Source organism: Gymnogyps californianus, chromosome 1 (genome assembly GCF_018139145.2).
Source record: "Gymnogyps californianus isolate 813 chromosome 1, ASM1813914v2, whole genome shotgun sequence".
In the NCBI taxonomy this organism is placed as follows: domain Eukaryota; kingdom Metazoa; phylum Chordata; class Aves; order Accipitriformes; family Cathartidae; genus Gymnogyps; species Gymnogyps californianus.
In genome coordinates, this window is record NC_059471.1 from 83,084,584 (window position 1) to 83,372,941 (window position 288,358).

Sequence of the window (288,358 nt, forward strand, 5' to 3'; positions counted from 1 at the left end):
GTATATTTTTATGAAATCAGCATTCCATTTTTGTTTCACTAGAAGTCAGTTTCTTAACAATGCTAGATATTAAACTTCAGTCTCACTACATTCCTTTTGCTGTGAGTGGTACTTCATCTCTAATGTGTTTATTGTAAATTAATATAAATTACCTTCAGGTCTTCTCTAATTACCTAATGTTGCTATAATTTCTGTAGGTTTTTAAGTAGGAAATAAATTTCCTACATATTTAATGTCCATTTTCCTTTCATTTACTATTCTAATGCTGTACTAATTTTTCCAGCAGTTTAATGCAAGATACTGATTATTTTTTAAAGTTAATACAGGTCTTTGCCTTAAGTCCCATTCTAGCATGTTTCTGATCAATAACGTAAAAAAATCCGAGTAACTGAAGTATAACCATTTTTAGTTATGAAAAAGATAAGCTTTATTCAGTCAGCTTTAATAGCACTTGAAGGGATCCACACTATGACGAATTTGTAAGAGAACTTTTAGCATACAGCCTTAAAGTTCCAAAGTTCTCGTTCCTATTAACCTGAGCTATGAATGTGTTTACCAGTAATCTCTGCACTGTGAAACTAAGGATTGGCAATACGTAGAGAACTCAGGAAGCTCTTGACTTACAGTAGATTGTGACAGCTTTCAGCCCTAATACAAGTAAATACCTACAGCTAGTGTTTGAGCTGAATTTGATCCTTATTTAATTTGTTATTTTAGGATACGTACTTACACATTTAAGACAATGTCTTTTATATTACTGTACTCATTACATGATGATGAACAGAAGCAAATTCTGTATTTAATGGACAGTCCTTCTGCCGTAATGCAGATGAAACCACAGAAGGTGTATTTGAGGCTTTCCGTTGCAGTTAAATGGTAGAATACTTGTATGAGAAGTTGTTGAATGTTGGCTCTCAGAGTACCCACTGTCCTTGTAATAGCAAACTTGATAGCGCACTATTGCTTCAATGTGTAATCTGGCTGCTAAGAGGCATGCACGTACACATGTTGTGGACTTCAAAAGGAAGTCTGAGGCCTACAGGACAGGCCGTGTTATTCACTGAACTACACAGACTCTGCTTTCTGTACAGCAACTTTTTTGTTCCAACAGAAAAGCCTTTCTTGAGAGTACAGTAACAGCAAGAGTTTTCTCTTAACCTATCTGTTCAGTCTGTACCAGGTGTAATTATTTGGAAGTAAAGCTTGCAAAACAAACCCTTCTTGTCGCTCTTGATACACTTTTCTGAATGTATTGTATTCTTGCTTGAACGTGTCCAGCACAACTTTACTCCATAGATCTGCTGCTCCTGCTTAAAAGTGACATCTTTTTACCTTTTGTACATTCCCAAGTCTAATTCATACTTGCAGTCCTGCATATACAGCAACAGAACTGTGTTTTAAGCCTCAGTCACCTAACAGCTAAATAGAGGTTGAGCTGCTACTTCTGTTATGTTTAATTTCTAGTCAATGAATGAAAAGATCTGTGAAGAAAATCTTAGCTAAATTCCTCTTAAGCTGAGAGAGCAAAAAGCTTTAAAAACAAAGATTGCTTGCATTGCGGGCTACTAAGCTAGTGACATGAAATTGTTGTAAAACTACTACCTTACTACTTAAAGCTTCCTTTAACATTCATTTTAGCAGAGGTTAAGGTGGAAACAAAACAGGAGATGAAGTTACTGTGACTAGAGTACTATAGATATGATTCAAATAAGATTGCTAAAAGGAAACAATGAAGGATGAGAACCATTGTGGTCTTTCTTGTGCCTAAGCATCCATCTGTGTTTTCCCATCTGTCCCCTTTCCATGTAACATCATGGTTACCAAGCCTCCATCTGAGAAGTAGGTTTAATAAAGTTAAATAAAACTTAATACAATAGGAGTGTATTACTTGTGCCCTGGGAACTGCTGTACCACAACTGTACACTAATCACAAAAGTGGCTAGTAAAGATAAAGGGTGGTTTACATGCTATAGTAAATAAGACAGTATAGGAATTATGTGGAGGTCAGGATTTGGTCTCAGAGGGAGACTATCAAGTACTTGCAAAAGCAAAAGTCCTATGACAAGCAGATGTAGATGATAGGTACAAAAAAAAAATCATAATGTTTAATTACAAACAGGCATTTCTGTACTTTTTGAAAACTTAGTATCTATCATTCAATATGGAGGTACGGTAGGCACTTGGGGCTTGTGTTTCAATTCACTGATTTGTTTCCAGTACTAATGTACCTCAAGTATTAGGGGTTCCTGTTAGCAATATTTAGTGTTCTGTAGAGTGACAGAGCATACTATGTAATATGTATGCAAAGTTCCAGATGTCCTTTAAAATGAGGAGCAAAAAACACTGTCATGGCAAATCAGTGGGATTGATGAAAGCTACGCATATTAGAACAGACAGCAGAATGGGAAGGGGCAGAAGAAACTAGCTAGGACAGCTAACAGCTCATGTTACAGCAAGGAATATAGATACTTAGCATAAGACTGCTGCCAGAACCAGCCTGCTTCCTGTAACAGTTGCTCTGTACCTCAAACAGGTCTTAAGTTATATGACAGGTTAGTTGTTAAACAGTAACACAACCTTGCAGAAAGTTGAGTCCAAGTTGTGTTTCCAGCCTAGATTTATTAAGGCTGGTTGATCTTCTTAGTTTGTGCTAACATTCTCATTTCCTTATGCTTGATTTTTGTACCATCTAGGGTAATTCCAGTCCCTTTAACTCATAAACTTTTTCATTGCCTTTATTGCATAATACAGGCAATCTGCTGCTTTCTCATACTGCAACAGATGTCATTTGAATTCCTAAGCCTCTGAGATGGGGCATGAACATAATACTTGCAAAGGAGGTCTCTTCTGCCTTGTCCGTTGAGGAACTGTTCATTATCTGATGCATGCCAGAACTGCATCTTTCAGACCTAGAGCAGATTTGTGACTATAGTTGATCAGAAGATAACTTTCACGTGTCACTTCCGGAGAGCAGTCTTTCAGCTTATTGTAAAACGTCACAAACCAAAGCATGAACAAGCGCTCCTCCATACCCAGGGAAATCACAGTTACCTAGCCAAGGTCCTTCAGAATTCTGTCAGGAGACAACATTCCTCACCACAAACTCTGTAATGATTAATGTAATGAGTTAGGACATAATTCTCCCTTTCCTGTGGCCAGTAACAGTCTGTTTTCATAAAGCCTACATGGACCTATGAGACTGCATTTCCCATTTACAATTTCTATATTCAGAAGAAAAGGGCAAAGACGTATGGGGGGCATAAGAACAGGCACCATTTGGCTAACTGCCTTCAGAGATCAGGCAAGAGAGAAAATGCTTTCATTTTACATAACTTCCTACTGTGTGCTGGCAGAAAATAATACAATTATCAAAAAAATCCCCACAGTTTCTAAAAGTTGTGGAAACTCTTAGCACTAATCCTTCATCTTTGCCAAAACTTTTCTTACTGCCATGTATATGATTATTTAACATAAGTAGTTCCTCAGTGAATCTTAACTGTTAGTATTTTTCCAACCATCGTGCTGCTGGGGAGGAGGCAGAAGACAGCGTAACAGCTCCAACTTAATGGCTCCTTATCATATGAATGAGAAGGCTTTACCTCAAGTGTGTTTCTGTTGCTTTCATGTATATGGCAAAAAAAAAAAGTTGATTTACATAAGATTACATGACATTATCAAATGCTGTACAATGCAGTTTTTATGAAATAATACTGCAAAGACAAGTATTCCCATCTTCACTTGCCACCCCACCAATAAAGGTAGCCTTACTGTGATCATCTGGTTTTCTCCTAAATCATTTCAAGTATACTCAACAGGCATCCATACTGCATCATTCCACTTTTTATTTAAGGTAAATATTGCAACCTTTATATCCTGTTCTTCTCATGGAATATTTTACAGTGACAGTTTAGCAGTAAGTGTAACTTACAAAGAAATAATGACTGACTATACATTTAAAGCACATACACAGGTGGTCCCTTTAATTATACAGACTATGCAAAATGTACGTCCTAGAACAGCATGCCACTTCCTTTGGAAATTACTTTTCAGACATTTAAAAAAAAAGTCCAAGAAGATAGCTTATACAGATTTGGTGCAAAAGGAAACAGACTACTTAAAAGATTCTGAAACCAACCAAAACATTAGGTACATATATGCCAAATGACCCATTTTAAAATTACTGTTTTGGAATGATGGTAAGTTTTGCAAAAGGGTCCGTAACCACATTTTACAATGGAATAGAAGCCACGCAGGCCAAATAATGCCTTTCTGAAACCTCAACAAATAGAGTTTCATGGTTCAAAGATCCTACTCTAAATATATTTTCAAAAAGAAAATTTCAGCACTTGCAAAGATAATGGAAAGAGGTGGGCTTAAACATGTAAATTTAGTTTGTTTTTTCCCATGTGTGAATTACAATTAAAGTCAGGGCAGACACAGCTGTTCTGGTCTACTTCAATTATTCATTTCATTGATGCAACACTGCAGCTAAACATCTGGTAAATTCGAAATTTTAAGCTTTAAAACTTCAAGGTTTTTTCTCAAAACTTCTTGAAATACTGAAGACAGAGCTTTGCTGATATATCCTCTTTTCTTTTTATTGAGCACTTTATAATACATACACTACAATATAAATACAGACCTGATTTAATACCACAAAGAGTAAGGTTAGTCTGGTTAGTCTGCAGAGTAAGTTCTCTAGCGAAGGACACTAAGTAGAAAAGTTTACAACAAAATTAACCACTTAGGCCCAACAGTCAAGAATTCCCTTTTGCTCATATTAAATCACATGACTGGAAATGTCTTTTGTGTTTAGATCTGATTTCCTCCCACCCTGTGTAAGAGGCTTACATTTTGCATATGCATTGACACCCACATGTCTCAGTTTGTACCTATTCAGCCCCTGATATTTTTAAACCTGGTTTTTACAGCACATAAAAGGAAACTTCTTAAGATACACGTTTTAACCAGAGAAGCTTGGCTGTTCTTATCTGTATTGGCCAAAAAAAAAAAAAAAAGCTTCTTCAGCATCCAATTTGTCAATCTTCAGAAGATGAATATCAAACATGCTGAGAACTAACCAGAAGAACTACAGTTCAAATAATCAGGAAAGTATGGAAAAAGCACTCACTCAGGAAATTTATTTATTCAGCTTAAAAGGTGTTTCTTCCCAAGGAACTGTACTTTCCTTTCAAAGGCACTGGATCGAATAGGAGAATTGAGTTCATAAAATGGATTCATTGCAAACTGAGGGAAGAAGAAAAACTCATCAATAAGCACAACGTCCATCACTGGAAAATGTTATTTCAGATGGCAACTATATTATTAGCTTTCAGCCTATTTAGTGCCACTTAAGAGCACAGAGCTCCTAAACAGTCACTTGCTTTCCAGGCCCTTGCATTCTCCCCATATATGTGCGCAGCCATCCCGTGGTACCAGCTCCTCAGAACAAATCCATCATGACTCTGGTGGAAATTTCCGTTTTGGAAATTAGCATCATTTGCGTTCCCGTAGGAGGCCGAGATGGCCATCTCCCCATTAGTGCCTGCGAGCGCCCCATCTAGCAGAAGTAGCGCCAGGCTGTGAGAACACAGGCTACTTGTTCTGAGAGCGAAGCGCTTCGACCAGGCTTCTGTAGAACAGTCCTTTGCTTTCATTATCACCATTAATGACACAATACTGCCCAAAATCACTGGACTAAAATGAAAATAAATTCTGAAGGACCACAGTTTATAATAATTTATAAAAATCTATTCTGTTAATGGAAAATACAGCCTTTATGTCACATGTTGTCACCTCTGGCTAATGTGGACAGCATGGGTGCTTCTCCACTTACACAGGCCCTCACGAGAAAACATGCTAATACAGGCGTGCCTGAGCATATACAGCAGAACACACTTAAAAGTACTGCAGTGAGACCATAAGAAGTGGGTTCTTACCTTTATATACAAGTCATATACATCATTAAAGAAGTTCTTAATTCCGTCTTCTTGCCTTACATCATGAAGCATTATAAATCTCATATGTAAAGCAACTAAGGAAAATTTAACTTTTACAAAGAAGAGAGACATTTAACATATCCTGACATAAGCATTTACACCTAATTCTGCACATACTTAAAATGTTTAGCTGTACATGAAATAGCAGTGGCTATAGGAGGAAGCATTAAAAGAAGTAACTGGAGCAGTGAAATTTAGAAAGCATTACCTTTATATTTTAAAATTCCCCTATCTGAAAATAAAAATAATCACCTCTATTCAAGGTTATTCTTTTTAAAACTAGACAATTCTGAATGTGGACAATGCTGAAGTTAAAATGACATTCAATGTTCCTTGCTATGTATAACAAATGTTTCACAACAAACACTTCTAGGACTATCCGTACACAAGATCAAGCCTTGACACCACATTTTCAAGATGGGTCTGATTGACACCAAGCATGTTTATCCCTGCTTCTCCTCTCTACCACTATCAAAGGAATGGGAACAGAGAATCATATAAGCTTGCTCAGACCCTCTCATATTATTCCTGTCTCACTCCTCCTTCCTCTACTCCATGTGAGCTCCACATTTCATTAGGCTATTCCAGCTCCTCCAAAAGGAAAAATCCATCTTTCCAATTGGTCCCAATTTTCAACAACTGCTGTGCCTTCCAACTTACTTCATCCTGAAGCTGGTGACTCCCTCTAGCAATAATAGTGGTGAATAGCCAGAGAAATCTGTTCCAAACTCATTTCATCTAACTTAACCCTTTCTGGCAACAGGCTTTTCCTATATAAATAAGGAAAGAGAAGAGGGAAGGATATGTCCAGCTGTGACAAAAGCAGAAACAAACCATTCGTTAAACTTGTCCACAGTCTTCAGATACATGTTGTTAGAAAGCCACATGTTCTCATCTACGAGGTCAAGAGCAGCATGGGCAATGAACTGGTTGAGATGGCGATGATCATCCTAATGTATTTCCAGAAGACAGAGGATTAGTAATTCAGTGAAAGGAGGGAAATATAAACAATGATTTGCTCAAGTGGCTAAGCAACTAGTGCTCAAGTTACGTAAAGTTATATATACCCTTCTTTTCTGCCACATGTGCCACCCTGTAATTAAATGAAATTACTACATATTGTCACGATACTTAGTTTCAAGGGAGAAAAAAGGTCATAATAAAAAGGTCATCACAAAAACAGTCTTGAGAGCAGCAAAACCAATAAAGCCTATATTTACAGCTCAGAAATGAATTCAAGCATGAATTCTTTTGTTTACCAGTGGGTAATCTCCCACTGAAAACTTATTCCACAACAGAGACCCTGATAAAAGTCTTTTTCTCTGCTTTCCAGTCACCTGTTTTTGTGAAATTTACAGCAATTTAGCATTTTTTGAACCATAACATCTCTCTCAAATTTGGCAGAAATTGAACAACAGGTTACAATGTGTAAAAGTTGGGGGACAGATGGGGAAACAGAGAGATACAGAGGACACATGCTGATAACATTCTCACCTAAAGATTCTGTTTTTTCAGGTTATTTGCCTAGAAACATGGGATTTTTTAATTGTTTTAGGGGTTTTCTTTTTCGTAAGAGCCTAGTGCAGAAAAACATCCTGCAACTGGTATTAAATATATGCTTGCACATGTAAATTACACCTCTTCCTATAATAAACACGAATGGCCTTCATAGCGTAATCACAGCATTTGGCCCTAACACTACAAGAGTCCTGTGGGGAAAGAGCCATTTACTTTGTATACAAACTAGAATACTGGAGGACATCTGCCAAGAAGAAACACGGAACTAAACCATACTGTAAGCTTCTATTAGACTGGAAACATAAGTAGACTTGCACTGTTTCTCATAATACGGGGATGCTATTAATACTACTCTCACACCTCTCAGTGTACTATGTTTTTTCCCCAAATCAAGTTTGGCTCAGGGCATCAACAGCTTTGCCAGTTCCATTAAACCACACTGAGGAAGCGACTAAGTAGTGAAGTTTAAGGGGCAAAAGCTTGTGCTGAGTTACCACGTACATTATGCAAACCACTTACTTCAGGCAGCTGTGCATCTGCACTGAATTCACTCCTAAATGGCATGTCTCAGAAACAGAAGTGATAGTTGCCAAAATATATCAACGTCTACAAGTTCCCCTTCAGTGCATATCAAGTTTAGATTCTCTCTTAGGAGAAAATTTAGTACTTCACCCTCAGTCAGACAAGAAGCTTACCCGACCCAAGTTATTTCCATAAGCAGAATGCAGAAAATGAATTTTTCCACTATCTGACACATCCTCACACTCACTAAGTCTAGTCCGACTAGCCTTATTTATGATCTTTTATGAGATACGAGTTCAAAATACAGATGACGCCATGCTGTTCAAATCAGTGACAGCATATACTTCCATTTTTGGACACACTCGCAGATCCACGCACTTTTATTCTGAAGTCTATTTTTTCTTTGATGTAATATCACAATGGATAGATTTGTTCTTTTCCCACTGGAAACACTACTTTTTGAGTAGGCTTACATTTCTCACATTTTCAAACTCGTATTTATCAATACAAGTTTTAAACCTTTCTTACTTAATACTTTGACTACTGAAGGTGATTAAAAAGTAAGATTTTTTTATAGCATAAAAAATAAAGGACTGAATAGAGCTTTCAAATTTATGTTCCTTACTTTACCTTATTACTGTATACAGATGCCCTAAAATAGAGAATGACAGTAAGTAGCATTAAATAATGAACAGCTATTATAAAAGCTCTACACACTAAGAGCAATGACCAAAGCATGACTAGCATATATATTCTTCACCATACAGCATCAAATATTTAAAGAAACCATGTTTTATGAAGAACTAGTATGATCTGGCAAAGAATTTTTAAGAGACTCAAGAACTCCAGAGTTCTACTCCCTATGACAAAGTTTCTGTAAAAAAACAGTAGGTACTAGTAACACTTTTAACAACATGCTGGTCATGCTTCTAATACACTGTAAAATTATAAAAGACAATGCACCATAATTACATCATAGGGGTATCACGAGGAAAAAACACACCTTGGACTCTACTTTTCCAGGAGGCAGAAATTCCATTTCAAATATGGGATTATCATGATGACCAACTATCACAAAGTAGAAACTTCCAGACATTCTTCAATGTAGTGCTCCTTACGAGAAAAGATAGACAGGCTTTACTGATGAGTCTATATACAAACTCTTAATCCACCCGAAAATGCTCCTAAAAATCAGCCAACATGCTTCCTATTCATATTTACCATAGGCTAAAGAGAGATAAACACTTTCTTAGGTATACACATTTATACTAAAAAAGGCAAAAAAAAAAAATCCTTAGACATTGAAACATCACCTGGAAGTGAATCTAGTTACTACTACCTAAAAACTCTTACTCTACAACTGACTGATGATTTATCCCCTGACAGCCCTCTCAGTGACTTGGCTGGCAACGATCCCGTGAAGTAACGTGGTGTACCAGCCTCTGAAGAATCTCCTCATCTCTCTCTCCCCGGGAGCCCTACAAACAGTCAGCAGAAGGGGGAAGGGTGGCACATGACGGGCACCGTCCTCCCTCACACACAGCGGGCGTGCGACAGTCCCACGGCCCGGCCCCATCCCCGGGGACTCCAGAGTCACCCGGGGGAAGCGAACCTCCCCGCCGCGCCCCAGCGCCCTGAGGCCCGCCCGGGCTCCCGGCGGCTCCCCTGTGCACCGCCGGGGCTGCCGTCTCCAGGGGAAGGGCCGGACGCTGCGGGGCCTGCCCGTGGAACAAGCCGGGGGGGGGGGGGGAGTCAACGCCCGCAGGGGCCCGCCGCCTACCCTGCGACGCGAGCTCTCCAACGGCTCCCAACGGCCGCCCGGAAGCGCTCCTCTCTGCCCGGCCCAACATCCGGCGCCGGCGTGACGTCTCAGCGTCCGCCGGGAGCCGCCGCCGGAGCCGGTGTCCTGCAGCGGCGCTCCCCGGTCCCGCTCCCAGAGCCTGGCGGCGCGGGCTGCCGGCTCCGGGTAACGCCCGCCGCTGCTCAGGCGGGAACCGGAGGGTCGAGGCGCAGCGCCCGGGCGCGGGCTCGGGCTCGGGCCGGGGCCTGCCGCCGTCCCGGTGGGTAGGGGGAAGCTGCCCCCAGCAAAGCCTGGGCCTGCGTGAGGGGGAGGCTGGGACAGCTTGGGCGCTCGCCGTCTCGCTGGCTGTGGATCGAGCTGGGAGTCAATAACGTCCTTTTTTTGTTTGTTTTTTTGTTTTTGTTTTCTGGTATTGTAGGGCAGGATGGCTTCGGTTGAAAGGGAGACGCTGTCCCAAGATGAACTCCGGAAAAGGCTCTATCAGACTTTTAAGAACCGAGGTGTACTGGACACACTTAAGGTGTGCTTTATTTTCAGCAGGTGCTACCTATGGTTCCCTGTGCTACTTAACATTGAAAGCAGTGGAAGTCATGCGGAGTAAATATGTTTCCCACTCTCCCCAAATGTATTATTTTTGCCACAGCCTAATTCGTATTAAGCTTTTTTTTGCCAGCTACAAGGTTCTTCCTATACAGAGGTGCTTTTCATTGTGGATTAGTCTAGAGTCTTTTTCAGGAAGGTTAAAGGCCTATATCAGGTCTTTGAAATTGTCCATGCTTGAGAAAAAAGTCAAGCAGGGAAGAGAGGAATAAATGAGAACACAGGATTGGAAAGGATCTCTTGGGTCACAGAGTCTGTTTATTACCTACTGTAAGTAAGCACGCTATATGAATTATTCTCCTAAAATATTCCAGTTCTGTTTTAAAACTATTTGAGCTGTCTTCTCACTGTCTGCTCATTCAGGAGAATGTCTTAGAATATGATTGTGTTCAAGAGTGAAACTTTTTTCTGATTTGTAACCTGGGTTTATCGATGGTTGCTCTGGCCTTTTTTCTTGTGCTGAAAGTATCCTTCAGTTTAAGTAGCTCTTACTTCTCTTGATGATTTATAGACAGCAGTCATACCTTTTCTTCAGCATTCTGTTCTACAATGCTAAGCAAGTCAAGGTGCAGTAGTCTCATTGCTGGTTACCCTAGTAGTACCTTGCATCACTTTGAAGTCTTTCCCCCTTTTTTTAAAAGGAAGTGGATCATGATTGTTGTGAACTTCCCAGGCAAAGTTTAAATTGGTTTTAATTCTTCCCTATTTTTGTGGGAAAGTCTGTGGAAGGCTGCATATTTCTCTTTTTGAGGCATGTTACATTTGTAGTGCTGGTCATTGTTTGATTGACACATCCATATCTTGCTTTTACCAAACAATAAATCCCTTGTGTTATAGCAGAAATTCGTATCAGGCCTTAAATGCTGAAATGTTGTATTTCATGCAGTTTCAGTTTTGCTAGTATTTAAACACCATCTGATTGCATTTTTTTATGATGTCTTGATCTTTCTATACTTCTATACACATCTTTATGTCACCAGCAAATTTTTTTAGCTCCTGCTTTTTATGTCAAATTCATTAAATTTAAAAAAAAAAAAATAATCAAGATCTATATTTTAAGAATACCATTGATAATCTTATGGCCAAGAATTCCCTGTTCAGGACAACTTGTTTCTCCCTCAGTGATTTCCATACCAAGCTTGCAATGCTTGAACCATTTCTTGTCTTTGACTTAACTAATAGTCTGTCAGGTGGTATGCTATTTAAGTCCGTTTTCCTGCTTTGTTTTCCTTGTCTAGAAGTTTATACATTGTATTAAAGATTTTGTAGCTTTTCTGAGCTCAAGAATTAACACAGTTGGGTTTCTTATGGATTTCTTATGGATTCTTATGGATTACATCTTCTAATGAGAATACTCTCAACTTTCTTCTGGTCTTATCTGACTGCCTCTGCTGGCAAGAGGCAGAGCGGATCTGGAGCTACAGGTATGCTGAATGGCCAACATATGAGAACCGATTTCTGCCTTTCTTTCCCATAGTAGGGATGGGGATTTAGCCCTGTGTTTTCCACCAGCACTTTGTCACGAGATGTGTAAGAGGTTGCTGGTCTCGGTTGTGTTTGAGACGTCATCTCTGTCAAAGTTGGTTGAAACTGGATAAGTTCAGAAATTAATAAGGAAGACAATTTTTTCAGCTGTCTTCATTTCTATTGTCAGCCTAATTTCTGTAGAAAGCCGTGCTAAAGTATCAGGCTAGTCTGATGATCTAGCTTTGTTAAGTTTTGGTAAGTATTTCGTCCCATTTTTGGTAACATGCTCCTTCTTTAATCAACTTTGTCACTGTTGCATACCTGCTGCTGAAAGCTTAAAACACTATTTCTGTCATGATCTTTTAGTACACTATAAACAATTTGTGTAATTATATAATGAAAATTATTATTTCTTCCTTTTACGAGAGGGAGACTTTCTGATTTTAGGTTACTTTTTTCTCTATTGTAACTCATAGAATGCAAATAAATAATAAAAAATGCAATTTAATTATTACTAGTGCCTGTAGGCTTTTTTGATTAGTAGTCTTTTGCTTCCCTACAAAATAATTGATATTAAAGACATAGAATTTCCTGTTTATTTTCCCATCTGCTTTTGTGATGGCATCGCCAGCTTCTTGATATGAGAGTCAGAAGAGGACTAGTGAGTTTTCCAAGTACACCTGAAATTGAGGCCACATCAGGCAGGCTTTATTTAAGCCAGAGAGAAGGAGATCAGGAATGCAGTGATCTAAAAATGAAGCTGGGGGTACTAGAGTGGAGTTTATGTGAGTTCTTGACTGAGAACAATACTTCTTTTCAGTCCTGCATTTGATACATCTTGAGGGAAAGTCAAAGATCAGTGTAGCCACCGTTAGAGTGTTTTGAAGAAGGGCACGGTGTCCCAAGCACTCCTCTGAATTTTGCCGAAGTTAGTCTGCCCATTTGTGTTATGTAGGTTGTAATATAACATGTACAAGTAAAATGAGACTCCCCATGAATTTTGAAAAGAAAAACTCTCATTGAATAACATATAAACTGAGAATATAATGTCTTTTCTGTATCAGACACAGCTCCGAAACCAGCTAATCCATGAACTAATGCACCCAATTTTAAGTGGAGAACTTCAGCCGCAGGCTGTTCCAAGTGATGACAGTTCACTTTTGATCACAGCTTCCAACAGTTTGGTGGCAGATCATCTACAGAGATGTGGCTATGAGTATTCACTTTCTGTTTTCTTTCCAGAAAGTGGATTAGAGAAAAAGAAGGTAAGTTCAGTAATTTACCTCTTCTAAGACTTCCAGGAGGTCTAGAAGACCTTGTTTTCTGGGGGTTGTCATATTCCAACAGAATTGAAAAAAAAAAATCCCCTTTTGTGATAGTGAAATACAAACACAAGTACAGCTTCTGATCATCTCCATAAAAGATTTCATTATTCAGGGCCATTTTCATGAATACTTTAAATTGGCAATAAGCTAATGATGCTGTTCTGGAAAGACATAGCACAAGCCTCGTAACCTTACACTTGGTTCACCCATAGCCGCAGTCCGGCATGACCATTTGTGAGGCTGTGTGGCAGAGCACTTGGGGAACTGATCCCGATTAAAGCTAGCCTCTTGTTCGGCCGTTCAATTCCATGAAAGTGTGGTTCATGGTCAGTTTAAGGTGTTCTGACTACAAGCTGTGGCTGAAAAGGGCAGTCCTTGCCCTTCTTTGTTTCTCCTTTATGAGTATGTGATAGGGTGAAGTTATTTCTAACTGAAAATTAATTTTTTGACCTGGTGAGTAGTTAGTTGTCATTTAGGTTAGTGAGCTCATCTGATTTGTATGATAAATCTAGAAAAGAGACAAGGAGGGTAGCAAGAGCATGTATCCAGGGTGGGAAGGAAACAAAACTGTCTCTTTTCACAGCTTCAGTTGATCGTGACACTCCATGCTGGCTGCTGTATGTCTGAGGTAGTGGAGATAAGTAAATGTAGTACTAGAACAGCAGGCCTCTGAAAATGGTTTTACAAGGCAATAAATAGATCTTTCTCGAATGGAAAACAATCTACAACCATAAAATAGTGTCTATTACATATTTGAAATTATTTTAAATTAATTAACCTTTTCTAACTTATCTTTTTTTTTTCCCCAAAGCTGTGGACTATGCAAGATCTTCTTCAATTAATGAGGATCAATCCAAAATCCAGTCTTTACAAATCATTGGTAAAGTTATTTTGATTTTGAAAATAAGCTTAAATTACAGTTGTGATAAAATAGACTGGCTAAAACATCTTTTATTTCTTACAGACTTCGGGAACTCGGAAGGAAAATAAAGGTACAGGGTGTTTATACATGATGCAACAACAATAATTGTGTCAGCTTCATTTTTATTGAGATGCGACCAATAGAAATTCAGATTTCTTGAGTGTGTGTTGGTGTGGAGTAATATGGATTCAGTCAGATTTTGAAACTTGCAGTGCACCAGGATGATGAATATTATATTTCAGGATTATCCGACTTGAATTTGTGGTGTGGATTAAGTGTTAACATTCACCTACAAAATAAATGACTTGAACATTAGAAATAGGAAAAAAATCTGTAATCAGGTATTAAATATAATGCTCTTTGGAAGCTTTTCATGCTAACTTTGGCAAACTCAGATTTTGGTTTGTCTTTGTGCAAGCTAATAGTCAGTTATAATGTACTTCAAAAATTAGTTAAAGACTTAATTGACTTTCCATTGGTTTATATAGGAAATAATTCTTATGTTTGCATGATGAAACCTAGCTATATGGTATAGCCTAAAGTAGCTTGATCTTCAGAAACCCCTGTTGCCTAATGACCTCATAATTAAAGTAGTAATAATCTGCTCTCTCAAATGACCTTGGAAGTCAGAGAGACAAAGAGACATGGATGAAAGGAAAAGTTGCAAAAGGACAGCTTTTGCAGAATGAGATAGACAGGATTATGCTTATAATAAAATCTTAATAGTTTACTAGTATTGATTTTTACTTAAATACTTGGTTCTTTCCATAAATCCAATAGGTTTTCCTGTACAGTGAAATGACTTTATTAATTACAGGCTCAAATTCAGTTTTGATATGAAATCAGAACTAACTAATATATTGGATCTTGATAGGTTTTCTTATGCAGATTTTAATCGGACTTACAGAGCATCATCTAAGTAAGGAAACTCATGACACAGAAACTCAGACAACCTCAGTGCCTTCTTACAGAGAATCTCTTGGTAAGTGCAACCTCTGCAAGCAAGTCTCCCCAAGTATTTTCATACTGGTAAATGGTATGGATTTATAAATTGTATGAATAGTATTCATTCATTACTCAAATGCAGCCTAAAGTAATAATAAATAAAGGTCATACCTGTCACTAGTACATTGATTTTCTAACCTTTCTTAAAATAAGGAAAAAGTCCTGTTACAATTTTTTTTTTTTTTTTAATCACTCAGGTGTTTTCTTAGGCATTTAGCTAAGAGCTGTAACATCTTAGATGGACTGTAAGTGTTATGTGCTGAAATATGTTCTGGAAAACAAAATTGTAAATGCTTGCCTTGCTTCTCTTTCTATGATAGTGTTTCAGTGAAAGGCATAGATTGGGAGTTCTTGAATTATAATATGCATGCTATTAGTAATACAAAAAACCTAAAAGTTGCATGCAAAAGCAAATTCTTGTCCATCCATGATAAAGAGGATGAATGACTATGTAATACCACAAACAGTGCCTGAACAGTTAAGTGCCTCCTCCTAGGTATATGTTGTGTGGCATAAAGCAGATAAATGGCATTTCTGTGCTGCCTCTGCTTTTGTACCACACAGGTCTTTCTACGACAGTGCTACTTAGGTAAACTAAGCAACTTCCTAGAGAGAGACAGGTTCCTGCAGTCTTTGGTAGGGTAACTGTGGTGACTGTTTTTAAATTACAATGAATATGTTGCTCTTTTTATAGCTGAGAAGCTTCAGCTGATTGATGAACAGTTTGCAGACTCTTATCCCCAGCATCAGAAATACGAATCTTTAAAAGTAAAACTTCATGAATATAGAAAAGAAATAGAGAAGCAACTTCAAGCAGAAATGTGTCAAAAGGTATGACTCTGGTCATTGAATTTGAGGGAGATGTTTGTGAATTTTGACTTTGCATGTTACAAACTTTTAATACTTAAGGTAAATTGAAAGGAAAGGTCTAATAGTGAGTTACAGCAAACACAAAGGGCTAAGTTAATCCAATATCAATTGTTAATTTGATGATATAGCGCGTGTATATTTTCCATTCCCCTTTTTTGTTAAATGTGCACAGAATGTTAAGCTTTTTATTTTGATGTTAATTTGTAGCACAACTTTTTCTTATTATGATTGTCTTAATTTGGTAAATTTTATTTGCTCTTTGATTATTTTGTTTTATGGAGAAATGCTTACTCTGCTTAGTCATACTATTCATTTTCCTTCCCCGTTAAGATTTTGAAGCTTGAATTTCAATATAATGCATAGCAAATGAGAGGCATGAATTGCTGCAGTGTAGCTTGACAGATAGTTGAGTGGTGAGAATTTGCATACTATTTCAAAACATTACACAGAAACACTAAAATGATAACAGACAATATTATGAATTATTTCTGGTTTGTTTTTTTTTTTTTTTCTTCCTATAATTGAAGACAGCTCTTTTAGAGAACTTTCCTTCATTTTGGGAATAAAATTAGATTTTTTTTTTTTTTTGATCACATCATTCGTCGATAATCCTTATGTCTGAAAAATGGAGCAGAGAGAATATACTGCAGTTCATTTAAATATGAGTGTTTTTCCCCATAAATTTCTGTCAAGATCAACAATTTATTTGGATAGAAAAATGATAATCTGATAATCAGTTAGAATTCTTAGACACACTTTTAAAGGCACTCATCTGCTTATAAACTGTTTGAGGAAATCAGTTTAGTCATATTTATTCATCTAGACAAGTAGAAAGACAGAGAGTTAAAACTGCCAATGTATTTTACCTTCATTTTTCATTTAGTCTTTATTCCCCAACAGGCACTGTCTTTTTAGTACGTAAATCATGTTAATTTGTGTCTTGTTAAGTTTGTCTCAGTTTAAGCAAAGCAGTTGCAACAAAGGAGATTGGAATCTTAACCAGTTATAAATCACTTCTAAATTCAATTAACTTTATACAGATTCCTTAGCAATGTGTGGTGAATTACGTAAGACATTTCTAATGCAATTTTTGTATGTACAAGTGATGCTGTACTGTCTCACCATTTCTTTAATTTTTCACAAAATTTATGCCCACAGACCTGAATTCCTTGATCAGGCATTCCTACTGTGCTTTTTCCCCTCCCTTGAACCTCGTTTTATCCAGTCTCACAATTTTTCTGTCATTCTCTTTTTATTCTTTTACTCATTTTTTTCTCACATTTTTTGTCTTGTATGCTTGCTTTCTGTTTTCTTCCAGATTTTTGTTATAATTCTTTATAACTCCATTTGTTCTTGCATATATTGCACTTCACACATTGTATGGAGGCATGTTCCCTATGATTCTTCTGTGCAGTTGCAAGATGCATACTTTCCTGTTTGTGTGCGTTTACTTTTTTTCAGTTGTGCTAAGAAGTCTGTGAATCAGGACTTCTGTTTCGTGACCCTCTTTATATGGAGTTACATGTTCTGCATTTTTTTACATGTTCGGCACTTTTTTTGTGTTCAGATGAATTTCTGTTGTTCCTGAGCGATTCAGGACGGGTCTGCTTCTGCCATTTCTTTCATCACCAGTCAAAAGTGGTTCGTTTGGAAAGGGGCAAGAATAGAGACAGTGTCAGAGTAGGAATTAAAGAGTGTGGCCATTCCTTAATTGCAAACACAGTATCACTCCTGCAGTGTGTTTTTCTTCATAGGCCTCTGTTTTGCTCTTAGCTTTGTATAAGATCTGCTTTGGGATGCCAGATAAATGCATGAAAACTATGTGAGACATGCAAATAGCATGTGCTGCTAAGATACTTTTGTGACAGTAATTTATTTTCATTGATTTATCATACATTTCCTAACAAGAATTTCTAAGTGAAATTTATAATTGTCTAGGAGGGATAGTCTTTGTCGATTTGAAGATGGCCCTACTTAACACACTCTTTCTCCTTTATGTAAGCTAGAACATTTTAAAGAAGTTGAAATAGCAAAGATTAAAATGGAGGAGAAAGTGCAGACCCAGAAAGAAATCTCTGAGCTGCGTCATGAGTTAGAGAGGACACATCAAGCAAAGACTGAAGCCTTGATTTCTCGTGAAAAGAATGCTATTGAGAGGCTTCAAAAGCAGCAAGAGGTAAAGTTCCAAATATTTTTTCTTAATCTAGTACAAAATGATTCAGTGAGTTGATTAAATTGTTCTTCTATCTTTGGGAGATTTACCTTACTTGGCTTATTAGTGAAAACTTTGAATTTACTTTTGTTCTCATAAATAGGGGAACTCACTTAGCAACTGCAAGAATGAGTATGGGTAAATATCTAAGTAGAGCTGGCTGGAAAAGGAACAGTTCTGCAAGCTAGGACTGAAGGATTTAAATGTAATAAATACTTTTAAATCTGTTTTAATAACTTTGCTGAATTCAGATCACTGAGATTTTTTTTAACAGAGTTGAACATCGCTTTTAGTTATTCTATAAATTCTTTCATTTGCTAAGGACTCTAAACTAAATGGAATATATAGTCTGTATGGTACAGATATGCCATTTCTGTATGTCATTATATGTTGAATATTATTAATAGCTACTGTCTTTACTGTAAGCTAGCATCTCGTTTTGTTTCTTTGAACACTTTTTTGTAGATGAGTTACTCCTTTGGGCTGTTAACTCTTGGTGTTTTGCCAGAGTAGTAACTGTTACTGCAGCACACAATAATTTGTATATAGGTCTAAATTGCTTCTCCCAATCTCTGTTACTTTTCAGTTTTTGGAAGAATAGTTCGCTTGCTGTTTTCTTGCCTGTTTGCTTAGCCACCCCCCTGCTGTCTGCAGTAGACCTTCCTGTCCAAATAATAGTCGTCCACAAATGCTAACCACACTTTTGCTCTGGTGTGGTGGGGTTTTTTGGTTTTGTTTTTTTGTTTGTCCCCCCCCCCCAAGAGCACATGGTATTGGTTAACAAAGCAATCATACAGGTCTCTATATAGATTATTATATACTGGTCTCTACTGTTGACCTCCTTCCAATCTGAAATTTAAGCATTTTATCACTACGCTATGAATTTCTTTCATGGTTATTTCCTTAGAAGCTTACAAGAACACCATCTTTTTTATGCTATAAATCTTCTTCTGTGGGTATGAAATTAATTCAGTAATTAAAAAAAAAAAAAAGAAAGAAAAGATGGCTAGATCAGCATATCCATCAGGTATTGTGTATGAATATTTGGTTGCTCTTGTCAGCTTCTGCACTTCCCTGAAAAGTATATGCTTCATTTACCTGGGGACTCTTTTAACAGAGACCAGGAGCTCTACTGAGTTGAAGTATATTTACATTAAAGGTAGAAGGTCATTTAACCCTTTACTAAGATAACTTTATGCCCAGGAAATATGGCTTGACAAACTGCTCTATTTTTTGCACCAGGAACAGCAGCTAAGTCTTTCAGCACTGTCAAATGCATATGGCTTGCAAACTTGATATGAGCACCCGTACGGCAAAATCATAATTTTCTTCTTCTTAGGGTCTTACTATTTCTGTGGAGAGAAATAATGCCTTGTGTGCTTAAGGACAAGAAAAGCTATTTTTTTATTAATAAGAAGATAAGTGACTTTTGGTATTAGCATGTTCATCACTTGGAGAATCCCTTTTACAATTTATTTGATTTCTATAAGTTAAACTGCAAAAACTGGAAGGCTGCTGGTTTATTCAGTTTCAGTTTTAAATCATGTTTTATCAGGGGGTTTTGGCATTTGGTTTTTTGATTTTGTTTTTATGAAGAACATACAAAACTATTGTTTATGAAAAAAAAGTCAAGTGTTTGAACATTTTTATTCTGTAAATTTTCTAAAACAATTTTTCCATGTACATAAGTTTTAATCAGTGCTATTTCCTAAAGAAAAGTGTTTACAGGTAGCCAGTAGTGATTCCATCTAAAACATTTTTACTCAAAGGAGAAAGGGAATAAAAAAAGATAATTACAATCAATTCTGGATGTTATTTCAGATTATGACTATTATATTTATTGGAGTAAGACCAATTCCTGAAGAAGATCCTCGAAAGTTTGAACATGTTAAACAGTAAATACCTGTATAAAGTGTGAAGTAAAACTAGAGATAATATTTTGTGATTCAGATAGAAGCAAAGGAAGTATACGCTCAGAGACAAAGTCTACTGAAAGATATTGAAGTCATAAGGACCAGAGAGGCGGAACTGAAGCAAAGAATTGAGGCATTTGAAGTGTAAGTTGCTGAAGGGCATATACAATGCTAAATGACGCTGTTGTCCTTTTTCTGGAAAGCGTGCTGCAAGATGTTGCTGCTTCTGTGATGTTGAAATAGATTATATATCCCAGAACTTGTGTTTTGCATTTTGAGCAGTATTGTATACTGTCTTTATTAGCAGGGATACCCTATACAAAAAGATGTTTTGGTTGGTTTTTTTCTGTTCCACCTCATCCAACCAAAACAGTGCAGCATCACTTTGGAGGCAAGGAACCAGATGTTTGCTTTGAAGTGCTTAAATTAAAAAAAAAAAACCACCCAACCCCCAAACAACACAGTATGTAACCCTAACACTCGTGAGGCATGTATATGATATTTTGCTTCTTTAGTCCTGGGTAGGTTTTTTTTTTTTTTGACTTATCCTTAGTAAGATCAGTTTCCTTTAGTTAAATAAAAAAAGAACTAAACCATTTTTGGCCAGCTTTTCAATACTACTTGGTGTCATTACTTTGTCATCTGGTTTTTATAGCAAAATGAGTATCCCGCTAACAAAAACTTGGGTTTATTTAACAACCCAGCAGAGGGTGCTGGTAGAATAGCACGCTCAGCACTATCTCCTCTGAAGCCTTTCTGGTGTGGGAAACAGAGCTAGGGTTAACCGGGGATAGCTGCGCAATTGATTGGTACTGGATTTTAAATAGGGCAATTTAGTTTGTGTCATATCTCCTTGTTCTTAATGAATTACAATGACAGACTCATGATAATTTTAAATTGCTACAGTGTTCCAAGCAAGCACATTACCCTCTGATGTCTGTCAATGTTATTTTAAAAAAACCCCAAAACCTAAAGTTTTGGCTTTATAACTGATCATTGTCTGTATATTTATGGATATTTCAGCACTCAGAAACTTCAGGAAGAGAAAAATAAAGCTATTGATGATGCACTTCGACGTCGGGAGGTTGCTGTGAAGAACATAGAGGAGACGTATGACCAAAAGCTTAAGACAGAACTCTTAAAGTAAATTTTTCTTTTGTCTCTACTAGGATGCATGCTACTTCCTATGAAAACAGAATAATACATTCTATAGGATTTCTTTTGAAAAGTGTAACAAAGCAAGGACTTTGAAAATGTGCACTCATGTTTTTGTTTTAATCAGCTTGAATTCTTTGCATTATTGCTTAGCTCTTTGCTAGGAAGACAAAATGTTCTGTCACGTTCAGAAAAAGCTTGCTATGGAAAATAACTCTCTTTTGATTATAGGTTATATTATTGTTGTAGTTTAAATTCTGTGGTGTTATCTGGGAAAGAGATGTGACATTAGTTGTATGTTTAGACAAGAGGATTTGAAGCAGTATTAGTGACTTGCTTTGACCACAATTAAAAGAACTGACCATTTTACGGACGCAGAAAAGGCATGGAGGGGAAATTAGCATTAAAAAGATGTTATAGGTTTCTTGGAAAAAGGGTGAGAAGCACACTAGCCCATTGTACAGATAGATTGGCTCTTACCTTAACCCCTCCCCATTTTTGGAGAGGGATTCTTTGATATAGATCACCCTCTTTTGTTGACTACCATCTGCTTGAACATGGTTTCAAAGAATTTGCTTAGAAATGCTCTTTGAAAGCGTGAGACATCATCTGTGACTGCTTTTGAGGTGTTGCAGTGGGTATATCCTAACTTTGCTATTGTACGTTCTTGGAGTGCCTTGGCCAATTGAAGGGTTACTTGATGCTTCAATGCAGTCATGTTCTCTTGGCATGATATTACTCATGTGTATTTGATGGCATGAACTGGTTTTCCAGTTAGGCAGTTAAACCAAATGACTGATGTATCATTACTCTTTACTACAAGCCAGTGAACAGTAAGTATTATCTGTGTTAGTGTGTCTTTATTTAAATTACAGAGGAAATATGTGAAGAGTAGGTTTTGATAAGACTGGTGCCTCAGCTGAAACTGAGTAGATTTGAGGGTTTTGTCAGAGAACAGTGAAATGCAACTAATTGACCCACCTTGGTATCTTATTTTATCTAGTCCATAACAGCTAGTTACAAATAATGCTTGTAAAGTGCTTTTGGTTCATGAGGAAAAGCAAATTATTTTAGGGATGAACTGCTACTTAGCTTATTTTATCAACATACAAAACATTTTAGACATGCTGCAAATGCTCAGAGAGATAAAATCTGTGTCCTTTTGTCCCAAATCCTTGATGAAAAGTAGCAAAGAACTACTATTTATTGTATAGAAATAATGATGCTGGTTAGAAAAGGAATCTTTTTTTATTTCTATGGTAAGCATTATATGCCATAATTGGGAGACGGATCTGAGTGGTCTAGACCATTTGCAAAAATGCAGGAGGATGGATATGGCAATATCTGACAACATGTATAGTCTATGTTCCAGTCATGCAAAATGTTGAGCTTTCTTAGCTCCTGTAAATTCCAGTAAAATTGAATGGTAAACTTGGATGACTGCTGGGCTGTGAGTAGTGGTGTACCTGGGCAGTACTCAGTGTCAAGCTGGTGGCCGATGACGAGCAGAGAACCCTTGGGGCCAGTACTGGGACCCATACTGTCCAACACCTTCATCCATGATCTGAATGTTGACACAGGGCATCCCCAATAACTTTGAACATGAGGCTTAATTAAGGGGAATGTCTTCCACAACAAATGGCAGAGTTTCAGTTCAGACAGGCTTTGATAAGCTTGGGGATTGTGCCGACATAAATCTTAGGAATTTTAACGAGAAGAACTGCAAAGCTCTGCGCTCAGGACAGAATATCCCTATGAAGTAGTATAAATGGGGAACAGGAATTGACTGGGGAGCTGCTTTTCTGAAGAGGACATGGGACTTAGAGTGAATGCGAGGTTGACTGTGAGCCAGCAGCACGCTCTGGCAAATAAGGCAGACAGCGTGATGGGTGACATTAGTAGCAGCATGGCCAACAGACAGAGGGAAGTTATTATCCCCTTCAGGTATTGGTAAAGGCTGTGCTAGGAATACCATGCCCAGATTTGGGCTTCCCAATTCGAGAAAGTCATGAAGAAACTGGAGAGGCCCTGGCAAAGGTCTGTCAAGATAGTTATGGGACTATCAGGCGTGACCTCCGAGTTCATATGGCAGGGGCCATAAATTGTGGCTTGGGAGATTCAGCTTGGACATCAGGGGAAAAAAATTTTTACTGGGAGGGTAGTGCAGCATTGGCACAGGTCATCCAGGCAGGTGGTGGAATATACATCCTTTGAGGTTTTTCGGGACTTGGCTAGGAAGAGCCACAGCTGACCTGCTCTAGAGTTGGCGGTAGTCTTGCTTTTTGAGCAGGTAGTTGAATGAGGTGATGGGCAGGGCCCTTTCCAACCGTTTCAGTGGCGCTGCAGTAACTGATTTTGTCAATAAATAATTGTGTGATTATAGTTTAGTCTGGGAAAGAGTAGAATTTACACAAATGCACCAGCATGTGCACGCACACGTACTTTGGGAATACATAATTCTTTCTACTTCTAGATATCAGCTTGAATTAAAAGAAGAATACATAGCCAGAACCAATAAAGTTACTGAAGATGAGAAAAAAAATAAAGGTAACAGTCTCTCTGAGATTAATAAAGTAGCTGTTTAGAGCTTTTACTAACAGGTATCAAAACACTGTTGTTACTACACAGTCACAGTGTTCAGTAACAGCGGTATGAGTGACGGAAAACCCATCAAAATAGATTTTTGAAAACATGTAGCAGGATCCAGTGACAGGTCAGCAACTCCTTGCTGTTCAGAATGCAGTGGGAACTGTGAGCTGCTGCTTCGCACAGAGGCTGCAAAGCATTTTGCTTTTTCAGTTTCTCATCTCCTTCTGAAGTCCTACTAGCTCATTCATTCTCTAATTGAACTCTGGTACAGTCTGGTGCCATAGCCTTGAATGGTTGCCAGTTTCTACATTTATTGTGCACAAGATGTTTAATTGGAGCTTGAGGAAGAGAGCTGGGACAGATAACATGTTTAGACTTTTAAGTTAGGGACATGTGAAAGAAATGGTATATCCCATGCATATGAAATTGATTTAGTTAATTCTAAAGGAGTATGCATACGTAGATAGACACACAGTATGATTTACTTAATTTTGAAGGAGTGTGTATGACATTCAGTCATTTTTATGTCTTGAATTAAATTGAATGTTGGGCTTAGCAGCTTAAACTGTTTTTTGCTGATACAGTTTTTTATTGTAATACTCGACTAATTTTAATTCAGCATTTGCAATCCTCCCTGCAGAGAAAGCTATGCTTTTGCATGAAGAAGCCATTGCTGTTAGTTCAAAAAAGGAGGAACTCAAGCAAGCTATATCACGCACGAAAGAGCTTGAGGTAACTGAAAACATGAAATTAAAGAAGCTGTATTCTAATTCGTGCATTTGAGGTACATTTACAAAAAAAAGAAAATATGAAGTAATAATTGTTAAGTAGTACAGCAGTTCATAAGCTTCTAACCTGTTCTTTATCTGCAGCTGGATTTGGAGTCAGTGAAGGCCCAGGTTCTGTTGGTAAATAAACAGAATCAGTTGTTGACAGAAAAACTGAAAGAGGTATCAGACTATCCTTTGCTAAAGGAGGAGAAATTGGAGCTCCAAGTGCAGAATAAACTACTTAGGCAACAATTGGATGAGACTCGCAGTGAGAACCAGCATCTTCGAGACAGTCAGTGTGAATGATTTAGTAATTTTCTTGGTTTTTTCCCTACAAGTATTTGTTTAGAAATAAATTTTCATTAAAATACATTCTTTGTATTAAGTTTACTAGTAGTTTGCATTAGACCCCAACTAATATTTGTGTAAAATGAAACAGTCCTTGAAATTATAAGTTTATTTTCTTTAATATACCTGTATAGTAGAAATCCTGAATTAAGTGGTAGCTATAATAATATGAAGAATATCCCTTTCACCCTTTGAAAAAAGCAGTGCAATATTTCTAACCATAGCATTAGTATGGTTAATAATGCTAAAAGAACATTATTATTATTTTTAAGTGCTTGCCTGACCATAGTTATAAAATGCCAAGTATTTTTAATGTGCATTTGAGATTACGGGAGAGTAGAGATGTACACCCAGTTACGTAAGGTAAAGATATGTATTTTTCTTCCAGAATAGGACAGTCTGGGTTTAGTTCTTAAATGACTATGGCAACAAAAGTTTCGGTCCTTTGTAAAAGGAAGAAAAAAATCCCTAAGTACTTTATTCAAACAAAGCCTTGTTATGTTCCTAAAAACAAATCAGCTTTACATTTTGAAGGGCTATCAGGTAGAAAAGTGCACACTCATTATTCTATGGCTGAGTGTCTAGTATTTCTCTTTCTGAGTAGAGCTGTCCCAGCCCTCGGCGGAGCACCTGGCCTGCCAAGTGGAGCTGAGGAGAGTGGAACACTCTAGGAAGCTGGCGCTGGATGAATTTGAAAATCATAGGCAGATTTTGGAAAAGCAGCTACAAAGTGAGGTAAATCATTCTTTCTAAATAATTTGAATGCTTTCTTCTTCCTGTCATCTTGTTCACGTTTATCTATGTACCTGTGCAGGCTGTTTAGCATGTAGTTATGGGGATTGTTTGTACTCTGCTTGTTTTTATGTAAACAACTCTAAAGAAAACAAAACAACACCAAAAAACAACCAAAAAAAACCCCCAACCCAACATAACCAAAGTATATCTTTCCAAGTCATTAAGTTGCCAGCACTGACTTTCAGTAGGACACTATGTGTATATGGTTTGACTGGACCTGAAAAACATTTGGAAACAAGTATTCAGCCAGTTGAGATTACTCTTTTTGTTTGAATTATGCTGGTTTTTGTCTTTCTCTTGATCTCTTATAGGTTGAGCGTTGTGCACAGTTAAAGACCCAACTGTTGGACTCTGAAGCTACTGTCAGGAAGTTGAATATGCAGGTTGAAGAACTGAAACTGCAGGTGAAACAAACGCAGGCAGGTTTGTATCTTACACCAGAGCAGTCCTTTATGAAGTTCACTTACCTAACCAGTGTAAGAATTTCCAGAAGCTTAAAAAAGCTGCAGTTGCATAGAACTAATATACCACCAATGAGAAGATTTCAAGTTTAAAATCAAAATCTATTTAAAAGCCCAATTTAAAAAGCAGGCTCATTACAACTTCCCTTCCTTTCAGAAAACAAACACATAGGAGGAAGGGAAGACATTCCTCCCTGAATACTTGCATGTTTTTATTGTATGTCTTTCCTCGGTATGAAGACATTAATGTTTGGTGATAACATAATCACTGTTTTCCAGGAGGCGAGTTGTGTTTTAATGCATTTTGATTCTTGAACGTTCATAATAAGAATAATAAATTTGAAATTGTATTGCGTACCTCACAAATTTAAATCTAACTGGCTAATAACTTACGTACCTTGTATGGGCATTAGAAAGAGAGAGGCGCTTGTGTAAAGCAATTCAGTCTGCTGAAGAAATGTAGTTCTAAAGATGCCTATCTGTCAAATTGCTAATATCAAGTATGATAAATAAAAGTTTTGGGATGTATATTTAATCTAAAAATATGGAATTGAATTCTGCAATGATTAGACATTACATACAGCATGTGTTGCACCATAGTTCAGTATATGCAATACTTTATATTATTCACTAGACCAATATGTACATTTTCATATACGGTACAAGTATCGGTACCATTTGGAATTGGAAATTTGTTAGTGTCAAAATAACAAATATATATTTTAATTAAATGACTGAAAGTACTGTAGGGACTTTTATTTTGCATCAGCGTTAAGGAATTCATTGAAGAACCATTTATGTAGAATAAAAACAAGGTTGTTGTTTTGCTGAGAAAGATACAGCCCTGTAGATTGGTCTTTTGGGCTTGCTGAAGCATACAAGTGCAAGCCAGGAAGCAGACAGCCCCAAAACATTCAAGTTAACTGACAATTTTGGAGAAGTACTTTTTTTTTTTTTTTTTAAAAAACAACAACATTATCTATGTGCTATGTTGTTTTCTCCAAATTTCTTTTTTGATCTAAATAGAAGGAAACTGTTAAGACTTGTGGCCTGCCCTGTGTCCCTCACCCTTTAACAGCGTGATTGGATATAATGTGTCCAAGGTGGTGATGTTTTCATTTTTATTTATGTATTTAAACATAATTTAAGAATTAACATTGTAGAGTGCGTACTTCAGGTAATTTTACATAGAAGGATTATATATTAAAAAAATAATATCAATGATAATTTGCAGCTATGCAGCTACATTAAAAATACATTTAAATCAACCCATTAAATTCTCAAAATTTAAGCCAATTCCACGTTAAAATAATTTTGATCAAATTGGAATTTAAATGCTGTGTTTTACTCTTTCTGTTTCGTTATGGGTCTCCCTCTCTCACTCTTTACAGTCACTCACTTTCTCTTGCTACCATTTAGCTCTGGAAAATGAAGTGTATCGGAATCCAAAGCCTTCGCTTGTCGATCGCTCTGTCCTTGACTTCACTGGTGACAGAATTGTACCTCATGATATTTATGTGGATAGCGCATTCCTGAAGAATCAGGTTATGACCGATGTGATGAAGGTAAATGCTGTGCCAAGAGTTGGCTATCATCAGCAGTTACAGCCACGCAGTGCTTCTCCGGATTCTGACCTGGAGTGTATGGTGCAAACCCGGGCTAGAATAAAAGAACTAGAAAAAGAGGCAGAGGTTTTGGAAGAAGCCTACAGGAACTACCAACACAGAGTCATGCAGGATGCGGCTGCAAGCAGAACGCCGAGAAAGATGCAGTCTCCTTTACTTCTACAGTGTGCTGTTAGTACACCCCCCTTGACTACCCAGCATGAACTTCTAGAGAATAATCCCAGGTCCCAGCATTCCCCCCTGAGCAGTCCAAGAGGTGAAAAATACATCAGAAGAACTGAGCAGGTTGATGTCTTTAAAAATCCCTTAACGCCACCACACAGAGGAGTGTCTTCTTCCAGATGCCTTTCTTCTACTCCTGTTTCCAAATTGGAAAGAGATCTCAGTAAAAAGAAAATTTCAGATGGTAAGTCACAATTGTTAATGTGGTGTGGTGTTGGGGTTTTACTTATTGTTCCTCTTGCCCTATGGGAAGAGAAAGATTTAGCAGTGATAGTCTTTGACTCATTTGCTAAGAGGCAGGAGAAGTCAGAGACTGTCGCGGATGGAGTGACGCACTTCACTCGTAAGAGAGAAGTAGCAGTATGTTTATTGATATAAAACAGCGATTTAACAAAGTTTGACAGTAAATGCGACAGGGGTTTAACAAGATTCGATGGCAAGGTTCACTTGATATTTACTGCATAGAGGACAAGGTCAGTCAAAACTGTCACAGAGACCCTCCTGTTGAGTCATGAGGTTCAGAAAGGACCCCCTTGCGTTCTAAACTCCTTCTCAGAGGGGAGTTTAGGTGCGGCTGGATCCAGACTTCGTCCCAGACTCGGTCAATGGTTTATGTCTAAAGGATTATATGTGTACAATCAATCCTTTATATCACTTAGGATTTCAAAGTTTAGCATGCCATTAAGCACTTACCGAGAATCTGTTGCGGGAATGACTCTCTCAGCCTTGAGGAGTAACCCTGAGAGGTGTCCCTACTCAAGAGGAGATCCTGGCATGCAGCCCACTGCCATGCAGGAGAGCTCAATGGGCCCTGGGCTGTCCACTATTTATGGCGTAAGATAATTGACTTATAGTCATATTTACATACCGACTACAGATGTTAGTTTCTTCTAAATTTGGCTTGAGTCAGACATTGACCAGCACTGTGGTTAGGTGGGTGCATTGTTAAAATTAGCCTTTGGCTACTGTGTTGTTATCTGTCTCCCCTGAACCCCCTTTGAGCCGGATGCAGCCATCACGACCAGATGCAGCCATGATGGCCACCGCTGGTGGTTATCACTTGAACAGGGTTACAGGAAATACAGGTCAGGTTGCGGGGGGCGGGAAGCACACTGTCACAGAGACTTAAATATGCTAGCTACTTGGAGTGTTGCTTCTTCATGGAAACAAGTACTGGAGAAGTACACTGAGGGAGGCTAAACATACTGCACTTAGTTCAGGTAGCTTTAAAGAGAAGACTACGCCGTATAATTCACTACAGGTGTAACCTTATGATATGCAGAGTTTCGTTCAAAAGTTGCTATTAAGTATAACAACTTTGCAACACTAATTGTAATTTCCTAGTTTTAATAACCTTCCCTCTGTACTCCTATCCTTTCATTTAGCTATTGTAGTTAACGTGTGCAGCAGCAGACTGCTTCATCTGGCTTCCCTTAAATTGAGTTTTCCAATCTGAAAGGTCCAGATTTGCTTTTGTTTGTTCTTTTGGCTGTGACATCTTTATAAATATTCCTGAGCAATTTGTGAGGGGGAGGGGATTAGTGTTTGGTCATGATTGGAAAATTGTAATTTATTATTAATTTCACAGTGTCTAATAATTACTTAGGTTTTTTTTTAAAGGGGCAGTACTCAGAAAAACAAGAAAAATAGAAAAGAATTGAAAATTAAAAAAACATTATGTTGTTTCAAATCTGCAGTACATCTGCTTCTTGAGTCATGCAATTCTTGTCTCCCTAGCTCAAAGTGGATTTAATAGGATGAAAAAAAGAGATAGTAACAAAAAAAAGATAATGATCAGCTTCTGCATGAAGGAAGGTTAAATACAAGAAGGGCAGCTTAGTTTGGAAAAGAGTTGGCTGAGGTGGGCTGTGGGAAATCTGGAAAGCAATGAGTGATGTGGAAGAGGTGAAAAGGGATCGATTAATCATTACTTCACAGACCCCAGAATCGTGAGAAATTGAAAGGAGAGAGAAGTACTTTTTCATACCATAAGTTGTGGAATTTATTGCTTCTGTGGCAACAAGTATAGATGCCGGAATAAAATTTCCCTGTCAGGAGGACCCAAAAAAGTGTTGATTGAGGAAAGGTCGGGGTGGGTGTTGCCAGAAGTAAGATATAAGTATTCTCCTTTTTGAATTTTAGTTTAGTTTTCTTTAGTAATGGGCACTGTTAGAAACAGGTTACAAACAGTCTGATCTATGGTGGCTGTCCCTGTGTTTCTGCATGTCGAATATCATGCTCTGTTACTGAAAACATATTTGAAAACTTGAACTTCCAAAGCAGTCTTTTATGTTTTAAGTTTTCTCTGTCAGCTTCTGTATAAAGTACTTACAGACTGTTTGTTTAATACTGCACACACAGAAGATCTTTCATAAAAGTAGGGTTTTGTTGTAAAATTAGGAAATGTAAAAATTAAAGTTGTGTGCATAATGTTAACAATCCTTCCCCTCTTTGTACCTGTCAGAGGCTAGTTACATGATGGCTGATCTGTTTTTTCCATTGGATCTGTTCTTTGCTTAATGCACAAGACCAACTTGTTCTGGAGAGGGATAAGAGGTCAATAGCAAAGGAGGGCATTACCTGACTTAGGTGTTACAGAAACTGAGTGGTATGTAGTGTAGGAAACCGGGTTGCAGCTAGATGGTACGTTCTCAAGGTGAACTGATGCGGTACTTGCCCCAGTAAGCATGGTAGCTTCAGTGCTAACGTGCTGTGGAGTGATTTATCTGCTTCCAGTTAGATTGCTTCCCCACTGATATGTCGCCTCTGTTTCAAGAGTCTTCTGAGAAGGAGTGCTTTTATACTGGTATATATGTTATCCTTTGTGCTAGAGATGGCTGAAGCACCAGCTGTGTTTTTGCTAGAAAACCGTAAGTCGTTCTGGAAGCTTCCATGGAGCTTTTCAGTGCTGTTGAAGATGCCAGTCTGAACAGCTCAGAATAAATTTTAAGAGGTAAAAGATACCATGCACGTGAGTCTGAGATTTGTTTTTCCTTCAAGTGAGGTATACCTCAGTGACAATTGCAGTTCAGTTGTCAGCACCTGTCTTCGAAGGATGAAAGGAAGAAGTGTGTCCTCCTGTAAAATACTTGCAGTTGGCAGATCTAGCAGCTGTTTTACTGCATAATCTGCCAGTGGAAGGGTATGCGTTTTTCTCTCTTCCTTTAAATTAGCTCATGTATTTGACTGTTTTCCTTCCCAAGCCCATGCATGTCGGACATCTTTCAAGCTTTGACTTTCTACTGGGAAGGAGTAAGCCCATTTCTTTAAGAGCAACTAAAAGTAGGACAGGATCCTTTTCTGTTTTCCCCTGCTTACTGTCTCCAATCTCTGGATAGTAACATGGATCAAGAAATAGTTACTGAGAAAAAAATTCGTACTGCAATCTGACCCATGCTTCCTATTACTTGATCAGTACTTTTCACCTTGATCATTACTTGACCAAACTTCATACCTTCTGATGAGAAAGAGCAAGGTTGGTGAGTCTTGCAGACAGCATACTGTGAGCCAAAGACCTCAGCTATTTGTCTTTTAGTAGAAAATCAGTAAGTTCAATCCTAGATAATTTCTAAATAGTAGTAGGTTGTAGTAAATTACCGTATGAGATGGCTGGTGTGCCACCTGTGTATTGACATGCAGTATGTGTTATGCCGAGGAGGTGCCTGCAGTAAGTACTGCATGCTGTTCTTGTCCATTTGTTCTGCATGTGAAAATTTGACAAGTTATTTTATAAAAGACTGGATGTGTGTGGGCTGAGGGTTCCCACCACGAACAAGTACTGCTGATACACGAGTACGACGTAACTGCTGGGTCCCGTTCTGTTAGTGCTCAGCTTCCTTAGAGGGTGTTCGTCTGTGTTGCATGGGCATAGGGGCTGTCTGGAGATAAAAATCCATGGGCAACCCCTAGTCTGAAGCATCTTGACTTCTGCAGTGTGATGTGCACCATGAACGGGGTGCAATTCTGTATGACCACCTGAAACAACTTCAGGTATGGGAGTGTTAATAATGGCTTTTCGTCTATCTCTTGAGCCACATTAGCACTGACTACAGTAAAAGCTATTTGGTCAATAAAGAGAAGAAAAACAACAGTACCTGCTTACAGAGTGAATACCCTATCTTGTGGAAAAATAATAATTCATAGTCTAGTAATGAAAGACCTGTGCAGCTGCACAGGAAAGGAAAATTAAGATTGCAAAGCAAAATTTAACCAAAGTGCTGGACTTTGCAAGTTTGATTAAAAGCCTTTTTAATGCAGGGGTTTTGTTTTTTTACCTTGGTTTCTTAGGAAACTCAAGACTTCTCTAGTCATACTGTCTGTCTGTTTCCTTCCCTGATAACTTTACAGCTGTTGATAAGAGGATAAAATCTTCAAAGATTTTCTTCTTTGCTTCATCACCCATTTTCACAAATCTGTAGAAAATGAAACCTCCAGGTTAAATTTCCTAATGAAGAATGGCCTCTGGGACACCTCAAGCATTATCTTTTGCTGACTAGTAAGCACATCCCTAGCTTGAAATCTGGGTCCGTAACTGCTTCCTCTAATGCCCAGCGTGGGAGAAATTATTTGGTGTGTGGCAGAGGGGCTGCAGTTTGTGGGGAACATGGACATATTATGGGTTGATGATAATCATAGGCTTTGTGAGATGTAAGTTTATGATGGTGAAGGCTTGTAGAGGAGAATTCCCATACAGGAGAGGTTTAAAAAAAAAAAAAAAAAAAAAAAAGGAAGAAATAACCGGTACAAGAAAGTTCATGTTAAGATCGGGATGTTAATTGCTGTATAGTGGTGGTGCCTGCACAGTCCAATTATGCATGTGTTGTAAAAACCAGCCTTGTCTGAGAAATGGTAGGACAATAACTGACTAATACACATTGTGGGATTTTTATTCCGCAGACATCAGTGGCTCGTACCTTGCCTCTTCACAGCAGAGTGTTGACCAGGTGCTTTCTCCTATTTCAAAGCCACACCTACTTTCATCTTCTGAGTCTGTTTCTTCCTCACCATCCAGTGGTGGCCAGAAAATCAGGTAACATTGTTTACAAAGCAACATTTCTAACCTGCTTTTTAAAGAAACATTTATGTAACTGTTCATGGCAATAGCTACTTTTACAATTCAAGTAAGCCATTAATTCTCTAAGTGAGAACTTTTCTAAAGGTAGATAAGGATTTCCATTCTTGAATATCATTCCTCAAGAGGAACTTAGTTATAAAAAAACCAAACACTCCCTTCCTCCCAAATCCAAACACCTATGGCAAATATGATTTGACATTTTCACCTCTCTTAAATTTGTGCTTCCTTACAGTGCAAAGTTATGTGCAGTGAAATACTTAAACCTCAAGTGCACTGGAAACTTCAGATGAATGCAATGTTGGTTTTTGTTTTGGTTTTTTTTTTGGTTTTGGGGGTTTTTTTGAAAAAAAAAAAAAAAGTCTTGTCCTATGACAAAGTAAAACTTGATTGATTTACGGAGTGTTCTGTACAGTCATTTCACTGTTGTAGTTGAGCAAGGATGAAAGGTTATTCAAAGATTCCCTCTATTGGGGCAAACGGTAATGGCAGCACTAGCTCAAGCCTAAAAAATCCACTGTGATGGAAAAGTGCTAGGCAAAGGACTAAAAAGCCTGGAGAGTGAGAATGTGAGGCATCCTAAGCTCGTGTTGCTTTAATGCAGATATAGCAAATTGGTAAATATCCATCACTGAAACTTAGCTCAAATTCTGATGTTTAAGGATATTAATTAATATTTAGAACTGTGCTTCTCAGCACTTTCAGTTTGTGCTACTTCAACCAAGGTAAGTATTGCTTTGTTACCATGTGTGGCTTCAAAAATAGAAGGTGGTTCATTTGGTGAGCTGTCACCACTAAGGCACACCTGACAGATACAAGTCATACAAAGTTTAGATGTTCCTGGGCTCAGGTCAGGCTGATTTACTTTGTTGGTTTTCAGACTGCTGTAGATATCTCCATAGATATAGCTCTAGATCTAACAATAAACTTTTGCTTTTGCCCTTCTTTGCTTTTGCCCTTCTTTGCTTTTGCCCTTCTTTGCTTTTGCCCTTCTTTGCTTTTGCCCTTCTTTGCTTTTGCCCTTCTTTGCTTTTGCCCTTCTTTGCTTTTGCCCTTCTTTGCTTTTGCCCTTCTTTGCTTTTGCCCTTCTTTGCTTTTGCCCTTCTTTGCTTTTGCCCTTCTTTGCTTTTGCCCTTCTTTGCTTTTCTACTTTTCATGTGTCAGTGTTCTGACAAACTTTTGAAAGCAAGATGTGGTGTGGATTCTCATATTTCAAGAGAGCTGCAAGTTCTGCAGCACTTGCAATCCATTGTATCAGTGTAGACCTTCTGGTTCATTGTATTTCCTTGCACAGTAGACCACTTTCAGACAGCTGAATGAAAGATTCATTGTTAATAAATAAATATTCTGTTAATCACTAATTTCAGAAAATGTGTTTTCTAAAAGTTTCCTAAAAATGCAAAACCTGTTCCTAAAAGTAAATCTGAGTTAAACAACTACTGACTTGCATGCCTATGTATAATATCTATGAAAAAATCTTAGTTTTTAAACATGTGAGGAATGTATGCATATGTCCAAGATATATCTGACTTTTCCTGGTGTCCCATAACTTTGGACCATATTGATAATTTAAAAATTTAGACTGTATACTTTTTTGAGTAAGAATAATGTCTGTACTGTGTTGCAGATGGGAATGTGAAGGTACTACAGTGGCCAATTAACTATTACTTGGCATGTCTTATTTACAACAATCCTATCGGACATCTTACCCTCATATGAATTACCTGAATGTCAATATATTTTTAGCAGTTTGCTGTCATGAGCTCTTTTGGGATTTGACAGTTTTGATTCCTCTAGTAGGCTTCTGTGCCATCCATATAAATGTGATCCTGATAAGGCTAACAAGAACTCTTGCTGACATTGTAGACTAATTTGAGAACAAACTTCATTTCAGAAGACAAAGTTGGGTCTTTAGAGGAGTAAACTTCATTTTTCAATGACTTGAAATTATTTTTCAAGGAAAAGGTAAACCTACAAGCTTATCACAAATTCCTGTCCAAAGTAGTGATAATCTCTCATCTTTCCCATGTCAGAACAGGCCTTTTGCATGTGCAAAAGCTATCGAGGTTATATTTGATGCACACAAAACCTCTTAACAGAAAAAGGCCACTAATTCCTTGAGCAAAGCTCTGTTTCTTTTACTGTGTCTCTGTTTTTCACATCTGTGACCTGACTGACAAGCTTTTGCTGAGTGAAGCTTGGTAGTTTCTGCTGCCTGTTTGAGAATTTAAATCAAGGCAGTTGTACATTCTCACTTCATTCATTAACAAGCTGTAATGCTAACTTTTTTTTTTTTCCTCTGAAGAGCTTGTTCATATGCCTGTATAACTGTTTTCAGAATAGGAATCTCCAGTCTCCTTTGCATGTGGGAATGGGATGGGTAGCAGAACTTTTCTCTTCCTTTGTTTTTTTTTTTTTTTTAAGATCTCTTTTAAGTAAATGAATAACTTGGCAAAATTAAGCTGAATAAAAATGACTTCTCTTTCCTCTCTGTATCTCCGATTTCCATGTATGAAATTTTTCTGTTCTTAATGGTCACTGGCGCCTCCACTCTCCAAAACTGAGAATCCTGAATAGGTGTCTTCAGAAAAAGCTCGAGTGTTTAATTTTTAATGTTTCTTTCCTAAGAAGAGACACCTGAATTGGCCTTAACCTGCTAGCCATCATTCCAGATTTGTTGGCTGAAGAAAGACAGCTTGTCCTGGGGCAGCTCTAGCAGGCATTTGTAGGGCTTTCTTATTTTGTTGTTATCAAGTCCTCAATATACATTTAATGTAGAGAGGGTCTCTTTTGTGGTTAGAATCTGGGGAGAGCCTTTATGTTCTTGGCTTTGAAAAGAAACTGTTGGGCTTTCAAGGGACTGTGTGGTTAGTTCCTTTAAGTGGCTGTCTCTTCTTTCCCTGCTCATTCACATTTTCTACAGTATGTCTCAGATTTCCTGTATTCTTGTGACAGACCTTACAAAGTGAAGGTTGAATGTTAACCTGCATGTTAAGGTGATATGGGAAAATGCTGTAATACTGTGAGGGACCGCACTTCTTCGAAGGATGTTATAAAGTCCACGCTGCCTGAAAGAGTGAACAGTATAAACAAGTTGTGTTTCAGGGAACATCCCAGGGTCTGGGCAGGCAGCTATGGGTTGTAGTTGCTTTCTTGGGTTCCTTGTGACAAAGCAAGGGTATGAGGTCCCAATAATTTTCTTGAACTTGCTGCTTTCCCAAGACTTTCTTAAAGGGAAAACATTCTTTTGTTGAGTATTTTTTAATTACTTGTGCCTTGGACTGTTTTCTGTTACATAAAATATTTGAGAAATGCATGTGTGGGCTTTTCCAGTTATTTAGTCTCATTATTAGGCAAATGCCACATCATTGATGTGTATTGTGGGATTAGTTTATGACCTGTAGATTTTAAGTGGCAATGGGAACTTCTTTGAAAAGAAAAGAAAACACGATGCTATAACACCAGTAAGCCATTACAAGTTAGACCTCTGTCAGTGGGGAGGAACAATTGCTTCTGTGACTACAGGAGCTCCTTGTTTATTTATGTTTCAAGATATGAGTGGTATGAAGGAAGCCAATAAACACAGACAGGAAGACTAGAGTTATAAGGCAGATTATTATTTAAACCATTCCTTTTTTTGTTTAGGGCTGAAGAAACCGATTGTGAAGGTTGTTACCAGTTTTAGGCTAAAAAAGTAATTTCGGACATTAACAAAATAGTTTAGATAGTGGTTATTGTTTTTTGTTTAAGCTTCAATTTTAAACATAACTCATGCAATTTAATCATTTGATTGGCACACCAGTACTGGTTTATGGAATATTGACATTAGATACAGTCCAGGGTTTGGTGGCCAACTTTGTATGATGAAATGAATTTTGAAAACTGGAAATACATGTGTTTACTCATCTTCATGAGGCAGACCTCTTCAGTTTGCTGAATCTGAGGCAGTGTATTGACTCTTTCTAGCAGTGTTGCAGGGCACAGTATTGAAGAAACTGGCATGCATGTCCTTGAACCTTGCATCCTTAAAAATTATTTAACACTTAACCATTTCTGTGAAAGAAAGACTAAAAAATGATGTGGACTTCCAAAAACTTGAAGTTCCATTTACTCTGTCATATTTATATTTACAGGGTATTTTTCCCCACTGATACTACTGAACTATCCTTCTGACAATGCAGATTTATTTGTTTGTCCCCAGATTTACATTTTTTATTGAACATGTCTCATTGTGGCGGTACGTTTTGTTTGGTCTCCACTTTTGCCCCATAGAAGATCTGAATTCCTTAGAAATTGTAAGCACAAACATATTTATGCCGTGGTGAAGAGCACCAGCTGGTGTGAAGTAAGCTCCTTTATAAAGTGCTGCTGCTGAATTTCATTAGTGACCTGCAGTCCTTTTGTTATTCTGGTTCTGGTCACAGTTTAGTAGCTGGGTCACGTGGAAGATATTGTTCTTTCACATTATCTTTCTGATGAGATAAACAGGGATTTAGAATGAGGGCACTAACCCCATTTTTCATAGCACCCAGATTTTCACCCCTGCATATATGTTTTGCCAGACATCTAATCCTAATACATTTCAAACACATCTGTTAAGATGACATCAAAGTGGGAATGAGACTGTAACACAGAGCCTAAAAAGGCAAATTTCTTAATTTCAATTAACTGTCACAATTCATTGTATTTCTCCCCCCTTTTTTTTTCCTCTTACTCCTTTTTGTGCCTTCTGAGAGTGTATTTTGTTTTAATGTAGTGCCTTTATGTCATATATAGGCCTTGGGGAGAGGCTGCAGGGAGATGGCTATCAGAAAGATGGAGCTGACTTTTGGTAAAAGTTAGAGAACTGTATTTAAATGCCTTAACTTTTGAGTCAGAAAGTTACAGCATTTTGGTTGCATGGTTTTTACGTTTGGTTTAGTCTGTTGCTAAGCATGTGAGTAATCCTTGTATTTAAATCTCAGATCGCTATTTGCTTAAAAGTTTAGCATTTATATTTATTAAATTATTTATGTCCTTCTTCTTTCAGACTTCATAATCAACGAACAGGTAAAGAAGATTTCAGTGATATCCCCAAACCAGAGAAACTAATGTATGAGGACCTTGAAGAACGCATTTCTTCTCTTGAATGTAAGTTTTAGTGTATTTTAGACAGTTTGTTTAACACCTTAGGGCTTAACAGTTGTAAGACAATTGTCTTGATAGTTTAAGACTGTAGTTGGAGAGAAGAAATTCTGACTGATGTTGGAAATAAGAAAAACAAACTGTCTCAGATGATAAGGGATTCATTTTCTTCATATTTGCATCTTTAGAGGAGAAGGGTATGTAGTAATAAGTAGACCCTAAAATTGACTTGATTCCGAAATTTGGAAACATACTTTTTGTTCAGAAATCTTACATAACCTTGTTCTGATTAATGCATGTAGGTCTGACAGTTGTTTCAGAATGTTTTAACATTGTGTAGGTTTTTTTTTTTAAACAGCAAAGTGTACTAGTATATGAACTAACTTGCGGCACTATTATATTTGCTGCATAAAGTAAAACTCCAAGGGGTGTTCATCATGGACCAATATCAGAGCAGTATTACCAAGTTGTAATTCTGAAGATAAGTTTCTGCAGCCATTACATAAACTTGTGTTGGTTTTCCTTTCAGTAACTGAGGCTTAAATAGTATTGCGAATTAGAAGTTACTTTAGAAGTGTGTGTAAGTGCGTGAAGAACACTTGCAATTATGCTGTCATTGATCAGCATCTCTGAGTAGTTTTGGAACGTATGGTTCAATTACTGAAACATGAATTTTATCCTAATTTTTTTTTTCTCGGAGGTCAGCGTTTTATTTATTTACATTTCTGCTCTCTGTTGATTGCACTAAGAACTTTGTCATTATGTGGTGTTTTGCATTGTATGCTATAAAATGTTTCCTTCTCTCTATATGCTGCAGTCAAGCCTGCAGGGTCAGTTTTCAAAAATTTTTGATGTAACTAAGGTCCTGTAGAAAGAGGAGGATAATAAAAGTTAATGCACTTTATAGCCATTTGTATATGGAGAAATAGAAGCACAGTTAATGGCTTTATTTCCTAGTTTTTCAGCATTTGAGTGACATCTTAATGTTGGACCTGAGCAGCCTTATCTCCCATGAAACTGTGGGTTTACAGTAAGTGAAATTGTCAATGAGAAAGATGGGAACAGCAAGCTAAACACCTTTCCCATTTCCAAATTTTGTTAGGTCTGTAAAGTCTTGAGACTGGTGGAGATACATCATTGGGTGGTATAATTAAATTCATAGTCAGTGAAGAGATTATAATTATTGTATGGGAGAGTTAGAATCACTGATTTCAAAGAAAATATTCCTAACTGGTGTGAGTGTTTTCCTGGGTCTGAGACTGGCTTATTCTTTTGGTTGTGGTTAGGTTGTATGGAAGGTGGAGTGATGCCCTTGCTCACTCTCCTGAACCTGTGAGAATATGGCTTTCAGTATTTCAAAAACTAGCCAACCAACCAAAGAAGATACTGTTTGTTTAAACAGCAAATGTGCTGATACTGTTTAGTGATAACTAGCAGAAGCTGATGACTCATCTATGCATTTCTCTGTGAAGTTTTACTCAGTACATTTGTTGTTTTTTAATTTATCTCATTTAGTTTTCTTTTTATAAGCTTTAAATGCATTATTTGAATGTGAACTGAGCCTGTAGCCACTAATGGATTCTACTCATCTCATATTTTAATTAGATTTAGATTTATTTGTTTAATTTCGTATTAGAGACTTTCAGGAATACATGACATATTTCACTTTTATCACATAAGAGAACAGACTGGCGTTTTCTTGGCAATTAGGCCTGAGTAGATGCTGTGCCCAAATAAGTTACCACTGTATCATTTAGTGACATGTGGTAGTCAAAAGAATAACTTTAATAGTTTGCATATGCTGACGCTTTCTCAATCAACAGTACTTTAGTTGTGTCAGACTGCATCAAAAGACAATCTCAGTATGTAGAAGGAAATCAGAATGGCTAAAAAGGGGAGAAGGTAACCCAGGAGGAATTGGGGGGGAATAAGAATGTAAAATCTAAGAAGTAAATGTAGAATAAGATATAATGAAGGAAGAAGTTGGTAAGAGTAGGAAAAAAAAACAGTGGAGTGAAGGAGATACCAGAAAATGTGGAAGCCTTTTAATCCTACTGTGAGTGAGCTCTAGCAAGAAAAGATTGGAATTTCTGTTGCAGTAATTGCTTTTAGTTGATGTGCTTGTCTTAAGGAAATAATGCATCTCTTGCTGTCCACCCTTACATAAAGGAGTGAAGGTGTACAAAGAGCGTTACCTTTTTTCCCTTTGCAGAATGGTTAATGTCAAGATGTTTTGTACTATATTGTTTTGGGTTTGGTGTTTTTTGTTTGTTTGTGTGGTTAGCAGACCTTTAGAAGTTAGATGTAATATTTATCAGGAACCTATTTGTGAAAAGAATTTTTTGAGTATTTAAATATTACATACCTTGGAACATACAGATGCCTCATATGGAAATAACGTTGTTGTTGATAACCTGATAATTTAAATCTACAGTTAAAGAGAGAGCAAAAAAACAGAATAGATTTTGAGTGTGATAGCCCATTATTTTGGTCTTATGTAAAACATATATAGAATTTACTTTCCTAGGTGAAGCTGGTAGGACTTCCTGTTGCTTTTGTAAGAAACTGAAAACATTCTCATAACTTAGCTAGACCGACAGTTTGGCAGAAATTTTCTGTGATGCTTTCATCTATAATTCCTTTAAAAGAATTTTAATTTAAAGAGATTCAGACCATTCTGAGAGAGAGGCTGATAGGTTTGGGTGTCTTGTTTTCCTTCGTGCAAAATATTTCAGTTTTATTATAACATGGAAAAGAAAAATGCTTGAAACCTTTATAATATCTGAAGGATGGGAAATTGGTGTTTTCTAAACCTTTACCCAAAACTTAAGGAGATACATAAGGTATCTGTACTATGTTACACTAAATGCTTGGAAGAATGGTCCTGTGTATTTCAGGTTGGCTCCCTGGAGATAATGGCTACATCTGACTTCTTATCTCTTCTTGCTTTCTCCCATAAAATTGAGATAATAGCAGTCTGCATACTTTGCAAATAAATAATTAAGAAGCAGTTGAGTATCATAGCAATGATCACAGAGGAAGTACAGTAATTGTGTTTTTGTAAATTCAGAGCCACATTGTGCAGGGAGAAGAAAATAGAATGTAGAATATCTGAGTTAGCAGTATCCATCCTGTGTGCTGAAGGTGGCAAGGATCCTAATAAATAAATAGTATGTGATCAAATAATTAAAGGTTGTTTTATGTGCATAGAAAGGATGAGCTAAGCTTGGACATGTAATTTTTCTGTGACCTCTGTCTTGATTATGCAAAGAAATGAAAACATTTTAGTTTTCTGTTGTATATTTATTCATTAATCTGTTTTGGCTTTGTAAACAGATGTGTTCCAATAGCTAATTTCAAAACTAACAATTCTGTAATTAAAGAAGCAAGTACAGCCTATGATAATTCTTAATCCTCAGGGAAGTGGTCAAGTTGAAGGGAAAATGCTCAATTAGTGCTGATATTTATGAGTTCTATTTCAGCCATTCCCACACTTTGTGTCCATTGCTGTGCTCCACTATTGTAATTACAAAATAATGAAGCCATTGTTCAAATTTTTTCTCCAGATCAGGGGGACATTCCAGAGCAGTGTGAAAGTGATGCCTTGCATCCATCTGGGAACATCGTCAATGGAAACCATGTCACAGCCACTGTGCCAGCAGCAGCCACTTCACCGCAGGACTTAAGTGAGTTCTCAGCTCAGCAACAAAAGCGAATACCCTTTTTAAATGTCAAATGTATAAAACAAAAAGCCAAATATGTAACATTCTGTAGGTATGTACGCTGGCGTGACTGAAAAATTTTTCCAAAAGTGCTAATTATGTGATAAAGAGGAAGGAGTGTTTTCTGCTTTACTGTATGAGGATGACTTTGGCACCCTGGTTTTGGTTAAATTTGTTTTTAATTTAAACACTTTTGCCACCCGTCCCACCCCCCTGTCCAGCTTCTGGAGAGATGATTTTGTTTTTTTCTTTTCTCTTTAGGATAATTATTAAATATTATTTCTGTTCTTGATAGAAATAAGACTTGAAAGGTTTTGTTTTGTTTAAAGTATTTTATGTACTGCTTGTCTGGATTTTTTTCATTTTTCTTGACTGTTCGCAAACTGTATTGTCACAATGCTGTTTTAATTCTTTGCGTAGATGAGGATGGTTTCAGTGCAGCATGTGCCGCTTTTCTAATTGTTCTAGATAGAAGCATTATGATTATTTTTATTTAGAGAAGAGTTTTCTAGCTTCTAACAATTTCCAGTATATAGTTTGCCCAGCTAATTACTATCTGAATACTGTTCTACTTACATAGCTTTTTAAATGTACTGGTCACATCAGCAGTGTGTCCTGCAATAATTTTCAAAGGTTTTTTAAGTACTTTGCTTTATAAATATAAAGAATTGTATCCAACCATATTGCAGAGAGGGCAAGAATACAGCAACATGAACTTTAGGATAGCAGGGATTTAATGAGAAAGTCCATGATAGGAATGAGAAGTGCATAGAGAGATTTGTGAACTCTCTGGCCTCTAATTTGGCTCTACTGTTTAACTCTTAGTGAGTCATATATCAGACTAACAATGTTTAGAGGTGGGAAGAAATAGTACCAGCTACCTAAGAATAACTTTGGTATATGTATAAACAATATATCCAGTTGTTTTTCATTTACTATTAATGTTATACAGGAACCTGTATAACAGGAACCTGTTATTTGCATGCTACTGTAGGAACATACTACAGTATGCTGTACTCTAATACTAATCTATGTAGTAGATTACTGAACTGCATAAATCAAATCACAGATGTTGAAATAATTTTTCGCAGCGATGCTGGATCAAAGACAGATTGAAGAACAGAATAGAGAAGTTGAGAAAAACTTAGAAGAAAGGAAAGCAAGAGAAGAAAGGGGAGAACAACAGGAAGCTTTGGAAAGAGAGCAAAAAGAAGCGGAAAAGCTTAACAAAGAGGTGATGATTTAGTATTTTAATTTCTGACAGTAATGCAGCCTTGTAGTGCCATGTATTTTAGGATTGCTCTGTGTGTTACTTGGTTAAAAATAGATTTTATTCTTTAAGTGGAAGTAGTAGAGGCTAAGTTCTTTTATGTACTTGTGTGACTAACCAAAGAGTCTCGCTAGTTTCTCCTTATGCCAAGTAACTTTTACACTGGAAACAGATGCTTTTTCTTCCATGCTTCATGTAACTGGAAGCTACAGTTTTATGGCCAGAACTTAGAAGGCAGCTGTCACCAGGCTATTGGAACAAGCTATACATTCGCTGTCTTTCTGGTCTGGACCGCTGCTGGTGGGACCACACCAGAACATGTTAACGTTCATTGGTTCATTAGCCTGTATCAGGGTATCTAGGGTACTTTGTTGGAAGTAGAAGTTATAAGGAGACCTTAAGGAGTTTGCTTAAATCCCTTTGAGCTGATGTAGCATGTGTTGAAGTAGTGTTCTGGACTTCTAGAACCCGTATAAAACTTCTTTGCTCCCTCCCATTTCATCTTCCTCTTCCTACCCTTAAACCTTGGTTTATTTGCCTCAGTGTAGCGGTACTGATCAGACACGCTTATGCTACCCTTCACACCAGCAAACCAGGCCCTTCAAGAAACTTGCACACCTGTGTCAGCTCATCTTCTTCAGTTCACATGTAGATGTCATACAGAGAAGCCTCAGGCCTCACAGCATCTCAGACATCCACACGGGGTTAGACTGGGATTTCTTGAATGCCACTTTTTGAATTGAAGCAATAACATTTCATCTTGAACTGCATGTAACAAGTTTAATGCTGTTTAGACTGGTTTTACTGAGGTTAACGTGAAATCCTGCATGTAGTGCAGGTATTTATGTATAAAGGTGTTTTTCTTGAGCTGATCAGTATTTAATTTTGATTTTGTGTCTTAAAGTGGATCCAAGACTCAATGAAAATAGATGAAGAAAAGGAGGGAGTAAAATCTGAAAACAGTAATTCTAATGCTGAAGAGAATGTAAAGGATCCTACTCCAAATCCATTAGAAAAATACATGAGAATAATTCAGCAGAGCAGAGAGCAGGAACTGGCAAACAAGGTGATTATTCTCAAAACTGGGTCCCAAAAATATTATTGACTAAAGTTGTGTCTTGCTAAGTATGCTTAGGATGAAAACAATGTTCTCATTTTTTCTTTCTTTTTTTTTTTTTTTTTCTTCATTCAGAAGCTTTATGTAACAACCTGCAGGGACGAGTGTTTGGGTTTGTACTGCAAAAATGTGTTGATTCAAAAGAAAAAAAAACCTGAAAACTTTCTTCTATAAGGGTTTTTGTTCTGGTATCCTGTGGGAGGGGGTTTGTTAGTTCGTTTGTTTTTTAGGTACTAGGACAGTATTTAAATTTAAATGATGTCCTCAATTTTTAGTTTAAACTGTGTTTAAATACAGTTTGAATCTACACAGGTCAGTTTGTGTTCCACTAACCCAACTGACAGAATTTATTCTCGCAAAATGGAAAATTTGACCTTAACGAACAGGTACGTACATGGGTGAACATCACTGATGAAGGAACGCAGCATACTTTTGTTCAGACATGATCCAAACCTGATTTTCCAAAGCGTCATTATTCTAGATGCAATGTAGCATTTGTAGAAATAGGGTGGCTCCTTCAGAAGATTTTTATTTTCAGTTAGGTGCCTTAAAATACAGATACTATCATTAGAGTCACTGAAACCTTGACTTAAGAACCAGTTACAGAAAGTGTATTTTCCTCTTGGTTGCCAGGATTCCAAAAAAGAAGAAGTAGGAGAAGTATCACTTACAGAGGGAGTTATATCATCTAGTGAAAAGGATGACAGGTAAGGCTCATGTATTACTATTAATCACTTCTATTAGTCCATATTAATAAATAGTTATAGTATGAATTATGGTTAAGAGACATCTGCCTCCTTCAAAAGCAAAATAAACTAGTACTCAAAAGCAAATGTGTTGGAAAGACTGAGGATCCTTCCAGTTCTTACACAGGCAAGTTATGCCCCGTATGGAATTCCGATCTGGCAACTACATTCAATGATCTGTTTCAATAGCTATGGCAATTAAACTTTTTATCTGTGACTGAGCAACATCTCAGTTCCTTCACAGTGAGCTGAAATATGAGGGATTCTTCTTGGGTAATGACCCTGTGAAGGTTTGCCCACGCTGCACCTTGCAGATAGTCTGTTAGCATTGAATCTAGCTTTGATTTATCGGTAGCGTCATGGACTTTTAACAAACTAACTAAACTAGTTCACACACTTTTTTCAGAGATTTTGGCTGCCTGCACTGAGTTACCACAGCTAAGGCATTTCCTCTGGGTCTCTCTGGACATCAGTAAAGAAGGATATGTAGTTTTCAGTTGCTTGAGAGGAAAAAAACCCCAACAACCCTCTATCAAATCTTTCAGTTTATTTGAAGATGTAGAATTGAAAATATATATAAGCAAAAAATAGGGAGTAGTTAAAAAAAATTTAAATGCTCACCATAACCATAGTAATGATTTAGTATTATCTGTGCCTTTAAAGTGCTGTTTTACATACCAGACCCTACCCTGGTGCTCCTGAATTGGTACCTGTATAGTGTTCTCTTCGCTGGGTAAGCACTACAAAAGTAGTGGATCGATGGTACTGCTTTTTGATAGCTATGAGATGGCTTTCTGTTCATGAAGGCCCAAATCCTCACCCTTAAAGGTTTGCTTATTTCCTTCAGTTCACTGAAACAGCAAGAGAACTGCAGCGTAGCCGGTCTCTTCACTTGTTTTAAAAAGAAAGGTTTTTTTATTTAAGATTTAAGGTAAGAAACTACTTTGGACTCATACCACTTTCTTTCCCTCCTATCCTTAATACAGCGCTGCAGGCCTTTCTCATGGAGACGTGGATGAAAACTTCTGGTGAACAGTAGCTACTGATTTTTAGTAGTAGTATTATTATTTTTACAATAAAAATGTTTTTAAATCTGCTTTCTGCCTGTAAAAAGTTGTAATAAATGTTAGGCACCAAGATTGCAGGCTGTATAATTATAAATTAATAAAGCTGATTTTGAGCCGTCTTATCACTTCAGTCATTGACTTCTGTTATTAATCCAGAAGGAGGCCCTTGAGTGGGGTGAGAGACAGGACAAAGCAGTGCAAAGAAATTAATCAGTATGTTCAGGTAGATTGGCTTTGGCACTGAATTCCTGTACACTTTGTCAGCTTTTCAAGTGGTGCTCCCTGCCCCCCCATCCCCTTCCCCTCCAACTGTTACAAACTGTAGGTCAAAGTAACAGTGTGCAGGTAACAAAAAATTCAGTCACCATCACACGTTTTTGAAGGTGTCCCGTGGAGACCCTTGGCTTGCGTGGTTTCAGAGCGCTGAGCATGACAGACCCAAGCTGACATGCCCCTTTTACTGCTCTGGCAGGGGAAGCAAACACTTTTAAAAGCAGCCTTCTCTCGTGTGTTACCTTCTTGGTATTAACCAGCCCAGAATGGAGAGATTCAAATAAAAATGCTATTTAACTCGTCTTTATTTAAGCTTTGTATTTTGTAGGTAGATTATAGGCAAGATCATTAAACTTTATTTACAGTATAAAATACAGTATTTTTTTATCAATGAAGTAATTTTGGGTGGCAGCATATATTACAACTTGCACTGCATTTGAGGCTGCTTATCTTGACCTAACTACAAGAAAATGAAGCCAAGTTTGACAGAATTTAGGGGCAAAAAACAAAGCTCTGTCTTGAATTTATTGGATCTTGAAACACGATGTACCAAAAACATGACAGAAGTAAACTTTGCTGTTAGAAATCAAGCTAAAATGCGATTTGGTGGCTCATCTGATTTTACATGCTGCTTAATTTGGTCTTGCAGCAGTGCTGGCATTTACATTTCCGAGAGACTTCTCCTGTTTGATGTCCGGAATGGGACGGATAGTGCTTGTTGCGTTATGCTGGCCTGGAACAACTACCAGTACTTCATGCTAGAGACACTCGCTGACTGACTTACCATGCTGAAGCGTACACCTACAGGGCATCCCTTCCCAGTACAGGAGCAAATGGCTCGATACTACTGAACAAAACGCGTTTAACTTCAGGTAGAGACGTAAAGCACAGAGATGCACTAGTATGGAGCAGCTGTAGGTCTGTTTTCAAATAAGCATACACAAGTGTTGTCTATTATCTACAAATATTTATTTTAACACTTGGATGTAACTACAGGAAGCCCTTGGCACTGATAGAAAATATTGATTCACTGTTAGGTTACAAAAATTTATACATAGCAAAATTTAATGCTCTTTACATAAAAATATTAGACTACTTAAACAAAACTTCAAAAACTCCCAGTAATAGCTACACTGAATTAGAAAAGAATTAGGCTTTAAGACACTGCCTCCATTATTACCCTTATGCAAACACTGGGCTAGAACATCACCTGCATTGCTGTAGAAATGTCTCCTTCATGCAACAGGTAAGAACATACACTAGGCTATTTTGTCATATTTGCTCTACATTGATCAACTTTGCCCCTTTTTTGAAACTGTCAAATTAGACTTCAATATTTAACAAAAAAAAATCATATTTGAAGTTAAGACCCCCCAAAATGCCTTTTCTCTTAATACTGACTTGAAGAAATTTGTGCTTCCTTTGATTTATATTCAGCAAACAGTCAAAACTATCAAACCACACGTCAGCTTAACATGGGTATGACTTGAATATTTAATCTTTTCAAATGACTGATGTATTTTACTTTTTCCCCCCAACATTTATATATATATATATCATATAGAACAAACACCAAATATACCATCACTAATACTCAAGATATCACTGAATGCTTCTGAAAAAAACATTAATTAGAAGGCAGACTTCTATGGGAAATGACTTTAAAATGGCACCAGTTTGTTTGTTTGTTTTTTTCTGAACACCACGTTTTCTTAATGTGCTAATTAATTTGTAAAAAGGAAAACACATAAGCACTGACTATAAATTTGCTAAGCACCAAGATAGAGAAAGGTGGACATCCTGTATTCTGTTTTATGGCTGTAGTTTTTATTGTTCGTGTAAAACTCTGCAAACTTTCTCATCCGCTCATTTGGAATAGTCAGATCAGTGTCATTTTAATAAGGTAACACTTGTCACTTACTTAAAATGTAGGATAATGGTCTCCTGCCACTATATAAATGCTAAGACATTTATAGAAAATAAATATTAAGGCAAAGCTGACATTTATTTTCAAAGAAGGGGATCATTATCCAGATCCGGGGATCTACATTCCATTAAATAGTTAATAAAAAGATTAAAACTTGGGACATCTGCTCAACACTCGTGTAAGCACAGGAGCATGACTGCTTCATAAAAAAGTGTGGCACAAAAGCGGAGTGCTGTTCCTGTGGCCCACGTCAAGAGTGTTCAAAGACGGCCCTGTTGCAACTTAGGAACTGCTGCAGCCGTGCTGTCACGTAAGCACGAGCTGTCAGAAATCCTAGCCGGCCGCAGTTTCATTTGGTATATAAATCGAGATACTAAATCACACGGCGTACACGTGCCTTTGCCTAAGGTCTGTACAGAGATCTACTGCCTGCTGGTTTGGAGCACCTGCCACGGTTTTGTGCAGGACATCATGCTGTAGAGCATGTCAAATATTAAATACCAAAAGTCTCGAAGAAGAATAATTTGGTCACTTATTGTGAAGTGTTGCCTTTTAAAATGCCTGGAATAAAACCTCCATTCTCTGTATGAAAGGATGGAAGATTACCCGCGGGAAGATTTCCCTATGAAAGTGTTCCAGGAGCTGGAATGTGAAGCTTTTGCACTTCTCTCTAATTTTGTTTGGTAGACACACATCTGTACTGCAGAGCAGCTATTTGTTGATTTGTCAGAGCTACAGAATTCTTCTGCTGAATTTCTGTGGCAAACATTTATGTGTAAGAATTGAGTTGCTCTTTTGACCGAGACTGGATATCCTGAAGCTCCTGCTCTTCTTTTGCTTTGATATCTTGGTAGGCCTGCATTTTGCTTGCATCCTTTAAGTAGGCCCAGTTAGAAGACAGTATCATGAGGAAGTGGATCTGGAAGAGAAGGGTGAGCATGATGGCTAGTGAGCATGTCAAAAGGCAAAGCAAGCTGCTAGTTAGATTAATAGACGCTCTTTAAAATAACGACCAAAACAAAAAGTTATTCTACGTTAATAAGCATTCTGTTATTAAAACAAGCACAGAGGCTATTTTCAAAGATCTCTAGAATTTGGCATGCTAATATTTCAGTTGGTTATTCACAATTTAGAGAAAGTTAGTATAACAGTAATAAAATGAGCTACAGAGTTGTACGGGTCAATTAAAATGCAGAATGGGGGGAAGCAGGAAAAAAGTTTGGTACGTGGCAATATATGTAATCTGTAAACTACGAGGTGCTCAGAAGAACTGCTTTCTAAGGTTGTGGTGTTTATGCATATCCAAGCCCAGATCCTGGCAAGTCTTTTCCCCCAACACGCAGATGAGAACTCCACCCTCCCCCTGGAAAAAGCCTGAAACTGTAAACAGTTTTATTGACATGAACAAGGCTACATTAACATATTGAAAAATTAGACAACAAAACATGAGTCCAAAACTAAGCAAAAGCATGCAATCTCTGGGTTAAGAAGTCTTAATTGTATATTTTTGTAACTACATTTTAAACTTCCATTGTCCAACCTCAGGTGAAGAGTTTTGTATCATATATAGCAACTGGTTCTTTTTTTTTTATTATTATTATTATTATTGTTGCATGGATTTTTTTCTAGTTTGTGCATTCATCTCTTCCCAACTTCTTTTCACCATACTTCATGCAAAAAATCTACATCTGAAAACACTGATTCACTTCTCCTTTTTTTTAAACCCAACAGTGTAAAAAGGTCTCTATGATCTATGCATGGTTTTGCTTCCCGTGCAGTCGTACTTACAGTTTTGAGATCTGGCTACTGAGAAATCAGTTACTGAAGTGCAAGCCATACAAGAACAGAAGCTATTGATGCAGCTGTTTCTTACTAGTTCAGGGTCCGAAAGAAAGAATGCGATTGTTTTACGCAGAGCTAATACAAGGATGTATTTCCTTCCAGAGAGAGCGTGATTTGGCAATTACTTAAAAATGAAGTAAAAGAAAATAATCAACTTTATAATCCGTGCACTGGAAATACAAGCCAACTAATTCATAATACCCGGGCTTCTGATTTCTGCCGAAAGAGACTGGCACTACTGTACTATTCCTTTTCTTTTGTATCATACATATTTTGTATGCTCGGGGGGTTGTATTTGGTGTTCAGGATGAAGAATAAATTAATAATTCTGACCCTGAACTGTTCCAGTATTTGTTTGAGAGATGACTGTTAGAAAGGAAATGGAGACTTGAAGTGGAAACATCCCATCTTCAGAAGGATGCTTTATAAACACCCCTACAGTAACTGAATCCTCTCGACATGAAAAAATAGCCAGATCTCATCCACATCATAGTTCATATACAAGAAGTCATTTTATTAATCTGATAAGCTAATGATGCTTACTGAAGCTATTTACAATTACTGTAACAAAATTCAGAAAGCTAGACTTTTAGCCTAGGGTGTCAGTGGTATTTCAAGCTACGCAATGCAGCTCTTTACTGGGCTTATACAATTTAGAATTTAGTGCAGCAATCTTCCCGACTCTTAAACTTCAAAACAGCATAGTTATATGTAGTAGCCATCATGTAGATCAGCTGGTGGAAGAGAACAAAATACAGGAGAGTAAGATACAACGAGGTGACGGCTCAAGCCCACTTGGGCTACTGTCGACACTTTTACAACAGACGTTATTCTGAGCTTCTTCCAGGGTGAAGATGCAAGATAAATAACTTGCCATTTATCCGGAGAGGATAACCTACATACAGAGCTAAGGCTATTTCGTCAACAAATAGTGCCTGTTACACCTGGATTTGGCTGACAGGAGGTTAGAAGCTGGCAGCTAGAGGAAGCGTTAAGACATAGGAAGCAAGTCATCTTCTTAACGTCCCTTTTTCCAACTGCCACCTGGAATTGGCATTGCAGAGTTGGACTAGTCAAACTGCCTGCGTCCAGACAAAAAAACCCAAGAGGTTACAAGCGACTGATCAAATAACTACGAAAATGAAAAGAAATAGTGGACATAAAAATAGAAATAGTGGGTAGAAGTATGATTTTCAAAGGACATGCAAAGAATTTTATTCTAAGGTCGGGGGAGGTGGGTTAAGATGACTTCTTAAAGCAAAAATTTGGGACCGGCTGACCTGTAATGACCAAACCGTAGCAGCAAATAATGGCGATTACAGCTTGCCCTCCTTCATGTTTAGTATCACTATTCTTAAGATACACAAAATTTAATCTTAAAGCATCTTAAGCCTGAAAGGAACATGTTACACAATAAAACAACAAAAAATACTACCCACCAATGCTATGACAGTGGCACCAGCTCCAGCACAAGCCACAATGAACAGGTGATAAGACATGTAGAACTAGAGAAAAAACATGTTAAAAACATTGAAGTAATTGAGGATAGTATAAAATACATTTCAACTGTTCTAGAGAATAAGGATAATAAAACCATCTTCGTAGCAAGGTATTCAAAGCTTTAGAAAATAAAAAGTTCTGAAATAATTTTCACTTTTTGGATGACCTAACAGAATAATTCCAGTGTTGTGTTTAAATCAATCTCTTTATACTGTTAGTATTAGTTTTCTTCAAAAACTTTCAAGTTATTTATTACACGGTGCCCAAGTGACTTGTAAGCAAAAGCTGCACACAGGTTACGTTTCTGTACCTCATTCGTGTTGCAGATGTTCTCTAAAATCGGGCCACAGGCTTTGCCAGGTACAGCATTCCAAGGGATAATACCTGAAATACCACAGCAAAAGAAACCACTAATTTTAGCAATCAACACACGCTTTCTGTTCTTCTCTCATCTTTTCCACCCACTTGCCAGTTGTGTTCCCATTCTGGGCATCCACGCGTTGACCAGTACAGCCTTGAGTTGGTGGGAGGAATTAAAACGACTCACTCAAGTTGTGCTTTCTCCTTATACCGAGGCTTGCTGCCAAGGCATGTTCTCGGATGTGGTTTTCCCATATGGCAGCCAAATGGTTGGTTGGGTTTTTGCACTTCAGGTCCAGTGACATACTGCCTACTCCCCCACTCTGCATTGAAAGGGATAATCTGCATCTCAGAGGTACTTGGCACCTTTCACGATAGCACTTACTAACTAGATTAAGTTCTACTTAAACAAGTAACTACTGTAGAAGAGTGTGAATATGGAGCTAGAGGGAAGAATTACAGAAGGATTTTTTTCTGGTTTAGTTCCAGTAGGTAGAAAAGCATTAAGTGAACACTGCTACAAGAAAATTCAGTCTGCCGCACCTCACGTACTCCCAATTACTTTTCTCACACAACTGAAAATCTGAAAAGTAGACAGGATCTAGAAGGTTTAAAATAACCTAAACTTTAGGCCCATAACAGATGTCAAGCTTAAGCAAAAGCCATTTGAAACAGGAGAAAACCAGTCTGTCTCCCCCATACAACTTGCATTTCAAACTCAGCTTGTTGGAATTAGCAACTCTGTAAGGGCCAGGTCATTGAAATTATCTCAGGATGGTATGGCTTTCAAAAAGATTTTATAGGATTTACTTTAAAGCCAGCTGCTTCTCTGCAACTGCAATATACACTTGAAGCCTTTTAGCTACTGCTTCCACCCAAAAATGCGAGGACAGTTCAGTGGCACAAGTTGCCCGTTAAGGAGCTGCTCTCTCCCATCACTCATTGAAACCCAAAAGATTTTACTGATCAGAGGAACAGCACAGCCCTACACGGCGCTCGTACAGCTGCGAAACAACCAGGAGAAGCAGAAAGGTGGAAGAGCACATCCTTCTCCCTGCACTCCTAAGCTTTGCTGCTGAAGAAAATGTCTTCCCAGCCTCTTGCTGTCAGTTGCTAAAATAGGATGCAAACATCTAACTGAATTGGGACTTCTTGCTTTTAAAATTAGCGTATCTTATCTTCTCCTACTGGACTTACAGCCCAGATAGGAAAGCAAAACCAAGCTTTCTTACTTTTTCAACTCTGTGTCCGTTTTGTCAGCTTTAAATGACTTAGTCCAAAGAAAGAAACATTCCTAGAAAATGCTAGCTAAAATGAAGCCAAAAGTAATGGTGACAAAAGCTCTTCTGCACAAGGGAAGCTGAAAAGATTAACTTCAGGAAAAATTCACCTTAAGGAATGAACTACTTGAAAAGCCTGACCCTATTTTAAGCTACTGTCCCACTCCTCTGCTATCTGCACCGCCCTCGGATTTCTTCGTGTCATCAGAAAGCAGTATTAATTCATTAATAGTTAAGGCAGACTCTTCACTGCAGGTTTTTGGTCTTTTAACTGAAAGTAATTGTTAGAGCGAAGCTGACGTGTTAACTTCATATTTAAATGTAAAAACCGCTTTTCAAAAGGAAAGAATATATGCATACGGGTTCAAAAACCAGAATCTGGCTATCTATTTCTCAGCGCTGTTTCTAAGCAGTTTATTTTGAGGCTGATCTATTTTTAAACCTGATATTATAGTATTGGAAACCACTAGGAAATCATTTTAGAGAAATGACTTGCCAGTTCAGTTAAATTGATTGCATCTGGAAAGAGATCAGTGTAATCTGAATTAATTAGAAAAGTAATAGCACATTCAGAGATACAAGACGCTTTTGCATTTGGTTCATTTGATAAGGCTGAGACAAAACTACTGAAGACAGACCAAGGAGAAAGGATAAAGCATTTAATCAGGATTAAAATAAGTACCGTATTGCCTGATATCCACGCAGATCTGGTCCCCTGGAACTGTCACATTTGTCTGAAGAGATTTGATGACTTCGCAAGTTGACCATATGTTATAGAACATAAAGACAGGCACAGCAGAGAAGCCAAAGACCCCAAGCCAGGCCACTCCAAGCACATAGGTGAGGAAAACAAACTGGACAGAGAAAACACACGCACTTCACATTTATTCTTTGAAAAGAATACTTGAATTTTCCTTAAAAATGCTTCAAAATAATCTTTAAGCATACTTTCGAGAAATCAAGTAATAAAACATTTGATTTCCAAGCACAAATAAAATCAGTATTCTTGTTGCTTGCAAATACTTTGGTAGTTTAAGCGCTACTGAGAAAGTAATTCAGACATTTCCTTTTTCATCAGCCTGCTTCAGTGAACAGCTTGACCTCCTGAAAGAACAGTCTATTCATTTCTCAAGATTCTCAGCTAAGCAGGGATGCTGGTTGTAGGCTAAAACCAATAAAATTCCAACAAAAATCAATTTCAGGAGTTTTTTTAATTAACTGTAACATACTAGCATTTCTATACAACTTGCAAATCAAAACAATAGCATGAATCGATGTTCACAGAGCTCCCCCGTACTCCCTGATTTATTGAAATCAATTTTGAATGTAACATTTGAGAATACCTGTTTTTGAAAACATACCACAACCGCTACAGCAGATCAGAAAGATTCAATTGACTAATACACACTGCCAAGAAGAAAATTAGTTACTTCACCTTAGAGAATCATGGATTTTCCATCAAAATCTGCTGGTTTGGGTTTGCCCTTTTTAAAAAAAAAACTATTATGTGCATTTTCTTTCCTAAGATTATAAGGTATGGCACTCATTGCTTTGTAAATCTCCAGCTTCCCCCTCCCACTGGACCTCTTCCCTTTTCCCTCTTCTTCTAAGTTTTATGGTGAAGCTCTGGCATCGGTTCCTAGCTCCCTCCTCCTGGTGAGACTAGGATTTGGATCCTACTTGGAAAGTGGGGGAATGCTGTTACATCTTCTGTGTTCCCTTTTCACTGTTATTTAACTGTAGGTGGACTGGAAAGGCTTTACTTCCAGTAAAGCACCGATGCTGTACTATCTCACTGGAAACTTGTGTGCCAGCGAAGACCAGCAAGGATGGGAAAGACTCTGAGGGGGGAGGTTGTCTCAGCCTGACCCAGAACTGACGGACTGAACCAATGCTGCAGTGGCGGAAGTTCGCATCCTCATAGGTTGTTGTCCAGATGCGCTGAACAACGCTGCAAACGTTACAGCAGAGGTTGAGCAATTGGTTAGGTTTTACAGTCACAAAGGTGGTGCGTGGGGGGAGGTGGAAGTGCTTGCAAAACTAAGGCCCATAAAAAACCCAGCTAGCCTTTAATTTATACACAACTGAACTGAAATACCCTATTTCATATTAGATAGTGCCATACACCAGACCTGTATGCTTTATGCGAGAATTGAGAATTCTCTCTTTGGATTTTGGTAAGGACCAAGTGGACCAGTTTAAAGGATTTCTATAGATACACCATACGTAAAACGTGGGTTTGCGTAGGTGTATGTGGAAGTGTGCACATGAGGAAGTACCCAGCCTTTAACTCCTAAAATAGCCAGGAAAAAACACACTCACATTTAATGCAGTAACTGTGGGAAATGGCTATTCTGCATTACCACAGCCAACGCAAATAATTTAGGCAAGCTGGAAGTCTGTCTTCTGTAATAACCTTATGCAAGATGGAAGGGACTGCCTTTCAGGACCTCACTTGGTAACGTAACGGAGGAAGAAGTAGAGGAGCTCTTCATTGAAGAGGCAAAAAAAAAAAATCACTGTATGTCCAAAAGCTTGTTGTCCATACCCAGCTGCAGCCACTAGTCTGTTAAGGTATTATATCTTCTCGCAAACCTTGTTCTAACCCTGGTGTTTTAAGCAGCTCTACCACTACTCAGCAGCATACAGGCATTTTTACACCATGACTGTCACCACTAAACACTGGTGTGTCTCACCAGATCTCCAAGCCATTACTCAGCTGCTACATTCTCTCTTTCATTGTGTGGACAAACATGGGCAAACATGAAACCACATTTTTATGTCATATTTCCATGTGTCACACTGGTATTTGTATAAGCAGCTGACAATCACGCGCCTGCAACTACTCAACTGCACAAGCAATTGTCTGCACTAATGAGATGCACATATGTGTATGTTTCTGCTGTATTTTGAATCTTTGGAAAATACTGCTTTAGATCTAATTTTGCTCCTCAGTGAAGACCATACTTGCTAGAAAAAGAGCAAGCGAGTAGCTGCTTAACTGGAAAATGATCGGATGTCTTATTTTTATTAGCTCTTGAAAAATTCAATAAGTATCCAACAGCACAGTGGAAAATTGTTAACCCTCTTGAAAATAAACATGCATCTCCCTTGTATTTAACCAGCTGAAAGTACATATTTTTTAAGTACAGGATATAGATTGTATATTAAAATGCAACAATCACATCAAAAGCCTCTTCTCTTTTCACCCACACTTTCCCATGGGCGATCTGTCACACTGCTTAGCTTCCTCCATAACTACAAGCTTTGAATTCAGATTTTCAGAAACAGCTTTGAAATCCTGTCTCAGAAACATAGTTACGTTTCTGTTCTTGCAGAGTGCGCCCTAGGGAGCAACGTGGGTGAGAATCTGAAGTTTTATTTTTAGTTAAACTTTGTTTAAAATTTTGTTCTAATACAGAAGTATACTGAAGGGAAGATGGCATGTAACTTTAAGGCTTTAAGTGTTTCAGCTTTGCTAAAGAGACTCACTATTGTATCTGTATGCCTTTTGCCATCTGCAAAAGCAAATCAGCAATACTTGATTCAAGTGCAAAGATGTTGCGAAGCTTCATTCATTATTGTTTGTCTGAAGGATCCAGACATCCTCAAGCAGAACTGACTATGGAAGCCAGAGGCATTACAGTTTGTTATTTAAATAGCTCTGCAAACCACAGCCATTTTACAGTCTGCCTTTAAACATCACTAGTGTGCTCCATGTTTAAAAGCACAAATTGCATTTTGTCTCGCATTGAGTATTTTAAAATTAGCAGTCTCCATCAACTTAGTTTAGACCAGTGGGTTCAGCTTTATGACAGGGGAGGCCACAGCAGCACCCCGACAGTCCATCTGCAGAATTTGGATTTGACCAAGCATCTTCAAAGTTCAAAGAAGGACCAGCAACAGGGATTGACTCTGACCACCCATAGGGAGTTAAACAAAGAAGGCAGCAATATATTGTTGTTCAAAAACACAGGAGTCAAACTGAGCCCAACAGGTTTTAGCAAGCGAAGACTACTGTTCCCATTTCTGACGCTACTCACCATTCCACTGATGCAGCGGCCACAGGCTGTCGTTTTGAACTCTCCATGCAGCTCCTTCACAGCACTTGTTGTATAAAAACCTTCTGCCAAAAGGATTATTCCATATAAGAAGAAAAATGATGCAATACCATAAATTACATACTGCATTAGCTGTATTCTAAAATGGAAAAGAAAAAAGATATAATTAGATTTCACTCCTATAAAAACAAAGTCAGTCCTCCCAAATCATAATAGGTATGAGATAACTCCTTTTCTAGAAATACAGTTCAAGGCTCCTTAATGCATTTTAAGCAAGCAGGCTGCAGGAGAGCACCGGTACAACTATCCCGCTTCTACAGGTAAGCAATACTGCTGTGCATTAGTCTTGCATCTGCTCAAGCATTCCATTTGTGCTGCAGTTCTTACACTGACTGGTATTAGTCACCAGCTTGAAGCTGCAATTTCATGCCTCCACTATGGAGATTTTTTTTTTCCTGTTATTGATCCTGACACCTAAATCAGGGAACGTCTGACAGGGACAACACAGGGCTTTGAAATGGTAAAGGCCGGAGCTGAACTACTGGCTGAACTACCAGGCTCTGTGGTGATTCCTTTGGCTTGCGGAAAGGAAGCAGTCCCTGAAATTCACCGTTTCCACCTGTAAAAACCAGTTAGTGCATCTTCACAGAAATTTGTAAATTCAGTGATACTTGTCTGATACAAAACTCAGCAAATGTGCAGTGACTTCTCCTGAGGAGGAATGGTTTGGTCTACAGCCTAGGAGGGTACTTCCAAGTGAGCAGGTAGTTTCAGTGCCTTAAGTCACAGCAGTGTTGAGCTCCCCAAAGTGTAATTAAATTTTAAAAACCTGAAATAAATATTTAGGAAATGCTTCCATTGGAGGTACTCTGGAACCACCTAGAGGAAGAAGATCTCAGGGCATGTGGTAGAAGCACTTCCCTCAGATATTATTTGAGAAAGTTCTTGATTCCTTAAAAATCTACCATCTGCAATGACACTCTTATGGTATTTTTACTCTGGCTAGAATAGGTAAATGGAAAGAATAATTTCTGAATATTATCAATCAGATTCAGTATCTGAAGCTAATTGTTTTGGAGGACCGGAATGCCAGATCTTCCATACAACACCACTTCTGGTCTCCAAAAGTCATACCTCATTCTTAGCACAACTTCTCCAGAACTTATGCCTTCTTAAAAGTAATTTGATTGTTGGGATGGTTATTTTGGATGAAGCTATTCACAGAACAGAGAGGTTAATTTTATACATCCATACTGCCAGTTTTCTAAGGATAAATATATTTTTCCTCAGATGTTTTTTTCAATTCTTACCACTCTCCACTAAGTAGCTGCTAGCATAGATCTCCAAGGACCATCTGCATGTTTTAGCTTAATTTAAAGAGAATTAATGACTACCATTTATATAGTTAAATGTTATCCAGACAGATAGCACATCCCTTGTATCAAAATACAATATTGCTCATTTAAAATTATGCGGTGAGTGTTATGTTTGTTTTCCAAACTGATTAAAAATAACAGGATACATCTGTTGCACCTGTGCTGTAAAGCATGAAAAAATTAAGTCAGGATTTGAGAGAGTATAGAAGAATTCATTTCACCATCATTAATAGTCTAGGAGAGACTCAATGCATGTTACCAGAAATTAGTAATATGAAACCCGGTTAAAAATATCTATTCCAAAGGGTGCCTTACTAGCATATTTTTCATTTATTTTATATGTCTCTGTGGCCTTAAATTACTTGCCCTTTTCTAGCACCTCTTCTCCCTTGCCTTTCTTGTTCAGCCTGCACAGAGTCTGAGACCTCAGCTGCTTTGGTAGGAATTATGCATTTCCCCAGCTGCTGATGCTGACTTGACAAGAAATGTCAACAATTCTCCAAAATTTAAAACTTGCTGCCTGTTACAGCTGCTTTTGCAATTTCTTCTATTTTGCTCAAATGAAGACTGATACAGTAACAGGGTGTTTTGTTACTCGTTTGCTGAAGAATAGCTGCTTACAGTTTCTCGCTGAATGTTGTGGCTAACTGCAGGGTCCTCATGGCTTATGCACTGGAGCTGGGGACACAGTGCCCAGCCACAGCCGGGGTGTCAGGGTGGGCGGCACTGGGGTAGGGGACCCCAGCAGGGTGCAGTCCCAGAGCCACGTGGCAGGTCTGGACACAGCGGGTCCTGCAAGAGGGGGAAGCCCCGACACGGTGCTGCGGGACTGACGCCAGTGATCCCGGGGGATGGGACGGGGTCAGTTGTGCACGCAAACTGGCAGGTCTATGTCCACGAGCATATAAAGGGAGTCAGTGACGTAAGAAAAGAAAAAGAAAAAAAGGAGAATTAAGTGTGTTGGGTTGGATGCTGACACCAAAGTCTTCAAATAATGTCCTAAAAGCTGGGTCTTAGGGGCAGGTAAGCAAAACATGCGTGCCTTGTTCGTTGCCAGCGCACCCCTGTGTGCGCAATGCCCACAAGCGCACACCACATGGGCTCCCTCTTCACAGACATGCGTGGCCTGCACAGGGACCCCTCCCAGAGCCCTCGGGTGGCTTTCAGAAGGTTTCGGCTGCCCTTCCTCACACCGCCCCACTGCCCCAGGACAGAGAAGTCTCCAGGGGCCGGCCATGCACTGTGCCTGCGGCTGGTGCTGGCCCGTGGTAAGCAGTGGGCAACAGGCCGAACCCAGACCCAGTCAGCATCCCGACACCGGTGCGCAGTCGTCGTGAATCACAACTTGCGCAAAATTCCTCACTGCCGCCGGACAAAAGCCTTTTCAGAGCCTGGCAGTTCAGCTGGAGGGGCTGCATCAGGCCCAGCGTGTTCAGACCACCAGCCCAGGGCCTGGGACCCGCACGTCCCTCAGTGTTAAGGGGAATGAGAGGCTCATGCCAGTGGGGCTGGGTGCAGGGCGCGGGCCTGCATCAGGAGGCCTCCAGGCCTTCCTCTGGTTTCACAGAGAAGCCTCTGGAACACAAAAGGCCCAACTATTTCACTGGTGGTTATTTCCAAAGGCTGTGGTTGCAGAGACAAACATTTAAGCTCTTTCCAGTCTTTTCTCTCTCTTTTTTCTCGTTTGTACAATACCAGTCCACCTTCTTCTGAGGGGGGATGGACAGAACAACACTTCTCTGTTATTCCTGTCATCCCTTCAAACTTTGTGTCACCAACAAACACTAAATCGACCCTCTTTCAGATTAAAATTGTTACCCCTTGTTCTGTCACTACAGGCCCTGGTGAAAAGCATTTATCCATCTTTCTTATAAGCCCCCTTTAAGTATTGAAAGGCCGCAATAAGGTCTCCCCTGAGCCTTCTCTCCTCCAGGCTGAACAACCCCAGCTCTCTCAGCCTGTCCTCATAGGAGAGGTGTTCCATCCCTCTGATCATTTTTGTGGCCCTCCTCTGGACCTGCTCCATCAGGTCCATGTCTTTCCTGTGCTGAGGACCCCAGAGCTGGATGCAGTAACTCCAGGTGGGGTCTCAGGAGAGCAGAGTAGAGGGGCAGAATCACCTCCCTCGACCCGCTGGCCACGCTTCTTTTGATGCAGCCCAGGATACGGTTGGCTTTCTGGGCTGTGAGCGCCCATTGTTGGCTCATGTCCAGTTTTTCATCCACCAGTACCCCCAAGTCCTCTGTAGGGCTGCTCTCAATCCCTTCATCCCCCAGTCTGTACTGATACTGGGGGTTGCCCCAACCCAGCTGCAGGACCTTGCACTTGGCCTTGTTGAACCTCATGAGGTTCGCAGGGGCCCATTCCTCAAGCCTGTCAAGGTCCCTCTGGATGGCATCCCTTCCCTCAAGTGAATTAACTGCACCACTCAGCTTGGCGTCATCTGCAAACCTGCTGAGAGTGCACTCAATCCCACTGTCTACGGCACTGATGAAGATATTAAATAGCATTGGTCCCAATACAGACAGGTTAAGCAGGATACACACTCTGGTTCTTTGTGTGTGAACACCAAAAAACCACTGAGTGCTGTTGGACAAACAAGCAACCTAATACTCAGGGATGGAGACTGAGGTTTGAATCCATCTCTACTCATTTAGCATCAGAGTGTTATGAGGACTAATGGAAATGGGAGGCATACTTACACTTCACTCAGCAAAGCATGGTCGCTGGCAGTCGTGGAGAAGTGCTGCTCAAGGATAGACACGGTTCCTGTGAGCGCCACGTGGCCACAGCCACAAAACAACGCTACCCCCGAGAAGCAGAGAATGGTTGCCACGAGCGAAGCATATGGCACTCCTCCTAGGCACTTAATGCAACATTCAAAGCAACCTAAGCAGAAGGGAGAAAGTAAAAGAAACGTTATGAGCAAAAAGCAAACTATGAGGAAAAGAATAGCCACCCTCCACTTGGTAAAAGCCACAGGGTAAAAGGCCCAGGCATTTTCATGCTAAGCAAAAATCTATAGCTGGTGCAAGACAGCATCACCCTCTAAAGCAGTGACCTACAGATCTGTTGGTATGGACTCAAAGCCCAGAAAGTGGGCTGAGTGCTCCTGTCTTTACAGGATCAAGAGGAGATCAATGAGACAGCCCATGAAATGGAAAAAGAAAAAAAATCACTTGTCTAAAGTGATCCATTGCGATTCAGCTGCTCATACAGAGCTCACCACGTTTCAGCATTACTAACGGCAGGAGCACCAGCTACACTGGCACCATTTAGGAAGCCAGAGAAGCAAAGACTCAAGACAATGAAGCCTTTTGGAAAAGTAAGAGATACTTTGCACTTTCATTGGAAGAGGAACGCATTTAGGTCTGCAAAACTTAACTACCCTACACTGTCCCATGGCTCCCGAGTATCTTTTTATATAAATCCGTATGAGGTTATAGGGATACAGATATTTTAACAACAGAAAAATTGAATGGGGGCCAAAGAGTAGCAATTTTTATCGAGAGCAGCGAGACGAAGCTGTATTACACAGACAATACATTTCCAGCTTTATAGGATACACTGGATTTACAGTGATCCCTGAATACAGTCTGCAGTAGGATAATCATAGTTTTAATGAAATGTATCGTTTAAGCAGTCTGAGTTAACAAAACATCCCCCCAGAACTGCTGTTCTACAAACACTGTAATAAGGAGGTTGCAGCTGAATTGCCAGGTTCCTCCCAACCATGTGGCCTGAAAACCCATCTGCTTGCAGAGCTGGGAAATGTAAATCGGAAACAAACACAGCTTTTAACTGCGCTATAATGGTAATGGCAATCCATACCAATTCATTACTTCAGGGTGATGGCATTAAGCTGCCTCCATTAATGTGCATTTCATACAACTGCGCAAAACACAAGCCATTAAGACAACGCTTAATGGAGCGACCGGCGTTGCACGTCGCAGGAACAGCCCGCTGCTTCTACCGGAAGGTGCTAAATGGACAAAGCATTTGAAAGCAGGGAGACAGCTGGCGAGTACGTACATCACATCACATCTTCCCGCCCCAAAAATTCCTCACAAAGATCAGCAAGTCTCCATCCGCCACACGAGGCAAGTTTATTTTTATCCCCCTCCCTTTCCCACTAATGAATGAGTTGCAGAGCAGGCACTTCCGTGAAGCGCTGGGGAATAATATGCATCCGACAATTGAAAGCTTTCCCATTTCATAAGTGGGAAACTCTTCTTTTAGAGAGTCACTAGCAAGTGTCCTAGTCAGGCTTAAGCAGCTATCACCACCGAAATGACTCATGAAACGCTACTTCGCTAACTGCAGACAAGATCTAATTGTACAGAAACAAGCCTGGGAAGCTTTTATAGTCAAGCCCACAGCTGGAGTCCACTCAGTAGGAACTATCTTCATGACAAAAATACTGCCGAATGAACAAACACTGCAGCTTAGCAGTGACGGGGCAAACAAAATCAAAATGCATGCTATCAGAGGAAATATCTCTGGTTTTCATCTTATCACAGATCCAGTATCAACAGACCTTGCAGAGTGATCCTCTGCTTTGGGGAATCTGCCTGAATGCAGCTCACAAGCCACATGCCAGACCCAACGGCAGTCGTACACGTGAGGCTGGCTCGCCTCCGCAGCATCTGCTCCTGGGTCAGGCCCAAACCTCCAAGAGTTAATCCAAGAAATGCTTGCACCTGGTGCAGGATTAGCAGTGAATGATTATCCAAGAGTAACCACGCTCCGATCCAGCAGGCAACGCTCAACACACACGTGGCCACAGCCCAGCACAAAACAAACGGCCTTTCGGGCTGCACTCCTAAAGGAGAAGGTGACTAAATGCTAGATCATTGCTTGGTGTGAAGGAAGTTGATCACCTAATCATGCTGATCCACAGATTGCTTCGCAGAAGGATCCCATCAAAGACAGGAAATAAAAACAGCTGGTAGCAAAGCCAATGGACTGACAAGGTCCGAAAGAAAAGCTGCCAGTTTCAGAAAATGGGAGCAGCCTGCTTGAATTAAATATTGGTGTAGACCTAGGATTGATGATCAACACCCCCCAAACTAGGTACTCGTCCTCCCAGTACCCCACACCGCACAGTCGGCTTTCCAGGCCACTGGCACAACATTCGCCCTGGAGAGTTTGTCGGATCCCTTACCCAAACACATGACAATATCTGCCACTAATCCACAGACCCTCGAACACAAGCCAACAGTGGCAAACTCACTCTCACCTCCCAGCGACTGGCAGCTGCCCATAGCATCTTTGTGGCCATACTCTTTATGTCTTCCTCTACAGCCCAAGTAAAAAGGCATCACAATATTTGAGTGGCCTTCATTTTATCAGTGCAGACCACGGCCAAGGGACGCCCTAAGAGGTGTCTAAAGCAACCACACTATTTTGAGCAAGGCAGAGAAAACTGCCCAAATGTGGAACTGCAGAAACTACTCACCTTTGCACCAAGACTAAAGCAGGAAGCAGAGGGACTTCAGTTCACAGGGAGATAGCGCGCTGCCAGCTTGCAAGCGCAGGAAGCATCCCAAACCAGCACGTTTCCAAGAGACAGCATCCATCCATCCATAGTCATTCTGCACCCAAATTGACAGCAGAGCTGCACAGCCTCCTGCCAGAGGGTAACTAACTGTGGGACACAACCTCATCATGGTGATGGGGCTGCCAGATCCCCCACAGATCCCACTGTGAACACTCTTTATGAGCAGCTTAAATCCATGCCTAGCCTGAGCAATACAGCTGGTTTTATAATTTTGTTTTAAAGCAAGCCTAAAACAGTACAGCCAAGAGCAGCTTTCAAAATCAGCTAAAATTTGAAGCTCATCAAGCACTAAGATATGCTTACAAAGCTTCCCAAACAAGCACTGAAGCAAATTTCAGAGGATTTCTGAAAAAAATGAAAGCTTTCCAGGAAACCTGCTTTATGATCTCTCTCTGTAACCCCAAGTCAGCAAGTATCTTTGAAAACCCATGACGATGTTTGCCTAGTTCATGTTCACAAAATAACTTGCTAATGCACTGATAACAACTACAGGCCAAAGGCCTGTGAACTCAAGCTGACAAAAATAAGTAGTATTAAAATAAGTTTAGTTTCAATTTTCTGCTAGTTTTTACTTTCCCCATGGCCAACACACTGAACTTTTCAGCTGTATATCCACTTCCAACACAACACTGTAAAACGATTTAAATATGAAACTGTACAGCACAAACACACATCACTGCATCTCCCCTTTCAATGGCCATTTTGTGCAAGGCATCACTAGAACCTTTTGTGCAACTCAGCAGAATAAAAACATTTTTTGTCCTCAGGCTGGCGAGCAGCAGTTGCCATGGAGGCAGGTTAATAACAGCCCAATGATTTGCCCAGAGCTGCCTGTGATCTTGGCTACAGATTTAACACACTCTCAGAAGGAGGCCAGCTAAAACAAGGACTGAGATTATTCTCTAGGGAATGAATGCTATTAAAAACACACACACACACACAAATATTCTTGCTAAAGGACAAAAATAAAGAGAAGAAAAAAAACAGGAACCGGCTATTCTTTTAATCTCCTGGAAACTATCAGTCACAGGAAATTGGTAAAGGATGAACCTACATATGTACACAAATCGGCAATTGGTTGCTTAATGTATGAAGAACAATTATATAATCTACCCAGCAGTGTACAGGCTATTGCATATATGCAGGGGCTTAACCATTCAATTTCCCATGTCAAATGGCAATTGTGTGGCTAAACCTTCTTTGGTACTTTAAGTACGGCTTTAAGATTTAAACTCAGAAAAGCAAGGTAATGCAGAATTAATGGAAAGCGGTCTTAAAAAAAAAAAAAGGCAATTCTCAAACTCTAACTCATCCTACTAAGGTCAAGATGGAGTGGAATGACAAAGTCTGTGCTTCAGAAATGACAAAAGACAATGCAATGGGATCAGGTAGCTGTCTTGAGTATTCCCAGGGCTTGCTCTAGGAAGTTCACACATCAGCTCCTGAAGCCCAGACTTGAAAAGCTGAGACAGACACATGTTCACAAAGCTGTCCCTCAAAGCGAAGCATGGAAAACATGAGTTAAGGAAGGGTGTCCACACCTCCTGGACAGAAAACCAGCCTGTCCTCTAATGTCCCAAACTCCTCCTAGGTTGAACTAGTGCCTCAATGTAGCTCAGGTACGAACCACTGATCCCATAGTCAAGGTCACTACGGAACAAAAGAACAAGGAACAAAGAAAACCTGAAAGGAGGTTTGAAAAGCTCTCCATTTCAGGGAGGTAAACCTCCAGGCTCCCGTAGCTGTTTTCTGAGTTAGTTCCCACTCTCTTTTCCTTAGAAGTTTCGTTTCTTCCCCTCCCATAATCTGTCTTGCTGTTCTGACAGATGAAGCAATGGGCACCATTTTTTCTCATCACTTACTTCCCGTAATTGTGTAACGGATTTTTAGAAATCCTGGCATGTTAGACACCTGTCCAGTTAATATGTGGTAGAAATTACATGGCATGTTCCACCACAGAACCACAATCGCTGTTGGCTTCAGCACCACAGCTCAGGGAGCACGTGTGGAGGAATTGTTTAACAAAAAGAAGGTTGCAAGAGACCCAAGGAAAGAAAAAGCACTCGATAACATCTTAAACGAAAGCACTAGATAACACCTTAAATGCAGCCATCATATGTAAATCAGGCTCATTATTACACATCCACTGGAGCCTGGTGTTGGGAGCATTACTCCCAATTCACAAATAACTGTAAGAGGAGAACTCAATACTTTACATTCACCTCCTGTTTCCCCAGTGCTGAAGATTACCCAATACCAAGTGTGCATAATACCATTGGTGTCCTCAACCACCACGGACCTTTGTCAGAAAATGAACTTTATGTCAATGGAAGCAAATGCCAATTTTACTTTCTGCCACCTACTGTATTTTTTAAAATCTCCATTCTGAATGGCTTATGCATGCTAGGATGTACATTTTCATACCTTGCAGCATGACTGACAGCTACGGGGGAAGCAGTGAGGGATGCGGGAATACACTAATACTCAGAAGCAAAAACAGAATTTACCACCTGCTTCCCTGTGTGAGAATAAGCCAGTAACTGGCAGTAAGATAACTTTACTTCTCACATTTATCACCCACACCAGCAGCCAAGGGTCAGTGGTAACAGTACAATAAGATAAAACATTTAATCTTAAAGGATAAGTTTAAAGCATGTGACAAATTTCTCTCCACACTTTAATAGGGTCACTAAAATAAAAAGGCTGTGTGTTAAATCACTTGGAATTCTTTGTTGAAGCTCTATCCTTACCTATTCCTGTTCATCTTAAATTTTACTGATTTACAAAACATGACACAAAGCTAAAACTTCTGTTATTAATTACAATAAATGCTCACTCACCACACTTTTGGATTAAGTACATTGAACAGACTAAATAAGTGATGAGCTCAAATAGAGAAAATCCTTTATTTTCCTCCCACAAAACTCTTAAAGCTCTTCCACAGAAAACTTCCTCTCAAGTTCAGCCTTCCCTAATTTTGCCTTTTTGTCCTCTCCAAATCAGAAGTTGCGACATTAACTTACACTGAAAACTAACTCTTCATAAGAGCCAGAAAACTTAATGTGAAGGTACTGTAGTCTAGCCAGATTGGTAATCTCCCCCCTGCATTCGCATCCCCCTCTCCCAGAGTTGTAAATCAATAAATAAAACTTCTTAGCCAGCATAAGATCTGTGATGGAGAAGACGTGACCTTTGGAGACCACAGCCATCAGGGCTGCCACAAAGGATGAGACTTGAAATCCAGCAAGATCACCGCTCTCATACTATACAGCATCTAGCACAAGATGCTTCATTCAAGTGAAACACAGTGAGATCTGGGGTAATCTGATTCACTCACTAAGTCTCATCCCAATCTCTACTATTTAAGAGCTACTCAACGAGCAGCTCCTTTCTGAAGGTTATCAGAATTAATTACAACTTCTCCAGATACTCTTGATACATATGTAAGATATTTGGTTTCAGCACTGCCATACAGCCAGTTCCCCACTTCTGAGAAGGTATTTATTGTCCATTATCAGTTTTAAGCTTGCCATCTTTAAACTTCATTAGATGCTTCCATATTCTTGTGTAGCACAGAACTAAAAGTCCTCGCTCATGCCTCCTGTGCTGGAAACCTGGGCGCAGAGAAACCAGGAGAACTGGTGCACACTAAGAATAAGCATCTCACAGCCTGGAAGCACCATTAGCAGAACCCTTTTTAAACCCACAAAGCACCAAGTATCTCTGTGGTACTGTATGAGTAATGATAATAAGCCGCTCCTAATACTCCGGCAAAAATACAGTAAGCATAGGTTTAAAATCAAGTGCATTTTTTTTCTAACATGATTAACAAAAAACCCCCCTTGCAGAGGTTATCAATGTTCATCAACAGAAAAAGCTAATTTTTTTCCTTTCACTAAAGAAAACATGATGTTCAAATTGGAGAAAAGTCTGTTTTACCAAGGCAAGATTTGTCTCTTCTGGATGTTGTTCAATGACACAGAGATGACTCTAAGAATAGACAGCAGTAAACATAACCCCCTTTTTTCTTCAAATCTCAGGCCCAAACCGGCACTTCTTATAGAAAAAAAATTTGCATTCCCACTGCAGGTATTAAACCTCTTTCATGCGAGGACAGATGATCCGAATGGTCTTTTACAGGCCTTATCTAATTTATCTTCTTCAAATTTATTGAAATACACACACTCCCCATCTATATCATTCCCAGCCTCTGCAAGGCTCATTAAGCTCACAGGTGTTCTGAAGGTGTCTTTTTCAGACAATGCAATCTATGAAATATGAATCACTACATCCATGCTCATTGCAAGCGCCCATCCCAGGCGTTTGCTGTGTGAGAGCAAGGAGTCAGACCTGCACGGGAAGAACGCCGCTGCCTCACGAGACACTGGGATGAGAGAATTGCTCTTGTCCAGCTTTATTGCTCTTGGACAAAGGTCAGGCAAAAGTTTGTTTATTTTAATTCATGTCTCCTCTGTTTTACTTTTGGCCCACGAAACAGTGGAAACCACAGCAGAAGAAAAATACCTAATTTATACTTTGGAAAAGGCATTACTTCAAACAGATTTATACGGGAATCCTTGACGATGGATATTTTTTAGCTATAAGCTGCTTCTGCAGAAAAAAAAAAAAATAAGTAGGTGATTTAAAAAGAGACTTTTCACATAATGAATAGCTCAAGCAGTACTGATATAAGCTTTGGCATTACTCCTCCTGGAGACTTGTTCTAGTGTTTTACTATCCAAAATAACCCTTGGGACTTTTGCACAGCCTGAGCACGTGGAAGGGCTCATTGACACGCAGAGCTCAAAGTGCAGACACACTGCACCAGCAAGGGTAGCCTCTGGTCCAAACTGTGGCTGTAACTCTCAGCTGACATATCAACAACTCTCTGCTCAACGTGCCTGAAGATGTTCCTCCTTTCTGCCCTCACCCTGACCTCCCTCCCCTTGCTTCACCTATTTTGGCCTTCTTGGAGAAACACTCAGTCGGGTCAACATGCAAGAATTGCTGCTTCAGTAGGTGCCAGCCCAGGTGATTATTTTGGACAAACTCAAGCCAAAGAGGTAAAACAGATGAAGTGATGGGCAGACTGCCAAAGATACTAAAATGCCTGAAGGTCCAGACAGGCTCCCTGGGGGAGGTCCAAAAGCACCGAAGCACTTCAGTCCCATGGGCTACTTCAGCAGTTCTGTGAAACCTTCTGTAAGGACATCTGGGCTTCCTAGATTCAACCATCCTCCACCTGTACTTGGCTGACACCATTTTTAAAGCTGACTTTACTTTAATCAAAGGTGAGTATCTTACCTGGAAGACTGGAGTTGAGACTCTTAGCTCCACCCTTCTGGCAGCTGTAACTCACCTCACTCTCCATCAGCCTTCAGCACTCATCGGGAGAGCAAGACTTTTGCCACACTGGATTTCAGCCACCGCTACTGACCGCTTCCCCAGTTGACTCCTCCCTAGCTACAAAGAAGCAAACAGAAACACAACCTCTCTCTCCCTAGAGCTAAGGGCCAAAAACAGTGTGTGTGGGGATTTCAGCCTGGCGGATCTAAGATTTAGAAGGTAAATTCTTCATTTCAGAGATAACCAAAGCTGCCAAGACCTTCCCAGACGTTTACCCAACTATGGAACTAGAGAAGCGGTAAGAAATGTGAACCACAACTGCAGAAGTCCTTTGCCCTGCAACAGCTTTCATGCAGGTATTTCCCCAGTTGAGTCCCCACCACACCATTTTCAAAATTCAAGCTTGCTTCAGTAAGGGAGCAGGCTGTTTCAGTGAGATACTCCACATTCGCATGCCCTCATGCGCTCACAAAGCAGCTGAAACATCTCCCAGCATCTGGGGGAAACAAGTTAAGGGGGGGGAAAGAAAGATTCCCATAAAGCAAACAACGCCCACCCAGCCTGGAAGAGTGCCGACAGCTAAGCTCACGTTAAACAACCACTGCTAAGTTTCTCTTACTAAAGAAAAAGATGGTACTTTGCTTCCTGGGAAAAAAACTGGTTTAGGCGTTTTGAAAGGCTCATTAAGCTTGCAGGTGTTCTGGGGATGTCTTGGCTCCAGCACCACAGTGAATATCCCATGCTGACTCTTCCCTTGTTGCTCAAGTGCCAGATTAAAGCTTAAAATGGGGAAGAGAGATCACGTCATACATGGAAACCCTGGCAGAAGAGGTGGATGCCACGAGGACTGCCACAGAGGTGCTCTCCTAGTGATGGCCATTCGGACACTTGACAGAGGAGGAGAAACATCCGTACTGCAAGGGCACCCAAGAAATAATGTGGCTTGTCAAAGAAACAGAGTTTATCTCAGCACAGTAGCCAATGCCACCCAGCAGCGGGGAGCTGTATGCCAGTACTGAAGGGAGGCATATTACAGCTGTGACTTGTGTTGTCACCGAAGTGACATTTTCCCTCCAATCTAAGGGAAAGGAGCAAAGACCAATATTTTCACTGTGGCTAATCCATCACTGGCAGATTGGTCTTAGTCAAGACCTGTTCAGAGTAGTTCCATTGCTGCCTAAAAACCTTTTAATTTCCTTAAGTGCAGCCATTTAAAGCACCTTCCCTTGAACTGGCATTTCTGGGCTATGTTGGTGGGGTTTTTTTTTACCCCATCAGCAAGAACCCTTTCATCTTCAACTCCTCCATGAAAGGCATCACATTTACCTGCATGTTATTTCAGGAAGATTCCCAAGGCAGCCTGAATAGGGTTCAGTTGCCTAAACAAGGGTTTCTAGCACCATTTTAGGTGCCAGACTCCCAGCTGCTGTGACAGAAGACTGTGTGTCTCCCTTGCGCCCTGGTTCATCTCTGCCAGCACATACAGACGTGTCTCATCACTGAGGACAGCTGAAGGGGCACAAGACCCTGATAACCAGGCACCTGGCCTGCTCCCTCCATGTCCTCCACAGCCCAGGAAGGCAGCATTCATAGTCTATCACTCCTTCCTGAAGCATTTCTCCCGTGTATAAAATATCCCATGTGCACTGATCTGAGGTTTGGGAACGTCTTCTGGCAGCACCGAGTCTGTCACCCAGGTCATTTATCATAAAATATGGCCAAAATGAACACTGATATTGAAGATGGAGATCATGATTTGCAACCTAAGTATTTGCAAAAAAAAAAAAACCAACCCCAAAACCCAAAACAAAACAAACCCAAACCATTCTGAAATACATAAACATTTGAATCCTAAAGAACAAAACCTGTGTGAAACAATAATGGAAAAGGGGAGGATTAGGCAGCAAGCTTTGGTGAATATTTCCCTGCAGTTGCTGTTGAAGTCTCTGATGCGGAGGCAGGCATCTCCAGCAAACAAGCTGTCAAGCAGGCTTCAGTCAGTCAGCTCCATACAGAGAAGAGGACTGCTGGATAGAGCTAGCTGCAAACGATATCTCTGAGCATTTATATCCTTTGCTGTGCTAACCCTCAGTCAGACTGGAATTTTCCAATGCAATCAATCGTGTGCTTGATTTCAGGTTCCTCTCTGAGATGCTTCAAAACTAAATTCCCCCCAAACTCTTAAAATGAAGCTTCAGGAAAACAAAATAGCATCTTTTGAGGACTCAAGCCAGATATCGAAAGGACAGGCATGTGGAATCACCACACAATTTTTAAAGCCTCAGCTGAAACCCTCATTTAGACTCTGATATACGCACTTACTGCTTCTAGCAAGGGAAAAATGCAAACAAAACCACAGAATATTGTCTAGGAAGTATATTGTAGGGGACCAGTGAATCAGATGTGCTGTCACTGCTTTAGTGTCAACTACTGCATTTGTGGCTGATCAGTTTGATAGATTCACCTGCATACAAAACCCATACTACGCCGTCTCATCTGTAAACAGTTTTGAAGCAATCGGGCAGCACAGTTAAAAGGGAGGTGTCCCTCACCACACATTATTGTCTTTCAAGCATTAGCAACCAAATTTAAATTTATGTCAAGTATTCATATGAAAGAACTATAGACTCCTTACAGCCTTAACAAACAAAACAAGAAAAATAGAAGAACATTTATCTTAAATTGTTAGGACTAGTGCAAAGCATTAGGTTTATGCTACTACCATTTCTGAACTTCTCCATTTCCCTTTCACCCAGCCCTTTATTTACCTTGAATCCCCAAAGGACTAATATTGCCTCTCAATGCTGGCACATGATGGTACCGGTGTGGCCTTGAACTCCTGTACATCCAGTGGTACCTGCCAATTTCCATTTCTGGTCTGGTGATCACTGCCAATTTTAGGTGGTAAAAAGTCAGTGTCACCAGCAAGGTTTAGGTCAGTACTTTCAGTCATTTAATTTTAAAAATAAGAGCCCAGAAAAACACGCTGTAGTTTCAGAAACAATATAAACTTACAAACCAAGGGAGGGGGTGAGAGGGACGATGGACAGGGAAACGCTCACACAGGTGTTAAGAAAGGTCGACTAGCTAAAACTCCACCTAGGATTTGAATTAAACACGTAAGGAAGGACTCTCTATTCCTTCCCCCCACCCACTCTCACATCTCCCTCTCTTTGTCCATGGCAAAGAGCTCTGCTCCAGAAGTAAAGGAAGACAAAATCATGCAAAACCATGTTACTTGTTTTTTTAAAAGACCCTAAATCTGTCAAAGAAAATGGTTATTGTCATGTGTAGAGGTAGGGCAAACACAGGAGTTTGCTCCATTACTTTCTTACATAAAAAAAGAAAAAAAAAGTGTCGTGGGCTTTATTTCACATAGGCTCTGCTCACGTACAAAAATCTGGACCAAGTATGTTAAAACACACTTGTTCCAGGTTTACAATGAAGGAGAGCAGTTATCCTTCTCCTCGTCTTTTCAGAAGACAAATGAAACTCAGCAACGAGACCCCACGCGCAGTAACACACCTGGCCCACTCACACACTCATCGTACGCTCATCGGCACAGGCTTCCGAGCCCCCTGAAAGAGGCCACTGGCAAAACAACATCAAACCACTTTTGAATCTACATGTCCCCCCTCGGCACGGCTATGGCTTTGTCAGGCTGTCAGTGCAAGACAGACAGATCTTTATTTGAAATGTACCAAAGTCCCACTCTGAGGGGGCTAAATGAAAAAGTAACTGTCATCTCCGGCCAAAATAAATCCGACTCAGCTGCATTTCAGCAGGTGGAGGAAGTGAAGGTGACGATGCTGAAAACCCATCTACTGTAGACTAGATCAGAGACAAGTTTTGGGGGGCAGGAGGAGTAGGAATGCCATCAATTTCTGGCCTGTGAGGGGCTAGGAAGGTCCTGGACCTGGTCCCTGTCTCATGTTGTTTTGCTGCTGGTGCAACGAGGACTTTGGCACAACTACGTTTACATACGTCAAGAAGAGAAAAAATCTTGGCCTCGAATCCAAATGTTGGATCTAGAGATTTGAAACAAGAATTTGTTTGTCTCCTACACTGCCAAATAAACTCCAATACTACAACAGTCTTTGGGGTTTGGGATGCAAACTTAGTATCAATGGCTCTCTAAAGGACACTTTGTGGCTTGGTATTTCTTCGCCCTTCTCCGCGACTCTCACACAAACCAGCAAGCAGGTATCAGGTACTATATTTTTCCTAAAAGACATCATTCCGTTTTGTACTGCTTACCCTTCCTTTTAAGAAAGGCAAGTTCCACATCTTATGAGCATAACCAAATTCAAAATGTGTTGAAAGTATTGTTCCAAAATGACTGTGTGTGCGGTCAGGATGGTACCATCTCCTTCTGCTTACACAGGAACAATCCTGTTCATGAGATTACAGGGAATGCCATAATAATTGAATTGGATACAAAATGGAAAAAAACATAATTCCTTGCTAGTACTGCATACTGTCTCCCCCCTCCCTCCCAACTGTCTGCTCCCTGCTTTTTTGAAGCTACTTACTGGACATTGGTAACAGATTCAGATTTAAAAATAAAGAAATAAAAACCAACCAGCTGCAAAGACTTCCGGGAAGAAAAAAATTCTTCATTTGCACTGCAGCAGCATCTAGACCAAACTCTTGGCACCAAAAGGATTTTATCCTACCAGGCCTGAACCCACAATTCAAGATTTCTCCTGCAGTGGCTACAAAAACAAAAAAACCCCACTTGCTCAGAGCAGCAGAGCAAGCAGCTGGCTTTCTCCCTTAGCCTGGGGGGACACTGGTGAAGTCACCACTGTTTGCTGTGGGACAAACATCAAACCCTGAAACATGGAGATAGCATGTAAACTTTGTAGCATCATTTCTGTAAGTGAAAACATTCTATGAAGTTGGGTTTATTTAATTAGCAATTTCTGGTTTTGCAATAACAGGGCTCCCTTCCTTAGGAGCCCGTTCAAACTCCATAAGGAATCTCAGTTTTTCCACTGCTCTGCAAAGAGCCACTTAGCAATGGCTGTTCGGTAGCCCTTACTGCATGCCTGGCACGACCTCCGACATTGAAGAGTATCTTTTGGTGACTTCGCTGGGACCCACCCAGGGCCCACTCATGCAAAATCACCACCAGGTCAAAAGCCCCACAGGCTTCAGTGGCATAACAACTACTGCACAAAGTACATATGAATTAGAGTTTAACTCTGTAGTTACGAGTTCCTTAGGAAAGGAAATAGGTTTAAATGACTTCTTTATCTTTTGCTTTTTGAGGAACTAACTACACTAACTGCATTCCCAGGTCTAGGTTACAATACCCTCCACCCACAGCCAGGCTCATACAGCTCGAGGCCTCCTGTCTGAACCAGGTTGTACTCGATCCTCAACAGACACAGCAGCTACAGAACTGACAATGTTTTCGTGTCACACCATGCAGGCACACCGATGGCGACTGTGGTGTTCAAGATTCATTGGGATGAATCATCTTGCACACCTGTAATAAAATTCCCAGTGCCCAACATCCTCACACTTGCTGCCTTTAGCATATGATTTCAGAGGAAGCAAACAGTTATGACATTCATCTGTCGCAGCTGACGAAGCAGTCCACAGGAGCAAAGCGAGGGTTGTCGTTTGGTCATTTATGATCTGGCGATCTGGTGATGAATACTGCATTAGGAGCAAGGCTGGCCAGAAAATGGGGAAGGGTCAGAGTAACCAAAGGGGACTCCCCCCCACCCCTCTTCGCTCCCCTCTTTAGCCCCTTTGTTCCCACTGCAGAGTCCATTATGCACATACAGTGCCATCTGGGTTTTTTCCCCCCTGTTACCATATCCTGTGGCACATATGTCTAGGTTTTCTGCCTTCATGAGGTCATTCAGACCAGTATGAGTATGTTCTCTGAGTGTTTTTCAACCCCCTCCTATTCAGAAACCAAATCCTATTCATTAAAACCTAAATCACTAAGCCTGCCAAATTATTATCCCCAGAATATCGCATGTCCCAGATTCTCCCTGGGCTGGACCTCTCTTCCTACAGTGGTATTCTTCAGGGACTTATACTTCAAGCAGTTATTGTTTTCAGGGGATCTGAAACACCAATAAACTACTTGAAACGGGAAAAAATATGCAGTATACTAAAAATCTTGAAACGGCTTGGCAGCTCTGGTATCACTGTGAGCCTAACATTAAGGGGGTACATTTGAAAATTTTTGTTAATAACCATAACACGTATATGAAAAAAGACCATTTTTTTCAATTTGCTGTAATGAAAAATACATCTATCTGTGATGCATCAAAATATCAAGCTCATTGTGTAAAAAGAACTTCACTAAAAGTGAAATAAACTGCACATTAATTCAATCCTTTCTCACGTTGCACTTTAGCAACTTCGTTTACACTATTGCACACAGTTGTACAGTTGTGTTTAAGGGAAGTATTTTCTTTCTATTTTTGACCAGCATATACTTGTCTATTTAGAGTTCAAAAGCGGAAAGATCGCTTCATATACAACTAAAATAATAAAGCTTACAGCCATCCCTGAGCACGAGGTCTTCTTTCATAGAAAGCACATTAGTAGGGAAGAGCCAATTAAAAGGAACCTTTGGTACAGCTGCTCAGGCTGGTTTGCATTATTCCTCAGCACAGCATATGCCATTTGAACATCATATGCATTCATACAAGGACACTATATCCCAGTGTAATGGCTTTCTTCCATCCTCCCATGTGTAATTGGTGAATTCACCATGGTCATCCACAGTTGGGTTTTATTTTGTTTTGTTTTTTGGATTTTGCAACTTGGTAGTATTTCTCATAGTTAAATGAAAAGGGAAACTTCTTGTCTCTGTTAATGTGTATCACGATCTATATTCTTCACTGCTGATGCAAAATGGCATTTCGTTTTTCTTATTTATTCCACCTCAGTAAATCTGCCTGCCCAGTCCTCACATTTTGATTTAATTTAATGCCTGCAAGATAAACCCTGTCATTTGTAATAATTTGTAAACCTTCATCTTTAAAATGCATCCAATCTGTCCTGCAGCCCTGTAAAGTATCTGTTAAACATTTTGCTTCAGCTTGCTCATGGTGTTCTCCTCTGATAAGGGCTGCTGATATGCTGCTGATATGCAGTATAAAGCTGACTTACTTCTTATCTCCATCAACATGGGTGTTGTTCCATTTCCAATTAAAAAAACTGGGGCAGCAGCCACTCATCTGGGTGCAGAGAAACAAATGTCTGATAAACACTGAATCCATCCGCTGGGTAATATCACTGCCTGCATCAGGCAGGGGATTCATGGAAATATAAAATAAAACTGGAATTCATATACAATTTAGCAAACTTTAAAAATCTAAGTAAGATCAATCATTTTCATTTCTCAATCAGTAATTACTCATACAGCACATTAGCTTGTGTAAATTGGCTCAGATACACTGCAATCCAAAATAGCTGGCCATCACATTTGCCACAGGGATGGGAAACACAAACCAGTACCTACGCGACACCACTGTTCAGATCTGACTGAATTGAGATCTTACGTGCTCAAACTGAAAATTGATCTTGCTGCTCATCCCGAGTGCTCGAGCAGTATTGCTCTCCAGCATTCTCCCAAGTACGGCAAGCCCTGTATATAGACAGCATGTAGTCCTAGCCCAACTTCCTCCAAGTATTTATTCTATACAACTAGAGTACATCATTGAGGAGGTCCTTGCATTAAAAAACACAACCCAGAAACCTGTAGTTTAAAATTCTGGTAAAGGGAAAAAAACTCTTAGCTTAAAAGTACAATTTGCTACTAGTTAAATGCAGATACTTTCCCCAGAACTTGGCAGTGCAAAGCATACTGTGTGTGAACCTGAATACCCAAAGTGAAATGCTCAGGATCTTCTCTTGCTCAGTCTTAGCCATAGCGACATCCCCCAAACCCCTTCAGACGTTGGTTTATCTCCCTGGACTTTGCAATTCATTTCTGGAAGGATGAGTTAAAAGACTTTGTGATAGCACTTCAATTGCTTCAAGCTGTGGCGGTTGCCTTGCAATCACTGGATCTAGGGCATCTCCTAAAGGACAGCCATTACAGTAAGTCCAGGTGGGATCTTAGAGAAGAAGCAAATGTTGCAAGCCTGGCAAGCATGTAAGGCATAGCAAGCAGGAGATCCAGTCCAGACAGTAAACGGACACATTTTTGAAGGGGTCAGCTTCTGTTTTATACCCCAAAATGAAGCAGCAGCATTTTCCTGGAAGTTGCTTCACACAGAGAAAAAGCTCATTTTTCTCCATGAGAGCTGCTGGTGAAAGGGCCCTTTTGAAAAACCCTGCCATTTCAGAGGTACCTGATGCCTGCTGAGCCCATCTAAAAACCTGACTAGGCTCGACAGCCTTAGCACTTTGGAAAATCTGCCCCTCAAAACCGAATATGCCTCCTACATCACCGCTTCATGGCGGTAACTTTGCAGGGGGAGCTGGGCTATTTATTTCGCTATTGAAACTAGGAGCAGGACTGCTTCAGCTTTCTGCATTTTAATTCACTGTGAAACATATTGGGAATTTAAGTGAATAGAAATAAAGAGCATAATGTGAGAGACCATGTGTTACTTTCAGAAATGAGGGAACTGGCAAGAACAAAGCCTTGAAGTGTTACATACACATACCTATGTAACAGACCCAAAGTATAAAATTATCACAGAAAACCTAGGAAATGGTGGTAAAATTAAGATAGGAAGTTCCCCTGCTTGCATCCTATGAAAGCAACAGATCAACCACCTTGACTTGGTAACAGATTTACTGTTCTACATGTTGTGCTTTCATCCTTGCCAAAATAAAAGGGAAACCATAAACTCATCATAAACACACTCAGCAACACATTTCGTTTTGCACAGCTGCTAATGCATACGGATAACTTTCTTTGGTGTTTATTGTACATGAGTTCTATCAGTTTAAAAGAAACTCATCAATCAGAAGAAAAAATTGCTGTAATTTTTGAAGAATGATCTATGAGTTCAAGGTGGTTTTACAGTCAAGGTATTTAGGACATTTTGTACATTAATTACTCAAAATCTGCAGCGAGGTGGGTTATTGTCCACATACACTAATGGCTTTCAGAGTTTAATCTCTCATCAGTGGACCTCCTTTTGTGGAATCCCTAAGGGATTAAGCAGTACTATGTCTAATCACTTGACCAATTTCATTTACTTGAAACTGAAGCTAGGTTTGAATTATACACAGTATATAGGAGGAATCAGATTCAAAGTAGGAAAACAAAATCTGGTACCGGACAGTACTGGGATTATGTTCATATCTGAACTGTTTAACAATAAATGAAACAATTCTACTTGGGGAAATGTGTTAGTTGTGCATCAGCTGCTTATGCCTATGAGATACTCAGATTGCTTATAAATGACACACAAAAGGTTCAAAAGTATACTACGACTCATGTAAAAAGGCAGTGGAAGTGTTAATAATTTTGTTACTGCTGTATCATTTAGCAGAAAAATATTGCTATGATTTGTACAGTAGTCTGCTACACTGAAGAGGGACATTTATTTGGCATGAATTATACGATGCAGAAACAAAACATCCTTTGCTAGTTGAATTTACCCTCTGAAGTTCAGCACTCCAGACCAAATAAATCACCTGTAAGGCTGGGATGGATGAAGCACCTCTCCTTCTGCGCTGCCGACTCCCTACCGCAGAACTACTACCATGGAATTGTTCTCTCCATTAAGCAGCAATTCTCGGTGATTAACACATCCTGAAATCTAATGTTGTGAAACTCATTGCATTACTCCCCATTATCATAGCGCAGGCAGATCTCTACAAAAGCAAAATTTGCCAGACGACACCACAGAAAAGGAATTTAAAAATAAGAGTAGCATTTGGCATCAAGCTAAATACACGAAGGTTGTGTGATATTATAATCTATTCTATGTTATTATAACCTAGGTCTCCCACACTGCATTGCAAACCCTTGCTACATGGCTAGTCTTGATGAAAACACCAGATTATGGCTCTGAAAACGACATGCAAACACACAGACACACGCTACCTCTGTAAACCAAATTCACCAAAATCCATCAAAGATGCAGCAATAACAAGACTTCTTTCGCAAACATAATTTTGGGTAGGGTTAGGACAGATTCAGAGCAAATACAGATACAGACAGAGAGATTGTTGCTCTATTAATTTGTTGTCAAGCCATGCAGGAAAGGATGGCTGAAAGCCCGAAGATGCAGTAATGATTGTTTAAGAGCTATTCGAAAAAGTGACAAAACTGGCCTAAACCTCTTTAAGCCCCCTGAATGAAAAGATTTAAACAGGCTATTGTTAGACCCCTGGGTACCTTTTTTCTCTTGGCTTTGTTCTGCATTTTCCTCCGCTGCAGTTTCCATGGCTGGCTTCATACCATCCACCAAAAATGCCGCCCCCCCCTCCCCCCCCAGCAAGCACTTTTTCTCTTCGCCTCCTTTCTCACTCCCTTCCGTCTCCTATTTACGGCGGTGGTGATTGAGCGGCTCTGTTCTCCCCTACAGTAGATTACAGTCCTTTCCAAAACGCCAGAAAAGTCTTGTCAGCTTCAATTTCGCTCTGCTGACTGGTCCACGAGGAGCCGTGCCAGCGAGCGCTCAGCCATACGTCACCGCGGTCCCCAGCTATAAAATAGCCATCCTGCGCCCGACCGTGCCCCGGCTTGCAGCGTCGTGGGGACCGGCATCACCAGCTCGCGCCCCCTTCCCCTTGCCCTCCGCTCTCCCCCTTTTTCCCCCTGTCTCCCAAGGCTCCCGACGAATGTTAATCAATTCTCTCAGCGATGAATGGATTGGCGACATTGGGAGGGGAGATGCGGGCGAGAAAGAAAGGAGCCCCCCGGCCGCTGTGGGGCGAGCCCCCTGGCCGCTGTCTCTAAGGGGAGTGCACGCCGGCACACAATCGCAAGGCTCCCTTTCCCATGGGATCTCGTTATTATGCTTCGCATTTTGATTTATTCCACATGCCCTCTGCTCTTTCAAGGGGCGGGGGGTGATGGGTCTGTTCTCTCTGTTTGCTTTCTTTGCCGAGTAAGTTCCGCTCACCCACAGCAAAAGACTGTGAGAGAAGCATAAAAGAAAAGTGGGCATATATATATATATGTACATGGAAAATCTGAATTCTTTCTCTGACTAGCAAGCACGATGGAAAAAAAAGCACAAAAAAATCCAAGCAAGCAGAAAGGAAGCAAGCTCAAGTGACCTAAAATGCACGTGCAATACTTTAAAGGATAAAATGTTTAAGAAAACACAGCCTGGGTTTTAAAAGAATGTCTGCCATTAGAGACCTAAAGCCATGCTTAGAAGTGAGTGCAGAGTTGCTGTTAAGCATATGTTTGATCGCTCCCCTGAATCCAGACAGACTGCAGCACGTTCTAACAAGCTGTACTAACCTGGCTCTGGGAGCAACAAAACCAGGACATGTCTACGTTGCACTGCATGAGGTGACTTTAGGTGTCCCCAGCCCGCTCTGAGCGGCCCCGTGCTGTGGAGCAACAGAGCAGGGCAACACCACATAGGGGTATTATTCACTTTCCAAACTCCAAGATAACTGACGTACTTAAGGCTGTACTGTACTGAGGCTAATTAACCTTGCCTATCACTTTGCTTGTCTCAATGGCCTCACAGTGCGCCACACTGCACAGGGCAGACATGCCCAAAGGCACTCCTTTTTGTGTGTAGGATGATGGAGCAACCATGGAGTAATGGCCTTTGTGGTCTGGCAGGCTTCGCTGGTCCAGCCACCGCAGCCAATTCTGCAGGCTGCAAAGATGCCTAGCAGATTCAGCGAATGCTGGGGATGTTAAAACCTACACGCTGCATGTTCCATATAACAGATTCAACCAGGAGAGTGGGAAGAGGGAAGCAGTCCAAAGATTTGTAGCTGCAATTCAGCCTCTTCTGGTTAAAGTTACTACACCCACAATTTTGCTGTGCATTTTTATTTCTATAGATGCCTAGAGAAAAGCACAAAAGAACTTAGACCCAACCTTTCAAGAAAGTTCCCTTCTCTTGCAAGAAATCAGTGCACAAATCCTCTTCTCTCACCACGGTCACCATAGTTGTTTTTTTGCTTTGGGCATTACTGCTCAGACACATGCTTCAGCCCAGCTGCCAAGAAGTCTTAGACTTATCCTAAAGTTTCATATCACAGCATCAAAACTTGATGTCAAACATTTGCCTAAAAAGCTTTCTTGGAGTCCAAGAAAAGTCTGCAGTTGAAGCTCCCACCTCAGCAGACCTTTTTACAAGCAGGATGAAGTTAACTTGTAGAGGAGATGAAGTCTCCTTAGGAACCAACGTGAGGCAATGGGTTGGGTTCCTGAAGGCAATCAAATCAGCAGCCCCAGCAGAGACCTCAACCCAGGTGCAAGGTGTATTTCTCCGATCTCCTTCTCCAATGCCCACACAGCAGTCCATACACGTATTGAAATCCCTGCCCAGCAAGACCATGTACTGCAAACGCACTCCCTCAAGGAAGCAGCTGAAAGCTGAAACTGTAGGTGATGTGTTTGCTGTATTCTTTTAACTATTAGTAAAAGTTGTTCAAATCCCACAGTCAAGAAAGGGATTCTTTACATTTGGGATAATGATTATACAAAGAAAATGTTCTACAAGGAGTGGTTTTTTCCCCATTTAACATCAGTAAGATTGAAAATCCATAGCAAACGCACCCTACTTGCTGAAAGTCACACAAATTTTAGTCATTGGTCAAAACAGTTGATTGCCTCTGACATTAAAATTCCCTTCTTGCAACTTCCCATTGTTCAGTTGGTACTTCTGCTCACTGCTGTCATAGTCTAGATCTCAGTTTCTTAATGATCTTTGCTTACTTTGGAAGGTTTAAAAGGTCGAAACCTCTCTTCTGACTACCCCAAGTTACAAAAGGTCTGTTCAAAAGCTAATTCAAGTGGTATAATATTAATGCACTTATCAGTATAAATACACAGAAAATACAAACGTCATCTGGAATTTCCTTTCTTTAAACAGAAAATACATTAGACAGAACCTTTGGTTACAGACTGTCCCCGGAGAAAACCCACTAACGAAGCCCTCCACTCTGTATCAGTGAGACCTACTCCTTCAAACAGCTGCATGCTTTCCTGCTGGCAAGTAGATTTTGTTAGGCAGGCTCAGAATTTCAGAGCAGCTGTTTTACAAACACAAAACTAACAGGCTAGGAGACTATTTCCCCTACTTTCTCCCAGGATAACCCCTTCCTGAAACGAGCAATGAATAAGTCAGTGCACAATACCAGAATCAACTTCACAAGAGCCTGAACTGAAGACTTCAGAAGCCATCAATCCCAACTATTCAAAAGCATTAATTTTACCTACTAAATCATCAAGCTTCAAGTGATGCATGAAAGTTCTCCCTCCTCCCTTCTTACTACTTTCCAGATTGCTGTAACATATGATGGGTTTTAAGCATTTATCATCTTCAGTCACTTCTTAATCTTCAAACCTCTGTCCCATCATTGATAAACACAGCAGATAATACAAACTATATGCTATTTCATGCAGTGCTAACATGGGTGCCGATCTTGCACTTTGAGCATTATCTCAGCCAGCAAGTTGTCTCATCCAATGCTCCCTCCCTTAATCAGATACATCCTTTTCATAATATGTGATGAGACTGGAAGACATCAAGTCTATGCCTATGACAACACGGCAAAAGACAAAGCCACAAAGGCAGAAATTACAAAAAATTCTTTAAAGACTGATATTCAGCAAAAACCTGCTGTACAGACCAGGCTGATTTAGATAACTACCAACCAGGGAAGGCGGCTAGTTACATTTCAGGAGTTCAGGCCAGCATTTTATTTGCAGACCAAAATAAAAATGAAAATGAGGAGAGGGGCTGAGCAGTAAGGGTTTCTGCTGCTAAAGCACAGCTCTGAGTCTACAGCAACCTCAGGATGAACAGCAGTGGAGCAAAGTATGTGAAGGCACTGCAGACTAAGTCACATTCACTGCAAAATAGTTTTAAAAAAAGAGGTTTTAATCTATTTTATCTAGGTTTTAAAAAAACATTTAGTAATTTTGCTCAGTCAAGTAAAATGGCACAATTGCACAAGTTAAAAAAGGTATTAAAAACCCAATTCTGTTCATGTGCCAATTCCTTTTGAACATCTATCTTTAATGTCACTGAATCTAGTTTACATTCCTGAAGGCTGAGGAGCCCTATCATAAGCTACAGTAAATTCTTCACAAGCTTTCAGGAGATGTATACACACTTGCCATTTCTACAAAGGCTTCACAGAGCTGTAACGAAGAGTGTTCTCACATACTTCAAGAGCAATCTGAGATTAGCCTATGAGATCCGAGACTCAAAAGTTAAAATACAGAGACTGTCCCTCAAACAAGACTGACATGTGTTCCAAAAAACTAATTTTAAAGATAACTTGTAGAATACTTTTTTTTTTTTAAGGAAATATGCAAAAATATTCAAGAGAAAGAACAAATACACATGCAGTCACTTGGTGTGTCTCTCAACGTAATTGCTTATGTTCAGACCAGCTTTAGACCAGTTACCTAAGACTTGAGTATAAAACCCAATCTGAATGCCTATGCAAAAGCAGGCAAATTTTCCATGTGGATAAAATCAAAGCATGACAACAAGCTTTTAGTTGTACAGCAGTCACATACCTGGGCAAGTACTTTAAAAAAAATCTGGGCCTCGTTCTTTCAGACATGCTAAATTACTAGGAAAATTAATTCCAAATTAATGAACAAATAACAATGGAAAAAACCTGCACTTCTACCACCGTATAAAATAGAGACTACTAAAAAATATGAGTCTACACTGCACTTAGGTATCCTAATCTTGGATTTCTGTAGAAAGGGCAAAACTAAAGGCTTAAGCGTGGATAGTGGTTATCTTTGCAGCCAAAGAAAATCACTGAGCTAACTGACGCAGGTAAGTCCAGGAGGGTGAGCAGACCTTAACAGTGTGAAGGCGCCAATCCTGTGACCCCCTTAATAAAGCCACAGGAAGACGGCAATACCCGCTGCCAAGCTAAATGCCTGGTGGCAAGCAGGCAGGCAAAGCAGACGTCGTTCAGTTGTTGGGTTTCATACATTTCTCTGGCCAGCCTGCTAGCTTCCAGCTGGACCACTGCTTTAGTCCACTGCAGTCACAGCCACTGGCGAGAATCAAAGGCAATAAACAGCCTAAATCCAGAACATACACGGATGGCTAACATTTATTTGGAACATAAAGGGGAAAAAAAAAAATGCCTTAAAGAGTGAATAGATGGTTCTGTACAGCTTTTCCAGTAGCTAAGTCTCATCAAGTCCTAGTCTTAAAGACGACTCAAATGGCAGAGATGTGAAAGCTACCAAAGAAAAGAGCCTGAAGAATAATCAAAGTCGAAACGAAAGCAAAAGTTGATGATGTTCTTAAGCAGCTGGGAGGTCCATTTCTGCTTATGAAAGGCAGTCAACAGCACAGAAGTAATTAAAAAAACGCTAGATATTATTTCTTTATCCTAACTAATGGCTTCAGTAAGGTTTTCCTGGGTGTAAGAAACTTGTATTTAAAAAACAGACCTGGGGAAAATAATTCAGAACCCTGACAGACAGAACACGGGAATCTCAACCATGCCAAAGACTTCCGAGGAAAAGCAGTAAAAATGAAAACAAAATAGGCTACGTTTGAAACTGAGCTGGAAGCAACATCACCTCCTGCACCCTGCTCCTGCGAGGCTGCCTGGAGTAGCACCATGCTCTTGGCAAGCCAGAAAGAAATATGCTGACAAACTGGAGCCCATTTATACTGCAGCTGAAAGAGCATGGAAATATAGGAAACAAAAGCAAAGACATCTTAGCATCTACCCCAGAAGTAGCTTTCATTCAGCAAGCAACATTCAGAGCACTAGCCCCAATGGTCATCTTCAGCTTCTACTCCAGCTCAACAATTTTATGGCAATATGTAGAGTTTCCTACAAGTGTAATGCGTGGCAAGTTTCAAATGTTTTAAATTTAAAATCAGGCATCAAAACAAGGCTTTGAGTTACCCAGTCTTATATACATTTTCTGTTCAGCAGTGGCAACATCGTCACATATATGACTAATACATGAAGCCTTTCAACAGTGCTTCTAATGCTCCATGATTTTAAGGGCTAGGTTCTTGATTTTGGCACACATAACCACTTTATTTTGCTCTCTCTCTGTCACCTTCACAACTGAGAGGAGATTTTCAGCTGTCATGCTTGTGTCTCCATCCCTGTGCCTCAAGTCACGCATTCGGCAGCAGCAGGAACGCTGCAGTGCAGCAGGAAAATGATACGCTCAGGTCTTTTGTCTTCGTTCCCTTAATTCTGTACCTTGAAGACAATCCAACCTACTTAGCTTTTGCTATGAACCCTCTTCTCCAATATTGTTGCAAAAGCCTACTGCCATCTCAGAAGACTAACAAGAGTTCCTAAATACTTGGACATACTGAAATAGCATCCTAGATATTTATGTCGCACTTGCTAGCACTTAAGTAGAAGTGCCTCTTGTACGTGTAGAAGAGCTATCTCTGCCAGAGTTTTAGAAGGCTACAAAGGTATCATTATAATACACTCCTGCTAATACAGCTGTTTAGTCTCAAAACACATGAAGAGTTTGAGACAGGATTGGTATTGGGAGGCTACCTGTTGAATTTTTTTCTCTATCTATCTATAAATAAATCTAAACTTCACTGAGTTCAGCCTTGACACAAACTTATTATTCTGCTCCACAAAGTAAGATTTAATCAGACAATCCTGTGTCAACTTTACATCCAGTTCTGATTTTCAAAATTGCCCTCCCACTCTTCGCATAGACTTCAGCATCCCACCTACAATCTCTCATCTATTCAGTACTCGTTTTGTTCTTCAGTCTTGGCCTCAGTCCAGTCTTTTCACAAAGCGTGGAAATAAGCAGGGGAATATAAAGAAGTACAAAACCCTACAGCTCCCCAAAAAGAAACCAGGGGCACTATTATAAAAAAGTACCCCACACTGGAGGGGCATGGGGAGAAACAGGGATGAAGACTCCTCCTGAATTTCATGAGGGATTCCATGCATAAATCATAGATATAGATGTGTGTGTGTATACATATGCTGAAAATGTGTGTGTGTGTATATGCATGTACATGAAGAAAACATATGCATATGATTATATACGTATTTTTATTGAGCAGAAAACCTTATCAGCATCATCAGAACCACAATGAGGAATGCAAACTAACTTGTAGAGTCATGCAATAGGTATTAAGTTTGATAGTGAAAGCACAACTAAGCACCATCCCAGTGCTACTGCCTCCTCCAGCTCAACATTTTGGGGCTGAGAACCAAGTTACCCAGCGTCAGACTGGAGTCTGCGGCAGAGCTAAATCACGCAGCGAGAGCACCGTTTCTTAGGCACCATTATCTGCTCACCTCAATATCCTGGGTTGAAAGGCTGGCCCCACCAACGCTAAGCTCAGCTGTACGTTGCTCCAAGACCCACTCATGGATTACAGTGCAGTTGTGTGTCAACGTTTTGAAAAGCCCATGTAATTCGGCAGTCAAAATGTTGACTTAAAAGAAAGCATCAAAATAATGATTGGTACAAGGTACCGAAATTAATTGTTTAAAGTTTCAGCACCTTGTAAGTCACCATTACTGTAGCTCTTTCCCTGATACTGAAAATTTCCATTCCAGTGTAATTAAACTGTACTTTGGGAAAGATCCTGGACCGGTTCTGTCATGCAGCCCTGGACTGCCTGTTGAATTGCAAATATAGTTTCTGTTCACACACAAGACACTAGTCATGAAATCCTCAGTTAAGACACTAACGAAAGGGTCCCCAATTAATCATTGTATTCTTTGCAAGAGCAGATATCCTCATTAGGAAAGCGGCAGGACATTAACAAGTTCCACTTTGAGGGTGTCCAATTAACTCATCGGCTAAATATGTGCCAGGCAACTTCGACCAGCCTAGCTTTTCCAGTCCCCTCTTTCTAGCTGCATCAATTGGGATCCCAGTCATGTATAAAGTAGCGGTTCTTTCTGCACTTTACAATGCCTTTGAGAACGCCGCTGGTGGACAACAAACAACGGCCGCTGGAGTGTTTAACAGGTCTTTCACTCGCGCCCATAAAAAGTTAAGTGTGCACTCACGGAGTTCAGTGCAACTAAAAAAAAAAACCCACCCTCTACCTTATAAATAGGGAATGACTTAACCTGCCAAAAACGAGCATGGTTGGAGCTCCGTCTGGATCATGTCACGCCTCGATTTTTGCTGAACCTCAGCAGTGGGTGATCCTGCATACAAAGCGAGCTCCGAGACAAAAGCGCTATAGGGTGAGTTAAGGACAAAGTAGCAGCTTTCAGCCTGGATTCCCAGATAGGCTGTCAAGTAAAATCCCTTGCCAGGGCAGGATTATTCCCTGGAGTATACATTTCCAACACTTTGTCTTGCCTAATTTTTTAAGTGTCTCAAGCTTGGAGCCTTTCATTCGTTTCGCGGGAAAAGCCACTCTGCAGCCCGGCAGGTTTTGAGGCTCGGCACAAAGGAGGGCTTGCACAACAGCCAGGCCCCCACTGCAGTCAATGCAGGAGGAGCTGCTTCTCCAGGAGCAGGACCCCAGCCTCCAAAATGGCCTACAGTCCCGCTGCCTGAAAACCTCCCAGACTCTCTTTTGAGAGATCCCACCCTGACACTGCCTAGTTACATCCCTGTTTCTCTGTTTCTTTCCAAACATGACATTCACTTGTTTTAAACGGCTGAAAGGCATCATTTCTGCACTTTGTCACGAGTCAGAGTGAAATTCATTTAGCATCTACTTTTCTTCATCTGTTCCTTGTATCATTCCCATCCCATTTTATTTCTGCTCTCTGGGTTTCAGCACATTTGTAACCATCTGTCTTGCACTCAGAGCTTCTCAAGTGTAAACACTAAGCATTATCATTATGTGTTTGCTCTGGAGACCCTCGCATTCATTATTCAAAATGGCACCGGGCATTTTTGCTCTCAGTAGTACTACAGACACATCTTGTATATCTATCACCATTACTGACTCCTGAAGTACCATCATCTGCTCCACCTTTCTGCACCATTTGGACAGGAAAAGAAAGGAGCTAAGGAACCAGGGAAAGGAAGAAGGGATGGATATACTGAGGGGAAAAAAAAAAAAATTAAAACAGTGGAGAAAAGCACAAGGCAGAAACAACATGCAGGCCTCTGACTAAGGTTCTTTCTTTGGTCCACAGGAGGAACTGTGTGTCTGTATCAAAAAATTGTACTACGTCAAGTGTGCGCTCACTGTCCTGGAGCTGACCGAAGGCATGTTGCTCAACATGGGATAGAGCTCCTCTCATTGCAGATTAGAGACTTGCCCACAGGCTGCAGAAAAAGATCGCAGCTTCGCATGCCCAGCCCGATTTGCCTGTTCACAAGTTTATTAGTACAGGGAAGAAACTGAAGACCAACCACAGCTTTAAAAGTATTTCTAAGCACTTAATTCCAGCTATGGTCCTCAGAAATATTTAAACTAATTGTGTGTTCAAGTGTAGCACATATTTCTATTGCAGACAGAACATCACCAGATTTCAAATGCAATCAAAAGCCCATTTTCTTAGTTTAATTTGCCATTAGTACACTGCAGGTTTATAGAGCCAAACAAACAACTACAACTAAATTCTCATTGCCATTTCAAACCGTTTCCAAGCAAATATCACAGCAACATCGTCAGAACCTCGAGTTCATTTAATCCCAAATTCTCTACAATAAAACAACACTAGCACCTGTTAAAAAGAAAACAGAAAATGTAGTCCTCCTGGGTAAACTGAGCATCTCCCCAGCCCCAGACCAACAGGGTCAGACTCCTGAGACAAAACCCGCCATTTAAAGATCTTTTCCAGACTTTAGAGAAGAAAAAACCCAAACCCTAGGTTTTTATATATATCGTGCAGTATTTAAAGAACAGTGCTTACAGATTTTTCATACATACCAAACACTGATGAACGTATTTATTTCAACCTAAAATACAATCATATAAATGAGTGGTAACAGACTAAGTAGCATTTCACAGATTCTCTTCTGTTTCATAACTGTGAAGACAAAAACCACCCCATTTACAGCAGCACCCATTTCCCGAGTCGAAGGCGCCTCTTTACTGAGGGAGCTCAGCGCCACGCAGCCAGCGAACACCACCGCCCTGCAAGCATCAGCAACTTGGAAAGCAAGCGACGGAGGCCTTGTCAGGAAAAATCAGTTATTTCAGCTTAAACTGCACTTAAAGTGAACAGAAAGTGGCTGCCCGTGTTACCCAGAAAGAAACACTGGGTCATAAGGCTGCAGGATGGGTGACTGCAGCCCCTCCGCTCCTGTCCTGGCTGTCGGCGGGGTGGCTGATGCAGTGAGCACCCTCGAGGACCCCTGCCCTGGCGGCAGTGGTGGGGGGTCCCAGTGGGGCCGGGGGCAGCCGGCGCCCATGGGAACCCACGCGGCCACGGGGCTTCACGGGTGACCGGGCTCGTCAGCCCTATTCAGCCCTGCTCCCCTCGCACAATAACCAGCAGCCGCGCTCCCATAATACGGGCCTCCCTCTTCTCCCTGCTTTTATCATCCTTCATATCTCAACGATGACAGGACTGAAAGGGCTTCTGATGGGAAATGTGCGTCGAATTAGCATATTTCCCCCTGCGTACAATGGAGGCATTAAGCTGCTGCGTTTTGAAAGTCCAAACAAAAGCAGCCCAGGCTGTTTTTAGCAGCGCTGTTTGAAGTTTTATTCCCCCTCTCTCTCCCGAGTTGCAAGCATATTTAACAAATTTTCACCCTTTCTGAAAAGAAGGAAGCATGACTGATAAAATCTTTTTAGTAAATTATATTATTTTATATATTTCAGACTTTAAAAGGAAAAAAAAAAGCCACTCTTTTGATGTGGCAAAGAGCAACGTGGTGTCCATGCAGTGTTTCCACTGAACTGCAGGCTCCGGGTCCACCCCCTGGTGAGCTTGTCTGGCTGCCCCCAGCACTTGCACGGACCCTGTCATCGAGGATTTTGGAACTCAAATACATTCACAGTAACCCAATATAAAGGGTCCTGTACCCACAGCTCAATTTTCCCCCTGTACCAGGGGCACACTGCTGAAAATACCAGTTTTCAATGAGAAACTAAACCACTGTGCTACAAGGAGAAACAAACCAGCCCCCCCCCCCCCCCCGCCCCGGTATTATCCTTTGGTTTAACTTGAGGGTTATGAACAGGAGAGCTGAACCTCAGAAGTACAACCTTTACGAAATGGCTTTAAATTAGAAAGTGAATAGCTGTTTACCAGGGAAAGGAGGGCAGGAGGAAAGAGATGGAAATGACACGAGTTCAACACAGGGAGAAGAGGAGGAAAAAGCACTCCTGTATCAAAACATCTTTGGGCAACAACTGCTAGGAGAACAAATCTGCCTCAGCTCAGTGTGTTGGTCTGTAATTGCTCATTAGCACAGCTGGACCATTAGGAAGCCAGTTTGTGGCTTTCTTGGTAAAGAGGCATGTCTGCCTTCCTCCTGTGTTAAACAGAATTTTCTCTGAGAGGAAAACATAGGATTACATGGTCAAAATGTTTCTCAGAGGAAGGGTTTGGTGTTTTGGGGAGGTTTTTTCCTTCCCCCTCCCAAGATTTCCAAGGTATTTACGTAATCTTCTATATGCAGTACAGCTAAGAACAAAAATCACGCTCCTTAACAACATGAGATTACAGCAGAAAAGCAGAATGCCAATGAGATCCCAGGCAGGCAGCTTGCAAGTGAGGTGGATATAAAAACTGTTCAGAAAGAAAGCCTGGGATGCAGCCTGCAGAAGGAGTCTTGTAGGGGAAATGTCTGCTTTGTTCAGACTCTCTGTTCTGTTTCAGGAAATTTTCCTGAGGATCAGGATCCATCTCCACTCCTTGATTTCTTTAGCAGCAATGCTCAAGATACTCAACAGTCTCTGCTGTGCACGAGCACTTTGCTCTCAACCATCCTCTTTTACTCTGCCACATGCCAAGCAGTCCACGCAGTGCCGTGCTCCCTCCCATAGAGTGCTAACCCAGTGGTTTTTGCAGATCTGCATTACCTGGCAGGAGAGGCCTTTCACTTACTGATTTCCACCATAACCAAAGAGTTCCTGGCGCTGATGCGGTACGGTGTCCATATGGCAACTGCACAGCATGACTAACCGTTGACATACTCCTCCCTCTGGCAGATGTTCTCTCACCCTTCTCACCAAAACGTCCTCTGCAGCATCAAGCACCTACAGCCCAAGGGTCCGTCCGCTAATGACTCGCGCTCTCCTCTGATGCACCAGCTCAGCCAGCAACAAGCCAACTTTTCCCCCAGGAAAGCTTCTTTATAGTCTCCAATAGCCACGTTTGCTTTAACAATGTGTTTGCTATACTTGGGGCCACACATGACTGGATGATGACTTTCTGACCAAAGGGGGCTAAAGAAATCTGGCTGGAGAGTACTACGCATTATTTAGCAGTATTTCTCTACCACCACTGTAAATTGCCTTTAAAGGCTGGACACGCAGTTTCCCATGCTCTGAGACACTTCACAATCTGGTACCAAAATAGTGGGCAAGACCTCCACATGTTACCACAGAAAGGTCTCACGTCAAAGCAAAAGCAGGAAGGACTTATGATGCCTTTCAGAGGCCTTCATTCAGTCATTAACAGAGGGATGAGAGTAATAAAGCAGTCTAGGCAGGAGACCGAGGAATTAAAGACCAAAATGGAGATAGGTTTTCTCACTCATACTACGATGAACAGAACTTCACTTTGTAAGCACTCCTTCTGAGATGAGTCCTTTGGAAGTAGTGTTCAATCAACTGCCATGACAGCTTGGCACAGAAAATTAAATAAAACAGGTTTCAGCTCCATTTACAAACGGATGTACTTGCACCACCCCAGTTCTTAAAGGTCACAAAAAGGTGGTGTATCGGGTTTGCGTGGCAAGGTTTTGGTAGCGGGGGGGCTACAGGGGTGGCTTCTGTAGAGAAGCTGCTAGAAGCTTCCCCCATGTCCAATAGAGCCAATGCCAGCCAGCTCCAAGACGGACGTGCCTCTGGCCAAGGCCGAGCCCACCAGTGACAGTGGTAGCACCTCTGCAATAACATATTTAAGAAGGGGAAAAGTTACTGTGCAACAGCAACTGCAGCCGGAGAAAGGAGTGAGAATACGTGAGAGGAACAACTCTGCAGACACCAAGGTCAGTGAAGAAGGAGGGGGAGGAGGTGCTCCAGGCGCCAGAGCAGAGATTCCCCTGCAGCCTGTGGTGAAGACCATGGTGAGGCAGGCTGTCTCCCTGCAGCCCATGGAGGTCCACAGCAGAGCAGATATCCACCTGCAGCCCGTGGAGGACCCCATGCCAGAGCAGGTGGATGCCCGAAGGAGGCTGTGACCCCGTGGGAAGCCCGTGCTGGAGCAGGCTCCTGGCAGGACCTGCGGACCCATGGAAAGAGGAGCCCACACTGGAGCAGGTTTGCTGGCAGGACTCGTGATCCCGCGGGGGACCCACGCTGGAGCAGTCTGTTCCTGAAGGACTGCACCCCGTGGATGGGACCCATGCTGGAGCAGTTCATGAAGAACTGCAGCCCATGGGAAGGACTCACGTTGGAGAAGTTCGTGGAGGACTGTCTCCGTGGGAGGGACCCCACGCTGGAGCAGGGGAAGAGTGTGAGGAGTCCTCCCCCTGAGGAGGAAGGAGCGGCAGAAACAACGTGTGATGAACTGACCACAACCCCCATTCCCCGTCCCCCCTGTGCCACTGGAGGGGGAGGAGGTAGAGAAAATCGGGAGTAAAGTTAAGCCTGGGAAGAATGGGGGCGGGGGGGGAGGGGGAAGGTGTTTTAAGATTTAGTTTTTATTTCTCATTATCCTACTCTGATTTGATTGGTAATAAATTAAACTAATTTCCCCAAGTCTGTTTTGCCCATGACAGTAATTGCTGAGTGATCTCCCTGTCCTTATCTTGATCTACGAGCCTTTCGTTGTATTTTCTCTCCCTTGACTGAGGTGGAGGAGTGATAGAGCAGCTTTGGTGGGCACCTGGCAACCAGCCAGGATCAACCCACCACAGGTGGCAAGAGAAATGCCCACTAAAAAGGTCCAGTAAACTCAGCAATGAGATTTTAGGCTTCCTGGGGATGGGATCTATCAACAGAAACTTCAGGTAAAATAGTCTCATAACTTTGAATTTAGATCAAGAAAAGAGAAGGCTGAGAAAAAAAAGCCCTCTGCTGATTAGGAGACATTAAGTCTCACCTGTGGAATTTCTCTTCAGGATGGTTGGAGTGCGGAGAAGAAAAGAAGTGAAAGAAGTCAGAGCAGGGTAAAGCAGTGCCTTTCATGTTGCTGATGCCCCAAAGGGACCTGACCACAGTACTTTACCAATCAAGGAAATATTCTCAAATTCCAGTTATTCTTCAGATTCACTGGATTCAGACCAATGATGAATACACAGCACATGCTGCCATCCGCTGTGGCGTTCTGGCACAGGGCAGCACCCTACCAACAATGGCACCACTCTTCCTTTCAAAAAGCCCCAGAAAGAGTGCTCTGTATTCTCATGTGATGAGATGGGCTTTTACAACTCGGATCACTACAGGGTATTGAACCCTGACAGTATGCCTACCGAAGGTTCACTTGCTTTTTCTTAGACCTCAACAGGTACGTATATCTGAGCTAAAATAAACCATCTTCATTACATTCATTTTGGCATCATGAGTCACTATCTTGCTGAAACAAAACTATCTTCTCACCTCCACATTAAGTAAGTGCTATTAACTCTTCCAGTATCCCACCTACTGCTATTTTCTTCGGTGCAAGTGAACAACATGGAAGCATCTCAGAATATGCTTCATGCTTCAGCTTTCAGTGAGAAGAGGAAGCCACAGAAAACGTTCAGGACATACTATGCCTGCTCCTGCAGGCAGAAATAGTTTCTGGCCTTCTATATTAATCTCATGAAAAAACAAACCCCAAAACTACTGGCACTTAAACAGAGATTGATTTGCTATGAAGCGGGACAAGTCCCTCATGTCTCCTTTCCTGTCCTTTTAACTCAATCTAACAAAATTGACTTCCTGGATCATTACTGTTTTTACAACTTTCTAAATACTGCCCTGACTTGGGGAATCTGGCTGAAGGTATCAAGTTAAGGCAGAGGTGATTTTCGGTCTTCTCAGGATATGGTAGAAATTTGCTAGCCTAAAATTTCTGCTCTAAATGCGAGAGCCCCAGCACTTGTTCAGACACACACACAGACGTTAAAGAAAAAAGTATCCTGGGCTCTCAAGGCTGCCCTGGGACAGAGGAACAGGGTCCCATAAAATAGAAAACTCCTTTCAAGTCAAGGCTGGAGAGCTGGGAACACCAAATACTGGAACTGAGCCGCCGGCCACATCATGACCAAGATCGGGAGGGCGATGCAAGTAGGCACAGAGCAGGGTGAGATGAGAAGGAAGTGCTTCCCCACATTTCATCCTACTCCATCCTAGTTGGAGTGCAGTGCCTGGACGGAGCCCATCATTCACAGCACTGAAGTTTCCCACAGGGATCCTTCATGGTCCCAGGCATGCTGCACAAGCTGATGCCGAACTGGGGAGGAATATCCTGTGTCCTGCTACAGAGGGGCTTCCTCATAGAGATGTACCTCTGAAGTGTAACAACTCCAGAAACACTCAAGTGCCTGCATGCTTAAAAACATACAAACCCTTCTCTCCCCAAACACCATACTCCTCTTTCCTTTCTACCTATGCTATACCTGCAATATAACATCACCACAGATGTTGACAAAATTTCATCTCTTCTAAATATTTCAAAGAGAATGTGTTTAGAGCTTCGTACAAAAAAAAAAAAAAACCCACACACCAAAACAAAAAACAAAAACAAACCCAAAACATTTAATCCAGGATGTAGCAACCAAGTATGTGAGATGCCCTACAGAAGTCAAATGTAATTTTCCCACAGTGTTGAATCATCTGATGTAGTGTTAGACATGCTGGTCCATCCTGATAACTATTGTTTGAGCTTTTTCCTCAGGACACAAAATACCTACTAACAATACATAAAGGGTCCCACTTTCCAGCCCTACAAGTTGAAGCACTGTTATGAATATGCTGTGCAAATAAGCCCTGTGCAATCCCATGGCAAAAAAGAAACTAAACACCCAAAGCTGAGGAGATATTCAGAACTGCAACAGAGAGGGAAGACATAAAAGCAGCTATTTCCATCTTAAAATATTTGTAATTTCTACTACACAACTCATCATTTTCTCTTCAAAAAGCCTTTGCTGCTCAGTGCTGGTGTAAACCCTAAATTTAGAGACATGGGGAAAGAATTTCTATTCCTCTACAGTAAGCATTATAGAAGGAGTTTCTGCCTCCATCTCTCCTTTGGACCACATTTCAGCCTGTATTTAACCTTTCTTTGCTATACAGAATAGTTGATGTGCATGTAAATGAATGAGATTAGAGGGGAAAATACGTTTTTGCTTGGAAACATGCCATTACAACACATTGTTGGAAAACGAAGTACATAAACCGAATAGACTGTCCTTTTGTGTTTGCTGAGATACTTCACAAATGTAGGACAGGTGTATTATCCTTTTTAATGCATAAACTAGGCCAGAAAAATTGCTTTCACAAACACTAAAATCACTTTATTGATCTTTCACAGTATGTGCCTAGATTTCCAGATGGACTCTAAACTACAGGGGTCAATTAGATACAACAGATATCTTTAAACATACCAAATTATCTGAACAGAAAATGTTAACAAATAAAATAGGTTACCATTCATGTGTGCTACATCTTTCAGGAGCAGGAAAGCTACTTTCAAGTTATCCCCAAGGAACATTTCAGTAATACTTCTCTGAATTTTTAGCTAAGCTATTTCTTTCTTTCATGTATTATTTTTGAAACTTTATAAAGTTTCCTAAACTCTTCATGCTAATTAGATTCTAATCCAGTTCACCAGATCTGGGCAGTCATCAGTACTCTTTGCACTAAGGACTTGTGATTCAAAAAAATACCGAAGTTGCTTCAGTAACTCCTTGGCAAGGGAGCGCTCTTGAGCATTTTGCTCTAACAAAAGTATCAACCAGGGACTGAAGTGAGCAGCACAGGTTACATTTCTACCTTATACCAAGTTTCTCTTGTCAACAGTTTTTGTATCATTTACCATTCATTTATGTTTGTGCCTAAATGCAACATCAAAAGCATGAACTATTTTCAGCTGCAACAGTAGTATTTTATCTCTTACCACTTTATTCGACAATGTTCGTTTTTAGAGAGGATTTTACGGAGTCAGAGGCAAATGGAAATGCATTTTTAAAAGTGAGATGGTTAAGACTCATACTGCACTTAGGAAATATCCATGCAGCGGGGACATTAACTAGCAACTATGACATTACATTTAAACACTGGTACTCAATACTTACTCATTAGCGTCCTCCTGGAATTCTGCTCCTTTTAAGAAGTTTCGTTCTTTTGCCTTCAAAATAGCTATGATTTGCTAATACATTATATGCCTTAAACCCCCTCTGACAAGCTCTACCGATACAGTCATATTTTTCCCACTTGCGTTTTCACATCATTTGAATGCATGCATTGTCAGCCTCCTCCTCTCCTTTCCTACATTATGTGCAGCACCCATTTGTTTCAGATTATAAAAAGCACTAGTGGATTCTGAAGCCACTAAAAAGAAGTAGCCGGCGTATGGGATCTGTGGGAAATTTGATCCTGTAAGTGAAATGACACTCAACTTCACCAGTAACTGATAAATAGGAGAGAAGTTTCAAATATTATTACTACAGGATGGGTTGCATTTTCCTTTTAAAGTTATACAGAAGAACTGTGGCCACTGCCCTTGCAGAAAACTGCAAGAAACCTGGGGTTTTTTTAGGAACGAGGCAGATGGCCCTGGCTTCAAATATAGACAACCTTCCTACACAAAACAGAGGTGCTGGCACATGATATGTGGGTAGAAGGATTTTTCTGGGTACCTTCCCAGGAATGTGTGCACTCAAGAGGTGAAATAGCAGGATAAGAGAGAAAAGAGGAAAAAAAAGAAAAACAAAGCTGAGAAGGAAGAGGGAAGAAGGAACCACCAGAGCAGCAGGTTCAGAAGGCATGGTGACACCATGTTTGTGACAGAGGAAAATGCAAAAAGCATAGCATTCTGAGCAGATGGGGAGTGCAAATGTACCTTTACATGCAGATTCGGATTACCACATTGATCGCTATTTCTGAATGACTGAGATGGTGAGCAAAGAAATGACTTCAGTTCAGATGCAGGAGGTGGCAGAGCTCTGTCAGACTCCATCCACCTCCCACACGAGTGGGAAAGCAGCGCTTTGAGTCCTGCAAGCAGGTCAGGTCGTGCCAAACCCACAGTGGGTTTCACCCCATGACTGGACCACTTCAGGAACCCAAACTGGAGACTCTCCCATCCAAGCAGCAACTACCAGCAGTTGTCTTCTTGCTCACGCCTGTCTTCCTCCCCTGTCGCCTGTCACGGCCATGGGCTCGCTTTCTTTGTCTCCCTCCCAAATAACTCCTCCTGCTTTCAGCCTGTGCTTAATCCTCCAGGAAACCTCACTCTCCCGAGAAGAAGAGTGCTTCTGTACGTAATCTCCAGACAGCAGCTGTGACCCCAGCACCCAGAAAGGGGATCATTGTGCGGAACCGTGGTATCAGGGATGAACTTCCCCTCTCCCCCGCCGTGATTTATTTAAGGGCTGCTGGAAGCGCGCTGTTAGTTTATGCGCACACACTGCCAGCTGCGATTTTTGCCGGCAGCTGTGGGGTGCTTGTCCCTTTGCCCTCGTTGCAGGCTACCCTCAGAATCTGCACAACCATCTATTTTATTATTTTTAATTTTGCATTTTAAGGGATTGAACTTCCCACCTGCCAACAGAAGGAGCACTTGTTTCTTGCATTCGGTCCTCGAGGCTACGGCAGTATTACTGAAAAGTCACTTTGTCCATTTTTAATATCCAGAAATACAGAACAGCTGTGCCTTCTCGTAGTCCTTTCGTATAAGAGTGGCTCAGAGACAATACTAAACTCAAGGCTGCCAAGGCTCAGACCTGAATTGCCTGGAAAAAATGCCCCTTTTTTTTTTTTTTTTTTTTGCTTTTTTTGCTTTTTTCTTTTTTTATACTTTATACTAGTTCTCAAGACACGCTATCCTACCAGCACCAGTTGGTAAAGCAACAGGTGTTAGTTTAAAGCAGAAGAATTTGAACAACGTAATTCTTCATGACAGGCTTATCAGCCTTTTAGCACACTCAGCTTTTATTATTCTGACACGAGATAAACTTATGTAACAGGACAGAACGTGCTAATTTATGGGACAACAACATGGATGTTGAGTTCGGAACACTGCACTTTTGTTTCAGACTGTGGATATTTCTCATACTCCTAAGAGAGGCATATGCTGTGCAAACACTTTTAAAAGCATCCAAGCGGAATTCAATATATTGAAAGAAGCTAAAGTACTTGGGAGTGATTAACAAATGCGCTTCAGCAGAATGGCACAAAAGGATAATTAAGGACTAAACCCACAGAGACAGAGACAACTAAAATCTCTCCAATTTTTTCTGCAATTGATCAGGAAAGCCCACTTGCCCATTGATGGTGTACAGGTGGATGTAAAAGTGGTTCCAGATCACTGCAAGTAACTACAAACATTCCCATCTTCTAATGCAAATTCTCACTTTCGGAGGATTTAAGTGCTCCTGTTTGGAGACAGTGAGGATATATGTGGCCACAAAGCTGAACAATACCCCTTCTCTGCCTCTTTCCTTGGCTAATGTTTCTCCCTCACGTGCAGAAGAGCGCTGGAAGCCATCCACCCAGGAGCTGGTCTCTGGCAGAGTAAGAGTCAGAGCAAAAATGGCATTAGAAAGACAGAGCTGTCTGAAACGGCAAAAATGCCAGGGGAAAAAAACTGCCGGGACTTCTTAGTTTTCCAAAATTAGCCCGTTTGACCTATCCTTCATCCCAGAGGACAAATACAAAACACCTCAAGGACAAAGAAACGCCTTTTTTCCTCTAGCTCAACAAAAGTTTTCCAGACTCTGCCTACACAATCCAAGGCATCATCTCCCTACTGAAACAACACAACTCTGGTGAAAGGTAAATGGTCACTGTTCATCTTACCGAAATGGATCACAGCAAAACTATTTTCTTTGCTCTGGTCCTTCCCAAAGTCTTCTATTCACTCCTTGAACTATTGTTGGTATCAAAGTCCTCAAGCAGAACAGAAAAACAACCAAAAAGCACTCACAGTACTTTCTCAAAGGCTGAGACAGATTTCCAGAAGAGATTTTATACTGAGGTACTATTTGCCCACCTTTAAAACACATATTCCCTTCCCTCCTTGGAGAGAATTATACTTAAGAGGTACATGCACGTACACGTTCCTGCTAGCTTTGGCACACATCTTCAGGATTTGTGGACCTGGTGATGAAAGACACTTTGCTACCATGGGCTGGAGAAAAGCTCCCAGATGTAACTCCACACAGGTGAGCCCTTCCCACTCACGCCTACTTCCCTTCTCTCTTTAAAGAGAAGCACTTGCTTATACACTCTCTGCCATGCTAGTGCTGCATATACAGGCTGCTCTGAGTATCCAAGCATTTATATGACGATCCAGCTCTTCTATAGGTGAGGTGCCTCCAATCAGTCAACAGTCTGAGGACCCCATCCCATAGTGACAAACCGCTGCAGGCAGCAATGGGCCATGAGTATTCATATATTGCTATATCTGCTCAGGTATCATCAGCGAGCATCAGTGCTACTTGAGGTGGTTGGCACCAGCACTGCCTTCCTCATCAAGTGCTTTGCAGTGAGTAAGCAGCTCTGAGGCAGATCCGTAATCACTGCAGATGCTGTTTGCCTGTCTCCACCGTGTCTACACAAGTGAACATATGGCCTTCTAGCACAAGCCAGCTTATACAGTCATTAATTAGATATAATTTCAGCCTGTTCAATGGGTCTGATACAAAAATCTGTCCTCTGGCAGGAATGCCCTTGTGCTGTAGAAACTTTCTCTCTTTGTGAATTGCCTCATCTGATGAGGAAGAGTTAATTCCTTTGCCTGTGATAGGATAAATTTCTGTTTATTACAAATGCAGGTATAGCAGCGTAAACACACCCGAACTTGCCAGTGGGTTTCTTCTCACTATCTCTAGTTCTCACTACAAGCAGAAGACGGGCACTGCCCTCTCTCCCTCCAGCATGTGATACCCAAGATACTCTCCAAAAGCACCATCACAGCCCAGCAAGGCATTATGATGTCAGCAATTCAGTCATACTGCCAGGGTCAGAGAGCTGGCGACCAAACTCAAGGAAAGCGCATGGAAGTAATCATCCCATATGTAGACATACCTCATGCCTCTATAGACCAAAGTAGACTTGGTCAACTGTTGGAGTTTGCTTGTTTTTAAGTGAATAATCAGAAAGAGGATTAATTAAGGCTGAAGACTCAGAAAAGTTGGTATGCAAAATACATTTTTGGTAAAAGAAGATAAAATTTTGCTCAGATTTTGTCTCATTGCTTCATTTTCTCACACAGCAGCACTAAACAGCATAAGGCACGTACGCAGGCCCAGACTGGGCTGCTACTCAGAAGTAACCAGAGCACATGAGAACCTCATTGGGGTTTCCTCACCAACCCACATGCGAAGGAGGACTTTAAGTTGCACTCTCTTCCTTCATCCCTCATAGCACCATGCGGAAGTTTGCAATATAGCACTGTTTGCAATATAGCATAGCAAATTCATGGAGCTTATGAGAATTTCCTCAGATCAGATGAGGTGCAAACTGCCAGTTTATAAGGAGAAAGACCTGACCTACAGGCACAGCCTGGAGTTAGTCGGGGAGAGGACTTTCCATGTGAATGAAATGTGGGGAGTTTTCAGCAAAGCAGGTATTTTACAGAAAGGAGTGAGGATTTAACAGTAACAACAAAAACACGCATTTGAGGGATAGCATCCAAGTCAATTACTCTTCTTTGATGGTACTGAACTATTCCTGAATTAGTATAAAATAACTTTTTAACTTCTTTCAGTAGCTCTTGATTAGACACCAGTTACAGAACAAAAAGACCCCAACAATAGTGGCCCTTCAAAATACAGTGATGGGTAGAGGTGCTTTTCTGTGGAAACATATGGGCAATAAGATATTTTCTTTAGAAGCTAGCTGGTTCACTGGTTTCCCCTTGAACCCTGTAATGTTTGCATATGCTTATTTTTAGCTGAGCAAATAAACTTACTTGAAAGTGCATTGAACCCCTCTTTCATGTGAACCTTGTCAGCTTTACTGAATTGTTTTGCTAGAGGTACAAGTCTCTCACAGAGCTGAGTAGTCAACGAATTACCTATATCTACTGATTATTATCAGAGGAAACGAATTCTAACTTCTTTGTTGTGTTTCATTGCGATGGATTATTTTTTAAGACTGAATTCCAGCAGATTCTCAGTATTAGCAGAACAGTTATATTTTAAACTTCTATGGTATATGAATAATGCTGTGCTTATGTAGTATATTCATCCTTTCTCAATTCCTGATTTCCAATTGATTAGGATTTACTTAGTAGTCACTAATATAATTCTTCACTATCAACTTCTGAAGTTGGGAATCGCTGCCAGCTGATCGCTGTTGGCAAGCATAGGTATTTTCCTCATGCCTCTCCTTATGAGGTACCTTCAAGCAGGAACAAGGCAGCACTTAGTGGTCTACGTACAATCTAGGATTCCTTATTATTATTTATGTTTATGTCCGTAGACTGTATCAAGATCTCTGCAAACTGAGGAGCTCAAGGTTTGTTTGACATCTTTGCCATCTCTATCCCTTTCTCAAAAGAAAGTTGCAGAGTGATGACAACGAGCTGGTAATGAAGAATCACTGAACATGGTTGATATTCACATGGAAGGCTCTAGAGAAAGATTTTGCACCTGGAGATCTCAGTCTGCCCTAATAGGCTGGAGACAAATCACTGAACTGGCCCAACACCTGGTGATAAAGTGCTATAGTAGGTCAGGGTGTCACAAGACAGGCAGGGGGACAAGACTGACTGCAACATCAGAAGATAACTTTCTTATTGGTATTTAACTGGAGGTAATAGGTACCACATAGAGACTTGCCAAGCTAGACAGAACCTGGTCCTCCCAAAACCTACAGGACATATGCTTAAATAGTACTGCAGAGTACTATTTATGATAGGAAATATCATAATCATGATATGAAATATCAAAATTCAGAAAATGATGAGAAAAGATTCAGAGTATGAGAGATTTCAGTTTCCCTCTCAGCATTTGCGTAGTTTACATTTTGCATCTCAAACCACATGCACCTGCCATGAGAGGAGCAGAGCCCCTAGGAGGTTGGGTTTTGGAAAAGGGGACACCTAAATCAGCACGAGGTCAGCACCCATTTGGGTGTAAAGGACGATGAAATCCAGCTCTGACAGCTGCGAAAGGGCACTAGCCCCAAACTGGCACAGCCTAAGCAAAGAGAAGAAAGGCTTGCTGGACAACAGGTATATAAAAATCAGACAAATTTCCCATCTCTAACCTGGGTGAGTTCAGCAGAAGCTACTCTCAAGCAGTGACGCATACAGCTTCAAATAAGTCAGAACTGTCAACAGAAAATATTACATGATTTAGTAAGGTGCTTCTAAAAGCTTCCTGAAGAGTGGAACTTAACTGCATGTAAAAGCCTCCAAGATCTAATCTTGCCCTTTCTTCTCCACAGGGCACTGATCTGGATTTTTGTTCTGTATTTTCTTTCATTTCCTCTGATGCCCAAACAAATGCTCTGCTAGAACAGATTATAATGTGCATCATCCATTCCTGCGGTGAAAAGACTATGAAGCAAGCCCACATTTCCTTCCACTGCCAAAACCACTTAGACATTTTGGCAACGTAGGACACATTCTTTATGTTAACTGGCAGCTACTGTCTGACAGCTGTTCAGCAGCCTATCTGAAAAAAAAACCTGATGGCCTCACTCCAGTTCCTGACAGACCTATTCCAGATCACAAAGCTTCCAGATTATTATAGACCACAAGACTTCATCCAGCGAGTCCTCTGTCATCCCACCGTCTTCTACCTTTGCTATGAAGCTATACCATTTCTTCCGGAGAAAGACAGCTAATCTGATGTCTTTAAAGACTTGGCCAGATGGGGAACCTACCAAATTTATAGCTTAGTTCTTTCATAAATGAATCATCAGCATAATAAAGAGTATTACTTATTAGTAGCATGCATTTTGTGTTCCAACTTCTAGACATTGAATCTTGTTATGCCACTGCCTTATGAATCAAATCTCTGTCCGCTGGCAGAAGTATTCTCCCACACAGAGATTGACCTGGCAACATCTTAACCTTCTCTTGGATCAAAGCAAAAGCTCACTCCCTCATAGCTGTTGTAGACTTACTGTTCTCCTTGCAACTCTTGTGAATCAAACTCTTTCATGCAGTACTGAATCTTCATCACTCCTGTAACCAGGGATCACCCGCGTTCCTTTATCAAGTACTCTACGTTGAGAGCTCATGTTTCATTATCCATCACAAACCGTATCTGCCTCTCAAACTGCAGTTCTTCCCCGTCTTGGATTGTGACCTACATTTGGTTTCTGATACAATCTCTTTTTCACCTGTATCAATACTCTATATTCATCAATATTCTATCTTCATCACCTATGGCTGGTTGAATTAATTAAAAAAGAGATTATCCTTCTCCCCCATCCACACCCCCCAAGAAACATCTACTTGAAGCCCACTGGATTTTTATGAAGCCATTTTATGTCATGTATCATTTACTCACAATAGCATTTATTTACTGTTCAAATGGTGCTACCAAGATTTTCTTAGGCATTTTTTTCTTGATTGGTTAATAAGAATGTAACAGTCACCCTTAATTAGACTTGTTGGACGATGCAGCTCAGGTACTCCAGGGACAGCTAACATTAAATGATTACTTTTCCACTTTAGGGGTGATAAGAGGGAGGAAAAAATCCAGGTATTGCTTTCTGAGTCATAGCTACAAAGATTTTCATCTCAGCTCAGCAGTGTGACAGTTTTAAATGGCTTCTGCAACTTTGCACAGTACAGAAGATAGATCTCAACACTACTTGGCTGAGTTCTTCCCAGGCAAAAAAATGATTCTTCAGAAGTATCTCAAAACAAGAGACTTTGTCTTTCAGTGAACATCACCTAGTGCTTCCTAAGGTCCATAGCCTTCCTCAAGTCACCTACCACTTTAAAAAAATAAGCGTAAGGACACCAATATGCACAATGTGACAGGAAACCAAAGTCTCTTACCTATCTCCTTCCAGCCTGGACCACACACCTAATTGATTTAGAATGTCTTTGACATTGATGGCCCAGAATTTCTATGGACCCTCAACCGGATAACACTGACACATTTGTGTTAAAAACTAAGCTATCTGAATTAATTAATTACTTCAGAATAGCAAGAAAGGAAACATCTAGAATAGAAAGCACAACATTTTCTGGAAGCCATATTTATTTTCTGCTGAAACATTTAAAGTTAGTTAATGCCAAGGAATTTTTCCTTTCTGACCTGTTGGGTTGGGAAGCATCTACAATACTATGTCTTTTAGCTCATCTTGAATCTCTCTGGCAACAGGCAATCCATATTCTCTCCAACAACCATAAAGTAAATCAAAAGGCTTACAGAAGATTAGAACTGGATATTCCTCCTACTTTATGTGTTTAGTTTAAGCCATGTGAAAATTTAACATTTATACAGGTTTTGAAACAAGTACTTACTTGGAAAAAGTCCTAGAGTTTTGCTGGGAGGAGACAGGTGTTTGAAATCGCTGCTATTTTGTTTTTCTCAGCATTCAGGGACTAGTGCTATGAGACCGGGTTCTTCTAAACTGGTCCTGGCAAAGGGTCTATACTAGAGAAAGTAAAGCTGTACAGTACTTTAAACTTACTGTTTTCATTCACCAACACATTTTTACGCACATAATGAAAATCAATCTTGGGCGTACCTCTTCACAGCTACTTACAACATGACAATCCTCAGACAGTTGCCAAGGAGTAACGTACACCCCCCCACCATTTCATGGCTGCAGGATAATATCCTGAACGTGCAGCAGCTTGCTGCACTGGACTCCTGACCTCTAGTTGCTCACTGACTAGTTGCTGCTGTAGACTACTGACCTCTACCAAGACCATCCCCTCTCCATTTCTTTGCGGTTGTCAGCAACCATACAGAAAATACAATCGCATACTAGAACAACAAACTCGCGCAACACCACAGATATTGCACATACAATGAAGATTAATTTCACAGAATTATAGAATAATTTAGGTTGGAAGCGATTCCTGGTGGTTTCTAGTCCAACGCCCAGGCCAAAGCAGGGTCAGTTACAGCAGATTGCTCATGGCTTTGTCCAGTTCCATATTGAGTATCTCCAAGGATGGAGTGTCCACAGCCTCCCTGGGCAACCTCTTCCAGTGCTTAACCACCCTCACAGTGAAAAAAAGATTTCCTTGGATCTCATTGGAAATTCCTGTGTTCCAGCTTGAGGATGTGGTTTCTCATCCTAACACCACGCACCTTCAAGGTGAGCCTGGCTTCTTCTCCAGACCTTTCCATTACAGCATGAAAGACTATCCACCACGAAAAAAAAAAAGAATATACTTGCTTTCTTTCCCCCATTTAAAACATTTTAGCCAAATACGAAACTGATACAGTCTTCAAAGCATTTTGCAATCACACCATTTTTATGGAGGACCTGAAAATATTTGTAAAAAAATACACTTTGAGAGGATGCTTCAGAAAAAGTCCCGTTAAAGACCTTATTTGGCGCATTCACCGATTTCAAAAGAAAACTGACTACTCAGTATTAAAGAAAAAGCAGAGAAGAGGGAGAAAAATTTCCTTTGTTAGTGCCAAAATCTTCAACTCTTTCAAAAAAAAGGAAATCACATCCTGTAGTTCTAAAAGCTGCTGCAAGAATCAACACGGTATTTTTTCTTCCAGGAAGAAGAAAGTTAGTTTCCCATCAGGCGATCACGGCTAAAACAATTCATCCGCACTGTGATTAAATGAAACTTTTAAAATGTACTCAAAAGCTACATTCATTCCTGTAAGGAAGAATGACCTCCCTCATAATGAACTCTGAGCCTGGCAGCCAGCTTACAGAGGTTTTATAATGACCAGTTTTGGCTTCAGAGTAGCTGGTAGCTTCATTTTGCATGTAGCATAGCAGATTTGGGTGCCTGCTGAGACATTGAAGAACCAGACTCAAAAGTCTGCAATTGGGGCTGGAAAATGTTATTTTTGTATTTAAGTAATATATATAAACCTCAAATTTAGCTTTTATTTTAATTTTGTATCTTCAGATAAGCACTAGAACTGGATTACTTAAGGCAATCTCAAATGCTATATTTTAGTTTTAAATAAGCATGACATGAGAAGAAAGCTCCTTACATACTGAAGAGCATGAGTTGGATCAAGGAATGGACAACACTCCTGAATGCAGTTTGCCTACTAAAATCTTAATCCATGTAAGAGCCAAAAGACACCCTACCTGCACCAGAGCAAAAGGTTACCTGTGAAGGAAAGCTGAGGAAAAGCTAAGGTGACGGACAAGAGGACCAAAGGGTTTCACAGATTTGCTGCAGAACGGACCCGCGATGCAAGGCACACGGCAGGGTCCCTCCGCACCCCACCACTGCGCACCTCTACTCCCAGCACTGCCTCGCTGCTGGTAACACAACAAATTGAACAATGACAGATGTATAGCTATTGTACGTGGCTAACAGCTGCAGTTGGTCCATCCTGGCCCAGACAAAGCAGCGGGACAACTTTTAGGTGCCTGGCTGGATTTCAGTACTTTGAGCTAGGCAGTGAGGCTCTGCAGAAGATGGCTGTTGCACGCAGGCTGGCAGACAGGCTGGGACCCAGAAGCATGATCACACCGTGTGACAAGAAGAGAAACTCAGCTCTAAGCTTTTTCAGATCTCAAGTGATGACTTTTGCACACTCCAGACCCAGCTGCGGAAAACTCTGGCCAAGGGAAACTTCTCGAGAGCCTCTCTTGCAAAACCTGCTGGCCATGTGAAAAGAAGGCAATGGTCAGGGTGACAGCAGTGGAAGTCACTTACGTACACAGCAAGAACACACACATGCGTGTGAGAGCACGGTCCATGTCTGGAGCTCCACCTCCATGCCCTCCTCCTCACCAATGTTTTAGAAGAACACAGTGGCCATCAGTGCACGATGCCAGGTACCCAGTCTCAGAAACCCACATTCATAGGAGACATGTAAACTCTCTTCTGTATCCCTCCCTGCCTTTGGTACAACATAGCTCAGCACTAGGAAGAGGGACTGAGCTTGCCCAGAGCTCCAGATTTAAACAGAAGAAAACTCCCTTGGTTCCCCTGCACAAAGATGGGGTCCCACAAGTTTCCTGAATTTAATTGGGAAGGGATTTTCACATTTGTAAATTCAGACTTAGGTAGCTGAAGCCTCTTCTGGAGTGGGGTTTGGCCTGAAGTTACTGTACTTTACAATAATATTGCCCCTGCTGCTACAGAACCAGTCTTTTTTTCAGATTCAATGTATCAGACACATTATTGCTGCATTAAATCAAAACAGAACATACAGAGCTCAGACATGTGTGCCTGCAAATACAATTAAATGTTAAGAGTCCAATAACCATCCTATAGATGGATGCACAATTGGCAAAGTTGGGAAAGCAGTTTGCTAGTGAAAGATCTCTCTGAACCAAACCTCTGTTCCTTTGGGGTCAACATCAAACCAACAATCCTATTCCAGAGACTCTTTTAAAAGGATATGCCCATTTAATCTTAATTATCAAGAGGGCATTCCATTCATTCAAAAAAGATGAAAACCCAAAAAGCTTTGTTTGTATTCTAATACTCAATGCCTATGTTTGTGGGACTCCTGGCTAGAACAATATAACCAAGCTAAGAACATAACAGGAGCAAACTGGGAGGAGGGACGACTGGAAGAATTCATACTGACCCAAACAGTTTTCATACATTTTTCTCCAGCACACACTATTGTCAGAGGCATGATGGTAGCACAGGAAGACATGCCCAAATTAGATTCTCTCTAGCTAGTGTAGTTATTAATCACAAGCCAAGCCACAAGGAAAGAGACACAAGAACAAGCTGTATAAATTCAAGTAAATGGGCATTTCATCTGAAATGAAGGGCAAAACACCACAATTTCACTGCAGCCCCCGTCAAATCTACTTTGACGAGTCTGACTTGACGCCCCTTAGTCTTGCCTGCATTTTCTCTACAGCCATATCCAGCAACAGAGATCTCCACAGCCCTTCAGGCATGCGGTCCTTCCCTCCACTGGCCTATATCCGCATCTGTGTTACTAGTAATAAGGCGCAGTAATAGAGATAAGCAAAATATAGGCCATTTTCTTTCCTCTGTAATTTAAATCTACTTTTGGGCTGCAGCAGCCAGTGTACGTTAAACACATAAGCACCGTAAAAGCCCTAAGACTTAGGCACGATGAACTCAAGGGAAGAATGGGATTCTGCACTAGCACAAAGTACAGTATGCAATTACAATGACTACAAATATTTTATGCGGAAGATTTATTGGCAAACCTCCATAGGGCCTGTAATCCCTAGCACAATTTCCTGTTCTCTTATTAAAGGAAGGTAACCTTTAGGCAATTGTTTTTTATAAGATGACAGTAATTGCTCATGATAAAGAGCTTAATTAGAGAAAGATAAAGTATTTAACTGAGGAAAATGACAGCAAAATACATTCTGTACAATTCTCAATTTTTGTAATACTTGATAAAATGAAAAAAGTCTTAAATTTAGCACAAGAAAATATTTAACAAACATAGGATGGGGATTGGAAAACACTTTCCAGCCAGCTGCAGATAGCTGGACAACAGCGTACACATATTTGACTTTCCCTTGGGTCGTTTATGGGTTTCTTGTTGGAAATGAAAGTAACTGTAGATTTCAGACTTCTAATGAAATGTTGTAATGGAGTCCTTTGTTACCGTGTGACTGGGACACTGCATGACCGCGTGCTTCATTTTACTCAGAAATGAAGCCTGAGGAATTTTAATCAAACACAAACGCAACACAACTTACAGTGTGGCCAAAAGTAATCTAAGACATCTTGTCTTACACAAATGCCACCCTAAAAAGTTAGCAGTTTCTAGCCTTGAACGAAAGAACCTCCAAGCCCCACAACATGCGATAAACTGAGCGGCATAGAAATATGAGGATTATGAATCATGAAGGCAAGGATAGGCAACAACTGCTCCGTGCCTGTAGGTGCTCAGAGTTGCCACAGCAACATGAGATAGGCTGGAGGAGGCAGGAAGCAGCAAGGAGACATCTAGGACCGCATTGCTCACACCCTCCCATCCTGCAGCTCGTACACACCACTAAGTGTTGGCAGTTCCGAGACATCTCAACTGCAGAGGAAAGACCACCAGGAAATACTCAGACAGACAAAAAAAATATCCACCAAATATTAAGTGGACTTTGCACTGGCTTGACTTCTGCAAATACCAGCTCCTGGATCGATTTCTAGACACTTCTACCCACCAAAAGCAGAACATAGGCTTAAGAAACAGGGCACTAAACAGCACACCTCAGCCAGCAGTTAAGCGTGGATCCCAGCTCTGTGTCAGGTTGAGCTTTTCCTACCAAACCATACTGGTTTGCATACAGGTGCTGTCAGGAGCACACTTGCACAGAGCACCCTGGAAGGGGAGAAGTTGCACCAGAGCAACATCCCAAGCTCTCCCTCAGCAAGGAGGGCCAAGATGGATGCTTGGACCATAAACATCTACCAGGCAGCCAGCGAAGTGACAGAATACAAACAAGTCACAGCTCGCCATGTTCTAGGCTGCCCCTTAATAACATGTAGACAGCACACGCTAATGAAACACTTAGGGCTCAATGCCTTTTCAGGTAGCAGCAACTGCTGCTCTAGGGTAGGGAAACAGAGTAAAGCTGATCCATGTTTGGAAGCAAAAGCCCTAGGATTAAACAAAAACAAGCAAAGGAACCACGTTGTTCATTTGGCTGTAGGGGAAATTTTAAGAAGAAAAACTCCCTTCAAAACAAGAAAGAAAAGTCAGGAACAGCAAAAGGTTAACTCATCCCAGAACAGGAGATGACATGTGTAAGAACTCCCCACAGCTGATGACGACCTGCAGGGCTGGCAAAGAGAGTGAAGCCAGCCTGACATGGGAAAGCACCAAACTTCAGGGAACTGAGGTCAAAATTATGCAGCCGAGATCTGTTTTTCATTATTTAGATCCTGAACTGGCAAGGCACAAAAGCACAAGAACAGACCTGAGACACTTTGCACACTTAGGTCAGGTGTGTGCATAGGCCTTATCAGCAATGTAATTTATGCAGTAGTTTATGCAATACTTAGTCACAAATAGAAATACCACCACGTTCACTATGCATCACTTATCTAGTAGACCAGAAAATTAACCTTAGGCACACCTAGAGGTAGCAGAAGATGCAGATAAATGTCCCTTCCCGGGTCCCACTATGAAGAGGTGCCTGCCCTGAGGCGCTCGTCACCCCATGTCTAAGCAGGAGGGGTGCTGCTCCCCCAGGTCTGCCACTGCAAACCCCGCGGGAGCCAGGAGCTCTCAGATGAGCAGCTGAGCGGAGAGAAACAAACATCCGGGTGCTGGTACGTGGCTTGTGTGTAGGGTCCACATCTGCCTCTGCCCAAAGGGAATAAGCATTTCATGGAAGCATTTTCTCCAGATGTAAAACTAGTTTCAAAAGCCAAAGAGAACCAGGAAATGTATCGCTTTGCTTGGCCTGGCCTCAGAGCCTAATGCGAGACACTCATGGCAAACCTGGGCTCATGCCAGCAGCAGTTCGAACGCAGAGCTTTTTCCTCCTTTCCACAGCAACCGGCTTGAGAGGTTTACATTCATGATCCTAAGCAGGCATGGATACAAAAAAAGGAACGGGGAAACCAATCTTCAGGACAGTTATAGAAGGTGGCAGAAAGAATAGGCATCTTATCCGTCCTCCTGCATGGAGTCACCAGGTCTCTGAGAAAACGAACTGATAATCTAAGGCAACATGCAAGCCTTCAGATGACATGCATTTTGAGCACACGTACAGAAACAACACTTTCCGAGGACCAAATCCAAGCCCTGCTGAAGCCCAAGTGAGCCCTGTAAGGCTCCTAACAGCTAATTCTGCACACCTGTGAACAACTTCAAGCTCTAGCAAGATTTCCATCTACAACAAATAGAAGAAATCCTGCTCATGTCTGTGTGAAGTTCATCAGTAAGGGCAGGCAGTCATGTAAAGGACAATATTGCGTATGTGTCCAGCTAATTTTCATTCAGCTGCTTTCTTCTAACTAAATAAATTTTGTGTTCATTGGAAACGATCCAGGAAACAGGTCATAGATAAGCACTGTTACTATAAACCACAAGAAGATACTTCTGAAATACAGGATAAACATTTCAAGGCCTTGTTATAGCACATGTGCATGCACATGTACACATATATGGAGAAATTATTTGTTTAGGGACTAATAGGTAGTAGTAAATAATATCTACACAGCACTCAGCTGGACTGAGCGCTTTCCAATCTCCCTCTTTTCCTCCCCTCCAGTCAAGAATCTGTTCAGAGCAATTCACTGAGAGGGATCCCAGTTGAAAAAAGCTCTCTCCTCTTTGTAGTGCATCCTTAAGTACTACCCTTGAATCACACTCGCTAAAATGCTTTGCCAGCTCAGAGGCATACCAGCCAGCACAGGACAGCAACATCCTCAGCCTGAATGTGGCAGTCTGTACATCAGCTGGGTAACATATGGCCCAAACATGAAAAGCCAGTAGGGCAGAAGTTACTTGCACTGTCTGCTACGCACCTGAAGAATTTGCAAGTTGGACTCCTGTGAATGCACCTCCACCGACAGGAACTTTGAAACAAAGCTACAGGAGGTTGCAGAAACAGTTTCACAAGACCTTGCTTGCCTAATTGGAAACAGAAGCATATTTTTCTCAGCAACTGACATCTCATGAGACTCACTGCTTTCTGAAGTACAAAGCATGTGTGCAGGGAAATAAGAGGTCTGTCATATGACCTTCATGTCTTTCATAATCATTTTGGGGAAAAAAAATGCGTCAGCCCTTGGCACGTCAGGTGTCCTTTTTCTGACTAAAATGTGATGTCTGTTTTGTTTTCTTTTAACAACTGAAAATCATCATCTTTCCAAGCAACTGGTGTCATAATAATTTTTTTCAGTGTCCTTGTCACTTGTATCTTAAGTTTCTACAGAGGTAAAGCAATGGCAGGTAAGTCTATGGAAGTATTAAATCCATTGCTATCACCAACCCAAACCAGTTGACTTCATTTACACTTGCACTGAGCTTGGCTCTCCTCCAAAAAAAACATTAAACCAGGATTTTAATTTAATATTAATTCCTACAATTTATACTGTGCTATTTGTCACAAGCACTACCAGATTTCTTTTTGAAACACTACCCTGCAAACTGCAAGTGGCTGAATGAAGTATTTTACTTGCACACAGCCCAGTCTTAGATTAAAACTTAACGGCCGTACTCCTCCACTGTTCATATACTGTGTGCTGAGGCAATGCCTATCATAAAATGGCCCACACATAAGGCAAAGGGTGAATAAAATAGCCATAAATTTAAATGATGTTCTAACTGTGCAATTTAAGATGGGTTGTTAATGTGCCTTCACTGAAGAAATAGGCCATGGTTTTAAATACTGGAAAAAACAGAGATCTCTCCTTAAGAAACATGTTTTCTGTATTTTAAGGTCAGCTTTTAAACATCTGCATCTGATAAACATTTTCCTTCCATGGTACAGCATACAAAACACTAATGACAGATCCAATTGCTACTTTAATTCACTTCAGGGCTTTAAAATATGGCCCTATTTTGATACAATAATAATACGTAGTCATGTTTGTTAGGAAGATCATTAGCAATGCTAAGGGAGTATTTCTATAGCTCTAAAGCAAGTTTTGAAGCCCTTCAAAGCAGGTAAAATGTGTAATATACTGGGCTGTTCATCTTTACATCAGCAAATAATATTTTTCAGTAGGCTACCATACAACTTAACCACCATCCACCCTTAGTTTAATCCTGTAGAGGACAAAACTCTTGAACTCCTTGATACATGTATCAAACTTTTCACTTTGGCCACCATCATCTATTGCCCTCATCACTCTAATTCCACTCTTCTGGAGCAGACAGCAAGTACAGCTGCAGTCCTGCAAGTCCTCCAACTTACTCCGGGGGAGGCTGGGACTCCCAGAGACGGCGGGTAAGAGACACCTCCACCTCAGATACTCTCAGCATCACTTCAGAAGACCAAACCACCCAGGAAGCAGATGAGTAGTGGGAACGTGCACTGACAAGGACCGAGAAGCTGGGCTGCCGAGAGATCACTGAGTGTTATTTGCACTTGCTTTTGTCCCCACTGTTTGTTGCCAGTGTCCCCCAAACCAACTGATGCTGCATTAATAGCACAGCCCTAGTCGGCACCAGCACGGGCTGCTGGGTTGAGAGTTAAACTTGCTCATAAGCAAATGGAGGTGTGAAAGGCCTTTACATCCGAGTCAGGTCTGCATGCACACCATCTATGGGGACCAAAACACTGTGGCATGCCTGTACTGGACATCTGCTTGTTGAAACCATAAGGAAGACATGTCACTGGTCAGCCATTTCTTCATCCAGTTAAGAGAGGAGGAGGTGAGCCATCTTCACTTTCCTTACATTAACTTAGCACTTTTATAATGCAGCAAGTCAATACAGGACACAGAACATTACCATGTGCAAATGTGGCTCACGCCGTTGAGTAATACCGCTATTTTAAACCCTCTGCTGCTAAGCAACACTGACAGTATGGTTAGAACATTTTGGAAATACCGAATGCTTCAGTTCTTCCCCCCACACACACGTACAAAAGCTGCTCCCGCACTGTACATATATCCAAAAGCTATTCAAGGATGGGGCTTCAGTTTTTATTGGGCTAGTTCTCCATAGTGTTGCAAGGACACTGGTCATATTTGTGCAGAAGCAGCCCCTTAAGAGACGCACAAATGTGGCCCCTTGATTTGTATTTAAGCATCCCAAAGGCACCATTCCCGGAAAGGCTCGGCAGTCAGCTGCTTGTGTCGGACACTCACAGATAACAAAGAAACAAAAAAACGTTCAGTCCCCTTAATTTGAGAACACGGGCTGGGATCACCTCCCAATATCGTGCTTACCTGAACTGTCAAAAAAAGGGCAGTTTATGCCCCTTCTTTTAAGAGCCAGAAGAGTATTTGTGACCAGCACTACAATCCAAAGAGTAATTGCTAACTGCTAACGTGAAAATTTTCCAATGCTTGCAGAACAACAGGGACAGAAGAGAGCATGGGAAAAGCACAACATCTAATGTCTTAGGATGCAGCCAAGATATAGGAGGACTTTGGTGAAACTGCACTCACTACACTGAGGAACACTTATTTTAAACCTTTCTATTTACCTACACTTCAGTAGGAGAAGGCGTGAAACTGAGCTTGGAGGGCTCTAGCCCAGGGGCTGCCAGCAGTTAGTCCCTTTAAACTAGTCTCACTGCATGGGGGACTTCTGCACTCCTCTCTTTACCAAGCAACTGGCGCAAAATGGGCTGGTGCCCACTAACTCGGTTTCCTCTTGGATGGACTGTTTCACAAGGCTTGTCCATGTTTCCTTGGGCAGAAGCATACTTCTGAGATACGCCTGATTAAGAAACGTTGCCCAATTTTGACAGAACATACTTCAAACTTTTCAAAAGCTTACTCCTCTCATTGTTATTCTAATTTATTCAAGAGTACTTCATTTTGCCACAGACATTAGCGAGGTTACAAATATTCATGTCTCTCCAACTATTAATTTTATGGCATCTTTCACTTTGTATATTTACCCATCTATTAACTTACATGGATGATTTCATTGCTAATCATTTCTGCTAACACCCTTTTAGACATTTGTGACTTCAATACTGAAGATGTAGGTGGCTGGAAAGACTTGTTTGTCTCCTCCTCCCTCCTGTGATCTAAAATTAAAATGATGTGACCAGGACAGCGTGCCTCACACATCATATACTACTTTGACAGATAGCACAGGTCTAGACCCAATTCCCACCCAAAAAGTGAATCACTGAAGAATGGCAATGCAAAGCTTCTTTTAAGTAGGCACACTACAGCCTCCTCGGGAGAGAGCAACATAAGATAGAGGTAGAACCCAAATTCAGGTACCATAAAGGTATCATTAAGTAAGATGCTTTGAAAAAAACATGTGTTTATCTTCCAGTTGACTGATTTTTACTGGAACAGACCCTAATTTGGTCAGATTAGAACTATAGTAATGTATATGCTGTAGTTGAAAAAGGTCTTCCTACCTACAGAAAATGCATTTAAGATAGCGTCTCTTTGGACCATTCTCTGCTTATTCCAAAAAAAAGGTCCAGCAGTCCACTTTCCATAATTAACAGAGCCTGGTAATCCTAATCCCATCACATGTCTCCCTGATCTGCAACATGACTATCTCGATCAACTGCTGTGGAGGACAACATCATTCAAGCACAGCAGCCTTCAGCCTGCGGTATTTAAAAGCCCTCTTCAGCTATCGAAAGGCAACTCTTTTCTCTCTTTTCATCACGACACACTGCAAAACAAGAGACTACAGCATGACTAATGAATCCCTGAATTCCCATCTGCCAACACAAGTCAGTCAGTGTTTCACCCGCTCGCCCCCAACCACTCAGCGCTCCGAAGCGTCTGTTGAACGCTGCACCTGATCCGCCTCAAAATGGGATTGCTGAGAACTGCAGCACATGCCATGCAACCAAATCCTCCTGGCAGGGCACCGGAGACCTCTCGCTTGCTTACGCTGTTAGACAAAAGGGTATTTTTGATAGCTTTCTCTTCTTTTGTTCCACCATCAAGTTTCATTGGCTGTAAATCACAGGAAGACCACAAAAAGAGTTCATTTTCATTTCCATGTCTAGTACCAAGGTTTACCCTCACAACTGCTGGAGTATGAGACAGGCACAGATCATTATCTAGCATCTAGTTTAACGATTGTTTGCAAATTTTCTGTTCTCATTAAAAGTCTCGTCTTTACATTAAAACCCTCAATGCCAAAAAAAAAAAAAAAGCTTCTTTCTGGAGCATTTCCTGCCGAATTTAAATGTCAGGATGAAAAATTGAGCAATTAATTTAGATATGCTTAAAACAATGTACCTTCAAGGTCCAAACTATTGAAAGGGGGAGACAGAGCAGAAGTGAGGGAGCTCATTCTCCTCTGCCTTTCAGTTGTCACTCAATGACCTGGTTTGTAAGCCCAGTAAGTCAAAATGGTCCTCATCTCCTCTGTTCTCTCTCCTTTTTCCTCAGTCTACCAACAGTGGGTCCCACCAAATCTGAAATCAAACACTGCTACAACTTTGCTGACATGTAAGACCTAGAGCACAGATACTTGGTAACAGTGGAATAAAAATCGACTAAAGGCAGCGTGGAGGGGAATCCACAGCTGTTTTGATGCAAGTTTGCTCCACTTGGTGAAATGCAGAAATGCAACCGACCTGCTGAGGGTACCTTGCCCACCCTGCAGCTCTGCTGTGTGAGGGTATTCTTGTTCTGCTGAGAAGCAACCATATGCTGTAAGCTGTCACGATCAGCAAAAGTATTACTGCATTAGCACCTACAAGGCTCAACTAGGGAGAAGGCTCCTGCTGTGCTAGGCATGTCAGAAACAAAGAAAGCACACTGCTGTAATCCTAGACTGAATTCTCTGCTATATAGACAAGTCGCAGGAGCTGAACAAAAGAAACAGATGGGAGGTAATATCCCTCGACTAAAAGGATAAAGCAATAGTGAAATCAGGACACATTTTATCAAAATGTGAGACTTCAATCAGATGTTCAAGATCATGGCCAGCCTGATACTAGGCGCACTCTGGAAAGCGATCTTAGCTAAGCATCACTTTTCCAGACAGGGAGCTCTTTCCACATGCACATAGCAGCGCTATGAAGAACCAGAAAGTGTGTGCAAAAAAATGCATGATGAAAGTCAACAGAGTTGTTTGAGTAAGAATTCATATCCAGACCCAGCTGGTGTCAGAATACCTTGTTTGTTCAGATGCGTAAAAAAGGAAAAATGATTTAATCAATTTTCATGCTTTTGGGAACATACGTAGTAACAATCCAGCAGCAGGTTAGCTCAGAGCAGGCAGAAGTCGGCATTGTACCACCATATACCATTATGAAATCCCACTAGTGTATGCATAGGACACTGCAATTAGGAAAGGGGTTGGTTTCTTCCCCTCATCACTTCTTGTTCACAAGGATGCAAAGGTCAAATGTGGCTCAAATAAGCAGCGACTGCTCAATGTTGTCAGAGAAAAAGTCAGTGGGAACACACTAGTCATACTGTCATGAAGACGCAAAGGACGGGGGAAAGACAACGGCAATCATTCATTTTTTTAAATGACGTGTTGCAGCAAGACTTTTGGGCAGCGCCTCCCTTAACAGAAAGCAGCAAATATGATCGAATACCCATCCCCCCCTTCTTTCACTTGATTTCCCAAACAGAACAAACAACAAATGTTAAGTAGCATCACCCGTCCTTTCCTCCTCCAAAAACTCTTCCCAGAGCACCTGGTTATAGAGAATGATGTCTGGCCTCTCAATTTGTGATGCATCATAACCAAAGCTGTCACAGAAAAAGAAAATATTCCTCCTTTGAAACTGGGAACAATTTGTTCCCATGGCAGCAAGGACAGTGATGAGCAGCTCTGGCAAATAGCTTGAGAATTATTAAGAGCACAATGTGGATCAGATGATTTACATACAACATAAATAGTGCAGGAGGTGATGAGAGCAAGCAATAGCCTTTGAAGTATGAGAATGATAGAGCCAATCATCATATCTAGACTTCTGTCTTTCTCTTTCATCCCTGTGCAGAATCAGGAGAAAACTGTCAGTGCAGATGGATAAACAGCACTGGAGGGGAGATATGATGGCATCTCTGAATCATAACACTGTAATCCCAAAGTGGGCTTGCAACAGCCGACATCTGCACAAGAACAGCAGTAATTTTAACAATTTTCAAAGTGAGGTGTAAACTTTTTAATCCAAATTCTGCAACACACTGTCAACTATTACCTGAAACAGTCTGACAGACACTGTACTACTCTGTGGAAGCCGCACATCTAAAACAACATCCACTCAAAACTCCTTTTCATCAGTGAAACGAGTGTTATGCATCCTCAGTTTTGAGGGGATAAACACAGAAGTTCAAGGCAACTTGAACCCATTGAACCCATGAGGAGAATCCAAGTCAGGCTCCTAATCATCTGTCCTGAGCACAGGATTTCACTCCCTCCCTCCCTTCACCTGTCTGTCCATAAATGCCCTAAGTTACTAGAGGATCCCACCTTAATGTTGTTGTGTCTCGGCTCTTTACAACCTTGAACTAGAATTCTGGTTCCAAAACTAACTGAACTAGACACATTGATTGTCAACCAGCTGCAACAGTTTCTGAAACAGGACATTTGCTAAAAAAACAAATTCCATGGTTTTTAAAATACAGAGTTGCACATCAGCTAGAAGTTTCAACACTGTGATAGAAGATTAAACTCCCTGTAAAGTTTTTCTACATTGATTCACTTCATTTTGTTCATTATTAATACTGAAGACTGCTAGCAGGCACATTTTGAGAGCAATATTGCTAATGGCGTTATGACACTGCAACCTTGAAGGCACCTTGAAGACAGTAGCATTGCAGCTATGCCAGGGCTAATCCACTTAAGAAAATCAAGATGAAATTCCTCACTTGACATTTCTGAGAATAAGGTGACAAAGTTTTAACAAACCTATCATTGAAGGTACTCTGTATAAGACAATTCAGAAAGTTTTCATGGAGATTATATCCAGTCTCCAGTAGAGATTATATCCATATAGCTTGATGCATATATCTAACTGAAAAAACTAGGTGGAGCAATTGGGTGGAGAAAATCACTTTCCTCTATGTGGAGCAACAAAACATTCTGCTGTCCCCTTAAGGTTCCTCAGCCTCACATTACACAACAAAAAACCTCCCCTCAACTAATGAGAAACGTGCCAGAGACAAGCTTTGAAAGAAGCTAGACCTGACATCTTCCTGTTTGGGGAATTATCTTTTGCAGCCATCAACTAGTCTTGAAATAATAGCATGGGAAGATAAGCACTATGAGGGTGCATCCATCCCCCAGGAAATAAACATGTCCATATGTATACACAAAGAAAAAATATCTATAGCATGATGCTTGTGGGAACATGGGAACAGGAATTTCATGTTGCTTAAAAATGTAAGTAATGATGCCCAGCTGTGTCAGAGCAAGAGCCATCTAGCCCAGTATTCTGACTCAGAGAATGACAAAAGCAGATGTTATTTAGAAAGATCATGCGAGTCTGGCCATTTTTTGCAGCTCTTTCCCCTTATACTCGCTGAGGATTTGGAATTGCTATGTTAAAGAAGCTAGTGGGTACTTGGAACTTACCACTGAAATTTTCCCTGAAATCCTGAATCCTTTCCTACCTGTAAATTACAGCCTTCCAAAATGAACCCTCACTGTGACAGATGCTGCAGAGCTTGATCAACAGCAGTGCACAGATTTCAATGACACAAAAAAGCCTCAAAACAAGACCCAGGCAGGTATCTGCAACTCATTAATATCTACAATGATTTTTCCTTTTATTATCTGTGTATTTCAAAGGGAGAAAAGTCCTTCTTTAAGTTAGTTCAATTCCTATTTGTTCATTTGGGAGCACAATAAAAATTACTGAAGCCAAGCCAATGTGCACTGGGATCCTGGCAGAAGAACATAGGTGCCATCTTTATTTCCTTTGTAAATGTTATGAAGGCCCTTTCCAGGAAAGAATATTTTTATGTTTCATTGCCCTGTTTTAAACCACCATTTTTGTAATTGTTCCTCCTGAGTTCACACTCTTAGACCACGTTTCATTGCTTCCACAGTATTACAGCACTACAAGGGACCAAGAAGCCACAACCACCGTATCACGCAAAGTCAAGCTCAGGCACCTGAGTTTACCTTAGCTCTGAAGCAGCTGCTACCACCGCGCTTAGCTTCAGTCAAGAGCCAATAACAAACCCCAGGCCTTATTCTCTTGAACACATTCACGTGAAGTAAGACCGTTGATTTTATGCAAAAAAGCCACATATTGAAGTCAAATTCCCACCCTTGCAGCCCGTGGAGAAGGCTGCCCACACAGCAAGCAAGCTGTTTAAAAGCTAATCCCTGCGCCAGTTTGGTTTACTGTCTAGCCAGGAAATGCTTCTGCCTCCCCCTCCCCAAAGGACATCAGCGTTACTCAAGTTTAGCGAGAGTAGCCATTATTCTGGCTGAAAGCAACAAAACATCACCCTTTGAGTACACTAACTGCAGGAAAGCTTTGGGGTGAGAAGAAAAGCCCAGGGGAAAAACAAGTACGTAAAAGGTACAGTTACCCTTTGATCCACGGAGAAAGACCTTGCTTGAGACTGGATCCTAGTTAAAGGGCTGCATAAGTATGCTGATACCTTTTTGAAGCTCGATATGGAAGCATTGCGGTGTTATCACAGTGCCACCAGACTACAATAAGCAAGCGACTTCTGACATTGGCTTCACAGAAACCTCTTCTGGTGGCAAGTGTTAGCTGAGTTTTGAGGTACCTGGCAAGCCCAAGGAGGCAGGGTCTTAACCGTTTAAATCTCAAACACTTAGAACACAAGCTTATAAAGCACTGCCTGCATTAGCCTGACGTAGCATACTTGCTCCAGATCAAGGGTACCCCCACACGCACTGGCGATGCCCTCCTTCATAGCATGCCTGAATAGACTCAGGCTAAAAGCTAAGCACAGAAGCAGCCAGAAGGAGTTGAAGGATCACTTGAACTTGTCAGGGAAAGCTCTCTGGTTACTGTTAGGCCAACAGTGCCCTTGTGGTTGAAACTGGTTGGATTAAACTGAAGCACATCGGTCAAGAGGCCAGCCCCTTCAGGGTCTCTTGACAGCCAGCACTGCCAGAGCATGCCTGACACCGGCTGCCATCTCCAAAGGGCTCTTCTACAAGCTCCCTCCTGCCACCCAGCACGGTTAGCTAGAGAAAGCCTCCTCAGCTACGAGGCTAAAGTTAGCTGGTAACATAGAAACGCGTTCTCACTACCCACTTCTCCAGATGTCAGATTAATTTAAGCATATTTAACCATATTCAAAGCCTATGCCTTGCCAGGAAAACAAGTGCACTAATTTGTGCCTGTGAGAACTTCAACTGGCAAATCCAGAAGCAACACAGAAGTGATAAACAGGTTAGATAGTGGAAATAATCATGCATTTAGTCTTGGCTGTAATTTGTCAATATAGGGCTTTTAGCAAGCAAAAATCATTTGCACAGAGACCTAGAAAATGAAGCACTGCCAAAAAGATCAGCTGCTAGAAGCAACACTGCCATCTCATGATTTTATTTCAAGTCTCATGATATTCAGTGCTTTTATCAGGGCTTCAGCTTCTCAACTGTTAAACCTCAGCTGTAAGCTGTTTAAAAAAAACCAAACAAAACAAAACCAAATTTTCTAGCCTTCATGTTTTCTGAGAAAAAGCCTAAGAACGTTATCTTTAACAATTCACAAACAGGCAAAATTGATGAACCCAAAGCACACAATTTGAAAACAAACAGTGTGCTTTTGAGTCATGACTTTCCAACAGCCCGACCTTCTGCATCAGACCGCCGTCCTCATGAGCTAGGCAAGCATAGCTGGAAACACAGCAGATGAGTTCACAGACTGATTTGAGAAGGTCGGACCCTCTGCTCTACCAGCTCCAGAGCTCAACTTTTGGGCATCCGAGGGGGAAAAAAAAACCTCAAACGTAAGAGCCCACACCTTCCTTGCACTACAACAGCTGGAAGGGACCAGCACATCCCAGAGCTCGGTAACTTTTCTAGTTCCTAGCAAAAACTAAACACACCTGATGGACAAACCACCCACAGATCCCCTCTCCCCCGCTGACAATTTACTGGCAAAAGGGCTTTACAAACAGGCTGTGGTTTGGTGTTCACAAGCACATGGAGAGTCATTTAAACCTGAAGCAAGAAGGCCTTCTGCTGTTCAGATCTACGCCTTGCTCTTCAGCTGAAAAGGATGGAGGCACAACCTAGACACCGACTCCTCTCCATGATGTTTCTCACCCCAGCTCCAGCTTCTCCCCACCATGCAAACTCTCTCCGTGCTCTCCCTGGCATGCAGACCTGCTGACAAGCTTTCTCTGGCCCAGCAGGAGCAGGGAAGAGCACTGTACCCACATCAATTCGAAGCATCCTCTCAGCGATAAACATGAGGTTTCTTACTAACAGCTCAAGGCCTCTCTTGATTTTATCCATCTTATTTCATCCACGACAGCTGGAAGGCTTCTAAGTAGCTTTAACTACCTGTGGGACTGAATTATTTTGGAAGGGCAGGAAGAGGTTAAGCCAGACTGCAGATACTCCCGAACAGAAGCAAGCAAGCCTTGCCAAGGAGCACATGGGGCACAGCACCACGAGTCCCCCCGGCTGCCTGACCCCAACTAGCCTGCAGCTGCAAGCCAGAGCCAAAGCCAGCAGGAGCTGTGCTGTGCTTTGAGGCTCAGGATGAGTTTCTCCCAGGCCACGTCTGCTCATGGAGGCAACAAAACTGTAATGTCAGCAGGGGAACGCGTGCAGCTTTGAGAGCTGTACTCTTGGTGGTAGGTCTTGATTCGAAGGGCTCCCCACAACAGCAGATGCCCTAGAAGGGCTTTTTTCATTCCCCCCCCCCAAACTTCATTACAAAGGAGAGATTTTCTGGACTATTAGGTTTCCAAAGGAGCAAACTTGAACTGCAGAGCTCGTGATTTATTTCCTTTGCAGGGGAGCACCAGCAGAGGCCACCACAAACCCAGCTGAGCAGGTTTTCAGTTGCACAGGCAGGTGTGGGGTTCACCCACACTGAGGGGAAAAGGGACTGGAGATGGAATCAGGGCTTCAGCTATGTCTCGACCAGTGTTTAAACGAGGCATCAAAGCAAGCCTCATCACTGGCAGCCATCCAAAGCTCTTCATGTATTATTCACAGTTTTGTTCTTATTCCCCTCTTCTTCAGTTTGAAGGTCATTATTACACTCAGAAGAGCACAAGTGAAAAAATGGTAAATAATACAACAGTATTTCCTGGGCATCATGCAAAGTGCTGTGGCATTCAGCAAGGAGAAATCCCAGTGAATCTTTACCAAGAGAGGCTGTGGTTAAGCTGTCATCCCTGTATCCTCTTGCGGTCCACAATAAAGCCTCATCTACTGATCTCAATCCCATTTCTGCTAGGAGAAACTAATACAGGCCAGCTATTTTTCCTCTCAGTTTTCTCCCCAGTTAAGTCATCACCTCAAACTCCTGTATATACAAAGGCCTCATCCTTATATCCACTCCTTTCTTAGGAACAGCTACCAGCCAAACAAAGTACACAGAAAACATGAAAAGGGCCATGCATCTGTACCAGCAAACAACTCAATTTAACAGTTATAAATTGCCACCGGACTAACAAATGCAGTATGACCAGGCCAGCTCAAGCCAAGACTTGCTTCAGAGCTTATACACACCAACGTAAACTCCAGTCTGAGATGCAAGCTAATTTTGCATGGTCACCAAATGTACATTTTCTGTAGGTGAGGAGTTGTGGAAAGGAGATATACTCAATGGATGTATTTTTGGCTGATGCTCTTGAAGGAAGACAACTGGAGTTAAGGGCAGGGTGACTTAAAAAAAAAATAAAAAAAAGGTTAACTAACTAGCTACAACAAGGTGATCTGGTCCTTGTTATTACTGAAATACTTAAGCAATATTGCAATTTCAAATACTGCAGCAATCTTCCAACTCTCCCTTTTCTACCTATGTGCACTTCCATGTTGTGGCTTGAGGAAGGATCAGCAGATGAGCAGTATGCCTCTAAGTTTACAGAGACCATTTATTTTACCATGACACTTGAATACTAGTCCTTTTTTCTTACTGATTTTCCATAACATTCCTCACACAAAAACCCCTCCCTCCCTAGTAGTATTTTTTTCTATTATACTATTGACTGTAGATCCCAAATATTCTATCCCAAATCCCTAGGTGCTGATTATTGCATGTATGGTCATTATTTACAAGACATGTCTCAGCTGTAGGTGTCAAGGTGAGAAGTCCCAGTAACAGTTCAGACACTGTTTCCTGGGAGTCTCATTTTTTATGGTAGGACAGACTTTTCCTCAGCATCCATCAACCCACAGTAACCAAACAACATTGAGCACAGGAGATCACTTCCTCCCACAGCCGAAGTTTTAGCACTTGGCAATTCCTGTACTAGCACAGCCCCGAGACTGTATGACAGCTAGTCATACACAACACCTTTAAGTTGCTTGCTACTGTATACCGGTAAATAGAAACTCCTAAAATTGTGTGCTTTCTGACTTGTGCTACAAAGCATCATCTAGCAATCTCTTCTAAAATGTATGCAAGTTTTTTTTTTAAAGGTGTGTGTAAAAAAGAAAAGTAAAAATACAACAGTATAAAATGTTTAAATACCAACCATGCAGCTTTACACAATCAGTGGCAGATCTGCAAGGACACTGCATAGAGAACATTCTCCAGTGGATGCATGTATATGAGCTCATCAGGCTTGAAGGAACCTTAAGAATATCTTAAGCTCTTGCTTAATCCAAAAGCTTTTGTTAAAAAGCCATTTTTTATTTCCTGAACAGGAAGGCTTTCAGGCAATGCCATCTAGAATTTCTGTAAGCAGAGTGCACAGTTCACCTCATTAATATACTTTTAAAAGAAACCATAAAACCAACCCTGGCTCTCCAGCACTGCTTCTGGATCTTGCATGGGGGCATTTACTGGAACCAGCAGGCCCTTTCGAAGCAAACCAGCAGAAAGGCCTCTCTCTGCCCTTTGCACTCCATAAAAATGAGAACGCTGCCTTCAAGTGAGGCCAGATTAAAATCCCCATTCTGGCTCAAGCAGAGGGGTGTTTCATCACAGATTCTGTGGAGACTGACCCAGGCATCAAGAGGTGCTTGGGTCCAGGCTGGGTGCACATCAGAGAGTCACAAAACCCAGCTATCGCAAAGCAAGCCGACCTTTCCAATTCACCCACAGGCAGTGCTTGGACCCAAAAGGCAAAAATAAACCAGTAACTGTAACTAACTACTATTGCCAGCTATTTCCAAGTCGTTCTTCACTGTCTAGTTATGTGTTATTGAGCACTACAGGTCATTAATTGAGCATTACGGGTTAAAGCCGTTTAAATCAAGGTTAGAGTGATAAACAGGAAGAAAGTGTACACGTGCTTTCTCCCAACTGCTTATGCTACATATTTGCTACTGAACACACCCATGGGTTCGCAGATACCTTTATTTTTTAGACTCAGATAGACCTCCATCTGTCATGGAGACAGAAAAGAAGGAAGCATGACACAAGATTTTGAACATCTGAGAGGTTTCCGCAAAGAGGATGAGAACGTATCATCCTCCCTATTCACCAGGGACAGACCGTACAGTTGGCTTAAAACGATGATAGAAAGAAATTTAGACTGGTTATTAGGAAACTGTGGGGAGGCGGCGGTTGAGGGAAGAGGAACAATGGAAAAAATAAAGACAAACCCCCACCCCAGGTGTAAGGACCAGAACAGGTCACCTTAGAGGTGCCCACAGTGTCTGTCCCTGGAGGCTTTTTGGAACAGGCGAGACAAATGTGTGCTGGGAATTGCATGGAGACTGCAACAAGCTGGGGGAAGAACCAACGGGATGATAGGTATCAGTGTGCTTTCTTACAGTGTCATGACTACCAGATTTAATTCACTTTCTTTTTGTCTTACAAGCACTTTCACCAACAACCATGTATCTATTAGACAGCTGACAGGAGATTACCGCTTAGAGGAAATGCATTCACCAGAGGTGAATGGCAGTCTAAGACTTTTTAAAAGGTCTGAAGAGAGGAGGAGAAGCTCTTACCCTCAACAATTCACCACTGCCCTGTCTCATGACTTTGAACTACTCCCTTGACAACACCTCCTGCATTTCAAAGCGATGCAAAGACCCATCCGAGGGGATTCGACAGGTTTTTAGGAACAGGGACATTGCAATTTCCTTTTTGATCCAAGGAGTGAGAGGGAATAAAGTTTATTTCACCAATTTCAGCTACCCAGTTATCTTTTACTGGATGGTACGTGACAGAAAAGAATAATTCCTTCGGTATTTTGTTGTTCAGTCATAAAGATCAGTATTTTGAAAGCATAACAATTATTTCTCCAGGTCAGTAAAAGAAGGTTGATCACGCTGGGTTTTTTATTGACTCAAGGACAGTACAACTAAGCTCTTTTCTTCCCTCTTCATGTTCATATATATTAATCCTTTTAAATGAAATTTTGTAGAAGTTCCTTTTCTTTGTTTAACTGTGTAGTTAAATAAATGGTACTGTAATGCTCTGGATAATGCATAACAGCTTTTATCCACAGATTTTTGGCATCTGTGTCCTTAAAGCTGTCACAGAATGCAATAGAAAATTTAAAAATAATACCAGGAATTTCTGAAAATGTTTTATAGTTCATTAGTGACCAGATCTTTCCAGTATCTCCTAAGACTTATGCAATTCTTTCCACACATTGGTATTGGCTGCACTCCACAAATGTAACTATTCAACATATGTATTTGCTCTGTTTGGCCATCAGCTTTTTAGAAGCAATTTTTCCATTCAGGAAAAGTCCGGTTATGAACCTACAATACAATAACCTTAACCACATAACAACGATAAGTTTCAATGACAGGTTGCCTAAAAACTATCAGATATATTTTAGACTCACTTTTACAAGGAGTTAAAACCCAGTATCAATGGTTCAAAACATTCAATAGCTCTCTTCAATGTCAGAAAACACTTAAATGAGTGTCTAAGGAAACACTTCAAAAATCTGTACTGCTTTTAATCCAATAACATGGAATAGTAATTTCAAACATCTTACGTGTGCCTATAAAAGAGGTTAGGTTGCACACTTGCACTCATACATGGAAGTAGTTGTAGAGTTGGGCAATTCTACAGTGACGCACAGAAGATCCACAGAGGACAGAGGACCAACGTGCACCCACAGCTCCCTGGTTTCTCCCCTTACTAGCTAGCTAATGTGCTTAACGAGAGAACGGTGGCACTGAGAACTAAGGCACTGACAATTGTGATATAAGAGAGCACAGTCCTATTACCATAGATCCTTGACACACTCAGAATACACAAGTAAGTATGTGATTGAGCAGGGCTAATGAGTTCTCAGCTCCCAACCATACTTCTTGATTCCCAAACAGCACCGTGGTAGGCATCCTGTTTGTTTTTTTTTCTTTTTGTTTTTCACTGAAACACAAGAGTCACTGATTATTCAAAGTGGTGGAAAATAAAAATCCCTTAGCTTAAACACAGTATTTTTTCAAGCTGGGGAAAATGCCTAAAACTGGGTGTACTATTTGTTCTAGCTTCTTAAAATGGTGATCTGATCCTTGAGCAAAGATAGTAACAGGTGAACCAACTAATTTGACTAGCTAATGTATAGAGAAATCATTAAAATCCCATCAGCCCTTTAAAGTAAATGTTTGCTATTTCAAGGTGAAAATGGAAAATTGTCTTGTGTTGACTGATGCCACTTCCATCTAAGGTTGCCCAGTCTTTGCATTATGCAGTGATCACATAGTCAACCATAAATTCTCATAAAATGGCCTGACTCATTAAATAATACTTTAACAACAGGCACTCATACTAAATCTTCCATTAATGAAGTATTCAGAAGGTGTTGACCATCAAAAAAAAAAAAAAATAGTAACAGGCTGTAAGACTACATAAGGGTGGAGGAGAGGACAAATGTGTATTAAATGAGAGCTGAAACTTGACCTCATTGCAGAGTCATCACACCACAGTAGGACATTGCAAAAAGTTATGTTTGACACTACCTGGTCACATACAGCTGCTAAGAGTTATAGGAACACATTTCCAATGATATTTAATATCTATTTAAAATTTGACTTGGGTCTTTTTAACCAAGAAAGTCGTGACAAATCACAGATGAATTAAGTTTCCCTGTAAAGTCTGGCAGTCATTTGAAAGACCAGTTGTCAGACAGGACCTTCTCAAGTAACTCAGATAACAAGCATACAAAGTCTTTTTCATGCCAGGGATTTCTTTCCCACACTTATGTATCCATATTTCCCTGGTGGGGGTGCAGGAGAAATGGGGGAAGAAACATGACCATGCACACGCCACAAAAGTGTGTTATGAACTGTGCCAATTAAGCCAGAGTCATTTGGGAGGGACCTCTGGAGGTGAACGAGTCCAACCTCCTGCTTATAAAAGGGCTAGTTTCAAAGTTAGACCAGGTTGTTCAGGGCCTTGCCCAGCTGAGTTTTAAAAATCTCCAAGGTCAGAGTTTCCACAAGGTCTCTGAGCGACTTCCAGCACTTAACCACTCTCACTGCAGTTTTTTCTCCTTATGTCTAATAAAAAATTTCTCTTATTGCAATAACTGACAATTGCCCCCTGTCCTTTTGGTGTGCACATCTGGGAAGTATTTATCTCCACCTTCTCTACAACACTTCCGTTATGATTTGGGGATTAGACCTGCCCCTCAACCCCAGCCTTCTGCCTCCCCTCAGCCTCTTTTCTCATATGCTCCAGTCCCCTAAACTTTTCACTGGATTTCTGCCGGACTTCCCTCTCTGACCTCTCAATCCAAGATAAAGCAGTTACAAAGAAGTGGCAGCTCAAGAAGCAACAAGTCATTATTAATCTGCTTTGAACATTTTAGTGGTTCTTACACTGACAGGACATGGAGAGAAGCACCAACAAATCCTTTTCTGAACAAGCAGTGACCATAACAAAGCATCCAAAAGGCATGCTCTTCCTTTCCTGCAGCAGTTAGGTTGGTCAACAACTTCAGTCTCATTGACCTCTCACTAAGAGCCACCACCCTTGTCAAAAGTCTTCTACCATAACAGGCAAAAAAAAAAACCAAAACCAAAAAAAACCCCAACTAATTGCCGTGTAAAAACAATCAAGATACATCAAGACAGTATTTGGATAAAAATAAACTTGCTGGACAGTAAGAGTTTACTTCTTTTAATTATGAACTGTAACAGACACCTAGCAAGTTCAACAGGAATTTTCATAAAATATTCCAGGAAATATAACATATGCATTTCATGTTAAAACAGGAGAGAGGGATTACAATACTAGATAAATACTCTGACCATGAAGAAAAGGTTTTTTATATTTATATGTGTGTATATATATGTATGTATGTGCATTAAGTACTTTCACTGGCTTACAGGAAGAAAGTCTTACCAAAGAAGTGTGTGTTCTGACTGATTTCATAGAAGTAGTAGTCTCCTGCAAACAAATACAATTTAACAGTCCAAGCCCTGACTCAGCTCTATAAAGCGATCCGAGAAACAGCATTCTGCCTCCCTCCCAATAAACAAAACATGACCTTCCACATCGGTGTAGCATTCTTTCAGCATAGAACAAAAAAGAAATTTCTCGATAAGTGCTTCTCTTCACATGAACCATCTCCCTATTAGGAGCCTGCAAAAAGCATGAGCCTTCAAACTGACCTACATCAAATGGAAAGCATGTAGTAGTCATTTATGGGCTTTTTAAGAGTAAAGTACTTTTGAGTGATTTATTTAGAAAGTGCATTTTAATTATTTTAAGTTAGCAGTTTGCTAACTTAGTTAGCTAAATTAAGTTAGCAAAGACAGAAAAAAAGTAAGTGTATATAATGCTAAAGATATCATAGTGAATGCACTCATGTTGTTTCGAGGCAGAGGGAAAATGCCTGCACAACAGAAATAACTTTTACACTAGTAGAAACTTTGTCAAGAGATTACTGTGCACAGTGATACATGTCCAGACAGGAATTAAAATACGTAGCTTCTTCCATGTACTGCCTGATGAGTTTTGCTCATGGGGGTACAAAGCAAGCACATCTGTGTTTCCACTTCAACTATCCATCTTCCCAATGGTACAACCAATAAACAATTAGGTGGCTTCCTCTTTGCTGGAACTGGATGAGGTATTTTTCAAAGTCATTTTAGAAAGCAGAATAAAATGGAGAGGGTTTTTAGATAAGACTACAGATAAATGGCAGCAAGCAATCCCAAGCAAAAAGCAGCAATACTGTGCAACAATTCAGGTCAGGTGACAAATAGCAAGTTATCATCACCCACACTTCCCATGGTCTCTCTGTCTAATACTTAGCATCAGTTTTGACTGGTCCTGGAAACACCACTTTTTTTGCGCATACTAGCCCAAGAACTGCTAAAGTAGCAAACTGATAATTACAAGGAAACAGCTTGCACCAGCTGGTTCTAGCAACGAAGCAGGTACGAAATGCCTGGGGGGAGGTGGGACAAAAAGCATTTTCAACCAGTCCACTGAGAACTGAAGTAGTAAAAAAAGTCCAACAGCTCACTGTAAAAGACATTTTGTAACTTAAAAATACCCAGAACGTTTACACCTCCATAATACAGGTAACTATCAGTGTTCAAGTTCTTTGCTCAAATTTAATGAATAAATTATACTTCCCTCTTACAATGACTTAAAACCAAATTAATACGGGTTGATCATTATTAAAGAAAAATAAAGTAGCCTGATCTTCTTAGAAACTGCAAATAGTAAAACACATACAGCCTTATCATCTTCACTCAGAGGAGATGCAAGATGCAAAGACACTACCAATGACAAGGTCAAAAGCTGAGCAGAGTCAAAGATGCAACCGTGGCGAAAAGGCACCCTCCGTGTCTCCTTCTTTGCTTATTGCTTAGAAAAAAAATATCAAGATCTGAGCCTGCAAGAGAAAACAAGTACTTTCAGTTTATTATTTTAAGTCTTGAAAATTGAGCTTTGCTGAATCTGAGCATCACTGAAATCTATGCCAGATCAGTAATTATCTTCACAGACACCCTCCCCCCAGAAAATGGCCTTACTAATCAAAACACATTCAAGTGCAATTCTATAGGAAAAAATCTAATTCTGCTTGCCTAGAATGAATTTCTGGCTCTCCCAGACAGTGAAAGTCCCTTTTCCTAGTTTTATTTCAAGAGTACTGAAACAGATTACAAAAACATTCCTCAAGTGCAGGACAGACAAGTTGCTGGTACTCATCTGCCAAAGTTCAATTTTTCATTCTCCACAATTTCTACAACTGCCAAAAGATATGCAATTTAAATTTCTATTTCAGTTTATTGCTTTAATTATATGGTCCGTATCTTCAGCTTACGTAATGATTATATACTTAGCAAGCAGACGCAAAGACTAACACAAGTTGCAGGATGTCAGACTCCAGGCAAGTGGCGGAAGAAGGGGAAGAAACATATCAGGACACAGAGTATTCCCATAAATCATTTTCACAAAGCAGTTACAAAGAAAGCATTTATCTGAAACTGAGTAATTTAGTGCTGCACTGGTCTGCTTTCCAGCTACAAATTAAACTCTAGCACCAAAAGGAATGTACAAAACCTGTTCCAAAACGACCAGATGTGCACACTCAAACATCATCCACACCACTCTGGTGAACAGCTGGAGCCAAGTTTTGACAAGGGCAACACTGCAGTTTAGTACTGACAATATCATCTGAATTATAACCAAGTGATACGCTCCAGCCAAAAACAAACCAAAAAAAAACTAGGGACATTTCAGGAACACATTCAATAGCCAGGGAACACTAATGCTAAATTGAACAGGCAAAATCAGCACTGTCCTCTTACAAAAACGCACAGGGACTGAACAGCTAGGGAGCATCTATGCTACAAAACCCTAAAAATTACTATTTAGCTGAACTGACAAGTGCACTTCTGACACAAATCTCCCAGTCATCTCCCTTTACCATACCTTGTCCCACACTGCAGTGTAGTCTCAGAGCACACAAACTGGCTTTCTTTTTAATGAAACTAAACCAAAACGTGTCCTCCAGGAGCACACTTAGCACGCCCCAACTGTGTAAATCCACTCAGTTTTCAGGCTCAGACCAGAGCTTATTTGACATGACCCTCCACCCTCCAGTAACATGTTCAGCAAGGACACTGGGACCTTATCAATGGCAGTTTCACCCTACAGATCCAACCCTAACGAGCCACACTACTTGCCCGCATATGACACAGTCACCTCAGGCTGTGTCTACCGGTTGTGCACAGCCTCCCCTCCGTGCAGACCTGGACCCGGTGCAGGAGAGTCACAGCTCTCATCAGGCCCAGCAAGAGATGCGGGTTTCACCTACTGGGCTGCAACAAGCTGTGGTACATGGCCAGTTTGACTAAAAATACTGAAGTATTTCCTTCAATACTCTTCCTGAATAAGCTCTCTAGAAACTCAGAAGTTGTGCTACAGCCTATTCAACACCACCATTTCAGCATCACTTCATTGTTTTACTTCTTCCTGAAGTCTGTTCTGTCAAACCTAAACACAATTTAAAGAAAGAACTACAGAAACTAATACAAATAAAAAAAGCATCAAATAGCTAAAAGCCAAGGCAAAATAAGTCACAATAACTTCACTCCCTTGTGGCATACCTTTTACCTTCTGACTTTTCATACTTCACATGCACCATTTCCTTGGCACAGACACTACTGTGAACCTTGGTCAGCTATCCAAGCACAGCTGGGGAGCTGTCTGGTGGGTGGGGAGGGATGTACCACAAAAGTAAATTAAGAACTAAATAAAAGACTTCCTTTAAGTTTTCTTCAAAAGTAAAACTACTTCTGAGCTTTAGAAAACCTATGCTGAGGTTTACATTGTTTTATCACCTACATGATTATTGTGTATAGCATATACCCAAGCTGCTTATGCTTTCTGTCAGGTTTCAATGAAAGACAAATCAGATTAGCAGCAGTCACTAGCTAAGCAGCCAGAATTAGAGGCTACTGAAATGGCTTTTTTTTTTTTTTAACCCTTATTTTCCTGCTCATTCGATTTATTTGCTAGTCCAGTCGCTTAGAGTTGAGAAAGTGATTCAGATTTGGAAAAAACCCAACCTTAGCCACCACCCTCACCCACGGGGCCAGGAAGTGCTCCCCAGAGCCGGACCTGCACACCCTTCCCACGATCGCAAGATTTTTGTGAACCATCCTGCCACAAGCAGCACACCGCCAGACTGCATTAGACAGCCCAAGTACAAGTCATCTAACCTCACACACCCCGCAGCAGGCAGGAGTCCTCAGGATGCTGCCACAGGCAGCTGGGAGGCAAGGTGAGGCCATGCCTGCCCCTGCCCTGGCACACACAGCCCACCTGCGCTGCAGAAAGGAGAGAGGCATGGACCGCACGGAGAGTGGACAAGCATGAGCTCCCCTGCTCCCCCACCTCCCAGGAGGGCTCCCCACCTCTCCGGCTTCCCTCTGACCCGTACTTTCTCATAAAGACTTGTGTCAAAACAAGTGTGGATCGCTGGCAGCATGTGGGAGATCGCATGTGGGTTTAAATACAGCGTACACGTAGTCAAGAGTCATCAGATGGAACTATTTCTACCTACTAGCTACACATATGCATCCCTTTTTAAGGCAGGTTTGGTATACAGTTTTATTTAACCTTGGTTTAGTCAACTAATAAATACTGAAGGTGTTGAAGTGCATTAAAAGGATGTGCTCTTCATTCAAACAAAGTGTGACTTTAAACTGATTTATTGTTTAAAAATAGTTATCCTCCATCTTCTAATAAATAAAAAACTCAGATTATGTATCTTCTTAAAATAGACCTGCATACTGTATGCATGACAAAACCATGTGCAAATTTATCACAAAGGCTATCTATAGCTCAGTCAACATGTTTTTAGTGGTCACTGGAGAACTAACTGAGAAACAAATTTGCAAAGGGATAGCAGCAGACTTGCAGGGCGAACAGTTTCTGCTGAGGTCTCAGTACCCACAGAACATGCACTTCCAGAGGAGAGGAGAGGAGGTGACTTCAAGCCAGCTCTAGCCTGATCCCATGAACTGAGTGGTAGGAACTTTGCAGGTGTCCTCCTGGAAGGCACGTTTCAGTCCAGTTTCATCCAAAAGGAACCCAGGTTGTGGACTCCAGGACTGCTCTGAGATTCAAACCAAAGCACAGCGTGTAAGGATAAAAGAGATTTGCTTCAGAGCCTCATCCCTGGGTCAAAAATAAAACACAAATGCAGAAACACCCGCCATCTGTTACGGCCATTTACTTGACTACGGAGTTCCCTTCGCTCTCTCAATTTAAAATATTCGAGCTTATACATTCCTCTGGTACAATTTTCACTGTGAAATAATTTTGCCTGCAGTTCAAAAGAATTACAAGAAGTCCCTTCAGCTTCACAGCTTTCAATTTTCAGCTTTGCCTGATGACCCCAGCTCCTATGAGTATAGCACAGCTGGGGAGCACAGAGGGCCGCCTCCTCTGTACTCCCCTCTCTCCTTCCCTCTCTCATTAAAGGGTTAGCTTATTTGCATGCTTATTTACGATTCCTTCCTCTTCGGAATGCAGTACTGGGTGCAGCCACTGCAGGACAGTTAATTTGAGGAATATATCTTCATTTAAATCAGAAATTTTGCTCTGTAGGTAGACTGAAACAACACACTGCGTTAAATGTAGCAGACAAACATTTTTCAGCTGAGCAAAAATGGCACCTTAATGGTGATTTGCAATCAATCACACTGCTTGACCTAACTAAAACAGGGTACCAGGGGGCAGGAAGGTGGTCTTCACCTACCGTTTCGTCAATAAGTTAACAACAATCTTACTAAGAGTAGGACAGTACTTTTCTTCACAGGTTACTTTCTTTCAGGTCATGAGATATATTTTCACAGATCTCTTTCAAGGAAAATAATCCTTTGAGCTTGACACTTCCATTTATCCTTCGGTAAATTAAAAAAAAAAAGAAAAGCAGCACAAACATTAATGTTTAATAAAATACAGTCTTAACATTAAGACTTAAGTTAAGGTACAATAAGTACCTTAAAGTCTGTCAGAGCTTTACCTAGCTACTATGCTCAATAATAATCTATATTCCTCCCCGCAGCATATCTCCAATTGCAAACACACACGAGAAAAGAAGAACGTGTTAGTGTCGAATATTCACATGCTCATGCCTGGGTTCAAAGTCCTGGTAAATGAGCATTCAAACACACTGCTGAAAATGGAGCTGCATTCTGTACAAAAAGTTGTGATGCATCTACATTGCACCTAATGTTAAAAAAAAAAAATTATACATATGTAATCAGACACTCAGGAGTGTGACTAACTTAAAAATTATGCCTGGATCTTTTGACAAATTTGACAGCTGTTCTGGAATACATCTTTTCACCTCTCTTCATCCCTTCTTTCTTCCCCATTTTCACTCTAACAGATGCTTTTATTCTGTTTTGGGTTTTTTTGTTTCTCCTTCTCTCTTCAGTGGCAGCATCGGGGGGAGGGAGGGAGGGAGGAAGCGTAGGGTGCTAATGCACAAAGCAGCGCTTGTTAAAAACTGAACACATCCAGGCAATTCGCCAAATTTAATTCCAAAGACCCCGCTTGTGATTCGATGCTAAAATGGAATATAGCATTGTTCTATCTGTCTGCAGGACACTGTGTCTTCCATGGAAGAGGGGTTAAAAACAAAAGGACAAAAACCAGCTTGACACTCCCCCCAGCCTCCAAACACACACTTCATTCCAGAAAATACCATATTCATTGGCCTTCGGAGTTGTTAGAAATAAATCAAGCAGCAAAAAAATGGGATTATCTCACAAACATCATGAAAAAACATTATTGAAGTTCACAGTGGACACGGTAAGAGCCAAAAAGGGGTCAAATTCTGCTGCTTTTATCAGATCTGCTACATTCAACGTTTGGATTTGGACCTTGTTGCAATGAAAACCATTCATTAAGAAGGAATATCAGAATCTGGCCTGAAAATACTGTGCCCTGTGTCCTTGAAAAACGTAAAGTATTGACAAAGCTTCCCAAATTCTTTTGAAACAGACTGTGAATCCTGTATTTATTTCACAAGCAATTGTTACCTGAGGCTAGAGGGCAGGCTGCTCAGGTGAGAAACTGCTCATACATGTAAATCGGTGGCTCTGAAGCTGAGACTGAGATTAGTTTATGAAATGGAGGAGGGAGAAAGATAAAGAGAGAATACTTACGCTTAAAATCATAATGAGTTATAGTCACACACGCTTTCTCTCCCACAATTTGCCATGTAGCCTGATTTGTCCCAACAGATATTGAACCATAACTCGTAATAATTTAGCAGTGGAAAGGAGTGCTAAATTGCAAAATGGGCACAACGTGAGTCTAAATTCCAGATGATTTATGCCACATTCCATTACTAGCCTTGCATACCCAAAATAAAGTGCGCACAGAGACATCCATAGAAGTAATAATACATTAAAATATATACGCAAGTTACATGTGGAGATAAATCAGTATTTGATTGACAGGGTCCCAAGCACAAATTTGAACTCGCTTCCCATTTAGTCCATTTTTTATTTTTTAACCTCATATGCAAGAAGTGCCTCTTTTCCCATGGCTTTCCACTTTTCCCCCATGTACAGCCTTTCCCATCTTTGCCGCAATCCCCCTGCTCATCGCCTGCTCCCTCTCCTCTTCAACCCAGGTCACTCAGTCACCAGCTGAGCAGGGATCAGCGCCTCGTAAGGGCTCACAGCAGATGTTCCTCTTCCCTGCTCCAGCTGTGGGGGGTCTCTGCCTTCATTTGAAGGACCACTAACAGGGTACAGCTAACTTTACTCGCAGAGCACAAGGAAAAATTCATCTTTAAAGACTGGTAGACAAAGCAGGAAGCGACTGCATGTCTCAAGGCCGGGCAAGAGTAGAAGAGCTTCTCCATTCAAGAGCCGTCAAGCATGCAAACTCTAGGAAATGTGGTTACTCTTCTCAAAACTCTAAACCCTGTCAGCCAGCTGTTTCTCAGTCACATAGCAGAGGCAGAGGTCCCTCCATCACCTGGATGACCACGCAATCCAGCCTTCCTATGTAAACACAGAAAGCAACAACGGGCTGGTTTGCAGCCAGGCCATGCTTCTTATTTCTGAAGCTCCAGAGGTGGCAGAGCCACAGAGAGCTCCAAATCAAAAATCTGAAGCAGCAATGGGCTTTTCCAGGATTTTTTTCTTGCTATAGTTTTTGGGGTTTGTTTTGTGGGGGGGTTTCTTCCCCTCTTAAATTATAAAAAAAACCCTCTAAGTATTTCCTATTTAGACAAACATACATGGAAAGGCAGGGAGGAAAGATAACGTGCCGGCAGAGTGTTGGAAGGAAACTAAACTGCAGGAAAAATTTCACATTGGTTTCCAAAAGACAAGGCAATGCCTCTCTCCTCAGCCACAGCTCATTTCTTTTTCCAATCTTCTGCTTTATGGTTGCAACAGGAGAAACCAAAGGGACAGGATTTATGAGCCGTTTCAGACATCACTCTTTTGGAGGGTGCAGACACACACACTAGTTGAAAATGCTAAGAACAAGTATGACTCAAACCTGCAACTCTAAGTCATGTTTTTTCCACAGAGAAACCTCTTCAGCATCACCCTCGATTTAGGCACCAAACCATTTTGAAGATAATAATTACCCACTAAGCATCATGAATACCTAAGCAAACGAAAGAGAAGTGAGCTAAAAGAATTCAACTCATTTGCTCAAAGCCATAAAACCAAGAAACAGGTACAGATATGACTTAAAATTCACATAAATCACATGACGTTTACCACTACAGCATATTGCCTTAATGAACAGCTTAGCATTTTGCTAAGTCAAATGCTTGTTCCTGTAAAAAAATGCACTTGGAAAGATTCTCAAGAACATTTTCATCAGACGGCACTTTCTGTAGTCAAAAACATAATGCTCTCTCAATAACGTTAACATGCAAAATTGACATTAAAAAGCAAGAGTGACTGAAAGGGCTTTACAGTAACCCTACAAATTATTCAAGTGCTACATAAGACTTGTGTTCCTCAATGTTCCATACATGTAAGATCCACTAACCCCTCTCATTACTGTTTAGGGCACCACGGTCTTGATGATTTTAGCTGTTAGGAAAACTTGCATGTTGTCTTCTGAGTCTAGTAAAATTACATTATCCTATTTAGTGTCACATTTAATGAAGTTTAAACATCACAACAAATGAACTCTTGTGTTGAACTCTTATGTTCCAAATTCCCACAGACCTGGCCATTAAGGAATCAAGCTTTTCGGAAATTCAAGAGTTAAGAGAGCTGTTGTACACAAAGTGTTCATTTAGAGAGGACATAAGTTCTGCATCCTCAAGCATTTTCTTAAACACCCTGTTTTGTAACAAGGCATTTCTTTCCCAACCCGTCACACAAAATAACCTGGTTCTTCTTCAGTAACTCTACTGCACTCTTCTGAAAACAAAGTAAGTTGTGTAACTTTGATAAGATGGTGCACTCAAAAGTACTTTTTATGCTGTTGACACAGCACGGGTAGCTTGCAGACTAGTACATCTGCTGTAATGAATGGAGTCTGAAGATAGACAGCCCTTTCACACATTGCTGACCCAATGCTTTACACAGAGGAAAAACCCAGCAAGATTGGGCCACCATTGCTCATAAACCGTTGGCTTTTTTTTTTTGGCTTTGTTTTCTAACAGTTCCTCTAATCAAAACACATGACTGTTCTCTGTATCACCATTATGACCATGTAACTGAAGAACCCTAAAGAAGTGTCTTACACAGGAAAGCAAGGGTTCCACCCTCACCACTTTAATGCTTTAGTCTAATAGCTGCCAGCTCTAATGACGGCTCTGTCTCGAAGTTCAGAGATATATGCAGAGTTGAGCTTAAGTCTTCTCTGGCTTCCTATCCGAACCACACTGGCCATCAGCCAGATACACAAAGAAAGTGTTAGAAGGTCAAAGAATTTAAAGCAGCACACCAAAACGACTTACCACCTTTGCAGGTAAGCAGTGCCCAGCAAAGGACTGAACAAGCCATACATGGAATTGCAGCAATCAACTGAGTTTAGAGAATTTCCTAGCAAGGCATAGTGTTTGTTACTAGTTGCATTTCCATTTTAGGTTGATTTACTTTTAAGAGATAAGGCCTTCTTTTTCAAACAGTAGCATATCTTAAAATAGAGAAAACTTTTTTCCCCCCACATCGTTCCCCATAATTGCTGCATTATAGAAGGACCTAGACCATATAATTAGGGTGAGCTTCAGGTCTAATGAGTGATACACAAACCCACGGAACAGTCCCTGCTTCCAAATACTTACACCCTAAGCTTCTGTTCTACACAGGCACTCACATACCAAACCTTCTTTCACAAGAATAGTTTAATCGGTGTATGTATATAGTTGTAGAAGGTATGACAGGTAAATGACTTGACAGCAGACAGTAAGAAAGCCACAGTGGCAGAAGCACAAAGTGACATCTCTCAGCTATTTTTATTGTAAAACCACATAGATGGTAGATATGCAACAGAAGAAATCTATTTCTGATCATTTAGACACCTAGAGAAAAGATGCCATCAATAAAACAGAAGGAAGTTGCTTACTTTTGTCTTCTCAAAGGACACATTTCTGGCAATACAAAGGTATCACAAAATTCTTTCTTTTAAAGAAACTGAACAGTCACTACAAAGCAACACTGCTGCATTTATAGTATCGCTTTATTTTAAAAAGGCACAGTTTCTGCCACCTAGCTGCTACATGTAGGTTTATGTATGCTTATATCTAAAGGAGTTTCAGCATTTCAGAGATGAAAGTTTATTCACAATATAACGCAGGTTTGAAATAGTATATTTATTACAGCATTAGTTTATACCATTAAATGCACATATAAGGGGAGCTATCTATTTAAGAGGAATCACCCAGGAAGGCTGCAGTTCAAGCAACTGTTAGCACTTCATTACCGAAAAATTAACAGGCATTTGGGGTTGTCTTTTCATTTTTACAAAAGACTGAAAAATGCAACTCAGAAAGCACAACCAGCATGTTCCCCTGCAGTCCTGGCAATCAATTCAGCACTTCCCAACACATCCGTGACTGTCAGAAGCCCTGTTTTCAATTAAGTATAAGCACGTTTAACGTATTTTGAAACTATGAAACAGTATAAACTTTGCAATTATACTTAGAATCTCCACCACAGACCAAATTCTTACATATTACAATGCATTTGATTGCTAGATGGAAAACAGTGGTGGTAACAGTTGCAAAAAGAAAGAGTTGTGTGGTTCTGGAAAAAAAAGTTCAAAGTCAAAGCTTCTACCATGTCACCCCATTGCTAGCCTTAAACATCTGTTAGAAGCCAATAATCATGCTTTCCTGTGTCACTTCTCTACATAAGCTTAATCATTTGTATCCAAGTTGCAGTGTACTTCATTTCCATGAGAGCTATCTCCTACCATGGTAGGGATCTTCACTCACAATTTCCAAGATCATGCTCATAGCATGAAACATGTTTTGTAGATATTATAATCAAAAGTTGTTTCTTGGATTATCAAATAGCAATGCATATTTCTGTAATTACTTACCTGAAAGATGAGCTAAGGAAATATTTCATTTGGTCTTTAATGCAATGTGCCAGTCAAACCAAAATTATTCCAAGTCATGCTTTATGAACAAGCCCAAACCATTTTTTTCCTACTTCTAAGTCTAATAGAAAATACGACTTTTCCTGTCTGTTAAAGCAAGCAAGCATTTGCAATGATAATAAAACACTGCTGCAAAGTCTCAAATCAGCTAAATTCTACCTGCTGTGTATGTGTATTTTCCTATGTGTCTTTTTAACACAAACATGCACATACAGACCCTGATCTAGCAGACTACTTACACGTTCTACAGCTAAGTACACTAAGTATTGCCTCTTGAGCTCATGAGGCTGCTTGTTGATGCGTCTAGGGATAAGCACATATATTTGTGCATTTCTGAACTTGGACAAAATTTTGTATTAACGAGCACGTGCCACTAACAGATTGCACCCTGAGACACAGTTCCCCTCTGAGAATTAGTTATTTAAATATGCGTGCATTTGGTTTCACATTTTAGTCTATTTTTTTTCAAATAAGCACTTCATACCTCCATTTGCACCCACTGCCTCTCTGCAGCTTGCCATATGATAGGGGAAGGAGGTGCCAACACTGAGCATTATGAGAAGACAACTAGTCTTAGGTGTCCAGAGATGAGTTAACCACTTCAGAGTAATCTTCATTATTTTTAAAAATATTTGTATTTGGAAGTTTCAGGAGAAAGTCATCCACTAATGTAATATTTTGTAGAAAACAACCCTCTAAAAATAATTAATGCTTTTATTTTTTAAGGTCTTCACCCAAAACAAGGCAAAACCAAGTTAACTCTCCTGTTCTTTGCAACAATAAGGCAACATCACCTGGCTCTAGATCCTCCTGTTTCTTCTCATAGAAGATAGTGGAGTAAATTTCTTCAGAACTTTAAAAAAGAAAATTACCAATTTTTGCTCTTAGGTTCCTTTACAGCAACCACCAATAAGTATCTGGTAAATCACGGTTAATTTTTAACTTTAAAAAAAAAAAAAAAAAAACAACACTGACTCAGCTTGCTTTGGGTGAAGAGTTTCATAAACTCCTATTAATTGGAAGAAGTTCAGCTCATTGTAAAATCTTCAAATCAAAGATGCCTGCATTAGATATCCACTGAGGCTCTTATACCACAATGGACTTTTTAAAAATGAATTGGCCTGCATGAAGCCTTTTCTCAAAAAAAGACCTATACCAAGGCAAATTGAAACTTCTCAGGATAGCCTGACTAATACACGGTCCACAGTAGAGAATATATAAGCCATTTAGACAAGAAAGTCCAAAGCCTCCAGCATTTCTACCATCACATTAATTACATTTACTAGAGACTGAACAGGTGGCAGCAGTGAGATTTGAAAAAACAGTTCCTTAATGTGAAGTAGCCTAACACCTATGGAAGCTGTACAGGGTGAAAAGAAATCTATGCAATTATTTCACAGCACTGTAAATTAATTGCACTTCCAATTTTTGGGACACAGTTTTATTGAAATTTTGCACCTTGTTGTAAAAATGCTGCACAAAACGTGAAAGGAAATTCTCCTCTTCCTTCTAAAGGGAGTTTGAGGACTGTGCGCAGATCTTCATCGACAGCTGCTCGTACTAGACCACCAAAGTCACGGTGGCAAAATGATGCTCTAACAGTAGCTATAGGCAGCTTCTCTTGTCTCACTGTGGTAACTCCCTAACTGTTTTAGTAAAGGGCAGATGTGCATGACCCAATTGAATACTCATTTTTATTTTGTTATGGCTTTGGGGAAGGAAGAGAGTGTTGCATGCAGAATTCAGTGTTGATTAAAAAGCACTAACATTTGGCTGAACAAAACCCAATTTAGCCCCCTGGGCCTGTCTGACCCACTAACCGCTGCTTCCTAACTGCTCTGTTATGACAAAGTTTGCCTAAAAAATGCAGAGCTTGCAGAGCAAAAAAATATGACGCTTACGTCAGGTTTGCAACATTTCCTTAACAACATTACTGTGAAAATCCCCATTCCTCCACCCTCAAATTTATTGTTTTTAAATTAAACGTTTGTAACAGAGACATAATAGCTGATGGAGCCTCTTTAGTGACCAAACAGGGAATGCACAGAAGTATCAGATAGACATATTACATTTCTCGAATGCGGACAGTAAATTTATAGCAAGATCTTGTTTCACTACAGGGAAAAGATGGGGGAAGAAGCACAGAGTATTATGAGAATTTAAAGTGTACCATCCCTATGTTACAGGACAACACTTTTTCTCCAGGCACTCTAAGTCTATCCAAATAGGTATCACCTACCAAAAAAATGATCCCCATTTTGTTTCCACAGTTTTCTTTCAGATATGCTTCCTTAAAACATAGGTCTTTCATACGCATTGTAGGCTCAGGGTTTGCCTAGGGTTTGTGCTTTCCTATAGACTTGCAACAGTAAACCCTATACAGAAGAGAAGAGCATAAAAAGCACGGGCATGTACCGTGGAACATATTTAGCCCTTTTTTCGCAAAGCAGGAGCAAAGGTACTAGTGTCACGCAGGAAGAAAGGCATGCTAGCTACACTTGAACTGCTTCTTGCAATACCATCACCGAGTTTATCAAGATCTGGTGCCGAACTTAAGTCCCGGTTCTAAAGCATGCATGAAAAACTGCATCTTTTATTACGAGAAGGAAAAAAAACAACTAGATTTCAATTCATCACCATGGAAGAGGGGAAATTTGAAATAAGTACCAGCCACTAAGTGCTCAGAAACCAAACAGTAAACAAAAGCCTCCAAAATAATAGCAGGTCTTGTGATTTTTTCAGCATTCAAGGACTACAACAGACAATGGCTGGATAGGAGCAGGAACCAAGAGCAAAGATTTTGTGGTGCTTAAGAACTAGACGCCTGCAGCTCTCTGAAGGATGCTGATCCACCTCCTGCACAGAAAGTGAGGAGACAGCAGAGAGACCCTCTCTAAAGAGCATGGGACATCTTATGGGTAGTGGAGGTTAGTGTTATCTTGCAAAAACGTGATTCTTAAAAAGAGAGAAGGGACTGTCACATTTAGAGATTATCAACGCTTAATCATTTTACAGGACCAAAGAAAACTATTTTAGTGACCTCTAATTTCTCGAGCTTTCCAAAGACAAAGTAGAACTTCAGAGGAAGAAACAGGGAAAATAAGCACAGCCCAAAACACAGCCTCTCTGTACAACTCATACATTTGCTTTCCTGTCCAGTCGCTCCCAAGCTGAGGGGATGTCCAATACAAGCCTTCAGATTAAGGATTGGTTTCATTTCACAGCAGAGACAATTCTTTCGGGGGGGGAAGCAGCATACCACAATGTACATTTCAAACATTTTTTCCACAAAAGATGTTTCAATTTCTTATGAGAGAAAGGCTTTTCTAGTATAAGTATCCTGCTTGTCTGGATTTAAAAAAAAAAACAAAAAACTACTGTTTTTTGTTCTTCTGCCAACATCAACTTCTTAAACACTGTAAAAAGAAACAATGGTGAAAAAAGAAGAATATTCGCTCCGTTACCAGAGGGCACAGACATGGAGGGCCTTACCACACCACTGTACAGCACAGCAGAACAAGGCAGGGGCATCAGGGCATCCAGGCACTATACTGGAGAAGAATCTGGGAAATCATTTCAGCAGCTCCCAGTGGATCCTGTCTGAAAAATGCCTTGGAAAACAAGTAGCACAGCTGTAACATGAGAGACTTTGAAACTAGTGCTCCACAGTTGTGACCTGATGACAAGACAACCTGATGCAAAATGCTTCTTTTCAAAAAACGGTTACTGCATTTTTTTGATGAAAACCCATGTTCACAGTTTACTGTCCCCACAAAGAAGGCTTGAAGATACTCTTTTAAATGGTGTTATGTACATAAAAAGAAAAACCAGGCACATCATCTAGCTCATGTGAAAGAAAACCATAAGCAAGGGACCTGAGCCCTCAAACTGAAAGAGCTTCCACGGTTGGAGATTAAAACTCTGTTGTACTCTTGCTTTTTCCTGAATTTCCCACGCATACAAAAGGCAATGCCCTTAAAGCCCAAAGGATTTGGATTTAATGCAGTAACTCCAAGCAGTCCGATTTTGTTAACTATTTCACATGCCCATGAGAAGAACAGCATTCAGTACAGTTATGTATGCAATAAAGTTACTTTTTCACTCCCCATTTTCTGCTCCCATAGTCACGGCTTTCTGGCGATGGGCTAATGCGAGACCCTGTCAGCCATGAGCAAGCTCTGCAGTGGACACCGCACCTCTGACAGAGTCCCACCAAGGCTTGGTGTTAACCAAGCCCTCGTTTTCTCTGCAGAGATGAGGGGTCTCATCTAAACAGATACTACCCCAGCAGACATTACTGAGCTGATGGAGTGCCAGGGGAATGAACGGCATGGAAGGAAAGGGAAAGATTTAGCAAAGCCAAATACTGCTAGAGTTAATAATCATGCCCTAATTCAAACCAGGCTCCTCTAAAGCAGTTCAGGTTCATTTTAATTACTACACAGGTTTTTTTCTTGGCATAAGCCAAAGGGGTTCACATCAGAACCGCAGGAACCACTTGGGAGGCAGGAAGCTGCTGTGCTTATCCTAGGAGTATCATGACCTGAATTAATTAGTATGTAGTGCTGCACACTTCCTTAAATCATCTCCAGTGCATACATTCCTGGTCTCAAATCCAGGGTAACCATAGCTATGAGGGAAACAAAAGATGGTGGTGAAGCTTGCTGGCACTGCTGCCCTGCCTCTTGCACGTGCCTCCACAGGGGCACAGCTGCCGGGGCTAACATTTGGGAAGGTATTTCCTCATGCAAACTCCTACCATGCATGCTACAGGTAAGCCCACACACAGCTTCATGAAAAGACAGCAGGAGACAGAGCTCCCAAGCAAAGCTGGAAATGAAAAAGTCTGCATGCTAGTGTGTGAGAGAGTGAGTTAATAGCCAATTTAAGGTCATGTGAACAGAGGCAAGTTTAGGTTACTATATGAATCCTGACAGGAAAGAAGCTATACAGCCCAGACAGAACACTACCAGACATTCACACTGAGCAATTTTTGCCGTAGTGCATACAGGGGCATTGTGATTACCCTCAGATGCAAAGCCATCTAGTCCACTGGGCTTATTATAAACGAAGTGTATGTCAGCAATATACACAAACACAAGGAGGACCCTTTTATGCAATATTACTTTTACGTCTTCAAAAAGTCTTTTCTATTGCATCCATAAACAACAACAGAACAAACGAACAAAAAACAAAAAAGAGGCAGACACAAGATTAAAAAAAAAAAAAGAAAAGAAAAAGAAAAAAGAAAGCTTGCCTTGTTTTACCCTAAGCCCAGAAAGGCCGTAGAAGCACCATCCTTAAAAACCCCTTGCAGAAAGGATCGCAGATGCCCAAGCAATGCCTTACACTTTGTCCTGCAGCCACAAAAGCCCCTGATCATGCTGGTCTCCCACACAAGGGACGCTGGCAGTGGGTACACAGCTAAGAAGAGCTGTAATCCTGCTCTCCTCCTCTCAAGCTTCATGTTTTGTATCATTAACTTCAGTGCTTAAGAGAAACACAGCTGTCTTGGCAGGTCATGCTCAAGGAAGAAAGGCGGTTTCTGAGATAATAAGTGCAAAAGCTCCTTAAAAGCCATGATGACCTAGGGGAACGATTTTAAATTAACTGCCAGTATCTCCTAGCAGGAAGCACTGGCATGGTACATCCCGAGTGCTGCGGGAGGCCTGGGATGCAGGTTGTCACCAGGGTGTTTTTCCCAGCTGTCCCCTTCAGGACAAAGCAGGGCACCTGAAGGCTTTAAGCATCACAGCTCCGGCCACGTCTGCCCCCAAAGAGCGAAGGCTCCTGCTGCAAGTCCACCCGTGACTACGCAAGTCATCCGAGTGCCCAAGAGCAAAAGCCTGCATGTCTCTGGGACCACACGTAGCAGCTCACGATCAATTCAGTTTTGGGATACTGCTGTGATGTCCACGATTTAGCCTGACACAAGAAAATACTGTTAAAATGGCAAATAAATGCAAGTTCAACAAGGCCAAGTGCAAGGTCCCGCACCTGCGTCGGGGCAATCCCAAACATGGATACAGGCTGGGCGATGAGTGGATTGAGAGCAGCCCTGCGGAGAAGGACTTGGGGGTGTTGGTGGATGAAAAACTGAGTATGAGCTGGCAATGTGCGCTCGCAGCCCAGAAAGCCAACCGTATCCTGGGCTGCATCAAAACAATCGTGGCCAGCAGGGTCGAGGGAGGTGATTCTGCCCCTCTACTCTGCTCTCCTGAGACCCCACCTGGAGTACTGCATCCAGCTCTGGAGTCCTCAGTACAAGAAAGACATGGACCTGTTGGAGCGGGTCCATAGGAGGGCCACAAAAATGATCAGGGGGCTGGAGCACCTCCCCTATAAGGACAGGCTGAGAGTTGGGGTTGTTTAGCCTGGAGGAGAGAAGGCTCCGGGGAGACCTTATAGCCTTCCAGTACTTAAAGCGGGCCCACAGAAAAGATGGGGAGGGACGCTTTATCAGGGAGTGTAGTGATAGGATGAGGTGTAATGGTTTTAAGCTGAAAGAGGGTAGATTTAGATTAGATATTAGGAGGAAATTCTTTACTGTGAGGGCGGCGAGACACTGGAACAGGTTGCCCAGAGAGGTTGTGGATGCCCCCTCCCTGGAAGCGTTCAAGGCCAGGCTGGATGGGGCTTTGAGCAACCTCATCTAGTGGGAGGTGTCCCTGCCCATGGCAGGGGAGCTGGAACTAGATGATCTTTAATGTCCCTGCCAACCCAAACCATTTTATGATTCTATGATTTCTCTCCTGTGTTTAGACTTGGATAAGGAGAAGAAATCTCTCTCCATAGAGATCTAATAACCAGATGCAAATGCAAAGCACAAGTGTTGGAGCAATGAAGCATATGCAACGAAAAGCTTGACATATTTTCTGAGTAAGGCAATAGAAAACACTTACTTTATTTACAAGGTACAGGAGCTAACATAAGGGACGTTTCACACATGCAGAAGAAGACAGACTACTGACCATGTGGGAAGTGGGCACAGCAGTCATGCTCGCAAACGCGTATGGAAGGAAAAAAGCATGCTTCCCTCCTACTAATCTTACCATCCTCTTCCCTAAAAAACAAAGGGTTAAAGATCAAGTATTTTAAGAAGGATTACAGTAGATGAGAACTTAAGCAAGCACGATGGCATTTTTTGAATCCATAAACCTGCATTATACCACGGGAAAGAGGAAGAATGCTTTGGGAACTCACGTTTTGGCTGGATAACTGCTTCTCCCCTTCTGCGTCTTCTTATGAAGTCCACATAAGACTCTCCTCAGGAGTCCTGCACAGGGACCCATTTTGCATGCCAGAGGAATAACTAATGAACAAAGATACCACCTTTCCAAGTAGCTGGTAGGGTTTCTTTTGTTTCTTTGGTTTTTTAACAGAAACTTAGGTATTGTTTCCATTCTCATCCCTCAGTTAAACTCTAACAACCGTGTTGCAAACAAGGAATATTCCTAATTCTTTAACCCTTTTGAACAGAATTCTTTCTAAGAGGGTAGATGAACTTCAGAAAGTAGACTGCCATCCTACAGCCTGCATACTGACCAATTTGGCAAGTACCTCTACATACAAAAAACAGCAATGCTATCTGAGATCAACTAATCAAGCATGAAACAAAACAGTTTCATCAACTAAACGCATTTTGTAAGGGGAAGAAGTAGCTAGCGCTGACTGTAACTACGCTGGTATTTTCCTGAATTTTTTCTTTGTGTGTTCTTATAAGAAGAGAAAAAAATTCAGTGTGCAGTAATTAACACATTTATACATCAAGTTTTAACAGCAGCTGGGATGTTCCCATTAGCCTTGGCAACAACACTTGATATTTCACGTGTGCCATGCCCTTCTGTTACTGCGGAAACAGAAAGCCAAGCCTCCAACATCCCCCCAGTAAAGCACTTAATTTTGCTTTAAGAAAGTGTCTCCTCACTGTTTATTTTAAACCTCTTCCTCCCAATGTCTCCACTGTTTTCCCTCTCTAGCAGGAGCACATCGCTTACTCTGAAACAGATAAAAGCCAGCAGCTATCACAGAGAGACATCGTCTATGGAAAACACATCTGCACGTGCCCAGCGCACCATCGGATGGTGTCACAGCCCTGCTCATCACACGTGCAGAACTGGCAAGCGGTCTTGGCCACCATTTCAGGGAGAAAGCCTTCAGTGGAGGATCAAACGCCAACAGGAATAAGGGGGGCAGGGAACTATCTACCCCCACACACTCCCTGCTCACGAAACCTGGTATAAAACAGCCTAGAGGGAGGGAAGGACGAGGTTCGACCATGAGGTCTGGCACTTCCTCTCTGTGAGGATGATGAAAAGAGCCTAAACCATGCTAGGGTGCGCTGGGGAGCTGACCGTAATGGGGAAAATATTTGGCAGTTTTGATGATGACAGCCATGGGAAACCTAAGACAATCCAGAAATAAAGTTTTACAGGAAAATAAAACCATTTTAATGAAATTTGCAGACTGTTTAAGGCTAAAATCATTTGAGTCTTGACTCATGCCGCTACTTCATTTGTGTTTTGTTTCATTTCCACCCACTCTCCAAATACCTACCTTCAGTCCGCCATGGCTACTTTAAATTAGCGTTTTCAAGAGGTTTTTTTACTCCTTCCTTGTTCTTTTCTGCCTCCCTGAGGTTTCCACTGAGGAATAAGAGGAATTTAATATGTGGTAGATTACAACAATTTCTCTAACACAGTGTTGCAAGCATATTAGTGGCAGATAAGATGAAAAACCTCAAAGAATTTCAGGAGGAGGTTAAAGACTAAGTACCTATTATATGCTTCTCATAGCCCAAACTTGAGGAGAAAAACAGGTATTTTCAAACTGTTTAAAAATAATTTAAAGGGCGGGACTAAAAATTACAAGCTATAAAAAGCAAAATGACTTAACTGGCTATTTTTTGTTCCATGTCATTATTTCTTTAAGTTTCCAGACATTATCTGAAATGAGGGATTTTCATCAGACAAGTATCAAGCATGAGAAATTGCCACTTTAATTTCAGCACGGAATGGGAGAAACATCTATGAAGTGAAGGTATACACTGCATAAGGGAAATAATTACTAACACGGGCTACATCAGTCACACATAGCAAAGCCCCTCCGCATTGCATTCCTTGTATTTGCTTACGTAAAACTCTGGCCCAATAAAACAGTTATCAGCTTTAGTACCTAATAACTTCACAGGCTGGGAAGCAGGCAGTAATAGATGATGCACTAGATTCTGTTACATTCCCCTGGCATGGTATGACAAATATCTCAGAGATTTCAAGAGATTTCAAGGCTTTTGTACCAGCGCCCATCACAGAGCCTAAGCAGATGTTGCATGAAGTGTTATTACTCATTACACCTTGCAAGTCATGGGCTCTTGACAGATGTGCTGGAGCAGATCCCTGTGCTTGCACCATAAGTTCTCAGCTGCAAATACTCCCACTAGTCACCTCTCTTTCCTCCTGACTTTTTTTTTTTGTAATACATGCCTAAGCAGCTCAAGAAAAGCATTTAATTTCTCACAAGGGAAGTTCCATGTGGCAAACTTATTTTCAGCTGCGTGCCTAACAAATCCAACAACTCATTTTATACTTTTGTTTGGGAAAGTGTGTGACATCTGCGTCAACACGGTTCTGGTAACAAAAGCATAAGTTTACACACAAACAGCAATCAATTCAAACCTTCCAAAAGTTATTCCTTCAAAAAAAAAAACAAACCCCAGAACCAAGATACAGAAAACACAACCAACAAGAAAATGAAAATTACTTTAGTAGAGAAGTCAGGAAAAAGTACTGAAGATCCAGCCAGAGCTCTGCACTAATTCAGACTTGTACAGCATTTTTTGGCACGGTGCATGCCCATGACTTCATTTCGGCAAATCCTGACAGAGGTTCCCAGAACCTAGAACTTAAGAAGCTTTAAAAAGATGTCTTAAGTTGATGAAAGCACTCTCTTATGTCATGAAACACTTGTGTCCCATCAGAAAGCAAAACACACACAAACCCAAAGAGTTTAAAAACAATCAGTAGGAAATCTCTCTTGAAGAGATACTAACACGCAACAGCAGCTGCTCTCCCGAGCAGGCTCACAAAGGGTGCAGGCAGGAGACTGCAGGCAACCAACGCTCACCTTCACCCAGCAGCTTCACTGATGCGCACTCAGCATTAGGACTGAAGAGCCCCAATGAAATTTATAGCATGCAAGCTGACAAAAACGTAGACTAAAAGGTAAAGTGAAAACCAGACATCGGAGAGTCCCAGTTAGCTGTGTCTTCCTGGCAGCATGAGGGAGTCAGATTCTTCCTCGGTTAGCCATCAGCGGCACGCTCCACAGCTCCAGCTCAGCAAAACCGCCAATAACTCCAAATGTATGTTTCCAATATTAAGAAAACCAGCACACTACTCAAAACATAATCCTCCCCTGGCTGGACTCCCATAATTTACTCTGTTTTCTGGATCTCCAGACCAGCTGCATTGTTAACACAAGGTGTCCTTTCTGCCTGCCAGTCCACCTGGAAGGCAAGCCAGCTGCCTCCTTACTCTTGAGCCACTAACAGAGCAAGTTTTGCCCTGTTTGCCTCCAGTCCAATCCCACTCTCTGATTTAGACTGGGGCAATTCTTATATTTTCATTGGCACTGAAGGAATGTATACAGAGTTTTAGGCTACAATATGCAATGATTGCTCTATGCTCTTAACAGTAAAAAAAACCCACAAAATTATGAAGGTTGTATCTTATGTTGGATACTCCAAATCAGTTCATAACTTCAAGAAGTCCAGCCTTCTTCACGACCCAGGTCCCAGCTATCTTTGAGCCACAGTCCTTTTCAACGTTCTTCCCCCCAGGCAAAAAAAACTCCCAAACACTAAGTACAAACACATTCCTGAAAGTCGTTTTCTGTACATATAACTTTACGCTAGAAGTTCAAGTGTCACATGCACTCAAGTATGAAAGCATAAACCAAACACACGCAAAACTGATGCACAGCAAAGCACTGAGGTTTGTACAACGTGATAGCTCTGCATCAGACACATCTTTCTATTAATGAAACATAAGCTCCATTCACGTTTTGAAATTGCTGCTAGTTGAAAAGCTCCAAAAAAATGGAGAACAAAAGATCTTGAATTTTTGTAGTTCTTTGCGTTGCTTGTAAATGTTTCCCAAGCCGCAACTCCACATGCAAGCTTTCGAGCCTAAAACCCAAGAGACTAATAATTATGGAAAGGGAGATTGCCAAAGCACCAAGACAGAGCAGCAACAGAAAGTAACAAACAGCTGAGGACCGAGTGGTATATACGATGCTATCTATTTGTTACACTGAATGGTCAAATCTCCTCCACTGCTGTTCACTGTGTTTACAGGTGACAGGAAATGCTGATGGGCGCAGCCACCCCAGCTGGCAGAGGTTCATGCCTGCCTGCAGAAGTTGGGAGAGGATCAGGAGACGTGGATTCCTGTCCCGGTACTGTCACGCTGGGTTCGCCTCCTCCGGGCCACAGACTATGTTGCATACAACCTGGAAGAAGCCACCTTACAAAACGGATGTGATGGACAAGAGCCACCATGGCTCTGTTTCGTCCTTTGCCCATTGTGGGTATTGACCCGGTAATCCTCCCAGCACAGGCTTCTGCATCTGTACAGAGCCTCGCAGGCTCAGCTGAGACCCATTACTTTAATACAACCATCTTTGAAGTCCCACATAGAAACTAAACTGTCTCTCTTCACATTTGCTCACCACACCTCAAACCCGGAGGCACTCATACCCAAATGGATTTTAAGGAACCAGCCAGGAGAACAGAAAGGATTTTGATTTCCCTGGACAGCTCAAACCAATCTGGCCACAAGCACACTGACGCGAACCCTGGAGAACAACCCCCCAAACATGTCACCACACACCCCACCAGACCGGCACCCCAGCGAGATGCCACACGCTCCATCAGGAGTGAACCTCGACCCCACACTCCAGGGTAAAAAGCACCTATGTTAAAAGTACACTATAAGCAAACACATACATCCTCCGCAGCGTTAACACTGTGGTGCCACGAAGGCTTCAAATTTTTTGCAGGTGGACCCGAGCAACTCGCAGGAAGGCGGCTCCCATGGCTCCGTGCAAGCTCTCAGTCCCCCAGCGGGAACGGCCCGAGGAGCTGCATGGCGGAGCAAGGTGATGTGCAGCCCGGGCAGGTGCTGGGGACGCATTCACACGGACCAGGTGCGTGCGTGTCTGAGGAGGGGTGAAGGGCACACGCAGCTGCGATGCACATGGGGGAGGTCAAAAAGAAGAGAAATCCAAGAGTTTCAGTGGGAAGAACGGCCATCGTGGGGAGTGTGGTAATGTAGCAACCCACAGCAGCTCCCACTGCAAATGCTTCACCCCAGTGAAATTTCACTGGGTACAATGCTCTTGCACTTCTGGAAAGATAACAATGCATTTACATCCAAATACCATCAGTGGAAGTACAATACGTGCAGTGATTCTGCATCTGGCTGTACCAGCCGTATATCTCAGGGAAAACAAAATCCTCACTACGAGAATGTGCACCCACTCAGGGACAACATGCTGCTGCTGCACGAGGAATAAAAAAGATACCAAGAAGTGGGCTTCACTGGGTTTATTTTATTTTAACCTTATCCTGAAATGGACTTTGGACTTATTTTTTAGAGTAGTGACTTTAGATATTACCAAATATTGCTCCGAGAAGTTGCGGATGCCCCATCTCTGGATGCTCCATCCCTGGAAGTGTTCAAGGTCAGACTGGATGGGGCTTTGAGCAAGTGAAAAGGTGTCCCTGCCCATGGCAGGGGGGTTGGACTAGATGATCTTTAAAGGTCCCTTCCAACCCAAACTATTCTATGATTAGATACCATTAATCTTGACAAACAAAGGCTACAGAGAAAATACTGTATAAAAAAACGATTCTTGCAACATGACGACTGCTGGAATAGTAACACATGGAAGCAAACTCAAAAAAAAGATACCTGGCTTGAGAAAAATAATTGAAGTCCTTTAAACATTTAAAGTCACCTGCAGATTTCAGTTGGTTTCAGAAATTCTAGAAACACTCTGAAAAAGACAGATAATCAGGCACTGCCACAGTTCAGTCCTCCCAGGGATGTAATCTATAATCCAGTATGTTTTTCTGAAATGTAACATTTCAAGATCTATCAGACATATCGTAATTCACACACAGTACAGCAGATTTCCTGTATTACTGAACCACACATTTAGAAAGAGAGCAAGAGGGAGAATCTGTAAATATGGTAAAAACACAAATTGTTTAGGATACTGGGAAATATCTGAAATGCACAACATTTTCTCCTCCGCCTCCTTCTCAGACAAGAAGGATTACAGTGAGAAGGCAAAATTAAGTACTTTTTAATAGCCTAAGCAGGTGTTGTGGAGATAGAGGAAGGGCAGCAGTACAAAATTTTATATTTCACACGTTTTAAGAGAGGATAAACTTAGTATTAGTTTCTTTTTTTTATAGGAACAAGGTTAAATATATTTAAGAGGTGCAAGATTTAACAGAATATGGACTACACCACTTGGCAATTGAAATCCAGCCACCCTTAATGACCGATACTAATCAGATTTTACTATTACTGTGACACACAAAAGATTTCAGCTCCCGCCTGAACAAAGTGTATAGCTGAATAGAAAGAAAGAGGACTGATTCTCTTTCAGGATTTGCCCCCAGCTGTTTATAAGAAGAAAGCCTGGTTTAGTGAATATTTGAACCTACTTTGGACACGTTTCACATAAAAGTGAGGACCGTTTCTATGGGTGGCAGAAGCCCCTAAGGTGGAACTCCTGAGGTGACTACCTATGAGGAAGGGATGGTTCGCTCTGGGATGCAGGGAAGAGCTGCGGGGATGCAGGAAGAAGTACTGCTGGGGGAGCTGGATGTGCTGCAGAAGGCGTGAAGGACAGGGGATGGCCCTGGCGCGGCACAGCACAATGCCCCTGGGAACTCCTGGTTTTGCAGGCTCCGCGAGGCAGCAGTTCCTGCACAGGGACTGCAGAGAGACGGGATGCAAACCCACATGAAGCCGGGCATCATTTTGCGTCCTGTTTGTGCACAGTGTTCTCCTCAGTATCTGTTTTTTAAAAAAACAACCAACTAAAACATAATACATGTACCCACTCTGCTCCATCTACTTTTCTTATTTGAAAGCAACAGTTTGGGGAGTACAAAGAAGAAAAGGTGTAATATTATGAAAACACACAGTTCCCAAGAAATGACACTGTATCATGCTTTTCAAACTTTTAGGAACAAAAACCTTTTGCATTTTTTGTTCATTTTGTAAAATAACAGCCCCCTCCCCACCTCCTAGACGAGACACCACATTTGGGAGAGTGCATGCCACGATGCAAGATGCCAGCGGGTGGGTCTTCTCGCACGAGATGCACAAAGCACTGCGCTGGTTATTACTGAAGACCCTCCAGCCGACACAAACCCTCACTGGTGTTGAACACAATGTGCCCGACTTTCAGAAGCGCTGAGGGAGCCAAAAGCCCAATGAACATCAATGGCCGCAGTGGGGTCTCAGCGCCTCCGAAAAGAAAGAAAGAAAAAAAAAAAAAAAATCAGCCTCAGCAAGCCAGTCCTACACAAAAGTTTTGTGTGAGCAAGGACAATTCAAATGGTCCCAATGAGAACCAGTCAAATACATCCTTGCCATTGGATCAGGAAGCTTGATACAGCACCGGGGCTCCAAACAAGTCCTGGTTAGATGGTCACATCAGCCTCAGCCTACCTACTGCCAAGGCAGCAGTTATGCAATAGCACAAACAAAACGTCGTATTCATGAGGGACTGGATCCCCAGCTGACAAAGGCTTCTTTTTGTGACTTCTTTTTGAAGTATTTCATCTGAAATTTGTGCTAGAAGTCCCCTCTCCTCACTGACCAAGCCGCCATTACCCAGTCAGGCACAGCTTGATCATCCAACAATGTCTCTAAGCAAAGAAGTCAACAGACCTTGGAGTTTTGTGCTACTGTCATCATTATTAGCAAAACGTTCAAGAAGTGTTTTCTTCTCTCCACTCCCCTTTTCCCAACTGTTACATTCAGGACAAGACATTCTATATGGACACAAAACATACATTTCACACACTGTTGCAGACCCACAACTTGTGAGACTAACTTTAGTGTTTTTCTAAGATTTTAGGACTAAAATAAAGATTTGTTTCTCCTCAAGATGAATCACCTATAAAGATTTCAAACTACTTTTTGATTTCAAGCCCCTAGCAACTTAATTTACTGAAGAAAAATCAATTTCATAGACTTAGCAGCAAAGACACTTAAGAACAACTTTACATGTTATCTAATAAATTTTATTCCCCCCGATAAGACGTTGTAATCCAAAGAATACACTTCTCTTAATAAGACACTTGAAAACATTCCTTTCTTTCTTTCCCTCTTCCATCCCCATTCCAAGATTTATTTGACATCAATTCATGGCAGTAAAGTAAAAGTGTATGTTAAGAGGAGGATACTACAATATAGACATGGGAGAGGCCATCAACTTTACAGTTTCATTTAAAATCAAAAGTTCACATAGGGAAAGCATAGCCTAAAAAGTAAGTATCAGAATATGCATGCAAAAGATGATGCCAGTAATACAGCTGGTTTGTTTGTTTCAGCCCTCAGAGCTGCAGAGGCAGTAGGAATCCATACTTGAACATGCATTGAAAGGGGTGTTGGAAACTTCAAAAAAGCTTAGTAAAAAGACTGTAATACTACAGGAGCCTCATCTTCACTAAGCTAGGGAACAAACCAGTTAATAAGCATTTAGAAATTAAGGAATTAGGTGATGCGAATTAATTTAACAAAGTAGCAACCACAGGAATTCTGTCAGCTTCCTTTGGCTTTGGCTGAGTAATTTTTTCTTTTTTCTCCTTCTTAATTAAAACCAGAGACAGTGCCAGCATCAGTATGTGCATATTAACACATGGGCACGCACTGATAGCTCTGCTTTAGCAGCTGCAACTGCTAAGCAATAATACGCCACTGGCAAACTGGACCAAAGATACAGCTGTATTTTTCTATCTTTTCTTTTTTTTTTTTCTTTTTTCCAAACCTCCTAACTTTCACTACTGCTTAATTCATTTGGGTCTATTGTTGGTTGAAAGGAAAGCTCACAGGAAGCAGCCCATGCTAAAAGGCCCACGTTAAAAAGATGCGAACGCTGAACGTGTGTGTTGACTACCGAGTGACCCATGTGCATGACGAATCCTTCCCGAGTCAGGGCCCCACTTCTGCTCACGTTAACACACTCACACAAGCGCTACCCCTCCCGTAAGTTTGGGAACAGAAGCCGCCACTTTCCATCGACGCCCAATTCCCTCCACCGCGCAGACCCCAGGCTACAAGAGGGAAAACCGCACCACGTTATCCCAGTGGCCCACAGGATTCCCTAGTGCTCAGGACGAAACGCGTGACGCCTGGCACACAGGCGTACTCAACGCTTCCCACTTTGATAAAGGCACCTCCACGCTCCTCCCTGTCCCCCGACATTATCCCTCCCCTCCCGAACCACGCTTCACCCCTTGGCAAAAACGGAACCGCACCCCTGGGGACCCGCGTTTGGCGCGTGGGGGGGCTGAGCGGGACCCCCCGCCCCGCCTCGCCTTACCCCGAGGGGAAGCCGCGGCGAGACCGAGTCACTCCCCAGCGCCGGTCGGCGGCACCAAGCCCCGCGGGGAGACCCGGGGCCGCCCGCGCCCCCCGGCCCGGCCCGGCCCCAACGGCCGCCCCTGCCTCCGGCGTGCGGCGCAGCCCCCCGACCGCACCGCTTCCTCAGCTTCAGCGGGACCGGGGCAGAAGACACGCTCCGGGCCGGCTGCGTACAACTGCCTCCAAGAAACTACAGCTCCAGGATTCTGTGGTATTATTATTATTAATAAGAATTTGGGTTTAAAGGAAGGGAGCGCTCTGCAGCTGGCGAGGTCCCCTTGCCCCGCCGGCTCGCCCCGCCAGTCAGGAGCCCCCCGCGCCCGGCCCCGCTCCCGCCGAGTTTCGGTGGCAGCGGCCCGGCCCCAGCCGGGCGAGGGGGGCGGAGGGGCGGCCGCCCCCGGCCCGCTCCGCCAGGGCGCTCAACAGGCTGCTGCCCCCCGCCCCGCCGCGCGGGAAGCGGCCGGGCCGGGGCCGCCACGACCCCCGGGGCGGCCTCGCACCTGCCCCCGCTCCCACCCTCCCCGCAGCCGCGGCTCCCCCTGCGGCCCCGGAGCGGGGGCTCCCCCGCAGCCCGGCTCGCTTACCCATGGCTGGCTCTCGTCGCCCGGGCGGTGCGGAGGGAGCAGGGCAGGGGCTCGCTCTGCCGTGCCTCGCCGGGCTGGGCTGGGCTGGGCGGGAGGCGCGGCGGAGGGCAGCGGCGGCAGCTCGCACACTGGCGGGCTCCGCTCGCCTCCGGCGGCTGCGGCGCGGCGAGAGGGGCGGGGACGGCCCCGCCTGCCTGCGCCGCCCGAGGGGCTCCCGGCCCGGCCCGGCCCGGCCCGCCGCGGGGCAGGGGTGGCGGAGCGCCGCCCCGCGGCCTGGCGGGGGCACCCCCGGCGGCGAGCAGCCGCGCCGCCCTCGCCCGCCTCCGCCCCGCCGCGGGGCTGGGACCGCTGCCGCTGCCTCCCGCCCGGGCCCTGGTGCCCCTGCGACGAGGGCTTGCTTTCTTATGTTGGCCCCTCTTTTCCTCCAGTGTTTTATCGTTCGTCCTCAGAAGGCTTGCAGGAACGAGCACCCCGCGGCCGGCAGGACCCCCGCCCCTCCCCGCTTCGGGTGCTTCCCAGGGAAATGGGGCTAAGGGCACCCTTGACCTTCAGAGGCATCTGCTTCTTAATGTTTCTCCCTGACAATGGCAAGGGCGCTGTGTGCCCAAACATAACGTTATTTCATTAATACCTGTAGTCGTGTTCAACAATGCGATTCCTACCTTCACAGCCTCTTCTGAACCTGTGAATGCTGCTTTACAGCGTTATATAGCACTGCAGTAGCTGCCACTTGAATGATGCTCCAGCCACACAACCTTGCATGACAGTGCTTGCAGTGACTTTTTCATTTCTTTAAACACTGTGAGAAATGTATCTTAGCTTTTGGGAAAACCAGTGAAGGGGACCCCTAAGTAACAGACTGGGTAGTTTGGGGATGTATGGGTGGATTCTCCACTAGAAGCTTACCAGTAAAACCCTTCCATATCTAGACATGTTGGGGTAAAAATAATTGTGTCACACAGGAGTAAGCCTTAACAGACGCAGATGATGGGTGTGGAAGAGAGTGGCAAAGCTGGCTTTTTCAATTTAGTTGCTTTTCTGAGTTGGACTTTTACCATCAGAGTGATTGGATTGCTTCAGATGGAAAGGGCAGCTCTTTAGTCAGAATAAATGCATCTACAGCGACTAACATCAATCAGATTGTGCTGGTTTACATTAAGTGGGTACTTGGCATGCATTCCCTTTGCCTTTGTCACAATAATAGTATCCTAATTTTCTGTTATTTACGTGAAGTATAAGGATATATTTCATCTTCTCCCATGATTATTAACAAAATGATCTATTAAATTATGTAACCATATTATTCCCCTCTAAATGAGATCGATTACTTAAGAACATGTTAATAAAACACGACGGCAAAGGAGTGACAAAAGTGTGAACGCTAATTTTCAGGGAAATTAGTTTGTACTTTGCAATTTCAGGCCCCTGCTCCCAAAGTAGTGTGTGTCTGTGCTCACATATAAAGTTGCAATGTTAACTCTGTGGTTTGTTTTCCATTAAAATAAAAAGCCCAGTCTCTTGGGCCAAAATTATCTGAGGCTTTCGCATTGATTAAGGAACGTATATGTTTTTCCAGTAAGGACTACGGGCCCAATACCATGCAAGCACTGTGGGAATAGGGAGTAAATGCCTCTTCTCTAAGAAGTAAGAAGTGGATTGATTGAGTAAGCCATTTTGTAAAGATAGGAAAAAAAATTCATACCGAAGCTGATCACTAGCAAGCTGCTTCCAGTCCCCACTGGGAATTAAAGTAGATGAGCTATGCACCTTTGAAAAATGAGATTAATTATGGAAATAGCACATGACCCTTAACTAGAGTAGCACTAAGTAGCACTGAAATATGGCGGGAACTGAAGGCAAATGGTAAGAGCACCCCACTGCGTGCAGCACTATGTGCTGGTGAGAGTATAAATTCATTTTATTTTTTTAAATAAATTCTTCAATTAAATTTATATTCTGTGAAGCTCTTGCAGCATACTGCTTGATTAATGTTAGGATCAGCTGAAAAATACGTCCCTGATTCTGACTGCGCTTGCACTTACGGGTAACTTTGCACCGTTGAAATCTGTGGGACTAGTTGCTCAAGGGAAGTTGGTCAACATGGTCAGTGCTGTCCGGATTGGGTTTACATACTTGCACCAAAGTATGGGGTAGACATTCCTATGCTAGTGCAGAAGGAGTTGTCCATATTAACACGTATGCAGTGAGAGGAGGCACTCACTGTCCTTTATTAGCTTTCTGTCATCCTCAGAAATGTTGGTCATTTTTCTCTCCAAAGAGTAAAGCAAAGAACAGCTGTCCAAATATTGGTTATGGCTCAGCAGTCAATGGGGATTTCTACTCACAGAGATACCGAGTCTCTGACAAGTGAAGAGAGAAGTTCGCAGGGCTGATGTTAGAAGTTTTGGTTCCTTAAGCAAAACTACATTACAATACTCAAATGAGGTCAAGAAGGCAGGAATACTTAGCTGGAATTTCTACTAGGAATAGAAACTAATGGATTTCATTTCAGAACTAAGATGTCTGTAGAAACAGGTTGGGAAAGGCTTATGACTGGATTCTGGTCCATGCTCTTACTCTTCCATCTAGTACATAACGAAAGAAGAAAGGCTGGAGTGTGCAGCATTTTAGTCAGTCTCAGTAGCTGAATGGCTCCTTGGTGCTATAGCTGGTAGCCATAAGGTAGGGCTAAAGGCCTGCTGTAAATTACGCTGGAAGCCAGGTTGATCCAGACAATCTTGGCATCAAGGGATTATAAAACGACCTGGTGCCATTGCAGATTTGATCTATAAAAGAGCAGGTGAAGGTTAGAATTCTGCATCGATTAATGTCATTCATTGTCTACGCTGGGTGCTCAAAACCTTTTCCATAGCTTGGGTAACAACCTGCAAACATTTCTCTATTTGTAGTGTTACCCTAATACTTGTGTGATGATACCAGGTATTTCAAGAAACACCTTCACTCCCTGTAGCAATATGCTTGGTGTATCTCCTAACCTAATCTGGAGCAGTGTGTTGTTCTCTGGAGATGTTTTGAAGAGGCCATCTGATTTGCAGAAGAAAATTTAACTTCAATCTCAAGATCAGTCAAGGAGAGGTAAGATGGAAAGGGAGGGTCTCATCAGTTGTAACTGAGGGCATGGTATCAGTCTGAAACGCTGTATTTTACCGTATTTGACCGTTTCCAGCAATCAGTGGTGAAACAGATTTCGAGAGCAAGTGAAGGCTGGTTGCATATAATTCTTCATTTTTTTTGTTTTAATTTACCAGGCTCCACCTGTTTCCCCATTTTTTCACTGGAGAACATCCTAGCTCTGAAATGAATCCCTATTTTCTTTGTGGATGGAATGGTGTGATAGCTGCCGCTACCTGTTTGCTTGTCTCTATTTTCCACTCCTACTGTCTTTTCTCAGGCTGTCTAACTAGATAGATTGCCCTCGATACGAAACCTTCCCAATTAAAAACAGAATCAAAGGCAGTATGTTTCCACTTAATTTTTTAGATCTGACTAAACATTTAGTCGCATTAAAGACAGTGGTTTGATAAAAAGATGTTCTAGTGGGATACCTGCTTCGGTGGGTTCTCAGCTCACACCATGTCCTACTGTTGGCTGTAGGTGAGCCCCCCTCCCATGGCTCCCTCTGCTAATAGTGAAGCTAATGGTTAATCGTAAATATTACTTCTGACCACTACACAGGCAGTGCCAGTGGGTAGCAGTCATTGCCAGTTTCCAGAGGATTAGAGCGAGTGTATAGGGTGCCACTCCTACGCTTGATTTTGCAAAAATTCTGCAAATCTCCAAAACCTTATAAAATCAGGGACTCATAGAACAGCCTCCTTTTGAATGTTAACATGAGTATATTTTAGATTTAAGGGAATCAGAAGTGATAAAATCTGGTTTTAGTTGTAGTGAGTGTTCACTGTGGCCTTTCTCAAGGGGGTTCATCCATCCTTTCTGTCTTGAGCTTCTGTGATTCCACATACAGTTGAGGCATGCTGGCGTTTTTCTCTCCCATGTGATCTTCTGTTCAAAGTGGCGTTACAGAGGCCACGGATGTTAAAGAGAAATAAGATGACAATTGGATCACTTTATACTGTCATCTGCGTGCAAAGAAGAGGTGACTTTTTCATGTTTTGAACTCAGCATCTCAGTGTAGATTAAGGGGAATGACTCATGCTCTCCTATGTCGTTTGTACCTTTTATGTGAAGCTGATCCGCTTTAGACTCCAGCTGCTGCTACCAAAACCCCTTCTTAGTGCTCGCTGCAGAGCGCTGTTTGCAAAGTTCATCCAGCAAAATGCTGAACAAAATTGTTCAGATCATTGGTACTGTGTAGTCTGGGGAAAAGAGAGAACGGAAAAGATAAAAAATGAGAAGTAATTTGATATAGTTTACCCAGCATGTAGATACTCCTCCTAGAATTTAACATTCAGGTACGATAGAGTAAGGAATAAATATTCTTCAAAATCAGAACTGTTTCTTATTACCAAGTAGGTCATATTCCCAGCAACCATTTCTCAGTATGTAAATATGAGCAGTGATTGCTTTGGAATAGATATAATTATATATTCAACAGAATGCATAATTTTTCCCAATGAACCATAGTTAATTTTATCTGAAAATTAGTGATTACCATTTTGGTGTTAATTACGGAGTACTAAAGACATCTTCAGTGTTAAAAGATAGACTCATCTCTGTTTCATATACCCCAAGTCACTTGTGGAATAACCAATGTCACTTTGTGATTTTTAAAGGTACAAAAAAATAATTAGAAGATATCGTTGAAAATGAAGGATTAATGTTTAGATTAGGACCTCTGGAAACTAAAGAACCATCTTTCACTTAGCTCTACATGAGGGACCTTACCCTAAGCACAGTAATTTGCAGTTATGTGTGTGGATATTCTGTGAGTGTCCATGAGAGATCAGGGTCTGGGGGGAGACCAGAGGGAAGAGAATGGTATTAGCTGTTTTGATTCTGGATACACACACTTGCTTCTGTGCCTTTCTCTCTCTGCCTGCCACGTAGGTAACCCACACCTGGTTGGGAACCATGTAGGAGATAATATGAGGTCTGAAAGAGCGTGGGTGGTCTCAATAAAGCATTGTACAGAGCGGAAAGCTTGTGAGTGAGAGAGTAAACTAACATCTCTGAAAATGGATGCCTGTTATACAGAAAAAATACAAGTCGGTACAACCTTTCCTTCCATGTGCAGCCCACCTCGTTTCATCCTCCTCGATGGATCTGTGAAATGTGGATGAGAAATGCCGACAACCCTTTCTCCAAGTGAGGGACAGAAAAGTCTTACCTCCTGCTTTGCGAGTCACGATAAAATGATCATGGTGAAGGCATTCTTCCGCATGCCTCATCCTAAAACATTTAGGCTCAACAATGCACTTGAGTTTGTTCAGAGATGATGGGTTCAGTCTAGCAGGCTTGGATATAAACATTTACAGAAGTGCTTTGCTAAGTTCCTGTTGTGGGCTAGGATCGCGTGGGCTGGAGAGGTCAGCCTAGTGTCTTTAGGAGGAGCTGACTCAAATGTATGGATTATCCAACATTTTCATTAGTACCAGTGGGGAGATTTGAATGTGGAGTAATTTGCAAATGAAGAAACCAGACAGGGGCAAAATGCATACCCCAGGAACATTAGTATTCAACTTCAGAGCAACTTCTGTGGGAGCGTATATGTACTCATTGCAATATCCTGAAAATAATTGCATACATATGTACGTTAGCCCCACCCTCCAGTGGTATCAATAGACTTAACCTAAGTTTTATGTTGAGTTGCAAATTAAGGGAATAGACTTTAAGTGTTGAACACATGGCTGCCATCCAATAACTTCAATATGGCACTCACCCAAGAAAGTGCTCCAAGGCAGCCTAATCAGGACAGAATTGCTGGCAAAAGTACATTTTGAGACAAGGCTCACTCTCTTTTTCCAAAGTAGAAAACTCCTTTGATGGCAGGCACAGAGAGCGTTTAAGAACAGTCTCAGGTGCCTTTTTCTGCAAACCAAAAATCAAACTCAAAGAGCTGGGAACGAAAATTGCAGGACTCATTTGAACACTTTTCCTGATCCACTTGGGCAGTGGAGGCTGAGTAACAGCCAGCTGATTTCATTTTAGTTCTCATTTTTTCACTTCTGTCAATAGGCACAAGCTCGTAACATATTACAGAAGGTTTTAATTCTGCTCTGTAAACATGAATGGTGCCTAAGACTTAAACTGTATCATAAAGCTGAGTTAAATTCTCTCATAATGGGCTACCCAGCTTTAGTATTCTACCAATATACATTTAAAAATGCTGGTTTGGGTTTTGTGTTGAGGTTTCCCCCCCTCCCCCCGCACACACTACGTTTTATTGCTCCTGTACTGCTCCTCATGCTTCGCACAGTCCAGTTCTAGCAAATGGCTATACTCAGAGTTGTGGTTTGTGGCAAAAAAGGTAATGTGTTGGGGAAAAGATGGGAATGACTCAGTAACTCAGCAGCAGTGTAACTCGCTCGGCGTGCCCAACGGTGCAGCAGCGTAGTGTGAACACGCTGCAGAGGATGGGTGTACTGGGCTGTGGGAGCTACAGGGGCTGGTGCAACCCTGCAGGTTCTTCACTGGTAGATAATGGAAATGGGACTAAGACACAATGTCCTCCATCTGCCCTGTGAGGTGTGGTTTTGGAAGGAAGGTGTGGCTTCAGGTCTGCTGGCATCATGGAAACGCTTCCTCTCCTGCTGACTTCACGGAAAGCCAAAGGCATTAGACCTGCCACAGATGTGACATTCAGGAATAAAAAAGCACAAGCCACTCTGGTCAGATGAATGAGAGCCCTCCAGGAAAGCCCAACCAGGATGAATGCAACTGAGGAACTTGAAAAATAACAATGAATGAGATGATGTTTGATATTAAATCTTGGTTTTGGAAGATTAGTTTAACATCTCATTCACTAGACTAATAAACATGGTGGTTTTTTTCTTTAAAAAATCCAAACAGCTATTCTAAACATAAGCATTTTCCTTCTCTTTTCAGTCCAGACACTGAATTTTTGCAAATGCATGAGCATATGATTAAAAATAAAAAAGCAGAACACACTAGTCACCCATATATATCTATTCTCCAATTAGGAGAGATGAAAAAGTAAATAAAGTGTCAAGTATCTTACATAGTAATCATTTTATCTTTCATTTATAGCATACATAAGATAGATTGGAGAGCCTGTATTTTTTAAATAAAGATCTCTTTTTAAGACTCTTGTTATCTGATTCTTGTTACCTTGGATGTCATGTTCAGCTAGTAGAAAAATAATACCATTCCAAGAGAGGAATGTAATAAAGCTTTTTATTAAAGCCATATTAAACATGGGCTACTGACATAGGTGGATTTGGATTCTTACTTTTTGTACCTTTTTTTTTTTTTTTCAATTAAGTTCGGGCCAAACTCGAATGTTTCTTAGCTGCCAAATAGCCTAGAACATTAATTCTGGCCTCCCATATTCCAAGGAAATAACTTCTTTGTGTTTAAAAGATGAAAGGGCCACAGGCAAACCAAACATCACATGAACCTGGCAGACAAAATGACCCAGGACCATTAAAGAAGTTACGGAAACTGCAGCTTGGGAAATTATTCCCAAAAGGCAATGGCACTTCTAACACCCCTTGGGCCTTCCCTGTTTGGAGCCCACCTTGAAAAGGACGCAGAAGTGTGCACCCAGGCCTTGAAATAGTGTGTAAGGGCTCATGCATATGAAAGCAGCAATGGGATGATGCTGTGATGAGCTCGGAGGCGACCACCCGGAACCCTGGTGGTAGACGACGTGCAGGAGGAACAGGAGACAACACCTGGCACTGGTCTTCAGAGCTGCTGCATTTCTGCAGAAGAGAGGTCGGAGCAGAGGTGAACGAGCCCGGCAAGGTGGCAGTTAAGGCAACAAACCAAGCAGGAGCCCGGGAAAGGTACAGAGAGGGAGGCAAGGCTCTGGAGGCAAGCCCACAGAGGGAAATGGGGAGAGGAAGTGATGAGCAAAACAGGAGACAATGGTTATATTTGAGAAAGAAAAAAAAAGTCTTATTACAGCAATTTTTAAGGCACCAGGTGCTGCTTCACCTGCAGTTATGTGTAGCCACATCTCAGGGGCAACTGGGTACATGTTCTGGGCTTGTGTCTTTTCTTTCCTATGACTCCCACAGGTTTTGCACCCTACTATTGTAGATTTTCAGGCTTAAAAATACCAGTGGTAAAGTTAGAAACATGTAGCCATTAGAATAATGGGAGATCCCTAGAGAGAGCAAACACTGCTATGTAAAGAATTTATTAGCAGCAGGAATAGAAGCCTGTATCAGCACTTTACTGGTGGATAAATCAGTGGGTTTGCTAATGATGTTTCGGTTCTCTTGATTGAATTGGATTTGTAAGAGAGAAATGCAGCTGCAGACTGAATTGCTTTATATGACAAGAGAATAATGAATAGCCAATCCTGAACACCCAGGGTTTCTGTATATATGGGATAATTTAGCTTCCGTTCTTGTTGTTATTATTTTATATGCAAATGAAATTATCAACGCCTTTATATAATCGCTTCCTGGATCACATTTATTCTGGAGTTTTTGCCTGTTTGTGTGCAAGAGAAATTTCTTCCCCTTGTTTTAGCCAAGGTTTAACACTAAATCCCAGTCCTGCTAGAGCCTGTGGGAGTTTTATTCTATTATAGATATGACCCATTCAGAGGACATTGAAAGTGAACAGAAAATACTGGAACTGCCTGTGGTTATGAGAGTGCTATTACTTATTTGGAGATAGGGCCCATTACCTTATGCTATTATCTGCATGTTACATGTGCTGGGTTTTGCATATTTGATGTTTACTTAACATGCATATCAGGTTCTTTTAACAATAGTGTTTTGGAGATGATCTGGCTAAGTGCCCTCATCAGCCTCTTGCTAGGTTGTTCTCTGGGGTTCCAGCCAGTAAATCTCTATGTGTTTTAAGCTCTAAATAGGCTACTGCTCCCCCTCCGAAGGATCACGCTGAGCTGAAGCAATGCCCGCTGGAAAAGTAGAAAACGGGATGCCAGCTGGCAAAGAGGGCTGAAAAGAGAGAAAAAGAGATGAAATCATTCTTAAATTGAGAAACTGCCTTAGCAACGTCCTCATCTGCTGGGTGGGAATAGATCATGGTTGCCTGGTTGGTCTTTCAGATGGCTGAGCTCCTAAATTACAGTTACGCCTTGCCGTTGGAGAGATGGAGTTGACAGAGACGTACTGTTGAGACACACTATAAATTAATCAGATGGATTGTGAAGTCCAGGCTCTGTATCCAGGAATTGTTCCTCCCGCTAGGGGAAAGTCTTACAAAAGCTTCCCCTGATGCTCAACAGGATCGTGGTGGTTTCATTGCACTGCAACTTTAGAAAGGCTTTGGTCAGCAGTTAAGAGAAGTGGGGATATTTACTCTGGGTGATTGACTGCAGTCTACCCAGAGTGGGGAGATATGAACTGGCAGTGACACCCTTCCCACCACTTGCACAGCAGTGAGGAAGTTCTGTGGTTTAATTAGGAAAAGAGGAGAGAGTGATCTTCCCTCAGCCACCAACAGGTCAGGGACAATGCTGTGGGAAGGGTCTCGGCACTTTCTGCTTTCAGCATTTATGGTGCCAGAGGCACTGACCTTTTTCTGCTCATCTAGATTAGTCCTTCTCATTTGCTCTGCTGGCTACTGAGTGTCCAGGCAACATTTCGTGCCCTACGTGTGGGAGGCGGACAGAAGCGTAGGAGCTGAGAGCTGAGAGAGCAGAATCAGGCTGCAGAAGAGCATGTTGGGGTGGAGGCATACAAGCTAGGTAGGAGCCTTTGTGAAAAAGAAGATGAGGGAGCAAGAAGAGAGCATAGGTGGACTGAATATGACTCAGGTAAGAGAAACCCTGGAAACTGCTCGGCTGGATCCCTGGAGATCTAAAGTATGACGGACATTGCCAGACAAATGCATCACAGTGCATATCCATTTAATTCCAGGTAGCTTTGTGGGGATGGCAGCAGTGGGAGAGGCAGTGTAGGCGTTTTTCCTACATTCAGTATGCATTGAGATGTTATTTCAAGCCCTGCAAAGTGAGGCTGCTAAGCCGTTCAACATTGTAAAGGTTGCTTGGCTAAGAAGTATAAAAAAAACCCTCAAATTTTATTTCTGGAAACCAGGAAATTAAAATAATATTGGAAAATCAACAAACCAAACACAATTTTTTTGACACTTTTCCTTCACAATTATTATAATTTTGGGCACCCTAATAGAAAAAAAATCTGCATTGTACTCGAGATTCTGCGCTATGTTTTCTAGCATTACAGTGGTTTTACATCATTTCACGCTTCAAAAGCCTGGCATGAAGGAAGTTAAACAAGCAAAACAAAATTGTTCAATTACTAGTTTTTAATATGGTATTTTAAAGTTTCAACAATATAAACTATTGGTATGTTTTATTCCAGTAGGATGGAGTATCTTCTTGGACTGAAGTGAATAATTCTGTCACGCTGACAGGGACTATTGCACTGCAGGCTATGCCTGGAATGACAGTTTCCACAATGTAACACAAGCCACTAGTGCAGTTAATTATTATCAATGTATTTACCACAAAAAACCTTTAGCCATAGCCATGCCGTAGAAACGGATTTCATTTTGCTAGACATGTAGGGTACCATGGGATAAAGCCCTGGAGGGAAGAGGGGCCCAAGAAAGCTGGTTAATATTCAAGGATCACCTCCTCCAAGCTCAGGAGAGATGCATCCCAACAAAGAGGAAGTCAGGCAAAAACGCCGGGAGGCCTGCATGGATGGACAAGGAGCTCCTGGACAAACTCAAACACAAAAAGGAAGCCTACCGAGGGTGGAAGCAAGGACAGGTAGCCTGGGAGGAACAGGTAGGACAGGTAGCCTCCCTGTGCGAGCAGCCAGGGATCAGGTTAGGAAAGCCAAAGCCCTGATAGAATTAAATCTGGCCAGGGATGTCAAGGGCAACAAGAAAAGTTTCTATAGCTACATGGGTGATAAAAGGAAGACTAGGGAAAATGTGGGCCCTCTCCGGAGGGAAACAGGAGACCTGGTTACCCAGGACATGGAGAAGGCTGAGGTACTCAATGACTTTTTTGCCTCAGTCTTCACCGGCAAGTGCTCCAGCCACACTGCCCAAGTCACAGAAGGCAACGGCAGGGACTGGGAGAATGAAGAACCTCCCACCATAGAAGATCAGGTTTGAGACCATCTAAGGAACCTGAAGGTGCACAAGTCCATGGGACCTGATGAGATGCATCTGCGGGTCCTGAGGGAACTGGTGGAAAAAGTGGCTAAGCCACTATCCATCATACTTGAGAAGTCATGGCAGTCCAGGCAAGTTCCCACTGACTGGAAAAGGGGAAACATAACCCCCATTTTTAAAAAGGAAAAAAGGAAGACCTGGGGAACTACAGGCCAGTCAGTCTCACCTCTGTGCCTGGCAAGATCATGGAGTGGATCCTCCTGGAAACAATGCTAAGGTACATGGAAAATAAGGAGGTGATTGGTGACAGCCAACATGGCTCCACTAAGGGCAAATCGTGCCTGACAAATTTGGTGGCCTTCTACGACGGGGTTACAGCATTGATGAATAAGGGAAGAGCAACTGACGTCATCTGCCTGGACTTGTTCAAAGCTTTTGACACTCTCCTGCACAACATCCTTGTCTCTAAATTGGAGAACCATGGATTTGACAGATGGACCAGTCAGTGGATAAAGAATTGGCTGGATGGTCGCACTCAAAGAGTTGCGGTCAACGGCTCGATGTCCAAGTGGACAGCAGGGACGAGTGGTGTTCCTCAGGGGTCGGTATTGGGACTGGTGCTGTTTAACATCTTTGTTGGTGACATGGACAGTGGGATTGAGTGCATTCTCAGCAAGTTTGCTGACGACACCAAGCTCTGTGGTGCGGTCGACATGCTGGAGGGAAGGGATGCCATCCAGAGGGACCTTGACAGGCTTGAGAGGTGGGCCCATGCGAAACTCATGAAGTTCAACAAGGCCAAGTGCAAGGTCCTGCACATGGGTCAGGGCAATCCCAAGCACAAATACAGGCTGGGCAATGAGTGGATTGAGAGCAGCCCTGCGGAGAAGGACTTGGGGGTGTTGGTTGACGAGAAGCTCAACATGAGCCGGCAATGTGCACTTGCAGCCCAGAAAGCCAACCGTATCCTGGGCTGCGTCAAAAGAAGCGTGGCCAGCAGGTCGAGGGAGGTGATTCTGCCCCTCTACTCCGCTCTCCTGAGACCCCACCTGGAGTACTGCGTTCAGCTCTGGGGCCCCCAGCATAAGAAGGACATGGACCTGTTGGAGCGAGTCCAGAGGAGGGCCACAAAGATGATCACAGGGCTGGAGCACCTCTCCTATGAAGACAGGCTGAGAGAGTTGAGGTTGTTCAGCCTGGAGAAGGCTCTGGGAATACCTTATTGCGGCCTTCCAGTACCTAAAGGGGGCCTACAAGAAAGCTGGAGAGGGACTTCTTACAAGGGCATGTAGTGACAGGACAAGGGGTAATGGCTTTAAACTGAAAGAGGGCAGATTCAGATTAGATGGAAGGAAGAAGTTCTTCACTGTGAGGGTGGTGAGGCACTGGAACAGGTTTCCCAGAGAGGTTGTGGATGGCCCCTCCCTGGAAGTGTTGAAGGCCAGGTTGGATGGGGCTTTGAGCAACCTGGTCTAGTGGAAGATGTCCCTGCCCATGGCAGGGGGGTTGGAACTAGATGATCTTTAAGGTCCCTTCCAACCCAAACCATGCTATGATTCTAGACTTGAATAATGCAAGTAACAATGCTAGACTAAAAGAGCTATTGAAGGGAAGAGACTGCAGTAAGGCAGCTCTTTTTCTCCTTCCAAACAAGATTTAACTGCTGTTGACAGGGAAGTATAGGACATTTTTCTAGAGCAGGTCTGCATAGTAAAACACACTTGTGAAGGGCAAATAACTAATCCCTTTAAAAGTTCTCTACAGAAGCACTTTTGCACTCTGGAGATACATGTTTATGCTGTCACACTGGAGCTGTAGATGACCTGAAGAGGGATCTGCTCAACAGAACAAGCAAAGGAGGAAGCACTGAGCACTTATTTTGTCAGTCATTTTCTCTATTTTCTTTGTTGGTAGAGGAGATCAGTTCTGGAGTAAGGACTTTCTGTAGCACAATGCAGCTGTTCTTTCTGGTGTGTCCCTGAAATGAATTAATCATCTGGCATTTATGATATCACGGCCTGTTGCCATGGCACCCAGTCATGTCACACATACCATGCACTCAGCATCATGGCTTTCAGAGCAAGAGTAAGCCTCGAAACGGGCAGTACAGTTTGCATGTTCTGAGTTCAATGGCCAGCAAAAAAAGATAACGTAATGAAGACCATAGGACCGGTATATAATGAGAAAAACAGCCACCGTGAGTGCTGCTCAGCTGCAGGACTTCTCAGAGGAGGTGCCAAGGAAGGACTTCATGTGCGCCCCTGGAACACCCAGGGCGGTGACACTAAAACAGGACCACAAACCAGCTGTGGCACTGCTGACACACAGCTCTGGCAGAGCAGTACAAATGAAAACATCGTGTTATGCTCAGGAAGACTCAGTATAACAAATACTTTCTTGTCTCTAGCGCAGGGTGAACTGGCATTACTGGAAATCCTAAATTCATCAACAGTTACATAGAAAATTGTTCAAAAGTCATAAATATTACTATCTTCCCAAATGTAGTAATTATGTAATGCCTATTAGTTTTTTGATTGCTTTTGGTTTACAATCCATTTCAGATTTACATTCTGCAGTTATGTAAGGATTATTCTGTTTGGAGCAACTCATCAAACTTTTGTGTTTTGAGTGCACTGCAGCATAACTGGCTGAAGTTTTAGCTCAACCTCACCACTTTGCATGAAAGGAGGATAGTGGGATGGGAGCCTTCGATTATTACTCAACTACTTCATGGAATATGCTACAGACCAGAAGTGTGGCCTTTGATGAATTATTTCTTAAAAACATACTTCAAGCATTTACTTCTGTCACAACAGTAACTCCTTTCCTTCTGTCCAGAGGGAGGATATTACAGTACCATAGTTAATACAAAAAACCCCAAGATACATAATCTGTACCTGCATTTAGATTTTTGGAGCTCTCTGACAAAGGACAACTTAAACTTGTGGCAGTCTTGATATTTTGTTACGCTTTGCAAGTGAGAAACGGGCCATGCAGTCTTAACTAGCAGAAGTGGGAGTGACAGGAAATGGAATTTGTTTTAAAGTGGAGCCTAATTAGTTTCTGAAATATATTAGACGATGTGGTTGCCGGAGGTAGCAAAAACTAGACATGATGACCCAGGAGATCTTTTCCTGTCCAGTGCAAAGGACGGGAATAAGACATAGCTATGTGAGAATCAAAATTAATGAAATACAAGGCACAGACTTTTTCTTGCTGGATGCTTGTACATGTCTAGACCAAAAGGGCTGACTGAATCTTGGGTCTCTAACTCCTGCTACGGTTCACATCGAAGCAAAAGGTATGAACCTGAATCATGCAAGTATGCTCCTTGGCACAGTGTCTGCAAACCTGCAAACTCAAGACACTAACTTTTACACAGAAAGTAGCAATGAAAAAAATAATAAGAAATCTTGGAATAAACCCTTCCGTGGGTTTGCCCAAAATGAGCGTTACCTTCTGTGTTCAGCAAGGAAAATAAATGCACGCTTTTCTAGATGTTTCCTAATAGAGAAAGCTGGCTAACATGCCTTATGAAAGAAACGCAAAAGGATTGTTTTTATACCAAAGCAGGAAAAATCCTTGAAGGCTCTGAGTACTATGAAAATGCGCTCATACGTTCTCTTCTAGCAGTGGCAACATTGCCTTATGAATGCTTACGCCTGTGGAGTTTGCCACCTCTAGACCTGCTCATCCGATTGCACAAGTGAGTGCTTCCCTTAATCCTTTTCACGACAAATAAACTGGGTTACATTAAACAGCTTAGCGGGAGGGCTCTTCCAGCTTGACTCTTTTTGACTTACAGTAAGGGAGTGATCACACAATTAAGAGCTGCTGGCAGACCTCGATGGCAGTAAACTTTGGTGGAGTTGAGCCACGGGGGTGATTTCTGTACCTACGAAAAAGGATGCATGGAATAGCTGAAAGCTGAACATCAGGACTGATATTTCAATCTTGATCTTCAGTATAAGCATGTGGAAAGACTCTAAAAATCACTATAAACATCAAAAGTCTAGTTAGCTTCTCATGCCATCACCCAGTGGCAGCTATCTAGAAGGCAGTGTAAGAAAATTCCATGAATAAAGCAGTATTTTTTTAGCCCTTCCCAGCTTCCAGTAAGGTGCAGCTTAGGGACATCCCAAGACAGTGGTGTAACTTAATTTGTAACAGCCCCTGATAGACTTTTGCCTCACGTGTTTATTGAACCCAGATTTTGGTAAACTGTTGCTTTTATTTAAAACAAAGTCTAAAAATTAAGGAGGACCACTTTGAAGTCCTACCAGTCCTTTCCACTTTTCTTATCCCTTCCTCCCCACAAAGGTATTTCTTTGGGATGGCTGTAAACAACAGTCATGGGGATAGCAGTTTTGTGTATTTTGGCTTTTCAGAAGGCTTTGTAGGCAAAAGATCTCAGTGTAGTTTAGGGAACCAGCAGTGCTATTGGCATCATTAGGCTGAAAAGTATTTTCAAAAACTACGTATGTTCTCACTTACTCTGTTTGCTTGCTTTCTTAGAAGGAAAAGATTCATGATTAAAGGGGAAAAAATCCTTCTGTGACTGTGTAATTAATAGAATCCATGCACAGAGAATCTTGATTACACACTCAAAGCCGAAGACGAGCAAGTCTTTCTCCACTTTTGGTCAAGCAAAACTTCTGCGCTGCCCCTGCCCTGCTGAAATTAATAGTTGAGGCTGATGCATATGTGTTCACGTACTTCAAAGAATGGAATGAGTCCAAACAATTCTTCCGCTACGATAGCCAGGTCTCCAAGAGAATACCCAAATAGCAATGTCATGGTCCATCCTCTACCCACCCAGAGCTCCACTGCACGTCTCTGCGTACCAGCTCAGCAATTCCAGCTATGTAAGAATATATGAAGGCATGCGAGGCCTTGAACTTCATACTCTGGCTATAACCACCCTTCAGAAGCGGCTGAGACGCCCTCACAGGCTGCTATTCTACCTAGGATAAAGCCCGTAAGAATTTCTTTCCTTTGGACTACCCAGGCAGGATCACAGGAGACAACAGAGCACATTAGACAGGCTAGACAGTTGACGAATTAGCACACAAACATGAAGACAGAATTTTGTCACAGCATGAACATATTATTTATCAAATAGTATATTCCCAAGTAACTTACGCTTTTAAGACACCAGAAGGAAAACAGCATTCTAGATGTTCCCTTTTGACAGACTGTATTTCACATTTTGGACAATAATCTTGGCTCCTCTGTAATTCTTTCAGCCACAATATTCAGACCAGCATGCCAAAAATGATACTTAAAAATCCAAATTTAAGCAGCTGAATCAAAGTATCTTGCTTTTCTCAATTTCTATTCAAAGAGTTGGACTCCTATTAATGCAACAAGAGATGAAGATGACAATATTTGAAATACATTTCATATAATGAATGAGTGAGAAGCTTTTGCAAAGAGAAAAAGACATGAGTGAACAAATCCATATGGATTATATATGTTTTTATTCTTCACAAAGGCTGTTACGGAAATTTAGGTTTCTTTTTATTAAAGCTTTTTCTAAGTACGAGATGTTTGCAGCTAGCCATTATATAAGACTACCATCAAAAAGGACGAATACTTACCAATAAGGTTGATTAAAAGAAAAGTTTTGCTCATCAAAATTGTTGAATCTCTTCTCAGTTTGCCTGTATACACAGGCATACTAAACTGTCAGCTACTTCATGGGGAAATAATTCTAAAAGGACGAGTGTTCTTGACAATGTCACCAATGCATAAGAGTAAGCAGTTTTTCTTTCGGTAGGAAACATAGAGGTCATTGCTTCATTTGTATGTTAAATTTATACTGTGCCAGTTCTGAAAGGGTTTTTTAATTTCTTTTAAGAATGCTTTCAGTAGAAAAGACCTATTACCATTTTTCTCCAATCTTCAAAGCATCTTCAACAAATCACAAACTCTTCTGAAGCTGAGGCTGATTTGCATATTTGCATGTAGCAAATAAGGAAACCAGTTTCTGAAATTAAGATTAATTGTTTATATGACAACTGGTACTTGCGACTTCAGGGTGTAATTCCTTCTACTGGAGCTGGGAAAAGCTCATGAGAAACAGCACCACCAGCAAGTGAAGAATTCCCTTTGGGCAGGACTGTACAAGCAGTTGGCGTAACCGGAAGCGAAGGTGCAACGTTCTGGACAAGGAAGAATCAGATCTGCGGCATCACAGTTATGTTCTAGTCAAGAGGCTGGCCTAACATTGTATTGGGGGGGGGGGGGGGGGGGGGGGGGGGGGGGGGGGGGGGGGGGGGGGGGGGGGGGAAGTGTACACAGTCCCATGATTGAGGATTGCAGCAAAATACATATGTGCAAGAAAGGCGAATGTTACAGACATTCTGACTGAACAGGTATTTTTGATTTGCGGTTGCATTGCTTCCATGATCACATGTTTTTATGTGAGATATTTCTTATAAATGTAAAATGACATGGGAGATGGAGTAAAAGAACTGCAACACAAAATCTCCAAGTTCCACTGAACTACCAGCAAAATGGGACATCTGGCCAACTACCAGCAACAGCTCATCCCCTGAAGTTCAGGAGCAGTATAGAGATTATTTGGCAGCAACTCTAAGTCTGCAGTAGTGTATTCCTCCCTTTCAGGCCTTAGTACATAGTTCCTAGGGAACATTTCATCCAGTTCTCTCTACTTCCAACCTCATGAAGCATATTAAACCCTCTTAGAAATAGTTAAAAGAAGCAAAGGCAAGGAAATTTCTTGTATGTTTTATATGAAGTAGGAAAGGAATTCAATGTTTGTCTTGTATGAGGTCTATACAAATACTTTCGGAGACCAGAATTTCTGCTTCTGCTAACAGAACCAGTTGGATGCAGAAACAACCACAGCAAGAACTGGGAACTGGGTTGAAAAGTAAGAACAGCCCAGTCCTACCCATCCTTTCTTTCTTCTGTACTGAACTGCACAGAGGAGACACCATCACCACACTGGAAACATTTCAAATAGGAACAGAGAGATCTATCCACATTAATCTGGGACAGGGTTTTCCCCCAGCAGATGCAACAGCCCTCCCATTCATTTTGTACCATACCATGCGTGTGTGGTAGTGACTGGCATTCCTGTGAAAGTCCTGTCAACACTCTTCATACTTCTCAATATGTTAAAGCTGTCCTTGCTTTAAGTTCAATCTTCCTTAAACAATACAGCAGCTAAAAGAAAGCTTTAGCATCTGAGAACTGGAGTGCTGAAGTATGGAAGTTTGTTTATTAAAAAAAAAAAATTACAAAGTGTTATGAAGAGAATTTATTTGGTCAACAAAAGGAAACCCAAACAAAACACTGAATTTCTGACAAAACCCACCAAAAACAAGAGTGAAGACAAATGCAGGACTGTTCATAATCCTTTTCCCTCTCCTGTCTCACACAAGTTTTTCAGATTAAACACACCTGTAATAAGTCTTGGAGACTGGAGGCTTTTAATTTCAGTGTTCAGTTTAACTCCATCTCATCACATCTAAAGTGAAGGAGCTGGAACTGAAATGAAAATGCTGCTTTGAAAAAACATAGTAACTACTAGTAAAACCAAAGATATTCCAAACTGTGCTGCAGACTTGCTTTGGTGCAGTTGGCTGCTGCAGAGGGCACAGCAACTGCTGGTGTGTATAACAAACTACACATGCTACAGAGATACACCAGACACACTGGGCATAAACTGAAGTTAGAATTTTAGTTGTGACCTTCCCCTGTTGCCAGAAAGGCACATGAACATTCGTCACAATTAAAACAGCATAAGGTTCCTTTGCCCTGGCATGGAAATGCTGCTTAATACAAACTACAGCCCTTCAGCACACAATGATACGTAGCAGCAGTGCTTCACAGGAAGTCCTTGGAAGTGTTCAGGGTACCATTTTCTAAGGAGTCACCAGTACTGAGGGGCCAATTCTGCCTCTCTTACACAGATCACTTGTGTGCCTCACTCCGCCTGGTCAGCTATTAGTAAAGCAAGCACAACTGACCAAAAGTAAGGAGTGACGTGGAGCCAAATAGCCTGTGCAGATGGATGAGTACACACAGAGGCACATCTAACTTGCCTATGTTTAAACTTTCTGCATGTAACATGCAGGCGGGCATTGGAAAGCTGCACCTAAAATAAACATAGCCCTCAGGGCTACATGGCTTCCACACCTCCATATACAGCGTACAGATGTACCCTTAGTCTACCAAACTAATACGTCTTCTTTAAAGCTTCAAACCAATTAGATGCTTTTTATTAGAATGGCAAAAATTACTGTAGGCACTGGCCCCAAGAGTGCTTTGTCCTCTTAAGTTTCTCTTCTGCTAAACAGATCTCTAACAGACAGGGCCACATCAGGCTTCTCCCCCACTCCCCCCACCCCCTTCATTAAAACATTTTTCTATATAATGTTGCTTTAGAGTCGAACTCCTGCCAGACAAGTATCAGTCTGGAAGAAAAACTTCCTGCTTTATTATAAACCTTTGAAAAAGAATTCAAATGGCTGGGCTACAGTAATTTGATATGTTGTACCTTGCCCAGTGGGCTCCCAGTTCTCAAAAACATCCAAGATTAGCAGACATAACACTTCAGGCTGTGCTGTGTTAAACAGGATCCAAATGCTACTATGTTAAATAAGACTAAAAAATGGGATCACTCAATTTCCTAAATGGGAAGAGCAGACAATTCGTATAGTCTTTTCCTTTTTCGCATCACTTCAAGTTTTCCCAGTTCACCAAGTACAGACATTGTTATGTGTCTTGCAAGCATGGTCAATGCAGGCAGGTATCAAATGAGTGAAACTATGACTTTAGACAGGTTTGATATTACTGTCCCTCCTATTACTACTTGACAACTGTATGTAGGTAGAATGGACGGTGCCCATCGCTGACAGACAGTGTAAAAGGAACACAGGGCAAAGAAACATGCTGCCCTTGCCAGCCTCTGCCCCAAAGCCCAACCAAAACCAGAATTTGCAGTTTGTTCTTTCAGCAGCACAACCTGAGGCACCTGTCCCCACAGCTCTGTGCCAGGTCAGAGCACAGTCCAGGTACTCACAGCTTAAGGGGAATAATGGGCCAGTATTTGGGCTGCTTTTTGTCACAGTTTCTATCAAAGATAAGCTGCATGGCAGCCTCCATTGCCTGGATTTTGGCAGCTTCAGAACCATACAGTTTCTTCATTTCTGCCATTCGCCTCTCCCCAGGTCTTTCTGCAGGCGGCTGCACAGAACGCCCCGTCCTTTTGTGAAGGTCTTGATCAGCCTCCACGTACTGGTGCTCAGCTTCCAGCTGCTGCTGTCTCCCTAGACAAATAAACCACAAGAGATGTAAATTACTGAGCTGTAAACCAATCACATTTTATTTTAACTTTTAAAATATTACATATTCAAATTTGTGCTGGGTCTAGAGGCTGAGATCCACACATTCCGGGGTGCAGCCAGCTTCTGCAACTCACAAAACAAATTGCACGTTACTTGTCCTGCTGTGCTCATTATGCATAATGACAAATTCCTACTAAAGATCATGATAAAGCCAGGCTGGAAGAAGTGGGGAGAAAGGAAGAAGATCCTGGAATTGAATCCTAAAACTGTAGAAAACCTCTGTGTTAGTAATAACGAGTAAAAATCAACATTGCTTCTTTTCTCCCCAACATACACATGCCCTGAAAAGAAAAAAAAACAAAACCCACAACACCCCACCACCCCCTCCCACAAAAAACCCCAGCCAAACAAGAGAGTTGTTTCCAAAGTAATGACTTAGCAGCTGAGATAAGGAAACAATGCACAGGACAATGGAACTTCAGCTGAACCATAGCCAAGAGAAAATGTAATCATTTACTACTCTATGAAAATGAACAAATTGGTCTGTCATGTAAGCATCTGCCATTAAGTGCATCCAATGAAACACAGCTGTAAGCATTGTGTTTAGATAAACTATCCAACCTCATCCAATAGCCTTACTGCTATTGCTTTGAAGACAAACCAAAACAGCACCCAACATAAATCCCTGCACCACGTCTTTTAAAGAGGATTTAAAACAGTTCAGAGAGCTGAAACATTGGACCAATCTGTCATCAAAAATCCTCTTTGGTAAGCCCAATCAGGAAGCAAGAATTTGATTTTGCATGCCCAAACTTACCTCCACTTCCTGGGTGCTGCTCTGATGGAACAAATAATGCTCTGTACAGTTAAAACAGCAAAGCACTATACAAGACTCCCCTCTTATTGGGACATTTCTACAAGATGAAGAAAATCACCTGGCAGTTGAACTCCTTTGTCTACCAATAACAAATGACCGTTTTCAAAACTGCATGACAGAAACAGTTCACTACTAATGACAGCACTTTTTTTTTTTTTTTTTTTTGTAAACATCAAAAGGGACAGAGTGTCCACAGGTCAGGATGTATTAGTCACATACAGGACATGCTTCTCAGCGTTCGGTGCCATGTACCTCTTCCCTCCTTCTCCTAACAAAGAGATTTAGCTTCCACAAAACACATGACATCTGCAAACCCTAACCCAAAGTATCCTGACATATCTGTGTCAAACATCTGCAGTTTATTTTTACACTGGAAAGTACTGTACAGAGCAGCCAACTGACTGTCTGTTAGCCTTCCTAAATGAATTATCTCCTGTACCTCATTCACAGAAAATAGATTATTTTAAACAGTATAATCAGAAACTTCAATTTTGGCATCTGTTTTTCTGACAGGGACACAGAAAGCTTTTGTCCCGTCATTTCAAACACCATCCACAGTTTTGTGTTGGTAGTCAAAGGGCAGGTGGGCTTGAGGGGTTATTAGCGATCTATTCCAGAGAGCCGTTTCACTTTCTGTGCTTTTGCTTTAAGGGCACACCCCTGAAGTGGGCTGCACTGCCAGAATTCATGAGGAAACATACATTAGAGTCCATACGTGTTTTTGGAAGAGTCAGATTTGTTTGATGTCAGGCCATTTTAACCAGAAGGTCTGAATTAAAAGAACTAACATTGCCTACAGAGGGCCCAGCACTATGAGGACAGGCTATAGCACCCAGGCTGTGACTACACAGGTCACTTATATCCCATTGAAACAGACTTCCTGGAACACCAGACCGCCCACAACTAGGTAACATGCTTTTAAGCATGAACTTGATGCAAATTACACTGAATAGTGTTAGACAGAAAACAAAAATCTATGCTGGAAAACCAATGTTTCCACTGTAGGTTACACAGCAAAACTCTGGCAGGGCAATGAATTGAACCTGTATTTGTTGACTCTCTTGGGCCACAAAGATAATTCCTTGTACTTCTGCATTGCCCATAGAATTTTTTTATTCATTAGTTCCATAGCTGCATGCTGAAGACAGCTGCTTCCTCGCTTGCTTGCAGTAGAATGCTCTCTGATAGCTCATTGCACACAATAACACTTAAGAAAAATTAATTTCTCTGGAGATAGATAATGAATTCTTCTGTTTGGAAATAAAATGGGTCTCTAGCAGAAGCTTTATGATGGATGAGTGGATTACAGTTTAGTGTGCATCAATCTCCATTTTGTAGCACAGAGTAGTTCATAAACCCGCATATCCTAACGTTAACAATCAAAATAATAATACCAATTTAAATTCTATTCTCAAAATTACCTAACAAATGTCTGGAGTATATGTTTTACTTTACACTAATCAGATGTACTGCCCTTAACTTTCTAACCTGACTTTTACTATTCCATAGCTACTGGTTAAAAAATTCCCAGAGTGACTCTATTACAGAATCTCAGACATGTAAATCAGGTCTACAGAGTCCAGGCAGAGGCTGGGGACAGAAATCTGCTGCAGGGACCTGCAGTTTTTTGTACCAAAGGCTGAATTTGAGCACAGAACACGGCAGCTGTTGCTGCTAATACCACTGTAGCTGTGTGGAGTATGTTGCAGTTTCAAATCAGTTATTTGTGGAGAGATACTACCATGACAAACTCCACCATCAGTGATAGCACTATTTGCTGTCATGGACAATCAAGGAAAGACAAGCCATGGAACTAAATGCGTATGTAAACTACTGATTTTCCAAAAGCAGTATTTCCAGCCAAACATAGAGATAAGAAATAGATGACAGTAGAGAAAGTTTTGTCCTGTTGAGATGCACACTCAACTTTCTTTGTTGGGGCAGGGGCTGGGAAGTAGAACTGCTCTTATTTCCAGCAGTCTGGGTTCTTTCCATTACCTCAAAATTTACTTTAAATACAATACAAAGCAATGCAACTTGAGCTAAATGTGCAACTACCTCTTCACCAAGAAGATGACAACAAGCACCTGACAATGGAAAAAACAAACAAACAAAATTATAAACTGTCTATAGCCCTAAACCTATAGAGGCAACCAGAATTTCTCTGAAGCAAGCACCAACTATTCATCCATGAATTTGGTAGCAAGGTTTATTAAAACACTAATTCTCAGCCTGTAGCAATGAAGCCCCCAGCTCATTCTCAAATCAGTTTCACACTCCAAATTTGTAAGTCATTGTGCTGCCACGTTATAAATGTGAAACAAATAATTTTTTTACACAATTCTAAGTAGTTCCTCCTTCCACTTCACACAGACTAAAATAAATGTGCTTTCTTTTACAGCATTCAGCTTCAACTACTGGCAAGCTTCCCCCAATCATGGAACTGTATTTTGCAAATGTTCACAAGGCAGGCAGGCAGGCAGCTGCAGTGGTGGTTGGTTCCTGCACAAAGGAAAAGCATTGCTGGCATTTTCCTAATTGGTCAGTTCCATTTCTTCCCAAAGATGCTCTTCCTCTCTTGAAGCTCTTTTCAGAATTAACTTATTCCTACTAAGTCCAGCTCTGCTGGGAAGTCATCATTACCTGGCCAAAACCAGTTGAGACATCTTTTTCCAAACACAGTAAACAGCCTTTTTTCTTCATATTTAAGGAATACTGAGATCTCTACCGAACGCATACTGCATCCTGGGACATCATCAGTTATTCCAGACCTTTTGAAAGAAAGTTTTGGCTTGTTGTTCTGCCCTCTCCCCCTCCCACCTTTTATGGATGACTTTTAATCTGGGGTATACTAGCTGAAAAGAAAAGTGAACAAATATAGACAACTACCTCCATCCTCAGCAACTGCCAAAAGCAGGATAAACAGTAACTAGTATCTTAGCTATTCACTGCATTTGGGGCTTCATATACACACAAACGCCCTCTTACATACTTTCAGCAAAACTATGACCTAAGCCCTTCAAGACGTAACCTATTTTCCCCATAGGCCCTTAGAAACTCAGATGTCTTGTTTCTCTTATTTTATAAAAAGGAAAACGTCATATGCTTTCTATAAGTTTGATCCACTTTGCTCTTCTTTCTTTGTAATATCCTTTGAGAAGCTTAAGTAGTAATAAAAAAAAATTCCTCTCTGGAATTCATCCTTTTCTTATTAAAAGAAAAAAAACAACAAACAAAACAAGGAAAAAAACAACCTCAAAACCAAAACCCAAATAAATTCTCTTATTTGGAGAGAAGTTTCCATGGAGAGACTTTTCAACATTAAAAGGAGATTAAAGTAGGGAGGGTAATTATCTATGTTGGATTTTTAATGAAAGATTCATACCTAGAATTGTGTGGTTCTTGTACCATTTTTAGCTCTTAATATTTATACATCCAACCCTTAGCTCAGTGTAGCCAGTGATCATACGCAATCTGACGATGTTTCTTACACAGGCAGCCTTCTCCACAGTTCTCTAGGTGCACACTGTCATCTGCCATGTTCTGCCCCACCCGATGGTAGTTATGGCAAGAAACCAAGGGCTTGCTCCTCATAAGTGTCAAATGGCCTTTACTGACTTTTGGTTTCTTGCTTAGTTAGCACATTATTCTTCAAGGAAATATTGCACTTTCCCCAGCCTTGATCTGTTTTTTCTTTTCCGTGATTTCAGACTGACCTATACCCCTGTTCACGTATTTGCTTATTTCAAATGATGAATGATTTTCTGTTACTACTGCATGCGCACTTTCTGAGCTTTCTCATCTTGTCTTAAATGCTACCTGAGCTGATCTTGAGCAGCCCACACTAACAGAGTTAAAAACACTACCCATTTCTACTGATTAAAACCTCCTAGTTCTCTCTTTGAATGCCACTTCCTACAAGCCTATCTGCTGTGTTAAATGTTCTGCCCACACAGGCTTCTCAATGCAAAATGCCAGCTTCTTCATCTCCCTAGAAAAGCTACGTACCTTTACCATAAACTTACATATGAGTTTTTCTGAAGTGATAGCATCAGACCATTTTATTATACCCATACTAGCATGAACCAGGCATACCATAGGGAAGACCAAAATCTTTGCCTAAAGAAATTCCAACAAAATAAGGATTTAAATCTGAGGATTTGTAAACAGGATATTCAAGGAGTTTAATTTCTACAGAGCGCTACAGAGCTCTGGATTTCCAGAGGGCTGACATCCCAAGCATTACTCTTTATCAAGTGCAAAGCTTTGCAGGACAAGAGTTTCGATCAGTGGGAGCCTGTGAGATACAAACAATTGTTACTTACCCCCACATCTGTAAAGATAAAATATTCTGGGTTGCTGAAAACAGCATGGTCTCGCTTGCTGGAGGGTTAGTTTGGAACACTAAGCAACTTACAGAAATTGTGGAAACATACTGAAAGAAGAGAGTGATGATTTTATAGTGGAATGAACAGCCTCATTCTAGCTGTAAATTGGCTTGGGGGAAACAGACTTACGTTTAAACTTCTCCTTAAATTTAAAACCTTGTGCTTGCAAAAAATGTAACAAAAGGATTACAGATGACACATTGTAACGTCCCCCTTCCCATTTTTAACAGGAGAAGTCTCATCTTCAAAGAAGTGAAGACAGCTAGGCCGTGTCTTACTATGCCAGCATTCTAACCTATGCAGAAAAATCAAATACTGCAGCTGGCTTGAAAACACTAATTTGGAATAAAAGTGACTTTTTGGGGGAGTAATTGCCTGCAATGATAAGCTCTCAGTCACCAGAGTCACAACCACCATGAAAGAGAACTACCAAAAATGCTGAAGGTATTAAAACCCCAAGTATCTACACTGACAAGTTTTCCATCTGCTAGTTGAGGAGGGAATGAGTTAAAAGAAATTGAGTATTTCACCACATATATCTACAAGCAATGCAATATTCTCAAGAAAATGTTCTGTTACAGGCTTTGAAGTAAGAGCAGATGTGATTCTTTGGCAAGCTTGTGGCAGTCTGAAACCATGGTTCCACGGACATTTTTCTTTCCTCAGCTACAAAACCAGCTTATGCAGTTTCTGCTCCCCTCCTTCTCCCTTAGCTGCATGCTCCAGCTCCCGGGCCCCTCAAGGATGCCAGTACAATTATCTAAGGGGCCACACAACAAATCCTACAGAAAAAACCAAACCCAACCCCAACAAGTTATATTTAATCCTGGTACAGTTCAGTGTCTTGGCACCACACAGGCTGAACCAAAGGGGCAGCACTGGAGCAGGAGTGAATGGCTAGGAAGAAAAATTGCTTAATGTTGCTTTGGCACTGTTGTGGTTTAACCCCAGCTAGCAACTAAGCACCACGCAGCCGCTCGCTCACGCCCCCCCAGTGGGATGGGGGAGAGAATTGGAAGAGTAAAAATGAGAGAACTTGTGGGTTGAGATAAAGACAGTTTAACAGGTAAAGCAAAAGCCACGCATGCAAGCAAAGCAAAACAAGGAATTCATTCACCACTTCCCATCGGCAGGCAGGTGTTCAGCCATCTCCAGGAAAGCAGGGCTCCATCATGCATAATGGTTACTTGGGAAGACAAACACCATCACTCCGAACGTCCCCCCCCTTCCTCCTTCTTCCCCCAGCTTTGTATGCTGAGCATGACGTCATATGGTATGGAATATCCCTTTGGTCAGTTGGGGTCAGCTGTCCTCGCTGTGTCCCCTCCCAGCTTCTTGTGCACCCCCAGCCTCCTTGCTGGTGGGGTGGGGTGAGAAGCAGAAAAGGCCTTGACTCTGTGTAAGCACTGCTCAGCAGTAAGGAAAACATCCCTGTGTTATCAACACTGTTTCCAGCACAAATCCAAAACATAGCCCCATACTAGCTCCTGTGAAGAAAATTAACTCTATCCCAGCCAAAACCAGCACAGGCACTGAGATGTGTTCATCGAAGCACAGTCTGACTGAAAACCTATTGGTAAAAGCAGGAAATAGTCTACGGCAAGAAAATGTGCTCCCTAAGAAAGATGCAGTTGCAACAGGCTGTCTAAGCAGACAGCAAACAGATTTTGCAAATCTGAAGTACTCAGTTTGATACCTTCTCTTTCACTATAACACAAATTTTCTACACCTTCTGAAGAGGACAGCTCTGTAGAAACAGGGCAAAATTACTTACCAAGACAGCAAGCAAAGAGAAACTACCTTTGAAATCAAAATGAATCGAAAGCCAGGAAGTAAGGTTAGAACCAAGGTGTTCCACTTCCAGGTTTGCTACTGGGTGGTATGTATCACTCTCAAGTTAATTAACCACATGGCTCACTGTAATGAATCTGTAAAATGAATCTAATACTTTCCTACCTGACAGAGAGTTTTAAAGAATTAATTATCTCACATCATCTTGAAATCTGTGGGTAAAGTAACTGGCAGAAAGTTACACAGTTAACTGGATAATAAAGAAGCCGATTTCTGTTTCAGAAATAGGATTAAAAACCAAGAAGGGTTGTCTTGTGGTCTCCAAAACAAACTGTCAAAGATCCTAGATGGAAACAATACAAGCCTTCATGCCCATGTTTATACTAGCAGTAGGCTACACTGGTTACTGCCCAGCTAAACAACAAATCACCTTTCTTTTATTTTCTTCTATTACCTGCCACAATGAAACTCTTAAGAAGGGATATTGTTACCTCAACCAGAAAATGAACTGAAACAACCAAACCCCATAAACATGAAGCAACAAGCTAGCCTAGTGGAACCTCAAGTGAAAGCCCGCTCTAGAAACTTGAACGCTCTAAGTGTAATTCATAATCAGGTATATGTGCATCTAGGATAGAAAACACGCAGGCAAGCCCAGTGTAACCAGGGATCTGTATCACACCAGAGACACCAAGGTGTCCAGACTGTGTGCTTGTGCCATCTGACAGAATTAAACAGCCAGGAAGTTGCTGACCTACCACTGCTTAGAAATCAGTACAGGATCAGGGACTGGCAGCTGCTTCTAGCAAGGATGAAGTCCACAGCAATAAGATTAAATACAGACCAGCTGACTCTGCACTCCCATCCCCCAAAACAACTCCAATCTGTCACTGATGGCAACAATGCTGATGCCAGACAAAGACACCAGTGCTAGAGTAAACAGAAGGATTACTTAAATCTATATATAACTGTACCCGTATATACACATACATTTATGGCACAGTCAGAGGAGACTGAACATGGAAATGTTCAAATTTAAAAGTGCTTCTTTAAAAGCAAACCAGTACATTGAAGAAACATGAGTTTCACAATCATTTTTTACATGTGCCCTGAATAGAAATGAAGCACACGCACTTGGAAGAAAGCGTTCCATGATGTACAGAGTGCCAGACAGCTAAATAATACTGGAAGTTTGGTTCTTTCAGGAAAAAAAAAAGGAAGTAGCCTGTGTCAGTCTTCTAAATGAAACTTGCACATTCGAACTTTACATTGAAACTTCTTTCTTGACTCCAGCCACAGACTACACTGCTGAATTCAAATCTGGTTTATTGTATGATATGAGAAAGCAACTCAGTAATATATATGCAAGGAAATCTGCTACTTTACCAAAAACATCTGAAAAACAGGTTTTTTTGAGAGCAACCTGTAACCATGTCACTGATTTTCTGAAAGGAAGCATACTCAGACTATGAACTGACCTTTCAGTTAACTGGCAGGTCCATAATTTAGTATTACTGCAGACATGCAGGATTAAATAACAATCTCTGATCCAGACAAAATTAATTTCAGCAAGTAAATATGCATTTTTTCCATGCTGTTAGTAAATTACAGTGTGCTGCCTGACCAATCATTTTGAAAGAGACATCTGGAAAGAGGGTCAAACTAAAGGAATCAGCAAAACATATCACAACTTGTGAAAGAAAGGGCTGAGGGGTAGCTCCGGAAACTTAGTTTACCTCTGACCTTCTGAGCTTCTCATTGCTCATTTCAGCTTTCTAGTAAATCAAATGAAATATACTTAAATACAAGAGGATAATTGCTATGCCCAGTTTTAAAAACACAACAAAAAACATTGGGAAAATGTGCCAGAGAAAACCTGCAGATGTGCATCTATCGTATGTTCCGCAAAAGGGAAATGTTTGACACTAGAATTAATTCGAGTTTGTTGCTGGAGTAGAAGCCTGGGCACCTCTCCTTTTAAAAAGGCAGCTGGCATCCAGCCCTTCAGAAAGTTAAGCTGTACTTCTTTGCAAGTGGGAGCTCCATGTCTCCCTTCTGTCACTTCGATGGGGCAATTCACACGTGAAGGAAGTGTTTAAGTGACTTGATGAAGAGAAGACTTTGCATGAGGAGAGCCATCAGACTAAAAGCCCATCTAGCCTGACAGCCTGTTCACGACAGAGGTCAGTAACTAATACCAAGGGAAGAACGCAAAAGCAGGGAATGCAAATAACTACATATCACCAGCTTTACCTACTGGGAAATGGAGAGATCAGAAAAAGGCAGATACTTCTTCCTGCACACCTCCAAAGCTAGCCAGATGCTCTGCCATCTACCACCTCAACACCTCCTCCACCAACATGTCACACATGATGCAGTCTCCATAGTCTGGACTCTCTATCATTTTTCAGCCTCCTTCCCACCATACCAGTGGCCAAAAATCCTGAAGCAATGACAACTGATGAATTTTAAAGTGAGTCTTCCAACCCTTCTGCTCAGCAACCACATCAGAAATTGCAGACCTCCTAGAAATGAAGGTGCTCTGCAAGGCTTGTGCAGACTGAGAAAACAGCAGCATTGGCTTGTTAGTATTTGAACAACCATATTAAAATTGAGGCCCAGCATGCTCTTTGGAGACCTACCCTCCTTGGCAAAGTTTCTCCACTCTTTGTGAATACAGAGCTGACTTTTGAAGCGATAACCACCGCTTCAGCAACTACAAATGAAATTAAACTCAGGAGATTCTTATTCAGCTAAATGGGAACAATAACAATCAATAGTATAACACCCATGTTATTTATTTCAGTACAAACCTAATTTCAGTACAAATATCCATTTAAGATTTATTCTTCATTTTACATTGCCTCCATGATTTCAGTGTACTGCACAGCAGTGTTCTGACAACTTAGACGGGGGAAGCTCTGATATCCGGATAAACAGGTTTGGGTACTTTGGAGGCCAATAACAATTGTAACACTGATTAACAGCTGGATCAATCTGTACTGAGTATTTCATATGGCTGCAGCACAACTGTTCCTTGATGTGTTGTCATATCAGCCTTCTCTGTTTTCCTGACAGGGAAGTGCTATCACCCCTGTATTACAGGTCCAAATAAAAAGAAAATGGACACAAATTCCTGGAGCAGGAGGTGCTTTAGATTCCTTGGAATGGGCTTCACAGCAGATCACATCACAAGGTGGGACAGGTGCTCAAACCAGCCACTGGAGAAGATGAGAGTGACAATTTTCCCTTGCACCTTGGGGTTTTAGATGCATCATCCTTTGGGTATAAATGACTAGCTCCCTTCTTCCTGGAAGGCACGGTTGGAACAGAAAGATTATTATTTTGGTTATCTGTTTCTAAATTCCACCTATGTTGAAAGCTTTTGGGGATCTAGTCCCAAATGGCATGTCCAAGGTCATGATGGAAGTCTGTAAAGGCCACCCAAGCCTGAGATGGGTAGCCTAACAGCCTCTGTCTGTCTCTCTCACTTGATTTTCAGCATGCAAGGAAATGAGTTTTGAGAAGACCCAGGCAGATGGAAGTCTCTGAACTCTCAGTTTCTGCCTCCGCAGCACCCACATTTCCCTCATGACGATGGACGTGAATACCATCTGGATGCTTCTTATAAAACTGAGGCACAGTGAGAGATGTTGAAAAGCAAATAGTGCCTCTGAAGTCTCGGCATTAACAACACCCCACTAAAATTAGCAGGGGTAAATTACGTGTCTCCAAGCAAATCTGTACAAGAAGTCTGCTTTATAACAGAGAGACCCAAAACGTGTAACACTTGAGATATTTTGCTGCCATACTCTGTTGTAGATTCTGAGCAGATTTTGTAGATAAAGAGCACAGAAAGCACACAACATCATTACATCCATTTCCACCTTGGTCTTCGACATTTGCTTTTCACAATTACTCCAGTGCTGTACACCCTGACACTTTAAACATTCTTGCTACAGCAACAGTTCCCCCAGGGTACATACAAAAAAGGTTGTGTTAGAAAACACTTAATTCATAGCCCACACTGTCATTGTCCACTTACAAGGTTGAAAGTATCATGCTAAAGGCGGATGAATTCAGATTTATCAGCACAGAACTGAGACAGAGCTCTCTCCTAAGTAAAATCATTTAGAGATCCAGAAATGCTGCATGTGGCACCTAGATGGAACCAGTAATCGAGGAATTTTAGGGGAAATGGAAAAGTGCATAAACTGTGAAGACAGACTGCCCAAGTCAAGTGATTAGCATAGAGCAGCTTTTAGGCCACTTTTCCCTACAGCTGTGTCTGTCAGCATGGTCTCATCTGCTCTTTTCCACAGCAGCTGCAGCTGCTTTCACAGGCTCCCCTGCAGGGACAAAGAATGAAGAGAAGACTAGAGGAGCCACTCAGAGCAGCTGCAGATGCTAATGGCATAAGCAAGCAGGCAGACCTGCCTTCAAAAAATTACTAGCACCAGTTCTGAGTGTAAGTAGTGTCTGCGTCTTCCCACACCAAACTGTTCCCATGTGAAGCAATCTTCCATAACAGCATTCTGAACGCTATTTTTGCTCTTACAACAGGATCAGGGAAGGATTCCTTGTTCCACATGTGGCCTCTCAGCCCTGGGGTCCGTCTGGTGGTTCTTGGCCAAAGCTTTGCAGAGCCCAGGTACGTCACAGCAATGCCTTCAAGCCTTGGAAACCGCACGGACACAAAACAAGCACTGACACTCTGCTTGTCTGACCTAAACTGAATTACTGTAGGTATTTTCTTTGTAAAGAGAAAGTTCCAATAGCTAATCCATCACAGCAAGCTACTGACCTGTTTCCACGGAACCCTTCTGAGACCAGCAACTATCAAGAAACAGCTATCAAAAGCAGATCTAGCACACAGATGGTGAGGGATAGGGCAGCTGAGAGGAGCAATACTCTGTCTCTGTCCTGCACATCTTATTCTCATATCCTCAAGACAAGTCCAGTCAGAAGGAATTTTTCCAGAGCACTGATTTACGAAGAGCAGCAACAATACAAGATTACCAGACTTCTCTTACTGACTCATGAGTAACTTAGGGATAATAGCTCTCTGGGAGAAACGGGTAGCTCAAATCCCGTATTTGTTCAGCAACGATGATGTCGACAGGATGCGTTTTGGTAACAGGGATGATATCTAACTTAACCGTTAAGCAAAAGGTCTCGAATGAACAGTTCTTCTTAGATCATATTGTTCATTCTTCTACCACTTGAGGCTTTTGCTTACTTCCTGCTGAGGTACTCAAAATCCCTTATAAATATGAATAAACTGAAGCTCTCAACAAGACTGAGGTATGTACTATCTCCACTATAATAACAGGAACACATTAGACAGACAAATAAAGGGTGACAATTTCAAACACAGGTTTCCAAAGTTTAATACATATTTTCATATTAAGATAGCATTCTTCATTTCCATCAAATGCAAGAGGAAATAGAGGTGTTTGACATCTTGGCATTCCTCTTAAAGCAATGTCTAGACTACAGTTACACTGAACCACATGAGCTTCTTTTCCCATGCTCCTAGCTATAAACCTGTTGTAACTCACATACCAGTACTCCACAGCATGCTTAGGAAAAACTGAGCCCAGTACAGCCACTGGCAGATAGGGAAGCAGCATTCCAGGCCCCAGCTCCACCCAACTGTCCAGGCTGCATGCATGGGAGCATGGTCCATAGTATCCTCAGATGCCACCTAGGAGCTGAAACCTGGGGCATCCCTCAGCAGCAAAACAAGCCTGGCCTTGCACTTGTGTACTTTCAGGGGTTGCCAACATTGTCAAAGAGTCTCAGTCTGAGGCACATAACAAATAAGAAAGACTTCACATATAATTTCCAGTTCTATATATTAACCCTCACAACTCTCCTGAGCATGCAGCAGAGGATATCCATTTCTGAATATATCTGGTCCAGTGATATAGAAAGCACGCTGTTTTCTCAGCAGCACCTCAAGCTTTCTAGTGTCTCTCTTCCATTAATTCCTGTAGCAGCAAGTACACCTGTACAGCATAATGTCCATTCGTTGCAAAACGTGTTGGATTGATAGGAAAGACAGAGGTCCACATAGCAAAGCTATACATCCTTCTAAGCTCAGATTCTGCCTCTAGTATGAGATTCAAGGACATTTTCTTGACTATCACATATTCTAGGAATGGCTGTGTTCCCAAATTGATACTCTTAGTACAGAGATAACCTTCTCTCTTATGAAACGGATATAAAACTGTGCCCAACTGTTGCTCTCCAAATGCAATTCAGACCCTCTATTTTTGCAAGTACAGATTAGTTTTCAATATTAAAGCAGTGAAAATTGTGGCACTTTTCCTTGTTTCTCTAGCAAGGAGGCATCTTCTCAGCTGTTGGCTTCCAGTACCAAATAACACAGCCTCTACACTGGTCACAGGGTGTGCACTTGAGAAGATTCAGCTGCTACACAATAAAAGGTTCAATCATCAAGAGCAGAGATGTGGTACAAAAGGAGAGCCTTTCACATTTCTCCTTCAGTTCACAACAGAACATGCTTCAAAAGCACCTCTCAAGCACCCACACATATTACAGAGAGCACTCTTATTTCACAGGCATTTCTCAGAAGCTTCAGCAAGTCAACTTCTAAAGATAGCGGTAAGTGTTCATGTGACAACAAGGCTAAGGAAGTTGAGCAGATGTTTATAAGTTCACCATCCACACTACTTTGACAGTTTAGGGTAGGGAAGAAGAAACGAAAAAGATGCTGGTGACCAAGAGTAAGAATTTGAACTACAGTCTGATGGAGAAAAAGACAGACAAAGAACAGGGAGAAGCATTTACCAAAAGAGACGGAAAGAAGGAAAACATGGTGGCAAAAAACCTGCATCAAAGTCTATTTTCCAAAGAAGCACACAGGCCTTAAACAAAACCAAAAACTTCATGGATCTGGTACTATTCAAACAAGTTTCAAAACATGGAAAATTCCATTACTCCCTCTTCACGGAAGAAGCAGTGGCAACTGTCATCTTTCAGAGAAAAAGAAACCCGAGGGAAAAAACCTACAAATTGCAGATTGGAAACAAACATCTTCATTCACCATTTCCTTTCAATTTTTTTTAAAGGTTTTCAATCTGGCATGAAAATTTTAAGTTGAGACAACATTATTTTGGGAACAGCTGGAGGCTATGTGTGGGCAATACAAACAGAGGCTTTAATGGAAAAAAACAGTCATAGCATTAACAACTGACAGACTATTATCCTTCAGTAATGAACTGACATGATGGTACTTTTCCTTTGCTTTTCTTTGTTTTTAAGTAAAGGACACTGTCTCATTGCCTGTTGACTCCTACAGAATGGTTCTCAATGTACTTGCAATGCTGTATTCACTCAATTACAGTAGTCATTTTCTCTTGTATGTAGAAAGGGAACAAAGAAAAACTGCATAAGGACAAACTACGTTTCAAAGGTTAAATTTAAAAGTGTAATAAATATGTGCAATTAGACAATTTACAGAATTGCTAGGCTTATGAATCTTTCTTTCTTGGTTTTTGTCCTTTTAATTCTTGCAAATATAAAAAGGCAACTTACTGTATTCTGTCCTTTACATCTAGGATGCTTGGAGAATTCAGTACACTACCTAGGTCTGACAGGTATGGTAACCCAGAAAAATAACTACATGCTTTTCAACAGCCAGAGGGAAGACTTTTAAATGCAACTAAAAACATCCCCAAGAAGCACAGTATATTAGGATTACCAGTTACATGAAGAATCAGAACAGACTAGCTTGACAAGAAAAACCCCTAAAAAACAGAATCACTAGATAATTATGATTGAATATGAAGAAACAACTGAAGGGGAAAGAAATTAAAACTGTCTTTAAGAGTTTTTAACCAAATGCACTGTACATCTACAATACGAGGTAAGTTTGTAATGCATTAATATGTCTGAGTTCATACAGCCTCAGCAAAACTCTGCTCACAATTACTTCAGGGCATTCCAGAACACATAACTTGACTGCAACACATGACATGAATATAAAAACTAGTAAGAACTTGACATGAATTCAAAGACAAAAAAAGAGATTGTTTTAAAAGAGGTTGTTTGTGAACAACTGTATCACTGCTGAAGCGTTAAATCATGCAGCAAGGCTCAGAGTTTGCCAGTTTCAAAGGCTTTACTGTGCAAGTCAGCCCATCACTGCAAGTGCCCACTATGAAAACAAAGCAAAACAAAATCACTACAGAAGTTAGGAATCTGCTTGTTCTTCAAGTTTGTGGCAGTTACCGAAAATGGCCTGAAGTTTTCTTCTTTGGCTAGTCTGACGTGATGGCTTTCTTATCGTTGAAACTTTTCTCTTTGCAATTAGCGTTAATGCTTGTATATCATCATCCAGACACAATGCCTTTCTCACCTACATCTCAAGCCTATTTAAGTCTTCCACAGTTAAAGCTTGCAAGATGTTATCCTCTGATGTCTGTGATCACGTTTACCTCCAGCAGACTCTAGATCAGGCATTAGAAGTGAAGAGTCTGACATCAGCTAGGATTCATTTTAGTCCATCTGATTATCCTTCCACATGTTGATGAGACATGGATCATGTGTGGGAACCAGCTATATCTTACTCGGTAAATCCAGACTCTCATTATGCATGTCCAAAATAGCTGCATTAATGCTGCGTAGTATTTCCTAATTTTGCAGGGCTTGAAAAACACCAGACTAATGGAAGTCATCCTTCACAAAGATAAATCAGACCTCCACCCTCTGTACTAGTATCCCCTTCCTTATGGGCCAAATTCCCCTTTCTACTTGTCCCACTGCTCTTCTTTTCCCATGCGTCTCACACTTCAGTAAGTTGCCAATAAACATATATCAAACTCCCGCCTAGCATTCATTTTAAAAGAAGAGCAAGTCCGGTGTCTTCTCCCAAGTGTGTATCCAGGTGCAGGGGTCAAAAGCTGTGAACTCCACCTGGAGCCCCTTATTTATGCCAGAGAAAGAAAACATGAGACACAACCTTCCTCTTAACATTTCCTAACAGCTCGCTTATACTTCAACTGATCATCAAAGTCAGTATTGGTATTCCACTTTGACATACCCAAACATTCTCATTCAGTTTAGGGAAAAATTAAAACTCTTACCTCAACATTATAAACGTCTCTTCCAGACATGGATGCCTAAATTTCAGGCATTACTGAGCTTTATAGTGCCCAAGTTTCTCTACAAATCTGCTCCTAAGGTGGGGGCGGGCAGCCCAGGACATACAGTTTGGGATTAAAACGAAAAGGCATCAGAGAGTATAAAAGGCATACTTAAGTAACTGTGGGCTCCTTTTGTGGATGCATTATCTCCATCTTCTTGAGCATCAATACAGAACGACAATCATTCTTCAGCACAGTATGAAAGATATAACATGATAGTGTCATTATGGATCGCAGCTTAATGAATCCCTAAATCTCATTCTGTTCAGAAACAGCATCCAGGAAAATCAGTAACACTACCTCCTAAAGGAGAGTGGTACTGCCTTCAACATGGTGTCCATACCAGCTCATTTCCACACCATCACGGAAATAATGATTTTCCCCTCCTCCTGCTGCTTATGTTTCTTCTTTTGAGAAACTTCAACAGAATTAAAAAGTTATTCTATTTTCCTTTTCCCGCACCATGCAACAAAAAATTATTTCTGAACAAGATCATACTGTATTTTTAGTTACACACAAAATTAGCATTTAGATAGCACCGTTCACCCAAGAGTTCTATGGCACTTTTAAATTTCAGTTAAATCAAGTACTTGTTTACTTTTTCATGCTTTGAGGAATTACAGACAATTATTATTACTATCCTCACTTTATCAGGGAAACTACTAAAGAAACAGAGGCATGCAGTAGCTAAAGACCAGATTCTGCTTAAATTTGCATGAAGATCTGGAATAGTGCCGCTGAAGTGAATGGAGTTACACTTACCCAGAACTAGGCTAGTACATGGCACACAGCAGAGACCTAATTATTCCAAAAGGCTCCAAGTACCACTGTGGTGGAAGGAACAAAAGTAAAATCTGTATTCTGAGTCACAAACCTCTTCCCAATTCACCTGCTCATCATACAGAATCAAATCTTTTTAGCACGAGCAGCCAGTGAGGGGTCAGGAAGAGATTAAATAGCTATACCAAGGTCATATAGGATATTTGCAACAGAGAACATCTCTGAGCCCAGATTTCCCAATTTCCAGGATACCACTTTAATCACTCACATACCTTTAAACACCACTAACCATTAAGACAAACCCCAAGAAAATGTACTGCATTTCCAGAAGTAGCTGAGCATCTTAAAGCATCCTGTACCTCATCAAAGGAACGTTTCAACAAGAGAACACCAAGCTGATTCTGCAAAACCATGATGACAAATGTCAGGGACTACCACCGAGCTCCTTAACTCACTTTCCTCCGCTAACTACATCAACTGTGCATCATACTGATGGGAAGTGTGATGTTAAGCTGAGGTGTTTCAGCTCACCAGATACCCTCTGATCAAAGAACTTAAAATAACACAATTTTTATCTCTCCCTCCCAATCACTGCCTTTATTATGCATTTTTAGAACATCTCCCTCTTTCAGAGAAAGCAGAAAAAGCTCTATTAAACATTCATTCTGGGTATTTCCTACTGGAGTCATGTGGGAAAAGTTATTTTCATCATGCTGCTTTCTTAAAACAGATAATAAATCTGCCTGCAACATTTGTATATGCAGTAAAGTACAGCATAATCTTTTATTTCTTTTAAGGATTTCACAGAAACAAAGACGACGAATACCTCTGAGGATCAAGACCTGAGAAAAATCTTAAGTCTTTGGCTTATATTCCCTGCATAAGGACTTGGGTCCAGATCAAGATGCAAAACAAAGAGAAACTTGTGGTATAGTACAGAATAAAGAGTACCCTAGGGATGGAGGGGGAGAAGAAAAAGGTCATGAAATTTTACTTTTGGGTTAGCCAAAGAATAACAAAAATGGCTGCTCCATGTTATAAAATACATTGAGGCTTACTCTAGGGTTCAGTGATGTAGTAAAGCACTTCCTCTGGGTTCCCCTCTCAGACATAGAGCATGTTAACTAGATTTAACCATAAAAATTCTGGAGTTTTTCCTTCAGCACTAAAGACGAATATTGTCTTCTGGACAAATATGTTATTCTCCTCTCTGCAGTCACAATTTTCTCTCTCTCTTACCGAAAAACCTTCAAACATTTTCTGAGACTTATTTCTAATGAATGGTACTTAAGCGCACTCATCAGTTTTGCCTACTTCATTCTGTTTGGCTTGCTCACTTGCAGTGCCTGTTTCTGTGAATTCTTACAAAACGGGTAAATGTTGAAGCCATCCATCACTGAATGTTATGGCCACCAAGTACCAGAAAACATAGAACAAGCATGGACTTACGCAGTTCTTCCCGGTGCCTCTCTGTCTGTGCAAAAAACTGGCGAAGCTCCTCTGTGATCTCCATGTTACTCAAGTCATATTCTATCTCCCCTTCAGACTCAGAGTCTTCCTCCATTTCAGAGTCCCTGTCAGCATCCTCCCTCCCTTGGTGGGCATCTGTGTACAGCCCAGGTCCCCCATGGTACAGAGTTCTGCCATGTGGGCTATAGCTGGAAGAATAGTTTTGGGTATGTGGGAGATCATTCCCATCCCAATCTGAGTAGCGGCTACTTGGAGAGGCTGCAGAAGGATGCCACGGCAGGTGATAAAAGGACTCCATGGCTTTCCTGTAGGCTTTCTGGTGTCTACGCATCCAGCGCATGGCTAAGTCATAGTGCTTCCAGTATCTTGCGTACACTTGCTGAGAATACCATGGCTCAGTGTCTCCCTGTGGCCAAAACATGGGGAGGGGGAAAGAACACCAAAAAAAAAAGGGGGGGGGGGGGGGGGGGAAGAGAGAGAAAAAAAACGGTAATTGAGGGAAGAAACACTGTAAACACAAGCGCAATGTCTGCTTTTTAATCATTAGTCATCCTTTTCCTACAATAAACCATATAGATCTGAAAGAGGCCAAGTATTAACACAGTACACATGCACTACGCTTCATTACTCTTACAAGACATTGTTGTTGCATCAACGTAACTACCAGTGAAGAATTAGCAATAGAGAAGTTGTAGTGTCCAGAAGGTATTTTCCAAGTGCTCGTGCTACTACAGTGGGAATCAGGGTTTTTTAGGGGATATGCTGTGTGGATATATTCCACAATTCCTTAGCTGCTCATGCGAGCTGTAAGAATTGTATCATTCCAAGGTGTATGTATTGCAACCTACACCTGATTTCCAAATCCGCAGACAGAAAACAGAAGAGATTAAAATTCCTCCGTATTAAACAAAGGCATTCATTTTATCCAGTAACATATTTCCTCCATCTGCCTGCCAAAATAAGTTTCTCAGAAAAGGTCAAATGGCAATTCAGCCAAGTTCATATATCCATCATGGCCTCGATCAAAAACAAGACTGTATTTAGCCAAGTGCAAGCTGCCAGTAAATCTCCCTTTTGTACTCATCAGCAACCAACATATGAAAAGGGGTAATAAAGTACCCTGATAAAGTACATGGAAAAATCGTTCTATAGAACAAAACATACTGTAACACACCTTCTCCTGTCTTCCAGCTAATCTTAGTTTTCCTGAAAAAACCAGTTTCACGCTGTTCAGATTTCACCAGCAACTACAGAGCCCCACAGTCCCTCTAGCCTTAAGCCCCCTTCCTACAGGTCATTTCATCTCCCTCCTCATCCTACTCTCAAAAAGAAAGGATAATAGAGGATCTTAAAAGGTGGCCATAAACTAAACTAGAGCCTAGAACAAGTAAAATAAATAGCAAATGTTTTTTTCTTTCCCTCACATCTTAATTTCCATAGCAAATCTTTTATCTGGGCCAAAACGGAATGCCTGTACTTTAAATTGGAAGAATTTTAATTAAGCCATGTTTTGGCAAACACTCAAAACTATGGCAAGATTAGCTGAGGTTTTCAGAGATGAATGTGACATTTACAGTCCTTTATTAGTTTTTTTTTTTTTTAAAGGGCATACAAGACAAAAATCTTTCTATCTTTCTTTAAGCATGTTTTCTTGATCTGCACTGGCACCATTCCATAGCCTTAAAAGAATGATTCTCTGGAAAAAAAAAAAAATTCCCAAAACAAAACAGAAAAAACAAACCTAAGAAATACTTTCCATTTAATGCTAACAATATCAAGAGAAGTTAATTTCATTTACTTACATTTGTTTTCACTTTCTGGTTCTCAGGCAATAATGCAAATGCTAGAGAGTTTGGAATAATAATTGTAACTCTCATGTTTCCCCTCTTTCTGCAAAATTGAGCCCATTATCCCATAAGAGATTTATAAATGCTATCTCTTTTTAAGGTCATTGGTAAGCGCTCTCAGAAACAAAATACCTCCAGCTAGTAGAGTCCATAAAGAAAACCCACCACAACAAACTTGCATTCCTTAAGATATTTCTGATCAAAAATTGCACTTTATTTGTGAAGGGCTGTGGGGCTCAGCTACATGACTTAAAAGTCTAGAAAAATTATCTTTCCTCAAAAGTAACAATTCATGGAGGTGAAAACTCATTCTGATTCTCCTCTTGGTCTAACATTGCACTGGTACTAGTCCATGCATTTCAGAATATTTATTCCTAAGATGAGTGGGTGCAAGAAAAGCATCTGCCTTCCATATGGAATTTCTTCATTCTTAATCATCCAACCACCTAAAAGCTAGGATGAACAATGTTTTATTTACTGTTCTTGCTTTGCTTAAGAATGTCACACTGACTCCTCATCCTTCAGCAGTCAAATGAGAATGTCCTGTTATCAAATCTGATACATTACTTTTAGAACATTTTGTCTGTTTTTTCCGCTACTTAAAAATCCAATTTTGAAACATCATGAAGCTTGACAAAAGCAGGTATCTCCTACATTCTATGTATTTCCAAAGAAGACAACATAATCTTTTAAAGCTCAAAGATTACCTTCAGTTCTTCTAAAATGTTTCTAAAAAGGGCCTTGATGACTTTACTGAAAGCTCTGGAATCCAGCTGGCTGATTTGTCTAGCTGACTAGCTCCAGTTGTTAATTTAGGGGAAAGGAAGACAAAAAGCCAGTTCATGTAGATAGAACTGTGATGCTGGTGCCTGTCCAACTACTTTTTGTGGCTTTTTTGTTGAAAGTGACCCTTGAAAACCCCTTTTACATTTGAATTTTAAAAATACATCTGTTAAAAAAGAAATTACAGAAATGTTTTACATTGGGGTGGAAAAGGGAAAGGAACACTTTAAAGTCTAACTTAGTTCTATGTCTGTGCTTTTTCAGCTGTGGAATAAATGGAAATAAGAGATTTCCTCAAGGAAACAAAAGCTATAAATCCAAGGCAAATGATCAGAGTCCTCTGTTATTTTCCTGTTATGTCTCTGGAGTCTTCCCAGGAGTAGACAAATCACTCACTGTTGTAATCTGAATTCTATTTTCAAAGCAATTTAGCTACTTCCACATCTAATTTTTACATGTCTGCACTGAGAGTTCAATAAAAGTGTTTATATGCATTTTGTATATAAAATGTGACTAAGTTATCACATGAACCCATAAAGACCGCTTACCATCTCTTGTGGAGTTTGTTCTGGTGATCAAGGTGAACTAGAAAAGAAGACAGTAGCTTTTTAATTCATAAAAATATATGGATTAAGATGGCCACAAGCACTAAATATATTTTTGTTAAACTTGAGTACTATGGCCTATAGCTATTAAATATCCCTTCTCTGTTGTGGCTAGTTGAAGTCTCTTATTTATAGTTTTTTATTAGCATCAGTGAAAATCCCATTCCTTAAAATTCCCCACTACAATAAGGTTAAAAGGGAGCCTTCTGCACAATGCAGTCTAAAATGTTGGGACCGAATACTTTTTTTCCCCATTACCCTTTTCTATTTTCTCCCACACTTTATGCTTCCACAACCTTTACTTTCCAAATTAATGCCAAACAAAAATCATAAACTTAAATGAAACACACTGTTCTCACTCTTTAGTGGTGTCCGCAAAGGTACATCTAGAAAAGAAGCAATTACCATAAAATGACTAAACCCATCTTGACTCCATTCAAGTAGTAAGGTTTCTGTTTAAACCTATGGTGCACTTACAATGGCATACAATCCCTTCTTTCACTTTATTTCTCTTTTTCTTTTTCTCAGACATCTGATCCTGCCTCCCATAAAGAAAACACAAGCCATTTCAGGTTGCAATCACATTTTTTAAATGTGAGGAAAAGGCTAAAGGAAGAGGGGCAACTAGAGAGAAAAAAAAAAAAAAAAGAAAAAGGGGGGGTGGGGAGGGAGAACAAGATATCTATAACCACCAGGCAGGATTTATAATTACCATCATTTTCAGTGTGATTTACCAGCATGAATCACTGAGAAATATTCTGAATCCCCTCCCAACCTGACAATTATTTTATTACATTAAGATGTTAGCTGCTTCATCCACATATTTCTCCTGACACTCTCACCCTCAACTTGAACTTTATGTTAGGTGAGTGCCAGTGAAAGGTAACAGAAACTCAGTACACTAAACTACCATCGCTACCCCTAAGACATGGTCAAATGCTCTTCCCAGCAACACTGGAATATAGCCAAGACAGCACTTACAATTGTTGTAGATTTATACTAGCATAAAACTAGGATTTTTCAAAACGCATATGAATACAGAACACCAGTTGTGTTCTGCCTTGTATTTAACAATACTGATTAAACAGCAACTTTCTGCCTCTTAAGACAAGCCATATTGCATGAAAGGAGAATGGGGATGGGCCATGTTCAAAGAAAACGCAAATCATGCAGCTACCACAAAGGCAAATTATTGTCCTTTGCAAAGCCCACACTAAGCTCAAACCCATAAACCCTTGGTCACACCAACCTATCTACAAGAAGCCCTACGTACATGAGCAGTCCCATTGCAATCAATGGGACGACTCATGCGAGCAAAGGATTGCAGGATCAGGCATTAGGCAACCAAAGTGTGTGAGTTCATTGTATTCCCTCCTGCCTGCTTGGAGGAAGAAGAAAACCTAGCGCTGAGGTCACTGTAAAACACTGTGGTGACTTGTAACACTTGAAACCCACACATAGGTAAAAGACTCCTGGGCTATCCCTCTTTGTTCATTTCAAACATCTCATTTCCCATGCTAGCCCTCTTCAAAACTTTTATCTCCACTCTCATGACGTACACATATACTTTTTGTCCCTTTCCCACATACATCCAGATACTGTCAAGGTTGCCATAATGTCTTTTTCCTCATACTTAAAAACCTAAGTCCATGGTAGCCGATTCTTCCATTTTCCACTTCAGAAAAAGTATGTGTATTTCATTTTCACGTTCACTCTAATTCCTACATGACAAAAAAGATTCTTTGAACTAGCTTCAGCATAAACAGAAATCACGTTCAGAGCTTAATGTAAACACACTTTCTAAAGCAGTAAGTGGTGAAGTCTGATACTGTATTATTAATACGCAACATGTACGTATGCTTTCTGAAGGGGAAGGAGAAGAAAAACCTGGCATAACTATCCAACTATATTAGTTTACCAAATATGAAAAACTTGTTTTGTCAAACACAGAAACTTTAATTATTTTCATAAATTATTTATGAAGCTTTACATTACAAATATAAAGCAGAGCGTAACAAAGTTGCAAGCCGAGACACTAAATTAAGAATGAGTTTGTTTTATTTTCAGCTGAATTACTCTTCCAAAACAAACTACATAAAATATGAAACATGACAATAAGCAGAAAATAAATGTGATAACTCTACTTCTATAACTTATACTTTTAAAAATAAAATATACAAGCAATTGAACATATGAAATTCACCAGCAAATGCAGAATTTAAAATGAGGAAGAGGTTTGCCTATGCTGACCACTAATGATGGAAAAGTTATTTTTTGATAAATGTTATTACTTGCTTTTCTCAGTTTTAAAATATTTCCCCACTCATAATTAAATATGGATGTACTCCCTTTCATCAAAACATGCCTGTCACCTTACCAACTTGAGGCAAGTAAGCATTAGTGAAAATAAATAAATCTGATCAAAGTAATGACAGCATTTAATTCCACTGGAGTCAAAAGAAGTGGAAACAATGTCTATCATATTGTGAGACACAACCAAGAAACACTGTTTTTTATAACTTGGTAATGTAATTCATACTCTGAGAACAAAGTCCTCTAGTGGTGTGTTGGATATCATGCTGCCACATGGCTGCCATACTGGAGGCAACAAGTACAGCTCAGAAAGACCTACCAATGTGGGATCAAGGAGAGTTTGACTTTATTCAGAACACCAACGAGCACAAGATTAATTAACCTGTTGCACGGTATTAAGGTAGAAGTATAAGATGTTATTAAAGGAAGGTGAAATTTCAATAAATTGAGCAGATTTCCACAAAAAACATTTATATAAAGCTTTCCTGAAAAAGCAAACTATGTTTAAATCAGAAATGCCCCAAACAATAGACAGCTGACCACATTCTTTGCCCACTGCTGCTTTTGTCCCTGCTCCTTTAGCCTTCAGTCAGGTCAAAGATGTCCCTGACTCAGTATCCAGTTTCTGGCAATGGGTAGTAAGAGACGCTCAGTAAAATGTAACACTAGAGTATGCATACAGGAATTACTTCTCAGGTACATTTCTCCTGATTTCAGCAAGTGCCAGTTCAGATACTTTTTTCAGCTCCAAACTGGTTTTGGCATTTAAAGCCAGAATGCGTCATTTCTCTGAACGCATGAATACTAAGTGTTTCCACAACTTCCCATGGCAGTAAGTTTCACAATTTAAGGTGCTAAACATCAATTTGTGCTGTGTATTTTGAACTCACCCTACTACATACTCTTTAAAAATATTTCAATAGTTCAGTAAGAAAAGCATGCCATGTAACAACATCAATAGTGTGCGTCTTCCCACAAACACTTATTTCATTTTATACTTCTCACGCTTACGTGTGGTGCAGAATTACCACCAAAAGAGAGAAATGTCTGAAATGTGTTTCGACACTCTGTGCTTCAGATTAATACTGTGCATTGCTGGTGTATGACGTTAACTTTAATACCAAAGTGCCCTAGTTACAGTCACGCAGAAATATAAGCCTGTGACTGCTGAGACAGTTGGCAGTACAAGTTATTTCCCTTAAAAAGAAGAAAGGGTAAAAATTCCCAACACTATACACTGCATTCTTGTTTGTGAATGGCCGTAAACACAAGACCTGTCCGACATTTAGGATACAGTTATGGCTGCTCATCATCCCAACAGGAGAGTCAGTTGAGCTATAAAGACCTACCTATCACTATGATGTCTTCACAGCAATGTTGTTACACCAATAGCAGTAATTCCTGCAAATGGAAGGGAAACAAATTACACATAAGACAAAATTCATTGCAGGGACAATCCACATTTAACCACTAGACCCGCAAACAAAGCATGCAGATCAAACTTCAGCGTATGTATTATGGCTCTTTTGACCTGAGCAGAGCCTGAGACACTGTAATCCTCTGCTGCTTCCAAAAAGAGGGTCTTTCTTCTCTGAGATCCGGGACACAAACCCAGAAGCTATTTGAGCCAAAAATCAAAGGTCAAAAATGAAGTGCTAAAAGCTGTACAATTATTAGTAGCCCCAGTTAGCTTATGTTTCATATGTGGCTTGTCAGTTTAGTCATGAACGAGGAAGAGGATGTAACTTCTACACTATTGCTTTTGAAGGCAAAATTCACTTCCTGGTCTCACAGACGCCGTGCCCAGACTCTGGTCAGTGACTTTAAGGATCACAAAACCGATGAGCAGCTCTCGCCTCTGCCAAATGGGGCAACCAGTTAAACCTAAGGGCTGGCAGGAAAACAAGCCCTTATGCCCAGGCTCACCCGCAGCACGCGGAGGAGCCCTCTCGCCTGAGCTCCCGCAGCCCCGCCTCAGGCCGGAGGCCGACATTTTGCAGAGGAAAGGAAAGGAAAAGCCCTGAGCCCGTACAGCCGATTTGCGTGCCATGACCACCACCTCTCCGCCCCCGCCAGGCGCCCGTGCTCCGAAAGCAAAACTCCCTCCCGAGCTGTTCGCCTTCCCGCTCACGCCACCGCTCGGCCCGGCCCGGCCCGGCCCGGCTGCCCCCGCCTCAGCCGTCCGGCCGCGGCCCAGCGAGGCGGGAGGCCTGGGCCGTAGCCTACACAGGGGCACCACTGTCCCCGCACCCACCCGGGCAGCCTGTGGCTCCAAGGGCACGGGGAGCCCAGCAGAGCCGCCTCCTGTGCTTCCTCCCTCCCTTCCGGCGAGGACAAGCGCAGCGCGACGCGACGAGCGGAGCTTCCTCCCGCCGCTTCCGCCCGCCCCCTCCCCCGGTCCCGCGGCGCCATCTTGTGGGGCTGCGGGGTGGCGCCGGCGGGGGGTCCGGCTCCCCGAGGGCGGTCATGGGGCCCCGGCACCGCAACCGTCTCTTTCGGGAAGCGGGGCCGCCCTATGTAGCCACCTGCCTCTCGCAGAGACGGTGGTGGGAACTCCTACTGTCCCGTCTGCCCCCTCGGTGCCTCCTCCGGTCCCAGAGCATGCACAGTACTCAACAACCTGAATTGTTACTCAAAACCTCGGTGTGCTGTGGTGGGTGGCACTGGGATGCTTTGTCCTCTGATCCCCCCCCCCCCAATTAATTTCTAAACTTTCTGTTCAGGTTCTGTACTGCTACTGAACTAGTATTTTCACGGGACTGTGTGTGAGCAGCCCACTCGGGGCCTGTCACGGCTGGCAGAGCCGGGATTGCTTTTTCCCTTGTGTAGCATTTTACACTATCTGTGTTAAATTTGCCTGCTATTAGCCGGTGCCATAATGTTCTGTGTTTCTTCATGGTCGTTAAAACCCTCAGCTTTACCATACTGAATAGCACAGTAGCCTCACCAGACTGTGCCACCCCATCTTGCGTGCCCTTCTCTGGACAACTCGTGGATGGGCCGTGCAGCGTAAGCACGGCTCCCGCCACTGATCCTGGCAGGGGGGGCTCCCCTGGGGCTCCTCTCTCACCGTCAGAGCTAATGGTTATTTCTCCGCTCTACTTCCCTCGCTTTTAATTAATACTTCCAGCACAAGAAACTCACATTTTATTCCCATTTTTCAGCTCTCCTGGTGTGCTTACTGCCCTACCTGCTTGCCTGCTGAAAATCCCAGCAGACCATATCGAGACAATTTCCCTTTGTTGCCTGCTTGCATTAAAAAACTCCATTGTGAAACATGATTTTACTTTAAAAAACATACACAGTGAATCTCCTTCATATAGCAAATTTCTACACTTATCTCCCATATATCTACTGAAGTTATTCTTTGAAATAATTTTTACTAATTTGCCTGGTATGGGCATCAGATTTAATAGTTCACAAGCTCTTCAGATGTTTTTAGGAACCTGTTTTACTAATGTTGTCAAGTTAGCTACCTTGTGCTCTTGTGCTGAGAACTTTAACTGATACAACTTGTTGATACTTGAGTTCAAGAATAATTCAGTTTTGTGTTCCTTTCAGAACTCTTGGGGAAATACTCTCTGGCCCTGCAGATCTGCTGTTGCTCAGTTTCTCTGTTTTGTCATGTGCTCTGCAAACACTTCAGGTGAGAAAGATCCTTTAATGCACCTCTCTCTCAACATGCTAGCGTAGGAGCTTCTCCAGGTTTCTCTGTGATGAATACAGATGCAAAAAAAAACCCAAACCCAAACCAACCAACCATTACTTACTAGCCAAATCTTTTGAATGTGCAAATCAGAACAGGTGGCAATAAGGCACAATAAGTCAAGATGTGAATCAATCCCTTTTTTATTGCTGTTGTATCCTTTACCTGGTATATTTTTCCTTCACAAGATCATTCTGATTCTGTTTATGGCTCCTGCAACAGCAACAATGGACCGGTTCACATACCTGTCACTCTGAATTGTGTAATCAATGGTACTTATAGTGGATAGATCTAAAACAATTTGTATGTATGTACTAAATTTGATCACCTTCCCACCAAACTGCATGGCAGTGCAGTTGCTGGTCATCACACTGAGGTGTACATTTGTTCATCAACAGCATTTGGATAATTGTCACGTGATTTAGATCACTTAAAGAATCACCATCAAAGATATTAGCAAAAGTGATTTTTTAATGTGAATTTGTAAAAGTGCGACTTAACAAAGTTTGATGGCAAGGTTCACTGTTACTTCCTACATGGAAGAAACATACAAAGGAAAATCAAGTTAGAATTGATTTAAAATGATTTACACAGAGACAGGACATGCAAAAAGGTAAAGGAGACCCTCCTGTTGAGTCACGAGGTTCAGAGTGGACCCCGTTGCTTTCTAAACCCCTTCTCAGGGAGGAGTCTAGGTGCGGCTGGATCCAGACATAGTCTTAGACTTGGTCAACGGTTTATGTCTAATGGAATTAATATAAAGGGTAAGGAAAATCTCCCGTTGAATTACTATGCCAATTTGTCGGCGAATGAGTGATTATGGATCATACACGACTTTGAGGTAGCAGCAATTTAAGATCTATTAGCACTATTACGGTAAATCACCAGATTAGGTTATATGATTTTTAACAATACTTAATCATCAGCCAATCAGAGTGATTTAATAAAGATTGCTATCAGCAGTACAAGGTTTCCTAAAACAAATCACACACACACACACAAACATGCACACACAGATGTAGAGGTTAACCTATGATCAAGATTTTTCTCTCTTTGCCAACTGTAGTAAATTATTGGTACCAAATGATCTTTGAAACTTTGCGAGATCTAATTGTAGTGAATTACTCACTGTTCTCCTTTGTCAGCATTTGTCAGCAGACGATCTAGCAGACGATCTTGGAAATCCTCGCAAAATTTACTCTTCGAAATCCTTGCGAAATCTACTCTTTGAAATCCTTGCGAAATCTACCCTGAGAGGCGTCCCAGCTCAGGGGGAGATACTGGGTCACAGCCTGCTGTGATCCCGGAGAGCTCAAAGGGTCTCACTTAGGATCAGTATTTATAGGATCGCGAGATGATTGACTTTGGTCAGTATATTTCCATTCTGGCCATAATTCTTGTCAGGTGATTTTGGCACCCTCCAGGTGGGCCATGATCCAAGCAGCAGGAGTTTCAGATATGGTTCCAGGCAACAGGAGTTTCAGGTACGATCCCAGGCAGCAAGAGTTTCAGGTACAGTTAGGGAGTGCCTAATCGTCCTAACTCACTGTACCATAGCCAGGATAAGAAAGTACCAGATTGTCCCAACTCGCTGCACTTGTAGCCAAAACAAGAACAGAATGTTGGCTGGTCCTGACATCACAATGTGGCCCAGGGAGTCTGCACCACCACAATAATACCATTATATCTGGTCTCTTCAGATAATTAAATTATAGACAAAATTGGACATTGCTTTATTTGCTATCATCAGTATAAAATCTCAGATTCGAAGAAGTATTCACTTCTTTGCTGCAGCAGTTTACTGCTTTAGCACAAATATGGTAGGAGTGCTAGAGGAGGTAGTCTGGCAATGATGGTCCAGCAGTAAAACACGCAAGAGTTTAATTATAAGAAGTAAATACACTGAACAGTCTCGGCATGTTAAGAGCAGTAAATCACCCCTCTTAAAATGCTAGCAGCTTCTCCATCGTCTATGTATTCTTTTCCTCCAGCTACTGTGTCACTGTATGGTTTCCTATGGGATTTAGGCATCTGTGTAGAGCTGAGAAGTCCAGACACTACAGTGGACTTTAACTGTGGTCCTGTTCAGCCCCTGCATCACACGTGTTCTGTGATTTCCCTGTGTATGGCCAAAAAATTAATAGACAACCTCTCTGTTTCCAAGGCAGAATAGGTGTATTATGCAATTGCCAGCCTGCTTTTTTTCGTGAGCACCCAATGCACTCAAAGACTCTTCCAGCTTTTCTTGTTCCCCTCTGATCTGTGTATTCGTACAGATAGATCTGGGTTGCTTTATGCTTACATACTGGTGCCGCTTTTACACATGGCAAACTGAGGGCTGAAAGTTGTGGACAGCAGAACATCTAGGTTAACTCGGAGAGTCAGTAGGTTAAAAAAAGGCGTTAGGCAAATCATACAAGGAGTATCTATTAGTCATCAAGATACAGTTCTGGCTTAGGAAGTCCCTGTGCACTAAGAAAGAGCTGCTGTATGCTTGCCCTGTTCATTCCTGAGGACTCTGATGTTGGTCACTCTCACAGACGGTGTAATGGACTGGATAGACCTTCGGTTGGACTCAGTGAAGTGATTCTGATGTTACATATATATTAAAACAAAGGCATGCCTTACTGCTGAACTGCTGTACTTTGTATGGGAGAAAGGCATCAAGGCAAACTGCACAAAGGTATGGCATGTGTGTTGTTTTTATTAAGGTTATCAATCTCAAGCAAAGTCTTCAAGTAACACATTACTGATGCTGCTATGTAGATTTTGAAAATGCCATTGTGCTGTTCTTATTTTTGTAATATTTCAGTTTAAAAAGTGACTTTTTGGGTAGCGTTACTTATTATGAAATGTACATTCTCTTCATTCACCTTCCTACTTACTCCCTTCTACCCACCTTACTTACTTATGCATATTTGCGATTACACAGTTATTTTCTGTGTGGAAGCACATAAAATGTTATCTGCCTTATGGGATCTACACGAATATCACATTAAATAAACCTCTGATTATATGCATTTTGTGAGCAGTGAGGTCAGTACTTTCTGCCTGCTGAAGCGTGATTTCTTTCTTTGTGTTTCACCTGATCACTTTCACTCAATCACTTCTGAATCTTTCACTTCACAAAATATCTGCTGGTGTAAGAAAGAGCTGTGTTTTTCTTGGAAGCCTGTGTAGATCTTTCATGTATTTAAAGTCTACCTTTTATCAGAGGAGAAGGAGCAGCTTGGCAGAAAGGTTTGCTTTTAAAGGCAACTCCCTTACGCTGTCCGTCACACAACCCAAAAGTAGAGAAGGTCTCACGTTAATTCTTGATTTGTAAATCCTTTTCTTCTACGCCCATGAAACATGCAAAATGTAAACTGGGTCTAGAATGAAGTGAATACCCCTACAATTTCTTTCGCAAAGCTAACGCTGATGAAGAAAGGGTGGCTTCTATTGATTCCAACATGAGATCTTCCCTCCCAGGTTTGAGGCCAGAAGCATCACAGGGGAGGTTTGGTTTTATTGATCTGTTTTATCAATGGTGTCCCATAATGCAGCACATCCCTCTTGAACTACTTTCTCCCATGGCTGTGTTCCTTGCAGCTTTCAGTGTTGCTCCAATGGTTGAATATTAGTTTCGAACCAGGTTGAGAATAAAGATGATGTTTCCTGGCAAGAGAATGCAATGTTAGACTAGAACAGCTGTTAAAGCAGGGGAATTTCCTCATAAGAAACAGCATTTGCAGTTATCAAGTCTAGACATCTTAGAGAGCATTTGTCAGCTACTCAGATTCATTAATTAGCCAATATAATTTAATTAACTTATGCTTTAAGAAGCAAGGAGTGTAATGACGGGAGGTTTGTAAAAAAAATGTAGAAAGTTCAAATCTGCAGCACACTTTACTGCTTATATAAGCTGAAAAGAGCATTCTGGGCATCAGATGTGAAAGGGTGGTAGTTTCCAGCACAGGGAGGTGATGATAGGAAGTTGGAAATTAGGCAATAACCTCTTTTTCTTGTAGCGCTGTTCAAGAAGTATACATCTGTCACACTCAAATGCATGGTTCTGTTAAACTTCTGCAAATTTGTATGTAGACCATTATTTTGCAAAGATTGTTTTATTGTAGTGTTGCTCTACTGAGTTAAGCATAATCCAAAATAAGTCACCTTTAGAACTGTAGACTAATTATTGACTGGCCAAAGCATTAAAATTATTGACTCTGCTTGTCCTTTGGTAAGACAAAATCATATTTAACATTACATTATCTGTAGCAGATTTTCAACCATGATGCAAATTCTATTTTTGGATTAAAACAAATCCTACTTAGATCTAGATCTTGTATAATCTGAATCTACAATTCATAAAATTTATAGGAAAAGATTGATACCCCTCTCTGGGGTGTATGTGTGTGTTTATGTGCTGGAAACTACTTGTGAGACTTCTCTTACTTAATTCTAGCTTTCTGAGAAGGGAAAGGGACAGTCAGGAGGCAGAGTGGGGGGAGAGGAAGGAACATCTTAAAGACAATTTTACTGCCAAAGAAAATATGAAGTGGAGCTGGACTTCTGGACCAAATGTCATCACTCTTATCCAAAGTTAGATGTAGTTAATACCTCTCTTCTGCAGTACTTGTGGCCTCATTGTGCATGGATACAAATTAATGAATTAAAAATCAGCAGCACCTTTGAAGATTTTCCCTGCTGGATAAGGGCGTAGTATTCCTTTTGCTGTCTTTCTAAGCTTACTTACAGTGTGACAGTGATCTCTACACTTGAGCTAGTCACTCTTCAGGTCCCATTATAGCCGCTGGCAAAGCACAGTAATGCTTTTTGGGTGCTGTTCATCTGATGTATATTGGTTATCTACTTTGGGGTGAAATGAATCACACCCCAGAAGTGCTTGTTTCTTCCACTGATTTTCAAGGAAGCCTGAGGCAATTCGCACGAGGTGCTTTTATTGCAGGTGTGTATGTTTAGCCAGATAGATCCCATCGAGAAAAACAATAAAAGCGCAAAAAGTTGGTAAAGGAAAATGTGGCAACACCGATTATAAAAGATAAAAGCCCACCTAAGCCAATAGATGGCAGCATTGTAAATGGTAACGCAGAACCCTCGGCCTGAAACAGCGGTGCTGGGGTCTAAACTGGTTGCTTTGGAGGAGTAAAAGATCTGCCGAATAGCCCTGACTCCTTTACCTCTAGCTTGCTAAAATATGCTGTATTCTCTTAGCTTTTAGATGGCACAATGTCTCCCCTTTTTCATGAAAGCTAACAAAGGGACCTTATGCCATCCAGATTTCCAGAGTCTGAAAAGCAAAAAAAGGACTGAGCACTCAGCTAATTCTTAAATTTCCATTTCTGGAGGCTTGACACTGGAACATTTGGCATGGTAGCTTATGATGATTTAGATCAGAATTTTATGTGGTAATTTTGTGCAGTATACACACACAATAAAACATTATAATGATACATTTTCATCTTGTCTTTGAATTTTATTCTGTTGGTCTTTAGTAATTGGATTTATTTTAGGTATCTGTTAATTTTGGCATTATTATACAGCAACAGCATTTAAAGGTTTTACTTAGGAAATACAGATGACAAATTATGCTGTTTCTCTTGTATAGAAAAAAATGGAATTGTTTCATATCCGTCATCAGATATTTTTAGTTCAGAAAACTCATTAATAAAGTCAGATGTGCTTTAAATGCAGGCAGTCAGCAGGTAACCTGTGAAGAGGCCACATTAGGAATGAAGACTGTAAAGACATCAGAAGATGTGGGCCAGATTTTGATTCCTTTGCCCAAGGAGAGACTCAGTGCCTTGATTGGATCAGGGAAGAGTTGTGTAGCCAAATGGCTGTGACCACAGCAGTGAGAGATGGGACCGGGTCTCCTGGTAAATCATGTGCTTGTTCTGTCTAGGCTGAATAGCTTCCACCCCATCAGCAATTCTCCTGGCTTAAGTGCTACTGTGTACAAAGTAAGTGTCTATTTGGTACCAGCTCCTCACGCCTGAATGTGGTCCCAAGAAAGTGTGTTGAATCAAACTGTGTGTGGGTTAAACCAGCACTGTACCTGGCTTCATTATTCCCCTTCCTCTTCTGTTTTTTGTGACATTACTAAGCCTCAAAAGATTCCCAAATGCATATGGGACGCACACATAGATATACTGAAATACCGCCCCCCCCCCCCCAATTATTAGAATTTAGCCCACAAAACTCATGATATCCAAGTTGATGCCCCAAAATAATATTTAATCCACTCAGTTGTATGTTAGTGTTCTAAGACTTTGCAAATGATTTATGACCAGTAATGACTAAATAACATTCAGCATTTTAATACAGGGTTGGTTTTTGGTTTTTTTCTCCTTTGACAAACATGGAATATTAGAGATACAGCTGGCTTCCTAAAAGAATTTTTAGGTTTTTGTTGTTTTTATTTGTACACTGAGTTTCTTCATTGGTCTTTGAAATATCATGAACTGCCTAAGAGGTATTGGTACGCGGATTCCACCAAAATGAATAGGCATCTATGTGTGGAAGGAGTTTGTGCAAATCCCATGGCTTGGGATCAGGTTTGTTCATTATTGTGCATATGTTAACTTCTGCATAACATTAAAAATCAGCCTTCGATTGACCAGAGGTTAGTCACAGAAGTGCTGAATAACACTTTGAATTCAATTAAAATTAAAACTGACGTCATCTACCTGGACTTGTTCAAAGCTTTTGACACTCCTGCACAACATCCTTGTCTCTAAATTGGAGAACCATGGATTTGACAGATGGACCAGTCAGTGGATAAAGAATTGGCTGGATGGTCGCACTCAAAGAGTTGCGGTCAACGGCTCGATGTCCAAGTGGACAGCAGGGACGAGTGGTGTTCCTCAGGGGTCGGTATTGGGACTGGTGCTGTTTAACATCTTTGTCGGTGACATGGACAGTAGGATTGAGTGCACGCTCAGCAAATTTGCTGACAACACCAAGCTCTGTGGTGCGGTCGACATGCTGGAGGGAAGGGATGCCATCCAGAGGGACCTTGACAGGCTTGAGAGGTGGGCCCATGCGAAACTCATGAAGTTCAACAAGGCCAAGTGCAAGGTCCTGCACATGGGTCAGGGCAATCCCAAGCACAGATACAGGCTGGGCAATGAGTGGATTGAGAGCAGCCCTGCGGAGAAGGACTTGGGGGTGTTGGTTGATGAGAAGCTCAACATGAGCCGGCAATGTGCACTTGCAGCCCAGAAAGCCAACCGTATGCTGGGCTGCGTCAAAAGAAGCGTGACCAGCAGGTTGAGGGAGGTGATTCTGCCCCTCTACTCCGCTCTCCTGAGACCCCACCTGGAGTATTGCATCCAGCTCTGGAGTCCTCAGTACAAGAAAGACATGGACCTGTTGGAGCGAGTCCAGAGGAGGGCCACAAAGATGATCACAGGGCTGGAGCACCTCTCCTATGAAGGCAGGCTGAGAGAGTTGAGGTTGTTCAGCCTGGAGAAGAGAAGGCTCCGGGGATCCTTTATAGCAGCCTTCCAGTACTTAAAGGGGGCCTACAAGAAAGCTGGAGAGGGACTTTTTACAAGGGCATGTAGTGATAGGACAAGGGGTAATGGCTTTAAACTGAAAGAGGGCAGATTCAGATTAGATGGAAGGAAGAAGTTCTTCACTGTGAGGGTGGTGAGGCACTGGAACAGGTTTGCCCAGAGAGGTTGTGGATGGCCCCTCCCTGGAAGTGTTGAAGGCCAGGTTGGATGGGGCTTTGAGCAACCTGGTCTAGTGGAAGGTGTCCCTGCCCATGGCAGGGGGGTTGCAACTAGATGATCTTTAAGGTCCCTTCCAATCCAAACCATTCTATGAATCTAGAATTCTATGATTGTAAAATCACTCAGCTATGTACTTTGTCAGGCCTTGTAGCTGTTTGATTTATTAGCATTGCCCTCCATCATCTTTCTTCTTTTCTTCCTTTCTTCTATTATTTCTTGTACCTACCTGTTGTGTCCACAGCTATTAATGCTGGCTGCTTGTTTGTGAGCCCTAGCTTGCTCTCACTTTGAGTTGTTATTGCAGACTGCCTTGCTGATGGTGTTTCCATGACCTTTTGAACTTCCACAATTGTAAATGGCCATGCTCAGTACAGTGGGAGATAATAATTCTTCACATAGCTGCACCTGGATCCTGAGACAAGCCACAGCATGCTGACCCATCTTCCTGCTACCAGAGGACTTTGAGGAGGCAAAAGGCTTTCTCTGTGTTATCTATATCCTCTGCTATAAAAGGCTTTAGTCACAGATACTTTGAACTGAGACTAGAAGTGCACTGAGAAGCAGTGCAGAATATAGATGAGGTGTGTACTCATGTTGACCTGCCCCAAGTAAGGAGAGTCTGCCTGATCTTGCAAATGCATTGCTCAGTCTCCACAGAACTGAGAACGACAAGATGCCTGTTACACCACTCCAAGAGCTACAGAAAGTTCTGGACACAAGGACAGGAGATGGCAATGGCTCTTGAGTTAGGTGCACAGGTGGATTGCAACCCAGCAAAGTAATTCTCAACAGCTTCTTCTAGCAGCCAAGGATTTAGATGACTCACTGGCTGTGGGACCAGCACAACCCTGAGAGGTATGGCTTTGATGGAAGAGCTACATCTGAACTGCTCATAAGTCTCCTGTAGTCGAGGAGCTACACATGGCTCTTTAGTATCAGGGTTCCTGAGGTTTTCCAGGGTAGTTCCTTAGGGGTCAAAATTAGATCTGTGAAACTTGAAACTGACTCAGGAGTTGACTAACAGGGAGGAGAGGGAAGAAAAGACAGATGTAGTAGAGGACATAAGTGCATGACTTTCAGGTGCTTAATCCACAAGGTGGGATCCAAAGCTGAAAGCCATGTCTGAGGTTTTCTGTTCAACCCAGGGAGGCAGCTGGGTGCCCCAGAGAGTTGCCTGCAAAACCTTCATACTGGTACCTGTGTTTATTCTACCAACTTTAAGCTTCCAGCTGAAGTGCCTATATTTCCTTTATAGTCAGTGAAGACCGGCATCTCCAGGAGACAGAGGTCCTACCTAGCATCTGAGCTAAGCTTTCTGGAAATGGCTGCCTCCATTGACCTTAGACCAAACCTAGATACAAGCTCAGGTACTTCTGCTGTGTATTTAAAGGTAGGTGAGAAGAAGGTGGAGAAGCCATAGTGTGGAGATATCTTCATCTGCAGCTGTTCTCTCAAAAAACGACCCGTGTCTCTCTCTTTTAGGTGGCAATGAAAAGTCATGATGAATGTGCCGCCTCTGATTATAGAATAGCTTGCTGAGTACATCACTTCCTTAGAAAATGAGACATCTGGGTTTAATTCCCTTCTAAGCCTCAGAGGCTTAATACTTACCCCCAGGAGAACAAACAAACCACTTACCTCTCTCTGACCTTGAAAGCCCAACTCCTGATTATAGGCCAGCATCAACATTTTGTTTTTCATTCCAGCTTTTGTATGTGTCCACAGACATTATTTGGCAAGCCATTCTGCTGGCTTTGCCAGAGATATTGCAATGCTCCAGACACAAATATTTTGGCCAACTTAGAGAGAAAAAACAGGCAAAGTGACTTGAAATTTAGGGGAATAAATAGCATGTTTGTTGCAGTAGGAATGAGTAATCATGAAAAAAAAATATTAGGTAGGGTCATAAATTTTAAATATTTTGAGCATCAACAATTTGTTTTATTTCGTTTGTCTAATCATGAATTGGACCCAGTTTCTCCGTATAATTACCTCCATTATGTTATTTCAGTGAGAATGCTCTCCTGGGTTGATGTTTTCACAGAAACATTTGCTATTGCTCTCAGTGTAGTTTGTTCTTGCGCAGAAGTACCTAGGGACCCACCACAGTGGGGTCTCCCTAGGAATGGGGGCATAAGAAGGGAAACAACTTTCCTCAAGAAAATTTGTGTGAGAGCTGAGGGAGGTGAGTCATGTCAGCCTTGCCTTCAGTATATTCTCAGCTCTTGCCCATGGGATCTGACTATTGGTGATCTATGGGAAGCTAATTTCTGCTTCTGGGCAGGAGAGGTGAAATCTGACTCTTGGAAATGTCAGACAGAAGTATGTATTTATACATTGTACAGTAAATGTGCAGCAAGGCCTCTGCTATTGAGAAAGGTCAGTTCCACTCTTTATGGGGGTACCGCTGATTTGCTTATGTGTAGGAAAACCAAGGCAGCTTGGACATACAGCAAATATGCTACTTCTTCAGCAGCCCTGTCTAGTTCTAGAGTTGGCTGAGCAGGTGCTGTTGAGTTGGGTTATGCATAGGCAACAAAACCTCGTCAGCCTCCTCACATACAGCAGTCCAGAAACTCCAGACAAATGGATATATTGCTCAGATTTCCTCCACTGAAAATTCCCAAATCAGAAAAAAGAGCTTGTCCAGGAGAGCCTAGCTGCATGCAAGCCCAAAGGAGTAGCCTACATACAACATGTAGATACTGCTGATTTGGGAGACACACATTCCCACTGAGCATCAAATCCTGAAGACTTCACTTCATTTTCTCTCCTCAGTCCTGGGTTCAAACTGAATAAAAGTTGTATGAGAACATCAGGATATGGCAAGCATTGATATAGAATAGTGCTGGAAACTCTCACAATATTTTTGATAAATCTAAATAAAATGTCTTTGTACAGAAACTGGTTTTGTAACATTGAAAGCAAATGTATTTTCCTTTGAGAATTCATTAACTGCTGCTTCTGGGTGTCATTATCTGGGTTGCATTTGACTGAGACATTCTGGCTTGAAGTCCCAGCTAAATTCTGAGAATCCTGAAGGATGCAAAAATGTGAACTTTGAACCAAGCTTTTTAAAGAAGCTGGGTACATGTCATACTGCTGGGTTGGCTCCTGTTGATCCTGTGTACTTTTAAGCTTTCTGCCACTTGAATAATTCTGGTATTGTTTCCTTGGTCTCTTTAATAAACTTCTTACGTGAAGCCTGGGCATCTTTCTTAGAAACAGGGCTTTAATGCCTAGAAGCCTGATCTAGCTAGGAGCAATGGTGATCCCTTGGTGTCCCTTGCACACAGTTGCTCACTCTTTCTCAGAGCTCTGACTGTTGGGATGCGGTTTTGGTAAGCGTTCCAGAAAATAGTTGTTCTTTACGTTGCCTTGCACAAGAAATCAGAACCAGAATGTCTTCACATCTACCCATACTCCAGTTTTCTCCTTGCTCTGGAATTGTCCTTGGGCTTGGAGTGCCCAGAATCCTCCTCCTGCAGTAATGATATCTCCTCTCCTTACAGGATCTCTGCTTTGGCATGTAGCTAGCTTTCTACCTCCTCTCCTGGACTCATCTCTGCTTCTCTACTTAGACCAAAGTTCTCTGTGTCAATTAAAACTTTTATCGGCCTTCTCAGATGATCCAGGTCCCCACTCGATAATCCCCTGCTTGGTTACTTCTCTCTTGAAATTTAAGTTTAGGAAAGCAGCTGGCCAGTGTGATAGCGAACATTTTGTCCCATGAAATTTCCATGTGAACAGAGGATGACAAAAATTTAATGACTAGAAGAGTTCAGCCAGTCTGTGGACTGCATGCTGACTCCTTGTTTCCTGGGGGTAGCCTGGAGATGGGGAGACAGCCTGAAGTGGGCTGGATGAATTGCTCTGGGAGCTCACAGCCTCTTCCCTGCCATTCTCCCTCCTGAAGACTCAGTGGGCTTTTCCATCATGAGACTGGGGGTGAAATGTATTTATTGCAGCTGACTTGCTGTGGTCTGAGATGTGCATGTGAAGTCACTTAGGAGACCTGATGCACATGCACAGTCCCACCACATGGCCAGAAGTGGTGTATGTGATGGTGCACATAGTGATCATGGTAGAGGAAGGACCTTGTTAATGGTCCTAAGATGCTGCATGTGTGAGTATATGAGCGAGAAAGTTAGGGGTGAATAGCTGCTGAATGTCTCCATAACAGGTTATGTGACATATGCTGGCAGAAAGATGGCATCACTGCTCAGCTGTTAGCACTGAATCACCATCCTTGGGAATTTCAGTACAAAATAAAAATGAGGAGATAAAACAACCAACGGAGAGGGAAGACAAACTCTATGTATGAAGTGAAATTGCAGTCTTCACAAATTAAACACAGGGAATTCATAATATCAAGCTTTTTAAAATTGTACAGACAGAGATTCCACAAATCATTGCATAACCATTTACAGCCAGTCACACTGAAGTAATAGGCACAAGCTTTGAAATTCCTGATTCTTTTATCCCCGAAGAAGATGAGCATTTAGTTTATTACTGACATCATCCTTTGTACAATTTTTGCGGAGAAGTCAACGAAGGACTAATGACCTGACTGTATCAGTCATACTGGAATGGATTGGGCCAGCATTCAGTAGTGACCCTATAAAGACAGTAAAAGGCATACAAGTGCATGTACTGCCTTTGCACGTATTCGATGATAAATTGAGGTGGCATTCATTCCCAAATAATTAATTATGAATTGTTCATCCATTCTCTGTTAATTTAAAAGTTCTTTGTGAGTTTTATCTTCCCAGTTTGGTATCCTATGATTTACAACTGAAGCATCTCCCTGTTAAAAGAGAGCTTGCTATTTCCAGAGAGACTCCTATAGACTGAATAATGAAGTACTTTTTATCAAATGACTGTGAAAATCAAAATCTCACTACCAGTATTTCATGGAGGGTTTATCTTACAAGGAGATGCACATGGGGTTGAACCAGTGTGACAAGAAATCTTCAGAAGTAGAGATGATAATCTGCCTCTACAAAATGAGAGAAATGCTGGTGTGATAAATAATACTTGCTTTCAAAAGCAAATGCAATATTTACCCATTGAATTTCCCAGGCTTGTATATACACACAATATTACCAGACAAACCAGATATTACTTCACTTCTGTTATTTCTTATTATACTTACTGTATGTTGTACCCAGAGACACCGGACAAGCTGTGATATGCACTATACAGACACCACATACACAAACCAACTAATCTGCTAGCATAGAAATGAATATGAATGCAATCCTGTTGTGGGAAAGGAGACTGAGATTGTTATTTGTATTGTAAGTAGTTGGAAGGTGTTCAAATGCTGCTGTAATGGATACAATATGACATAAGTGGATAGATCCAGAGGTGGTTCCAGAGATTTGTTCCTGAGAAAGTAATTCCACTCTACACATCAGCATCCTGTGATACACTTAACCAAAAAAAAAAAAAAAAAAAAGCTTGTGTGTTTGCGTTGTTATTTTATAGGTTTATAAGGACACTGTAAAACTCCTTAGTCGAGATTTTTTTGTTATATTTAGAATACTATTCCTAGGAAGTAACAATTAATTTATGAGAATACACACATTGAAAATCCTTCTCAGAATCCTTCTGGCTGACTTAGCTTGTACAGAATTACCAAGGCTTATTTTATTACTATTGGTTTAATGGTGTTAGGTTTTCAGAAGATATTTTCATGAACTAATGCAACCATCTTTCTATTTTTTATCCTTTTTCAGAACGGCTATGACTTGTCATTACTGTGAACAATAAGGAGGCCAAGCTGTCCTCAGCTAAGATCATGATAGTTTCCATAGCGTCTTTGCAGTACTGCATTAGTCTTCAGGTAAGGTAGCCACCTTTACAGCCGCAGGTACTCTGAGCTTATGCCATTTGCCTCAGTGGAAACACTCTCACTGCTTCAGAAGGTGTATGGGTGAGCCAACACTGAGGATTAGGCAGGAGACAGCAAGAGGAGAAGCATGTTTACTTGCAAGCGTGAGCATTAGAGGAGGAGAAGGCAGCAGTATGACAGCATATTTGTAGGGCAGCATTTGTAGGAGGTGGCAAGCATTGATGCATGAGGCACCAAGATCTACGGTATGTGCCAAGGTCTGAGTTATTTGAGTATAGGGTGATCCTCAGAACAGTTTGTTCTACCACATACAGTTGCTTGCTTGGACATAAATAATTTTTGATGCATCAGTCTAGTGCCAGCTTTGTGGGTTGTTAACAGAATACAGTCTGCACTACATACTTTCATTAACTTTGTATCCAAGAGTTTCAGGGGTTGTGTAGCCTAAGGATACCTCTGATCACTTTGTTGGCTAGAAGAAAGACTGCCATTTTGGTGCACTTTCACACTATTACCAAGGACAGGTGCAGCTGCGGTGGAGATGGGGTAGCAATGGTCATACAGCGAACAACACGCACTATGCTGAGCAGCAATAATGCGTAGGGCTACTACCTCTCCCTGGTTGTCAGTCCAACCTGGAGGTGGGCAGTCTTCCTGCTTTCAAAGCACTTTTTGCTGCTTTCAAAGGGACCCTCACCATTGCTTCTGGAAACAGTGGGATGTGAAAGTGGCCAAGGGAAACTCATGTCTTGTTGTGTGAGGTTGTTCCAAGTGAGAGTGCTTCTGCTAGAGCATCTCCTGTGGTCAGGAGCTGGCATCCCCAAAGGTGAGTTTCAAAAGCAGAAGACTTCTAGGGTGCTGCTCCAACTTCCCCTTAGGCACATTCTTCCCATTCTTCCTAGAGTCTTTATCGTGGCATGCATTTCTAGGTGAAAAAGTGCTGTACAGCATACGCTAACGTCTTCACAGAATCCCTTAAACCTCAGACAATATCATTCAGTTATTCAGAGAAAGTATACAATCAAAATAGCTGTGGTGGAGGAGCCAAAAGAAAAAAAAAAAAAGTATGCAAGTCCCAGAAAAATGCTGGTAAAACCAGAAAAACTGCATGCAAAGCTTTGTATTGTAAGGATCTAAGAAATTAATTTCTTCCCCTTTCATTCCTTTCCTCTCATTTGTCTTGTTACTGTTCTCATTGCTCTAGAATTTACAGAAATCTGTAGTTTGGTATTTTTCATTTTGAAGTAGAGCACTCTGCCTTTTCTTGGCATCTGAATACTGTTCAAAATTCATTGCGTTAGATTGTCTGGACATTGCTTGTAGGACATTACAGTTTTCAAACTCTCAAGACACATAGCCTTCAAATTTTTTAGTTTAGATTAATTATGGCTCATTTTATCTTCCTAGAATAGATTTAACTGAGATCACATCTTCATTATCTTGTAATGATTATAGAAGTCTTTCCTTAGCACATTAATACAAGTTATAGTCTTTGACACATTTATAAGGGTTATCAACTAATGAGATACAGTTTTCACATGTATACAACCAGGCCACGTTCCATCAACTTTCATTAAACAAGAAAAACAGAAGGAGCACAATACTAGCTGGTGCACAGCTGGAAGTTTTTCTCTTAATATTTTCTCTCACTGCTGTTTCAGGAATTTTGTTGACAGAGCTTGGAAGATAATAATATAAAGTATATTAAATCATAAAACATTTTAAAATCATTGTGAATACCACTTTTATTTAAAATTTTCAAGTCAGGCGAGAGTGGACAACCCCAGCAGTGCAAGGGTGCAGGGCTGGTGAGGGGCAGCGCAGGTTTAGGATGGTGGTGGCAGGGGCGCACAGTTCTGTTGGGGGATGTTGGTGTAGCTGGTGGAGCACCAGAAATGGAAGCAGGAAGGGATAAGCCCCGGTGATACTTGGAAAAGAGTGATTTTTGGGGTGATCTGGGTAGATGTGGAGGGAGCTGGCTAACAAGTGAGAAGATATTGAGGTCTGGGCGAGGCAAAGTGCCAGAAACTCCTCCAGGAGGCTGCGGTCCTGACTGAGGTGCAGAGAGCTGGGATGGGCAGGGCTGACATGGCTTGGGCTGCAAGGGTTTGTTTGGAAAAAAAGAGGTAATAGTTGCTACATTTAGGAAGGCTGGGAGCCTGCAATTTGGAGGGGCAGGAGCGTAGGGCTCTGTAAAGATAACCATATTTATGAAGGAGATGGAAGCAGGAGGGTAGACAAGCTAATGCAAGAAAAGAGGAATGAGACCTTGATATAAATGTTAGATGACTTTGGCAATATAGTTGTCAGCTACTTAATGCTGTTGCTATAGCTATAGAAGTAATAGCATTCTAGTTTTCATCAAATCTTTTCTTGTTACACATTTTGACAACAACTGAACTTCTGCAGTGGTTTAATTTCTTTAAACTGGCCATCTCGCCACTATCTTTTTGTACTTTTCAAAATGTGACAAAAACGTCCAGTCCTTATGTAGGCTATTGTAGGTCAAAGACAAAACATCTGTCAACTCACATTGACAGGAGAAAATTTTCAGCTGTCATGGTAATTCACACAAATTATTGTATGACCCTGCAATAAGAATGGTCATAAAATATGCCAGCTGTTCACAGCTGTTTCCTTGACCGTGAACAACAGAGCTTTCATGATCATGGTCTATAACACAACAAATAAGCTGAACTGGAAACTGCATGAAATAATGACATCAGAGAAGAACTGTAGAAAATTCTTTCTTTTCCAAAGCCTTATTACATTTAACCTGCTGTTCAAGTGCTTGAAAACTGTGTGATATATAGCTAATGTTTAAATATCCTCGACCTGAGCCTTTTCCAAAAAGTGCATCAGTGTGTGTTCCTATGTCAAATTTGGGGACTCTCACAAATAGACAAAAAATCCAAGGTGATTCTGCACCTAACTAGCTGGGGGAAAAGTTTCACAAAATATCTGTGGGAACAGCTTCCAGTCTGGGTAACAGGAAAAAGACATTTATGCAATCGTCATTTGATTTTCTCTGTATTCTGCCTTCTGGTTTCTAAAGAGTTTGTCTGCAGCAGAGATATTACTGGGGCAGAATTTATAAAGTCCGGCCGTTTCAAAGCAAACAAACACTGGGAATTTCTCTCACAGAAGTTTTTTTCCAGTAAAGGCATTCAAACTAAACTGGCATGATTCCTTTTTGTGGATAAAAAAACACGGCAATTAGAATGTTTTAGATGATTATGGTTCCTGGCAAGGACGTACTGGGGTTTTTTATATTTCAGTCAGGTATAATCAGGCACTGCAGCAAACACTTGCAAGATAATCTGCTCTAGAGCAGTAAGACAAAGCAGAAATCACCCCCATCAGAATATTGTGCAACACAACCTGTTTTACTGGCATTACCTATAGCAGTGGCTGCAGCTCATTTAGAAGTGCAAGCAGGAAGCTGAGCTACATTAGATATCAAATGTTGGAAAACCTGGGTTATTTCCAAATGTTGCAGTGCAGTGTAATTGCTCTGACTATGCTGTGTCAAGGTCTGGTTTTTACTTTTGTTTATAATGGGTGATTATTTAAAAAAAAAATCTCAATTTGCTCCAGGTAAGCACAACATTGGTTCTGAAGAGCTCCAGTTTTCCACCCAGCAGGCGATCTCCTTAATAAATATTTTATTTACTTTGGCAAACATCAACATTTAAATGGCAATCCCTCTACATCTATAAAAAGCGCAGCAACTCAGGGCTTGTTTTTCTCCTATGTCCCCTCCTGGACCTATCCTACTTTTTTCTCTGTTCTTGCCTTGCTTCTCTTAGTAATAACTTCTAGCTCCTCAGAAAATCAAGCTTATTCCACAGATATTTCTCTCTGCTCTTTAAAGAGGGAGGAGAGGCCATGGTCAGCACAATATACAGCATCCTCCTGAGCGAACTGTCTTGACTGAAAACTGTTCCATGCAGCATGGAGGCACTTGAGAACAGAGATGCTGATGAAAACAGCACGGCTGAGTGCTTACTTGGAAGTGGGAACACTGAAAACAGGCAAGATCAGGGTCTGGGAGGGAATAAGGTTAATGTCCCCAAATGCATTGGTCCCCACTTTTTTGAATTTTGTGTTGTCATTTACGCTATGAGAAGGATGTAAAATACTGAGGAACTGACTTTCTTCTTACTAATACTGATGAATATCTGAAAATCAGAATCAGACCTTTATTACTTTACCGTGTTAGATAAATCATTTTGCTCTGGACCATTTTTTGCTGTGCTTTGTGGTGATAATTACAGTAAGAAGAAGATTATGGGAAACTTTGCCTATAGCATTTTTCTCCCTTTCTTTTTTTCTCCTTCTCTTTATTTAGCACCTTTCTACAAACACTGACTATTAGAGGGTGAATTTTAAACAGCCAAAGAAAGGCTTATTTAGCATGGGAAATGTCAATAGAACAGTATTTATGTGGCAGGATAACGTATACCTGTTCAATAAACACTCAACCAAAGGTCCTGGCTGCACGTGGAAGAGGGGTAGGTGAAGACACTAAAAGTTCAAAAATCAAAAAAGATCCTCTGAAGGCTGAAAAGCACAATCTTTTGAAAGCCAAGGATTATTTGTTCCCCGGCTCTCCACAATAACTTTAAGAGTAGTATTAACCCTAATAAAATATTTCTCTAAAAATGCAATTTGAGAGAGAATATGAGGAGCTGTGTTTACCCGCTGTGCATTTATTTTAATAGCCTTTCACTTCTCCCATGGGTACTGAAGTAAGTGATTCTCCTTCTTGGTGTTGGATTTGATTTTGTCTAGTGCTTAAAGAGGGAGTTCAGATTTATCTTAATAACATTTTGACTTGAGGACTTCATATGGAGTCCAAAGTATTTTGTGTTTTCAAGAGCTGATCTGAAATCCAAGTAAACCAAATGAAATAAAGATGACCATGCAATTAATCTCGTGACACGTTCAGCTGAGATTTTTTTCTAGTTTTGATTTAATTTCTTGTAAAAGCTCTGACCATACTCCCAGAACTCAGCAATTTGGGCACTGCAATAAATGCCGGTATCCTGCACTCTGTCAAGCAGTGTCTTGAGGCAGAAATTCATCCCCTCCTGCTCTCTCCCTTCAGGAGCAGGAATGAGGCCAGGTACAACTATGACTGGAGCAACAGAGATGGACCTTCTAGCTATATCTACATCAATTAATTGAAGCTGCCTGGGAGTGCTGCCTGGTGCTGTTACTGAATGACATGGGACACCCTGCATCCACACTTACTAAACCATCCTCCTCTCTAATACAAGCTGCTGCGTGCCAACTGCCTATCTGTGCTAACTTTTGAACCATAACTGGAAATTTTTGGGTAACATTAGTTGAAATGGTCCTGAACTATACTAGGGATCACTAACAATTTAATAGTGTAAAGAATGGAGCCTGGCAGTGTTGAGTCTGAAATGTGCCTTGGTGCTGTTTGATTTACAAGTATAGGCATAGCCTTTCTGATATTCAGCTATCCACCATTAAATGTATCATCAGTTATATGTTGGATTTACTTGGTCATGCTTTACTTCTAAACTCAGGAGCTTCCTGCCCTGTTTCTTTTCCCATATACATGTCTCTTTCTCTTGTACACCCTAGCCCCAGTTCACTTGTTCTCTTTCTACTTTGATAACTTCCTTAGTGATTGTTGAAGTAAGAAAATAATCCTTCTTCTACATCCCTTAAAGCATTGCCATGACCCATGGATGGAGCTGAACTCCACCATTGATTCACCAACCATTGCCTAGTTCTCAGTTTATGAGAATGCTGCAAAACTCCTGTTTTCCTTTTCTTCTCTGGTGCTAGTAAAGGGGAGGCTGAAAGAGGCAGAGACATGTCTTTTATTTAGGCTATCATTTTTTATTGCTGATTAGACTCATCCAGAGTGCAAGACAAGCTCCCTTTTAGGACTTTAAATAAATAATGGCACTCAATGGCCCAGCCCATCATCGTTAAACACACTTTTCATAGAGGGTCGTGAACTCCATACTGGCCTCATTAAAGCTGTGGAAATTCCATCAGTGCTTATGTTTCTGTGTAATGATTTAATTCAATTTTCTTATTGCTGGAGCTTGTCATTATGCCAATGATTTTCATGCTGGCTCCCTAAACTCGCAGAATTTTTGCTCAAGTCTAAATAATCCAAAATTGGTTTTATCAGTGTGTAGTCTGCTGGCAACGTACGAGGCCTGAATGAGCAAGCTCTTAATTAGAGGGCTGGGGAATTTTCTTATTTTTGTCTTTTTACTTAAGCACTTAATTTTCAACTCTGCCTTTTTCATTCTTTCTTTTAAACAGAATAGACGGTAGACTTTCCAACCTGTAACATAAGCCTTAGGAAACTCCCAATATGTAAACAGAAGAAGCTTGGACTCATTAGTATGTACTAGGTAAAGCTGGATTTAATTTTGAAAAAAAAACAAAAACCGTGCGACAAGAAGCTGGGTGATACAGAATTGTTAAGCTCTAATCTAACATTGTTCTGGGAAGGCACAAACCTATTCAAGACACAATAACTTCCACATTAACACAGGATTGTGGCTGAGAATTTAAATGCCGCAAAGCCGGAGGAATTCCCACAACAATCAAATTTCAGGCCTTTGTGGTATTGAAGATTAATTTTAGTCTGGGCAATGTTTTTGTACGATAAACCCATTAAAAGCTTTGATGAGGAAAGGCAGCCATGAGGTGGAGGAATTGGAGGACTTGGTGGTGACTTGTGAGCAAGCAGAGATCATAGGCACAGGATACTGACACTGAGGTATATGTATCTTGGCATAAAATATGGATCAACGAGGAGGTGATCTCCAATGACAGAGCAATGCATGTCTCAGCTGGGCATGGATGAAGAGGCAAATAAGCAAGATCAAAATCTACAGCCAGAATATGGCCCACTGTATTTTATATCTTGGAGTGTGAGCTGTGCATTTCAACTGACTCTGCATGATGCCCAGTTCTTCATCTTACCTCAGCTCAGCTATTGTATACTGCTTTGGACACCAGTGGTACCATGCGAATGACGCAGGAATAAATGGTAAATGCCAATCATCTTACATTTGCGACTTAATGTTTGAAGGTAGTTTTCTCTTTTTACAAGCTCCGTAATTTGAATTGCGTGATTTTATAACTATAAATTGTAGCCTTCTCTCTACAGTACACTTGCTAGTTTTTGAGGGTAAAGCAACTTGTGCTGCTAAGCTGCTGTGCAGCCATGTTTTGTATCATCCAAAGTTTTCTTCATGACCTCTGGTTACTGCCCTTGATACAACGAGTTTTATTTATGGTGTCTAGAAGACATTGAGTCCACAAATGATTATGGCCAGATCTGCGGGATGTTGTCCTGCTTTCGGCTGGGACCAAAACCAGGACAGATGTCTGTACTTGACAACCAGACATTTATGACATCCGGGCATTTGGGGTTTTTTTACTTGCTGATAAGGCTGGGGCCAAGCAGGTAGCATCCTGGGAGAGAAAATAACCTGTGGCCAAAAACCATAAAATCCCACAAAACACTTTCTGATACTGCCCCAGATGTTCTGATATTTTTGCTGTAAAAAAACAACTTCACAAGGGAAGAAAGTGCTATTTCCTGGGAAAATAGAAACACGAAGAAGACAAGTTCTAGAAAAGATGCAGTGGAAAGGCTCCTGGGGTGAATATAAGGACTGACACAGGTCAGAGGATATAAGGTCACATTTTGCATGCTGTTGCTCTTGAAGAAAAGGGCTGTGGGTTTCATAGTCTTCTCCTTCTGGCACACCGATGACAACCTGAAAAATGTTTGTGACTTCATCAAAAGGGCAAAATACTGCTAAAGCTTTCTTAATAGTATTAGGTGGTAATCCATATTCTGTACTTGCTTGTGGTGATATAAGCTCAGAGTATCCAGTGATTCCAATTAAATTGTTCTATATTTGCCTGTACTAACAGGGTAATATTCACCCTGATATTTTTACAGGCTATTATTTGGCAGACCAACTTAGCTTTAATGTGACTTGCTGTAACTATGAATGGAATTTATTTGTACATTTTACAATTTTTTACTGTACAATGCCTGTATGTTGCACTGATTTCGACTAGCGATACTGGGAAAACCAAGTCACGAAACAAAACAATTCATTTAGAAACTAGGAAGACAGGACTGGAGATGCTGCAAGAGTTATGTTTGTTCTACATTCATACTACATTTATTCACGCTTAAAAATGGAAGCAGAGGAAGTAGAGGTTCAGTTTAGCTGATTGCCTTACATCATTCCAGCTCTTGATGAGATTTTCACTGCAACACTGTATTTTGTTGAACGTCTTTATTAAATTTGTTCATCCCATTCTGGGATTAAAGGTTTTCTTGCAGTGGCAGGTGCTTTATAGAATGCAGCCCAGAAAGACTGAAAAAACCTTTGAATTATAATTTTTCTGAATGACTAAGATCTCAGTGTATATATATTTCTTATATAGAATATATAAATATTTATAATAAATGCAGTTGTTTGTAACATGTATGACAATGTTTAATCTATATATTATAGATTATATAAATATATAGCATATGTGTATTCATATTTTATGATGTGTGTATATATACACATACACATCTTATAGGATATATGAAAACAAAGTTTCACTGTGTTGTCAGCAGTGCGTCAGCTCTTAGTTTGCAGCTGGAGGCGCGAATATAGGCTACTTCACTTAACCATCAAATTGCTCAGGGAACTGTATCCGCTGTGCTGCCTCGGTATGTGAGACTGAGCAAAGATGAGCTATGTTAGATGACCTCTAAGAAGGCAGCAAATAACATGTCCCTGGGAAAAGAGGGCAAGGGGCTCAGCTCCCCACTGACCCCGGGTTTGGGGCTGGAAGGCAGCAGGTCTTGCTCATCCCGAGTTGGGGCTCTGCTGGCTGGGGCAGCATGAGAAGGGGGCACCTCGGCAATGTGGCGCCCACAGGAGAGGTCTCATCGTTCCCAACTCATGCAGACACAAATATTTAATGCAAAACTTTCAGAGAAGCACCTGCTGGGAGCCCACCTTCCCCTCTCCTTTGGACAATTGTCTATTCAGCAATGTGCTAGCACTCCCAAGGAAACTTTCAGGATTATTTCTTCATTGTTAAGGGGCTTCCAGGCAGCAGGGGGAAGTTGGCATCTTCTTTAGTGCTTTGAATTGTTCTTCAGGGGCCTTCTTTCAGGCCTGGCTTCTTCCACAGGCTAAGTAGCCCTAAGCTGGGTACTCTGAATTATTTTATTATTGATGCCTGCTGTGGCCAGGCATCCGGTTTTGAGATGTTCAGCATTTGTGTTAGGCAACTAAAGTAGGCGGTCTGAATAGATGCCATTGTGCCAGAGGACTGCAGGGAGAACAAGTGCCAAATTTAAGATTATATTCTACAAACAGAAAGCTTATTGCTGCTCTCTAGCTCAGCAAGCCAATTCAAAGCCAATCCCGTGAGCCAAAAGTGGACCAGCTCTACTTATTTCTAATTTTTAGTCCAAGCACAGAAGGCAAGTAATTTGTTTTGGACTTGGATTTGCAGATGGGAAAACCAATGTACTGCATCTGGATGTTTACCTTACATATTTGTTGTTTTATTTATGAAAAGTCATGGAATCTGAACAACCAGTTAGTGAATTGCTTGCAAAGCTTTCTTTAAATTTTGTATGTATTTTATCTGAGTACCAAAGTATGGGTTTCAGCATGTTCCTTTTTCTGTTTTCATTGCTTTGATTTATTCTGTAAGAAGTTCTGTTTGCCTGTCCTGTAAAATTGTGCATTTGGAAGCGTTTTTTGTATGCTTTCAATATTAACCTTTTGTTTTCTGTTTTGTGTGCTTATGACTGTCAATGCACATTGTGGAAATAAACTGGCTTCTTCAAAAGGATCTGTCCTTTTTCTGTCCACATATGCTTGACTCTTTTGAGAAAGAGGACATGGATGAGGAGGGAAAGCACACAATAATAAACCTACTTTAACTCCTTTTCCCTTCCTCAGCAGGCTGAATCAGTTTTAGCCAGACATTGGAGAATCCTTGGGAGAGGCTGTATGCTTTTGAATAAACTAATGTTAGCTGGCCTTCCTCAGCTCTCTTTCTCTCAGATCTGTAAAGCATCTACTATGAAATGTGGGGAATGGCGCAATCTGAGCTCAACATTGAATCCAGTTCTGCACTGTAGCATCCAGTATGGAGGTGACAGCTCCAGACTTTCTTACTCTTTTTTCCTCTGACTTTCAGTAGGAGCACTGTAGTCCTTTCTCTCCTATTCAGAACTGTTCAAGCTTTCCAGGTCCCAAAAGCTTTGTTTTGCTTCCCGTGTAAAAATATGTGTCTTTATTCCTGTGTAAATGATGTAGCTGGGATTATCTGCCCTCTCTCTTTGCAGGCTATAGGAGACAACTCTTTTTGGAGAGCAGCAGTGGCTTGAGGGCAAGTTAGAGCTACAGCATGAGCTCCAGATGGAAACATAGCCACATGCTTGCAAAGGTGGGCTAGCAGGAGTTGTCCGAAAACACCAGATGCTTTAAAGAGGAGGGTGAGGATACAGTCACTGTGGCTTCTAGACAGCTGAGTTTATATTTAAAAATAAAAAAAAATGGAAGAATCATCATACTGCTGCAAGCCATTTTTTGCTGGTGCAGACAATTCCCCATTCACATAGGCATGGTATCACTGGAACATGCTGTGAGAAGACAAGAGCTGTCCAGGAGTAACTTTACCAGCCTGAGCTGAGGGTTTGGTGAATGGGACTTACAACTGAATTTGGATGCCTGAACTGAGGGCTAGTATAAGGCAGGAAAACTTTGAAGGGCAAATCAGGCCTCTGACATAATCAAAAAATTCTTTCCAAATGCAAAAACAGTCTAATTTTTTAAAGGGATCTCTGTAAAATCAAACCATAACAACTTTCTTGCTGAGGTTTCTAGACATTTGCAATCCTTTTAAAAACAATGTAGACACGAACTGTTGCAAAAGAATTTGGGGTGAAATATGTTCCACCGTGGAATCAATAGCTGGACATTGTATTGTTTTTAGTGCTTTCTGTGCAATAATTTGAAGGGGCGAGAAGGATTGTCTTGTGGTTGCTCTATCGCTCTGCTACCTTTCTAATTTGCTGTTGTGGGAATACAAAATTACTTGTCCAGTGTGTCACTCAATGTATAGCAAGTAGCTTGAAATGACTTCTATTGAAAAAGCAATTACCTCTCCAGCACCAAAAAAAGGCATATAGATATCATGGCCTTTTTTTTAGGAAAGCTGCTTAATGACACAGGACATGTACATAAAAAAGTACTATTTTACAGCCTTGTTGTATACTGGACTTTTCACATTTCAGAATTGTTACTCCTGAGGAGCTTTTGCATCTGTGTGGGCGTATGTGTGTGGGTGTGTGTGAGAATCAAAGGAACATGGTGTCCTTTGCTTTAATAGTTTATTTTATGCTATTGCTTTGTGTTTTGCAGTCCCTCTAGCTAATCTGCATTTATGAACTGAAGAGAATAGGAGCCAGGGGCCTAATATTACAGTAAATTAGATACCAAATTTCTACTTGAGTGATTTGGTTTTGAATTTAGCCTTTATTCTAACTAGTTAATGTACAGAGATATCACACTGGGAGTTAGGAGACTTGCCTCTTTCCTCAGCAACAAGAAGATGGTAGTCAAGGAGTGAAGAAGAATGCTTCCCTTTTGAACTCTGTTTGCTCTGGGCTTTTGGGATGTTTCTCAGACCTTTATATGGCCTGCCTCGGACATTCAGTGGCCCAGTTGCTAGGGCTACTGGGATTTTTAATTGTGAAGAGAGCGGGAGCAGAACGATTTCTATCCACAGAGAGGAAAGTGCAGTGGCTGCACTTTTCAGATTCATTTGGAGCAAGAGACTGTTTATGTTACCAGTCTCAAAAAAAATTGTTATTCTTCAATAATTTTATTTTCTACCATTGCTAAAAGCAAACTGGGTTAGCAGAGAGGAAATTCATAGAGTTTACCTTTTCCTGTTTCACAGTTTATGAGACAGTTATTCTGTGTTGGAAATATGATCTGATTAGACTGCTGCTTCTGTTTCTTTTTCAGTGAATGTAGTAACATGTTTATGGTCCTGAATTTATTCACGTTCCTAGGAGTATAGCCTTTTTTAAGGAAAATTGTGCTCTGTTGCCACTGAGAGGGATTGGACTAATCCTCTGAATAATTGCCTCCTCTTTTTATACTGTAAATATTGTAAAATTAGCTGTGTCAAAATTTCACTACTTTTGATTTTTCATTGACATTATGCATCCAGATTCAAATTTTCACATTAAATTGTCATGGGTATTTAACATAAAAATTGTTACAGCTCTTTATCTTCTCACCCCTAGTCATCCTAACTGCTAGGGCTTGTGTCAACAGGAGGTTTAATTGTATGAGATTTTCAGGAATTGCAGTAACGTGTTTCTGCTGGGATGATCAGTGAGCTTGGTTAAAAAAATAGTGTCATCCCATGTAACTGGCAGAGGCTTCCAGGTGCACTCTCAGGAATGCAGTCCCAAACTGAAAGCTAACTGCTTAGGTGAGAGCAGCCCTCTTGCCTCATGTGAGTGCAGGTGTCGCAGCTAGCAAATCCCCAGGAGCTGTCCCAGGATATCATCCTGGAACTCCAGAGAAGAGCTTGAGCACCTGGATGTTTGGGCTTTTCCTTCTTTCCAATTGACTTAACCTTGGTAAGACTTTCTGTTGTGGTATTTATTTTCCTATTCAGAAGCCATGCTGTTTTGTATTAGCCTCAGTGAAAAATTACATCGTATGTGAGGCTGGCAATCCAAAGGAGTTTCTTCATGACACCTTTATAGCCACAGTTACTTTGATCAAACATAGAAGACAGCAAAAAAATATAATGGCTAGGCAGCTGACGTTGAAACTGCTGCTTTTTATACCAAAACATCAGTATCTCTCTGTCAACTCATGTTTGCCTGTCTGCTTTCGGTACCCATGCAATACCTCCTGTTACCTAAGTTTCTTCTTTTGAAGCAGGGACTACCTTGTTTCACTATGTAAGTGATGGTTGCTATGCTCCTATTAGGAAAACAAACAGTTCCTAAAGGAAAAGACCATAGTGATCTGTGCAACATGCTGTTTAGATTGTCATGAGATTACAAACCTATTGTCACGCCTGAAAAAATAACGATGTGATATATTTTACTAAAACTTTTACTAAAACCAATTATTTGACCAGAATCATGTTGACTGCAGCTGAAAAGGACTGGGGCTTTACAATGAATTATTTACTCTGGGGTGAATATGAGCCAAAATTGCAAAGAAGGCAAACTACATGCTGAGCCACTTTAGGAGAAATGTGGCCAACAGATCAAGGGAAGACATTATACCCCTCTCCTTGGCACTGGTGAGGCTGCCACTAGGACACTGTATCTAGTTTTAGGCCTCTCTGGTTCAAGATGGATGTGGACTGACTGAAGAAGGTCCAGTGAAGTGCCACCAAGATGGCTGGGAGCTGGACCACATACTGCATGAGAGGAGGCTGGGGATGGACCTAACAGCAGCCTGCAGCTACTTGAAGGGCAGTTACAAAGATGATGGAGCCAAATTCTTTTTGGTGGTGTACAATGATATAACAAGTGGCAATAGCCACAAAGCGTGGCTGTGGACATTCAGGTTGAACGTTAGGAAACCTGTTTCACCAGGAGGGCAGGGCAGCACTGGAAGAGGTACCCAGGGAGATTTTGTGATCTACATCCTTGGAGATTTTGAAGACTGGGCTGGATAAAGCCACAGATGAGCTGATTGAGTATTGATGAAAGTCCTTCTTCAAGTAGGAGGTGCACGGGATGACATCCAGGTGCCTTTGAGTCAACACTTCTGCAATTCTGTGACTTTGTATCTATATCTACCTTATACTTCTGGCAAGGGGTCTAATCCTGGAAACCCAGAATACTGTTAAGACCTGGCACGTAGCATCCACAATGCACTATAAAGTCAGGCTGTCTGCAGGTTTAATCTGTCCTGAGATAGATGATTTTGGGGCCTTTGTAGGGAGGACTCCTGGACTCCTGATATGACGTTGGCCATGTGATGCCTCTGAAAAGGCAGAAGGAGGCTGTATGGTGTGCCATGGTCTGCTCGTGTAGCAGAGAACTGCGGTGCCATCTGAAAGCACAGGGCGTATTCAGGATCTCTTTTCAAGGAATATCAGCTGGATGGCCCACTCACAAGGGTATGGAGGAAGTTAACTAGAATGACTCATTTCATACTAGAGGTATGAAACCCTTTCGGTATGACTAGATAGAGGAGGATATCTAGTGTGGAAAAGATGACTGTGGTGTGGAGAGAGAGAGGACAGAAGTCTGAGTATCATGGAGAAGGTGAATAGGGGTTAATTGACTGTTTGCTATGTTCCAACACAAGGACTGAGAGAATATGAAATAACACTAATGAATAGAAATCTTAAAATGAACAAATTCTGATAGTTCTTCATACCACATGGGATTACTAGGATAGCTAGGGACCTCCCTGCCACAGGATGTTGTGGATGACAAGGGTTTACATAAGTTCCATCAAACTGGATGGAAGAAAAAAGCCATCAAGTCCTGTTGAGTACAAGTAAACCTTTGGCTCTGGACATCCTTGAACTGCACATTACTGGAGTGCTGGAGAATATACGGAGGAAGTATCACTATATGCTTGCTATGTTCTTCTACTCTTCCCTAGGCACCTGCTGGCGGCCACTCTTAGAGAAAGGATACTGGGTTAGGTGGGCTGTCGGTAGTCATCTACAGTCTTACACTGAATGAGAACTACAGCGGTGTGTGCTGTGGCTGGGTAATTTGGCCTCCAGCCTGGCCTTTAAGCTGCTCTACTGCAGCAGTGGAAGCACAGGAAAGGACAAAACCCAGCAAAGGGATGAAGAAACTGTAGTGCATAGACAGAAGGACTGATTTGTTGTTATTTGAATAGCCACATGCAATAAAGCAAGCTTCTAAGATGTTTGTGTGATGATGACCTATTCAGTATTTGTGAAGCCAGGCAGGGAAAAGAGAATGAATGGCAGAACCTGAGCAATCCCTAGTGCTGCGTATCTAGCGATGATGCTGTTCCAGTGGCCAGGGCATCAGGGAGGTGAAACAATCCCACTCTTTTTTGCAGAGGACTGGCTGTGGAGGCTCTGCGCACAGTGCTCAGGACACAGACACCTGTCTGTACAGTGCTTTTATAGCTTCCATAGGCTTGAACGCAGCCTAGATCCAACACACCTAGAGTAATATTTACTCATTCATTAAGTATCATTGGCATTGTTTCATTTTCTAGTTAATTCAGCTGAGACAAGCCAACTTGTCCACAGATGTCAGTGGCCTGAGACCAGCCCCACACTTTGGAGATTGTCTAAGGTCATGCCTGTATTACTGAATTCAGAAGCACTCCCCATATCCTGGCTCCGTGTGGATCCTCAGGCCCCATCTCACCTGCTGTGGTATCAGGTTTGCACCAACCCCTCCCCACTCAAATCTCTTAATCCTTCTGTGGAAGTATGGCAAACCCTGAAGGGTAAGCTATAACCTAAACAGCCATAACGTGTGAATGCAAATGAATGAGAATGAGGAAAAAGTCCATACAAAAGTCCTTCTCCCACCATCCATTGGAGCAAGATAAAGACTATCTCTGAGACAAGCTTCTGAAGACATGTACATACCTAACATGGCATCCATGCTGCCTGTCTCAGCTGGTGGCTGGCAATGGACACTGCTGGAGGACAGAGTTTTCTAACAGTAGGATTGAGTCAAACTGTCCAGACTGTGGTGAATGTGAGGCTGGACTCCAGTGATGAGGGTCAGCCCTCAGTGGTGACCAGGAGATTGGAATGCCAATCTTAACTGGATGGTTGAGAAAGAGTTGAGGCCCATGGCATGTGTCTCATCCATGGAAGCTTCACAGCAGAGTGCTGCGAGGCAAATGAGGAACGACTGTTGAATTCCTCAGGGCTGCCTATTTTCCTTCCAGACATAAACAGAGGGACAGACACAAAATAGTTGCATTTTGAATCTCACATTGGGAGCCAGTCTATGCATGGCTGCCTTGCTGGGTTTCTTTTAATTCTTTGTGTCATTTAAATGTTTGTGTTTTAGTTCATTACAATTCTTAAAACAAGACTCTTAAAGAAAAAGTTGGTTTTTTTCAAGGGACCTACAAAAAGTAATTGCTACCTTTCCAGACATTCTGTTTAAAAATTAATGATCAGAGTAGTCCAGTAGTGAAATCATTCTGTTAAAAAGAGATATTTTTTAAAAAATGCACATCAAAGACACTTACACTACTACTCAGGAGCAAAACAAACCACCTGTTTTGAGAACTGCACTAAGAAATGTAAATTGCAGTACATAGTGCAGCCCCTCCTGTAAGCCTGCTTATGGTTTTTGCTGCGGTACACAAAGGTCCCAGTGGCTCCCTCCCCACTCCTCGGCAAGCCTCTGCCACCTGGAAAAGCGGGTGCTGTTGTTCCCAGGTGACCCAGCTCCCCTGGATCCCACTGCCTGCCCGGGGGGGCTGTTCCCTCCCAGTGGCTGCATGTTGCGCCCTGGCGAGAGGCACACTTCCCAAGCCCGGGCTGAACTGTGCTTCTCAGCATTGAAGGATTTATACCTTTTTATAAACCGAAAGCCAGATACCAAAGCTGCCCTCTTCAATATTTATGCTGGAGTGGGTAAGCCCCAGCAGCACAGCAGGGCAGGGGACTCTCTGTCTCCGTGCACGGAGAGCTTTGCCTCTGAGCCCTGGGCATGGACCCTGGCCACTGTGCATAGAGGACCGCTGCCAACCCTGGTCCTTCCTCCAGTGCCCCAGCAGGCTACAGCAGCATCTTCCAGCCCTCCGTGGACTAGGAACCAAGCAAAAGGTGGCTTGTTTTCCTGCACAGCCCCGCAGGGGAGGGAGGCAGCGGCGCTGGAAAGCAGCAGCTTTGCTACCAGCATGAGCCCTGGCTCACTCTGCATCAAACGGGTTTTCTCTGGCCCCTGGTGAAGCACTGCATATGCTTCGGCACGCTCCCGGCACCCCTGCTTGAAGAGGAGAGCAGTCCAAGGCCATTTATGCTTTTTCTGTGCTATTAAGGGATCAGCAGCTGGCTGTGTCAGCTGTGTCTGCTCTAATAAATTAAGCAGTGCCAGGGCACATCACTGGACTTGATTATTTATATTGTTAAATTATTGAAATGCCCCCTGGCTTGCTTTTGGCCAAGTAGTGCTCTCCCAAATGATTCTCAGGCACAGTTCAAAAGTTAGCTTAGGCCAGAGACTGCTCCCAAGTGCAGCGTAGCTGCAGCCACCCTATTTTACAGGGTAAGAGAGTTTAATAGTATGGATACAGGCTGTTGCATGCCACTTGGCCTTAGTGTCAGGGAGCAGCTTCAGGCAAGCTTCATTCAGCAATATAGGCATAGCTTTTCGGTCCAAACCTCATTTGTGCCATCAAAGTAACATGAGCTTAAAAGTCCAGTCCTGAAAAAGAAATCTCATACAAACAACTGTAGGGTTTTTTTTCCTCATTTCTGTTTGTTCCTGAAATATCTGGCCTATTCACTTTGTTTGAACACGTTTTTTTTCTCCAGCTGCTCATATTGCTCTGCTGTTTCTAGGAGTCACACAGAGGCATTAGATTTTGCTCTTAGTGTTTTAGGAGACCTCTTCTAGGATGGAAAAGGAAGCACTAAAGCTGCAAAAACAGTTTAAGTGTTTTCTCCCATCTTGGTAGAAAATCCATAAATAATAGCTCTCTGAAAAGCCTGTTTCAAACACATTATGTATCTGTACATCCACATTATATGCATACACACATAACATTTGGTAACTTACTTTCCTTTAAAGATGAAAAGCATCTTACGTTCTCAATATTCCGATGAGCACCTTAATGTCCTTACAAATAGTCACAGCTCTAAGTTTTTCTTGGATTTCCTTCTGCTTTTTATTTCTCTGTTAATTTATTTTTCCAATGGATTAAATATTTGCCTGCAACACAGACATTTTTTATAAACAATAAATTTAATTTATTCTCCGTGGAATCAACCCAAATGTTCAAGCTTTGCTTTCTTGGTTACTGTTTCAAGTCTAATATTAGCTGTGAAAACTGAAGACTTAACACCCGCTGTTTCTTGGACAAACTTAATATCTTTCTGGATTCCAATCCAGAGACTACAAAGTAAGAGAAAACAGCTCTGCTTGTATCCTTACTCCCAGCTGGAGTCACAGAAACATGCATTTTGGGCTGTGAACATTTTGACGGGAATTTCATCCTTATTTTAAGCTTACATTTAGAAAACATTCAACAATGGGAGAGACTGCATCTTCTCAAGCCACAGCAGAGCATGCCCTCGGTATTCCTATCTAAGCCTCTTCTTCTGCCCTGACCCAAAGGAAAAGCTTCATATCAAAAACCCTGATGAAATCATTAAATGACAAGCACGAGCTCAGTTCCGGTTTGCTACATTCGCACAGAAGAGACACGGGTCTGAATAACAATGCTGGAATGAAAGAGGCCGCTTGCTATTTGCCTTGATTTTCCCTGGGTTCAGTTGAGAAGGGAAAGGCTTTTAAACCTACACTCTTGCTCTTTGACTTCACCAGCAGGTAGCAGTAAGGATTTTCAACAGCCTTCTGATTTTGCTAGGAAGAATTATTCCGTTGTAAGGATGGAACCAAATGTCAAATTTTAGCTTTAGATCTTTACTTATTTTTTATGACATCATATATCTTATTTTCATTATGAGACTGATGTTTGAAACCTTCAGAAACTACTCTCAGCCCTGTGGACTTGGATCTCATCTTGTAGTGCTTCTGCTCTTGGCAATGGCAGTGGCGGAGGGCCACAGGAAGCAAAAGATGAGGACTTCTGGCAGCAACGTTGAGCTTAAGAACGAGGTTCCATGCAGCTTACAAGAGAAAAGCAAATACATGAATCTCCTTGATAGTTCACTGGAGAGAAAAAAATATGTAATGAGACAAGGCAGAGTTTAAGATGTATTTGAACAAGCAGCCAGTTGTAGAATGGAGTGCTTGGGGGAAAAAAAAAACCCCAAAGCAAGAGCTTGCTTCAAATTTTGAGTCATGCTGTGGAAAAAAGTTATGCCTCTATTTACAAAGGGGAAGAGAGAGAAAGGAAACAGAGACAGAAAGCAGAGCAGAGGATTAGGAAGGAGTCATGCTCAACAGAAACCAATGAAGTCAAATCACAGAGTAAATTCCAAATGTTAAGATAGTCTGAGGGATTTTGCTGATTTAAAGCCTTTAGAAATCTGTATTATATAGTCACTTATTTTCACAAATGAAAACACAGTGAGCGGTTTTATAATTTAACAAAGGATTAGTCCCAAGTTCTCTAGTTTTCCTGCAAGTAATTCACTTCATTTGGGCTCAGTGAAAATCATTGTTCACAAAAAAATTTATTTCAATCTTTAAGCAATGGGAAAGGGAAACTTTCTATATCCTATCTAAAATGCCTGTTATTACATAATTTTGTCTTCCCTTATAAATCAGAGCATAACGCGCTCTGATAGCAGATATAAATCCATGACATCCATTTATCTTATAAGAAAAACATAATGAAAAGACTAAAGAAAAGTATCACTGAGGTTTATTGGAAGTGATTAAAAGACAAAGAAAGTTAGACTGATAGATTAAAAGCAGAAAAGCAGATAATTAGATTTTGCTGGCGCTGCACAGCAGGGCACTATGTCTGTTGCTCCCTGTCCAATCCAATCCAATCCAATCCACCCCATCAAAGTTAATCCACCCCAGTGGACATGTTGTGGCCATGGGTAGGCAAATGTCAGCCCATGGTGGTCAAGGTCTAAAAAATGTTTTTTCAAGCACTGTTTTAATGGTAAGACCTCCATTCTCCCACTGTGTATAAGGTCAGGACTGAGCTCCCAGTGGCCATGTGGCTCTTGCTCCTGAGCTCCTAGGTGTGGGTACCTGCCCCAGGCCCCTCCTGACTCCTAGTTGGGGTGGCATGTGTGCAGTTCAGACACAGCCAGTGTAAGCATGGTTGTTACAGGGAACATGAACAACGACAAGTGTTGAGTCTTGACCTAACAGCCTTGGGGCCATGGAAGGGATTAAATACAATGTATTTTATAGAATCAGTGGGACAGTGGCCATTTCTCCCCTTCCACTCCCCCAGGGTTTCATTAAAATGACTAGCCAAAGGATCAAGGTGAAGTAAGTGTGAACAGAGGGATGCTCTGAAACCTCCATTAGCAGAGATGCTCTCCACCACATGATGGGAAAATGACAAAGTGATTGTACAGCCCTCATCCAAGTTGTAGTTACAGCCAGAGTTGGCTGAAGACATTCAGCTCTGTGGGCAAAGCTCAGTACCTGCAAAGAGGGCTCCAGGTGGGTAATGGGAAGAGAAGAGGAAAGAGGGAATATGGCGGTTTTAGATAACTGAGTACATGAAACAGATGTATGGATGACTTAGGCTGGCAGAGGGCAGTGGAGGTTTTGGGAGGCTTGGAGAAAGAATTGGAGTTTTGGAGAACAGAGGTGCGGGCAGGAGCCTGAGGTTTCTTTTCTCCTTCTCCTGTTTCCCCCTGGATATGTGACTTCCACTTCCCCCTGACACCTATCAGACAGCGGGGTATCCCCCCTGCTTCATGTGGTGACCTGCTCCCTCTCCAGTCCCCTTGCAGGCATCCCACACTGCTTACCGGCCGGTGCATCTTGGTCTCCTGGGGAGGGAAAGGATGGGACCAGTCAGAGATCCTAGAGGAGGGGCTAGGAAACCAGGGCTTTCTGCTTCTCCTGTTGCAGGAAAAGGCTGCCTTCTTTAGCCCCTAACCCCTCCCAGAGCATCAGCTGGAGATGTCTTACCTTCAAAAACTCATTTCTATGCCAGCGGCTGCCAATTTACCTTTGTCTGAAGCTGAGGGCATCAGGGCAAAGGGAGTCATCATCGACTCTGGCAAGATATTCCACCTTTGTAAGGTGAGAGTGGTGGGGTGGTTTTTTTTGTTTGTTTGTTTTTCTGATCAGCAAGAGTTTGACTGTAGTTTGATGCTTAAGTGTTGAGCAATTTATTTTGCCCGTAGAGTAATGTAAGTAGTCCCAAGATTCAGAGGAACACAGAATATGTGCAACAGAAAACTGTGATTATGTTTTGTGGATCGACAGAAATAATTTACCGGGGTGCTTTGGAGACTTAGAGTCACTTTATTGTCCAAAGTAAAATCAAAGAGCATGTCGGTATTACCAGAGAATAGAAAATTTACTGCTTTTCTCAATGCTTTACTCTTACTGTAAATTTTTACTGCTTCTCTCTTAGATTTGTAAGATAACAGAGCCAATGCCTCTTAGAGACAATGAAGTAACCCAGTTAGCTTTGCATCAAAGCCAATATAAAGCATCTGATGGTATTTCCACCCCCTGCAACATGGGTTTGGAAGTCTGAGTTTGATTTGACAGATGGCTCAAAAATAATATCATCATTCTGTGTACAAAATCTACCCACCTTAATGTTGTTTTGATTCTTTTGAAATTCTTTCTTCAGCTTTGTTGCTAACTTTAGGTAATATGTCCATTTCCAATTGCCTTTAACAGCTTTCCTGATTCCAGCTTCACAAAAGATCACAGTTTGGTCATTTCTCCTGAGTCCACTTTGATTTCTGTTATGACAAAACACCTCCTGGTAGTCAGATACATAATTAATGGTAATATAAGGCAGCTATCTCTCCTTTAATATTTCTAGGCTTCTGCAGAAAGCATTGTTGGCCTCCTTTTCTTTTTTTCCATTTGGTTCTGCTTCTGTGCTTACAGAAATAGCAATATTTCATTTGTTCTTTAAAAGAATTGAAAACCTCTTTCATCTAAGATCTAAGAGCTGGATTGTTATTTGCATCAGAAACTAAGTCATGGACCAAGGTGCCATTGTGCTTGATGCTTTACAGACAGGCATAAAAAATGGTCCTTGACCAAAAGAACTTACAACCGAAGTATAAAAGGAGAGGCACTAGACAAACAACTTATGCGGGCAGCACAAGGAACGGATAAAAAATCATTGGTCATCATGGTAAGTGGGGCTTGCACACCTATATACAGCAAAGAACCTTTGTTTTCTCTGAGATTTTGTGCTTAGAAAATCTTACGACAAGGGTATGAAATAATTCACAACTACAGTTCCAGAACAAGCATGCATAGATAGAAGAGTATTTGCAAAAATTTCAACTATCTCTATTTTTTTGTTATAATCCCTTTAAATTGGGAGACTGCATCACTAAGAGGATGTAATCCTGGTACACTCAGTTTTCATTTGCACTGCAACTTTTTGTTCATGCTGTACCTTTGATAAGATGTGCAAGCTCCTAGCTTCCTAATCAACTTTTGCTATGGGTAGTTAGGAGCTTAAATCTTTAATTGAATCTGGCTTTTGATGGACTAGTGATTTCACAGTACAGTGTGGCAGATGCTGTATACAATGTGATTAAAGCCCCTTCTGTTGTTTGACTGAGACAGAAAGTTCTTCAAAATGATGACTTCCTTTGTCTCTCAATTAGTACTCATAGTACAACCTGTAAAACAGTGAGAAATGATCTAACTAAACACTGAGGTAAGACAATACAAGACATAGCCTGCACTCATGACTTTTGATCATTTGCAGTTTTGCAGGATGAACTACATGTCTGAAAGTTAATGTTTGTTACGTATTACACTGGTAATATAAGTTTGAATTAGAGAGATCTAGTCATGTATTCAGAGAGACAAAAGTAGAGTTCAGCTATTTTTCAGAGAAAGATGACATCCAGGCTACTTTCTTCAAGGTAGAATGCCAAAACCAACATCACAGTCAATCAAATCAGTTGATTGATAGTTCCCTGCTTTATGTGGTTTTGATATTGCTCCCTTAAGAATTATATCATCTGCCCTGCCTGGGCCGCTTGGCTGGTGCTGCTTGTCTCAGGTACTTGCAGACCGAATGTATCTGGTGTGCCGATTATGGTGCCTAGGTCCTTTTGGACTACACTAGAGAATAAATGCACAATAGCTGCAATGCAGGAATGGCAAAAGGAAAGCTAGTACCCTCTAATAACTAGCAAACATGACTCCTTTGAGAAAGTACCCAAGAACCAAGAATGAAATGCTCTAAAGAACAGCAGATTATAATAGTTTAGTGGGTTGGTCTAGAAATAAAGTCTGGAATAAATATAAAAAGATTTGTTATACAGTTTCTAGTGACTAGAGGGAAAGAAATGATTATGTGTTTATATGGGATTAGTGGCAAATTTAGAGTGATATCTTTAATTAAACTTGCAACTGCTTGGGCATGACTAAAGGAAATAGATATGATCCTAGTATTTTTCAAGTGTACATTGTGATTATTATTAGCATAGCTATAGGATTGACATCTCCCAAGATTAAAAATCCTGAATATATTACCCAAGCCTATGAGACTGGCTTGCAGATAATGATATCTTAGCTGTACTTCTTGATTTTTTCATCATCTGAAACCATTCAGGAACACAGTTAATAGGTTTTGAGTTTCTCAATAACCCAAAGAGCTCAGTTTTGTTCTGAATAAAAGCTGTATCCTGATGGAACAAGCTGGCTCTAGTGTCAGATATTGCAAGACTCACGATAAAGCTGGGAGACTGACATCCTTCAGAATGACGTGTACTGATGAAAGTGCTGGGATGCAAGCAGACAGAATTATAGCATTTTCCCATGCCATTCTTGTAGAAGATCTAATCTACACAGGGAGAGTGACCCAGCGTTTTCCAGCTGAATGTCTCAAACAGGAAAGGGAAGCCATAGTTCTCCAAACAGCTATAGCATCTTTGTTTCTCTTAACAAAGTCCCTCACAAATGCAGGCCCTTATTCTGCCAGCGGTCAAGAAGGTCACAACGAGAGGTAGATCAGTGACGGAACAAACAAACAACTTAAGTTTGTCTCGGTGGCATTCTGTCTGACATGTCACATAACATGGTGACTTATTAATGTTGCAGCACACATCGAAACAATACAAAGTAGAATATTTGATCTCAAAAGACAAGATCTGGTTGGTTGTCAGTATTCTCTTGGCATCAGAGGTTGTAAAAGCCAGGCCAAGCTGTTCATGAATTGGCAGACACTTGGTTTTACCAACTAGCCTAATTATATTCTAGTTTCTGAGCTTGTCTTCTGTGGTGACTTCATCTATTCTGTCTGCCTGATGGTGGCATAGAGCAGTTCTAGGTCTAGATACAAAACAGCGTGGTGTAATTCATATGGTTTATTGGCCTGGCTTACATTGAAAGCACCAGTTTTTTAATGTGACTAGAAAGCACAGATGCTGCAGCGGCAATTTACTGAACTAACGAATCTTCACAATGGTTTCATTCCCATCAAATGATGCTGAAAGCTACTTGCTCTATGTACTGCATTTCTGTTTTGAACATCCTTTCCCAGAGACTAATATGCGTGAAGAGGACTTCATAGAACATGAAAATTGAGCATCTATGATAGCCATTCCTGAAGTCAGTGACTAAAAAGACAATGTGGCTATCTCATATGAAGTGGCGCCAGCTGACAGAGCAGATTGAATTTTCTTTTTAAATTATGGCGGGCAGCTGCAATATTTGTGTTTAACACAACTTTTAGCAATGTAGTAGTTATGGAACTATATGTATCCAGTGATTTCCAGAAAGAAGAGAAGTTGAACAACAGGCAGATTGCATGCTTTCAATTTCAACTTGCATGCTGCTCTTTTCCCGGTTATGATCAGAGACTATAAAAGAAATAGCTCACTGATATTTTTGGGAAGTGTAAAAGAAAACCAAATCTCTCCTCAGTGCCTTTGGTTTGCATGGTGCTTTTGAAGAGTAAACAGGGAAGCTTTTATGTCTATGTAAGTCAGGGACAGCCAGCTGTGAGTTACTCAACACAACAATCTGAAGCCTCCACTGAAGGAGGCTTCAGAAAAAACAGGGAGGCATCAATAATTTATGAATTAGGACTAAGGAGCACTACCCAGAGTGCTTAGGAAAATATGCTTATTCAGTACCTCACTGGGGAGCTTTTATTATAGGGCAAGACCATGGAGCATTCCAGTTTGATTAAACTTCTGAAACCCTGTGTCATTCTGCATCAGAGCAAGACACCCTTTGGAGTGCTTCGTTATAGGGAAAGGCTTGGGAAAAGCTCTAAAAGAGAGCCAACAGTCCAGTGATTTGGCTCCTTATTTAGGATGTGCCAGCTTCATCTAAATTAGGCTGAAGACATGCTGACCTGTGATGTCCACAGCAGTCACTTAAGACGTGTGTGACTGGCGGCTCCCAAGGCTGGTGTCTGTGAAAGGCTTTGTTGGGAACTTACACTGGAAAAATCCTTCTGAGGAAATCTCTGTGTTGACCAAGTTCTGCACAAAGATTTAACTTTGATTACCACTCCCCAAAGAGACAGCAAGAAGTCTAGTTTTTCTCAACTGGTTCTCTTCTTCTGGTAGCATCCTATCCACATGGTAAAAGTATTCTCCAGTGGGTACAGAGCATGAAGTCTGCCCTACTGAACTGAACCGGATAAGGTACATGAAAGGACATGACACGCAGATGTTCTCTGCATCCTTTAGTAGCTGGTGTCTGCAGCAGTGATTTAGCAAGGGATGAGCTAAATAAAGAAAGAGAGTGTATCTTTGCTCATTACTTTGAAGCAATTGAAACTCACTTTGCTAATAAATTAAATCTGATTAAGTGTTAGAAGTCTAGAAGGGAGGCAAGAGCAGAGAATGACAAGTAGTCGTGAAAGACTTGCGAAAAAACATGAGGACTTTCCCAGCCTAGTAGTCCAAGAAGACTATTCTAGGGGAAAATCTATGGCTGTAAGGCTACAGCCTCCTTTCTCTATGCCAGCTCTTCATATAAACTATATTTTTTACTTCTCACAGTGCTCTGTGGGGCTTAGTGTCCCTGTCCTTAGTTGCATCCTTACTGATTACTATTCTTGTTGTTTTTTTAATTCAGAACGTGACTTCCTCTCCCCTGAGCAAGTCAGTCCAGGTGAAGATGAGATGGTGCAAGAGGCAACATTGTCTTATACTTTCCTCTAAGAAATACCATGAGTGAAGAAGTTTCCCCCTCTCTTCCTGCTTTTCCCATCAGCTCTCTGACCCAGTTCATAAAGTGGTCCATGACCACTTGGCTGGACACAGCTGTGGAGTTGCATGCCACAGAGAGTGTAGCATTTCATTACAGTGGTATTTGTCCCAAGGGTCTGCAAAACTAAAGGTCTCAGTTCCCTTAATCCCCTGTCTTGGGTTATCTGGCCCCTCTCAGCAGCACTGTCTCTCCTCTTTCATGTAATTCTTTTCGCCTGCTGATCAATAGTTATAATCTCGGTCAAAGATTTCTCATCATTAAATGCTAAAAGACCCTACAGCTCTGCCTTTTTCTCATTACCTTTGTTTTGTCCCATTTTGTTCTCTTCTATTCCTCTGCCACCTTTGTTTTCTTTCTCTCCCTCCTCCTCCTGCGTGTTTCCTCTTTCCAAATGCTGCCTGACTTATCAGTGCAGTGTCTGCAGCCAACAATACTGTTTGGATATCCTTTGTTCTTTACAGACACCTCTGCTGTGATCTCCAGACTAGTCTCCTTGTTGCCTTCTTCCCCATTGTGCTTGGCAGGCTACAGCAGAACTCCAGCTGGGAGCCAGATTTAAGTTTAACACCACGTTTATCTGTTATTCTTTCAGTCTGGCTGCAACTCGTGTTGTACTTGCTGTTATTTTTGCAGCTACCGTGAGCCTGAGAGATAGGAGTGCGGTGTTTCCACACAACAATCTTATTATCTGGTGAAGTTTTATATGCCCAGCGTGTGTTTGTTGAACAACCTCTCTCTCATATCATTCCTGGCTGCTCAGGAATGCCTCGGATCTCCTCCGTGCTTAATGTCTGCTGTGTGCTCACCCTGGGAACAGGACTGCCAGAGGGCACAGCAGAGAGTGGAGATGTCCAAGTGCCTCTTCTCAAACTGGATGAAGTAAAAATATAGAGGGTGTGTATGGAAATGGCGTATAGCATCACCCAGACCCATATAAAAGCTTTCACGCCCATTGCAATTAATTAAACCAATTCAAAAAGATAGGTCTAACGAAGCAAGCTCTCAATTAAACCTAATCACACCTCTGGTCTGCTCCTTGGTAGATGGGATATATAGGAATTCTGGGATTCCCCAAACTACGTTTGGGTTCAGATGTGTCTTGTTTCTCTCTGGCCTTAGCTTGCTGCTACATGAGCTACGTACCCACAAAACCCTTTCATGGGTGGGATGTGGCTAGTGAGGGCATTCTGCAGCTAAGGAACAGTTAAAGGAACACGTGACCTCTCACATACATAAATACACACATACATATACATATATGTATATGTATATATGCAAATATCTGTAAGTGTGTATGCTGATATATGTGATGTGTGTGGGGGGACTGAGTGAAGCACAGGTAAATGGATGCCAACATGAAGATAGTTTCAGGGAGGTGAAGTTGGTGGCAATCAGTGATAGATCTAATCCTTTTGTTTGTGATCTCTTCATCTTTGGATGCAGTGTTTACAGAGTCTCTAGGTGACTCTGCTGCCTGTTGTTCCCAGACACTCGGAAAAGGGGCCCACATTTTTTGTGCAGAAATGACAAGTGAGGAAGTTGTCAAAAGGTTGATAAGGAAGTGTAGCAGTCTTCAAATGATTGGTAGATGTTGAAACTGAGGTCCTTTAGAAGGTTAAATGGAAAAAGTTGCTGAGAGCTATAACAAAAGCTTCACTTTTTAGCACTCTTAATCATCGTCTGAAAGAAGAGCTTTCTGAATCTGGGAATTTTAGTGTGGATGGTCCAGGTATGTCCGTGGTTGGTTGATTTGGAATGATGCCAGTATAAAGAATAAATTGATATTGATATAGACATTATTGTTAGCAACACTGATAGTAACAATAAGAATAACATTATTGTAGTACTAAAACATGTGACAAGCTGTTTGTGCTTATGCTACAGCATTTGATGCAGGAATTGTCGTTGTAAAGGGCAATGTAAGAATTTAAATATCAACATAACTCTTTAAAGTAATGTGACCAAAAAGACGAATGTACACTTGATACATGTATGTAAAGTAAAAGATTACTATGTATGCGAAATGGTTACATGTATATAAAGTAAATGATTACTAACAAAGAGCATAAAACTCTTTAAATAGAGACCTGTTTGTAAAATATTAACAGTAAGCAATGTCAACCCCGAACCCTAAGTCTACTGGTTTATTGTTACCTTAGGTAGGATGAATGCTATATAACAGCAAATATAAAGCCCTCTTTAAAATGATCTGCCTGTAAAAATGCAGTTAGGAGATGCTGAAGATATAAACCTGCTTTATAATGTTAAAAAGCTTGCTTTTGGTAAAAATATATAATTTGGAAGAGGTCTATGGTATTGCTAATTGCACTTTGGTTACTTTTTTGTGTACATCGATGTAATCTAGTCACATTTCCCCATTTTTCTGTCATTAACAAAAGCAGGACAGTGGCATTGTTTTGTCAATTCTTCATGGCCTCTGAGGTTTAAAAATGGTAGCAAAGACAAAAAAAGATTCCATAGGAATGTGCTCCTAACAAGAATTAGATTTATTTAAAACAACAGTTGGTATTGATCTGACTTTTATCCACACAGGTTTCTGTCAAAGTAAAGAAACAATCTGATGCTTTAGCATAAGAATACCCATTTTCTTTCTTGATGTAGATGCAGCCAGATTAACCATCTTCTCTCTATGCAGAAGCACTCTGTTAACCTATTACTGCAGTAAAAGTGAATATTGTGTCAAGACAACAAGTATACAATTTCTGAGAAAGAGCAGAGTGTGTTCTTCAAATGTCTATATACTTTAAACAAGGTCTATGAGAAACAGGAAGATCTATCCCTCACATTATCATGTTCTCCATCACAATTAAACAAGACTCTTTAAAATGTAAAATGAAAACCAATTGTAATGTAAAGGATAAAATGTTTTCTAAAATTTATTTTAAAAAGAAAAATACAGCAATAAGAAAAGCAGACAATTGTCTAAAAATTGCCTATTTTTCACCAATATATTGTATGTACCTCCTTTATACATAAACTGCCATAATGTAATATTAGTTATGGGTGTCTTTGGCTTCAAATAAGTACAGATTTCTTTCAGAAGAGGACTGAAAACTGTATTTCAAAAAGCAAGTGTCCTTTAAACAGTAATATGTACAGTAAATGATAGCTTTCAGATCTTTCTTCTACATGCATTTTCTCAAAGTCAGGTGTCCAGGGCATTTGCATCTGTGGCAAGTAGAGCAGATGTTGTTTCACCAGTGCCTAGATATGTCGAGTTTAAAAAGCAGCAACTGGAAGGGAAAAAAACTTCAAAGATTTAAATTCACATTAATACCAGGAGAAGGAAATAAGTATTACATTGTCTACTGCTTTGGAACACATGGAGAATCTCCAGAGATGACTAAGATAAATTTCTGCAGGGAGAGTGTCATTTGTCACTGTTTCTGACCTTTTTTTCCCCTCTTGCTTGAGACCCCATTTTAATTGCCCATTATAAAGCATAAAGGTTTTATTCCTCATGGTAGCAGACCAGCCTGCACTCCGTATAGCCTTGCAGGACTCAGAGGAGAGCCTTGAAGATCATGATGGGGTTTTAGTCAGTCATTTGCTATTAGCAGGCAAAGTTGATGGTTTTGCTTTTACAAAGAAAAATGTTTTTCTTGCTACATGTGATAAATATCCCACTGCTGGAACGGTGATCTCCTCTGTGCCCTAGGGACACAAAAGGTTTGGCTCATCCTACTTGCAAGAATGTAATATTGTTTCCTGAGACACAAGTAGGACTTGGACTTCAGTATCCTGTTACAAACTGTAAAAAATGCATCTTTAAGTGGATTGATTTCTCTGCATCTTAAAACACAACCTCCTGACAGAAAGATGGCTGCTTCTACAGGCTGAAACAAGGTTACCTATTTCTTATAACTACCTTTATATGTATAAATGTTTCTGTTTTAATATGCTGCCCCAGTCCTTGGGGTTCATGCTCTGCTTATAGGCTTATTTTTCTAATTGCTGAACAGCAGAAGCTTTCTGTGATTCACTCAGAGCAGGTAAAGGCTTTCAGAATAGCATTTTGTAATGAGTAATGCTTTTAGTGCTACAGTTAAGACAGCAGTCGCATTGGTGATTGACTAACTTGTAGTGTCGATTTTTTTTTTTTTTTGGTAGCATAAATTTTCATTAAGAACAGGTTTAAATAGCTGTAGTGGAAAAACAGGAGAAAAACCCCACAAAACCCTTTCTCTGGCCTATGGGAAAAATAAAATTCTTGGGAGCCTCTAGAGTTGTTTGCAGTAGTGGGCTTCGAATGTAAATACCCATGTTAAGCATTCCGTGTTTGTTTTGTAAAAGTATTTTGTTTAGATATAGGTAAAAAATAATTTTTGAACTGTAAATCTTGTCTTTTCAGAAGGAAAAAAAAACCATGCCAACATTGAATTTGGCATGTGTTTTGGACTTTTTTGTAATAAGATGATCTGTACGCTTCTGGTGAAATCAGAGACACCTCTAGTATTAATAAACTTGTAAAGAAGAAAAGGGCCTCAGAGAAGGAAATTTCCCCATCTTTGAAGACTATAAAACTGAAGAGTCCTAGTAAATGCATTTTAAGGGTTATTGCTTGCTGGAAAGTCTTTGCTTTGTATGCTGACAAAACCTTTGTAGCTAGGATGAGTAGAGATATGTTTGAATACCTGGAGTACTGTGGCCAGCTCTGGAGCCCTCAATTCAGGAAAGACATGGAGCTGTTGGAGTGGGTCCAGAGGAGGGCCACAGAAATGGTCAGAGGGATGGAACACCTCTCTTATGAGGAAAGGCTGAGAGAGTTGGAGTTGTTCAGCCTGGAGGAGAGAAGGCTCCAGGGATACCTGATTGCAACCTTTGAATACTTATAGGGGGCTTATAAGAAAGATGAGGACAAACTTTTTAGCAGGGCCTGTTGCGACAGGACAAGGGGTAATGGTTTTAAACTAAAAGAGGGTAGATTTAGACTAGATGTAAGGAAGAAATTTTTTACAATGATGAGAGTGTTCAAACACTGGAACAGGTTGCCCAGAGAGGTGGTAGATGCCCCATCCCTGGAAACATTCAAGGTCAGGCTGGATGGGGCTCTGGGCAACCTGATCTGGTTGAAGATGTCCCTGCTCACTGCAGGGGCGTTGGACTAGATGACCTTTAAAGGGCCCTTCCAACCCGAACTATTCTATGATTCTATGATTAAATAAAGGGTCAGCAGCTTTTTCTTGTGAAAACCCCTATATTTGTTTGATACTGAACTTTGTTCTGTCTCTTTACTTATGCAGATGGAGTCATCTTACATATAAAATAATCAGCATCCCATAGCATGAAGTCTGCAGAGCACCTAAGGGCCATGAAGGAGTATCAGAGACCTTTACACTGACAAAATATCAGGAGAGAGTCTTCAAAAATCTCTACAGCTTTTTGCACTGCAAATACCTATCTGAAAGACAACACCACCACCACCAGAAACAATTTCCTTATGTACATGTCTCTAGACCTTTTTTAGTCTACTGTCCTGTGCCCTGGAGGAACAGATGATACTCACGTGAGAATTATTGCTCCCAACCTTCAGTGGCAGCAAATGGGAGTTAGGCCTGAAAATGTACAAACTGGTGAGAAGCAGGGTACTTGTGACCAGCACTATCTTATAACTGCTTTTAAAAGACACAGAGATTTCATATAGTTTTGAAAGAAGAGAACACCTGGAAAACAGAGCCGCTGACTCTATGGGTCCCGATAAGATATGGCTTCACGGGGGATATTGTGACGCTGTGAGGGTTTATGAGAGAAAAAAATGTCTGTTGTTCTAGGGGAATGTCGTGGTTTAACCCCAGTCAGCAACTAAGCACCACGCAGCCGATTCCCCCTCCCCCTCCCAGTGGGGTGAGGAGGAAGAAAGCAAAGGAAAAAAAAGTAAAACTCGTGGGTTGAGATAAGAACAGTTTAATAACTAAAGTAAAATATAATACTAACAATAGTAATAATGAAATATAATAATAATAGTAATGAAAAGGAATGCAACAAAAGAAGGGGGTGGGGGAGGAAAAAAACCAGTGATGCACAATGCAATTGCTCACCACCCGCTGACCGATGCTCAGTTAGTTCCCGAACCGCGATCCGCGCCTCCCGGCCAACTCCCCCCTGTTTATATACTGGGCATGACGTTCCATGGTATGGAATACCTCTTTGGCTAGTTCATGTCAGCTGCCCCGGCTCTGCTCCCTCCCAGCTTCTTGCACACCTGCTTGCTGGCAGAGCACAGGAAACTGAAAAGTCCTTGGCTTAAGATAAGCGCTACTTAGCAACAACTAAAACATCAGCGTGTTATCAACATCATTCTCACACTAAATCCAAAACACAGCACTGTACCAGCTACTAAAAAGAAAGTTAACTCTGTCCCAGCTGAAACCAGGACAGGGAAAAAGTCTCGCTTTAAGAAGTGCCTAGCTGTATTTACCACAGCTGTTCAGAGAAGAAGTGGGCTGGACAGTGTGGAGCAGTGGCAGTCATGGCTGTTGGGAAAATGGGGCAAGGGAACAAAACACTCTGGGAAGGGTGTTTGAGGGACTTAAGAGGTGAAGGGCACAAAGGTAAAATATGGGGGGTTGGTTGTGAAAGTAGGAAAGGCTAAGAAACATTTGTAGATAAAAATAAAGAGAAATGTTAATGGAGCCACTGAAATTGAGTGATTTGAATACAAGAGCCTTACGTCCTTTCCTGAGAGAGGCCTTTGTTGCCTACTTTAAGTTGTGGTAGTGGGTCTTAGCAGTATCTACCTGCTGCATGTATAGAACAAATGCAATAATAACTGTGGTGAAGGACCACAGTTTCATTCACAAGGAAGTAAGAGAGGAAACGGTGGTCCAAAACAGTAAATACTGTACCCTGTAATATGCCTCTCTGTATAAAGAGGAGGTATTTGGTAGGTCTGAACTGCACAGATAACATGGACCTGCAAGAACACGTTGTAGCCTGTCACATGTGTCCCTCTTGTCTACTGGCAACCACAGCCACAAAAAGGAAGAAAGATATGCAAGAAACTGGAGTGGCTTGGCTAAGAAAAAACATTCCTCCCTGAAGCAACATGGAAAAATATTTATGGGTCAGAGTTTGGGTGCCTTTGTTCAATGCTTCAGGATCCTGGAAATGTTTGAAAATGTGTGACACTCCTAAACATTCCCAGACCTGTTTCATTCTGCAACATCATCATTATTGCAGAGTTCTGAAATGAAAAAAAAAAAATCATCTGGAGAAAGAAAGTATTTTGAAGCATAGTCTATGGTATATTTGAAGTTATCCTGCTGGCTTTGCTCAGCTGTGCCATGTGGAGACTACATTAGCTATCTATGAAATTGTAGGTGATATTGCTGTTCTAAAAAGTGGCTAGAGGCTTATGCTCTTTAGGCATTTTTATTAGGGTCAAATATTCGTATAAAACTTTCAGGGATAAATGCTACTTGTGTGTGGACAAAAATCTCAAGTCAGAAGACAGAAGTGTGTGTTGAGCTGCCCTTTGATGTAGAAAGTCATTTATGTTTTATGTCCACTTAAAACCAAAATTAAACAAAACCTAGAATCAAAAAGTTAAATTTTTAGGGTTCTAAATGGAAGCAGAAATGCTTATTCCTAAGTACACTTGTCCAGTGAACATGAAGCTGGAAAAAGTGTCCAGAATGCAAAAAAAAAGTATATTTATCAACCTTGAAGGTTTTTATATACATGAGATTAGAGTGACATGGATAAGGGGATAACACGGATCACCGAGGATCAATGTGCGTAAAAGTGGAGTCTGTGTCTCATAAACTCAGAATATTTTAATCCATGAAATTTAGCAAGCATCCTACAGTATGGGTTTGAATTTGTAAAGGATATTCCTCCCATTTTGTGAATGTACCTAAGTATCAGTATTAGGTAAGATCTTTGCCTGGAGTGGGTAAAAACAGAATTTCTAAATGGCTTTGGAAGAGCAGGGGCAGATTATTTACCTTGAAGGGGCAGCTGCCCCCCTGCAGTCTCCAGGAGATAGCCATTCTGAAGGGCAGTCCTGATTTCTTTCCAGTAAAGAGTTTAAGATGATGACAAAGAAATCCTTCGGTCTACAAGCAAGGCCAAAATAAAAAATGGAAAAACCCCAGTCTGTTCCAATGTATAACCGTGGCATCTGCCTGCATGACTACATGTAGGTTTAAATTCTTAGGAACTTGAAACAAAATGCTTCTTCCTTCAGGCTGCTGTAGCCGACAGACTGACTGGTAGCCAACTCCATCTGTACAGTGGCTCTTGTATCCTTCACACACTGGACACACAGAGCTGCTGAGGAGTGGGGAGTTATTCTGCAGGATTTGTGGAGTCTTTGATGGGAAATGCACAGTCATTGAATTTAATAGCTTTTTTTGGTTGTGGATTTTGTTTTGCGTTTTTTGGCTTTTGGGTTTTTTTTGTAATGAATGTATCTGTTACTGTAAAACAGAGAGAATGACCTGCTGGAAACAACATGGTTTTCTTTATATCAGACACAAGACATGACTGATTACCTCTGAAGATAAGGGGTACACCATCAGCACTGTTTGGGAACATGAGTGGAAGTCTTCTATGATAGCAGAAGATAAATTGCTGTTTGATGATAATTTTTTATCATCAAACCCCATCTGCCGTTGTTTTTGAAGTGTAGGGATGCTCTTTTCTCATGAGGAGACAGAGAACTGTCCCTCTGCGTAACAGAACTAAACCTACCCATGAAATGCATGATTGTACCTTTCTAAGCATATAGTTACACCTTGGACATAAATTATATACATATACACACACACACACAGACTTGAACTGCACACAGGAATGTTTTGGAACTAAAGGAAACTGAAATGAAACAGATTGGTAAATCAGATTTCATTTACTGTAGCCATCTCCTTCTTCTCTTTGACCTTCAATGTCATCAATGCAATGTTTTCCATGAGTTAATATGTATCTGTGCCTCATTCACTGGTGTTTCCAGAAAGATCTTCCTCCATGGCCTGGCCATGCTTGTGGTGGACACCGCTGGCTGAGGCTCTGGAACTGGGCTTGAGGCTCAGGAAGACTTTCTGGCTCCTGCCTACTTGGGATCTGGCTTTGATTTCTTGTGTTTCCAAAAAAGACTGGGCCAGGGGACTCCTCAGGCTGATGTAACATTTTCTTTCTGGTGCTCCAAAAACCTTGAGCGGCAGAACAAATTCCTGTATCTCACAGGCTGCCAGAGAAATCCATGTTTCCATCTTTCTGAGCTGCAGAAAGCTCAGAAACGCTTTTCCCCCTTACTACCTCCTTGTGAAGAGGCAGCAGCTATGATCAGGCTTGCTGCACTGCTTGGGGCAGCACCCACCGCTCAGCGTGGGGTGCGCTGTGGCAAGTGCCTGGTGGAGCCATGCACCCCTCTTCTGGGAGTCACCCCCCTTCTGTGGACCATCAGGAAAAGGTTTATCAGGTTCTAAAACCTGGGTGCTGGAGGTAGTTCTGATGGCTTGAGTCTCAATATTAAATGTCTATCAAGGGGCAGATTGCGGGTCCAGTTACTGGTTGATTAACTAAACCTCTTTAATGAAATGTAATTCATTGCAATACAAACAGTGACGAGGCTTCACAAGAGCTTGAGTGATATTAACCCCTTACTCTAGCACAGGATAGAGAGTATTTAAATGTGTCCTGAGGAAAGGAAAATGTACTGCATACAAGACATGCAGTTTCCAAAGAAGTGATTTTTGGAAATTCCCAGGAGTGGGATATGAGAAGGTGTTAAAGCCACACAGGAACATGGCATTTTAAACTCCTTGCATTAGTAAGGCAGTGTTCCCCCACCTCTGTAAAACAGCCTCCCCCCTGCACTCCCCTGCTTACCTATCTCTTCCTGATCCTACCACTGGCCGAACTGGATGCTCTCTTCAGCGTGCCTCCATATCACTGGGAGCTGACTACATTATCTGGGGCTTCTTATTCCAACAGTCACCCAGGATGAGCCAAAACGCAGATTTGCGCCACCTGCCCCCTTTCCCCCGGTGCCACAACTGCTCCTTTCGTTGCCCGTCTCACTCCTTGTCCTTCTCTCACCTCCCCAGTCCCTGTCCCTCTGACTGCAAAGTGCTCAGGAAGCCTCCCCAGGTGCCTACATGTCAACCCAAACGCCTTGTTCCTGGTGTAGGAGCAAAGGAGGGATCATCTCTGGGTTCAGCCTGCTCTCTCTTCTGCAAGGACTCCCGCAGTGGATGGGGCTTTTCCCATCTGGCTGGTTTCCTAAGTCTCTCTCCCATGTGGGTCCTCCGCTTCCAACAAAACAGGCCCTGGCAAAAAGGCCCTCCTCCATCTCAGCACACTTCTGAGGTGTTCATCCAGTGTAGGGCCTGTGATTTAGCAAGGATGGGTTTTGGATGGCTTTCCGTCTCTCACAGGTCATCCGTTGGTGTTTCTCCTGCGTGGACTCTTGTTTTACTTTCACCACAGATATACAGCCTCCCCTGCTGCCCGGCCAGGGGAGATGACGTATTCCTTTATGGCTGAGACAGCTCTTATGTTAAGCTCTTCTTCCATTTCAAATATTTATACAGCATCTCTCGGGTGAATTTGTTCATGCTGTCTCAGGCAGTATCTCCAGCTCCTCTACAATGGCTGTTTATGCAAAGTTTCTCCTTGGGGAAGATCCCCTGATGCTGAGAAACTTCTGAGCTACCACTGCAGGTTTTACTTCAGTTATAACATGGATTTGATCCCTCCCCTGTGCAATGGCTGTTGTGATCAGGGATGCCTTTGTGAATACTTTTCATGCTGAACTGTTTTATCTGATTCCTCCTTGGAGAGCATCTTTGCTGCTCCTCAGAGCTGTATTCACTCTGACAGTCTTGCCAATACCATACCTTGGGGAATTTTAATTTTCGGTTGTCTTGGTAATGTGTGTATGTGTGTTTTAATTCCTCGAAAATTTCCTCTTGTAGGTCCTCGTCCTTCTCGCTCAGGGTGTGCACCTAGTGAAGAACCCAGGTTTGCATCAAGTGCCAGACAAAGGAACTGCAAAAACATACATGTCCTGAAAATCCTCCTCCAGACCCTGCCCACCCGCTCAGCCAAATCCGTATAGGCTCTGCTGATGCTCAAAATACTCCAGAAAAATCAGCAAAGCAGTCTCCAAATGAGATAAAAAGAAACAGGATGTACTTCCACTTGCCAGATGCAGTCTCAGGGAGAAAAAATGATAATGTTACTGCTAGAAAGTATTTATGATCATTAAAAAAACAGTAGGAGGCTGAAGAAATCTGACTGAGTTTCTGCTGCAAGAGAAGAAAGCAGCCACAAGCGACCCAGAAGTCCTTCCTCACCTCATCAGGGTATCAGTTTCCTGATGCACAAATTCTGTAGTCAGACCCTGGGGATCTAATCGTCCCAGTCAATTGTCACAACTAATTTATTCCCACAATTTCACTTTTAATCCAGTGTCTCAGCAGCCAAACAGTGCGACTTGAGCCTAGTTTGCACTGAGTGGCTGTTAAGGAGCAAATGCTCGTTTTGGTAATTCTCTGAGAATCACTGGCGTGGGGGCAGAGCTGATGGGGGACAGACTCCTTTGGGTTTCCAGAAGGAGAAAAGGGCGTCTGGAAAGCAAGAAGCAGGGCTGTGGCCATTACCAGCAGTTATCTGGTAATGCTGTTTATGCAGCCTGATTAGTTGTAAAATTTTGGGCAGTGACTTCTTGAGACTGTATTAACCTTTGGTATCTAAAACGTATACTTCAGCTAAATATTTAGGTGCCTTTGATGATCAATGGAGGAAAAAGGCAAAACTGGATCGGATTAAAAGTGCATGCTGCATATGTCCAAGACCTGTTGGATGAATCCCACTTGCTGTAACTTTCACCTGTAGAGAGTCCACCTTTGGTTAGAAAATAAAAAGCCCGTCCTAGCTGTGAAATAGCCCATGTCCCTTTATCTCTGTAAAGACGCCAGAGAATGAATGCTCTGTTCCTTAGACTTTTGGTGTAGCTGTTGTGCATGAATGGTCATCTGACCAACTTTGAGTGATTACTCAAGCATTTAAAAGAAGAGTTTATGGAAAATGAGATGCTCTGATGAAGAATACCCTTAGGATAGAGAGCTGACATAAACTGAACAAGCAGCCCAGCTCAGGCTAACCAAGCTGTGCCAACCCCATTTGACCCCAGAGGGTTGTTAAACTTGGGGTCAGGAGAGCTGTGGCTCAGGGTTGGTAACCAAACCTCATGCAAGGTGGAGTGGGGTGTCAAAACCAGGAGTCCAGTACACAGCAACAAGATTGTTACTGGTGCCTGCACAGGATACAGATCCACTTCAGCCCTACTCTCACTGGTTTGCCAAACTTAAACATCGGGCTGAAATTTTTCTCAGTTTCTCAACCCTTCATCCTCTGCCATTACTCATCCCCACTTTGCTTCCCTGTCCTTCTCTTTCAGTGGTTCCTTTCCTCGGTACAGAAAGGTCATGAAGGGGCTGAGCAGATGGAAATCTCAGCTTTTCTGGTCTGTTCAGTCCTTTCGTGGTTTACAAATAGTTGTTCAATGAGGTTTCTTGAGCAACATGTAAGCTGATGTAGACTACCCACCAAAGCCAGGTTTCTGTTGAAATTCAGGCAGACACCTGCCTACACTACCCTGCCCCTACGCAAATCCTGTAATAGGTTGGACATCTCCCTGTGAGCTGCCTGCAACCCAGCACAGATTGTGTAGGGTAACCGCGGGATCCTGTTTGTGTATGTCTTACCCTCCTGCAGTCCCTGCTGCTGGACACAGGCCTGGCAGTCATCACAGGAGTGATTTCTAAGGCGCCTCCATTTGAGATTGTCCCAGTTAGTGTGGACATCTTTGGTACAGCTGCCAAAATTCAGCAGATGAGGAGAAAACAACACCGACTGCCTTAAATGTCATGGGAGACAAACCCATACGATGATTTTTCATTTAATCTTTGTTCTGTCTTTCATATTGCCCTCACTGAAGCTAGTAGAAAATGCAGACGTTCCGCACATTTTAAAACCAGGCCACTTTATTTTAGCCTATAGACACACAGGCTGGAATATATGCCTTTACATTCTGCCTTTACATTCCGAGTAAATCTAAAGCCTTTTGCATTCAGTGAAAATGTTCTAGTTGACTTTTTTTGAAAAGGCAGTTTGCAAAAGACCAAGCTACATATAAAAACCATGCAGAAGTCAGAACCATAATATCAAAGTATAAATAATTTTCTCAGCATGAAATTTTTTGTTTTGCAAAATTACCTAGTGTTTTATTGGTATTTAATAAGCTCAAGTGAAGGGACTTCTTTCCATTTTGGGATGCTTAGCCTACTGGATGTCAGCTTCAGGCAAATTTCTCCTCATATTTCTCTTGGATTTTTTGCCACTTTCTCTATACCTCCTCTTTAAACAATCTGTCTTTTTCATATCCTCCTCGTCTTTCATACCCTTTAATGTAAAAAATCTAGTTTGATCTCATCTCAGTAAACACCCATCTTAAAAAACTTTCCGGCACTCCTCAAGATATCCTCAAAATCATATCTCTGTGTGTAACATATACTTGCTGCTTCTGTACTTTCATTAATGCTCCCTCCCTCCAGATCTTTAGCCCTTTTTGTTCTGTTTCTCTGAATTCTCTCTGGCTTCCTCAGCTTTTCTGGGTAATAAAATGGATACCACTGAAAGCCGCGGGCCACAGGGGTGTCTTCCAGCATCACACAGAAAACAGCTGCCTTGCCCCTGCCAAGGTGCTCAGACACAGTTCAAAATTATCCTGTCCATTTTTGTTGCTGCTTCTTATCACGTTGGATTCAAGCTCACAAAGTCGGTGTCATGGTTTAACCCCAGCCAGCAACTCAGCACCACACAGCCGCTCCCCCCACCCCCCTCCCAGTGGGATGGGGAGGAGGATCGGGAAAAAAAGTAAAACTTGTGGGTTGAGATAAAAGCAGTTTAATAACAGAAGTAAAATAAAATATAATACTAACAATAATAAAAAAATATAATAATAATAATAAAAGTAATGAAAAGGAATATAACAAAAAAAAAAAAAAGATAAATAAAACCCAAGAAAAGACAAGTGATGCACAATGCAATTGCTCACCGACCATTGACCGATGCCCAAGCAGCGATCCACCCCTCCCAGCCAACTCCCCCCTGTTTATATACTGGGCATGACATTCCATGGTATGGAATACGCCTTTGGCTAGTTCAGGTCAGCTGCCCCGGCTCTGCTCCCTCCCAGCTTCTTGCACACCTGCTTGCTGGCAGAGCATGGGAAACTGAAAAGTCCTTGGCTTAAGATAAGCGCTACTTAGCAACAACTAAAACATCTGCGTGTTATCAACATCATTCTCACACAAAATCCAAAACACAGCACTGTACCAGCTACTAAGAAGAAAATTAACTCTGTCCCAGCTGAAACCAGGACAGTGGGGACAGCTAGGATAGGCTTTTTATTTTCTAACCAAAGGTGGACTCTCTACAGGTGAAAGTTACAGCAAGTGGGATTCATCCAACAGGTCTTGGACATTTGCAGTGTGCACTTTCTATCTGATCTAGTTTTGTCTGTTTCCTCCATTGATCATCAAAGGCACCTAAATATTTAGCCTAAGTATGTTTTAGATACCAAAAGTTAATACAGTTAATAAATCTGTTGACAATTTCCATGTTTTACCTTTTCCCGGGATAGCTCCATTTTGGCTATCATTCCCCCCAGCTGTATGTTTATATGATGCATGTCTCCTTCGCCTGCTGGAGCTGAACTAATGTGGTACCTGCAGCATCAACACTGGGAAAAATCCCTCTCTTCCTAGTTCAGATGCTTTCTCCTCTTCTCTTTCCTTCCTTGTGTTGCTTCACAGTTCTTCTCTACTCCTGACTTGGAAACCTGCTACTTCTTGCTTCATCCATGGCAAAAAGGGGAAAGAATTGATTAGCTCAGTTGGTTGAAGTTTGATTCCTCTTAATTACAGAGGGAAAAAGAGTGTTTTGTTTGAAAACGTAGTGCCGGGTTAAAAACTGTTGCTCGGCAGCCTGAGGGGGATTCAGCTGACCATAGTCCTCTGCATCAGTGCTTGTTGTCTTATCTCCCTCTGTGGTCAAGGGACAAAAGTGGGCAATTCTCCTAATCATAAAGGAAATATCTAAAATATATGATGAAGGGCCCCTAGTATAACTAGTGTTGATGTCTGGAGTTAGGTGAGATCATCTCACCTCAGCTGTCTTTAACTGTCTTATAGAGAGGTTGTATTCTAGAGAAAAATGTTTTAAATAGTGACTTCAACAGCATTTCACCAGATATAAATTAGTTCTCACTGTTTACCTCTTGCTCATTGTTTGAATTTCTCTCAGGCTAGACAAGCAGTTTCATTTTGCCTACAGTAACTCTCTCTTTGCAGCTCTGGTGCATGTTAGCACCGCTCTGTAATGCTACCAGCCAGGAGATGTTGCTGCTTTTCCTCCAAGTGCATAAGGTTCATTTCCTTCACCCTCGGTCTGAACTTTGTGCAGACCGAATCAGAGTGCTGTCTGCTTGGGATTCGCCATCCACGGTTCCTACAAGAATGATATTTTGAGGCAAAGTTCACTCAAAATGTAACACTCAGAAATTCTTACGGAAATTTTCAAAACAGTATGGGGCTCTTGCCTGCAGGACACAGCTTAAATGCCCATGTTATATCAAAGCCTTTCAGACAAGTGCTTCTCCTGCATAATGATGCTTGCTGAAAAGGGCATCAGAGTCACTAGAGGAAAGGAAGAAGCTGAACCAAATTCTGTCCTGGTGGAGTATGAAGAAGCCCCACTGATTTTATATGTTTTTAACAGGGTTTAGCTGAACGCTGCTGGCAGGAATGCATTCCCCAGAGTGGCTGAGTAAAATCAGGTTGAACTCTCACTTCTTTAGCTGAAGAGACAGTAAGAATAAACTGGTACTGATGGCAGGGAAAAGAAAATGCAGGCAAACATGGATTATACTTTTGCCTTAAAATTTGAAACCAGGCACCTTGCACTTGCCTTTTCTATTACTTGGAGTCCCCTATAATTAATCTGCTGTCAGAAAAATTCAGTTTATTGTTGCTAGGCATGAACAGCATCTACAGGGAGCTACTAAAGTAGCACCTGTGTTCCTGGCAAATACTGGAGCCAGGAAGAAATAAATTTTCCAGCTCAGCCACTGACTTGTTGAGTACTCATGGGGAAATGGAGCTGAAGGGGGGTTAAGTAGGGATAAAATACATTTGCGAAGCACTTGAGAGCTGTGTAAATGCTAATTGTAGGTTGCTGCATGGCCTGTGGCTTAGGTGGCTGCCTCCTGCTTTCAGCCTGCCACCACCCTGTGAGTGGGCATCTTGTGTCTGCTCAGGGACCAGCTGAATAGCCTCTTGGCTCCAGGTATTTTTTTCTGCCTTGAGTGTTGTGACTGGAAAAGTGGAAAACTTCTGTGCCTTTTGGACAGCAGAACTCACCTCCGGCCAGCAGCCCATGGCGTGCATTACCTTACAGGCCCAGGATGGTGATCTTCTTCTCTAGAGGATCCAGAGCAGTTGTTTTAACCAAAAGCTGACCAGAGAAAACAGGCTTCTCAGAGTCTGCATGTGTCTGTATCGCTCCTGGCTGTCTGTAAACATATGTAAACATGGCAGAACATCTCTGTTTTCTAGGAAGGCTACTGTAGTTTAGAGGGGTGAGACTGGGAAGTCACATTTCAGATCCCGCTCACTGTAGTACGGACCCAGATATGGACTGTCAAATGCTGAGTTCTGTTTTACTTTATCCTGTCCTTGCGTACTCCTTGAGTATGATCCTGTCCAGCCTGGATGAGGTGGTCATCCCCTTGGCTCTCTAGGGCTAGCTGGATGAACCAAAGACACTTGTGTTTGTTTCTCTCTCAAACACCCATGGAAAACTCATAGCTCATGGCAAGCCTCAGAGTTGACACTTAACTTTTGAGCACTGAAGGCCTATCCTCCGTTTTTCAGGCAGGAACTTGGAGGAATTTGTGTATTGGTCCAGACTGGCATATAACTGGTAGCTCCAGACACATCCTTAGCACATGTGTGGGATGACTGTGCTCTGCAAGGGCGGCAAAGCTAACACTTGCAGTAGACATCAGACAGTCTCTGGGCATAATGTGTGAGCTTTTGGAGCTTAAATCCCCACGTCCTGAAAGCATAGGCTCACTGTGCATGCACAGACCATCTATAGGGTAGTGGAGACACATCCCCAAAGCTTTGGATTTGTTGCATGTGCTCTGCAAAGGGCATATTCATGATTTCCTAGCAAATGTTTGCAGTATTTAGCTGTGATGGTCTAGGGATACAGGCAGGGCAAAGATCGTAGGTAGAGAGAGCACACTGTACTAGATTAGCTGTCAGAGCTGAAAAAGCTTTCTGGGGCATGAGCCCTTCTTGAGGTCTGCAATAGAAGCAACTGCTCTAGATACTGGCTGACAACAACTGTTCTGTTAATTAGGTATTTACCACAACAACTGGTCCATTAATTAGGTATTTACCAACTAGATTCTCTCTGACAAAGAAATAGGTGGCACCGGGAAACTATGGGAGATCTCTATGTGTGCGTGGTGGGTTCCTGCCTTAAGAAGCTGTAACCAGAGCACAGCTGCAGATGTTAGCCTGAGCTACTGTTCTTAAGGTATTGTCCTCAGATAAGGGTGTGTTGAAGCATATGCTGAAATGTTTCTTGAATCTAGGGGTTCAGAATAAAGGAAAGGAAAGGAAAAGAAAGGAAAGGAAAAGGGGAGGGGAGGGGAGGGAAGGCTGTCTTTACTTTTGTGAGAATGAAATACCTATATTGCATAGGAGGACTAAGGACAGATGGTTATCTTTTCAATAACTTCACACTCATAAATTAAGCATACTTATTTCTAGAAACTACTTGATGGCATTTAACATCCGGAACAGTAGTGTATATTATCCAGAACACAGGGACTCTTGCATTAGGATGCAGATTCCAGTACAAATACTGCAGATATTTGTCCAAAACCAATATTTAGCTAAAGGAGTGTGAAAATAACTAATTAGGCATGTGACTGTCTGTTTTAGCTCATGCCCATCACAAGTTTAGAGAGGACTGATATCACTTAAGTGTCTAAACTCTTCTGAGTTTTCTTCTCCTTTTTAAAAGCCTTTCTTTATATTTCTTTTTGGTGCTTTTGGTATCAGATATTGTTTACCAGCTCTAGGTACAAACTCTCTTTAAAAATAATCTGTTTAGAAAATCACATCTTGATATTTCTGTATTCTTATCAGAAGGAGAAGGGTGCTGTGTATTAGCTCTACTTTATCAGCAGAACCATAAATCAGCAAAGCCATTATTAATGCTGAATAAATATACTGGCAGTGCTGGTGTGCCTTTCAGTTTGAAATCAGACTTTAAAGTATTCAGCTGATGGTTTTATTATTGAGACCTCAGCTGAATAGAAATCCTTATGACAATTTTTATATAGAGAATTCTAGACTCAAGTTCACTGACACTCAGTGACATGATCCTCTAATGCCTCTAACGCCTCTAACTGTACAGAGACAGTCAGCAAACACATTGCCTATTATCTCATGGAAACCGAGCATGTACCTAACTCTCATTGTTAATTACTATTGGTAAGTTAGGTGGCATATATGGGAGGGGAGCCAGAATTCATGTATGTTAATTTTATTATCAGCTTTTATTCTCTACTCCTGTCATTTAGAGATATCCTATCACATGGTGCACCTTGTTTCATGAAGCAGAGGAAGTAAGGAAGGAATTAATAAAGTATCATTTCTCTTTACACAGGTCACCTTTACCTTCAGGGATGCCACCGATACCTGATTTTCCTGCCAGGGTTAAGGTCTCTAACCTTCTTTAAAGGGTGCTGTAACAGTAGGTGTCCTTTTATCCACTGATCACTTGGAAACAGTCCTTTTAGGAAACTCCTTATATTCTGATCATTCATTTAGGCTGTTAAAATAGTTCACTAAACAAATAAATGGATTATCTAGATTGTGTTTCATTGTATGCTTGTGTCTCACATCCTTATAAACAAATCTGCTTTGACAGGAGAGAAGTCAGGAGGCTATTTTTAACACATCTGAGCAATTGACTCCCCATGGTAACTTAGAGGTTATATTATTTATTTCTCTTTTGAGCAGCCGGGCTGCATCTAAATGGTGAGAACTGGGAGTGCTTTTCCATTTATGTATGGATACATATGCAAGTGATATCCCAGCTTCACCTCAGCATGATACTCAAATATATCCCGTCCTTCTTTTCCTCTTAAGATTATTTTGTAAGAGAAAGGCCTTTTCTCTGTCTGTACTGTCGTGGTTTAACCCCAGTCAGCAACTAAGCACCACGCAGCCCTTCCTTCTCCCCCCTCCCAGTGGGGTGGGGAGGAAGAAAGGAAAAAAAGTAAAACTCGTGGGTTGAGATAAGAACAGTTTAATAACTAAAGTAAAATATAATACTAACAATAGTAATCATGAAGTATAATAATAATAGTAATGAAAAGGAATATAACAAAAAAAAAAGAAGAAGGAAAAAAGCCCCAAACAGTGATGCACAATGCAATTGCTCACCACCCACTGACCGATGCCCAAGCAGCGATCCCCACCTCCTGGCCAACTCCCCCCCGTTTATATACTGGGCATGACATTCCATGGTATGGAATACCCCTTTGGCTAGTTCAGGTCAGCTGCCCCGGCTCTGCTCCCTCCCAGCTTCTTGCACACCTGCTTGCTGGCAGAGCATGGGAAACGGAAAAATCCTTAGCTTAAGATAAGCACTACTTAGCGATGACTAAAACATCAGCGTGTTAGCAACATAATTCTCAGACTAAATCCAAAACACAGCACTGTACCAGCTACTAAGAAGAGAGTTAACTCTATCCCAGCCAAAACCAGGACATGTACAAAGGGAACTACCCTCACAATAGCTTTTGAGAGAAGGCTCTCATTCTCTACAGCCAAGGAAAAAATATCAGTATTGAATAACAATGCTTTTAATTATGTATTAGCATGATATATTTTATTCTATTGTGGTGATTGTTTTTATTTTGAAAAATTGAAATATTGTTAAAGCCAAGTTGATTATTTCATGGTGTTCCGTCCAATTCTCCATCACAGAAGAATGACACTGAGTTTATCCCAGGTAGTATTCTGCATAAGCCATGGAAGTTGAGATCCTCAGGATCTTCTAAAATTAACAGAATGATGTTGTTTACTCTCTCCACAGACCTATGCTGCTGTTTTTTTGGATAGAAGAGAGAGGCCCAGAATGTCTAAGGATAAAAGATGTCTAAAACCAAGGCAGTTGCTTTTACCTGGAATCTTCTGTAGGTTTGCAAATGTCATATACTTGCATGAAATGAAGAACAAAGCTTGTAGAAAGAGATACGTATAATAAAGGATTTGCAAACCTTATAAGCAATTATAGAAACGAATATAAATAGGATATATATATACACGTGTAAGCAGCTGCTCTCCATCCGTGTAAATAACTATTGAAAGAATGTCAACAAAAGTAGAAGTGATATTTCAGTCATGGTTTTGTCTCACCTGTGTTGAATGAATAAGCATTTCAGGTGGATGGAAATACCATAAGTCATACTGTGTGCCAAGACTTGCACTCTCCTCTCCTCTCCTCTCCTCTCCTCTCCTCTCCTCTCCTCTCCTCTCCTCTCCTCTCCTCTCCTCTCCTCTCCTCTCCTCTCCTCTCCTCTCCTCTCCTCTGAGCTGGTAAAGATTATAATTTTAGCTTGTGGGAAATCTTGACACTTTCAAATTTGTCTTAATTCACAATCAAACAAACAAAAAAATCACTTATCAGCTTCCCACAGAATGAGAAAAATGATTCAGAACCATTTAATTGTTTCATTCAGATAACATCAAGATATTATAATGTAAAATACATTATATAATTGTAACAATAGAATGGTAGTTTGCATATTTTATATAGCTAAGCAAAGTGAATCAACACAAAGCAAACTTGATTTTAATCATATTTGAAACAATATGCTCTAACATAAAAAAATAATGGAAAATTGAAATGATTCAAATTAATTTACATGTCTTTTGCCATCAGATTTTTTTAATTGACATATTCTTTCCTCCATTGATTTTGTTCTAGTTAAATTGTCTTTTTTAATGTAAATTTTGACCGGTGTTCTCTCTGAAAACAAATTCGTTATTGACTAGTGGAGTGAATTGCTGTGAAAGTCACATGAGAAACATTCAGTAATTTTTATTGTAGTCTTTTGTCATTGGCCATATGTAAAGGGTAATTTAAGTCATCTCTGCAGACTTATTCCCATGTACTAAGACTCCACGCTTCTGTTCAGGAATTTTCTAAGTAGGAATCTGTATGGATGAGCTATGGCTAATGATGTGCAAGAAACCAGTCTTCAGAGACCCTGGGACTCGCATGTCAACTGGACAGCACACATGCAGCATGTCCATCCTTGCAGCAAAGCTGTACTGCACACAACTTGTGTACAATAAATGTAACATTTCTTGAAAATTGCTTGGAGGAGGCACTTATCACATCGGACATCCATGAAGCAAATCAGATGCCTTCATGTAGGTGCCTAGGACCATTTCACATGGTCCAGCATGTATGAGACATTCAAAAGGGCTGGTGGATGTAGCACAGGACACATGGGAGATCTTTGTCCATCTGGAGAAGCCGCTGGAGGACATATGGGATACTCCAGGGTATCTAAAATGGCAGTAGACACCTATAGTTGATGACAGAAAACATTCCCATCATCAGGCTTATATATGTAAACATGCGTGTATATGCATATATATAGGTTTTAAATACATATAGGTGTCATGGTTTAACCCCAGCAAGCAGCTAAGCACCATGCAGCCGCTCCCTCACTCCCCTTGCCTCCCTGCTCCCAGTGGGGTGGGGAGGAGGATTGGGAAAAAAAAGTAAAACTCGTGGGTTGAGATAAGAATGGTTTAATAACTAAAGTAAAATATACTACTAACAATAATAATAATGAAATATAATAATAATAATAGTAATAATAGTAATGAAAAGGAATATAACAAAAAAAAAAAGAAGAGGGAAAAAAACCCCAAACAGTGATGCACAATGCAATTACTCACCACCCGCTGATCGATGCCAGAGCAGCGATCCGCACCTCCCGGCCAACTCCCCCCCGTTTATATACTGGGCATGACATTCTATGGTATGGAATACCCCTTTGGCTAGTTCAGGTCAGCTGCCCCAGCTATGCTCCCTCCCAGCTTCTTGTGCACCTGCTTGCTGGCAGAGCATGGGAAACGGAAAAATCCTTAGCTTAAGATAAGCACTACTTAGCGATGACTAAAACATCAGCGTGTTAGCAACATAATTCTCAGACTAAATCCAAAACACAGCACTGTACCAGCTACTAAGAAGAGAGTTAACTCTATCCCAGCTGAAACTAGGACAATAGGTTTTAAAATCTACTTTGACAAAATTTCTAGGCAAAAAGAAGGGATAATGTCTGGGGAAAGGAAGACAGATGGTTCTAAAGGATACAGTTTTAGATGCTCTGGAAATTATATGAGTTATTCTTTCAGTGTTTTTTTCTCCAGATGACAAAAATCTCAGCAGGAATAGCAACTTTTTCTGGTTTCCTAAGATGTAAGATGGCAGAAGGCCTCCACTCTGGGAACTCTCGAGATACCTCCATACTTTTAAGTGAGATGCTCTGGAACAGTCAGATGGTTTCAGCACTGTCTAAACACAAATCTCGTTTGGGCTTGGCTTCAAATTTGGCTTCAAATTGAGATCTGGATCAAAACCCCAAGTCCTTGTGCTTTGTGCTACCTCTGCTTCTAGTGGTGACAGTTCATAGCATACCAGACTAAACACTGGGTTAAAGCATTACGTTGCTTGTTGACTCCATAATAGGACTTATTTCAAACTCTTAATGCATTCTGAGTCCTCTAAATCTGTGTTACTCTTTCCAGCCGATGCAAGCGCCTTGGATGGCTGTTGCAGTAGAATATGTAAGGCATTACCCAAGTCTGCTGTGAGGAAGTGTCTGAGGAAATTGGCATTAGAATGGCTTACCATGAAAGGCACTGAAGTCCCACAGCAATTTGTTATTGGAAGAGTTCAGTACTGAATAAGACAGTAACAGATAATGTCTGTGATATGTGAACAACTGAGAAAAATCTGATAGCGCTTGTCATTTTTTTACAGTGTTGAGATTCTGTGCTCACACCATTATTTTGGATTAATGCCTTCACTGTCTGCTAAGGTACAGTGGTATAAAGATGCCATCACACATTGTCAGAAAATACCCATGTACATTATTATACATTTGGTTCACTCTCTAAGTGTTTTTAGCCAGGAATAATATAAAAAAAGCAAGTAGCTAAAGATTTCATAGAGCTTGGCAGGTTCATGGGTAGAAGGAACGCTGTAGAAGTCCAAAATTCAGAAGAATTTCTCTAAAGATTGCCAAAAGAGAAAGTTTTAAAGCATCATTACCTGCTTAACAGGAGCTTTGCCATAAGAGCCATGATGAGACCTTTTCAGCTGCCAAAGCTGCCTCAAGGTGTTGGAGCCTTTTTGTTCACAGACTACCTATACTATACTTACGTGTCATCTGTGGAAACCGGGAAGTGGAGATTAAAAGTCTACAAGGGAGGGATTTGTCATGTTCTTTGTCAGAGCTTTGGATCCAAATTAATTCCTGACATGAATGGCTGTCTCAAACAGAAATTCGGTTTTGGAAATTTGGCAGCCAAAAATTAAAATATTAAATTCATTTTAATTTACAGGTTGGTTGTCATTGAGACAGTAGATCTCGTCTTGCCTCTTCATTACAAAGTCCTGGGATTGCAGCACCTGAGTGCGTAGGAGGAAGTACTGCTCTGGGGCTGTTCCTTGTCTGGATTGCTGGCAGCTTTGGTGATGGGCAGGCGGATTACATGTATCTATCTTTTACTCATTATGGGAATGCTACATGCAGTAATTTGCAGAAAGTGACTTCTTTTGCAGAGCTGGAGTGGTTTCAGTAAACTCATCCTGAAGAATGGGTAGTGCTCGCCATTTCTGCCTGGTTTCCCAGTAGCTCACTAAGAGCACTGTTGGAGGCTTTATGGCAGGTTATCCAGCAGCTGAAAAAGCATTAAAGATTTAGATTTTAAGTGAGTGTTTTAGTACTGGCAGATATCCAGCTGAAGAACTGCCACCCTTGTAGTACCATGGAAGCTCTAGGCTCAGTGTTTCTGACTTCAGCATCTTTGGAAATTTGTAGAGGTCTTTGGACTTCCAGGCTCCCCAGTCTATGGTGGAAGATTCCTGGACTGCCTGTATCTCCACAGGAATAGCTTCTTGGATGAATGATCTGTCTCATTTGAGAGAAAAAAAACCAAAAACATTTTGCTTTTTTTTTCCTTCTGATTTTTTTCTCCCCAAGATTGCCATTGAGCAGGAAATTTCAAAATTTCTAAGTTTCATTCTAGTAAATAACTTGAGAAGTGAGCTGCAAAAGTTGGCTGTTACTGGGAACTGAGCTATAATGTTGCCAGACCTAAAGTCTTCAGCAGTTTCTGTTGCTTGCTTTAGGCTGTTCAAAGTTGCAAGGCATCTATCAGAGGGCAGGTGAAGTGGTGAACTGTGTAATTCATGAGTCTAGAAAGTTAAAGAAGAGACCTCTACTGAATGGCGGATGTTTGTGTTATGCCAGCAGAGGCATCTGTGAAATAATTCTATTGGCTCTAGTGTAAATTCTCTCAGCTTATGGATTTTGCACACTCTTACACCTAAACAAGTCCTCTGAGCTCATTTAATTCTCTGGGTTTGAGGGTGGGTTGCCCAATGCAGCCTGTAGCTCTGCTCACTGCTTCTTGTCTGACTGTCGACAGCTCATTTAAAGCCAGGAAACGCGAAACATCTTTTGTTTCACTGAGAGCACTCAACATCTCATGATAAGATAATAAAACTGCAGCAGCAGCAGATTTGGCTGAGGCAACCTGAGATACATAGTAACTATTTCGGAGAACTCCTGGAGGTTGAGGAAGCTCTGACAGATGAACAAACATGATGTCTATCTTCAAAAAATGTAAGAGCAGGCCAGCTAGTTTAACTTTGTTGTTGGCAATAAGCAGTAAACAAAATGTTATCGTGACTTTAGGAAGATCTCTAACACTGTAATATCATATTCTCTTAATAGTATCATAAAGAAACTAAGGAAATCTGAATTAGCTGAAACTATTGTAAAGTGAAATCAGAACTGCAGAGAGCACCGTATCGAGAGAAAGCTTATCAGTAATTCATTGTTACGCCAGGGGACTGTGCAGAGTAAAGTTCTTCAGTGGTTTGATACTGTTCAGTATTTTCATTAATGACTTGAATGAAAGAATAAAAGTATATTTTGCAGGTACAGAAGTCACACTGAAGGATAGAATTAGAAATCCAAACTACCTTGACAAACTAGGGAAAAGTCCCAGAAAATATATGATGAAGCTGAACGTAAAAATCGCAATGCTTCTAAAACTTAAAGAAATTGTTTGATATTTTGGTAGGAATATTCATTTGAATAAATGCAGGATGGAGCAAGATGTTGGACTGAATAAAGGCAAGATGGGGAAAACTGATGACCTTGGGATCTAGTGACTTATGTAATGCTCTGCAGATATGAACAAGATGCACATTATAGTGAGATACATAACAAAAAAGAATATGGTCTGAGACACTAAAAGTTACAGAAATCATAGAGTTCAGAATATTTAGAAACTAGAAATTCAAATTTTTATAAAGTTTTTATACAGCTTCCAACACGATAAAAATAATCTCATTTTCAGAGCGCATTAGCTCAGCACATTCAGGAGTTCCCATGAAACCTCTCATGTCAGCGTAGTCACTCATGGGCATACGCTTTTGCAGGATGGAGAACTGTAGTTACTTTATAGCTGCACAGTTTTTAATCTTGCAGCCAAGTTCCCATGCAAGAGAATCAAACCTCACTTTGTGCGTAGGGCTAACTCAGCGCAATGAACATTACGGCAAACGCCAGGCATGTTTGTGGCCGTACCAATGGCAGATGTAGTAGATCACTGCAAATGTGACCTGCTCAGATGTAGTACAGCTTTTCAAATGTGACACTGAGGCTTTGGGGGGTCGCAGTACTTGGAGCAAGTTGGACAGCGTGCTTTGAGAGAAACGCAAACTATGTGCATGCAACAACAGCAACTATTTGAAGAAAAAGGACACAATTTATTCTCCATGTTACCCTATTGGCTTCAAGGTTCAGTCTGGTGTGTTCTGGCACAGAGGAAAGGATGGGCGTAAACAGGATACTTCACTGGGGTAGAAATCCCCTGCCGATTGTTTACTCTTTCCTTGCAGAACCTCTTTGGGAGCATCAGCGGGTTTTTCCATGGTAAAAGAGATTAAATTCTCTCTCTTTTGATTCTTTAGTATATTGTAACATTTTTGTGTGTGACAGGCTGTTCAAAATCTTGTCTTTGGTTACTCAAACACAAGGATTCTGGGGACTAAGAGGTTTATTATCAGAAAGATTACACTATGCTTACCTTCATTTTTTTTCTTGAATGTATTAGACATGCTTTTACAAGCACATTTAGTAAAAGTTAATTCCAAAGCACTTTGCACTTACCTTCATATGAATATGTGGAATGTTTTAAATTAATGATATACTAATTATATAAATAAATAATTATAAATATTATGAAAAATAATTGAAAAGAAGTGGAAAAACATGTAAACCACTAAGTGAAAAGCATGGAAAACAATAAAATCTGTTAACCTCCCAGCACCCTCTGGTCCATATAGGTTCTTTATCCACCAGCTAGAGAAAACTGCAAAGTAAACAGAATAAGGGCATTGTCTTAAGCTACTGCTGCTCTTCCAGTGTTATTGAGACACGAGGTATCCACCTCATGGAAAAACAGAGATTCCTGCATTTTATTTCTATTGTACGTTCTTTGCAGAAGTGTTTATTTCTTCTTCAGTTTGTAATTCATTGAGGTAACCATACAATTTGAGGTCTTCTGAGGTTCTGAGTATTTGAACTCAAAGAACTCACAGAATATATGTCTAAAGAATATATTAAGTGACTGAATGCCCATAGAGATTCTCTACCCTATTAGAAGGATAAATTTCCTATTCCAGTTAATCACTCCTATCTTCCAGCATAGTTTCCATCTACCGCTTGCTTAAACATCACAACAGATTAATGTTTGATAGTACCAATATTTCACTACTCTTTTCCATGGCTAGTTCTGTTCTTCTAACTGATCCTTCTGAAATGAAACTGCAACCAGGACATTCCCACCCTGTGTGTACATACTACGGATATAGTTTTTGCTATTTTCTCAACATGAAATTATCTTGTTCCAGTGGGTTTGGATGCTTTAGGCTGGGTATATGCATGTACATTGCAGATCTTGTTACTTCAAAAGAGCATTTCTGAATATTGCAAAAAATACTCTATTATGTCTTTAAGGTTTATTATCAGTCTCTCTTTCATGCTGTTAAAAACTGATTACTTTTGGATGCAGTATAGTCAATTTTTGTTTTGCTTTAAGAGCTAAGCTTGAAACCACTGGAAAATGCAATGCAAATGTTTCTAAATTTGTAACAAAAAAGAAAGGTTATACTTTTGCTGAATTGTTGTATGATTTTAAACCCTTATTTAGCATCTCTTCCAAGATATGTATACTAGAAGTCAACTATAATTCCCAAAGGAAAGTTGATTTCCCAAGGTTGTCACAAACATTTATATTTATGAAGGGAAATGTGCAAAGACCAAAGTTTTCCACAGAGTGAGAATTAAATCCATACATTTCAAACTTTTTGTGTGATTGTATTGACATTCTGTTTCACGTTATGAGGAGGATTAAGAATATTTGTTTTGGAAAATTGCCTCCAAGGACTTTATTTTTGTGAAAGCAAAGGCATTGTTGGGGTTGAATCAGCATCCTGTACTGGTTGAAGAGTAGAAGTAATATTACATGAGTCATTCAAGATGAATTGCCATGGTTTTAGATAGGAACTCTTGGTTGTTATTGTTAAGAAACTATACTTGCATCCATCACGCTTTGAAAGTAATTGCTTACTTTACGTAGCTATTAATGCTAATTACATTGCAGGAGCTAACGTGACAGACTATTTGTTATCCTTGAAGGTATGAAGTAGAAAGTTCAATATGTTGGCTGGTAGCATTTTTCTGAAGTACTTGACAAAGCCACCAATTCCTGATTTGTCTTCATAATTCTGCAGCTGATTTAGATAGCATTTTATTTCTTAGTATTTTGGCCTGACCTTTGGTGGATGAAGCCTGTTCGAGTGTCAGGTAATGAACAGTGGGTAGAAAGCCTGTATTTTCATAGAAAGCCTGTATTATGCAACTCCTTTATTATGTTTGATTGTCAGTAAGTTTTGTTTTGTTTTGTTCTCACTTTTACAGACACAGTAGCTCTCAAGTCATGCAGGAAAAGATCCAGAATCTGTGGTCCTGTTCCTAAAACTGAAAGCAAAATTACATAAAAGGATTAGGCAGATTCCATGATTTTCCTGTTTTCAGCAAGGCTTTTATATAGAAAAATGCTTAGACTGCAAAGGTTTACGATAACTGATCTGTTTGCCACAAACCTTGTACGATCTGTTTGCCACAAACCTTGTACGTTCTGTGGAATGAAATAGCAGTTCCTTTTTCTCCTTCCTCTTCAAGGCTAACTTGTGAAGTGTATATATGCATATATTTGTGTTATGGTTTAAAGTCAGTCACAGTGTGTCTTAGCAGGACTGACTTGGAGATTGGTGTTTCAGAGCACATGGGAATCTTTATTGCCCTGAACTCCACAGGCCGAGTGCTCTATGCATAACTTGAACAGATGACACTTCTGGATGTAAGGTTCTCATACAAATATGCCAGACGTAGGAGAGAGATTTAAGAACATAATATTAGTAATGCCAGTGTGAATAATATGTGTGACTCTACAAAGTAATGCTAGGAAATAATCAGTATATGAAAAAGCTAAGGTAGCCCATAAAAGTGAATGCAATCCAAGTTAAATGACTTCTCCAGTTCTCTAAATATCAGAGAGATTCAAATTCTTATTAAGGAGATTAAAGGCCTTGTGGGAAATAAACATGGCTCTAAAGCCTGGATGCAGTCCTTCCTGGCAACCACCATGATTATTGATAGCAAAGTTTCAAAGCCCTCTGATGACAGAGGTATATGACTCTGCACTCCAGACCGTCTGAAACACATGATGGAAAAAAAAAGAGTATATGACTGAAGAATAAATTTCCACAATGATACTATTTGCATATGCAGAAACATGGGTTTTTTTTCATATTTATTCAATGGAATATGTGTATATTTATGCATATTTATATGAAAAAACTCATCTTAAAATGCTTCTTTATTAAAATAGCTTGGAATGAATAATGCAGTTTTGACCTCTTAAGTTTAAACAACCAATGTAGGGTGGTTCAGCTAGAAAAAATACACACAGTTCATTTGATGTAAACCAAAGTAAATGACCTAAGACCACAGACTGCTTGCTACAACATGTGTCGTATCATTATAGTAGTAACAGTCGACTGAGTGCAGTTGATCCATTAAAGTTTGAAACGGTAGGTTCAGTTCTGCAACTGTACAAAGACCTTTTTTGCCTGAAAAAGCAATTGGTTATGTAATTGGTTATTGGCTTTGGTGCACATATAAAGCATTTTATCTTCCCCCCAAAATCTTATAGCAGCTCATTTTATTGTACGGTAAGCATAATTCTATGCTCCTTGCACCCTTCTGTGCTGTCCAGCTGACTCAGGTGAAATCTGTGAAATGGGAAAATGTCAGTGTCATGAAAGATCCTTTACTTGTATTATATACCCTTTAAAGCATTATATCTCTAAAAAGTACCCTTCGTACACCAAGTCTACAGAGAGTGGGGGGAAAAAAAAGCAAGGCAGAACTCAGCCTTATTGTGCAGATTCTTCAAGTGCCCCTGAAACATGCCTTGGGCTAAGAAATGCAGGGGCAACTCTTCACATTAACTCCCTGGAATCAGGCAGAACCTCTGAACCTGGTGGCCTTTCAAATGTCCGTACCAAAATCAGAGCTAGCATGTTGGTGCTGTCTACCACATGTGGTGAACTGTGAAAATGCTCAGTAAGAGGCTCACACCGTTTCCTACCAATTAAAAAATAAAAGCTCCAGAAGCCGCAGATTTGTGGTGCAAAGCTAAGGGATTTGCCGTGGTCTGGTGTACTCCAAAGGGAGTTGGTGTGCAGTGTCTCTTAAGGTTGAACTTGGGAAACCGTTCCAACAAGCGTGCTATGAGAACTATTGAAGAAGGGATTACACATCCAGCTGCTACTGCTTTTTTAGATATTAATTTGTCATGCATCATTTCCTATTATTTCATGTCATGACATATTCTATTAAGTTATTTTAGGATATAGGCTGTGACTGCAGCTGGCACCATGTGTCACGTTGTATCACATCAGGTGGCAGCATAAGGTAAATGCTTGGTTTGAGCTTTTAGTTTTTTTCAGCAAATTGAAGAGTTAGGGCCATTCAGGTGAATGAAGTGAAGAGGGTAAGAAATGAACAAACCACCTTGTGCCTACTGAAAGGGTAGAAAACTCTTGAGTTCTCAGCCTTTGAGGGTTGGATGCCCCCCAGGGCGTCCTTGCCACACCCCAGCACTCTTACCATGTCCCTGTGGAGCCCTTGGCTTTGTCCCAGTACGAGTGTAACTCTGCCTCTCTCCCAGGCTCAAGCCTGGTTTCCTTTTCCTGGGAGCCCTCTTGCTTTGGAGAAGAAAAGCCAGGTTCTGTTTTGAGCTTTGGAGACTGAAAATTCAACATGGTCCCTTCCTCTGCCCCACTGCAGGGCACTACAATTCATTTGGATGGATTCAGCGGTTCTTGGCACCCATGTCTGGGGGCTTGAGCTTGCTCAGAAGCCTGGGGCATAAGGAGACAGGCAGCCATCCCTGGTTAGGGAACTGCAAAGGGGTGAACTTGGGCTTATGCTCCCTGATATCAGGGCATTATCCCTGATTTTGTCCAGAGATAACCTAATGACTAATACAGGCACAAAGTGGAAAGTAGATTTGAGACTCTACTTCTGCCCCTTCACAGGTCAGGCTCCCTCTTGCCTGAATACTTTGTTCTCCCTGACTTTTGCATTCCTATCTGCACAGCTGCCTACTTGCAGGGGTTGCATGAGCAAATACATCTTCTGTTTTCACTTCTCCTCCTGAGAAATGATATTCAGATCAAATGAGTACCAACTAATCTTCCAGTCCTAGCTGAGAGAGAAAACTGGAGTATTCCTGCAATCCTTCTGCCCCTTCCTTTTTGCCCAGAGGTCTGGTCTGTTTTTTTAGAATGCAGCAAGCCTTTGGGAAGGCTCTACCTCTTAGTGTTTACCAAAGACCAAAACAGCAATCTGAGAAATGATGCACCAGGGCTGGCGTCGCCGCTTCTTAGCTGTTCATGGTGAACTCGGTGGTGCAGCCTCCTGCCTTTTCCCCCTTCTGCAGCCCTGGTATGTCAGACCTGGCTGAAGCGAGAACTGTCAGACTGTTGTCCTGGCTGATGAGTTTCTGTTCATGCAAAACAGCTGAAGGAGAGACAGCCTCTGAGCAAGTGGTTTCCTTTATTAATTCTCTGATAATACATGCTCTGGGTTTCAGCTGCAGTTAAACACTTCTAGGAAGACTCCTCAACTCATGCACTTTTAAGCATATGTCTCCATGAAGGTCTCTGGAGATCAAGCACAAGGTATGTCACTGACTTTATCATCCATGCCGTATGTGAGATGTTTTTCTTGCAGATGATGACGTGGATCTGCCAATGGCTCCCCAGATACAAGCAAAAGACCTTTTGTTTCCAAGTTGCTAGCAGTCGCAACTCTCAGTGCTGACATTTTCATTCCCATGTATTCAGGAGCTATGAATAAATGTAGGCTGGAAATCAGAAGCAATGGGGGCCTGTAACAGCCTTCCTGTAAGAATGATGGGAGCGAGCTAATTACTTTTTAGATGGACCAGAGCAGGAAAAGGATTGGATGGTGTGGGTGCCTGTGATGGCTGAGGGTTTCATCACTGTGACCCACGTGTTTCCTTCCAGTGCTGTGTTTTCTGTTTAGAGGAGAAAACAGATTCCCTGTTCCCATGTTTTCAAGCTATTAGTGCCTTATGAGCGCTCAGTGCAAGTTTAAGTTGTTGGATGCTAACCTCCTCCCATCCTTAGCTCTCAGCTAAGTGTGCTGATGCTTCATATTTAGATTAATCTGCCCAGTTAGGCTCAGATGCCACTTCCATTTACATTGGCTAAGTCACTCTCAAGAGCTAATGGTCCACTAATGCTGTCCTACAATTCCCTCCGTGAGTCCAGAAAGACAAACAAGTTCCTAAACCATCCTCAGTGAAAAGATCAGAGTAGCTCAGCATAATGTAGCATTAAGAACCACAGGAGATGTCCGCAGATCTAAAAAGATAACATGAATAAGCGGAGTACCAGTGAAGGCCCATTAAATTGATTGTGACTTTGTAGTGTGATTAAAATCAGTTGGACAAGGGCAATCCATCTGTGCTGATGCAAGATAACTATTCCTGTGAGTTAATGGTGTGTTAAAGAACATGCAGCTTTTTTGTCTTCTAAGAACATAGGAACATTTCATTCAGACAAAAGGGCTGTCTAGTCCTGTACTCTGTCTTTGACAGCAACCAGCAGTGGTTACGTAGGACAAGGATAAAGAGGGACCCTGGGCTTGCCCCAGGGGTAAAACCACTGGTTGTATCATAGGAAGTGTGGACATCTCCGATGAGGAAATATGCCTGGGTGAGCCAAGGAGAGAAACAGCTGAGCTGAGTTCCAGCAACAAAACTGAGACTTTATTCAAGTTAATGCAAAACGTAGATTTCCATGGGCTGGGATTTCAAAACAAATTTTCACCCTTTGAATTTTTCACAGCAGACATGTCTATTTCTATTAAATCTCTCAGAATCAAAAGCTACTTATTTTTATCCCTCTAGGCTCTGCTCTCCTATTAAGAAAATCACCAGTGCCAGTGGTGCCAGGACTCTAAAGGTCTATAGGCTCAGGCTGTCTGTATATAAAACCAGCCTGCCTTTATTGCAGTCTGAGATTGCAAGTGCCATTCAGTTAGCTGATTAACTGATGCTGTATCTCTGAGACAAATGTTGAAATATAACTTCATGTACATGCACTTAAACCTGAAGAGAGCAAGGGTTCAATGATGCCTGCTTGTATACGAATGCCTAAGTATTGGGGCACTGTATGAACCCTGGCTCTCAGGAAGAACTGGGGAAGCTGGGTCTCTGGTGCGCATGGACCATTTTTGGGAGACCAGGAGGAGGTGGTGAGACTGTGAGACAATGTCCCAATCTGCTGCAGCAACTAGGATGGAAACAAGGAGAAACAGTGCTGGAACCTACCAGGCTCTGCTTCCCTTGTTTTAACTGTTTTTTACTGGGGGTGGCAGATCCAGAAAACCTACCAGGTGTTTCAAGGCACAACTTGAGACAAAACTGAAACCCGTTTGTTCTTGTGCTTTGCTTTACTGTTTGTTTTGCCATGGCAGCTGTGCCAAACCTGGTTCCTGAGAGTCAGTTTGCCTGGGAATGTCTCCTACTATTTTCAGGATCCAGACTGTGAAGAGTTTCCAGTGAACTCTAGCAAAGGTTGAGGTGCTTTGTTTAATGTAAGCAATGTTATATTCAATGGCATCATGAACTGTGTTCCATCTTATCATTTTGCCTGGATTAACATTTGTGATGAAGTTGGTGGCTTCAATTTCTTCTGAAATGGGTGCTTATCTACACTACCTAACTCTAGCCCTAGATCAGAATCAGGCTTTTGGCCTGATTCTGCAGTGACTGAAAACATACATTTAAGGTTAAAATATGCATGAGTCTTTACATATCAAAATCCTCTACAGTAAGTAGAGTGGTGATGGGCTACATTCACAGTGCATGGGACAGCTTATTTAATGTATGTTCACATTATGGGTAGACTGTCCAGTTCTACCACACTGTACCTTTTGCAGACACTAGAAGCGTAAGTTACCGGTAAGGATGAAAAATGAATGAGCATATCTAAGAGATGCTATTTCTAACTCAGCTGATAAATGAAAGGATTCTGCAGCTCTGCCACACAACACACGCTGATATGAAGGAACAAAAAATGTATGTTCAGTAATTCATACTAGCATCTTCATGCCCAATACCTGTAAGATCAATATTGCAGCAGGCTGAAATATGAACAAAGACAGTTTCTTTTTTATACCATTGAATACGAACTTTTTCTTTTACCATCTGTATGTCAAAACCAGATTAGCTGCTCATGTGAAAAGGAGTGATTCAGAAGCAATTACTAGTTTTTTGCTGTTTCCCTAGTTAGATTAAGGATACTTGGGCCTATCAGAGAAGAAGGCTGTTCTTTTATCTAGCTATGAAAAAGGTCTTTGGATGTATTTCTTTTTCTTTGGGCATATCAGAACTATTGGTGATTAATGAGGGTCATGCTTTCAGACAATGTCTTTAATAATGTTACATATCAGAGAGATCTTAAAGTAACTGCATGTTGAAAGGAAGAAGTGGGGAATGGTTCATTACAGGTTGTTACACAAGTGTTCTTGGGGAAGGGAGCAAGTAATCATCTTCCAGCACAAAGGCAGTTGCAGAGCTCTCATTATCATTTCCAGAGATTTCATAGACTTCTCGTGGTGCCTGTCAGTAGTATAAACAAGAAAAAAGCTTGGGGTACCTCATAAACTGGAATATATAATGTGATAATTTCCTGTTGGCATAGACTGAGAAATTAGTTGTCCACTATTCCTTAAATAGCAAAACAAAACAAAAATCCATTTTGAAGAATAAAAAGATGAATGCCTTGTGTTGGAATGAAACCAGAGAATGTTTCTGAATAAAGAGCATCACATTAGCCTCACATATTCAGGATTCAAATCCTAGAATCGCCTAAACCTGCACTTTGGAGCCTGAAAGAGATGTTGAAACACTTGCATGTCCAGGATATCACCGGAAGTGGTAGGCAAGTGAGATGGAGTTTCAAAATTACAGCCAGGGAGGAAATGCTGTATGGAAACAAATGGCTGTATTTCTGAGGACCAGCCTTCAGGTTAAATGCATAGCAGCTGCCTCTAGTTTGAAGAAGTCTAAGGAGCTGGGTTTTATACTCTGAAGCATAAGGTCTTTTACAACCATTGGTTAAAACTTATGAAGAGTCTTGGGCCACATTCAGCCCCTGGATAGTCAACTCTGACTTCAGGGGGAATTTTATGCCTGTTCCCCAGGAAAGACTTAGAGTTGCTATTTAATATGTCTTCTGACATTTTAGACTCTTCTTTCCTGTAGGAGTAAGAGGATTCACACACTAGAGAGCATTTCCAGCCCCAGTGTGCCCCAGTGACCACTGCCTGCCAAGTTCATTCACCGATTGCCAGGGAGCAATCCACCTTCATGGAGCAGGTAGATTTAATTTTCCAAAATAAAACCTTACAGGTTCAGATGTGAGTAGAAATGAAAAGACATTTATTATTGATGCCTTTTATTAAATATTTATGGGGAGCCATAACTTTGCCTGGGATTTTAAGTACAGTATTTAGAGATTTATTTCTCTTTCTCCTCTTTTGGATTACTAACACAGATGTACTTTCATGGGCTTTGAATTAGCTATCTTGGCTCCACGCTACCATCAATCACGTTTCTCCAGAGAAAGCTTTGGGGTATGATTCAGCTGGACGTTTATGTCCTTTTGTAGCATGATGTGTTGTTCTGATGAGAGCTAATGAGCCTCTGGATACTGCACATGTTTCCAGCTGGGCTAGGTCAAGGCTTTCTAAAGATACAGTTCTCCACATCTTCCTTTCCAAACAAAGTTTGACGATAATATCAAGTAACAAAAAACAGTGCAATAGAGAGTTTCAAATTCTTGCAGTCTCTTTTTTTCACACTATCCATTAATCTATATGGCCAGTACAGTCTGCGGAGTCTAGGAGATACTCAGCTATCCAGATACAGATGTCTACTTTAGGGTGAGCTGAACTACTCTTGAGGCTCCAGTTGCCTTGATTAGGTCTCCATGGACCAAAATGGGAGCTTAGACACCCAGCTCATATTTAGAAACTATACACTGTAAGCCAAATCCCACCCAAAGTGTTCAATGTTACCTTTCAGCACTGGATTCAGTTGCCCGCACATAGGTGTCAGGTGCCATTTGAAATACCCCTGGGGATCCCACCTGGCACCTAGGGGCCACTCCAAAAGGTGAAAGACTCTCAGAGGTCCTACTGCATGTCACCCAGCCTTTGGGTTTATGGCACTAGGTACCTGCATTCAGATACCTGAATTCTGCTGTTAAATTCCATGTTGATTATGTTGCTCTAGCAAAATAGCTCCTTGAGATAGATGCTGTTCTTCAGTCACTCAAGACAGAATAAATATGTACCCTGTATTTGGCAACCTTTTCATAATAAATACCTTACTACTGATTTTTCAGTTTTTCTTCTGGCTTATTTTTCATAATGTGTTCACTTTGAACATGTTCCTGCCTTTTTTTTTTGGTGTTTTCCCTTGCTTTATCTACATTGTGGCTATTTGTTTTGTAACTAATAACAGGAATATTAGACATAAGCTATCTTTATTTTATTTTATTTAACTATTTATTTTTGAAATCTGTTTGGGTTTTGTGCCGATGTTGTTATAGCTGTTTACTTAGCATGATGCTTTTCATTCCACTAATAACTGCTCTCCTGCAAGATGAGCTCATTTTGCATAAATGAGTGTGTAATTACAGACTCCTTTCAAAAATAGTGAAAATTCCTTCACTTTCAAAAAATGTATTAAATGAAGTTGATTGCTTACATTTTAGGCATAAAATTGAATTGAGCTATACGCATTTATTCCTTGAGGGCAGCAGAATGGACAGAAAGCTATTGCAGTTATTCAGTGATACAAGGTAACATCACATTTCATTTCAGCCCTTGTATAGAACTGCTTGAAAATTTTTTGAGTAAGAATAGTGTCACTTATTTCTCAGGAAATTTTCCTAAGGACATGAAGGTAAATTTTTATTATGTAAATTTTTATTATGGCCGAATTTTATCTAGTGTCTCATGATCTGAGAGAATTTCATGTATTGTCTCAAGATCTGAGAACTATCCTCCTAGTTATGATTTTCATACACACAATTATCTTCTCTATATCTAAATGATCATTTAGGTGACTGATACAAATTTTCTTGATGGGTTAGTATTTGTTGGACTATTTTTGTTAACATATAAAACAAGCCACTGCCACTGTGATGATCAGCTTTATGCATTACCTGTTGATTCATTCCATCTAAAGCTCATACTGAAGCTGCAGTTTTTTCATGGGACCTGAGAAGACATTTTGAAGAACACCAGAGCTGACAGACTGCCTGGTACATAGATGTGAGGCTGTTAACCTCAGTCACAAGAGGATTAATTCCCAAATACAGGAAGCTGTGGTGGGTTGACCCTGGCTGGATGCCAGGTGCCAACCAAAGCCGCTCTATCAATCCCCCTCCTCAGCTGGACAGGGGAGAGGAAATATTACGAAAGGCTCGTGGGTCAAGATAAGGACAGGGAGATCACTCACCAATTACTGTCACGGGCAAAACAGACTCAACTTGGGGAAAAATTAGTTTAATTTATTACTAGTCAAATCGAGCAGGATAATGAGAAATAAAACCAAATCTTAAAACACCTTCCCCCCACCCCTCCCTTCTTCCCAGGCTTAACTTTACTCCCGATTTTCTCTACCTCCTCCCCCTCCAGTGGCGCAGGGGGACAGGGAATGGGGGTTTTGGGTTAGTTCATCACACGTTGTTTCTGCCGCTCCTTGCTCCTCAGGGGGAGGACTCCTCACACTCTTCCCCTGCTCCAGCGTGGGGTCCCTCCCACGGGAGACAGTCCTTCACGAACTTCTCCAATGTGAGTCCTTCCCACGGGCTGCAGTTCTTCACAAACTGCTCCAGCATGGGTCCCATCCACGGGGTGCAGTCCTTCAGGAACAGACTGCTCCAGCATGGGTCCCCCATGGGGTCACAAGTCCTGCCAGCAAACCTGCTCCAGCGTGGGCTCCTCTTTCCACAGGTCCACGGGTCCACTGGTCCACAGGTCCTGCCAGGAGCCTGCTCCAGCGCGGGCTTCCCACGGGGTCACAGCCTCCTTTGGGCATCCCCCTGCTCCAGCGTGGGGTCCTCCACGGGCTGCAGGTGGATATCTGCTCCACCGTGGACCTCCATGGGCTGCAGGGGGACAGCCTGCCTCACCATGGTCTTCACCACGGGCTGCAGGGGAATCTCTGCTCCGGTGCCTGGAGCACCTCCTCCCCCTCCTTCTTCACTGACCTTGGTGTCTGCGGAGTTGTTCCTCTCACATATTTTCACTCCGCTCTCTCTGGCTGCAACTGCTACTCCCCTGTAACTTCTTTTCCCTTTCTTAAATATGTTATCCCAGAGGCGCTACCACTGTTGCTGATGGGCTCGGCCTTGGCCAGTGGCGGGTCCGTCTTGGAACCCGCTGGCATTGGCTCTGTCGGACATAGGGGAAGCTTCTAGCAGCTTCTCACAGAAGCCACCCTGTAGCCCCCCCACTACCAAAACCTTGCCACACAAACCCAATACAGAGGCACAATATCTGCTTGTGTTTGTGGATTTACCTCCGCTTACATGAGTGGAGAACACGTGCTAGAGTCATATTCAGCTTTCTTGCAATGCCGATAACCATGAAAGGCTGAATTTCAAGTCCTGTGGTATTTTTCTCAAAGTTCGTAGAAGGAATTTCTTCAGGAACAATTTCTCCTATACATTGGATTCAAACTCATTTCCTGTAGAAAGAACTCCAAGTTGAATAGAAGATATCTCATCATTAAAAATATTGCTACTTCTTTAATGATCTAATTAGTTTTACCTGCCAGGGTCAGCTTCATTGATTTAAATTAAAAAGAAAAAGACCTGTCAAGTGACCTACTTCTTAATGTATTTGGTAAGATCAAGGTTGGAGCAGCAAAAGGTTTTAATGAACACAATCCCTGTTTGCTAAAAGTAAAGCTATTACTGATTTCTTATTGATCTGAAAAAGAAAGGACAAACTAGGTTAGAGGATATTTCATGTTTTGTCATTAAAAATCAATGAAACCAAGACTGACCTGCTTTCTCCCTCTTGTGTTTACACTTGAAACAGATTAGATCATTAGGGGAACAGTAATGGTCTAATTATTTAGATCATTCTTAATTCAAATTGTGGAAGTGGATGAACTTGCCTAACTATAAATAACAAAATGCCTTTATCTACATAACAGGATCTGGGGAAATGGTGTGCTGGGAGTCAGACTATGGCCACAGAATAATATTATTAATTTATGTCATCACTTCACAAGTACCATGTAACGTTAGGTTGAATGGGAACATCAGAGTTAAGAAGAAAAAAAGCTTTCAGATCAGACTTTAGTAATGAGTGAAGTCTCCTCTCTTTGAAGAGGGATAATGTTGTGTGATGTACATCACAGCTTGTGAACTGGTTGTCTAAAGGCCATCTTCAAGGCCCGTAAAGCAAATAGCACATATTGCTTAGCCAGATATTGCACTATGGAATATTATGGTGATGGCTGTGTCTATACAGTTAAATAGAAGTGCTAGAAGGAGTGACCCTGAGCACTGGATCCCAATGTGACTGTTACCTCTCACCCTAGCTCTGCTTTGGACCACTCCAGCTGGCTTTTTCTAAGACCAAATTTATGTAGGTGCTGGCGGCGTGGCTGTGAGCTAGTCACTGCCGCTTGGTCGTTGTGCCAGGGATTGCTCCTCAACCTTTTTTTGGTTGGCAGTAGGAACATGGCCAGTGGGACTTACTTGGAGCCCAGTTCTACTAACCCTTTCTCAGACACAGTATGTTCTTGCTACACTGTCACAGCAGCGTCAGTAAAGTGCTTTTCTCAGCAATGATGACTTTTGTGAATAAGGAACTTTTGGGCTAGGCTTATAGACTGGTTAAGGAGATCAACTCAACCGCTGTTGGGATCTGTCTGACCTTCCTGGCTTCTTTGACCTAGAGGCTGTTTATCTCAGTGATCGCAGTGCAATAACATACAATAGAGAAATGCATGTTACTCTGTGTTGGTGATTTTCTAGCCTTTAAATGCACTGTTTTCTATTTTCACCTTGAGCTTTTGTGTAAATGTCCCCCAGCACAGTGCTACTATTAGCCTTAGCCAGGACACTTGTCCTACATCGAAGGGCTCTGAAGGGCTGAGGGACATGGCCCACTATTGTATTCCTTTCTGAAGTACAGAAACAGGTTTTATTTTTTCTAATTCATGCCTGCAACTTAAAACAAGCCTAAAACAGTAGTGACTCAAGCCTTCTTCTTTAGGCAGACAATCAATCAGGCTTTGAATGACTGTTGTGCAGGTGAAATCTAATCTATTTTTGCTGATGTATGCTATCATGTTTTCCAAGATTTATATTCACGTGTAAAGTACCATCTTTTGTCAGGCTATCCCCTTTAGGCTTTATATGTCACTTCATATGTCCCTAATGGTTTTAGACATTTTGTTAAATAAGTCTTATCTATGTCAATTTCAGTTCAGCTGCAAAATCCCCAAGTAATCTTTTAATAAAAATAATATTTCTTCATATAACTTCTTCAGAAGCCTGTTCAGTCAATAATTTGATTACAAAGCTTTCACACCCTTTTTGTAACACTGCCACAGTCAGGATTAGACCAACAACTTGGTAATTATAAGGCTGAAGTTTTTGGGTCATGTATTATTGGATCAGTTTGATAAATTCAGCTTTGCAGAAGCACAACAAAGTGGTCGATGAAAGAGAACTTTCTTGTTCTATAATGAATTTTTACACCAAAATTCAAGTGACAAACCATAGCCTATTGAAGTCTCCTTATTATTACTATTATTATTATAAGTTCCGTGAACTTCTTATGTGCTTGACTGCAATGTCAGATACAAAATAGGCTAGGCAGATGTCCTGCTGTGCATTTTTTGAAATGTGAGATGTAGTTAGGTTACTTTCCTAGCAGTCTTCTGGGAAATCAGTGCATCTTAAAGCCAGATGGTTAGTATCATTTGTCAGGTAACTTGAGTTTCTCATTAAATAAATGCAAAAAGTCCCTTCACAAAACAAAGCCTAGCATTCAAAACACACAGGCTGTAGTTTCTATGGCAAGACAGATAGTTGTATAGCAATGGATGCTATGAATATCATGCTGGTGCAACAATACTGCTTTACTCATGGTGTATTTGTCTGGTGCAGGTGTTTGGTAACTGAGGGCTGTTTCCTACATGAAGTACTAGCAATGAAGCTATCATCTCACTCCTTGCATGGGAACACTGAAGAACTCAAAAGGAATTTGTAAAAAAGAACAGGAACAATTATTTGCAAAAGAAAAGAGCAAAAGGAGCAATTAGTTGCAAATAACAGGAGAGAGAATGCTGGTAATCTACTTAGTAGTACAATAAAACATATGAATGGTACAATAATTGACACTGGAGAAAAACCTCTTCTGCAACTGCAACTTCTGTTCTAGACATGTCTTTCTCCATTTCTTGTGAAGCGCAAAGGATGCTATGTTTATCCACGGAAAGAAAAACTGTAG

General features: G+C 41.3%; 4 protein-coding genes across 11 annotated transcripts; 1 reads left to right on the forward strand and 3 right to left on the reverse strand.

The window, feature by feature from the left end:
- Positions 1–5,028: 5,028 nt before the first annotated feature.
- Positions 5,029–9,862, reverse strand: TRAPPC2 (trafficking protein particle complex subunit 2). The gene is made up of 5 exons (XM_050891664.1): positions 9,820–9,862; positions 9,043–9,152; positions 6,805–6,949; positions 5,940–6,025; positions 5,029–5,247 (listed from the first exon to the last, which is right to left on the reverse strand). Exons 2-5 carry the CDS (start codon positions 9,133–9,135, stop codon positions 5,149–5,151), a joined length of 423 nt encoding a protein of 140 aa, XP_050747621.1. The 5' UTR covers positions 9,136–9,152; positions 9,820–9,862; the 3' UTR covers positions 5,029–5,148.
- Positions 9,863–10,044: 182 nt separating this feature from the next.
- OFD1 (OFD1 centriole and centriolar satellite protein) lies at positions 10,045–46,354 on the forward strand. Of its 3 annotated transcripts, XM_050891464.1 has the most exons (24): positions 10,045–10,099; positions 10,259–10,360; positions 12,972–13,172; positions 14,044–14,112; positions 14,197–14,224; positions 15,029–15,136; positions 15,854–15,990; positions 18,032–18,205; positions 20,192–20,298; positions 21,178–21,297; positions 23,783–23,856; positions 24,539–24,630; positions 24,771–24,960; positions 25,621–25,751; positions 26,123–26,234; positions 27,692–28,303; positions 33,016–33,148; positions 38,220–38,320; positions 41,881–42,000; positions 43,128–43,270; positions 44,211–44,372; positions 44,499–44,535; positions 45,057–45,130; positions 46,156–46,214. In XM_050891464.1, the coding sequence occupies exons 2-23, from the start codon at positions 10,265–10,267 to the stop codon at positions 45,113–45,115; spliced, it is 3,006 nt and encodes a 1,001-aa protein (XP_050747421.1). In that variant the 5' UTR covers positions 10,045–10,099; positions 10,259–10,264; the 3' UTR covers positions 45,116–45,130; positions 46,156–46,214. The 3 variants fall into 3 exon arrangements, with proteins under 3 accessions (XP_050747421.1, XP_050747412.1, XP_050747429.1); XM_050891455.1 differs by lacking the exon at positions 44,499–44,535 and having other exon boundaries at positions 46,156–46,354; XM_050891472.1 differs by lacking the exons at positions 10,045–10,099; positions 10,259–10,360; positions 44,499–44,535 and adding an exon at positions 10,683–10,710 and having other exon boundaries at positions 46,156–46,354.
- A 2,210-nt stretch (positions 46,355–48,564) lies between these two features.
- Positions 48,565–158,821, reverse strand: GPM6B (glycoprotein M6B). Of its 6 annotated transcripts, none has more exons than XM_050891548.1 (8): positions 158,712–158,821; positions 72,530–72,649; positions 61,558–61,744; positions 57,462–57,618; positions 54,101–54,272; positions 52,089–52,162; positions 51,718–51,783; positions 48,565–49,355 (listed from the first exon to the last, which is right to left on the reverse strand). In XM_050891548.1, the coding sequence occupies exons 1-8, from the start codon at positions 158,713–158,715 to the stop codon at positions 49,206–49,208; spliced, it is 930 nt and encodes a 309-aa protein (XP_050747505.1). In that variant the 5' UTR covers positions 158,716–158,821; the 3' UTR covers positions 48,565–49,205. The 6 variants fall into 6 exon arrangements, with proteins under 6 accessions (XP_050747505.1, XP_050747494.1, XP_050747529.1 ...); XM_050891537.1 differs by lacking the exon at positions 158,712–158,821 and adding an exon at positions 80,098–80,158; XM_050891556.1 differs by lacking the exon at positions 158,712–158,821 and adding an exon at positions 80,098–80,158 and having other exon boundaries at positions 49,291–51,012.
- An 8,867-nt stretch (positions 158,822–167,688) lies between these two features.
- On the reverse strand, positions 167,689–205,603 carry GEMIN8 (gem nuclear organelle associated protein 8). The gene is made up of 6 exons (XM_050891592.1): positions 205,548–205,603; positions 204,643–204,694; positions 200,924–200,960; positions 197,725–198,151; positions 179,002–179,248; positions 167,689–167,791 (listed from the first exon to the last, which is right to left on the reverse strand). The coding sequence occupies exons 3-6, from the start codon at positions 200,924–200,926 to the stop codon at positions 167,689–167,691; spliced, it is 780 nt and encodes a 259-aa protein (XP_050747549.1). The 5' UTR covers positions 200,927–200,960; positions 204,643–204,694; positions 205,548–205,603.
- Between the last annotated feature and the right edge of the window lie 82,755 nt (positions 205,604–288,358).

What these genes read in the sequence shown, in the direction of transcription:
- TRAPPC2 (XM_050891664.1), bottom strand. Translation starts at nt 9,135, where the DNA reads ATGTCTGGAAGTTTCTACTTTGTGATAGTTGGTCATCATGATAATCCC. An exon ending in CTGGAAAAGTAGAGTCCAAG is followed by an intron (nt 6,950 to 9,042) that starts GTGTGTTTTTTC and finishes GAAATACATTAG; the next exon opens with GATGATCATCGCCATCTCAA. An exon ending in TATATGACTTGTATATAAAG is followed by an intron (nt 5,248 to 5,939) that starts GTAAGAACCCAC and finishes TTCTTCCCTCAG; the next exon opens with TTTGCAATGAATCCATTTTA.
- OFD1 (XM_050891455.1), top strand. Translation starts at nt 10,265, where the DNA reads ATGGCTTCGGTTGAAAGGGAGACGCTGTCCCAAGATGAACTCCGGAAA. An exon ending in AAGCAGAAATGTGTCAAAAG is followed by an intron (nt 15,991 to 18,031) that starts GTATGACTCTGG and finishes CCTTTATGTAAG; the next exon opens with CTAGAACATTTTAAAGAAGT. An exon ending in AGTGGTGGCCAGAAAATCAG is followed by an intron (nt 33,149 to 38,219) that starts GTAACATTGTTT and finishes TTCTTCTTTCAG; the next exon opens with ACTTCATAATCAACGAACAG.
- GPM6B (XM_050891537.1), bottom strand. Translation starts at nt 80,158, where the DNA reads ATGAAGCCAGCCATGGAAACTGCAGCGGAGGAAAATGCAGAACAAAGC. An exon ending in TAGTCCTTTGGGGATTCAAG is followed by an intron (nt 61,745 to 72,529) that starts GTAAATAAAGGG and finishes CCTTCTGCTTAG; the next exon opens with GTTGCTTTGAATGTTGCATT. An exon ending in ACATCTGCAACACGAATGAG is followed by an intron (nt 51,784 to 52,088) that starts GTACAGAAACGT and finishes TTTTTTCTCTAG; the next exon opens with TTCTACATGTCTTATCACCT.
- GEMIN8 (XM_050891592.1), bottom strand. An exon ending in GAGGCACCGGGAAGAACTGC is followed by an intron (nt 179,249 to 197,724) that starts GTAAGTCCATGC and finishes TTATTTGTCTAG; the next exon opens with GGAGACAGCAGCAGCTGGAA. An exon ending in CCCATTATTCCCCTTAAGCT is followed by an intron (nt 167,792 to 179,001) that starts GTGAGTACCTGG and finishes CTCTCTTTTCAG; the next exon opens with CCCTCTTTGCCAGCTGGCAT.